The following is a 278,976-nucleotide window of genomic DNA, read 5'->3' on the forward strand; positions in this document are numbered from 1 at the left end:
AGTGTGTGTGTGTGTGTGTGTGTGTGTGTGTGTGTGGAATAGGGTGCACATGCACGCACCTGTCTGGGGAAGAGCAGAGGGCATCTTCGAGGGTTGAGCGATCCATCCCAGCTCTACCCACATTCCCACTGGGGCTCTGATAACAGGAGCAGCCAAGGCAGTTCAAATCAAGTGTTTAAAGTCAGAGGTAGAGGGTGGGACTGTATTTGTTGGGGGTCCCAGCATCTTGAATTCAAAAACCAGAGTACCCAAGTGTCCCTCTCTTCAAAATGCAGTTGTGACCTGCAGACTCTGGCTGTGGGTCCCCCGAAGGAACTTTTGCTGGAGTGAGGCGCACCGGCACTGGGGCCCAGACACCCCTGCCCCCCCACCTATGACAGTGGACTGCTCTCTGCCCGGCGCTGGCCTGGGGCAGGACTGAGAGGACCAGAGATGCCAGACCCAGGAGCCATGTGACCCCGAGGCTGGGGCCTCCTGTGCCGGAGCCCCCAGTGGAACCCCTCCTCCCCTGAACTTATTAAATAGTTCATCTGCCGCCATGCCCTGCTCCCTGGGAAGATGAAGGGGCTGCTTCTTCTTAGGAAGGAAGGTGCATGCAGGCTGAGCACAGGTCGTGACAAGCCACCTGGGAGCGTAACCTGTTGCAAGGCAGACAGGACACCTTCTCTCCACCCTCCCCCCACCCTTGGAGAAGTGCCCCAGCCCCCTGCAAGAGGGGCTTGTGAGCAGCTCCTGGCCTCCTCCTTTGTCTATCCCATAGTGATACCACTTAGTTCAACCAGGTTAGGTGGGGCTGGCCCCACTCTCCCACCTGCAAGGTTTGGAGTGTAACCCGGCCTAATCAATCCGAGGCCCTCTGTGCTCTGGCCCTGGTGATTGGCTTAGGGATGGGCATATGACTCGAGCTGGCCAATTAGAGCCCTCCTTTGGGATTTTTGCCTGAGCTCCCCCTCTGGTATTCTGAGCTGCAAGGATGTTTGGTAGGCTGAAAAGGTGCCTTCATCCCAAAGATATATTCACTTCTAACCCCCAGAACCTATGAATGTTACTTCATGTGCCAAACCATACGCTTAAGTTGCAGACCTTGAGAGGAGAAACTTCTCCTGGATTATCTAGGTAGGCCCTAGACAAGCGATTGGACACAAATAAAGGAGAAGGTGACATGAAAGTCAAGCAGAGAGAGATGTGGCCACAAGCTAAAAACTGCTGACAGTTAGGGTGCCTGGGTGGCTCAGTCAGTTAAGCATCCAGCTCTTGATCTCAGCTCAGGTCTTGATCTCAGGGTGGGGAGTTCAAGCCCTGCACTGGGCTCCACACTGAGCATGAAGCCTACTAAGAAAGAAAGAAAGAAAGAAAGAAAGAAAGAAAGAAAGGGAAAGAAAGAAAGAAAGAAAGGGAAAGAAAGAAAGAAAGAAAGAAAGAAAGAAAGAAAGAAAGAAAGAAAAAGAAAGAAAGGGGAAGGAAGGAAGGAAGGAAGGAAGGAAGGAAGGAAGGAAGGAAGGGAAAAGAAGACAAAGGAAAAAAAAAGAAAAAAGAAAATGTTGACAGTTACCAGAAGCTGAGGAGGCAAGGAACAGATTTTTCCCTAGAACCTTCAGAGGGAGGGAGCACCATGCTGGCACCTTGATTTCAGACTTCTGGCCTCCAAACCTGTGAAAAAATAACATTTCTATTGTTTGAAGCCACTGAGTTTGTTGTAATTTGTTACAGCCGCTCTAGGAAACTAACACAGTGAGCTCCTACAGTTGCAGAGTCGCCTTGTGCCCGGTGGGGGGTGGGGGGGGGGGGGCGCGCTGCTTCTGGCCTGCAAAGAAGCAGATTGTGAGAAAAGCAGAGGTGAGGGGCGCCTGGATGGCTCAGTCGGTTGGGCGACCGACTTCGGCTCAGGTCATGATCTCGCGGTCTGTGAGTTCGAGCCCCGCATCGGGCTCTGTGCTGACAGCTCGGAGCCTGGAGCCTGTTTCAGATTCTGTGTCTCCCTCTCTCTCTGACCCTCCCCTGTTCATGCTCTCTCTCTGTCTCAAAAATAAACATTTAAAAAAGAAAGAAAAGCAGAGGTGAGCCTGGAGAGAGGGAGACTAGCGGGTAGGCAGAGCCCTGAAGGCGCCTTCCTTCCCTGGCCTTGTCAGCAGCATAAGCCACCACAGGTCCCCCCTTACTTAAGCCAGTTTGAAGTGATGTTCTGTCACTTGCAACCTGAAAAGTTCTGACTAACCTTGTCATGCAGTAATTACCGAGAGCCTTAAAAAGAGCTCGAATCTTTCACCCAGTATTCCCATTTCTGCCCCTAAGAAAATCATTCATATAAGGACAGTCATTGTGGTATGGAATAGAAAAACAAACAAACAAACAAAAAAACCCTCCATATGTAACCACAGGACATGGGTTCATAAATTATGGCACATCCCTTTAGGGGGATATTATGCAGACATTAAAAATCGTATTTCCATGCTCATTATAAAATGTTAAGTGAACAGCAGGACATCAGAGATATGCACACACACAAACAGGATGATCCCCATTTTTTGTTTGTTTTGGATCATTTTTTAAAAAATAAAGCATTACAGGGGTGTCTGGGTGACTCAGTCAGTTAAGCATCTGACTTCGGCTCAGGTCATGATCTCATGGTCTGTGGGTTTGAGCCCCGCATCGGGCTCTGTGCTGACAGCTCAGAGCCTGGAGCCTGCTTGGGACTCTGTGTCTCCTTCTCTCTGCCCCTCCCCCACTCATGTGCAGGGCCACACTCTCTCAAAACAATAAACACTTTTTTTTTTTAATTTTAAAAATAAAATAAAAAATAAAGCATTACACATACAATGGAAATCCTTTGCATACTTCTCCCCTGTTCCTAATGTAGCCCCTTCCCTCTCCAAATGAAGCCACCCTAGGTTGGTATGATTCCCATGCATGATTTTAAACATACATACTACCTATGTATGTACCCATAAGTAATATGTAACATTTGTACACTATTTTAAGTTTATTTATTTATTTTGAGAGAGGCAGAGAAAGAGCACAAGCAGGGGAGGGGCAGAGACAGAGGGGGACAGGATCCAAAGTGGGAGGTGTGCTGACAGCAGAGAGCCCGATGCGGGGCTCAAACTCACAAACCATGGGATTGTGACCTGAGCCAAGGTCCACCGCTTAACTGACTGAGCCACCCAGGCGCTCCAATATTTGTACATTTTTACAGTTTATTAAATAGACTTTCTGCAACTTGCTGTTTTCAACCAGCAATATGTTTGTGCACTTAATCCATCTCGGTAACATGTAACATTAATTTTAACTGCTGTCAAGAATACCATTTGTAAGTATCCCATACTTTATCCTTTCTCTGGTTAATAAACGCTGAGATTACGGACAATATTTTTTTTTTCCCATACAATGCTGCAGCTCTTAGGTTTCCTTGTGCACCTAAGTGAGATTGTCTCCGGGATTCACGCCCCAAGGGGCAGGTGCTGGGTTGCAGGGCGTGGTCGCCCTCCCCTTCCCAGAGCCCTGCTCCTAAGCAGAGGTAGCAAGACTGGAGAGTTCCCGTTACCCACATTCGGGAAGGAGAGACGTTTCATTTTTGTCAATCCAATGGGTAGGAAACTGTCTCTCATTGTGGTTTTCGTGTGCACCTCCCTGTTTACCGTGCCCAGCTTCTTTCCGTATGTGTGTCCCATCTGGTTTCCCCTTCTAGTCCATGCCTTTGCCTATTCTCCTGAGGTGTTTGCCGTTTGCATAGAAAACGTATTAATAAGAACTTCATGCAAATATTACAATGGTTTAACAAGTCCGTTGTGTTTTCTTCACAGTCACACGACCCTTAATTTGTCTGCCTTCCCTACTTTGGGAAACAACACCCCACCCAGCCTCCTCTCCTAGCCTCCCCACCCACAAGAGCCATGTGGGCAAACAGGATCTGATCCCGCCTCGCCAGCCGCGTGATTGGCCCAGGGTTAGGCATATGACCCAAGCCAGACCAATCAGAGCTCTTCCTTGGGATTTCTAGAAGTGGAGCTGGCAGCGAGCCATTTCTCTGGTCTTCCCGTCCTGAGGTTGTGAGCCTGTGAGGCCGGTATTGTGGCCCCATGGAGACAGGCAGCCTGAGACCTAGAAGCCTCCATGCTGAGGGGGAAAGGAGTGACAGCGGAGACATATCTAGCACACCTTAGCCCTCCTGGCCGCCAAGTGATGGCTTCCCTCCTGCCTGCCTAGGCTCCACTTGGTGTCCCCTCAGGTGCCACCAGAAGGGCCCTAAGTAACCTGAGACTTGCCTGTGTTTCAGGTTTTCTACAATAGGCCCATATGTTCCTATTTATAATCAGAAATTAAATAACATATGTATTGTTAAGTCTTGCTTGTCTTTTGAGGTTAGATACAAACGCCTGTCTTCCATGCGGTCTTGTCTAATCACCCGGCCAAAGCCCTGAGCAGCTACTGTCAGAACTGGGGCGTGGCCCGGGGCACTGTGGGAAATAAGGTCAGTAGTGAGCTTCTCCCCAGGAAAGGGTCCCGATGGACACGCGGAGTGGAGGGACAGAGGACATGAAGGCCTGGGAGGCCAAGTGGGGCTCTCTGCTGAATTGCACAGCCTTTGGGGGAATGAGGCCCGGCCAGAAACCAGCCCCCAAAGGGCACCTGCCAGCCTCCAGCCTGCCCAGGGTCTGGGAAGACCGCACAGGCTCTGGCCCCTTAGACCGAGGGCTGCGGACAAGCCTGCTCTAGATGCTAGAGCAGCAATGCCACCAAGTTGCCACCAGGCTTCTGCAAAGGACCCGGGCCTGCTGTCCCGAGGGGAGGTGCTTGCCCAGGGCGACCCTCTGCACCCACTCCTATCCCCGCGGGTCTTGCTCCTCCCCTTCTCCCCGAGTCTAGAGGCTTAAAATGAGAAGCATGTTCCAAAAGATGAGGCTGATGGGAAAACTTCAGCCAAATCAATTAATGATAAAACCCTTGAGCAAACACAGCTACTTTTATCATTTTAGAATGTTGTGATTTGAGCAGCAAAAGAAATTAAATTAAAAAACGTAGAGACTCTGGGTCAGAACCCCAGCTGCTCTCGTTGGTTTTTAATCTCCTATTAAATGATATATCTTCTGATGGATTTTGTCAGCTTATTCAATGTAATAACACAGGACATGTGGCCCACTGACCCTCCTCTTTCTCTCTCATGGCTGAGGGGGCGGGTGCCACCGGCAGCCAGGTCAATTGACAAGCTCCAAATGAGGACGGAGAGGTGGGCCAGGGTCAGGGGGAGGGGCAAGGGGCTGCACGGGACTGTACATCACCAGAGCTGTGCTGGCAGAGGGCAGGGCTGTGAGGTGCCCTGGGACCACCCGTCTAAGCCCTCACATTACAGATGAGGTAGCTGGAACCCAGAAAGCCAAAGTTTTCCGAAGTCACGTTGAGTCAAGAGTGTCCCAGTGCCCCCGCCTGTAGCCCATTCTGTGGAACCTACCCACATAGATCATCCAGAAAGGAGACTGGGCTTGGGGTAAGGAGTGGGGTCTCCAGCCTTCCACCTTCTCTCAGGGCATTAGCAATGAGGCTTATTAAGCTCCGTCTGGGAAGACAGAGTTAGGATTCCAGTCCCCCTCTCCAGGAAGACACTGACCACTGGGGAGAGCTTTTCCTCATGCTTGGGCACCTCCCAGTCTGATGGCGGGACGCAGACAAATACAGAGAACCAAACCTACAAGTAAATTGTTCTGGTGAGAACACACCAGAACAAGAGGGGACGACTTGGAATTTGGGTTGGCTTCACCAAGGAAGGCTTCCTGGAGGAAGCTGAGCCTTAGGGAGGAAGAGCTGGTCTCAAGACAGCTTAGGCAGAGGATCTGAGGCAAGATAGAAAGGCTAGGGCTGGTGAGGGAGATGAAACACAGAATGAGTTGCCTCCATGAGTTGTCTGTACCCACACACAGGCACACTGATAAACATACGGGTCTGTTTGCACACACTCACGCCTACATGCACATACTCATCCGTGCACGCTCATAACCACAGGCTTACGTGCCAGGTAGAGGCACACACGAGCTTTCTTACACCTCCATGTGCACACACACGTGTATGCACACATGCATTTGTGTCGATAGACCTGTACATGACAGACCTGTACTGGCCAAACCCAGCTTTGGATAAAGCTCACGTATGCTCTGCTCTGCACACAGGTAGTGGGCCTACCCTGCCCCCAGCCACACTTGGGGCCCCCAGCACCTGCATCGCCTGCCAAACGTCCCTGAGTCCCCCTGCTTGGGCTCTGTCTGCATCCCCCGCCTCTGCCACGGTCCGGGAACCTGGTCCATGTATCTGCTGCCTCTCCTCTGGCCCTGTGGGTGGGTGAGCGAGGGCCAACCTGGAGGACGCTCCCAGGGGAGCCCCTGAGAGCTCCTTCTTCCAGAGGACCCCCAAGCTGGGGAGGAATCTCAAGGGGCTGTCTGGGCCACCTGCCAGCTTCAAAGGGGGACCCTGCAGCCACTCACTGCTCTATCCTGTTTACTCAGGGTCTCTGCAGCAGGCCAGGTTCCTGTGAGACAGACTCTGAGCTGGAGGTCCCCGTGCAGCTTTCCTGGGAACAGGCCCCGAGGGGGAGTGAAGGAGGCAGGACTGGGCGGAGTGAGGAGCTGGGCTGTGATGCAGGCACAGCAAAGGCCTCAGCTGCCCCCCAGGAGCCTCGCATCAGGGACGACCCTGCAGGCGGCCCCACAGGAAGCAAGGAGGACGGTGCTTTACACTGTGCATTTACCAGTCACTGGACCCAGTTTCTGCCTCCAGAAAGTGAGGTAACCGTGGGGAAGGAGGTTCCCCCTCAGCCGGGAACGCTCCCCAGGGAAGAAGGGGCTCACCTTGGAGCTATTAGCCGCCAACATTCCCCACTGAGGGGAGAGCAGGCACCTGAGTCTTAAGGGGCTTATGTGGGCAGCAGGGCGGAGTCGACCGCAGGCTGCAAAGGACTCCCTTCCAACTGCCAGTCGCACTCGTGCCCCTCGTGCTGCAGTCAGGTGCTCCTCTCTTGAGCTTTTCTGGGCCCTGCCCCCTTGTCTTGTCCCTCCCGCGTCATTCCAACTCCTTGGACTGGTGTTGACAATTCCACATTGCAGGCTTCTGTTTCCCTTCCAGAAAGCCAACGCCGAGGCTCCCTCCAGCATCCCCTCTCTTTTCCTGGGGGCCAAGATCCTCTCTGGGGAGCTGAGTAATCGGGGGAGGGGTTAGGACAGTCTCTGCCTGCCTGCTAGTCCTCCATGACTCAGATCGGTGGGACAGGGGCTGAGGCCATCTGTTTTGCTCTGGGCTGACAAGACAGTGGCGTGGGCTTGTGACTTTATTATTCAACAGGCTCTGTGGGTGGTAGATTCCTTTCCACTTTCTACTGCCAGGATCCCCTTCTCCCGGTCCTCTGTTGATATCACCCCCATCTCTGGTTCTTCTCACAGACAGCCCTGGCAAGGGTAGGAGCCAAAGCCTTTGGATCAGAGGCAAGACTTTCATTCCTTCCTTTCCAGGGAAGGTGTGAGCCAGAGAGCGCCCAGCCTGGAGAGGAAGGGGCTGTTCCACCTCCACCACCACCGTATTATCACAAATGCGCATTTGTTCTCACATTTTAATATCCCTGAAACTACGATATGTCTGATAATCGATGACTTCTCCTGGCTTAATCAGCAGCATTTTTTTCCCCTTCATGGTACCTCAAACAATGGTCACTCTTTTAACGAATAGTGTCTTAGATTTGAGGCGACTGAGAGGTGCCGCCTCCCGCTACCAGCCACCACTGCCACCTGCAGTGGGGGAGGGGAGGGGACAGGAGCCGGGAGACCTCCCACCTCAGGTTTTCACCGCACAGCTTGGGGACCGAGGCCCTCCCAAGGCCTCCTGCCGGCAGAGCAGAACCAGGTTCTGGAGCCAAATAGAAAATTATTTTTAGAGACTCGGGGCTGAGACTTGTTTCCAGTGCGCAGACATTCTGGGGGAGAGAGCTTGGGAGGGGCAAGTGAGGGCTTTTAAAGGGATTTTAATGTGCCTGGCACACCGTCTCCAGTGAGAGGACCGGCCCTGCGGGGTGCCTGGTGTCCAGAGCCCAGACTTGCAGAAGAAAACGCTGAGCTGCAGGAGAGGCAAGGCTGGGGAAGCCTGGGATGCTGGGCTCGGAGTGGAGAGAAGCACATATCGGTCCTGTCTGGCCACAGGCCACCCCGAGACCCCCGGGGCAGGCTCGCTGGGGGCTAGCCTTACTCTGAGCCAGGCACTGACTCTCTCTGTTCTCTAGAGGCCTTCGTGAACTCCCAAATGGCCTTCTGAGCAGACCCTTGGGGGAGGATAGGCGTCAGATGGCTGATACTGAGATCTGAGCCTCCACGGCCAGGTGAGACTTCAACAAGCAGCAGAGACTGAGGAAGCCCTTTCAGGCACAGGCACGGGAGCAAGTGTGAGCGAGGCCCAAAAGGAGACACTCGGTGCAAGGAGGCTGGAGGACCTGCGGGGCAGTATGGCAGGGGAGCCCCCTGTGCTCCCTCTAGAAACCAGAAGCCCACAGCGAGGGGCCCTGGGAAGCGAAGTTTACAGGAGGAAGGCAGAAGGGCTCTGAAAGAGTACTGACAGCCCCCCAGGACTGCAGGGCCCTGGGAAGCGAAGTTTACAGGAGGAAGGCAGGAGGGCTCTGAAAGAGTACTGACAGCCCCCCAGGACTGCAGGGCCCCCTGCCAGCCCAGGTCAGCTCTCGTGCATTCCTGCACTCTACACATACATCCTGAGCAGTCCTGGCCGGCCATGCACTGAACTGGGTGCTGGGGATTCAGCAGTGAAGCCAAAAGGCAAAAATCCCCCCTCTCTAAGAGTCTGTGTTCTAGTCAGGAGAGAGAAAGAGATAATAAAATAAGCATATAGAATGCCCGTGCTAAGCGCTAAACAGACAATAGGATGAGGGAGCTGGGGAGGGATAGGAATGCTGCTTTACATAGTGTGATCAGGTAAGTCCCTCTCAAAAATCTGACTAGTGATCTAAGTGAGATGAAGGAGTGAACCAGCAAGGTTCACCCACAGCAGTGAACCAGCAAGCACCCACAAGCAGGGTGCTTCAGGCACAGAAAGCAGTAGGTGCAAGGGCCCTGGGGCAGGAGTGAACTTAGAATGGTCAAGAACTAACAAGTCCAGTGGCTGAAATGGAAGGAGCCAGGGAGAGAGGAGGAGGTAAGGCAGGGAGGTAAGCAGCATCCGATCCTGCGGGGCTGGCTGGACCATAGAAAGGAATTTGCCTCTTCGTTGGAGTGAATTGGGGAACCAATAGAGAGTTTGCACAGAAGGGCAAGATGTAACTTCTGTTTTAGCAGAACAGACTGTAGGGGGCGAGGGACCAGAGGCAGGAGAACCCATCGGGAGACTATTGTTATCCTCCAAGTAAGAGACGATGAAGGTTGGATTCTAGATATATTTAGAAGGCAGAGCTGACAGATTGAATTCTGGGTGTATTCCAGTTATCTATTTCCACATAACAAACCACCCCCAATACTTGGTGGCTTAAAACAACCACACTCATTTATTTTGCTCATCAGTCTGCAATTTGGCGGGGCTCAACATGGAAGACTCATCTGTTCCCTGTGACGTCGGCTGGGGCCGCGTGACAGGAGCTACCGGAGGCACTTCCAACATGGCTCAGTCGCAGCAAGTGTATGCAGACGGCAGCTGGGAGCCTATCCCGGCTGTTGGCCCAAAGTCGCTATTCCTCTTCCCACAGGCCTCTCCCAGGCGCCTTGGGCTTCTCGTAACACGGCAGCTGGGTGACAAGAACAAGTGTTCCAGGAATCCAAGGTGGAAACCCCTTACGATCAAGTCTCGAGCCCTCGAAACGCATTCCGCCGCCTTCTGTTGGTCAGCCGTCACCAATGCCCTGACTCAAGGGGAGGAGGATTAGTCACCACTCCATCTTCCAGTGGGAGGAGACACGGAGAATGTGTGGTCATTACTAACCTGTCGCAGGCTGTGTGAGAGACAGAGGGGAGTCAATGGTGACTCCAGCATTTGGGGGCTGGGCCACTTACATCCCGACTGAGGTTGCCATTTACGTCCAGAGGGGAAGCTGTGTGACCTTTGCCAAGTCCCTTTTCTTCCTGGGAAACGAGGGGCCAGGATTAGAAGACAGCTGTCCCTTCCAGCCCCAGGACACGAGCCACAGGGGCTGGGGGCAGCCTGTCCTGCGAGTTCCCAGAGACAAATGACCTCTCTTCCCAGGGCTGCTCTCAGAGCCTCGGCTGGGAGACCTGAGGCTAAGGCCAGGGCAGCCGGACTTGGGAGGCACCACAGAGCAAGGTCCCAGCTTCCAGCCGTCCCCCTGGTATTCTGCCTCTGCCAGGCTCGGATGCGGCCCTCCCCGCCACAGAGCTCCCGAGGCGGCCTACCCCCAGGAAAGAGGTAGAAGGGTCCAGCCCACTAATGCCAGGTTATGGTTTCCAGACGTCTCCGAGCCCTTATCATCAGGGCCTAACTAAGCATGAGGAGACCCAGCGGCAGTCGGCCAAGCCGCTGCCCACTGCTGCCCCACTCTGGGCTGGGCAGCCTGGTGGGGACTCTGACATGCTTTCTTTCCGCCATGTAGGGAGGGGTGGAAGGGGGTGGCTGCAGTGGCGGCAAGCACACACCTGGGACCCCCGAGGGGTACACAGCGCCCCCTCCTGGAGGCAAGACTGGCAGGATGTAGACCCTCCCCTGAAAACACTCCAGCACCAACTCTGATGTACCCAGGAATCTCCAGGAGAAGAGTGTGAAAATACTGAATCTGACGCAAAAGGTCTGCGTGGGGGCCGAGACTCTGCATTTCTCACTAGCTCCCAGCTGACATCGATGCCGTTCATCCACAGAGCAAGGTGCTGGTCTAGCCAGACCTGTGGCTTCCCGGGTGTGCTTCCCGGGTGGGCAGCACAGACCACAGGGCTGGAGGGACGATCAGCCGGCCCCCCTGTGCTACACATGAGGCGAACAGCAGCCGTGGAGCACGGAGCCCCTGCAATGTCACTGACCACCCAGGGGGGTGAGCTGCGGGCCGTTGGGCAAATCCCTTCTCTCTGAGTCCGGGTTTGCTCATCTGCAAAAGGGGGAGACGTTTGGAAAGTGGCAGAGAGGAGGAAGGGTTGAGGGAGGAAGGGGATAGGGAATGGGGAAGAATTCCCACAGGAGACAAAGGGGAAGAATTGAAGAGGAAGGGGAGGGCAGGGCAGAGTGAAACGGGCAGCAGTCAGGGAGCCCTGGGCAGGAGTCAGCTGGGAGACCACTGAGAAAGCAAGCTGAGGAGGTGATGAGGCGCCCGGGCAGGGAGGGAACCAGGACGTGAGAGGAGGTGGGCGGGCCCGAGGGGCAGCAAAGCGGCAAGGCACTAAGGAGAAATCAGATTCCAGCTGCAACTCTTCTGGGAAACATCTTTTCCTTTATGAGGGGAAAAGCAGAAAAATGACCGGAGGAGGCGCCACTCTGTTTTTTTAAGAAATCGAAGCAAAAATGTCACCGCTGGGAGTGTAAAGCCCATCAGGATGGTTAAGTAATGGCCTGGCTGCCTTCATCAGGCTCAGCCACCCACAAGCCCCCCTTCCTTGGGCCATATGTCATCCTAGGGCCCTGCAGCCCAGACTTGCCTGCGATCCCATAATGAGCTGCAGGACAAATGTAAAATGCCCACCATTGGTCAGCTCCCTGGCAAGTCAGGCCCAAGATTCAGAACTTGCAAGACCTTGACTGTCCCACCCCAGTTCCATAACACAACTGTAGGGAAACCGAGGCACAGATATTCCCGACCCCCTTCTGGACCACCAGACTTGTTCATTGTACTGGCTTTCTCCACCCAGTGGGGCCTACCAGGGACCAGAGTTGCCCTTAGGCTCGTGGAATGACAGTTTGGGGAAGTCCTTGAAGAGCAGAGAAATGGATACCTGTGCCTTCCTGCAGCCCAAACCCCAGATGGAAACTTTCCGTTTGGATTTTTGTCAGAAACAATTCTCGGTTGGGCACTGCTGGCAGTAGGGAGGCCAAGGGGAGGCCTTGGGAGAAACGAAAGAATGTCGTCAATGCGCTGCCCGGGGTGGAGGCTGGCATCACAGGCTCTCAAAGGCTCTCAAAGGTGCCAGGGCAACGAGGGCTCAGCACGTGTCCGGGATAGAGTTAGCGAGGACTCTGCTGACAGCAACTGCCAAGCTCAGGCTGGGGCTGGGCTTTAGTAGAAGGAGGAGGGTCTGGGACAGCCCATCCCTTCCTGCCCAGGGGGCACTCAAGGAGGGGGTTGAGCAGCCCCTGCCACATCTTGGCTCACTCTGTACCTCGGTCTGGGGTGCCCTCTCCCTCCTGTGCGGCTGTGAGTTTACTCATCCTTCATGGCCCAGCCAGGGAAGCCCACCCTGAACCTTCGAACCTCCTGATCAGTCTTCCCTGACGGGCCAGGCCAGCTCATAAATGGAGTCCTGTCCAAGGAAGCATCACAGGCTGCCGGTCTTGACCCTTTCTGTAAACAACCAGAAGCCCCTTAAATGCAAAGCCTAGCACCAGCCCTGGCTCACGTGAAGAATGTTTGGAAATTCCCTTTCCCCGTTGTACAGAGGGGCCTGATCGCACCCTGGCCCACCAGCTCTGTGCTCTGAGCCACTCCCACTCAGCTGACCACACCCTGCTTTACCCCTTTTCACGGGCCCTCTCCCCCCATGCTGTCTCTTAGTTCTCGGTTTGTTGATTGCCTAGTTCTCCCGACTAGAGTGTAAAATTCAACAGGGTGGTCTGGTTTTGCCTGTTCTCTTCACTGCTGTAGTGTCCCTGGCATCTGGAATAATGCCCGGCACATGGTAGGTGCTGAATAAATGCTTGTTATATCCCGTTCTTTACAAAGACTGAATGTATGCACTGGAGTATTTCTCCTAATTGATCCATAAACCCAAGCCACACAGGCAACCGATGGGCAGGGGTTCGTTCTGCACCGGGAAAGCAGAAAACACAGGAGAGAAATGACTCCTTTTGTACTAGCTTGGAGTCTTGCCCCTTCCCTTGGGAAGCCTGAAGACTGGTGACATCTCTCCAGAAAATTCCCTTGCCTGGACTCCAAGCCCTCAGCCCAAAACACAGATTTATTTTTGTTCATATGCTGGAGAATATCTAGAGAACCAGTGCCTTTTTGAGATGAGCACGGTATAGCAACTTGCCGAACATCACCCAGTACGTTGTGTCCCGGGCCAGAGTCCACCCTGCACCGCCACCCCGACCCCAGGGGCAGGGCACTGGCCATCAGCCCACACTGGCTCTCTTCCGCCACCCGCTGAGATCGAAGGAGGCCAGAGACCAGGAAATTAGCTGACGTAGGGGTTTTGCTCCAAAATAAAGTGCCAGGGTCTGTGATAGAGCCTGCACCTGCCACACCTCTACTCTTGGCGGGGGTTTGGGGGCGACTCTGGGCCCAGGGGCTTCAGCGCTAATTGAACTGTTCTCAGGCTGGGACCCCAATGGCTCTCACCTGGAGACAGAGTGCTGGGCCTGGTCCCCAAGCTGCTGGGGCTCATAATCTGCATCTCTCACAGAGGTTAATGCTGTCAGGAGGGGCGCCAGCTTTGAGGACCACTGGCCTAGAGAAAGCACTCCCCGCGGCTGACAGACTCACGCTGGGGAATTAGACTGGGAGAGAGAAAAGTATGAGGGACTGTTGCTTTTTGTTTACCCATTTCAAAATTGTTCCGAATGCTTAAAAGCCATGGGGATTCTTTTTGGAATAACTTTTAAATTTTTAAAAGAAAACAAGCAACCCGTGCATGGTGTGAGTGGCAATGATTTATCCAAGGTAACAAGCATTTATTATGCGCCTACTGTGTGCAGGATGAAATTTTAAATGAGTAAGACACAGTCCCCACTGTCTGGACACTGAAGAGTCAGATGGGGAGTGAGACAGAGAAAGCGGCAGTAAAGAAGGGGGGACTGCACTGCAGGTGTTTACAGGTATAATGGGAGCACAGGTGGCCATCAATTCCACCCGAGGAATCGGGGAAAGCTTCCAGAGAGAAGGAAGCATTTTCACTCAGCCTTGAAGGACCCCAGCAAGGGGAACAGCAGCGTGCCCGGACCTGAAGCAATGTGGTACCTGCATTTTTAGGGAACTGGACCAAGCCTGGGGTGCAGGGAGGATTCCGGGTTGGGGGATGGGGGGATGGAAGGTCCTGGAGGCAGGCCAGAAAAAGCAGGTGGCAAGCAGGTGATGAAAGTCCCTATCTGTGAAGCTAAATGGCTGTGACTCCGCAGAGAGCCCTCCACGTTGTAAAGCGGAAGATGTGTCCCAGCTTGGAGGGAGGGAGTTTGAGAAAGGAATTGATCCGAAAACGCCCACGTGAAGCAGAGGCAGCGATCCCGGGACCAAGGGAGTTTGAGAAAGGAATTGATCCGAAAATGCCCATGTGAAGCAGAGGCAGCGATCCTGGGACCAACGGTCATCTGGAGTGAGATGCTGGCGGATTACCTAGGAGGGGAACCTGGGCAAGACTGGACTGGACTTCCTGCACACAGTGGGGAGGCCCTCCAGCATGGTTGTGTGGGTGTTGAAGGAAGTCCAGTCTGTGGACGGAAGCAGGAGGCATCTGGTTAGTGGGAAGGAAACCGAGGCCCCCCAGGAGAGGAGGGGAGGCAGCTTGCCCAAGGCTACCCCAAAGCCCCGTTCTTCTGCTGGAACCGGAATGCAGATCTAGGCTTCAGCCCCACCCCCACCCCACCCCGTTCCTCATGGGAGCCAGAGGTCCCCCTGTGGGCAGAGCGAGGGAGTGGCTCAGGTCCTTTAGGTCACCATCGCCTCTCAACCAAAATCTCCTCCACCTTGTGGAGGGATCCAGTGTTCTTAGCGGGAGGCAGCCCTCCCTGACTGGCGTGTCTGCCCTCTATCTTGGCTGATTGACTTTTTACTTTCCTGCTTGTCCAAGCAATAATTAGGATCCCCTTTCCATATTAAGCAGCAGCTGTCATCACCACTTCATGACTGTCCTAGTCACATTTCTCCACCTTCTCTTTATCCTGGAGGCAGGTTTCTGACAAGTCGGCTGTTTCCTTGTCCCTGCGAAAAGGCAGAAAGATGTTGAGAAGGAGGCTGGAAGTAGCGGGTTGTGGGGGGTCGGGGGGAGCTTTCCTAGACCACGAGCAAGGCTGGTTCTGACTTCCCAGCGGGAAGGGCATCGTCCTGGATGGAATCGGTCACATTTGGTCTCCCTGCAGGGAAGCTAAGAGAGACTCTTAGGCCTCCCCGGTCTCCCAGGTCACCTGTCCCCAATGCCTGAATCCCCTCCTTAGAGATTCATTCCTTTGAAAAGGGCATGTTAAAAATACAGATATTTCTGGAAGAAGACTGGTTAAACTGTCACTGTGATTTTAGACATCGGTGCTGCCCCCTTGCTGCTTTGCCTGCCCTCCCCCTGCTCTGCTCTGCATCACAGGAGCTGCCCCCAGAAAACGACATTTCCTAGGCTCCCTGCCGGCTGGCTTCCTGTCAGACTGAGCCCATGGCTGGAGACGGGTAGGAGTTAGAAGAGGAGAAGCCAGGGTATTTCTTCCCTCTCTCTGACTTGTGGTGTCTCTGCCTGTGGCTGCTTATCTGGCTAGTGGCTACATCTCTGCTGTGGCCTCAGCTTCCCCAGTTTGTCCCCTCCACGGTTCCAGTTCCAGCCTGGGAGGCCCGTTGGGCAGCCCCTTCGCCACATCCTAGCACCCATCAGGCAGCCTCAAGCCCTGGGCTGGTACCATCACCTCTTTCTCTTATGCCTCTATCCTGGTGGGGGAGGGCGTTGTGGAGGGGCAACGGGGGAGAAGGGCAGATTCCTGCCATCAACAACCTCCAGGGTATTTCCCCACTTCCTGCTTAACTTCTCCAGCACGTCTGTAACTGGTTCTGCATGTTATATTCCCTCTGTTGAACTACCTGGCAAAGTTCTGTTTTCCTGCTCCGACCCTCGTTGGGATAGCTGCTCGCACTTAAAATGTACAACATGGAACTGCCAATTCCACCTGCCCCGTCAATTCTTCCTTCCTCAGTCCTCTTCAGGACTGTCCACACAGCATCCAAGTCGGAAACCTAAGCACCGTCCTTGATTTCCATCTATCCACCTATCTACCTACCCACCATCTATCCACCCTCTATCCACCGTCACCAAAGCCATTTCCAAGTACACATCTTGAATCCTTGGTTTTCTTGCCACCATCATCTCCCACCTGGCCTGTAGCCTCCCACTTGGTATCCCTGCTTCTTTTCCTGCCTCCCCACAATCCACTCTCCACACAGCAGCCAGAAGGATCTTTCAAAAGATCCCTGCCTAAGCGACCTCTTTGACCTTGGCCATAGTAACTTCGTACTAGACACATCACCCGAGGCGAGGGAAACAAAAGCAAAAATGAACTATTGGGACCCCATCAAGATAAAAAGCCTTCTGTACAGCGAAGGGAACAATCAACAAAACTAAAAGACAACCGACGGAATGGGAGAAGATATTTGCAAATGAGGTATCTAATAAAGGGTTGGTACCCCAAATCTATAAAGAACTTATCAAACTCAACACCCAAAAAACAAACAAGGCAATTATGAAATGGGCGGAAGACATGAATAGACATTTTTCCAAAGAAGACATCTAGATGGCTAACAGACACCTGAGAAGATACTCACCAGGGAAATACAAAATCAAAACCACGATGAGATACCACCTCACATCTGTCAGAATGGCCAACATTAACAACACAAGAAATAAGATGCAGAGAAAAGGGAAACCTCTTGCACTGTTGGTGGGAATGCAGACTGGTACAGCCACTCTGGAAAACAGTATGGAAGTTCCTCAAAAAGTTAAAAATAGAACTACCCTACGACCCAGCAATTGCACTACTAGGTATTTACTCAAAGGATACAAAAATACAGTTCAAAGAGGGACATGCACCCTGATGTTTATAACAGCATTATCAACAATAGTGAAACTATGGAAAGAAACCAAATGTCCATTGACTGAAGAATGGATAAAGAAGATGTGGTATACACACACACACACACACACACACACACACACACACATATATATATACTGGAATATTACTCAGCCATCAAAAAGAATGAAATCTTGCCATTTGCAATGACATGGATGGAGCTAGGATGTATTATACTAAGCAAAATAAGTCAGAGAAAGACAAATACCATACGATTTTACTTGGGTGGAATTTAAGAAACAAAACAGATGAACATATGGGAAGTGGAAAAAAAGAGAGAGGAAAGGAAACAGACCATAAGAGACTCTTAACAACAGAGAACAAGCTGAGGGTTGATGGAGGGTTGTGGGTGGGGGATGGGCTAGATGGGCGATGGGTATGAAGGAGGGCGCTTGTTATGATGAGCGCTGGGTGTCATATGTGGTGATGAATCACTGAATTCAACTCCTGAAACCAAACTGTATGCTAACCAACTAGAATTTAAATAAAAGTTTGAAGAAAAAAATAAATAAAATATAAGATCCCTACTTAAAACCCCTCAGTGGCATCCCATTTGAATCCAGACTCCCGTCCAGGGTCAGTCAAGATATGTTCATTCATATGTAACACCAACTATTTCTGTCTAGTTTAAGGGGGGAAAAAAGGCTCTGCTGGGGGATATCAGCCCTCAGGATTCATGACAGGAGACTCTAGGTTTGGAAAAGAGACAAGGAGCATCTTTTGGCAGGAACAGCCAGGACAGAACATACCCAAGGCTCCTAGGCCCCACATTCCCCATCACCACCCAGAGACAGCCTGACTTTCTTCCCATCTTTGGCTACTTCCCATCTTTGGCTACTCCTTGTCCCAGAAGGGAGGAAGGGTGGATGCTGGATAGCCAAAGCATGATAAATATCCATAAGTGACCTTCAGGCACTGCATGATCCAGCTCTTGCCTTCTCTTTAGCCCCAGCTTATCCACCTCCCACCAGCTCCTGCCTTGGTTCACTCCACACCACACTGACCTGTCAGTTTCTAGAACATGGTCAAGTTCTTTCCTGCCTCTACAGTCTGTGTCAGGGCTCACCCTCACAGAGGAAAGATGCCTCATGATCCCTGCTTCCCACAGCCCTCTTACTCATCTCACTTTCCATGCTACAGGGATGGGAGGGGTAAGGGAGCTGCTGCTGTGTCCAACAGGTGTCCAGGCCATGCTCCAGTCAGCTGTGATGGGTGACCTCAAAGCCAACCTTCATGGCCAACACATTCTCAGATCCCAGGTGTTGTCAAGGTAGTTTATGTGGGGCTGCTTCCCCGAGGGGGCACCCTCCAAAGCTAGCCCCCCCCCCACCTCCTTCCCAGGCTCAGCATCTTCCAGGGGGTGCTTCTCCTAGAGGCAGGGCTCAACTTCAGGCACAGGAATCCAGTCCCTCTGTGTGCCTTCCCCCAAACGCACCTCCTTCTACCACCCCCCCCCCCCCTCTTCACCATCCACAGCTGCAAAATTTCAGCAAAAGCATAAAAGACAGGTGCTTGTCTTTGGCTTTATTCTTTTAGAAGAAAAACAATGAAGAGACGAACCCTAAGAAATCAAGTGGGGGGAAAAATCAATCCTTCGTCCTGGAGAAATGTTAAATCAGCGAATTAAAATGCTGGAGATGAAAGTGGGACTGCCGGGTGGAGCCTGTCACACCCGCTCTGACAATGACAGTGTCATGATGGTGGGGGGATGCAGGCGATGTCAGCTGGGAGGCTTGATGTCAGCTCCCGCCCCCATTCTGCTGGCTCCTGAGTCCTCTCCTGCCAAGACTTCCCTCCAGCCCCTGGGCCCTCCTGGTCTCCTCCTCCAGCTTGGACAGTCTGGGTTGGGGGGAGCTCTCTTGCCTCTGCCCCTCCACCCCACCAAATTGTCCTGAAGTCCCCCAACCCCACCCATCATTTAGGAGAGTGCTCCCTAATGGTGGAGTGATATTGGGATTCATAATAAGCAATACATACTTGGTCTTCCTCCTTCCCCACAGAGAGCTCCTAAAACCCTTGGAATTTCCTAAGCAACAAGAACAATGGGAGCATCTTTTGTTACAATGTTTGTTTTCTGGCTCCTGAGGCAGCCCCAGAGCCTCAAAGATGAAAGGAGTGCCTTGTTATTCATCACAAACCCCTTCTACTGCACCAGGGTTTATGTTAATGAGGTAACTTTTGGAAAGCACCTAAGGATGGGGTTGGTTGCCAAGGGGAACCAACCACTTATTGGAGGATTGGAATTTTCAGCCCCTCTCCTCCACCTCCAGGGAGGGGAGAGGGGCTGGAGATCTTGTTCAGCCACCAATGGCCAATGATTTAAACTCCATGCCAATGTAATGAAACTCTTATAAAAAAGACAAAAGGACAGGTTCAGAGAGCTAATGAGCTGGGAACACATCCACATGCCAAGAGGGTGATGTGCTCTATTCCACTGAAACAGAAGCCCCTGTGCTTGGGACCCTTCTGGACCCCATCCTGCATACCTCTTTATTTGGCTGTTCATCTGTATCCTTTATAATACACTGGTAAACGTAAGCTTACCAGTCACGGAAGCTGACTTCTGTGAGCAAATCAAACCCAAAGAGAGGGTCATGAGGAATCTCCGATTTATAGCCAGCCAGTGCGAAGCCCAGGTAACAAGCTGGACTTCTAATTGGTATCTGAAATGAGGGCAGTCTTGTGGGGGTGAGCCCTCTAGGGAGATAGTGTCAGAATTGAGTTTAAATTGGAGGGCACCAGCTGGTGTCACAGAATTGCTTGGTGCTGTTGAAGAAGACACACACTGGAGATGGCCTCAGCAAGTTTGAAAAAGAGATAGTGGCCTCCTTGGTTCTCTCGAATACACCCCTCCATGACCCAGCCCTCTGCCTGCCTCTGTCCCAGAGAGAGTTTAGCCCTCAAGGAAATAGACTGCATTCCTGTTTCTTACAGACACTCAGTCCCCTGGTCATTGACTGTGACCATGGATCTTTTTACAGGAGGTTTCCAGGTGGATTAAGTTCTCCGGGGGAAACAAAAATGGGAGAAAGAGGTGGCTGACATCTGTGGACAAGGGCCCATCTGATGAAGCTACTCAACGAAAGGGGTATAAGAGAGGAAGCAAAGAATGTTTAGAGAAGAGATAGAAACCCAGAGAGGCAGCCAGCAGGATAGAGCAGGGGTCAAGGGGGCTGGTGCATGGGCACCCCTCCCTGGAACCTGAGCTTATAACTGAATCAAGAGAGAATTTGCCCACCTACTGCACAGCAAGCCAATAAAAACTGACATCGAGTGTTTGCAGTGAAGAAACATAGGTTATTTACTGGTGTGGTACCACTCAGGAGAATAGGAAGCTAACACTCAAAAGTTCCAAACTCCCTGATGGTTTGTAAGTGAGATTTAAAAAAAAAATTTTAATGTTTATTTATTTGGGGGAGGGGGAAGGGGCAGAGAGAGAGGGAGACACAGAATCTGAAGCAGGCTCCAGGCTCAGAGCTGTCAGCACAGAGCCTGATGCGGGGCTCGAACTCACAAACCAGAAGATCATGACCTGAGCCGAAGTCGGATGCTTAACTGACTGAGACACCCAAGCACCCCATAAGTGAGGATTTTTAAGGGCAAAACTGGGGTCCAGGGTCTCCTGAGAAAGTGGATGCTGTTGATTGGAGGCCCATGAGGTCACGCTAGCAGGTCCTCTGGTGGAGCTTTGTCTGGCTCCCCAGAGGTTTCTTCCATCTCAAGAAACTTGGAATCCGAAAAATATCTTTATTTTTATGTTAGAGATTTCATTAGGTAGATCTGGTTCATCAGGCACATGAAGATGGTCTTTGGGGTGTGCTGATTCACTACTTGTAAGCCAGTGGGGTTGCACCCCTACAGGTTCTTTGGCCGGTCCAGGTGTGCCTAGGGGTGATATGACCGCTAGTGTTTATTCTTTCGTCTAAACTGACAGAATGGACTACAGCTTGAAGCTGGATCCCAGACTGAGGGGGGGTAGGACCTCAGGGGGGTAGGACTGTAGGCAGGACCTCAGGGATGGCAGCTTGTGAGCTGGAGGGTGAAGGAAAGGCCTGCTGCCCACCAGCACAGTTAGCGACACACCCAGACGGTTTCATCCTCTAATGAGCCCTCTTGTCCCCACGCAGCATCTGCCTGCGTGGGTCTGTGTGGTGCCACTGTCTGTGACAGCCTGGCCTTGATAAGCAGCTGTGTTTTAGGACAAAGTAGGGCCTTCTTGGCACAGTACTGGGCCTATCATCAATGATAAGGGGACAAATTGGACCTCCTGTCCCCATACGGGCTTGACAAAGCCAGAGGCAGAGGGAAGGAGGGTTGGGCATGGGCGCCAGGGCTGCCTCTTCTTCTCAGGGCTCCTCTGTCTTGCGTGCTAATAGAGGACACCACCCACAGCAGAAACACCGCAGCGGAGCCTGCCCACACTCCTCTCTTGTTCTCCCAGCTCCCAGCAGGGTCACTGAGTACCCTTGAATGAGGGGTAATCATTCCAGAGATGCAGCAGGGGATGTTTTGTTGTCCATAGGGGAAAAGGAAATATACCCATTGGTGTAAATTATTCAGCCTTCCAAGTTCCGAAGCTGCAGGAAAGAGTGCCCTGGGGTGGCCAGGGAGCCTGATTCAGCGGGGCAGCCTGGGATCCTCAGCACCACGGACAGCGCCCCGGGCCCGGGGAAGCCACTTAGGCGCCTGCAGGCTGGAGGACTCTGAGGGCTAGGCCTAAGAAAAGTGCACCCTTGAGGCCCTGAGAGCATGTCCCTTTCACTGCAGCTTGAAGGGACATCGGATAAGGAATGTCACCGCCAGGCCCAGTTGCCTGGTAATCAACCATTCTCAGTGCCCTGCATGGAAAGGCAATTAAAGCAAGAATTAAAAAGCCATAGCATCATTTAAAATCCAATAACACGGCTGGCCTGAAATGTGTCTTCAGTCTCTGGGGAGGGTGGAGGTGGGGTGTGGGGAGGGTGGAGGTGGGGTGTGGGGAGGTGCGGAGGGCAGAGGGATGTAGCAACAAGGGAAGAGAAAGAAGGGAAAGGGAGAGATGGTGGCACGGTGGTGGAGAAGGTTTCTGAGGCTCATGTGCCTTCCCACCATACTGCTCGTGCACCCACAGGCATCGGAAGCCCTCCTTGATGACTCTGACCTCAAGGAAGTTCTCTCCTCTGGAGTCCTCCAGAGCTTACTGCCATCTCATGGTGTCCAGCCTTGGTTCCTTGCTGTCATCTTTCCTTCTCAACCAGAGCAAATGGTCCTGCAGGGACGTGTTGTGCTTATGTTATCAGTGTCCACTGCCCCCACCCGACCCAGTGCCTAGCACAGAGCCGAACCCTGCATAGGTGATCATTAACTATCCATTGATTGGTTCAATGGCTGAAGATTTTGTCATAGTCCTACCCTTCCCCCCCCCCATTACCCACAACGCAGCAAGACCATCCATAAAATGAGAATCATAAAACTCATGATCGGGGCACCTGGGTGGCTCAGTTGGTTAAGTGTCGGACCTCGGCTCAGGTCATGATCTCACGGTTCGTGAGCTCGAGCCCCACATCAGGCTCTGTGCTGACAGCTCAGGGCCTGGAGCCTGCTTCGGATTCTGTGTCTCTTTCTCTCTCTGCCCCTCCCTTGCTCACACTCTGTCTCTCCCTCTCTTTCTCTCTCTCAAAAATAACTAAACATTTATTTAACTTTTTTTTAATGTTTTTATTTTATTTTTGAGACAGAGAGAGACAGAGCATGAGCAGGGGAGGGGCAGAGAGAGAGTGAGACACAGAATCCGAAGCAAGCTCCAGGCTCTGAGCTGTCAGCACAGAGCCCGATGTGGGGCTCAAACTCATGGACTGTGAGATCATGACCTGAGCTGAAGTTGGACGCTTAACTGACTGAGCCACCCAGGCGCCTCAAAATAAATAAACATTTAAAAAAAATTAAAAAAAAACTCATGATCTTCATGACCCTATGTATTGAACACAAAGCAAGTCTGGCCACTTCCTCCTTTTGTTTCCAGCGTCTAAAGGGGGTTTATGCACACTCCTTCATGTAAAAGCTCTGAATTTTCTTTTCATTCCTAAGAGACCCAGAGAATTTCTAATCTGCTAAAACGACGACGGTAACCCTTTTCCCATCAAATAAAGCCCTCCTGCAGGTAATCTTCCTGTCACAAGCTGACTGCCTTGATGTGACTTGGAAGTGAGTAGGGATACTGGGTTCCCTTTCATATTCCATCCTCCTTAGGAAAATCCTAAACCGGGAGGATTCAAGTTTGATTGGAGCTGTTCTTGCAATTTATGCCTCCTGCCCCTTGGGAGCTTACACGTGCCTATTTTAAATAAATTCCCCCTTTTTTCCTCTCCCTTTTACAAAGAACAACTGCAAATCTTCTCTAAGGATAGCTTTTCTTTGGGGTGGAATTCAGTTCTGACAGTCGAACATTCATGAGATGAGCCCTGGGTGAATAATGATTAAATGAATTACCTCTGTGATTGGGCCTTGCCTGGGACCTGGGGGCGTTCTCTCAAAGTCCCGCAGTGTTGTTTGGCTGCAGTTTCCCAGTAACTTCGTTGCTCTTCCAAAAGGAATATTATTCTAGGGAGTAAAAAAGGACAAAAAGAGGAATGGGCGCTGCCAGGGGAGGCGAGGTCGAGCTCTAACGCCCCTGTCTTCAGAGCTGCTTTGGGCAGTTCTTGTTTAAGATCCTGGTAGGAGCAGCCAGCCTTGCCGCTATCTATCTACATCACTCTCTCCAAGTTCGTCTTGCCCCCGTCCTGGCTTCTGGGGTGCCTCTGGCTCACCCTACTATCCCCACTGAGATTTTAGGACCTGCCCATTTGACACGTACCTCACTTAGATGTGGCACACAAGAGACCACAAGGGTTTAGAACCTGAGCCGCATGCTCAGTGTGGTGGCAGAACAGGTCTCTGCTCAGCCAGACATCTATGAAGGGGCTGGAGCACCAGACCTGAGCAGCAAACAATTTCTGCTCAATTCCTGGGTGAACTCACCCTCCTCCACCGTGCACCGTCCACCACACTTGCCCAGACCCCACCTGGCCACCCAGCCCTAGCTATGGACCCCAGAAGAAACAGAATCCCCTCCTAGCCCTGCCACTCACCTCCAGAGTGGGCTGATGGGAAGGAGGTCTGTGTGACTGCCACAGCTGTCAACCGCAGAAGCCGCATGTGACCCGCTGTTGCCATTAGCAGCCACTGGCAGCCCCCCAGATCCAAAACCCATCAGCCCAGCAGAGGTGGGGGAGTCACTGGAAGAGGTCGGTTGATGCACCGGAAGAAAAAAGTTTGGACAGCCAGCTCCTTTTACCTGAATCTACCCTGGATTAGGCTGACATTTGAAATGATTTTGGCTCCCATCCACACGGCGTAAAACCTCTACCAAGACTTCTTTCCTTCTTAAACATGAAAGCACAAACTTTTCTCAACCACAGACTTCCTTAATCATTTATGAAAGTTTGTCAGCTGTCCGTGTTCCAGTGCCTCGTGCCCGCGGATCAGGGTGCTGGGAGCCACCTGCCCTGAAGGAGTTGAAGAGGAGACAGAGGCTTTGCCTTCCCTTATAATTAATTCGTCACTTCCAAAGCCATCTGCTTTCTCTTCACACACACCCATCACCTCCATAAAAATATAAATACACATATTTAAAATTCACTTACAAGGCGACTTGATGTCGCCAGCTCAATTAACAGAAAGAACAGAAAAAAACAAATCCCACCAAAGTCAGCCCATAGACCCAGCTCTTAGCACCTGCATCCTGTCCCTGGAAAAAAAGTTATGTGACCTCTTTTTGAAGTTTTATAGCAGCAGCTTTGGCGATAAACCCCCATAAATAGAAAGGGAACCCAGAAGCAAGTTAGTGACTGGGACATTTCTAGGAGTATATTAACCACCCGGGGAAGTATTGACCGGGAAGTCGGCAGGAATGCTATTGTAAAACTCAACCGAGCCCCCAAGTTCTGTGCACACCGTCAATAGTCCACAAAGCTGAACTGAACAGGAAAGCATTTTATTGGATTGTTTTGGGTCCAGGTTGTCGGTGCACATTGAATGGACTCAACAGGAAATCGGAGATGCAGGAATGTTAATTCGAGTATCAGATGTAACACACAAGAAGCTCAACAAATTGGACATTAATTCTGGACAGACCCTGTCCGAGTTTGTTTTCCTTTCCACGCACACTATTTCTACATCAGGGGTTCTTGGGGTATGGTGTCCGCTGTGTATCATTTCTCGACAAATCATTTGTGACTTCTGAAAAAAGACCCTGAGCCATAGAAGGAAAAGGACAAAAATACCCCACAGGTCACCAAAGCCCGCGTCCCATGGGCCAGGGCACAGTTGTTGCCTAAAATACATCTCTCAGTGCTTGCTTGCCCTAGTTTCAAGTGCCATCACCATCAACTAGTATTTTTGCTCATGAGCCCAGTCACACACCTCTAGCTCCACGAGGGACCCCTCCCCCGCACCACTCCTGCACTTGACGCTGTGTTCTTTGCCTCTCCTTGGCCTGTGCTTAACGTCAGCGGTGCGCATTTAATTCTTACCAGCATTCGGGCAAGCCGGCCTTTTCGAAATCTTTCATTTTTCATTTTCATACCTTAAGCTTTGGCACTCCCAGCCATCCTGGGGCTATTTTGACTCATCTGAACTCTGTCTTCCCCTGGCCACCGTCCTCTGCCTCTTTGAAGGAACCATCTGGAAAACACAGCCATGTGTGCACCTCCATGCCTCCTTCCAAGGGCCCCCAGTTGCAGCTTTCCTTCTTTGCTGGCCTCCCCTCGCCATCCATATCTTCATCCTGTGTCCCCGGGGCCTTGATGACATATGTCCAGCAGCTCACCTGGCCTTTTCCAGCTTGTAGTTCTGAGCTCCCAACGTCTTCTCATATTAGGTCTCTGTCCTCCTGATGTTTGTTACATCTCCCAATTCAGTATCATCTGCAAATTTAATTAACATGCCGTTGCCTCCCTGTTCCAGGCCATTAATGAAGATGTTATGGCAGTACCCAGCAAACAATATTTTCAAGGTCAGGAGGAGAGGAGAGCTTAACGGCTAATACTTCTGCCCAACATGGGGGAAAGAGGCAATCAAGTGCCCACATGTGGGTGGGTTTTTCGCCTCCCCTCTGCTTCAGCCGCTGCACGTCCGTGGCAACTCCCGTTTGGAGAATGAAGGACATTAGATTACACCTCCCTTTTGCTTTTGTCCAGTTTCTAGCTGGAGAAATAGCCACTAATTGAGCATTTGTAGGGAGAGACGGTGTACATGGTAAAGACAAAGTAGTCGTTATTAGGCTTGTTATCCACCCATCACTCCGTTTCTGAAGCACGACCCGTGACCGTGGAAAATACACGTCGAGGGCCAAGACACCCAGCAGAGAGGAGAGAGAAGACATTTCCCCGGGGAGACACTTTCCCTGAAGGGCTGACCCTCAAGATCCACAGCCAAGAGGGGCACGAAGGAGAGGCCCCTTCATCTTTGCAGGTTGTGACCCCAGAGCAGAGCCTCCCATTAGTCCACGTCCTCCTCTACGTTCCAAGGGGTGGCTCACTGTGAACCCTGATTTGCCTTTCTTCCAGGGCAAACTGCAGATCTCATACCATAATATTGCAAATTGCTTGGATCAGAAGTACTGAATCATGGGAGAGTTCCAGGATAATGCAATTCACGCCCAGAGAATTGATCCCAGATTATTTACTGTTTCCTGCATCTCCTTTCTCCCCATCTCTCACTGTAGGCCTGTCTCGGGTTCTGAGGTTCCCATCATTTCTTAGACAGAGTGTCTCTGGACCAGAGCCCAGACTGGCCCAGCAGAGGCAGGGCCCGGGTCTCAGAGCCCTGGTGCAGAGGGGTGGTGAGGAGAGGCTTTGAATTTCCCCTTGTGCTTGGTGGACGGCCTGGCCCACCAGCTGCAGCCCTTCCTGGGTCCAGGTCTGGCCTCTCCAAAACTAAGAACACATCAGAACAACCTGTGCTTGTCCCGGGTGGTCAGCTCAGACTGCATTGTGCTCAGATACCTTGCGGGGGGAGTGGGGGAGGGGGGTGGGCCTGGCTTAGGAGAAAGTGGTGGGTTTGTAGAATTACCACAAGGCACTCACTGTTAAGGGCCTTCCCCAGCTGTAGACATCCTACCTGCTCACTCATCAAGCATCAAGCGGCAAAAAAACACAGTGGCCTCTGAAGCCAAACTTTGAATCCTGGCCCTGCCATTTTGATAGCTGTGACCTTGGGCCCATTGTTTCGCCTCAGTTTTCCCACCTGTAAAATGGAATAATATCCATACCAGCTTCACAGTGTATATTGTGAGATTGCAAAAAGCTGATGTCTGGCTGTTATTTTTTACATATCAAGCACCTTCCACACTCCAGACACTGTCGAGGTCAGGGGTAAGCAAATTTTTTCTACAAGGCCCAAATAATAAATCTTTTCAGCTTTGTGGGTCTTAATGTCTCTGCCCAACTATTCAGCTCTGTTGTTGTAGCCCCAAAGCAGCCATAGACAATAAGCAAATGAATGGGACTGGCTGTGTTCCAATGAAACCTTATTTATGGACTCAGAAATTTGAATTTCATATATATTCACATATCACCAAATATTATTCTTCCTTTGATTTTTATGAATTATTAAAAAAGTAAAAAAAAAATGTAAAAACTACTTGTAGCTCGTAAGCTATGTAAAAATAAGTGGCAGGTTGGATTTGGCCCGTGGGCCATAGTTGGCCTGCCCCTGGTCTATGCATGAGAGACACAGAAACTGACGTGTTCCCCGGCCCCCCTCCCCGCCCCACAGGAGTCCATTGTGCAGACGAGCCTCCCAGAGCCTGGGTAGGTGATGGGCTCCTTCATTACCCTCGTGCTAACCTTGTCCCTACCAAGGTCTGTGACCTGGTCTTAAAAGCCACTCTTGCAACCTGGGGCAGGGCGGGGAGTGGCATCTCAGTTCCAAGCCCTGGCGTTTTAAGCTCTAATTTCTCTGCGATAAATCTCAAAGACTGCAGAGACCCAGTGCACCCGTCTGACAACAGGCGGCGATCCAGCGAGCTGGAGGAGGTCTAACCTGGCGTCAGAGTAGAATGCAGAGACCCTGCTGGCCGGAAGCCTTGCTGAGCCAGGGGTTTAGAGGTTATGTGGGCTGGGTTTGAAGCACCTGCACTTGTTTCTTTCTGAGAGGAAAAGCCACAGCAGACTGGAGGACTGAGGGGGGAGGGGTTCCTGGACAAGAAGCAATCCCCATCTGAATGTTTGGGGCAGTGTCCCTGGAAGGTGCTAATGGCCAGTGAGGTTCTCCGGAGAAATGGCCTCTGCTAGCCCAGACCCTCTGGACTTCACCCTCAGTCTGCCCCAGCCACCTCCCAGATTCTCCTCGCCCTGCCCTGATGACCAGACCCAACCACTAAGCCCATTCAAGGCACTATGAGGGCCCCCGTTTCTCCCCCCATCAAATCCAAATCCTTCTGCTTGGTTTCTAAGAACGCCCACACTCAGACCCAAGAATGACCCTCTCCCAACCCACAGGGAGACCCTGCCATCCTATGCCATCCCTTATTCCTGCGTATGCCCTGTGTCCCAGAAGCCCCCACTCCCATCCTCTGCCATGTCTGGCCACGACCAGCCTTGACCCTTGTATAGAGAGACCTTGGGGGTCCCTGGCCGACTCAGTCGGTAGAGCATGCAACTCTCAATCTCAGGGCAGAGTTGTGAGTTTGAGCCCCACATAGAGAGTAGAGCTGACTTAAAAAGAGAGAGAGAGAGACCTTACAGTGGGGTCACCGAGGAGCTATTTCATTGTGCCTCGGTTTCCTTATCTGCAAAATGGGACAATTAAGAGCACCAACGTCATGGCATCGCTGAGGCTTCATTAGAACATGCGTGTCAAGCATTCCCGGACCGTGTTCCAGAAACGGCACTGGCCAGCAGCAGCAGTAAGCCCTGACTCTAGATTACAGTCATCTCTCCCCTGTTTAAATCTTTCACTTCACCATTTGAGTTATACAATTGCCATGAAACGTGCCTGGATAGGTGTCTCATCTCCCCCATTTAAGCTACAAACCCACAAACCTTCTGTATCACACACCTTACATGCTTTCTTGGCTCCCACAGAGTCTCTGTTGCTCCACAGCCCTGGGTCTAGACTGTCATTGTCTTTTCATTAGTCGCTTTAAACTGCCACACACTCCTGAGCCTTTTCTTTCTTTTGTGAGGGGCTTGGGGGGGGGGGAGGGGGGGGAGGTTGAAGGCAAGTTATCTTTCTAATACAGCACTCTCTCTGACAGCCCAACAGAGAATCTGATCACTAAAGAGCTGGCCTGAAGACACTCAACAACATCATATATTTAAGTAACAAAAAAGAAAGGGCTTTTGTTAAAACGACCCTCTGAGCGGCAGCTAAGTTCTAAGTGGACGGGAAAGTGCCATCTGGGTGGAAGCTGGCCTCCACCAAATCCTGACTGTCGCCTTCTGGGAAAGCCCCAGAAGTCCAACGACGTGCCAGGCCCTGCCTGTTGTTTCCGTGAGCTTTGAGAATCCAGGCTCCCCACCCAAAGCCCCCAAGGTGTGGCCAAAGGTTAACGGGCTCCCAAGGGAGGGCTAGAGGGCCCATCAGACCAGCCAGATAGCAGATATAAGGGCGGGTCAGATGAGCCAGATACCAAAGGAGGAGCAGAGACAGACAAGGTCAGTGCCACCCAGACCGTGCTGCTGTGAGTATCGACAGAGGAGAGGGGCGGGGGGAGGGGGAGTTCGGCCTGAGCCCCAAGGCAGAAACCAGCCCAGTCCAGAGATCTCCCCTATGTCCCTCTGCCACCTTCAAATACTTAACTAGGCTTCCGGCTGAAAGCCCCGAGCTGATTTCCAGAGAAGCAGGTTGAAGCCATACATAGTGGGAGCACAGGCAGGACAGCCCCGGAGGCACGGAAGCTGGAGGGAGGAGGAGTGGGTGCAAGTCCTGATAAAAAGGAAGCTGTCTGGGATGCGTGGTGCCATTGACTGCAGGCCAGGTACCCAAGCCAGAGCTCAGCATGGACACCAGACCCCACTTGGCACGAAGGCTTTGCTCTGGAAAGTTCAGGAGAAAGCTGGTCCCTAGAGAGATTACAGGACGGGGCAACTCTTACCAGGTCAGGTGGTACCATGGGTGGGGGGGAAGGAGACAGGTGCCCGCTTATCCAGAGCTGATCACTTGAAGGCTGGAGCCCCATCGCTGGAGATGGAAAAGGGACATCACTGGCTCATCACACAGTGAAAAGCTCTCCCACTCCGAGCTCCCAGAAACACAAATGAATGTAGGTGACATGCCAACTGCCAGTTGGATCAAGAAAATGAGCAGCAATTGGATTTTGCCTTTTTTTATTTAAAGTTTTTATTGATTCTTATGGAGTGAATGAAATGCGAACACCGGAATGAAAAGGGCTCTATAGCATCTCTGTGAAGGAAATGGGACGCCATAAATGTGACATATCCGTCCCCACTGGGAGGGAAACAGGGCTCCACAGACGCGCCATCGGGGAAGCGTAGGAACGGGGAGGGGGAGAGTGCCTGGGAGCTCTCCACCCCCCACCCATCCTCTGTTCCCCTCCAGATCCTCCCGGGGCTGGGTCTCGGCTTCCCGAGGGTCCACCTTCAGTGGGTGAGCGGTCTTCGGACCCCACTAGGAATTTGTATGTAGCTGGCATGGGAGGCTTTGGCTGCCTGAGCTCTCTCATCCTTTCTCATGGAGTGTTCGCCAGATGGAGAGAGAAAGTAGGACGGGGCAGAAGGAAGGATCGCAAGAAGGCAGAGGGAGCGTCCTGCTTCATAGCAGTGGCTTCAGATGACGGAGGAGACAGGTCCCAGGGAAGAGGCAGGATGCAAGACCACAGCCTTCGAAGATCCTCTCCAGAGGGGGATTTGGGGTTGGACCCGCAGAGAAACTTAGAGGCCAGTCCAGGGCACGACCCTCTCCCACCAGCAGCCCCAGGCCGACTCCCCCAAAGCTCTTTATCTGCAACCCTGTGATCACCCCCACGCCGGCTGCAGCGGGGCCGCCCCTGGTCTCATTTCCTCGCTCTGGGGCCTGGCCCCTCCCTAGGTCTTCACCTCTCTAGGCCTCCTCCCCTCCCCAGATTTCATCTGCTCCCAGATGAGTGGGAGGATCATGTGAGAGAGGGCTTAGAAGGGGACACTGAGCACCGGGGTAATTACTTACAGAATCAACTAAGGCTGGCACCCAGCAGGAAGCGCCCTTGCCAACCCCTGACACTGGACCATCCCAACAGGGCCTGAAGTCTGCCCAACTGACCGCATTTCTTTCTTTCTTTTTTCTTTCTTTCTTTCTTTCTTTCTTTCTTTCTTTCTTTCTTTCCTTCTTTTCTTTCTTTTTTTAATATTTATTTATTTTGAGAGAGAGAGAGAGCATAAGCAGGGTAGGGGCAGAGAGAGAATCCCAAGCAAGCTCCATGCTCAGCACAGAGCCCAAGGCAGGGCTTGAGCCAATGACCCTGAGATCATGACTTGAGCTGAAATCAAGAGTTGGATGCTCAACAGACTGAGCCACCCAGGTACTCTCTGACCCCATTTCTTAAGCCGTTGCACTCTTGAGGTCACCACACCCACCTGGTCCCTGGCAACTGTCGGCGGCCCACCTTCCGGCCCACCATTCCAGACCTACTCCCATCCTGGGACACAGGAGGCCCCACACAGGCACGCAGGCACCCCCAGCACTCGTGGCATTCTGAGGTGGGGTGGAGGGAGGTGCGGGGCAGAGGTGAACTCTTGTCCTTTCTAGATGGTAACCAACAGGCAGCTAGCTGGGGCTCAAAAGAGTCCTGTTTCCGAGCCAGCGCTGGCCCCAGAAGGGTGGAGACCCCACTCCCAGCTCCGGGATGCTGCTCCCTGCTGAAAATAAATTTCCATCTGGCTCTGCCTTCCCCCGGAGCAAAGGGTCCCAGCCTCTTTCTCTTCAGACCCAAGGTCTTCGCCTGGTGTTTCTGGGGACACCCAGGGTCATCAGGGCCTGGGTCCATCCCGGGGAGCAGTGAGGGCTCCCTGAGTCTTGGGGCACCATTCTGTTGCTAATCTAGAGTTTTTCTTCTGAGACATGGAGACCTTCCCCCTTCACGAGCTTTGGAAGCTTTGGAAGACCTCACCGGTAACAACGAGGGTGGCTGGCGTGTGGGATGCTTCTCCCCCAGTTGTGTGACGGGGGCCGGACGGCCTCTCCCAGGCACTTGTTCACCTCTCTGGGGCAGAGAAGGGCCTCTGAGCTCCTCTGGTAAAGCACCACACCCGGCCCACACGAGGAGAGGCCGAGCGGCTTGCTCAACATCACAGCTATCGGCAGGGTGTGCGCCGTGAACCTGACAAGAGCTTCTTGTCGTTGTTCAGCCCCAGGATGGTGTCCCGCAAGGCCGTGGCTGTCCTGCTGATGGTGCACGTGGCCGTCATGCTGGCCTCCCAGACGGAAGCCTTCGTTCCCATCTTCACCCACAGCGAGCTCCAGAGGATTCGGGTAGGAAATCCCCCAGGCTGCCTGCCTCCCCAGCGTGGTCCAAGTGACTCACAGCTGCTCAGCGCTGAAGTGGTGTTAGTCTCTCTAAGGCACAAGTGTCCCTTGGGGGAAACCCACGTTTAATCAGCTGCATAGCTGGCATCAGTGACATTGAGGGGAGCATGAAGGACCCAGACCCAAGCTGACCCCAAACTCCAGCTGCCTCCCTGCCGCCTTCATTCCCCACTAGCACCAATCAAAGGTGACAGCGGCTCCCACAAGTGACATCTTTTCCCACCCCTGCCCATCCTTCAGAGGAAATTTTCAAGTAACAAGCCGATAAATATTTGCTGAGCATCTCCATAGTACAAAGGGCCACCCTGGGTGAGAGGCCAGGCATGCGAGGAAATCGAGGAACCTCCGCCTTCAAGGAGCAGGCTCAGGAGCCAAGATACAATCCTATGAAAAATTCGCTAACAATAGAAAACAAAGGGACATGGCACAAGGCAGGACGGGATTAATTGCCCAGTAAGTGATGCTGATGGTTAAGTGCTAAGTTCAGAGGCGGGAGAAGCCTCCCTGGGGTGTCGGAAGGGAAAAGGTGAAAACTGAGCAGGGGTCTTCAGAGAGAAGGAGGGGGCGAGGGGTTGGTCCCCCACAGAGTGCTGGTCAGAGCCTCTTCTTTAGAAGCCAGAAAAGGGGCCTGGGTGGCTCAGTCGGTTGGGCGTCCGACTTTGGCTCAGGTCATGATCTCACAAGTTCGCACGCCACATCGGGCTCTGTGCTGACAGCTCAGAGCCTGGAGCCTGCTTCGGATTCTGTGTCTCCCTCTCTCTCTCTGCTCCTCCCCTGCTCACATGCAGTCTCTCTCTCTCTCTCTCTCTCTCTCTCAAAAATAAATAAACATTTAAAAAAAAAAAAAAAAACGGAAGAAAACAAGGCAGGCTTAATGGAACTCAGGCAGCAGGGCCTCTGGAAAACTGGATTGCCAGACCTGGCTCCCCGTGCCTTTTACTTTAGATGTCAAGCGGTTCTGAGTATCTTGTGCAGATATTTGTTTCTCTTTGACCTGAGGAGCTGGATGGGACTATCGTGTCCCACCTGTCTGAGACTCGGCTCCAGTAGGGACAAACACACGAATCCGTTCTCTGGGAGGTCGCATGGCCTCTGCACCTCCATACTCTGTCCGGGGCAAGCTTCCACATACCCAGTGGCCTATGTCCTTTGCAGAGGCAAGGCCGGCCCCAGCTCCCCTTCTTCAGGGGTAGACATAGAAATATGGAAGAGAGGCAGCAGGCTCTCTAAACATAGTTTCTCTACCACCAGCTTCCTCTCCAGAAGGGACAACCAATTGTTCTAGAATCACCATGTCGCAGGCAAGGCCCAGAGCTGAATCCCAAGGGGGTCATTAGAGAAGCCAAAGGATTGAGGTGTGTCTGATCTCGGTGCCCCGGGACCTGGCAAGCAGGATGCCACGTAAGGTTTAGGTCTGGGCAGAAACAATCAACGTCGGTAGAACATAAACTAGCAAAATGGCAACCAAAGAACGCTTTGCGTTGATCTGCTCTGTGGTTTTGCTCCTCAGAATTGCCAGGCACCGGGATTTCTATGAAGAAGCTGCAAACTCCTTCCTCCATAATTCATCTCCCTGTCTCGCCTCTTATAAATCACCTCCCAGGGACTCCAGTTTCTGGGCCACCCCATGGCGCCCTCCCAGGCGAGGCTGTCTTGCCACCTTTTTTATGGGCTCTCTGCGAAGAAAAAACACATTTTCACACTTAATATGCATGAAGGGCAGCCCTTATTTTCAGCATTTTAACTTAATTAACAGTAACAATCTGGGTGCAATGCTTGAACTACAAAGGAACGGATTCTTCTTCAAGTTGACCTATTGGTGAACGACTCTGAGGGCCATTTGTAAGCCTTTGGGTTTCTGGAACTCCTCGTGTAGAGGCACCTGGGAGAACTCTTTTGGCCTGTGGGAAGCTCAGACCACTTAGCACCCTGGGCAGAGACAGGCGAGGGCCATCTGGGCGGTGGAGAGATGGCAGGTTTTGTGCAAATTTGTGCTCTGCCCTTAGGAAAAGGAGCGGAACAAAGGGCAAAAGAAATCCCTGATTGTACAGCAGAGGTCTGAGGAAGTGGGCCCTCTGGACCCTGTGGAGCCCACAGAAGAAGAAGAAAACGAAGTTATCAAGGTGAGCAGACAGGGGGACAATGCAGAGAAACCTAGTGTGGGGAAGTGTTCCCCCTGCCAGCCACAGATTGTTCTGGAACACAGCAGCAAACTAGACATTCAGGCAACAAGTTCCATCCTAGGAGAGATACAGACACCAACAGTGACACAGCTGTCTCAAATAAGGCACCGGATAAGGAGGCATGATAGAGGGTGAGGGGGTGGGGGCTGGGGGCACTGCTTTGGCTAGGAGGCCTCTCAGAGGAGGTGACATTTATTTGATTTGGAACCAGAATGATGAGAAGGAGCCTGTCATGCAAACAGCTAGAGCAAGAACATCCCAGAAGGAAAAGGGCCGGCAAAGGCCCTGCTCAGGAAGCACGTGGTAGGTGTGAGGCCCCCAAGGCCAGGGCACACTTGGGAGAGGACAAGAGAGTGGCAGGGCCTAGTGGTCCAGGCACCATCTCTGGAAGGTCACTGGGGAGTTCACAGCAGGGAAGTCATCTCATCTGACTTAGAAAGACCTGGGACCGCACAAGTGGAGGCAGGAGACGAGTCAGGGGGCAACTGCGGTCACCAGGAGACAGAGGACAAGGGTGCCCTGGGAGACTACTACAGTGTCAAGACCCAGGGCCTGGGGCCTGCAGTGCTGCGTTAGGATGCACAGATCGTGGCGGCCTGAGCGAGCCTTGAGTTTGTCCAGTGCGGCTCTTAAGTTCTCAGCCTCATTTATCCAGATGAGAAGACACTGAGCCCTAAGTGTGAAGCATGGCTCGGTTCTGGGCCCTGGCGATAGGGCGGTGAACAAAACAGATACATCCTCCGAGCTTGTGAAGCTCACACTGCAGTGGGGGACTGAAAATGAGATGCCAGAAGGACGGGCAGCAGACTACAGACAGGATACAGAAACAAGCATCATAATGTGGCCGGTCCTAACAGGTGCCATGGAGGAAAATAAGGCAGGGACTGGAGGCAGATGGGTTGCAACCTCAACAGGGTGGTCAGAGCGGGCTTCACGAGGAGAAGGTATTAGCGCTGAGACCTGGAGACAGTGAGGCAGGGAACCACAAAGATATCTGGGGGAAGAGCATTCCAGGTGGCAGGAATAGTCAATGCAAAGGCCCCGAGGCAGGAGGAAGCCTGGTGGAAGAGTGTGGAAGAACAGTGAAGAGGCTGGAGTGGCTGGAGCAGAGGGAGTCAGGGAGGAAGAGGGAGGTGGGACCAGATCGTGGCTTTGTAGGCTATTGTTTGGACTTTGCCTTCCCTCTGCTGAGGTGGGAGTTGCTGGGGGCTTTGGAGCGGAGGAGGGACATGATCAGATTCACATTTTAGAAGAGTCTCCCCAGCTTCCGTGTTGAGAGCAGCCCGAAGGGGCAAGGGCAGGATTCGGGAGACCACCGAGGAGCTGCTAGCACATCCAAGAGCCCAGGGCGGTCAAGGTAGAGGCAGAGCACAGTGGTCAGGTTCTGGAAATAATTTCGAGTTAGAAGCTCTGAGGATTTGCTGAAAGAACGAATGCAGGGTATAAAGAAAGAGAAACGTAAAAACGAACTTTGAGGTTTGGGGCCAGAATACCTGGAAGGATAGATTTGCCACTCGGGAGACGGTGAAGCCTATGGTTGGCTGCAGGATGGCAGGAGGAAGGTCAGGAGGTCAGACAGGACCTGTGAACTATAAGATGCCTGGTGGGCATCCAGGTGGAGGCGTCGCACAAGGCAGGTGTGTATAGCCGTCTGGACTTCAGGAGCGCTCAGGGCTGCAGGCATCAATGTGGGAGGCATTGGCAATTAGCTGGAGTTTCAAGCCAGGACAGTGGGATTCTTAAGGGGGTGGGTATGGATGGAGAAGGAAGGGCTCCAGGACTGAGGGGAGGGACACTTCCCTGTAAAGAGGCCTGGGAGAGGAAAAGACTGATATGCAGAGAGAACGAGGGCCTTGCCAAGGTCACAGTCAGGGCAAAACTGAGCTGGACACCAGCCAGGGGTCTTTAGACCCCATCAGCTGTCCATAAACAGGGAGGTCGGTCATGGCCTCCTCGGTGCTGTCACCACCCTGGGTGGTGGTTAGGGGGTTAGGGGAGTGTGCCTTTCCTTCCCACATGCTCCTTGGGCTCCCCAGGAGGAACTGGGGGTGACTGGTTCAGCTGGCAAAGGGGAGCTCCCTCAGGACTGCCCTCCGCACCCAAGGCAGTTTAAAGCACATGTTACATCCTGTGGAATGCCTCTCAGAGGCTGAGGGTGAAGTACCCGTCGTCCCCTTTCCATCCCCCTAGAACATGATATACAGGCCAGGAGGTCCTTTCCAGATCATTCCGTCCAGCCTCCTCATTGTAAGGTGAGGACACTACAGGGCTGGAGGCCAGAGCCCACGGGGACCCTTTGCTTGCCTTCAGGCATCCCAAGCCCATTTCCCACCACCAGTGAGGGGTGGGGGTGGGGGGCCTGGGACTCCTCCATCGCGGCTTTCCAGACAGGCAGGCAATCTCCCAGTCTGCCAGCTGGTTTGCAAACCAACACCACTGAACCAGGAAGCTCTGGGGGTGACAGCAAGCTCAGCATCCCCGGCTCTGCCACAACCACCTTTCTTGGTGATGAGCCTCCAGACAGCAACTCTGGGGTCTCGCCTGTGTCCCCACGGTGCTAGAGAAGACCTGGTGGTCATGGGCACAGACCCTGGAGTCAGCTCTCCTGGGTATAGCACCTTCTCCCTCTGCTACTGAGTACCTGTGTGGCTTTGAGCGAGTTATCCTACCCCTTTGTCCTCCCTTTCCTCCTCTGCAGAATGGGGACACTAATGATCCCTACATCACAGGGTTATTGAGAGGCTTAATATACACGAAGCGTTTAGAATGGTGCCTGTGCCCTAAGGCTTCACAGTGCTGGTTATCATTACTCAGGAGAAGGGGGAGGGAGAGTTTCCTCCCACATGAAAAGACAGGGGCAGGGTGGGGGCAGTGGGTTCCTGCAGACCCTCCCCTCCTGTCCCAGCTTCCCCACCAGGGGAGGTTTGTTGATCGTCCCTGGGCAGCAAGTCCGGGGGACTCCCAGGATCCGGGCCCCTGGATCGAGTTGGGGGGAGGTGCCAGAATTCCCTGCCGGGTCCTGGGAGGCCGAGGCTCCCAGAGGATGGGGCAGAATGGGGCCGCAGGGTGGTGTGGCTCCTGGCAGTGCCTCCTGCCGCCCGTGAGGCGCCCAGGGGTTAATGGCGCTCTCCGTGTCTCTTCCTTCTTGTTAACTCTGCCTTATTTCACAGCTGACTGCTCCTGTGGCAATTGGAACGAGGATGAACTCCAGGCAGCTGGAAAAGTACCGGGCCGCCCTGGAAGGGCTGCTGAGTGAGGTGCTTCTGCCTGCCCGGAACGGTACGGGAGGCAGGGCGCCTCTGCCTCTGGGGCTCAGCCTTGTCCACCCACGTTAATATTCCCAGAGTGCATCTGAGCAGGGTTTGGGGATGGCGATTTGTTTTTCTGCCTTGTGCTTGAGAACATGAAGTGGTCTTCTCCGGGAGAGGGTGCCCCCATCTCGGATGGAAGCCTGATCACAGAGCAGGGGCTCAGATGGCTCCTGGGGACCAGGGAGGCCCAGTTCCCCAGCCAGGGGCATCTCGAGGCCCTGCCCTGATGGTTCAGGCCCCTTTCCCAAACACCCTCCTGGCAGAGCTGATCACGACAACCCACCCAACCCTCCCCCTGCTCCAGATCGCGTGTTCCCTCCCAAAACACCACCCAAGCCGGGCAGTTCCTCTGAAGGAAACCCTGCGGCAGTCTGGCCGCAGAAGCCTGCATTTTCTTTATCTGTTCTACAAATCGAAGTCCTGAGCTCCACGTGGCCTTGCCTGGTTCAAGGTCTGCCCTTCAAGGTCTGCCGGAGCCACTTGTGCAAAGCCAGGACTTGTCTGACAAACAGCCACTAATTACTTCTCAGGGTCCCCAGGAGGAGAGGAGAGAGGTGGGGAGTTGGTGTTTGAAATGGAAGAACCAGGAGGTTAAATGACTTGCCCCAGGCTACAGAGAAAGCTAGAGGCAGAGCTTCCAGAAGCCTGGCCCAGCCTCCCCTGGGAGCGCCCCCTCCTCCCAGGGTTGGCCCTGGGTTGGCGGCCAGGCTTAGAAGTGGACCCGCTGAATCTACCAAGCTGCAGACCTCCTGTGTTTTTCCCCAACAGACAAATGACAGCCCGCTCCAGGGGAAGGTGGATGAAACTGGGAGCGCCCTCCCACCCGAGGGAGACCCCGGAATCTGCATGCCCCACAGCCGGGCTCCAAAGGAAAATACTCTCTCCCAAGCAAGCCCCCTCCGGCAAATAAAGTGGCAAATAAACAGAAACGACTCTTTTATTTACTATTTTAATTTTTAAAGGCCAAACCCCGGGTTATTGCATAAAGGGGGGAAAAAATCAAGCTCAGAGGGAGTTAGCCGTAAATGGCACATATACAGTAGCAAAACGTGTGCCTTGGCTAAATTCTCCGTTCAAATATCACGTGAGACCCACGGAATTGCAACATTTGTGCCGGTGAGGAAACTGAGGTCCAGAGAGATGGCATTTTCGGCCCACACACCAGTCGGTGGCAGAGCGAGGAATTCAGGTCTCCACTTTCTGTTTATTGGCAAACTCAAGGTCTAATGGGCTGGAGAGCCGTAAGACTTCTGTACTCAACCCCTTGCTGAGTAACTTCCAGCTAGCCCTTTAACCTCAATGAGGCTTTGCAAAAGCCAGGTGGTAATACGTGCCTTGAGATGAGGGTACAGGCACGGGCAAATTACTATCATTATTATCACCTTGTGACTGCATGCTCCAGCATCCGCAGCAAAATTCCACAGTCAACCCACTGATTTCTGCCTCCTAAACAAAACTGGATGGGAAATTTCATTCTAATTTAATGTTACATTAATGGATGTTCATTTATTTATAAACTGGGGCCTTAGAGGAAACACAGCTCCCTCTACCCATAGGTTATCAGCAATTAGACATGAGGCCCATTCCGTATTTCCACCCACCCCAACCATTGCGAGAACTTAGCCACAGATAGGAGCTACCGGAACAAGACGACCCCAACCTTTAAAAAGGATGGTCCTTTGGGGGTGCTCTGAATGGTCCTGAGGAACACCCAAGCCTTACATGGGACCCACACCCTCCATGCTGCACATTCCCACAATTTCCTATGCACGTACTGATCATCCCAAGGGCAGCAGCAGGTTCCCAGGAAACGCTGCCAAAACACTCTGTAATGATTGGAGAGAGGGCTGCACAGGGCAGGGGAGAAAAGGGAGGGAGAAACGTAGGAATCTACAAAGCATGCTGTTGGGGAAAACTGGATCCAAGACTCCTCCTCGCCCTTCGGAGTACCACCACGCCATTCCCGCCATTATCTGGAACCCATTCCAAAAAAGCAGAAAAACCATTAAACGGTCACCGGCTCCTTCTATGGAGAAAACACTACTTTTGTGTCTTTCCCTGTGTCTCTGCTCAGGATCTGTCCCTACAGTGAGACTACCTTCCCCCATCACCAGCAGGGGGCGCTCACCTCTCCCCCCCCCAGCCTCCCCCTCCTCCCTCCTCCCCCTCCACGCCCACCACCCCGCTGGGGTTTTCCTTAAGATCCTGGGGCTGAATAGCAGTGTTGAAATAGGCGCCAAGGAGAGAAATGAGACCCCGAGGGGATCATGCCCCAGGCAGTCTGCATTTCTTAAAATGGGAATTGGCTCCGCAACCACAGCACCTAGAGCCCCGTTCAAAGCTCCGCGCTGTTGTCCCTGACCCTCACCCAGCGGCCTCTGATGTGCTTCTCAGTAATGAGCCGCAACAGGGACCCAGCCACCACCTGCATCTGTATGCACAGTGCCCCAGCCGCCTGGTTAGACGTGTCGGCTCCTTTCTTCTCTCCTTTTCCTCCTCCTGCCGCTGTTCAATTTCTCACAATTGGCTCAAATAATTCTTTTTCTCCGAGTTCCTCGGTTTCCAGCACAGCAGACTCGATTGCTTACAGGACATGCACAGCCCTGGAAGAAATTAAAACTGGGGGGAGGTTGGGGAGGAGACTGTGAGCTGAGCCAAGACAAAATGACCACATTTTCACAAAACAGAAGTAAAGACAGACACACTCCTGGTTAAAGCGATCCACTGCCAGGGCCAGGCCCCAGCCAGGAGCAGAGACTGGGAGAGTGCCCAGAAGAACCAGTCAGGTAAGGATGCCGTTCTTCCTCACAGGTTACTGAGGTTTATCTGGCAAAATCTGCAAGAATCTCTCCAGAAAACTGGCAGTTACGGAGAGTTACAGATTACCCCTCTTCGTCTGGAATGTACTTTACACTTAACAGGACCACTGGTAATTACAGGGCGACCTGAACCTAGCTTCACAAGATGGAGATGATGAGGTATTTTCTCGGCAACCACATCGCTATGATTTTATAATTACTGAGCTACGTGGATTTGCCATGAAATTGAATAGTTAAAAAGCAAAGAGTAATTGCCTGATATCTGTACTCTGTAATTTAGTGTAATCTAATCATGGACAAAGCCCAAAAGAAAATGTTCTGAAAGCATTACATTTTTCTTCATACACAATTCGCTATTGACATCAGGGAATGTATTCTGTGCCTCTAAAGGAACTCTTAACCCACAGATCTCAAAGTGTGGCCAGAAGAATGGGAGTTTTGTTACATTTTCAGCCGATCATGAAAAGCGGGCGACGTAAGTGCCCATTACACCTGTTCTGGCATTTCTCTGTTGAGTCCCGTTGCCCCTTCGTTGACCTGGAGAGATTAAGGTGCTCTCCTCTTCCCCAGGGCACCGAGATGAGGCGGCCAGAAGCTGGGCAGTGCTGGGACCACTCCAGTCAAAACCTGAGCCTAGACGGCACCCACTTTGTCGCCACTTTTCAACCACGCTCTCCCCGTGCCCCACCACTCTGCGGTGGGACCCCACCCGAGATGTGGTTCCAAGGAAACTTGGTGAGATGCACGAGGCTGGTGAGGAGGTGGATCAAGGAGGAGCTCGTGGTCCCTGAGCATCTTTAAGGACCTGATAAATGCGTGCAGGGCTTTTGCAGGAGGAGAAGGAGAATGGAAGCCACTAAAAGATTTATGGCTGTTGTTATTATAAGGTTCTGCTGAGACAAAGAGAGAGGTCAGCAGGACGGCAGGCGGTGTGGCAGCCCTCTGGGAATCCAGAACGTCCTCCTAGAGGCCCCTCACCTCCGCTAAATGTGTGGATGTGGTTACTAAGTAGATCTGGACATTGGAGCTTGTTTTTCCTCTTCTGCCTTTAATAAATCAGGAAGACCGCCCGCAGCCTGAGCTGCTCACCTTAAAACACACACACACACACACACACACACACACAAGAAAGTGATGAGAAAGGGGGGGCACGCAGAGCAGCTGTTGACTTTAAAATACGCGTTCCCATCCGCAACATGGAAGGCCCCGGAAGAGCCTCGCGGGCAGCTCCCCATGCGAGGCAGCGGGCCAAGCCTGCGCTGGGGCAGACACGAGGGTCCGTGAAGAAGGTGTGGGTGGTCATGTGGAGGAAAATGAGCAGCAACAAGCAGGTAATGGGGTCTTGGGGGCAGGGAACGTTGATGGAGGGCCTCAGAGGGGCTATCAGTCCACGGAAGGGGCAGGACTGGAATGAGGAGTTTAGGAGAGGCCCCAGACCTGAGAGGGACGACTGACTTGTGAGGGTTTTTCCAATTGACTTTGCTCAATCAGATGGTGAGGTTCTTCCTGGGGGCGGGCATGGGGACGGGGGCCGGGGGGACACTGATTGGCAAGCACCCTGCAAGTGGTAGCACGCTACCCCCAAAGGCCTGTTCGACCCAGTGAGATGAATCCAGCAACTGCTAGAAGCCCCGTGGAGGCAGAGAGTAGACCACAGGGGGGCAGAAAACCGCAGCTGCCAACATGATGGGTTCCAGGCTAGAGGCAAGACAACAGGCTTGGCGGGTGGGGGTCACTTGGCCCCGGGTATGTGTGGCGGTAGCAGCGTCCCCAAACACAAGGCAGGCTGACAAAGCCCACGCTGGGGACCGCTGCTGGGGGCAGCTCTAGTTCAGTACATATTTTTAAATCGCCCTGGGATCCATTGTGATGAAACAGACCGTAACTCTGCGAAATGCCGGAACGTTCACTTGGTTTAAGCGTCAGCTTCAAGCCCTCTTAGACTACACGGGGCCAGTATTGATGCCGAAAGGCTCATTCCTTATATATGGAACTGCACAGCTGCAAGGAGTTGCACAAATGTTACCAACTCATTTGTCATGCAAACAGTGCTTCAGAAAGAAATAAAATACTATTATGTGGTATATGTGTTAGGCAATCACTATATCAAATTCATGGCATTCCGTGCAAACACAGGCAGAGAAAAGGAAAACAACACTTGGTGAGAAAAATTGCACCACATGGGAACAGCTAAGTTGGGGGATATGGGGAGGCTGACAATGGAAGCCTGACCGAGCTGAGCCTGTAATTTTCCCAGCAATTGCGGCCAGTGTAGGAATACCCCTGTGGGACAGCGAGTGGCAGGAATGCAACCCACTGGCAGAGGGGCCGTGCCCATGACCCAGGGAAGGAATAGGAGGAGACCTGGGGAGGGGGGTGATGGGGAGTGGGCGATGGGCAGGGAAGAGGGGAACTGATTTAGAGGAGTAGTAGTGGAGCGGAACCTAAGAGGCCAAGGTCGGCCATAAACGTTTGGGACAGGGAGCTGAAGAAGGATGTAGAAGGATTACAAAGAGGGGAGAGGGCAGAAGGGCAACTATGAGCCATGGCGCTCTTTTCCTTTGCCACCACTTCCCATGCTTCCCTTAGGGGCTTCTCAGCCAAGAGCCTTCCTGTAATCAAAGAGGGTGTCCTGTGGGAGATCACACATGTGCTGCCGCTGCAGAGATAGGGGTTAAGTATAAGCAGTTAGGAGGGTGTACCAGGCACTGTTTTAAGCACCTTAAACAAGTTACCTGTTCTAATCCTCATAGCAACCCTATCAACTTTACTGGCCAGCAAGCTAGAGATGTTCATTGGATATGATCACACATCTAACAGTGGTGCAGTTGGGATTCAAATGTCCTCAACCTAAATCTGCAAGGGGCACAGGACTGTATCTCAGGGGTCTTCCCCTACCCATCTCTCAGAGAAATCCCACTATCCAGACATATGGCCTCCTCCCAGAAGCCTGAACTGCCCACTCAAGCCCAAGGGCATTTGGCTCTTCTGCCTTCTCGGTGCATGCGGTGTCTGGCCTGAGGCAGGGCCGGTGCCCCCTCGGAGCCCCACCTCAGAGTTAACTCCCAGGAAAACACAGAAGCCTGTAGCCCTCGACCTCAGGTCGGACCGGGTCTCGTAGCATGCCTGGCGTCTAGTCCACGACCCAAAGCCTTTCCTGACTGCAGAAGGGATCACACAAGGTCCCCAAGCACAGAGCGGCGAAGGGTCCCATCTCCCTGATCTCCGTAGTGGCTTGTCTTTCACCATCAAGCAATTCATCCACTAAATCAACAATTCACTGAGTGCCTACCACGTGCCAGGGACCGCGCATGGGGCGGAGGATTCAGAAAGAAAACACCGATTGGCCTTACAGACAAGGAGGAGGACTGAGTAAGGAGGGAGGGGGGAAAAGGGAGGGGGGAAAAAAAAAAAATCCTTGGACCTCTCCAACATGGCGGCCTTAATGGCCGAGTCTGACCCCCTCATCATGGCCGGCAATCGGGGAGGCGCCGACCTTCTCAACATGGCGGCAAAGGCCGACCTTCCCATCATGGCGCGGGGCCCCGCCCGCTCCGCCGCGGCCGCCGGCGAGAGCAGTTCCGGGTGCGGTGCGCGCCAGGGGCGGGCGGGGGGCGGCGTCCTGGCCATGGCCGGCCTGTCGGACCTGGAGCTGCGGCGGGAGCTACAGGCCCTGGGCTTCCAGCCAGGACCCATCACCGACACCACCCGGGACGTCTACCGCAACAAGCTGCGCCGCCTGCGGGGCGAGGCCCGGCTACGCGGCGAGGAGCGGCTGCGGGAGGAGGCCCGGCTGCGGGGCGAGGAGCGGCTGCGCGAGGAGGCCCGGCTGCGCGAAGAGGCGCCGCTGCGAGCCCGGCCCGCTGCGGCCTCCCTGCGAGCGGAGCCCTGGCACTCCCCGCCGGCCTCGGGCTCGGCCTACGCGACCTCTGGGGCCTACGGCGATCTCGGGGCCTCCGCGGCTTCCTGGTCCGGGAGCCGCGGCTTCGCCTACCCCGCCCGCCCTGCGCCGCTCAGGCGCCGCGCCTCGGTCCGGGGCAGCTCCGAGGAGGACGAGGACGCCCGGCCGCTCGACCGGGCCGCGCCGGGCCACGGAGTCCGTCGCTGGTGGGCCACGACCCCGGCCCCGGCACGGCTGCCCTCCACCCTCCTCGGCGCCGACCCGCGTCCGGGCCTGCGAGCGACGCGGACGGGCTCAGCCGGCGCGGCGCGGGCCCGGCCCGAAGCGGGGCGGCGGCTGGAGCGCTGCCTATCCCGGCTCCTGTTCTGGGCCAGCCTGGGGCTGCTGCTCGTCTTCCTGGGCATCCTCTGGGTGAAGATGGGCAAGCCCTCGGCGCCGCAGGAGGCGGAGGACAACAGTACGTCCCGGGCCGGCGCAGGGGAGGGCCCCGGGCGCGCGAGTGTCCACCTGCACCACCACCGTTCCTCTCAGCGCCAGGCTGCACATTCCCGGGCCTTAGATGCCTCTGGCTGTCTTCTTACCTCCAGACCTTGACTCTCCTCCCTCCAGCGGTGGGAGAAGAGGGCCGGAGTTCCTGCATCTGCAATAATTTCTGTCTTCACTCTCTCCTGTTCTCATTTTCTGCCCTAGCCCTTCCTACCAATCTCCCTTTCAACCACGTGCTGGAAGCAATCTTCATTCCTAGTCACTCCTTCCCCAACCTCTGGTTTTCCCTCTCTAGAGAAAACCACACCCCTCTCTAACAGACAGGTCCACCCCCATTCCTTTTTAGTTCTTTCTTAACTTGGATCTCTTGCTCATTCACACATTAGTGCCCATTCCAAGGCACCCCAGGTTTCACTGCCCACAGATCGGATCTGGTTGGGTTCCCAGCTTTGCAGCACCAAAAGAGTTTAAACTGATGTAAATGGAGGCGTTTATCCTTGCTTACATTATCCTCCTGGAGTGTGTTAAGAAAGGGTTCTGTGAGTCAAGGACATTGCCAGCTATGCTGCTTCTGTCCACACTTTAGTTAGTGATTAGACATGACAATTAGAGGTCTGCAGGATACAGTATGTTTCCTGAATAGTTCACGATTTGTATGTTTCTTAAAAGGAAAATTTGCCTCTTGGGTAATTCTGGGCTTTAGCCGAACAGAAAACAACATAGAAATCATTCCTTTATAAGTTTTAGGGTGTAAAGTATATAAATTTAAAGTGTAAGTATAAAGTGGCATTGTAGTTCACCAACTTTTGATATTCTTTGCAAAGGATGAATGTGATTAATACTGTTCCCAGCCTCAAGCCAAGGCCACATCTTTCCATGCCTAACAGGAACGGCCAAAAGGCAGGGAGATGCCAAATCATCTTAGCTATTGCAGCAGATGGGTATTCGGGTGTATGAACAAGCCTGTGGGCATGGGGATCCCAGACTCATGCACACACCCAAATAATTTCTTGGCTATAAGAGCAGTTTATCCACCTACTAAAGAAAGTAAGCAGACCCGGGAGTCTGTGGGACTGTACTGATACCACAACAGTCAGACAGTATACTGTCCTACCGCTGAGATGCTTTCAGACAACAGCTCTTGGATATATACTGGGATCTACCTGGACTTCCCCTCCCACAATGTTACTGATCCCTGTTCAACACATCATTGTTTGCAATTTCCAAAACCATCATGTGTATTGACTTGTTTGAGGCCAATGCCCCGAGTTAAACAGGGAGGGCTTTATTGATCCCATTTTACAAATGAGGAAACAGGCACAGCGTGGTTGAGTTGCTGGAAATGCCTAATCATTTCCAGCTAGGATTTGGACCCAGCTGTCCTGGTCCTAATTCCTAATCTAGAATTGGGAAACCCTGACATGTCTGCATTTTAAAAGTGCCTCATTTAGATGACATCTTTCTGATCCCCACCCTTAGGCTGGTAATGTTTTACTTCCCCTGAATTTTGAGAGTGGTCTTTTTTTTTTGTCATCTTTTCCTTAACCCACACTTTTAATTTCCTGTGTTTCTTTTCTTGGTCTCAGTGAAATTATTGCCAGTGGACTGTGACAGTAAAACAGATGAGGTGAGTTTGAATTTCTTTAGCTTTTGTTATTCCTCTCAAGGATGTGAGCCTCCGTCAGGAGGTAAACTTCCCCAGAAAAAAGATCATAATAGGATCATTTTCAGGAGTGCTTCCTGTAATGCACCAGAATCACATCGTGTTCTGTGATGTTTGTGTCAGACTCAATTGTGGCAGCAAAAGGAGTACTTGAAACAGAGAGAATTGAGCTCCCAAGATCCAACCCTGGGATTGTTATGGAAGCTCTCCCATCCATCACAGCACTGGGGACTTTGATCTTCTGCCTAAGTCAATCTGGGGGGATGCGGTAGGTTGTGGTTGAAGGACCTCTCAAGCTCCCTGGCTTCCAGAGGAAGGGCTGGCGGTTTTTAAGCGTCGGGAGGCTGGGTTCTCAGGTCCACCTTTCCCTCTGGTAGTACATTTGTGGCTCTGACGATGCCGTTCGGATTTGAAACATCATGGGGGGCTGGTTTTAAACATACCTAAAGTGGAATTAGCCCCGTTAGTCTATAGATTTGTTTTATGAAGCTTTAATGTTCCCTACAAATAATATTTGGGGAATGCAAGCAGCCCTATCTGTCTATGAGTCATGCAGGCAGCATCAGCAGGGAGCTGGGATGCTGGCACAGGTGACAGTATGGGGAAGATAGGAGGCAGTAAATTTTCAGGTCATAAATCCTACAAGGAGGAGCCTTTTGCTGCCAGAGGGCATGACTTAGTAGTCTAATTATTAAGTGTGCAATGCCAGGCCTCCCCCGAGACCTCAGTCTCCATCTCTGGCAGCCCGGGGGCTGGGAAAGAAACAACCCATGGCCACACGTTCATTCTCTCACCCGTGTTAACGAAGGGGTGTTCCCGATAATAGGTTTTATTGCTTCTTTTGGCTTCTGCGGTATCCTATTGGGGGCCGTCTCATTGCATTCATTTACTGCAGTCATCCACCAAGTATCTTTGCTTCTCAGTTGTTTTTGTGAAAACAGATTCATAAGAAGTTTAACCTGCCTTCTGTCGTGAAAACCACAGTGGGTGATTAGAGGCAGTGGCCCAGACAAAGAGGGAGTGGCCAGAACTTTGAACCCTGAAAGCAAAAAACAGGAAACAAGGAACTTTTCTATAAGGCCTCTCTGGTTGCTATTGCTTGGTTCTTCGTCCCACTCGAGTGAGCCCAGGCAGGCATAGTCCAGGTACCTGCGAAAGATGCGCTCAGCGAGCACACTGTATACTTGCCACATCAGAGCATCGAAAGACAGGGTCTGGGCATCGTCTCAGGCTCCAGTGAGCTGAGGTTGCATGGGGTGCTGCTGGCCTTTGTGAAGGGTGGACACGGGAACAGCAAGTTGGCAGATGCTTCTTGGCTTTGGTGAGGCTCATGCCGAAAGTCTTGTTCTTTGCGCGGCTCAGGCTCACCCAGAACCCAGATGGGCATTTGAGTTTTAGATATACGTGTTCTTTCCCTTCTCAGCCAACTACGACACTTAGCGTTTTTCTTTCTGCCTTTGTGCTGCGGAAAACGTGTGGACAGGCTGGGAGTGGGTGTGCTGTCTCAATCAGGCCGTCTCGTTGTCTGGTGCCTTCTGTCCTCCTGTTCCCTTTAGGTGGTATCAGCCCCGCTTTGCCTAAATGTCGGTGAGTTTGGAACAGAGTTAATTGTTACTGCTTTTTTTTTCTGGTTGTGACAGTAAGGTTTAGTATAGAAAATGTGAAAAATGTGACAAAATCACCCATGATTCTGCCACCAAGGGGTACGCTCCATTCACATCTGGGGGGCATTTCCTTCCCATCTCGTCTGCGTACCTGTGTTTATAGAATTGGGATCTCCGTGTATATTCAGTTACATTTCTTGTCGTCAACATTTGCCATCTCATTAGTCTTTAAGAGGTAGTTTGGATACCTAATTCTGCTTACAGACCTGTGAGTTGTCTCTGAACATTTATGATCCTGTGGGTAAATCTTGGTTGTGTCACTTTGTACCTCGTAAAGGCTTTCGGGTCTTTAGGCAACACGAGGGGACGTTTCTTGGCCTCCGAGACTGTGAGAAACCAAGTCCATCCCGTTACAGGTGAGGGCAACGAGTGAGCCTGAGAAAGGAAGTGACTGTGGTCCCTCCTGCAGTTTGGAGCCAGAGCCCAGACCCTAGGCGTCGGTCCACACCCCGCCCGGTGACAACCCAGAGGAGGTCTGAAGGGGGGCTCCAACACCCGTTAGCTGTGGCATCTTGGTGGCCTACCTAAGGTCTCCGCCTCGGGCTCCTCGTCTGAGAAACTGGTGTGCGGTCAGGACTGTGGTGGCGCTTCAGTGCGTGCCCACGTGTAAACGACTCAGCACAGCACATGGCTTGCCGTTCGCTCTCCGGGAAGAGCAGCCTTTCTTTCAAATCTCCTAAATCTAGCGAGTCTAGCAAACTGGTGTCAGTTCTGTTACAGGTGCAGGAGATCTAGGTAGGCCTGTATTCCTAGTCCTGTTTTCTCCTACACATGACTTCTTTCCCCCTCTAGTTCCAAGGTTTCTAGAAATTTCCCATTTCCAGTCCAGAAGCCAGTCCGAGATGAAGCATTTGCTGTAGCTAATCCACAGAACAGACAATTTATAGGCAGCATGCAGACAGCGGACTTTCCAAAAACAGACGGGAGTGGCCCGAGGGGAGAAGCGACTGCAGTCGTGTGGCATGTGCTTGGCCCACCAAGGAGGCCAGGCTCCCGCGTCTCCCCACAGCCCCATCGCCTCTGCTCTGCAGCCCCACTTAATGGCCTTTATTCCAGCGAAAACCATGGGACAGAGGCCGGGAGCCTCCAAGATGCAGACCCTTAGTTACCGTGTCTGCTTTCAGCTCTGCCTCTGCTTTTACGGTGTTCCTCTTTGGTCAGTTAACCCGATATTTATCGACACTGTCCTGGGCCCACTGCGCTGCAGAATTTGTTTTTTTGTTTTTTGTTTTTAATTTTTTTTTTTTAACGTTTATTTATTGTTGAGACAGAGAGAGACAGAGCATGAACAGGGGAGGGGCAGAGAGAGAGGGAGACACAGAATCTGAAACAGGCTCCAGGCTCCGAGCTGTCAGCACAGAGCCCCAACGCGGGGCTCGAACTCACGGACCGTGAGATCATGACCTGAGCCGAAGTCGGATGCTTAACCGACCAAGCCACCCAGGCGCCCCTGTTTTTTGTTTTTAAAGTATGAGGTGCTTCTTGCTGCTTAATACTTGACAGTGTGACCGAGGAGGTAAAACCAGACAGACAGAGCCCCCTTTTCCCCCCACCCCTCCTTGCTGACTGCTTGTCCTGTGCCCTTTCAGTTCTGTCAGGCCAAGCAGAAGGCGGCCTTGCTGGAGCTGCTGCATGAACTGTACAACTTCCTGGCCATCCAAGCCGGTGAGTGGGTATCTTGAGGCCTGAGATTCCTCATGAGGGTGTGGGCTATTACCCCGATCAGCCAGGCTGGGGCTGGCTGGCTGGCCGGCAGGTGGCTGAGATGCTCTGTGGAGATCTTCCAGAAGATATACTCAGAAACCAAGTCTTGCCTTCCCTGCTTCCCCACTCAGACACATCTCTTTTAAGCCTACATTTCGTTCTTATATCTCCTTTAAGGGTCCCAGGGGTCCTGGCACATGTACAGGCCTTTCTGCCTTCCCTAGATGCCCACCACCTGATGTTTTGGGGGTTCATGTTGATTGGAAGGGGCCAGGCCCCAGGTCTTCTCAGAGTCTGGGTCTTCTGACCTAGAGGGCCTCCCTATATCAGATGGTCAGCCAGGCCAGGAGGAGAGGCATAGGCAGGTGGCAGGGGTGTGCATGGGGGGACCAGTTACACTCGGGCCCATCCAGCTTGCCAGGGCCCTGGTGTCACAGCTGGTCCTGATCTCCCCATCTGGCCTCAGGACTTCAGAGAAGTCCCGTACCCTCTCAGGAACTCCCCATCTCACCAGGTAATCTTGGGTTTGTTTGTTTGTTTGTTTGTTTTTTACAAAATGAAAATTAAGTGCTCTACTCTAGAGGAGGGTACTTCCAGCACCCCCAGGATGCCCCTAAAAAGTCATCCATCCAGAAGGTCCCCCTACTACTTTATTTAGAAAATTATTCTTTGAGGCCAGAGATACCACCCCCCCCCCCCACACCTCTCAGAATCACTTGCTAAAGGTATCGGTGAATGACCAGGGCTTGAGTACCAGGCTAAATATATTTGGTACCAAAATCAGACAAAGCTATTCAGTCTTATGAGATGTTCAGGAGGCACCTCTTACCTGTGGGGCCAACCCTTGTGGAAGGTTGTTGCTAGGAAATCAAGGCCAGATGGGCCTGTAGTGGGCCCTCAGCCCTCGGGGCCAGTCTTGTGGTCCCAGCTCTGCCACCACCTCCCTCCTGAACGGTGGGAGACTGGCGGTGGTCAGGGAGGCATCTGTGGGCAGCTCAGAGGAGCAGAGCAGGAGGAATGGGAGCTCACAGCATCGCAGGCCTCAGGGGCCTTTCTCCATGGCTGAGGTGCTTAGACTATAAATTTTGGCCTATGAGGGTGTTCCAGACCTTAAGTGACTCAGCTGTGGCCCAGGAACCAGCAGCATCAGGATCACCCAGGAGCTTGTTGGAAATGCAGACTCTGAGGTCCCATCCCGAACCTATGAATTAAAGTCTGCATTTTCAGAAGCCCCCCAGGGCATAGAGAAGCTCTCTTCTTAAACTGTGGATGCCGGTAGACATTTTTCCTCCATCCCACCCTTCATATGTGGTCCTGGCTTATGCCATCCAGGGGTTTGCTGCCTCCTGTCCTCTGACAAGCCTGGCAGCGGCGACCCTGAGGGTCTCGCTGCAGGGGAATGAGGGCTCTACTAGGCCATACTCCCCTCCCACCCCCGCCCTGCCTTGGAGGTCACCTATGGGCAGGGAATTGTGCTGGCCTTTGCAGCCCACGGGCTGCTTACGGTCTAGTAGAAGAGACAAACCACCTACCTCCCTGACCACTGGCTGATACACAGTGTGACTGGATGAGAACCGAGAGGCCGGAAGTTCCAGGAGGCACGTTGCCTTTTAGCTGGAGCAGTCGGGAAAGTGTCACAGGGGAGGCGGTGTCTGCCGGGCGCTGAAGCCCAGCAAGGATTGGTTCTGCATATGTGGGGGGGAAGGCAAGGCCAAAGGGGAAATAGGGTCAGGGCTGGAAGTGGCTGGCTTCGTGAGGGAAGAAGAAATGGAAGGAATGGAGTTTGGAAAGGTCGGCCGGGCTCTACCATGGGTGGCTGTAGAGGCCAGGCCCTCGGGGCTTCATCCTGCAGGCACTGAGCACCGGGGAGGCTTCTGAGCAGGGGAGTGATGTGCTGAGAGCCAGCAGCCAGGAATGCAAATGTGACAGCAGCTTGAGTGTAGTAGTGTCACGTAAGCAGAATCATTTTAAAGTTTGGTTGCTCAAACGTGGAAGAGAAAGGGGAGAGGAGGCAACCAATCAGGAGGCCGTGGCGGTGGTCCAGGCGGGGTGATCTGGGGTGGGGCAGACCATGGCAGCCACCTTGGTCTCAGGGGTCCCATAAGGTCAAGATCAATTTGGCATAGGAGGGATAAGCTTTAGTTCGTTCTCAAGCTTTTTAAAGTTCATTCCCAGCCACTCAGTCCCCAGCACACAGACTCACAGACTAGCCATCCGTAGCCCCTAAGCTGTGCCAGGTTAAGAGCAGTCAGGCTGTGCGTGGGTTCAGGTTCTTGTACATGCCGACCCTGTGCTGTCCCTGCTCTCAAGGAGTCTAGTGACCCATGGGAAACAGCACGTTGTGGGTGGACCATAGCAGGCTCTTGAGAACCAGCGGCTGTGGTGGGCCCCCAAGTCCAGAGCAATTTGGTCCAACAAGATTCTCCCACGGGCTGGGGATTTTTCAGAGGAGGTGGCCCCGGGCAGGCCTAAGGGGAGGCTCCCAGCTCCATCCTGGGTGGGAGCTGTTCACCCAGGGTGCTTGGAAGGGAGTGGCCCCTTGGAGCACCATGCCGAGGCCCCACTACCCAGCACAGAGATGCCCTCTTTCTCTTTGGGGCATTTTGGACACCCCTCCCCAGAACCCCTTGAAACGGTGGGCCTGGAGTTCAGGTCACCTGCCTATGTCACGGTCAAAATCCCTGCAGTGCCTCCGGCCTCCCTGCCTTTCTTTTTTCCCAGGTTGTGTTTATTTATAGTGCCATTCTGGTACCTTCCAAAGCTATCTGTCTGATCCTTTTAGGGATCAATTGCAAACAGACCTTAGGATTGGGCAGCTTTTTAGTCATTTAATGCAAATCACCGCACTGCTTTGCAGGTCAGGTTTTAATGATCTGGAATCGATCCAAGCTAAGTGGCTTTTGATCTTGCTGCAGAGTGAAGATGCCCCACAGAAGCCAGAGCCACGGGGCCACATGCTCTCTATCAGAGCTGATGGCTTGATTCTTGCTGCATTTTTTTTAGTCCGTTTCAGAGTCATTTTTTTTCCCCCACCTCTTCTTTGTGTTTGAATGTGTGTTTTTTTCCTCCTAGGTAATTTTGAATGTGGAAATCCAGAGAAGCTAAAAAGCAAATGCATTCCTGTAATGGAGGCCCAGGAATACCTAGCAGTAAGTAAGGCTGCAGCGCTTACCCATTCCCGGGAGGTGCTGGCGCTTTTGTAGTGATCTTTCAAGCCCTGCTTTTTTTTTTTTCCCTTTTTGTTTTGTGTTTGCTTTTTGGCTTTTTTGTTTTCCTTTTTTTTTTTTTTTTTAACTTAGTTGAGTGCTAGGCTGCTGCAAGTTTAGGCAGCAGTAGGAGTGACCGGTCCAAGGTGAGCTATGAGCCAGAGCCCAGCCTGCTGGCATGCGGGTGGGGGGCTGGCTCCTGAGCGGCCAGTGCGGCCACTGCAGGCCACCTCTTCTTTAAGTGGCCCTGTTACTCGCTCCCCCTTGCTCTCCTTCCCAGCAGCTTTGCGGATCTACATTTCACCTGTCCGTTCTCTCCTTTTCGTTCGCTGTGCAGATTGCTCAGGGTCTGCTTGACTGTGTGCCTGGCCCCAGTCTGATAGAATGGTGGAACTTTGGAGCTGACAGAAACCTTAGGGGTCGCCTAGGTCATTGCCACTTCCCAGACGAGGAAACTGAGGCTCAGAGAGGGACAGGGACTTGCCCAAGGCCACACAGCTGGGACTGGCCACTGGGCTCCCATCCCCACACTGTTTTTCATTTTCCCCAAGATGAGCTGCCAGCTCTGTGGCCTGACACTTTGGTCCTCGAGGAAATGATAATTCCTTTGGCTACCTCAGACCTGCGTCGTTTCCTTGTGTGTGCTTCCACATCAACTCCTCCGGGCAGAGCTCCTTCTTGATTCTCAGCAGCCCAGATTTCCTGCCTGTCACTTTGCTGTGCATGTAGTGGAACAGGGCTTTGGGGCCCACGGAGGGCACGGGAGAGGGCTTCCTTAATCCAGCAGGAGAATAATGTTCCCGCTGCTCGGCCCAGACGCAGAACTCATCTCCCGCCCCCTCCCACAGAACGTGACCAGCAGCTCCTCTGCCAAGTTTGAAGCTGCACTGACCTGGATACTGAGCAGTAACAAGGACGTGGGCATCTGGTGAGTGCGGGCGAGACATCACAGGGTGGCGGCCCCGCCACAAGCACCCGTGGCCGTGTTCCTCACCCATCAGCTGACTGCCGTGTGCTCACAGAGGTGTCTCGGGTCTGAAGTTAGAGGCAGGTCTCCCGGCTGAGTCCTTGTGGGCTAAGCCTGAAGCCAGGCAACAGAAGGAAGAAACGTTTGGGGTGCAGATAAGACACAAAATCCGGGTGGCAGGACATTAGCCTAGTGTTCCAGCTAAACCTGTTTCAGGTGACTCGCTTTGAATTCACTGGTCCCACGTGGGTTGCTGGAGAAGGCATTTTTCTGCACTTCCTCTCCCTGGGTGCTAGTTTTCATTCCTAGACAAATGTTTCTGTATGTTGGTTTCACTCTGTATAGAAATGGCTAAAGGAAATACTGGATTTTATTCTGACTGGGCAGTTCCGCCTCAGTTCTGTCTCTGGGGAGCACTGTTCGCAGAGATGGTGAGCCCTCTCGCCCTCCTGAAAAGCCCCATCTGGCTGCTCAGCTGGCGGGGGCAGGGCATACCAGTGATGCCTCCCCTCCCCCACCAGAGTTCATCATCCTGGCACTGCCTCTCGTTTCTCAGGGTTTGTCGGGGTCTCTGCTCAGGCCATAGCTCCTGATATTCAGACACCCTCCAGGGTTTTGTTCCCTTCCTCTCTAATCCACCCAGACTACTAATTCCATCAGCAGTGCCTCTACCAGAAGCCCCTCGGGCAGCTCAACCCAAAGCTTGATAACTGGATGCGTGGCACGATTAAAATTCGTTGGCTTAAAAAAGAATAAAGCTTCCCTGAGTGGCTGAGCGATTTTCCTGTGTGTTAGGAAAGGCGAAGGAGAATATGGATTTTATCCTCCACGGCACTCACCGAAACTGCTAGCACAGAAGAATGATGACGCTCGCCCTTCCACTCTGGGGAAGGTAGTCAGGAGGGGGGGGCCGGGCCCAGCTCACACGACCAGTGTTCAAAGTGGGTCGTTAGAAGTCGGGACGCTACAGATACTGGGCATTGCACTGTGCGGTCCAGAGCACGAGACTGTCACCCAGCTGGAAGAAGGTGTAGGTGTGGGCATCCATCCCCATGTGTCCTGACACCTCCTCTCAGTGGCCAGGGTGGAGGCGCTGGGGCTGGGGCCTGGCCTCGGGGAGCCCGGTGGTCGTCATTCCCTGAGCCTCACGGCACCCCGATCTTTACCCTTAAACAGCTTATATGCCTCTTTGTCACCATCACTGAGGAAAAGCACACCCTCCCAGACTCTTTCAGTTCCTGCCATGCAGTGCAAAGCCAGCAATTCAGTAAACATTTCCATTTCTCTATGCTGGGAGGTGGGAATCCAATTTACAGTTTAATCTTCCACACGCTGAGAGGGGCTGTCAAAAGACCCGACAGAGGGGGACGTCACTTTAGCGGTAGGGGTTCAAGCCTGCTGCCGTCTTTAAAGCTTTATTCTTCCTAAGTAGCCAATGTGGGAAATTTCGGGAAAGCATGCAACCAGGATACCGAGCCTATTTCATAAGCAAGTAGAGGCCTCAAAGCCCATCCTTGAGTGGGGCCGATCCCACGGCTCCTGGGAGCTTTTGAATGTGTCTGCAGCCCTGTGTCCTGTTTCAGGTTGAAAGGGGAAGACCCATCAGAATTGGTGACGACCGTGGACAAGGTGGTGTGCCTGGAATCCGCCCGCCCGCGCATGGGTGTCGGCTGCCGCCTGAGCCGCGCCCTGTTCACTGCTATCACCAACTTGCTCATCTTCTTCTGGTGTAAGTCCTTGGCTGCCCTTCTCCCCCCTGCCTCTGCCGCGGGGACTGCTCCCAGAGCACCTCCCAGGAGCCCAGCTCAGTGACACTCCTAGGCATGAGTGATGAGTTCTGGAAGCCCAGGCCCAGAGAGTTCATTTCTGTCTAGTGAACCTGAGGTCTGTCTAATAAAACAGAGGAGATGAACAAGTCGGCCTCTGCCCTGGTTCATCTTACCTTTAGAGACTGGTGGCGGGAGCATGAGGATAACTGAAAACATCCTTGCTCAGGGTCGGGGACCGTCAAGTGTCCCTGAGAGGGAGATGGGTGCTGGCTGGAGCCCAGCATCGTTGCCCTGGGGGCCCCAGAGTGCAGGCCTCTCGGAGGAGGAGGCGCACCAGGAGCTTGGCCTGATTTTACTCCCTCTCCTTGGGAGCTCTAGGTACCTGATGAAAGCAGGAAGGACCCGGGGCGCTGAGCTGAAAAGCAGAGCGCGAGTCTTGTCTCCCGACATCAGGGGCCGCCTTTGAGCAGAGACCTTGGGGTGTCTCTGAAGGCAAAAGGCCGAGTCCTAGAAACTGCCGGCTCTGCAGACATGGCAGAGTTACAAATCACAGGCCATCTGGGCGTGCACACAGCTCCCTCACCCACGCCATCAGGCACAGACATCATTATCGGCAGCAGCATCCCAGAATACAAAGGGCCCCGCATGTATATATGTATGAAACGCCGTGTTCTGGTTCACAAGGGAGGAGATGAAAGTCCCGGAATGCGGTTGGGAGGAGCTGCAATCTGGACGGCTGGGGATGCCTCTGTGGTGACAGCCGGCAGGAGGAAGATGATCACTTAATGGCCTGCCTTCCCTTTGCATTTCCACCTCCTTTGTCCCCTCCCGCATGCTAGCCGGGGCCTGACACATAGTAGGTGCTCAGAACACTTGTGCGGCTCACCCGTAGCCTCCAGCGCAGCCACCGACCCAGACTGACACGCAGTGTGCCTCTGAGTGGCCGCAGGTGACGTGAGGATTAACCGGGCCTTTGTTCCCTCATAGGCTTGGCCTTTCTGTGGGGCCTCCTGATCCTCCTGAAGTATCGGTGGCGGAAGTTGGAAGAAGAGGAGCAAGCCATGTATGAGATGGTGAAGAAGATTATAGGTGTGTGGCCCCTGGGGCGAGGACTGCGGGCACCCGCCGGAAGGTCCTTGTCCTAAACCGTGCCCCCTGCCCTACCCTGCAGACGTGGTCCAGGACCATTACGTGGACTGGGAGCAGGACATGGAGCGCTACCCGTACGTGGGCATCCTGCACGTGCGCGACACCCTGATCCCTCCGCAGAGCCGGTGAGTCCTGGTCCGGCCCCCCCGAGTGCCACGGGAGGAGCCCCGAGCATCAGTTATGGGGCGGGGGGAGGGGCAGCTCAGCCCCGAGGATCCCAGGGGAGGGGGCCACTACGCATGCCTCCTGCCACTCCTCCCGCGCTCGGCTCTTCGTGGCAGAACGCAGACCAGAGGTTTAGAAACATGGTCCCACTCCTCTGTTAGCGTTGGGTGGCTCAAGCCGGGAAGGATCTTGATAGGTTTCCATTAGTGGAAGTCCAGAGTCATGTGGGCTCCAGACACAGAATAGTCGGGTCCCTGGTCCCTTTTTTCTGTGATCCTTGGGGTCCTGGCTTCCGTGGATGTCGTGGGCTGGCGGGAGTTCCTCGCGGTCACAGGATGGTGGCCAGCAGCAGCTGGACCAGCATCTGCCTTGTCACAGCCAGCAGGGGAGAGGGGCCTCCCGTTGCTGTCACAAGCAGGAGAAAACATTCTCAGAAGCTGCCAGTGACACACTCACTGAGGCCCTGCTGGCCAGACTCGGTTACTTGTCTGTTCTTTAGAATATGTGAGAGAGAGACAAAGTGTGATTGGAGGAGGGACAGAGAGAGGGAGACACAGAATCCGAAGCAGGCTGCAGGTTCTGAGCTGTCAGCACAGAGCCTAATGCGGGGCTTAAACCCACAAACTGTGAGATGGTGACCTGAGCCGAAGCTGGACACTTAACCGACTGAGCCACCCACGTGCCCCATATTCTTGAATCAGTCACTAGCAAGGAGGAGATTGTTTTTCAAACATTTTTAACCACGGCCCATGACATGCTATCTAAAATATGGTTCACTTCCCACACACGCATGCACACGCACACACGCACACAGGTGTACCTGCAGTTGAAAGCAGAACTTCACGGCAGTGGATGGGGTCTGTTCCCAGGGGGCACGGCTGCATGGGAAGGGGTAGCAGGCCGTTGTCCCGCATGACACCAGGGGACCTTTCACATGGGCTGCAGATCCCGGATGTGGGCATCTGCAAAACCACATGTGGGTTAGCTTTGGAGGACGGGGTCCCAGGGGGCAGCCATCAGGGCCCGCCGAAGTGTCGGCCCAGATTGTGGGGCCCCCCTCAGTAGCTCGCCGCGGTCTCCAGCCGGATGCCATCTCTCCGGAGGGGGACGAACACTCACTGCAAGCCGGCGCTGCTCTGTGCCCTCCATGGGCAAAGCCCACACTCACTGGCTCCTCACTGTGGCCCTGCGAGGTGAGAACAGTGAGTACCCCATCTAACAGATGAGGAAACTGAGGCTCAGGGAGGTTAAGGAGCTTGCTCGAGGCCCAGCACTGGTGGCACTTCTGTGCAACCCAAGAGGACTGGAAGAGCAAAACATTTAAGGTTTTACTTGTAAATGCTTAGTAACTTTCATCGTTCTTAGGGACGTGCAGGCAGGAAGCTTAGGGAGAGCAGACTGACCACGGCAGCGTTGGCTCGTGCTTGTTGTTTGGTCCTCAGCAGGAGGCAGCTACATCGCCCTCTGACTCCCAAGAGGAGGCCACTTGGTGTTTTCAGACTCCCACCAAATTCCTGGCCCCACCAGGAGTCGCCACGTGACCATGAGTCACAGCCACTCTGAGCCAGTTTCCTCATCCAAAACAAAGACACCACTGCCGGGCAGAGGGCTGCGCTGAAGCCCTTGTTTCCTCAACAAATGTTTATTGAGCACCAACCGCAGGCCACATGCTACTGGGTCCCGGGGAGACGGTGGGGAGAAGAAACCCAAATCCGCGCCCCAGCGAAACATTGGTTCTAGGGAGGAAGAGAGGTGACAAGATGCGTAAGGAAAATGTGTGCTATTAGGCAGTAGTGACAAGTCCTCAGGAAAAGGGGACGGGGTGTCAGGAAGTGGCCTCACAGCTCATTAAGTCTGTGCCTAGCACGTGAGCACTCACCCAAGAGTGGCCCTTGTTGCTTGGGCTTCAGTTCCATGCAACCCACGTGCTTGCTGAAGCAAGAGCAAGAGTGCCGTCGCGGCTTGTCTCCGGCCGGGCCACCCGGCCTCAGCTCCCACGCCACAGCAGGGACCACAGGCGGGACCGAGCCCGGTCAGTAAACCCCGGGAGACTCAAGCCATGTTGGCTCCCAGCCTCTCGATTTATCTCCCAGGCCCCCGGTCGGTGCACCTGAGCCCTCATGTCGTGAGGACCTGTCCGCTGCTGTCGGCCCTGCGTGGGCACCGTCGGGCGTGCCCCGCAGAGGAGGGTCTGCCCGTGAGACTGAGGGAGAGCCGTGGAGCCTGGCTGGCGCAGGCCTGCTCGCTGCCTGGGAGCGGGGGCTGGGGCTAGAGCAGCCCAGTGGGCCTGCCCAACGGGACCTGACCTCTGGAGGAGAAAGCCCTGGCACCCCAACTCTGACTCCTGACCCACGGGCCACCTTGGGCGCTTCCCTCCTTTGTCCTCCCCCAGGTGGAACCTTCCCACTCCCACATGTACACACCCATGTTCACTCTCCACGCGAGGGGTCACAGGGAGGTGGTCTGCGGTGCTGACGAAAGACGGGAACTCATCAAAGAGATGTCAGAGCAGTCCTCCCTGACTGCCTTGGAATCTTCCTGTCTAGTCTGGAGGGGGAAGAGACCACAGGGGGCTGTCCAAGGGCATGCAAGGCCCCAGGGACCCAGCAGAGCAGAAGGGGCCCTGGCCGGTAGCTCTGGTTCCAAGAGCAGCTCCAGCTTCTTCGCCTCCCCGGTTGGATGCTTAGCTCACTCGAGTGCTCCAAAGTACTGTGGAGTTTGGACTCGACAGCCCAGTGGCCACTCTTTAATTAGCCCACATGGGGCATTAGAATGCAGCCGGCACCGGTGGTGGGGCTGCCTGGCCCGGGCTGCTGCGGTAACAGGTCCCAGCAAGCGCTGGCTGAGGCCAGCACAGCCCCTTCCCTCTTGGACACCTGGGGGTGCCCTGGCCCCCTCTGGCCCCCTTCAGCTCCCTTTAATTGAATGCTTTTGGAGCAGAGAAGGTTGAGGAATTATTTCTCTGTGGCTCAAGAAGTTCCTCTCCTCTGCAGGAGCTCTGTTAGTACCTGATGACTTTTCCTCCCGCAGATAAATTCTGCGCCAGATCCTGGAGTCAGGGCCCCAGTTTGTACAGAGGGTGCGTCCGGACCAGCTCGCTTCTCTGGGCAGTACCCAGTGGAGCTGCCGGGGCGCAGCTTGCCTGCTGAGCCTGGTCCTTGTCGTTGCAGGAGGCGCATGAAGCGGGTCTGGGACCGGGCTGTGGAGTTCCTGGCGTCCAACGAATCCCGGATCCAGACAGAGTCCCACCGTGTGGCTGGAGAGGATATGCTGGTGTGGAGATGGACTAAGCCCTCTTCCTTCTCCGACTCAGAGCGATAAATCCCAGGCGGGGGCCTGTTCCCAGTCGGCCTGTCCCAGGCCAGTCCCCTCCGGGGGCGCGAGAAGGCCACCAGACCTGCCAGTGCTGAATTCACACTTGCCTTGACTTTCACCTTCCTCCAGACTCTGGTTCCAAAGGTCTCTCTGTAAGACTCTTCAGAGATTAGCTTGTAGGGAAGCGTGGGCTTCCTTGAAGGGCACAGGGGAAAAGCCAGAGGCCTTGTCCTCTGCATTGGTCCAATCCTGTGCCCCGACTGCCGGCAGAAGAGGGGAGAAGGGTTTGTTTTTGATGAACAAAAAAGATGAAAGAGCAGCAGCCGTGAGACCCTGCAGAGCTAGTGTGCAGTTAGGTGGGCTGGAGTTCGTCCACCGCTGGCGAGCACTCAGCAGGGTGGGCATCGTGCCCGTGGGCGGTGGGTCGGGATGGCAGGCTGGGGCGGCAGGGGTCGGGGAGCAGTTTGGTCCATGTGCCTTCAGAGGGTGTTACCTGGGAGCTCAAGGGAGAGGGGAGAAAGCCTGTCCTCTAGCTGGGTTGGGCCTCTTTTATCCTGAAGGGGGAAGGTGCTAGCAATTAGAACGAGTACTGTAGAAGGACTATCTAGAAATGCCAGGCCCTGGCACGCAGGACCCTTGGGTCCGGAGTGAGCTGCTTGCGTGGCCGCCTGAGAGCAATCGGGAGCAGACAAGGGCCGAGAGCGGCGAGGCGGGTAGGGCTGCCCAGAGGTGGCCTCTTTAGTGGTGCTACTCAGAGAGTCGCAGTTCTAGACCAGACCTGCAGCCAGGGCACTGCATCGGGCCGCGAACGCAGATTGCAGGACCCGGGGAGGGTCTCGCCTCCGGTGTGCGACGGTCACCTTGTCCAGTGGCGGCCACGGCTCCCCACGCCGGGGCTGCTGAAGCAGAACTTCCGGCACCGACTAGGTTCGCAAGGGCGGCTCGGCTGCCCCCTGCTGGCCTCCCCGGGAGCGTGCCGGCGCCGCCGCAGACCTTCGCGGCCCCCCGCCAGCCCATCAGCCCGCGTCGCGGGAGCCTGTCTCCGCAAACACCCTGGCGGGGGGGCCTTAGTTAAGTGCGAGGAGCCTCTCCAGCAGAGCCTCGTCCCCATATGTTCTCATCTGCGGCCGCGGGAGAGGGGCAAGCAGAGGAGCCGAAACAGCTGCCTCCAGAAGGCACCGACCACCCCTTTCGGTCTTCCTGGTATTTTTTGTTTCCTTAATAAAGCTCCGGTCTCCCTCATTTGAGCAATACTCTCTCATTTCCTCTGATGTCTGGATGATCGGCGGGGCTGGACTCTGAGCGCCAGCCCCGTGGCAAAGAAATGGTCTCTTAATCAAGGCTGCAGCCAGAAGAATAACGCTGCAACAGGCTTCAATATCAGGGTTGAAACTGTTGGATAAATAAACTATTTATTAAAAATGGATGTGTTTCTCGTCCGTGGTTCTCCGCCCCCCACCCACCCAAGCAAGTTATAAGGAATGGTAAGTGGTGGGGTTACGAAGCACTGGCTCCCGAGAGGTCAGCTGGAAGAGGAGGCTGGGGTTGGCCGCGCAGGGGCCCTGAGCCTTCTCGGGACAGCTGGCCTTCCTCCCTCCGGGCCCCGGCCTTTTCGTGACCGGGTTCTCCAGCAAACTACGCAACCTCTCAGAGCCTTAGTTTCCCCATTTACAACAGGGCATGACTACCACACCCTGCAGGATGAAGTCAAAAGGCACCCACCTGGTCCCAGTGAGTGGGTGGCAAGGGCTGGAGATCGGTAGACCCTCTTTCCTGGGCCCCATTTCTGCCTCCCCGCAGGGCCCCAGAGGCCCCCAGGGGGAGAAAGGAAGAGCAGAGTGAGGTCGGATGGGGCTCCTTGGCAGCCGACGGTGTCCTTAAAGGAGGCGGGAGATTGATGTTGGCAACACAGTAGTCTCTAGTCTGGAGACTGCGGAGGCCCAAGTGCTGTCTGGGAGGGAGCAGGGCCCGCAGGACTCTGCAGGGCAGGGGCTCACTGAGCTGCCGGCCCTACGGCTCTCCACCAGGGCAGCCCCTACCCCGAGGGCACACCAGAGCTGCGGGCATTGGAGCTGGCACCAAGATCCAGCCCTTCCTCCTCAGCCGGCCCCGCTGCGCCCCCCGCGCGGTCCCACCTGCAGCTGGTGGCTGGCCAGTGAGCACCGTCCCGCTCTCCTCCCATCTGCTGGGAATTTGCTGGATAAATTGATAGTCAAAGGACCCAGACAGAAATGAGCCCACCTTTCCCTTTTCTGTTTTTCAGTGAAACATTCTCCCTCTGCTGTGTTTTGTCTTAAGCTGTGAAGGGAGCTAATGCAGGGCTCTATTTCTGTGAGACTGTTTGGAGAGCGGGAGCAAGATCAAAATAAGCCAAATAACAAAAGGCCCCCGCCAGCCGGCCCCTGCCTTTATGGAGCACGGAGCGCCCGAGCGGCACAAAGGCCCGGAGATGCGTCCTCTGCCGCACAGCCTCAGATCCGGCCCTGCAGCCCTCCTCTGCTTTGAAGGGCCACGTCTTTCTTTCAAGCAGCTCTCACTGCACAAGGACAGGGCAGGGTGGTGGGATTTGCCTGAGGAGGGGGTCTGAGGGCATCTTTTTTGGGTGGGAGCCATTACAGAGAAGTTTCCATTGCTCTGCCCACTCCCTTCAAGGCTCCCTGGGCCGCGGACCTGTCTTTCTTCAGTGACAAATAGCCCTCTTGGGCTTGGGTGGCGCCAATAAAGAAGCTTGGGGAGTACAAGAGGGAGAGGCTGTACCCCACAAATCTCGGCCGTGGACGTCCACCCAGGAGCTCCAGGCCATCTTCCGGAGCCTCTGCTCAGGAGAAAGGTAAACACGGCCATTTGTCACTGACTTATCATAAGAACTGCAGTAGCAGCTGTTCCCCTTAATTAATACACCATTGACTTTGAGCCTCACACACACACACAAAAAAAAAATCCCTTTGTTGAGGCAGGTGTGCGGACTTCAAATCCATTATCCTGTCGGCCTCCACCAAAGGGAAGGGGCCGGGGAGTGGTTAGGCAGCAACTGGACCCAACTCTTCCAGCAGCCCTCCTCAGGCAGCCAGGCCAGCTTCTCCACCCCCAGAGAAAGCTCTAGACACAAGGAGAGAATCTGGACAGAGGGGCCCATGGTGCACCGGGGAAAAGAGAGGCAGAGGGGATGAGTGGGGGCAGGAGGGTGGGGGAACGTGCCACCAATGAGCAGTGGGGTGGAGGCAGGCACTCAGCATCTTCAGGACCGGCTCTGTCCTTTATTGGGTGGGACCTTGCTCTCATCAGTCACTTTGTCCCTGTAGCGGGGGAAGTTATTAAGAAAAGGTAAAATCAGCCAATACATGACAGCATTATGACACGCTCATAGGGAGCTTTAGCCCGCTGAATGGCCACAGCACCCCCACGCTGTGGTTATCCCCTTTATATGGGATGGGGGAAACTGAGGCACAGGTTGGTCAGGCAAGTAGTGAAGCTGCGGTTTGAACACCCAGACAGACCAGCTCCAGAGCCTGCGTTGTCAGCCCTGCTCTCTTCCCTTCTCCGAAGAAAGTAAGGGGGGGGGGGGGCCACTCAAGATTTGTCGGACTGCCCTGGGTTCACCAGAACAGTAAAGCCGCCTCGTCCCAGAGAAGAGCCAGGACCTCACACAGGCTCTAGGAGGCTCCTGTGACCTGCCATCGTGCTTGCCCCGCCTCTGCTCAGGCCACACGCCTTGCTGCCCCCACCCTGACCAGACCCGCCGCTGCCTCCGAGCCTCTGAGACCCCACGTGCTCCCCACACCCTCCTCCAGACCACTGTCCCGTTGGGAGTCATAGCTGCGCCCCTCACCCGCACATCTAGGGCCCGCCCACCTTTTTGTCTCTCCTAATGGAGGTGCTTACTCATACGCCCGCCCCTGCAACTTACCAGCCTGCTACCTGCTTCCCTGAAGTGTCCATATCCCCCTCCCCAGGGGGACCCTGGCCACAGAGCCAATCAGGCTGGACTGTCCCAGCCGGGGCAGGGCTATCACACAGAGAGGGCTACAGCTCCCTATGAGCATGTCATAAGCTAACATGCCACAGAGCCCCCAGGACCTGCCAGCCCACCGCACCATGTGACAGAAGGCCCCAGGGTGAAGGTGGTCTAGGGGCCAGGCACCAAAGCAGACCAGCCCAGGATTTGTGTAAGACGCGGCTGGGCCAGGCCCTGCGTCCTAATTGTGACCTCTCCGCGGCCCTGGCGAGTGAGGAGGGCTTGGAGCAGATTCGGTGAGATTTCTCAAAGGAAGACAGATGTTTCCTCCTGCCAAGAGCCGGGGCCGATGCAGGGCTAAGGCCCCCGTGACCTCGAGGACAAACCCCTCAACGTGGTGGCGTGTGGTGAGACTGCAGGCCACCGTGGAGGGGCCACCTCCCGAAGGCTGTGAGCAGGGACGGTCCGGAGCAGGGACTCAGGAGCAGAGGAACAGAACAAGCTCTGAGAAGAAAGGAGAGAAGAGGTATCACTGGTGATTACAGCCCAATTTCTGAGCCGTTTCTGTTTAGTAAGGAGACAGGGGAAAGTACAGTAATTTTCTTCAATGAAAACAGGCAACAGAATTCCCTTTGCCTCCTTCCCCTTGCAATTAAGCCCTTCTCTGCAAATGAAATGATTTGGTTTTCATGGGGACTAATTTAAGCACACTTGGAAGGGCCGCTGAACTTTTTGATTGCAAACACCAGCACGTGCAAAACAGAACCCCCAGCATCGATGCCAGGCTGGTGAGGGGGGCCCTGCCACGGAGCCCGGGGCTTCAAAGGGGCGAGGCAGGCTGAGCCCCGGGGTGGGAGTCCAGCTCTGGCCCTAAATCTGTGACGCTCTCCCTTCTCCAGCCTCCATCCCTACATCACAGGTGAGGGAGCAGAACTGGAGCCCGGGGGGGGGGGGGGGGGGGCAAATGGTCTGACACACCTGGGGATGACAATGAGCTGAGGATGTCACACACTCTCCGCCACCCCTCCCATCAAGCCCTTTGAATCTGGGCTGGCTCTGTGACTGCTTTGACCAGAGAAAGATGGTCAGAGGGACACTGGCCAGCTGCAGCCCGAGGCCACCCCTGCGGCCCAGAGCCACCACGTAAAGTGGCCCAGCTGCCCTGCCGGAGAGACCTTGTGGGGAACAGATGCCCACCTGCCCCCAGCTGGCACACCAGATGCCTCAGTGAAGCTGCTTTTACCAGTTCCCACCCAGCCTGCCCAAATGGCAGGGTCATGAGTAAGTGCACGGTTGTTGTCCGTATTATTATTATTACCACCTTTTAATTTGAAACAGTTTGAGATCCACAAGAAGATGCAAAAGTAGTACAGAGATTTCTCATGTACCCTTCACCCAGCTCCCCCCAGTGACAATATCCCACAAAACTGTGGCACATTGTCAAAACCAGGAAATTGACCTCGATACAATACTAACTCAGGCATGACTTTATTTAGATTTTACCAGCTCTTTTTTTCAACTTTATTTATTTTGAGAGAGAGAACATGAGCAGGGGAGGGGCATGAGGGGGTGGTGCAGAGAATCCCAAGCAGGCTCTACACTGCCAGGGTGGAGTCCAATGCATGGCTCGAACTCATGAACTGAACTGTGAGATCGTGACCTGAGCTGAAACCAAGGGTTGGATGCCACCCAGGCGCCCCAAGATTTTACCAGCTTTACATGCACTTCTTCTGTGTGTGTGTGTGTGTGTGTGTGTATGTAGTTCTATGGAATTTTGTCACATGAAACCACTAAGTTTTGGGATGGTCTATGACTCATAATGAACAGCTGATCCAGGTATGGACAAAATCCCCCAGAAGTGTGTATCATCACACAGACCCTTGCGTGGAAGTAGAAGAACATTCTACACTAGACTCAGAGAATGAGCGTCCGAGTGGTCTGACGGGAACCCAGGACGGCCCTGAGGGACAGGAGCAGCTAGTCTGCAGAGTAGTCACTAAGACCACTTGCCAGAATTCCTGGCACTAGGAAAGATGAGGCTGCCTTACTCCCTTTGAAATTAGGCACAGCCACGTGACTGGCCTCAACCAATGAAATGCTGAATGGAAGTGACAAGGGGCAAGCGGAGGCAGAAACGTTAAGACCAGCACGCGATCTGTGATCTCTTTTCTTCTGCCCCGGTGTGATGCTGCAGCTGGGGCTGCCGCCTCAGCCTGGGTCCCGGAGCAAGGGTGGCTGGAACCAGAATCCCCAGCTGACCCCCAGTGCAGTAGCGTGAGCAAGACCTCAGTGTAGGTGGGTAGAAGCCGCTGCCAAGAATCGGGGGTGGTTTGTTACTCACATCAGCTACCTGATGCAAGTAACTAGCTTCTGCCACCTTCCCTGAGGGAAGAACAAACAGTTGCATGAGGGGAGCTATAGGAATAGCCTCTGTGTTCCAACATCCAGTGCCTGGAGGCTGGGGAATGGACTAGAAGATTCTGGAAGGTCTGTCTGGGCCCTGGGATCTTGTTCATTCCATTGAGGCAATGTCTGGCAGGCTCTGTAGTGAAGATCTGGATCTTTCCGAGCTGGCTAGCCCTGCTATGCAATTACCGCAAAGAGAAGGCCTGGGGTCCCCTGAAGAGAAGGATCAGAGGAATATCACTCAGTGGGCGCACGGGCAAGAAGGAGATCTCACCCCATGCAGTGGTGCTGACTCCACCATCGGCAGCCACAGCCAAGAGGAGAAAGAGCTGCGCCTTCAGGCAACACGCCTTGTGTGTTTAGCAGCAGAGGGAGGGCCACACAGCTGTCCAGGAGAGCCACGGCCCATGCTGGCTGGACCAGCCTGGCCCCAAGCTCGGTGGAAGAGGCCAGTGGGCATGGCCAGGTCAGAGGCTCTTTAAACAGAGGCCAACGGGAGTGAGGACACGTGGGTGTAGCCAGAGCGTCCCATCCCCCACAGGGACACGTGCACAGCAAGCGGCTGCTGAGTGCTAAACCCCCTGTGGGACACAGGTGCCCAGGATCCCCACCAGGATCCAAGTGACTGAGAAGGGCTGACAAATCTCAGCCGGAGGAAAGTGTGTGTGTGCGTGTGTGTGTGTGTGTGTGTGTGTGTGTGTGTGTGCGTGTGTGTGTGTGCGTACACACACATGCCTGTGCACGCTTGTGCTCCAGCCACCCAACGAGGGGAGGGGGCTTCCTCTGAGATAAACACGCTCCATGTACTTTATCAAATTTGCAGATGCCACACAGCTGGGGGGGATGATGGCAAATACACCAGATGACAGAGCTGGGATCTAAAGAGAAGTTGACAGGCCGGAGCGATGGGGTGGATCTAACGAGATGAAACTTAACAGGGACGAACGTGTTTATTTCGTTTTATTTATCTATTTGTGCCCTGCCTCCATGCGCAGAGGAACGGGGAAGGAACAGTGGCTCACAGGCAGAGGTGAAATTACACTGCACGCAGGACCTCAGACCTGACTGCACAGACCCGGGGTTGGGGAGGGGATCGGGGGCTGAGCTCCAGGGTGGGCTTGGGGGTCTAGGGATGATGGTCGGTTCTACAGGCAGCAATGTGGGGTTGGTCTGAGGCTGCATCAGTAAAGGTATAGCATCGAGGTTGAGGAGGGTAGCGGGGACTGGGGAGCCAGGGCACCTGAATCTGAAGTCCGGGGTGGTCAGGCTGTCCTGTTGGGCAGCAAAGGCCGGCCTCCCTCCATGCCACCCACCTGTAATCCATCTCTCCTTTCCTCCTCGGGCCAGGGAACCGTTAGGGCAGCCTCACCTTTCAGACATGTGCCACCAAGAGTCAGGCCTGGGCCTCTGAGACATTTGCAGGGGACACATGTGGGTTCTGCCCAGAACCCTCTTCACTCTCCACTCAAAGCTGACAGGACTGGGCTGGGAGTGTCAGCAGCTTGGCTGAGGCTTGGGAATGAGATGCCTCTCCCCTTGATAGGTACCTCCCAGTTTCTCAGAGGGGTCTCTTACTGGCCTATTCTCTTGACTTTGGCTGGGGACAAGATTCAGCAATAAGATGGTCACTTGCTGCAAACATCATAAGGGTGTGGGGGGTTCTGAGGCCTTGTGAGTATAAGCCTCAGGGAGACAAACCGTAGCTCTGTAGGAGAAAGAAGGTCCTCACTATTTTGAGTCTTGGGCTGCCTCGAAAGGTAATGAGTCCCATGTCCCTGGAGGTATGTAAGCAGAAAAACTGAATAGGCACTCAGCAGAGATGCTGGCGCGTAATGGATGGATGGGACTAGATGAGTTTGAAAGTCTTGCCCTACACTGAGATGCTTTTCGTTAAAGCTTGACCGAGTTTTTCATCCATGGGAATCCTTCTAAATGCTGCTCCGTGGGGTTTCAATAGTAAGACTGAAAAATAGAAGGAGCTTAAGGTGGCAGCCAGGGATGAGGGTGTCTGAGTACGAATGAGGGCACTGTGGCCACAGAAGGTGGCCAGAGGTCATCAAAGGAAGGGAAAGACTCCAAACCCCAGGTAATCAGAGTGTCCTGTGTCCCCACCATGCAACTTCTCACCGTGCAGGGCTGGCCAGAACCCAGGAAGCCTCTCCGTGCCCCCTCTCTGCTCCTTGTCCTTTGAGGGGTAATGAAGTCTGCACCCCCACCCCTGCCCTCAAGCACCGCTGACACCCCACCAGAACCTGGTGGGCCAGGCAGGGCGGGGCCACGGGCCTGCAGAAGGATGCCACCCCCACTGCCACAGGCCCTGCCATCCTGCCGAGGGTCAGTAAGAGACCAGGCCTGGACTGGCCTCCCAAGTGCTGACTACTGGGGTCCTGCCAGCCACCAAGGAGGAGCATCAGGTCCTTGAGCAAAATCTGGTCTGGAGGGAAGAGGAGCAGTAGGAATAGACCCTCCCCTCCACTGTGTCACCACAGACTCACCCATATTGCAGACACGGGCCCCCTATCTCCTCCCCTCCTCTCCTCTCTTTGTGAGAAGATACCTGGGGGAGAAGGCTCTTTCCTTACCCCTTAGCTGTCCAGGAGGACTTCCTGGAGGAGGAGTGAATCCACTGCAGGTTCTGGGGAGAAGGTGTAAGCTTATGTGGGGCAGCAGGGCTTCAGGGAAAGGGAAGAACAAGCTGGAGGGGGGAGCCAAGCAGAACGCAGGGATGAGATGGGGATATCCCTAGCTGGCAAGGGCATGGACTCTGGCTTTGAAACCCAGGTTCTGTGAGTACTTAGGCGACACACTTCCTTGGAGCCCGGGCTTCCCATCTATATAACGGGGATGACCCAGGTACCAACCTCACAGGCGTTGAAAGGATTAAATGTCATGTTATACGGCACCTGGTACATAGACAGTACATGGTGATGATAATGATGAAACTGTGTGACTCTAGGGGCCCCTGGTGGCTCCGTCGGTTAAGCATTCAACTCTTGATTTGGGCTCAGGTCATGATCTCCGAGTTCATGGACTTGAGCCCCACGTTGTGCTCCTCGCTGACAGTGCAGAGACTGCTTGGGATTCTCTCTCTCTCTCTCTCTCTCTCTCTCTCTCTCTCTCTCTCCCTCTCTCTCTCTGCCTCTCCCCTGCTTGTATATGTGCTTGCTCTCTCCCTCAAAAATAAATAAATGGGCATTTTTTTTTAAATGTGTGACTCTAGGGTCGCCTGGGTGGCTCAGTTGGTTAGGCGACCGACCTTGGCTCAGGTCATGATCTCACAGTTCGTGAGTTCAAGCGCCACGTCGGGCTCTGTGTTGACAGCTCAGAGCCTGGAGCCTGCTTCGGATTCTGTGTCTCCCCTCTCACTACCCCTCCCCTGCTCATGCTCTGTGTCTGTCTCTCAATAATAAATAAACGTTAAAAAAAATTTTTTTAATAAAATGTGTGACTCTAGAGGGTGTGACTATAAACAGTCACCAGTATTCAGACTTCAGCTACTACAAAGAACTTTCCTAAGAAGCAGAGCATCTCTGCCTAGAACAGGCTACTGCATGAGGTGGTGAGCCCCCCGTCCCTGGAAGTATTCAAGCACTGGTGTTCTGGGGAGGGATGCCTGTGCAGGGATGGGTGTGTGTGAAGATGGCCGGCAGGGGTCAGCAATACAGCAGGATGGAAGGGAGGGGTGGTCAGAGCCAACCCCTGCCCCCCCCCCTCCCTGGGCCCAGCTCTGGGGACAGCAGTGACAACTGGATCAGGCTGCCTTGCTTCCAGGCAGACAGGATCCACAGGATCTCGCCCAGGCTGTGACGTGTCCTGCAAAGTCAGGTCAGAGTCCTGACACCCAGCAGGCTGGGCAGGGGTGATGGGAAAGGAGAACTCTGAGGCTTCCAATGAGGATCCCTGAGGCCGAAAGGCACAGTGCACCTGAGGGGACTCTGGGCAGACTGGAGAGGCCAGAACAGGGTGCTGGCAGCCCAGGATCTGAAGCTCGAGGTACAGGCCTTCAGAAGGGTCATTCGGGTGACCAGAGCTGGGGCCTGCTCGCCAAGCCATCTGTACCCAAGCCTCCTTAGTACTCTGTCTGAGGGCTGAGGCCTTCTTCCCTTCTCTTTTCCACAGTGGGGCTGACAGTGCCTATCACACCCCACCCCCAGTGCTGAGCCCTCCCTCAGCTCCACCGGGGGCCTCCCAGGGCTAGGAGACTGAGGATGAGTAGACAGGGCTGGGGAGGGCCAGGGACTCAGCCATGTCCCCAGACCCTGTCCCAGCTGGTACAACCAGAGATCCCTAAAGACGGTGCTTCTCCCTCTTCCCCCTCCAGGACCAAAGAGTGGGGCCTGTGATTGGGCTGCTCTGGGAGAAAGGCAGTGGAGTGGGGCAAGGAGTGGGCAGGAAGGGGAGAGCCTAATATGTCCCCTGTCCTGGTGCGTAAAGCCCCCAGTTGGCTGTTGGGGGCACCCACCTGGGGCTGAGGGAGGGTGAGGGGTTCATTCCTTCACTTGCCCACTGAGGCCTCCCACTCAGGGAAAGCGGCTGCAGCCTCCACTGAGGCAAGGGGAGCTAGGTCCAGGTAAGAGCTGACATTGCATAACAGTGGTCAACAACACTCGGATGTGGCTGATGTCCTCTGCCCAGCCCCAGATCCACGGAGGAGGTGCAGGTCCCTCCTGGCTCCCAGAGTGCCCCCCACCTCCCTCTGGGGAGGGTGTACCAGGGCAGAGCAGGACAGGAGGGAGCCTGGGGCTTCAGGGTGGCTCCAGGGACACAGGGAAGCTTCCCTGACAAAACCAAACCAAAGCCAAAATAAATAAAACCTCTCCTAAGAGAAAAAGGTCTGAAATTCCACCATTAAAGATTCATTCCTTTAGCTTAACACTTTGTCCTTTTTAAAAATGCAAACCTATCAGAGCCTCACCTACAAGTAGGTTTGTCAAAGGAAAGAGAGAATGCCTAGCATCCGTGAGGAGGCCAATGGAGAGCAGCAGTGGGGGTGGGTTTCCCAGGATTTACTTTACTACAAAGCTACAGAGCTTTGGCCCAGGGCCAGCTCTAAAGACACCTACAGGGGAAGGAAGCTGAGTGTCCCGGTGCTGTTCCTGTGTCCAGGGAGTGAGACTGGACAGAAGAGACTCATACCCCTCCAACCAAAGACACCTTTCACATAGGCACACGCCCCCACGAGTGTGTAAACATGTGTACCTGCGCACATGGGCAATCATGCCCCCCACCCCCCATCACCACACCTACCCTCCAGGTCCAGGAAAACTCTGGGCCCAGAACACCTGTTGGGGAGGGTAGGGTGGGGTCTCTGCTATCCCTCCCAACACCTCTCCAGGGCGGTCGCCTTGAGCTACATCCCGCCAAGCAGTTGCTTTCTGGTTTAGGGTCAAAGCTTGCAGCCAGTGAGTATTTATGGAGGTTTTGCAAGAAGGTGCTGACATCTGAGAGGCGGAGAGATTAACCCATTAGATTAACCCATTATCAAGGGTGAATTTTTCACATTAACAGGTGCCTCAGAGCTCCTAGGGCATCCCTCCCGCCCTCCCTGAGTGTTCAGCCCGTTCCACCTGGACGAACCCTCCTGCACCAGTTATTTCTTTATAGGCTTCAGCAGGGCAAGGGGAGGGGGGCCACTTTGGCACATTGGGCCAATATACCTGATGCCTCTTCCTTCCCTTCTTTTTTCTTTTTTTTTTAATGTTTATTTATTTTTGAGACAGAGAGAGACAGAGCATGAACGGGGAGGGTCAGAGAGAGGGAGACACAGAATCTGAAACAGGCTCCAGGCTCTGAGCTGTCAGCACAGAGCCCGACACGGGGCTCGAACTCACGGACCGCGAGATCATGACCTGAGCTGAAGTCGGCCGCTTAACCGACTGAGCCACCCAGGCGCCCCTTCTTTTTTCTTTTTTAATTGTGGGAAAATATCTTCTCCTTTGAAAGTAAGTTTAATTCTTTTTTAAAATTTATTTATTTTGAGAGAGAGAGAGCTAGTGCACACGTGCGTGCGTAAGTGGGGGAGGGGCAGAGAGAGAGAGAGAGAGAGAGATCATGACCTGAGCCGAAATTAAGTCGGACCCTTAACTGACTGAGGCACCCAGGTGCCCCTAAGTAAGTTTAATTTTTATAAAAATAACACATGGGCATCATTTTTAAAATCAAATGGTGTTTCATGGTTGGTACATAGCAGGTGTCCCATGAATGAATGAATGAATGAACAAACGAATGAACAAACAAAAGAGGAACCCCTCTTGATGTTTCTCCAGTTCTTCACAACAGGGGCACCTAGTGAGAGAGGCAAGGAGCATTCACATCTTGCCTAATAGGTAAGGAAACTGAGGCCCAGAGCCGTGGTTAGGGGTGTTAGACAAAATACAGGCAGCCCAGGGACTTGACTGAGGTCACCTGCAGTTTGGGTCTAGACCCAAGCCCACCCCTGCTCTGGACTCTCCAGTCAGCTTGGGGCTGCCCTTCCCGGCAGAGCCCTAGGGCCACCGTGTTACCCCAGCCTGGGAAGGTGAACTGGCTTCTCACATAGCAGGCCTAATTTTATCTGCTTCTTCAGAAGGGCTGGAAAGGGTGCCAGAGGAGGCAAGGTCAGAGGGCCAGAGCTTTGGGGGCAAAGCTGGTCCAGGGCTGCAAGGGACTCCTCCAGCCCCAGAACCTAGGGTCTGGGCCTCCAACCTGGTCTTTCCTAGAAGGGCAGGCACCAGGTAGCCAGCTGGGCCAAAGTAAGACCAGAGGTGAGAGGGGAAGTTTGCAGGGCCTTGTGGGATCCATATGGCCAGGTCCTCACTGCATCTCACCTGGATCACTGCTGTACCCCCAGAATCTCAGTGCCTCCCAGGGGCTTCTCAAGGAGAAGTACACTGAGTTGGGAGCCAGTGCCTCAGTCCTCCCATCCATGAAATGGAAATAATAATGGCACTTCCGTTACTCCATTACTCTGGGTGACTGGAGGGTTAACTAAATTGAGAGAATTAGGGTCTGTCTACAACAGTGCCTGGCACATAACAAGGGCTTCATTTGTATCTGCTGATGTTGCTATTCCAAATATGATTTGAGCCCCTACTCTCACCCCCAGGCCACACAAGCCTCCCCCCTCCCCGCACCCCCTGGGGCTCCCAGGTCCTCCCAGCCCCTCCCCTCGCTGTCTGCAGCCTTCTCCTGGGGCAGGGGAGGGGGAAGGGGGAAGCAGCCTGCAGAGAACAAACTCCCTGACCACCAACACCCCCAGGCCCTGCCTGCGTAGGGATGGCTGCCAGGGGACAGGGTGGGGGCAGACCAAGGACGGATGGCCACTCCAGCCCTGCTTGCCCGACTCAGCAGAAACCAGGGCCGGCAGTAATGGGCTGGCGGCCCCCAGCTGCAACCAACTTCATTTTCTGTCACAATTAAATGATCGCTCGAGTTTGCTCACGCTCACTTATTCAATTACCTTCTTGGCCCTGAAGGACTCACAGAGAAACAGCCATAAATAACCCACATCAGCCAACCCCCCAGGCTGTCATCCCTGCACATCACTCACTGGCCCAGGCCGGACTTGTCTGCGAGCCCAGGACCATCGCCACGGGCGTCCCTGTCCCCCAAGTCAATCCTCCCCGGCTCCCATGGCCCACATCCGAAAGTCAATCCCTAGCCCGAGAGCTGGCAGATCTGGGCCCCTCCTGGCAATGCATGCCCACCCGTGTATCTCTGGGGGGCCGCTTCCTCCTGCAGGCCTCTCGTTCTAGGCCTCCGTCATCCGTGAAATGACAGAAAATTCTACGTGAGTTGTGAAGTATTACCCTCGTAGGAAGCTGTGGTCCTGGCTTCACAGTCAAAATGTGGGCACGATCAAAGGTGAGACAAGGTGTCCTCTCTACCTGCCTGCACCCCCACCTCCTCTCCAGGCCCCTCCACTCCAGGCTTCCACACATGCCCTGCTCTTCTAGCCGCCATGCCTTTGTGGGTGCTTTTCCCCTTGCTGTTCCCTGCATTCACTTCTCTTCCCTGCGTTCGCTTCTCCACCCTTTACGGTCCAGCTTGGATTCCATCGCCCCTGGGAGGCCTGAAGTCTGCCCCCACGGCAAGCATATTGACCTCTCTCTCCTTATGCTCCCACAACATCCTTTTTTTTTTTTTTAATGTTTTCTTATTTTTGAAAGAGAGAGCGTGAGCAGGGAAGGGGCAGAGAAAGAGGGAGACACAGAATCTGAAACAGGCTCCAGGCTCTGAGCTGTCAGCACAGAGCCCGATGTGGGGCTCGAACCCACGAACTGTGTGATCGTGACCCAAGCCGAAGTCGGACACTTAACACTGAGCCACCCAGGCACCCCACTCCCACAGTATCCTAGGCGCTTGTGTGGTACCTACAGGTTCTGCACAGGGGAGACTATCCCAGGATCAAATATTCTGGGCCGCTGTGCCCATAACCATGTCAGGGTACGAATCTCACTTCAGGGTTGGGAAGTGTAGTCACTGTGGTTCCCCTCCCTGAGTCCCATCTGCACAAGGTCTAACCATTTATAATCATAACAGTAGCCAATATCTTGGAGGCCTTGTGTCACACACAGTGCTAATTGGTTTTTACTTGCATTATCTCATTTAAACACTACAATAACCCTAAGAAAATTATCCCGGCTTTGCAGATGGGGAAACGGAGGTTCAGTAAGGTTGAGATGCTTGTCCAAGGTCCCATCACCAGGAAAAGGCTGGGCTGGGACTCAAACCCAGGTGTGTCCACACCCACAGTCCACGGTCTTTGCCTGCCCTCTGCCCGTTCGGCAAGAAGAACTAGCCGTCTCCGGACTTGGGTTCAAGTGTGGAGTGCGACTCTGGGCACCTCTCTGCTGTAGCCTCTCTTTGTCTCTCACCTTCTGTAAAATGAGAAGATTGTAACAGGTGGCCTCTGGGGGACCCTCCAGCACAGATGCTCTGGGATTCCACTTCTTTCTGTGAAGCACGGCTCTGACCAGCCCAGTGGAACCAACAAAGCCGGAATGGGCTGGGGGTTGGGGGGGGTGAGGCGAGCTCATCCTCCAGGAATGTTCTGGGGAGGGGCCCGGGCACGTTCCCGGAAGCAGGTGGCAGGCCGCCTGTTGTCTGGAGGAGGGCAGTTCTTGAGCCTAGCAATGGTGGCAAAGTTCTGTGGGCACTCACACGCCGGTCAGGGTCCTTCCTCTTATGGCCTTTGATGCCCACCCCCAGGGAGGGCTGCTCAGCTCAACTGCGACTACAGTCATTTAGGAGCAGAGGAGACACACACCGCAGTACTGACAGCACTGGGTTCTCCGTGCCACACGTCAGCTCCTTCTCCCGAGAGCTGTCTTGGGAAGGCGTCCTCTCTGAGCCTTGGCCAGATGTGAGCTGGGGAACGCGGCCAGGAACGCCGCGCTGTGGGGAGAGCCAGCCCCAAGCCGGGTTCCCAGCAACACCTCCTCCTTGTCACCTCCCCAGCCCATACCTGGCCCGTGGGCTTGACGGGGAAAGTGGAGGGATCACCCTGTGCTTTCCCCCCTTGGCGTGGGGATGCGGCCTCGCATCGGTGTGTGTCTGTGGGGCTGTCTGGTGAGTCAAAGAGTCGTTAGGAATGGGGGCCCTGAGTTCAAATCCCAGCTCTGCCACTTAATAGCTGTGTGACATGAGGCCTTTCTGAGCCTCTGTTTCTCAGCTGTGAAACAAGAGTAATAGAGGCCCCTCTCTCACAGGGCTGCTGTGAGAATCAAATGAGGTAGAGAGAAAGAGAGAGAGAGAGAGAGAGAGAGAGAGAGTGTGTGTGTGTGTGTGTGTGTGTGTGTAGAACAGGGAGCCACCATATACCTGAATGTTTGCTGTCCCTGCGGGTGGTTCTGGTGGCTCCCTCAGCACCCCCCACTGCCCTGAGCCAGCGCCCTGACCCCCCGCCCCAGCACCTGGCTGGCATCTTGGGTGTTCCTGATGCCACTCCTAGTCCTGGTTGATGACACCCCGCAGCTTCCTAGCCCAGGAGTCCATCTGACTTACAGAGGGTGTCATGCCTGCCCCACCGTGTCCATCTCCTCAGATTCCAGGCTTCCAGGAGGCAGGTGGAGGTCAGTAAGGGGGAAGTGCTGCCATGGCCTGGTCCCTCCTCTCTGAGGGGTCTTAGCTCATCAGCCTTTTGGGAGCCCAACACGAGCCCAGGCAGGCTCTGGGATGGGATCCCAATGCCCAGGCTAGAAGTTGCCAGGTGGGGCCAGGAGCTGAGCGCCGGGTCGGGCCGGGTCGCACTCGATCCTCTGCGAGCGGCCGGCCACTAGCCGTGAGCCCTCCTCCAACTGCAAGGGGCTGGACAGGGGTCTTACTGTGTGTGCTCCATCCTGGGCTTTCCAGGGAATGGGGTGGCAGCTGATGCAGGAGGCAGCTGACCCCCAGAGGGCCCAGGTCGGTGCCATCCAGGGAGGCTCTGGACGACTGGGGGCAGGGGAGAGCAATGTGTCCATCGTGAAGGAAGCCAAGGCGCTCCATCCCTGAGACCTTGTTCCGGGATTCCCTTCGAGGCACCTGTGGCAGGTCCCTCAGTGCCCAAGTCTCTGGGCAGAATCCCGTGCCCCTGTCCGCCCCAGAGCACCCATTGCCAAAGGCCCACTAATGAGGACATACTTGTGCAGCCCAATGCGCTCTGCCATATCAAGGCACTCACACACCCACACATGGCCTGAACACAGCACAGTGAGAACAAGAAGTACCAGTAGAAACAGAAAAGGTGATGAGAGAATGTGAGAGAAAAAAGAAAAACCAGAGACAGAAAAAGCCAGGACAGCGTAGGAAATAACCAACAGGCAGGAAAAGGAGGAGGAAGAAAAGAGTTTGTTGAGAGAATCACAAAACTGAGATGCCTTCCCTCTCTGAGCCTCAACATCCGGTCCTGGAAAATGGGTCTCCTCACAGAGCGGAAGTGGGGGAGGGTTGGGGAGGGGCCAGGGAGCGGAAGAGGAGAAGGAAGGAGAGGGCGGTATGCCAACCTGGGGTGTGGCAAGATGGGCCCGGCACAGGGGAGTAGGGGCTCTTGCTGGAACCCGGGCGGGTCAGCAACAACCGCAGCAGCCACGATGTTGATGCCATGAGAAGGGGGGTGATGATATGTCCTGGAACATGTTGGCTCTAGAGCGGGAAAACTGGGTCATGGGGGCAGTAGAGGGAGAGGGGGAGGGTGACTGGGCCAGGGAGAGCAGGCAGGGCCTCCATGCCCAAGGCCAGGAAGAGGAAAGGCACCCCTGATACCAGCTGTGGTGGCTCATGAGCCCACACACCCCCAGTTGTGAAAGCCAGGGCATCAGGAGGCTTGAGAGGGAAGTCGTAGACCCAGAACGAGTTCATTCATTCATTCATTCACCAAATGGGTACTAGGAAGCTGGCACTGTGCTACATGCTGGGGACACAGTATGAAGCAACACGATTCCTGTCACTGCCCTCGTGGGAGGGAAACATGCGGGGAGCAAATAATCACATAAGTAAGAGTGCAACCGTATCTGGGACGAGTGCTTCGAAAGGAAGGTCTTGGGTAGCAGACCATGTCAGAGGGGTCAGGGAGGGCTGCTTGGAGGAGGTGACACTTGAGCTGGCATTTGAAGGGGGAAGAGGAGTTAACCAGGCAGAGAGGTGAAGAAAGGGCATCCTAGGCAGAAGGGACAGCAGGTACAAAGGCCCCGCACAAGGTGTGGCTAGACCACAGAAGGCGAGGGGGCACCCCGCGAGATGGGGCTGGGGAGGTGGACAGGGCTGTGTCCCCCAGGGGTAGGGGCAGCGCTTTGGACTTTAATCTAAGGACAGGGAGTCACTGAAGTGACAGGACCTGAACTGCCTCAAAGCATCACTCTGGGGAGAATGGATTGTAGGAGTAGGGGTGCAACGAGAAAGGAGGGTACCGTGAGGAACCACCAAAGTTACCATGGGAGATGGCAGGGCAGCGGGCCAGGGTGGTGGCTGTGGAGACACAGAAAAGGAGTCCAGTTTGGGACTTGAAATTTTACAGGATGTGGTGACGGATAAACTGCCAGGGAATGCAGCAATGAAGGAGGAGGTCCTAAAAGGTCAGTCGGGTATGGGGGGTGAAGGGAGAGCACCCTGTGGCCTAGAGCCAGCAGGGTGCCTGTGTGCTTATGAGCCCCGGGCATTTCCTGCCTCCAAATGGTGGCATCCAAGAGCTGACCTGGAGTGCTGTGTCCACAGAGGGGCCCGGTGGGTCAGGGCTGATTTCCTAAAGGAGAGGCAGGATCAGGACCAGAGGGTGGGTGGGGAGTTTTCGTGGGGGCAGAGGTGGTCCCAGACATGGCTGTATAGAAGGAGGCTTAGCTGCAAGCATCTTGCAGGCGAAGCTGAGCTTCAGAAAAATGAGCATGAAGAGAATTTGGCCGTAGTCATAAACGGAAATAGAGTGGCTCATTTGATTGCATAACAGAAAGCCCCAGATCACCGGCTCTGTGACCATAGGGCCCTGTGCATTTTGCTTACTGCCATGTGTCTCAGATCACATAGTAGGGGCTCAAGAATGATGTGAAAGAAACGCATGGAAAGGAAGTTGATATGGAACTTTGCTCTTAACAACAACAACAACAACAACAACAACAACAACAACAACAGGACAAAACAAGAAAGCAAGTACCGGGAACGCAGTCAGACCCTCCCAAGGCCCTGGGTTTGGCCACTCACTGGCCCAATGGCTCAGGTGGGAGGTCCCTTCTCCTCTACCCCCAGGGGCCTACGGGCTCAGCCTTGTGTTGATTCTAGGGTTCCCAGAACAGGGATTTGAGTCCAGTAGGTGGGAATGGGGAGGTGCAGGAGAGCTGGGGGGAAAGGAGGTCATACCCTCTTTCCCAGGGCCAGGTAACCGGAGCCCAGCACATAACTGGGCAGCGTGAGGGACTGAGCGCACAGGAGGCTCGCAGGGCAGCCTGACCATCTGCCTTCCCTGGTGAAATGTGATCTGCTGCCCTGGGGAGCAAGGAGGGGCATGGGATCCACACCCCATTAAACCCAGCCTCAGGGTGCCCAGGAATCCCTGTCATGCCTCCAGGGCACTGCCCTGTCTGGGTATGGGGGAGGACTCAGGATGGGGATAGGAAAGGAGGTTGGCCGCAGGAAGGGCAGCAGAGGGCAGCCCCCAAGCTTGCTATGGCCTTCCCCTGACACTCTGTCCTGTGCTGCTAACCCATCTGTCCAGCAGCTCCTGCATGCCAGGCCCCAGGATGGGCACACGGCACACCGCTGGAATTGTGACAGAGGGTCCTCTGGGACAGGGGCCAGGAGACCGGCGTTCTAGTCCCGCCTCCTCTCCCATTTTGGCACCTTATCAAAGCCTGTGGCTCACCCGCTCCGTGCGTGAGCAGAGATTGAGGAGATTGAAAAGTCATCGTGGCTCAGCGCTGCAGCAACAAATCTGGCAGAACCCTGTTAGAACCAGGAGACAGGTGAGGGTGCCCGGAGGGAAGCAAGGACCTGGGGGATGTTGCCTGGAGTCAGAGAGAGGCTGGACCAGACCAAGGGGCAAGCTGGGCCTGAGGGGTCTGGGCAGAGCCCCCGGCTGGAGAGGAGGCCGAGCCCATGGCTGTGGCTGAGCCTCAGGGGCTGAGTGTCCACACTTGGAGAAGCCCGGGCAGGGCCAGCCTAAGGTCCTGGGCCAGTGGGGCACCCAGTGCCCCAGACAACGGCAGCCAGAAATCTGGGGTATGAGTCGCCTGAAGGGCAGACTTCAGATCTTCCTAAAACTTGGTCCAGAGTCACTCAGACATGAGGCCTGATGCTTAACGAGCCCCTGTCCTTTACCCACACCCCATCTCTCCCCATCCACATGTCACCAGACCTTGTCAAACCTGCCTCAACATCTCACGAACTTACCATTCCCTTCCACTCCACTGCCTCTTCTCCCCACCACGCTGGACTCACCCGGAAGGCAGTATCTGGCAGCCTCATAACCTGTCTGCCCATCTTTGATCCACTCCTCCTCAAATAAGAATGGATGTGCTCAAAACACAAACCTGAGCCTGGCCCTTTCTGATACAAAGCCCTTCTGTTTCTCCTGAGAAGCTCAGATTAGAGGCCTGTGAGACCCACCTCCCTCACTGCAGACTCACCTGTCATCACTCCCCACCTCTCTCATGCTCCAGTGCTCTGAGTGCCTCCACCTCCCTGACTACCCTCTTCCCTGATGCCTCTGGGCCTTTGCACATGCCCTCCCTTAGCTAGAGTGCTCTTCCCACCACCCTCTCCCCACCCCAACCTGGATGACCCCATTTGTCCTTCGGGTCTCTGATGGCTACTTCCTCCAGGATGCCTTCCTTGCTCCCCCCAAGGCTGGGTGAGAGGCCCCCCTAAGCTCCATGTTCTCCCACCAAATGCATTGGGATTGCCCTTCAACCTGCTGAACACCCCTTCCTCCACCCCCACTGTAATCCCCTGTCAAGAGTCATGGTCTGGCAGGTTCCTGGGTCAGCCTAGCGGAGCATCCGGAACAGAAGGGCCTCCAAAACTACTTGACTGACTGTCTTCAAGTTGATTGAGTGTTGATGAGCTGACTGTCTTCCTACATGACTTTCCCTCTCACTGGAGGCCACAGCATGGGACAAACTGGCAGTGGGGAACAGGGTGGAGGAACGGAGAAGAAAGGAAGGGAGAACATGATCCCCTAGCCTAGCCTTACCTCCAGGAGTGAAAAAACAGCCAGGGTCCTTACGCAATTGGCCCTTGATGCACAGGGCCTGCCATCCAGGCAGCGGAGCAAAACACTTCTCTCTCAGACTTCTCCTCTTCTTCCTCCTCTTCATCCCCCCTCCCTCCTAGGCCCTCAGGCCCTGCTCAGAGCAGCCATACACCAGCTGACAGCTGGGCATGCCAGCCCCCGCCAGCCCTTCCCGAGGGTCAGGTGACCTCCCTTCCCCAGGGCCACCGGGCAGACCTGAGTCTAGGCAGACCTCTCCACCAGCGCTAGAGTGGACAGTGAGTTCTCTGTGCTGGACACTGGGAAGGGCCTTTTCTTTGCCCAGGGCCTGCAGTCAGGCAGGCACTGAAAAAAGAGACTATTTTCCACTGGATCTTCCCTTCCAGACACTCCCTGCTGCCCTTCCAGGAAGGAGGCCCTGGTGAGTGCTGCCTCAGGGGTAGGGCAGGGAGGGCCTGGTTGATGGGGCCTCAGGGTCCGTGCAGGACAGGGCAGCCCCCTACATCCCGACGAGGCTCTACCCAGTGGAGGTGCCAGTCTGTCTGTGTGTGTCTGTACATCTGTGCGTACCTGTGTATATGGAGGGGGTGCTGGGTCGGTTCAGGGACATGGAAATTCTGTCGTTTGCTCTTCTCCCATCTCTGTGCCCTTCCCCTAGAGTAATTCCAACCCTTCCTAGGGTGTCCAGAAGTCTCTAACCTTGGCTCCTCCATGAAGGCTGGGAGGGTTCTGGTGCGCTGGGACTGTAGAGGAAGCTGTGTGGCAGGTACAGGGGTTGGAGCCAATGATTCCCACCGTTTAACCCTTAACAGCGGCAGCTGTCCCAGGAGAAGTTGGCAATGCCCCCTGGGCTCCCAGAACGGTGTGTCCTGTCCCAGCAGCCCCACCCTTCCGCAGGGTGGGGGCGGTGCACGAGGCTGGGATGATGTCAGGGCCCGTGGGCAGTAGCCCGTGGCCTGGGTACGGGGTGCCCCCGTGGAGTGTCGGTAGACCACCGGCACCACCAGGGGCCCCCCTGCCCTGGGTCCTCGTGGCCCTCCAGTAAACCTGAGACCTGAACCTGTCTGGGCCTGTCACAGTCCTCAGGATCTCTGGGGACCTAAAAACATCCACGCTAGGTTCCTTCTCCAAAGATTCTGATCCCATGGGGCAGGACCCAGGCTTCTCCAGTTTTTAAAAGCTACCAACTTATGTCTAAACCTTTTTTACTATGAAAAACTTTAAGCCTACAGGAAAAAGTTGAGGACATGATATCATGAATGCTTGCATATCCTACACCAGGTTTTTCACGGTTGTTTGACCTTGGCCGTAATTGCTTCATCGACTACTCTAAGGCCAAGGTATTTGAAGTCGTTTATGGACATCACCACAATCCCCTCAAAGTACTTCAGTAAGTTCTTACACAACCCCAATGCCATTATCCCATTAACAAAATTAACAACTCGCAAAGAACGTCCACATCTAGTTCATATTCAAATTTCCCCAATGCCCCCCTAGATGTTTCATATTGCTTTGTTTACACCAGGATCTAATCAAGGTATACGGGGTCACTATGTCTTCTAAGTCCTTTTCAATCTGAAAGCGGCTCCGCCAACCACCTCCCGCCACTCCCCACCCCACCCCCACCCCCAACCCACCTTGCTGACTTGAAGGGCCGGTTGTCCCACAGGAGGGTGAGAATATGGCTGGGTCAGAGAGCTCTCAGTGCAGAAAGGGAAACTGAGGCCCAGAGAGAAAGGGACAGGGAATCTGAGGCAGAACCAGGTCTCCTGGTCCCCTCCTGTGCTGTGCTCCCCCAGAACTCCCTCAGATCTCCTTATCAGAGATCTGAAAAACTCCTCCTCTGCAAAGGGCCTGTGGCCCCTTGGGAGCCTCCCAGTGCTCTGTCCCAGGGCATCCTGGGGACAGCAGGCCAGGCTGAGCTATCCCATGGCTCCCCACCCCCCCACCCCCCCCCACCCCCCCCCCCCCCCCCCCCCCGCTTTCTCCTGCTGGGAGGAGGGCACCTGAATAAATCCTTGCCGTATGGTTGCTATCTTGTTCACCAGCAGCCACAGGGAACCGCAATCAACTTTACGAGCATTGGGTTGTTCAGGGGAGTAAGATGAGAGGCCGGGAGGAGCTCCAGGAATGGGAGACGCGGGGGCTCACTGAGTGCTGGTTACTCTTCCTCATCGAGCAGGACCGGCGCACCTGTAGCTGCAGGGGGAGTGGGGTCCAGCTGCCCCAGGGAGGGACTGGTTGAGCGGAGAGGCCGAGGACCACATTCCCCTCAACTCAAAGGTGCCCTCCAGCTCCTGTGCCCTGTCCCTCTTTGGCAAGCCCTGTGCCTGGCCTCACCCTGTGAATGGAGCCAGGCACGCCACTCCTCAGAACATGCCTCACCAAGGGCGGGAAGCTCCCCCCACTCCTCCGGCCAGATACCCCTTAGAAAAAGTGGGGTGCAGTGAGAGGAGGAGGGAATGTGGAGGGGCATTGACCTTGGTGCCAACTTCTGAATTCTTGAGAAACCGGCCCTGGGTAAGGCAGGCCCTTCAGCCACCGTTCTGGGCTCTGTGAGGACAGGCCTAGCAAACCCAGGTCCGGGATGTGTCCCCCCCTCGGGGGCCGGGGCTGGCTGGCTGTGGAGTGTGGGCTGCAGTGACTCCCTCGCTGGGCGATTCTGGCATGCCTGCTGCTGCCCTCTGCTGGGGAGATGCCAGCTTGCGTTCTCCCTCAACAGGCTCGCTCACCAGAGTTGGCCAGTCCCACTCTGTGGGGACCACACACTCACACACGCGCACTCACACATTCGGCCGCACGCTCACACGTTTGCTCCACCCATTATCGCATTTTGACCTTAAAAGGCCGTTTCTTCTTGCAGCCACAAAGTTGCCATGCTAACCACTGACAAAACCTTCTATCTCTGGCTCAAAGGCCTCTTATGTAAGGCAGGTGGCTGCTGATCGTAGTACTTAAGAGAAAGGTGGGGAGAGGCGGCAAAGGGGGCCAGAGGTTGGGAAATGTGCAGGTCTGGGTGGTGAGCAGTATCCAAGATCCTGGACGCAGCTTCAAGGGGGTGAGGTCCTGAGGGGGTGCAGGGAGTTGGAAGATGCTGTGCAGCCATTACCAGCCAGGCGCAAGGTGGCCGAGGCCCTGTGGTGCTGTCACGAGGTCAAGATGTGTCAGGAGTTGGGGAGGGAGAAGCCTCCCAGCCTCTGCCTCTCCCAGAGCAGGCCTTCCAGGGGCACTTGGATTCTTGAGTCATCTTTGGCCCATGCGTCTCCCGCCCTGACAGCAAGCTCGGAACATTGCTGCTGCTGCTAAGGACATTTGTCAGTGGCTGAAGGGCTTCTAAACTAATAATCGCTGTATTAAAATCGCATTTGGTCCTCAAACTGGAGGAACATTGGGAGATTTTAAATGTTAAGAGAAAAGGAAAGAGAGAGAAAAAAAATCTTCTCTCAAAGGATGAAATCAGCCCCGAAATAAGTCTGTGTGACTGGGGAATATGAAGCATTGCTCTGTGGTTCTGGGTGTCAAGCCTTCCCTGGGGAACAGAGGCTCTGCAAAGCCACATACTTCAGCCACGGCTGGGAAGGTGACGTGTGAAGTCCCCCAGTGTTCGGTATTGATCCCATCGGGTGGGGGACCACGCAGACGGGGGGCACACACCATCCTACAGCCCTTGAGTCATTTTTAGAATGGATTTTAAAACACGACTTTTTTTTCCCCAGAAAATAATCTTGTGCTTTCCCGGCTTGGATGGCCCCGGATGATACACAACCCTCTGCCACATGAGAAACTCCAAAATCCTCCTGCCCATTACGACCTAAGCAGTTTTAAACGGTTTTCGGGTCCTCTCATCTCTAATAGATTAAAAAAATGCTCCCTTGGGCATCGCAAAGACATTGAATGGTACTTGTACCAAACCTCTGGCTCCGAGAGACCCGTGAAATGTACGGCAGAGCTTCAGAGGCGAGAGGGCACCCATAAACCATGCTGGTTTTGAGTCCGCAGCCTGACACATCTCATACTGCGGTCTGCTTTTGACACAAGCTGTTTCGTAATTATCTCCTACCCTGAATGCTTCCCCCATCAGACTTATGGGGATGCGGTCTGGAAGGCTTCCACACCTCACGGTCTCAAGCAGCCCCCTCCTCCCTGGCCTGAGCAGGAGCCAGATGGGCACCTCCGGTGCGTGTGGCCAGGCCCTCTCTGTGCCCCCTCTAGGCCAGTGACTAGAGCAGTTCGGAGGGCATTGAGCAGGCCAGGCTTACCGCCACTCAGAGCCCTTCCTCTGGTCTCCTGGCTGGTCCTGGCTCTTCCCTATTGCTCCCTGCACATCCCCTCCCTGAGACTTACCACCACTCAGAGCCCCTCCTCAACCTCCCCCACCGCCCAGCCGGCATCTCTCCCCGTCTCAGACCCCATCCTGGACCCGTGACGCCACCCCTCCTCAGCCGACAGCAGTATCCCTCCTAACCTTTTCAACCAGGGCTCCATCTCAACATAATTTGTTCCCTACGAGTCCCCCTGCGATACTCATTATACTTTTAGTATCCGTTGATTGAGAAAATGGATGCTGATAAAAACTACTAGGAACTCAGTAATGCCTTTAAATGAATTTGTATTTTGGTAATCACCAAAGTGTTTATATACATTTGAGAAGTTATCGTGCTCCAAGGGTATTACTGTTCCAGCCGGAAGACGATGCTGGATGGTGGTGTGGCTTGGGGAAGGTCTAGACTGGCCCACAGGAGGCCCACAGGAGGGGGCTTTCACCCTCGGCACTGCGAATCCACACCGCTGAGCGCCCCGTCGGACCCCGTCCACCAGCAGCACACTGCCCAGCCGGGTGCAAGCTCCTGGAAGGCCCCCGTTTCTGGCCACTAAGGCACACAGTGTGGAGAGGGCCTCGGACAGGACCCTGACCCTCAGGCCTTTAGAACTGACAGGCCCCCTATGGCTGAATCCCACCTAGAGTACTCACTAGCTCTGGGCTGTGAGGAAGCTCTTTAACGTCTCAGACCCTCAGTTTCTCCACCTGAAAATGACTCTCTTCAGAAACAGAGATGGGGATGATAAAGCCAGTGATTCGCAGGAGTAGCTACCATCATGTAGGATATATTTGTGCAGTGAAGTATCTGAGGGCCCAATTCAAGTGAGGTCGCTTTCCGTTTCCAGGCTCCATGCTGGGGACTGGACCGTGAGTTGGTCCATTAGTCAGGATGCACCAGGCTGTGTTGTATAACAAACTACCCCCAAATCTCAGGGGCCTACTAGAGCACAGATGTATTTCTCTATTAGGCTGCGTATCCAACATGCAGAGTCACTCAGAGTGACCATGCTTCCGAGATGACCGGGGCCACCGTGGAACTGCTTACCGCTCCCACCAGAAATGACGTATGTCACTCCCGATCCCGTTGTGTTGGTGGAGGCAAATCACGTGGCTGTACTTACCTCCAAAGGGCAAGGGAAGTGCAATCATCCCACATTCCCACAGGAAAGACCGGACTCTTTGTGAACAGCGCTGACAATGACCGCAGTCAGCCAGCTTGTTTCCAGGTATAAGGAACTGACAGGCTTTCATGAGATATAGTTCAGGACTAATCTAGTCCAAGTTTGCACTGGTACAAGTTTGATTTGTGGTTTCGCCTGCCATCTTCCTCTAAAATGGCAGTGGTAAGCTTGAAAAGAGGCCTATCTTCTGTAATTTTTAACGAACTTGGGTTTCGCATGTAGGTAGAGATTACACACACAGACTCTCAGGAAATAAAACGTGCCAACTGGTAGTGATGAGCCATGAGACACTCATCCACCTCAGCTTGATGGTGGCCTCTGTCACTGTCCCTGGCATCACTTGTATTGTCATCTGTCTCCATTCTGGAAGCCAAATACAACTGCAGGCCCTGCTGTCCATGACCCTCCCCCCCCCCCCCCCCCGCCAGCCCAGAGAGTGTCCTGCAACCCTAGAGCAGGCTGACTCAGGACCCTTGGGGCTGCACTCACACAGGCATTTAACAACCAGCTGGATGGGGGGCCCATCAGAGAATTTAGCCCTTGAGTCTCCTGGAGTGAGCCCAGAGCTATTTCATTCAGGACATAACCCAGAGACAGGGGAGGAGGACACAGGGACCTGGGGCCATTTGTCCACCACTCCGGGGGGAGGGGGCTTTAAGCTGAGCTCTTCTGGCTGGGGGCATCTGACCCTCTTCCCTCCCTCGGTCTCTCCTCCTCCTCCCTCCCCAAGGAACACGAGGGCAGGATGCTGGGTGAGGCGGGCAGCTGTGGGCCTCTGGGGGCAGGCGTGGGCTGGAGAGAGCGACACTTGTCTCCCTTTGACGCACTAGAGAGAGCCCAGCGTTCTCAGCAAGTGTGTCAGAGGGCTGTAAGGTCCTGTCTCAGGCGGCGCCTCACCTGCCTTCCCAGCACCCAAGCTGAGTCAGTCCCGAGAACAACCCACGCAGTGACAAGCCTCGAGTGGTGGAGACGCTTGGGGAGAGGACTCCACAAAGGAATGCTGTGCATTTTGTCATCTGAGCATCGTGACAAGGCTATGGCAGTGGGCGGGAAACCAAGACTCAGACGAATGTTACCGGTTCGTCCTAGGGGCCTCAGCAAGCTAGTGGGAATGCCCGGTACAGATGTGGGCTCTGGACTCCTTGCCCAGTGCTCTGAGGAAACAGAACAGGGCCCAGAGGCACTGATCGAAGGCCAAGGCCCACGCCAATGACAGACATGCCTGCATGTGGCAAAAGGAAGGTCTGGGTTGAGAAAGATCTGTCAGCTTGAATTACTTATCCGGGACTTTTGAGGGAGGATGGGGAAGAACGGAGGTCTTCCCTCGCTCATTCCCACAGAGCAGGAGGCTGCACGCAAAGACAGTGACACCCTGAGTTTCCTTGGGAATGGAAGGTCAGCATCAGTGTCAAGGGGAAGCCACGGTGTGCCTCCCTGAGCAGCACAAAGCCCACCTGCCCAGCTCAGGCAGGTGCTTTGGTGTGAATGCCACTGCCCTCCAGCCTCCCTCTGCCCCTTCGCACCAACCTGTGTCAGAACCCCAGATCATACTGTACTATGCTATCACCTCCTCTATACCCTAAGGAGACCCTCGAGAGGAAGGATCTCCATCGCCCTGTTGAGTCTAGATTTTTTTTAACTTTTTTTTTTTTTTAAGTAATCTCTATGCCTTACATGGGGCTCAAACTCATGACCCCAAGATCAAGAGTCACATGCTCTACCAACTGAGCCAGCCGGGTGCCCCAAGTCTAGATTTTTTTTTTTTAAGTACAAGCTGACTACCCATCAGACTCCCCATCACTATGACCCACCCTAAGTTTGCACTGCTGTGCCATGGGTTGCCTCGGAGACCCAGGGTCTTCCTGGCTCGCTCTGCGCTCTCTGAGAAAGTTCAGCCAGGGCTCCTGAGAACATCTGGGAATGCCAGTGCTTCTCGGGTCTTGTTGACATCCTTAGCCAGAAAGTACCTCAAGCCCCAGCTCTATAGGTAGACCTCCCCGGACCCCTCATGATGGTTTTTGCAGAGGTACGGAGCCCACCCACCACTAGGACAAGCACTTACTTCATCAGGTTGGAGGAGGAAGGCTAGGGGTGGTCAGGAAAGGAGAGACCAGGCCTGGGGGACAAGAAAACCTGGGTTCCGTCCTAGCACAGCCAGTGACTTGCGGGCGACTTTGGCCAAGTCCCAGCCTCCTTGGGGCTCAGTTTCCTGACTGTCAGAGTGGATCCACAGCAGCCCTCAGCATCCCCGCAGCATGGCGGGTAAATGCGCTATGGGGCTAAGGTGTCTGGGTTCAAATCCCTGCCCCGTCCTTAACGGCATCGTGCGCATAGACAAGTTACTTAACCTCTCTGTGCCCCATTTTCCCCATCCGTGAAACAGACTGCTAACACTACCTCATAGGGTAGTTGTGAAGCTTAACTGGGTTGATCTATATAACAGAGACCTGGCACACAGAAAGCACTCTGGGTTTATCACCATTTATTATTTCCTCCCCACACCACCACAGCAAGGTGACACTGATGTCCTTAGAGCTCCTTAGGGAGACAGGAGCGTGGGGAAGAAGGGCGGTGGGCCGCCCAGCGCGGCTGCATGAGGGCTTGCCTGGGATACCAGATGGACCTGTCGGCGCTTGCTCAGCAAGGCCAGGCCTGGTTGGTGGTCCTGGGCCACTTTGGTTTTTCTCTTCTTTCTTCCTTCTTGCCTTCGCCAAATTTGCAAGCAGAATTGGGTTTGCCAAACAATTGTGCTATCTTGTCATATACCAACTGATCCCCGAGCCAATTTCTGATCTGCCTCTGCATCTAGATGCCTCCTACCACCTTCCTAGCTTGTGGACCAGGCTCCAAATGGGGCTCTGTCTGTGCCGTCTTAGAGCAGACGGGATTAAGGCCTAGGCTGTTGTGTCAGCTCGGCCCCTTGCCATCGGGCCTCAGCTCCCACCCCCACAACACACACACCTGTCGCCTGGCCCCACAGCCCTAACCTCCCCAGTCACGCTCCAGCCACGCAGGCAGCTCTCAGAAGCTTCACCCTGCATCCAGCAAAGCAAAGGCACATACCAGACAAAACGCCTCACCCTTCCTAAAGGGGCACTCACTCTGTGGCCTGAAAGACAGTAGCCAACGTGAAAGAGGCCCTTGTAGGGCTGTGGGGCATATAAATGGGCTGGGCTGAGGCTTTCACTGCCACCTGGTGCCAGAGGTCTAGGTGGGTGGCGGGGGTGTCTCTGGGCTGGGGTCCTGAACAAATCGATAGGTACTCTGTGCATGCAGCCAGCTGGCCGTGCCCGTGGTCTGGACTGAAGGTCATTTAGAATGTTTATCATGTCCAGTCCTGCCTAGCTTGGTGGCATCCGTGGCCAGGAGTCCAGCAGAGAAGAGAATTAATAACTCGGCGGTGATGGGCACCCCTGTGAGAATGTCCTCTCACACAGGACAGGACGTATGTGGCCAGAAGAGCCTCCCCTCACAGTGTCTCCTTGGCACTCTCCTGAGACAAAGTCAGGAAGTCTTTTGGGGCTGCATTTCCAGCCCAGAGTTCCAGCAAGCCCACCCTTCAGGAGGGAAAGGGAACAGCAGGGAACAGAGGACAAGGCCCAGAGACAGGCGGCCCCCACTTTGCTCCTGTCTCGCTCCTGGTCCGCACCAGAGCCCAGGTAGGGCATTTCACGCCTCGCTTCCCTCATGTGCAAAGCGGCAGTGAGAAAGGCTCCCTTTCTTACAACCCAGAGCTGTTGGGAAAATACGACCGCCACAGCAATAATGCTAGAAATAATAATGATAAATCACATTTATTGAGTAGTTAACTCTGGGCCTTCAGCTAACCTTTTCATGGGCTTTATCTCAATTTTGTCCTAAGTCCATGAGGTAGGTATCCTTACGATTTCTTTCTATAGATGGGGAAAGTGGGGCCCAGAGAGGTTTGGTAACTTCTCAAGGTCACACAGCAATTATGTTGTGGAGCCATGATGCAGACGGATGTGCACAGCTGTGCCGTACAAAACTGAAGCTTTCCTGTACCCCCTAAGCCCATCCAGGCAAGAGGCCGAGTGCCCCAACAGCGGGGACTCTGCTCTATTCTGGACCTGGAACGGACGTTCCCAAAGGCAGGCAGGAACCATGACAGGAGTTAAGACGATCTCTGCATTCTGGAAGGCTGCAGTTGTGTGTATTGTTTGATTTTTTTTTTTTTAATTGTTTCAGTATTTAAATTCAAAAGGCACAGAACAGTATTTACAGAAGTCTACCTCTCATCCTGGCTCCCTGGAGGCAATCACTGTTACCAGTTTCTTGCAACAGATTATTCTGGAAGTGATTGATGTCTCTTTACAGTCTTGTTCAACTACCAGTGGGTCGTGGCTAGGAACCGTGGGTCCTTCTGCTTCCCCCAGCACCCCGTCTCCCTCACGTCATTTCTACCTTCCTCCTCTGCTCTCAGGGGTCCCCTCCCAGGCTCACAGAGAGACAGCTGTGCCCTGACGGTGGCGAAGGCCAAGAAGGAGAAAGCTGGGGAACACTGACAGCCCGCCTCCTGTCCAGGAGCCGCTACCCCTACCCCAGGCCTTCCTCCTGTGGATACATGGTTGTGCAGGACAGCACGGATGCCGGGGATGCCAGAGTGGGCGTGCAGCTAGAGCCCTTCCTGCACCAGGTGGGGGGGCACCTGAGCGTGATGAAGTATGACGAGCACACTGTGTGCAAGCCCCTCGTCTCCCGGGAGCAGAGGTTCTACGAATCCCTGCCTCTGGCCATGAAGCGGTTCACTCCTCAGTACAAAGGTGAGTGTCCAGACACGGCTCTGTGCCTGCCACACTGGGTGAGGCCTAGCCGCGTGCGCCCGCCGTTTCCTCGTGCCGGGTGGTGTGTGTAAGAGTTGCCATGGAGACATGCCCCCCTCCCACAGCCCGGTTGGCCTTCACTGTCCTAGTTTCTCTGAACCTTTCAGGCCTCTGGGCCTGGAGTCTAATGCCGTTTGGCAACCCTACAAATTAGCGCAAGCCACCAGACTTCGAGGAATTGAGAACGGAATAAAATGATACCCCAGCCCCACCCTGCTCTGCTAGGGTATCCGGTCTGTGCTTCAGGAGTGCCATGGCTGGGTCCCGTGACCAGGGCTGGGAAAGACAGGACGGGCTGAGGCCTCCTTCACCTCTGGAGGCCCAGGCGGGTGAGAGGAGCCTCAGGCCTGGGTCAGGGCATGAAGGAGCTGGGACCTGACAGGTTTAGAAAACCAGAATTCCTGCCCTCAACTTGTGGCAAAGCCAGGGCCATGGGTTGTCTTTGAGGTTTAGCTGGGGAAACTGGGTACAGAGCAGTGTATGTTCTAGATCCGAGCACAAGGTGGGTTCTGGGGAGTGAAGGCGGGGTGGGGAGGGCTGCCGTCTGTGGGACTCCAGGCAGGGGCACTCTTGGCAGCCGGCCAGCATCCATGGGGCAGGCTTTTTATGCACACCCAGCCTTCAGTAAATGCAGTTCACAGGGCTCTGCCAGCCTCCAGCCCCTCAATGGGATGAGTGCCCAAAAATCTCTTTTAAAGGTGTTTAGATGTTGTGACTACAAGCTTCTGCCCTCATTATCTAAGTATTTGTAGTAAAAGTGATGATAATCTCCAAATAAGTCAGTCAAAAACTCACTTGCATTTCAATGATGAAGATACTTGGGAAGGATGGAGCCTATCTTTATGGGTGTTTCTCAGAGTGTGACCTGGGATTGACCAACTTCACCAGAATTGCTGGTGTGTGGGTTACAATGCAGATTCCCATGCTCCGTTCCAGACCCGTGAACCAGAACCCCTGGGGTCAGGGTCCAGGAATGTGTATTTAGCGTGTTCCAGACTGAGACTGACTGATAGGGGGTCAATGAGCCCTAGGCATTGCTTCAGCCCCAGCCTGTCAAGACCTTCTGAGAGTCTGAGACAAGACCCACGAGCATCATACACTGAGAGACGGGCGGACGGGTGGTGTGCAGCCTGTGTGGGCCTCCCCTGGGGCCTCTGGGGCCGTAGGCCGGTGTTGCCCATCAGTTGTGGGTCACTGCCCATCTTGTCAGAGCACCCACTGGAATGAATGTCTGTCCTTTTGCAACTAAACTCAACCTAGCAAAGCGGTGGCAGGATCTTGCGTGGGGTGGCCTCCTGCCCACAGCATTTCACACTTGTTGGACACAGCCCTGAAGCTGAGACAGACTGCCAGGACGGCCACAGGCAAAGCAGGAAAGTGAAAGAGGCTGGTTGGTCTGCAGGACCCCATCCTGATGCTCTCCCTGTGTCCCATCTACACGTGCCCATTCCTCTGGGCAGGAGAACAATGGCACCACTCTCAGGCACCCTCAGGCACTGGTCTACTGTCCAGACCCCTACTCCACCCTGCCTCCCAGTTCTAGCTGGGCCCATCCCCAGTACTGCCTGCCTTAGGGCCCTGATCACTTGATAGATTAATTTCAGCCAAGGCATCACAGCTACGTGTATCAATGGCCATAGAGCATGCTTCAGTCTCTGCCTTCCCCTAGGAGATGCCGTTTCCACACAAGTCGGGAGGGGACTGGGTCAGGGAAACACATGACACCCTCCGGCGAGACCACACAGCCCTGCTGAAGGTGAGGCAGAGCTTCCACACTGGGGCAACACCCAAACATGAGGTTTCAATGATGCAGAAACACGGATTCACTCAACAGCCAGAACACAATCCACGAGGTGCCACAGGCCAGGCACCACCTAAGGAAACACCCATCTAGGGAGACACTAGAGAAAGGCGCCGAACCAGGACCCTCACACTCTCAGATGCCTGGAACAGGTTGCTGAGGTCAGGTTTTAGATGGGAAACAGTCCCTACAAGGGCCCTCGGGCTGCGCAGGCTTCTTGTTTCACCGGAGAAGAAAAGTGGTGTCAGCTTAATGTTCACTCAGTAGTTTCCACGTGTTAACTCAATCCTCACGACAACCTTCTGACGGAGCTACTACTACTATCCCCGTTTCACAGGTGAGGAAACTGAGGTACAGAGAGGCGACATGACTTGCCTCAGGCCACACAGCCAGTGAGAGGCAGAGCCAGGATTCAAAGCTCCGAGGTCTGGCTCCCAAGCGTGGGCTCTCGGGCACCCAGACCCGCTCCACTAGCACGGTCACCCAAGAGATGGGCTCCTCACATGCCAGTGCTCAGGGGGTCATCTAGCCCAACAAAGGAGGGGATGTGACTTGCCCTGATCCGCTCAGCTAGTGACCTTAGATCAGGGAGGCTCGAAGGCCCACAAGGCTGCCACAGGGGGGTTTCCCTTTTTGTCCCCCATGGGAATGGCCCCAGAGAGAGGGGTTGTTTCTCTAGTGGCCACTGCAATGCCATGGAGCACACCCTCTCCCTTCTCACTGCCCCGTGCTGTGGTGGCATCAGGGAGTGTTAGGCAGGGATATCACTCCCAAGGGTAGCCTCCCCATGCCAGGAGCTTGCCTCGACCTCCTGCTGGGCTCCTTGGCCATGACATCTTAGGGGCTGCATCCCTCTGCCTCCCAGTGTACCTGTCAGCTTTGAGTGAGTAAGGACATACTTCTAGGTCCAGCTGGTTGACGGATGAGCCAGATTCATATTACAGACACCGGCAAATAAATGCTCTCACGAGCTTAAAAATAAATGCATGACAGTATATTCATGGAGGCTGGGGAAGCTGCTTGGCCAAACCGAAATTGCTGAGATGCTCCGGGCATGGCGGTTGGGCCATAAGCACTCTTGTCTGCCCAGCTGGCAGGGCTGCAGGTTGAGGTGCTTGGGGAGGGCTGGTGAGCAGGCAGGCAGGGCTCCCCTGGCCAGGCAGAGGCGGCAGAGTGCCGGGAGCCCATGGCCCTCTGAGGCCTAGTTCCCACGGACACACAAGGCAAGCTGGAAAGCCAGGCCAGGCCCACCATGATTCTTGACTACAAACCAATCCAGGGCCCGAGGAGTCTGGATTCCGTTGACACGCTGCTTCGGTAAAGAGCTGGCATGTTGAGACGGCCAGGCGGCTATCTGCTATGGGTCTCAGGCTTCAGAAGGAAGGTCTGGGCTGAGCTGCAGAGTGATGTGGGAGACGGAGGGAAGGCAGATAGATGGAGACACAGAGCCAGAGGCGTGCAGGAAGCCGGAGCAAGAAGGCACAGACCTGGAGTCTGGCTGTGTAGCTCTGACAACATGAGAAATAGAAATGCCTTTTGGATTTTATTGGTTTTGGGTTCTCTGCACCTCTGCTCGCCTCCATTTATTTAGACACTCAGATCTGATGAGACCAGACAAGAGCTGGAGCCTACGGAAGCGGATGAAGGTCACATTTCTTGTCCTTCCAGGGAAGCCTCCCGGGGTTGAGGCTCCCCGAGACAGCGGTTTCTTGCAGGCTTGGCACCACAGTCCCACAGATGGGAGAGGCCAGACGGTGAGCTGAACTTTACAAGTCCCCAAAGGGTGCTGCCCTTGGCTGGCACACCATCCAGGGCTCCCCCAGGCAGCCAGGAGACTCCAAGCTCCTCAAGGACAAGCACCAAGGCCGGTGCTCTCCTTTCTCCACTGTGGAGTGGTGGCTCTGGGGCCTGGTGCTGGCTTCTAGGTCAGTCCTCCTCCCCAGATCATGCACAGAGACCCTCCTGCCTGAGAAAACAGGAATGGAAATGTAAACACCATGTCCTCAGGCTTCTCGGCACTCCCAACCCTCTGTACTGATGACCCTCTCACACATTGGTGGCCTCATGGCTTCTCTGTCTGTTCCCACGGAACAGAATGGCCAAAACAAATGTGACAGGGACACAGCAGGAGTGTCCCTCGTCTACACACAAGTAAACACAGCATGATGACACCGGAGTCTCCCGATGAAGTCCCTGGCTCCGTGGTACAGCTTGTTCCTTCTTCCGTATCCGCACCTGGTGTGGCCTTCTCAGAGCTCCACTCCTCACAAACTGTGTGACCTCGGGCGAGTTATTCCAGCTCTCTGAGTCTCGGTGACCACAGGCAGCACCTTACAGGCTAACTGTCACTCAGTGGAAACAAAGCAAAAGCACGCAATGCTGGCACCTGGCAGAGATTATCACTACGGTAGCTCTTGCCCTGACCTGCATCAGCCCTTGTTCTCACGAGCGGCACAGCTCAGGCGGGCTCCACCCAGAGATGCGTGCCAGTGTGCAGGTAAACTACAAAATGCCAGCTTCAGGTACAGTATTACTAGCAGTATCATCACTAGTTCACAGGACTCAGGGGCCTGAGAGATGCTGAGGCAGAGCGGAATTTTTTTAAAGGAACTGGAAAAAAACTGCATGTCACTGTCAGGCTGCAAAATTAGGGCACTGGGAATCTGAGATGACAGGACTGGCCCAGAGAGACCGCTGAGCCAGACGCAGATGGCCCTGAAGAGCGACTTGCTGAATTATAGAGCAGCCCTGAAAATGAGCGTCCGCCCTGACCAGCCCGGGCAGGGACGCGAGCAGGGAAATCAGCTGCCTTGAGTGCTGGTTCAGCAGAAATTACCACTTGTGCTGAGAAAGTGACCAAGTGGTCGGGGGAGGAAATGAATACCTGAGAGGACGTGATCACATGCAACCCACCTTCTCTCAGTCAGAGTCCCAGCAGAAAATGAGCGGTGTGTTTAAAGGGGTTTAAATGAAGAGAATTTTTAGAGGGACTGCTCGTAGAAGGGCATGCAGGATTAAGGGAACAACTGGGGGTGACGAGGCACCCAGGGACCAGCACCACTGCAAGGCTGTAACCATCCCTAGACCTGAAGGGCCGAAGTCAGGGAGTGGTGTCACTGACCCAGCAAGAGGAAGGCCCCAGAGGGACAGGATGACGCTGCAGCAGGGAGGGCGCCGCTGGGATAAGTACCTCGACCTCTCTCCCGCCCCGCCCCATCTCCTGCCAGTGCCAATGTCCTCCAATGGCCAAACCCATGGGAAACTGGGCGGGGGGGGGGGGGGCAAGGAAGCCACTGGTGCACCCCACAGGGTCAGCCTCTGAGGCACAAGGCAGGTTGGAGACAGGCGGAGAGAAGCTTGGTGGGAGGAGGAGCAAACTGAATACTCATGGCATCAGCTACAGAAGAACAGGGAACTAAGAACTCCAGAGATCCAGTCCTCACAAAACCATTCACATGGCTGTCTCCTGCCACCACCGAGAATAGGGTTCCACCTCCACCAGAACTCTGGCGAGGCTGAGCACCCACTGATACTGAGCCCCACGGAGGAAGACCTGGGCTGTGCCCTCTAAGAAATCCAAAAGGGGGTGCCCACAGAAGCATTGACATACACGCCAGAGCTAACTACCTGACCTGGCCGACGTCGTGGAGGGGAAGCCCAATTAGCACATTTGTTCACTGGGTCTCCTTACCCTCTTCACTCTCACAAGCAGCGACTGGAGCAGGCTGTCGTGCCTTGATTACAAACACCGATGGTCAGGAGGTACCATAGCTGGAGAAATCCCACCAGTCCTCTGTTTTATATCAAAGAACCATGTTCTGTCAATAATATTCATGTGCTATGTGTCTAACTGAAGGAAATGGTGAGCATCAGTGTTAAAGCCAGAGATGGGGCGGGGACAGGGTATAAATGAAGGCAACAGAGAAGCAGAGCCCCCAGAAGGCTGAGGCGAGCTTCCTGGCAGGAGCTGGTCAGACATAGATTAAAGGAAGGGAGAGCAAGGATGATGAAGGAGGCAAAGGGGAGGCATGGGATGGGCCCCAACTTCCCACAAAGCCACCCTGGGAGAGGGGGCCCTCTTTGCAGAGGACCGACTCTGATGACCCAAAGTTGGGCTCCTCTGGAAGAGCGGTGTTGTCACTGGGAAGGTGCCACTGTGCCCAGAGGAACCAGAAGAGGAGAACAAAATGTACAGGACCAGCTTTGCGAGCAAGAAAGGGCAGAGAGATGCAATAAAGCAGAGGCTGTGCCCAGATCAGCCCAAGGCTATTTTTTTGCAGGCTCCATGGCCCTGGGCTCATTCTGGAACAGTCCCCATAGCTCTTCCTTGAGAGGAGAGTTAGGGAAGCGGAGAGGTCGATCAGTGCCATTAAAAACTACAATTCAAAAGGATGTCACCCCTTGTCACGCGTCCACCAGGTAAATTCCATCTGGTCTTCCCCTCCTCTCCCTCCCCCCGTGTGCTCTGCAGGCACCATCACGGTGCATCTCCGAAAAGACAGCCGAGGCCATCTCAGCCTGGTAGCGAACCCACTGAAGGAGAACCGGGGGCCCTTCAAGGTCTCCACGGAGTCGGCGGCAGTGGCAATATGGCAGACTCTCCAGCAGACCACCAGCGGCAGCGGTGGCGCCCACACCCTCGCCCAGTGGCAGCACACTCAGCTGGCACACTCATTCAAGGAGAGGTGAGGGCCACTTGGCAGGATGACAGAAACCCACTGGGGATCAGCACCGCTCCCACCTGGGCCAAGCCTAGCAGCTCCCCAATGGGGCCAAGAAAGTGAGAAATTCAGATGAAGGCTCCATCTAGAAACACCAATGTGACCAAAGAAACGAAAGGACTTCCGTTCGTGCCATTTTAGAGGGAGGACTCCGATGCCTTTCTCTCAGAAGCTGCCGCACATGCAGAGTCCTGCACAGAGCAGGCATTTAGTACACGCTTGTTTAATTACATACCTGTTTCACTGAGACCATGAAGTGTCTCTGGTAGGGGGAGGGGGTGGAATGCAAAGACCCAGAACAGTTGACACGAAGGAAAAGTGGCTAATGGCAGTCAGAAATCACCTTTCCTTAAGGGCCAGGAAGGGACGAGGAGAGAGATCAACACAGCCACCCTGTGGGACCTAGGAGACGCAGGCAGCTCGGGGCACCCGAGGTCCTGGAGAGGTCTCCAAAACCTCTGATACTGTTAGCTGACCTTTCTGAGATGGAAAGCACCCCTGGGGACTTATAAACCATTTACGGGGAAACAAAAGGGAGCTAATACAATGAAAATACCTCCCTTCCCCAAGGAGCACAGCGGATGTAATTAAGCCTCTTGGCTCAGCATCAGGAAGCGGGTACACATTATCTCCGTTTCACAGATGGGGAAGCCAAGGTGCACAGGACAGGAGAGAGGGTGGACCAAGGATCCCTGATTCCCACCCCTGTTGGCATTTTGAGGTCTCAAGGAAATAACAACACGGCACACAAACAGCCTAAACCCCGAGACTTCTGATTCCAGGCAGGGTCGCCGCCCCCGTGCTATGTTGCCTCAATAGTGCGAGAGTAATCCAGATCACTTACAAGTGAACTGAAACCACCACAGCCCTCTGATGAGGTGACACGCTCTAATGAATTATGGGGTTTAGAGAGACCCCCTGCCAGGGCGGCAGTGTGGCCTGATCTGGTGCCCAGGGCCTGAATGCGGCAGGAGGGACTCTCCGAGGCCCCGCAGGCTTCCTGGAGAGTAGCCAGGACAGTGCACTTCAGCGTCCAGCCCAGGAGAGCCCAGTCACAGGGACAGGCACCGGTGCCCTGACTGTCGTGCGCTTCCCTCGCCCACAGCTCAGCCACGTCACTCCTGAGGTCAGAGTTCCACCTCAACGCCCACGTGTCCTCGCTGGTGGAAGATGCTAATGGAAACCAGGCCGAGAGGAGGAGCTTTAACCCGTGGGGTCTGCAGTGCCACCTGGCCCACCTGACCCGCCTGTGCACTGAGTACCCGGAGAACCAGCTGCATCGTATCCTTGCCCGCACTCCCTGCCCCCTAGTGGGGTGGGGGTGGGGATTAAGAACAGCCATGCCGACGGAGGTGGGAGGGGGCCAGGGCCAGGGCCAGGGGAGGGGTGGGTGGCGAGACAGAGACTGACACGTGAGGGAGACTTTGAGGCACAAGCCCTCAAGCCTAGGACCTAGAAGAAATCTCATCTCTCCAAAAAAAAAAATCAGAGCGGATGGGGAAGTCAGACTGGGATCTGGTCAGGCTGCTGGCTCTGCCACCCAGGGAAGCAAGGACGGGCTGGGCCAGGGGTCTCTGGGGGCAGACAGGAATGATGACTGCCACGCCGGGTGGGGGCGGCACACCCCATCCCCTCTTCTATCCCTCCAAATCCTCCCTGCAGATGTCTTCCTGTGGAGCTGATGGTGTGAGGGGGTGTGGCTCCCCCCTTAGGGAAGTGCCCCTAAGTGGACTCTTAGAGGAGTCACTCCCCCCTCATCCTCAGGCTGCCATGTTCTCAGCGAGCACATTTAGGCTTGCAATGCCCCTTTGTCAGCGCCGGGCTCCTTCCTGCAAACGAGTGACTGGTTTCACAGTGTTTACTAAGACACATCTGCAACCCTAATCCCTAAGAAGCTTTTGCAGGATAATTACTCCGCTGAAATTAATATTCCTGCAACTCATCTCCAAAGCTAACATCAACCCACTTCTCCCAAAAGGTATTGGCCCATTCAGTGACTTGAGGTTTTAGCCTTATGATTTTCTGCCATAAAATGTAAATTGGGCATGGCCTGCCAGGGATTTCACGCCCGCATTTAAATTTCAACCTCAGAGCAAAAAGGAAAAGGAAAAGCAGCTCACAGGCTCATAAACTCCCCCTAAGTAAATGGACTTATTAAAGCAGCCTGCAAAGCTAATACCTGAATTCTTAAGAGGGACGCCGGACTTGTCTGTAAGGAGAGAAGGGAGAGAAGGACTGGCACTCAGGGTGGGGGCCTTCACGTCCTCGGAGCCTTCCTGAACTTGGCGTGACCAGGGTTTCTGTTGCTGGAAAACGTCGTGTCACAGTACAAGTACCCCTGTATCCTTGACCTGAAGATGGGGACCCGGCAGCACGGGGACGATGTGTCCGAGGAGAAGAAGGCCCGTCACATGAGGAAGTGTGCTCAGAGCACATCGGCCTGCCTGGGCGTCCGCATCTGCGGCATGCAGGTAGGTGGCAGAGGGCCCGCTGGAGGACGGGGCGTCCTGGCACGTCCACTGTGGGGCAAGGGTGTCTCCCAACTGCCACCACTGCCCACGGAGCCCTTCGCTTGGGAAGCAACACAGGAGGCAGTCGGGCACAGCCCTTCCGCCCCGGAAATGCATATCCTGGTCTGTGACACGCTGGAATTTTTTTTTAAGAGACCCTTTCAGGATAGTGGTGTCAAAAATCCACCATTTTTTAAACTCCATCTCAGGGTCTCTGGCAGCTGAACTTCCCGGCAGCCACGTGGGTCCTGCCCACAGTGAGAGCAGACCTTTGACCGCAGCGTGTGAGCAGGGGCTGAGGAAAGAGCTGAAAAGGAGTCTCTCCACTCACTCACTCACTTGGCGCACTCCGCTTCCTCAATTACTTGAATGATAAAGTCGAACCTCTCCTTCTCAGGGGCTGTTGAGGCACTCTGCTCTTTGAATTCTTATTAGCCATTCCTTCTTCCTCCTCCACCTTTTCTGCTTTTCGCTGCCTGTTCTGGTTAGTGAAGTGGGAAGGTGGTAACCTGTTCAGCGGAGGCAAAGGAACGGTTAATTTTTTTATTGCCCAGACTCTACCCTGTTTTTTGCAGCTCTGATGTGGCTTGTGGCAGAGGGGCTGCAGAACGGGAAGAAATAAACTTTCCCCACGCGTTCACTCTTACAGTCTATCTCCTCAAAGCAAAACCAGACACCGATTTGACGGTACACGTTCAAGCTTTCCTTAATTGAAACTGCCACCCCTTGAAGCTGGAAGTTGAGTCTATAAATTTGTTGCACAGATGTCCCTTGGGAGGCTTGGAACGCAGTCCTCAGGAGAATGCAGTGTGATGATTTGGGGTGTAAATGGAATCTCTCTCTGGACCTCAAATCTTCTGAAATTGATCTGATTTATTTAGACAGTGACACCCGTCGTGTATTTATGACGGCTAATTTAGCAGCCGATCTCCAGCCCTCCAAAGCAAGTCTATCATATCTTTCTGATTTTTTTCCACACTGGTAGAAACATATCACATAATCTGAAGGCAGGAAAGACCTGAGAAACTGTCTTGGCCAGGTATGGGCTGCCCTTCCCAGGTGAGCCAGGGAAAGGTGTGCCAAGTCATGGCCATGCCAGCCACTGGCCTTGGTACAGCCTCTGCCATCTGAATGAAATGGGAGAGGTTGCCACTGTCCCCCCAGTCAGCATCTCCTCCATCTGCTCCTTTCCTGTGGCCAAGACATGACAGGGGAGGGGAGAGGAGCTGGTGCCAAGGAGGACCCACCAGCCCCACAGACCTGCTGTGAACCACCCCCCACCCACCCAATCCAGGCTCCCCTCAGCTGCACTGGCTGATCCATACCTGATCGAGCCCATCTTTTTATCTTTTTCTCTTCAGTCACCCTGCTCTACCCCAAGAGCTCTGACTGTTTCCTTAGAATCTGCAGAGAAAGGACTTTATAAACTTCATTGGGGAAAATTGAATCTAGTTGGCTTTCCAAGGCCATTGGCTGTGATTTCAGATTCCTGCTAAAGCTTACTAGCTTGGGTTTGCTAATATTTGAATTGAAGAGGGCCAGAAGCCAGGGCTTAAATCATGATTTGGAGGATGACATTGGAAATTCACAAGAAAGGCAATCCAAAGCTTTTCCTCATGGGTGGAGGGTCACCTCTGTGGGGTGAAGGATCTTTACACCTTGGATTCCTATTAAAGGCTTGCACAGAAAGCATTTTAAAATGTGAAAGTTCCACTGGTGCTTGATGAAAGATCATCCTTCCATTCATTTCAGCCACTCTTGCCCTGCATCTCCCGGAAATCTGTTTATATATCACGTTAGCTTGTAACACTGCAACCATAGCAGGGACAATATTTTTTTTAAGTTGGCAATTCTTCACATTTTCTTTCTCTTTTTATTGGAAGGTTTATCAAATTGATAAGAAGCACTTTCTCTGCAAAGACAAGTATTATGGAAGAAAACTCTCTGTTGAGGGGTTCAGACAAGCCCTCCATCAGTTCCTGCATGATGGAACCCGCCTCCGGACAGAGCTCCTGGAACCCATCCAGCGCCAGCTTCGGGCCCTCCTCTTGGTCATTCGGAACCAGAGCTCGTACCGGTTCTACTCCAGCTCTCTCCTCATCATCTATGATGGGCAGGAGCTGCCAGAAAGGACCTCAGAGGGCCTGCATCCTCCGGAGGCTCTGCAGCCGGACCACGGCAGCTCTTCTGGAAGCCTCTCCAAAGTTGACATCCGGATGATCGACTTTGCTCACACAACATACAAAGGCTCCTGGAATGAGCATACCACTTATGATGGACCAGATCCAGGCTATATTTTTGGCCTGGAAAACCTCATCCAGATCCTGCAGGATATTCAAGAGGGAGAATGAGGCTTGTTGGGCCTATCCAGATTTTTCTGGAGCGCAGATATCAAAAGGGACCTATTGGCAGCCGGGGTACTCTAGACACTGTTAGAGGTCTTTGTAATCATTATATCCATGTTCGAAAGCCATACGTGGCATATTAATGGCTGCTAAAGAAACCAGCTCTGGAGATAATTCCATGTACTCTGGCATCTTATGCTAATGCTGGTCGTCAGAGGCTGGACACGCAGTGTGAAATGGCACCATTTTAGAGTATACTGGAAGGCTGCAGCTTGAGTGAGAAGCCAGCATTACAGTGAGATTCTGGAGAATTCGCATTTAAAAATGCTTTTTGTTGTCATGCTGAAGTCTTGGCAAGCTGTGAGGCAAAAAACTCTACTTGAAGAAGACTCGAAGAGGGCGTTCATGAGTGTATGGCTTGTCTGCTCGCATGGGCTGCCCACTCCAAGGGCAGATACAACATTATAATGAATGACCGTCTCTTACCTTCTTAAGAGGCATTCTCTGTGGGGCAGGAAGAAGTGGAACAGATCTGCCCATCTCACCACCTTCCTGCCCAGGGTCTGAATGGACAAGGTCAATCCAGATACAGCCCAGGCAAATCAAGACCCCAGGTTCTCCATTGTTTCCCGTGGAGGTAAGGGTCTCTTTCTAGACTTCCGGGTACCTATTGGAAGTGATGACTCTGCCAGAATCTGGCCACAAAATGGCTCTAACCATGAAATGCAGCTTCCAGGTGGGGGTGGATTGCACAAAAGAATGAGCCACTGATGTTACATTACACTCCCCGCTTTCTATTTATTTATTTTGGGGGTGGGGTGGGGGAGTCAGAAGAGAGAAGCCTGGAGGGCCAAAGAAACCAGGCGCAATGTTTACAAGACTGGTGGACAAGTGTAAATACGGAACAAAGAGCAAACAGTTCTAATTAATTCCTTCTTCTGCAGTGTGGAAACCTATTACAATGCCCTTGAGTCGAGCACTAAGATACGTTACCCAATTAGGGAAATAAATTTGTTAATAAAATTGCTGAGGTCACCAGTGATTATTTGGTGCGCCTTATTACCCTTTCTGTTTGTTTATTCTGATCATCACAGTGCACGAAAGTTCCAATTTATGGCTGACTAGAGTATACAGCAAGAACAGTTCACCGATTTCCTGCAATCCTTTGGGGATCCGTGGTTGGGAAATGGTGGCTAATACAATATTTCCATGCATCTACAAGGCAGGTAGCAGGCCTGGGAAGTAGGTGGTCCTTTTATCTGAACTTTCGACAATACAGAGTTAAATAATTTCTGTATTCTCGTGGCTAATTACCATCAACTTTCCAAAATCCACATTTAGAGAAGGAAAGAGTGGCCTGGATAAAAAAACAAAAAACATTGTTTAATTTTAGGATACATTACATAGATTTCAAAGCAAGTTAACTTCCCTAATTAGGTTTGGCTGAGGTAACGATGTGTTAACTTGCATGCTTTGCACCCATGGTGGGAGAAGTGAGTCCAAGTATGTTGGGTAGCAAAAGGAAGTCAGCCGAAAACTAAATATTTGCTAATGACAAAATGGAGCCCTAAATGCTGCTTTTTCTAGGCCACTTCCTTGCTTGAAAATCTGGTTCACCAAGTCCAAAGCTCCCTGCCTTCGCTTCTGATTCCTGCCCCCGTTCTCAGCCCTGGGTGCTGTGGGACCTGCCTGAGGATGAGGGGGATGATCAGCTAGAATACAAGTCTTTTAGGGCTGGCCACCCATGTCACTAACTGTGCTGCCATCGCTGTGCTCGCTCCTGCCCACATGACCCTTCTTCCCTTTAGTCACTCCTTTATCTGACAGTACCCTTCATATGAGGACTTCTTCCTCCTCCACCAATCACTCAAGCCCCAGCCCAAATCCCCACCTGCCCCTGAAGATGTCACCAACAAAAGCACAGTTTGTCGAAAGGGGCAAAGTTGGCTAGTGGTTTTAGACTGTGCGTCCCAGACCACTGGGCTCACAGGGGTCGCTGCTGTCTGAAATGTATATGAGGCTTTGCTGACCCAGCTGAATGAGTCAACCCAAGCACCGTAAACCCGGACAGAAGGAGAAGAACAGAGAGGCACGGAAAGTAGAGAAGATGGCGGCCATGTATGTATTTAATCTCTAATGGGAGTTTACTTTAAAATGGCAAGAGGGGTGAGGGAGCCCTGAATATCTAGTAACCAGCAAGGGTACACCGACCTGAGAAGCTCTCCCCTGTCCATCTTTTTTGCTAAGCACTGGGGAAGATCCAGCTCTTGGGAGCATAGATTCTAGTTGAGGGGGCAAGAATAAGACACATGAACTGACGACAAACCGCATAAGACAGTACCCAATGATATAGAGGATTCATCTGTGTGGTGCAGATGATCAATCCTAAGAGTTGAAGAGGTCGGCTGACAGACAACACACATCATAGAAACTGTCGGAGGAGGTGAGACTTCATCTGGGCGCTGAAGGGTGACAAGAACAGGGAAGGGGTTGGCTGAGTGGAGGCAAGGAAAAGTCCAGCATGCTCACGAGTCTGCCAAACCATCCAGAATGAGGATTCTGTGGTTGGGAGTAGTACAATGAAGAGTAGAGAAGTGGAGTGAGCCCAGATGGTAGAGACACTTGAAAATCTGGCTGAGTAGCTCATTCATTTGTGATTTCATTAATCTGTCCTTCCTTCCTTCCATTCATCCATCCAACAAATACTTTCTGAGTGCCTGGTACATACAGCACAGTGCCAGGGCCGATGTAGAAAACAAGGAAGAGTGAGGATCGTGTCGTTATCCTTAAGAACCTTATGACTTCATAAGAAAGTGAAGCCTCTCATATGAAAATACCATGGCGGCTTCGACAAGGCATGGGAGCCGTTTGCTCAGCCATACAGAGTGCTACCCAGGAGAGGAGAGGCAGTTAGGGCTCACTGCCATGTGGGGTGATCATGGAGGTGCTGTGCCTTGAAAGGGAGGCAAGTCTGAGAGGTGATTAAGAAGGCAGGTATTATCGATGAGCGTGGGAATAGGAATCAAGGGTTTTGCTCAGGGAACAGCAGCGGAGGGTGTGGGCCACAGGGGCTGATGTGAAGAGGTACCAAGAGAGATAAAGATAGACCTGGAGAAAGCCCAGCACTTGAGGACTGAGAAGGACCTCCCAACCTTCCACCTCTATTGCTCCCTCTTGCAGGAAGCCCAGAAGGGCCTCCTGGCTGGCTTCCCTTTCCCGGTGCTGGGGAGCACTCTTCTCCCTTGAACTGAGAAACATACGGGGATTAGTCAGGGTGGGTTAACCGTTATAACAAACGCTCCCCAATAACAGGAGCTTCATGTTACAATCAGGTTTGGTCAGCAGAGAGCCTCCGCTCCACACAGTCATCCAGGGACCTTTCATCTTGTGACACCACCACCTTCAATCAGCCTCAAGGACTAAGAGTGAGACAGCACAGAGAAGGCACGCACACATTCCATAGGCAAGAACCAGCCATGCATGGGCCCTGCCCAGATGCCAGCAGGCTGAGATGTAGTTTGTGTGCCTGGAAACGGGTTTGATGAGACCCCGGTCAGTCTCTATTATAACCTCCAGGATCCTCGTGTCAAATTGATACCTGATTTAAGGAGGGAGAAAGAAAGACACAAAGAGCACATAAGGGGGCACAGGGGGCAACAGGGGCCTGGCAGTGCCAGAGCTGCGGGCCCTGAGCAGATCCTTCCCCTGGCCATGTCCTCATACAGTGAGGGTGAGCCCAGAGCGCTGGTGGACCTGGTTCACGTCTCCCTACCTCAGCTGCCTCATCTGCCCCCAGGAGCTCTCACTGGGTCCTCGAGACAGGTGATGCAGAGGAATAACCTTCTCCTGACCTCCCCACCAAGGGGGGCCAAGGGCAGCCTGGGAGCCAGTCACCCAGCCCTGCCTCCTCCCTCTGTCGTCGCGGTGTGATTGAAGAGGAAGCGACAGTGTTATTACAGCTTTTCCATGACGCAATGTCATCAGGAAGCCCTGGGCCTCTGGACAGCACCCTGGCAGTCCCATCACTCTTCCCAGCTGCCTGGAGTCTTGTAGCCCATGCTGGAAAGCGCAGGAAGCGGTCTAATAAAACAAATGGCCAAGCAAGGCCACTCATCAGCAGCTCTTCAAAATGATCTAAACTTCTGACTTTTGATTTAAATCTGCATCCACTGTGGCCAAAAACAGAAAACAGAAGATGAGGGAAGGAGCTGAAATGAAGGCGTGGGTGCCAAGAACTGGAGGGGAGGGAGGGAGGGAGGGGGAAGCAGCTCTGGGACAATACCAAGTTGAGCACCAGCCAGGCCGGGCTGACTTGTGGCCAGGTTGGGTCCTTTTCATTAGGCATCGCTCAGAACTTCCCTCTTCTGTTCCTAGGCTGCCCTGGAAAGGGACAGGAAGTTTGAGGGCTAATCTGAATCCAGAAATCGATCTGCTCCTGATTTGCCCTTCACCCTTCTCCCTCAGACCTCTCAAGAGAAGAATCTTACAGGGGCGTCAGGTGGGACCTGGCAGGCCAGGGGACCCGGGTCTGTACTCTAATGCCATCTGTTCTCTTCAGATCGTTTACTGAGAGATGACTGTACCGCCAGGGCCTGCTGTCGAATAGTGACTAGTGTTTTGCGGGGGCCAAGAGTGGCAGGGCCACTCCTTGAACTGGGGGCCAGGGAGGACCTCTCTGAGGTGACATCCACTAGAGCAGAGTGAAGGGAGGGAGGCAGGGCCCAGGGCAGAGGACAGACGTCTCCACAGAGCGGAGGGGCTCTAGGTATGCTGGGCTATGATTTAGGACCCCACCGAGGCCTACCCCAGCACACCTCAAACACCCGCCGATCTTGGTAAACAGCTCACCTCCGGAAAAGGGCCGCAATCTACTGCCAGCCCGACCCTCCCCGGGCTCACCTCTATGCAGGGGCATTAAGTGACTAACTTCTCCCAAGCAAATCCAGACCCACTTTTGGTGGTAACATATCTGCATATTGCAGCCAATCATTTTCTCTGGTTGAGTAAGTTGAAGGAAGAAAAATCAGGCGATTGTGCCCCACAATACAGCTAAGTATTTAATTCGTTTTTAATGTTTACATTATTAACACCGGCATTACAAAACGATATTTTTACTTTCAAGCGATTTAAATCTGCAATTCGGTGTCTCAATTACTGGGATCATTATAACCTGAAAAACTGAAGCAACGCTCGCTCCCTCCTCTCCTCCCCCTGTGGTGCCGGTTTCTATAAGGAGCAACCGGGACTCCATGGAGCCCAAATACCCATTCCAAATGGATCAGGAGGCACAGCCCTGGTAGAGGTTTTCAAGAAGCCAGGGGAGGTCGCATTCGGTGTGGAGTGAGTGACAGCCGGCAGGTGGGTGTTAAAATGGTCATCAACTCTCCGAGGACTGGCACTAACCAAGTGACCTTCCAGGCGGTTGCCTATTAATGTGTCCAGAATGGCGCTGGGTGACTGACAAGCCAATGAGCTCAGACTCTGGCTCCAGCCACCCACAGGCATGAGAAGGTGGAGGGCACAGGTAAAACAAGACTGGAGAGGACCCAAGCCCCTCGGGAAACTACAGTGTGTCCTGAACCACACCACACATGCAGTTCACGGTAACACTGCAGAGAGGCCGGAAGGGGCATCCTGATGGAAGGGGTAAGAGCGGGGGCTCTGGAAGCCACTCAGCTGGGGTGCAAGTCCAGGTTTTGCCACTTACCAGCTAGTGACCTTGGCAAGTCCTCATCCTCTCTGTACCTCAGTCTCCACCTCTGTAAAATGGGGACAATGGTGGTACTTCTGAGCGCCATTATGAGGACGAAATAGCCAATATTGTGTAAGGCGTTTGCTGTGTGCCTGACACACAGCAAATACTCAGTGAGTGTTACTTTATCACTTTAATTCCCATTTTTTAAAGAACTGAAGCTCAGAGAGATTAAATAACCCACCCAAGGTTGGCTGCTCCAAAGACCTCTGCTGCTCCTGTGCCTGGAAGCCACTCCTGCCCCTCGTGTGACTCCGGTCTCTCTCAAATACAGGCTCCTCCAGACCACCCAGACCCCACCCCTGCCCCAATCGCTGTGGACCCAGCACCCTGCCTAGAATCTCTCCCTAGCACTTACTGTATATGAAATTATCTTGTTCCTTTATTAAATGACTTAACACATTTAAAAGCACTATTTTCATCGTTATAGGACATGTGTTCGGTTTGTTGCCCATCTCGTCTGACTTAAATGTAAAACCCACAGATCCGGAGGGGAGAATGGAGGGAGGTGGAAGCAGCTTTGGGACGATACCAAGCTGAGCGTCAGCCAGGCCGCGCCCTCGCCCGTCTTGTGCACCATGGGGAAGGAACTCAGGACTGGCTTCATGGCTGTGTGAGCTGTGCAGTTACACAGGGCCCTGCGCTCCGAAGAGCCCCACACTTGGTTTAATGCTCTGCTGTTATGGTCTTACAATTCTTAATAATATTTTAACAAGGAACTTTACATTTTCATTTGGTAATGGTCCCCCACAAATCGTGTAGACAGTCCTGAATGAATGAATGAATGAATGAATGAACAAGCCCACATTCCAACCCAGGTCTATAAGACTCCGAGGCCTCACTACTGAACCACCAAGCCCAACAAGATTCCAGTGGGGGTAAGAGAGGTGGGCAGAGCAGTCTGAACCAGGGGCAACCACAGCCTGCCTAGAAGACATTGTGATGGGGAAGGGAGAGCCTTAGAAGCAGACATTGGTTTGAGTTTCCTAGATGTCTAGTTGTTCTCAATCTCTCATTCCACTTGCGCCTCAAGTGGGGTGAAAACCATTTAATGCCACCTAATGCTACTCTTCCTCTCACTGAACGAAACAGGGACCTCAGACCCTGCCTCCTAGGACACTGTCAGCCAGCCATGTGCTCTTCGAAGCCACAGCTGTGGTCAGGCCTCAGGCAGAAGGACAAGGCCTCTGGGCACCCAGCACAGCCCTAGGCGCCTGGAACTTGACAGTAAACAGATACAATCCTTGACCTTTTAGGCCTGGGGTTGGCCATCAAAACTATGTGGCTATAAATACAGCTGATGATGAGAGCAGGGAGGTACTGTTGGACCGGGAACGAGGTGAGGGTGCCCCTGAAAGCCTCATTTTTCCACTCCTCCTGAGCTCTTCTAACCTCAGGTAGGCACCCCCTGAACTCACTTACCTCAAGTGAGCATTGCACACCCCAGGTCCCCAGTGGTTCTCGTTCAATAGGTCTTTACTCTTAAGGCCTTCAGAACAGTTCAAAGCTGATCCTTGCTAAAATCATTCATTGATCTTTCCTCAAATTACACCCCTCCCTCCTCTTCTCTCTCCCATTTCTGCCCCAGGCCTGGCTCTTACTGCTCACATCCCTCCATTCCCACTTATCCAAATTCTAACCAGCCTTCAAGGTCCAGCCCAAATGCCATCTCCTTCAGAAGCCATCTCCGATCTTTCTCCCCTCACTCCCCCGAACAGCTAGAAGTAGTATTTCTTTCTCCAAACTCCCCAGCATCCTCTAACATTTCAAGTAAGGCCCTCGTGACTTTGAACTTTGGGTTGCGTATTCACTACTCCACATTCTACTCCTTGAAGGCAAGAGTCTCCTGGGTTCACCTTCACAAAGTGGGCAGGTAAGAAGAAAGAGGTTCGGAGAAGCTGAGTGTTGTAAGCAGAGGATGGTCTTGGCTAAATGCCAGGACAATGAAGCTACAGAGCAGGGCTGAGGATTTCTTAAGGAAACTGGTGGGGTTATCTTGGGAAGAAAAATGATGGGTGCACCTGGGTTGCTCAGTCGGTTGAGTGACCGACTGATTCTTGATTTCAGCTCAGGTCATGATCCCAGGGTCCATGGACAGAGCCCCTTGTCGGGCTCGGCGCTGAGCATAAAGCCTGCTTGGGATTCACTTTCTCTCTCCCTCTCTCCCTCTCCCCTGCTCACGCTCTCTCTTAAAAAAAAGAAAAAAGAGAAGAAAAGGAAAAAATGATGACATTCCACATGATGTTGCAGCTGGAGATGTAAAAGAGAAGACTTGGTAAAACAAGTTTCCGAGGCTGAATCAACCCAGCTGACTTCACTCAAGCTGGGAAATCTGTGCCTCCCATGGAAAAGTGCCTGGTGTGGGCAGGGGGGCGCTATGAAGGGATACTAATATGGCTGGGAGAGAGGAACAAAAGCTAAGGAGCAGTACCAAGTGGTAGTGACAGGTACAGGGGCTGTGAGAAGAGAGAAGGGGAGGCGAACAACTTGTGCCTGCTACATGATTAAATTCAAACACATCTTCATCGAATAACAACCCGTATTTACATGCAAATGTATTCGTTTATGCAAATTAGCAGAGGTCTCAGAGGAAGTTTTTTAGTCTGGCTCTTGTGCAGTCATTGAAAAAGAGAAGCAAACCTGTCCCTGGGGTACTCCGCGTCTGACTTGCCCCTGGGAGCTGGGCCGGCTCCAAGAGGAGGAAGGCTGAATTAGCTCCGCGAGCAGAGACAGGAGAGCAGCGCCCCCATCCGGAGAGCGCCAGGGCGCCCGCGAAGTCGCGCATGCTCGTTCCTCCCACCCACCCCATCTCCTCGGGAAGCCGGAGAGCCTAAGTGCGCAAGCGCCACCGGCCGCTCCGACTCCTCCCATGAGGGCGGGGACAAGCGGGGCCCAAAATGGCGGCCAGCCGCTACCGGCGCTTCCTTAAGCTCTGTGAGGAATGGCCAGTGGACGAGACCAAACGGGGCCGGGACTTGGGCGCTTACCTGCGGCAGCGGGTGGCACAGGCCTTTCGGGAGGGAGAGAACACCCAGGTGACCGGACTGTGGGGTCCTCCTGCAGCGGGGAGGCGGTTGGGGCGATGGGAGGAAAGGACGAGGCAGGGACGGGGCCAACGAGCGGCTTGCCGAGGTGTTCACGCATGCGCGCGCCTTCCCACCCCGGTCGCACGTGCGCGCGGACCCTCCTGTACCCCCCGGGAACTGCAGAGAGCGACGACCCAGCCTTTTATTCAATGCTCTCATCTGGCTGCATTTTGGAGTGACTGAAGAAAGCTTTTTAAAAGTCTAGATGCCCGGGACCATCCTGAATCAGAACCACTGGGGGTGGGGCCTTGGCCTCAGTATTTTTTAAAGTTCTCCAGATGATTCAAGGTGCAGCCAGGGTTGAGACACACAGCAGCAGTCGTAGACAGTGACAGTCGCAGGCTTATAGCTCCCCCGACACGGTGCTGGTACCTCGCAGTGTTGTGCACTGACGTTGAGCTGAACCTCCGGGACCTCTGTAGGGCCTGAGCTAAGCCTTTGTGTGCTACCTGGGCCCCTGTTAGCCCGTGCAGCAGGTTTGGGACCTCAACCCATGCCCCTGTGTGTAAGCAGTAGACCTGATTCTTGCTATCCTCCAGGTTGGTGTGACGGCAGCTCTGGGACTCATTCATAAATCACATCTTCGTTGAGCATCCACCATGTGCTAGGTGCTGGGGAGACGGATGAGGTCCTCTCTGCATCTCAGCGTGAAATTTAAGCTTAAATTCTAGTTCGGGACACAATAAGGAAGTAGACCTATGTAAAGTAGTCCAGATCAGTACTATGCTGGGTGTAAAACAGTAGCATGATAAAGGGGTACTATTAGTTATGGTAGAGGAGGACTTGCTCGGGAGGTGACACATAGATGAGACATAAGGGAAGATGAGCTGAACTGATACTAGGTGGGAAGGGGCATGCCAGGCAAAGGTCCTAGGCGGGAAACAGATTGATGTGTTAGGGAGCCGAAAGAAAGCCAGAGTGGCCGAAGAGGAGTGAGTGGGAAGGAGTTTGCTAAGAGTTGAGGTCAGAGGAGGACAGGAGCCAGGCACAGTAGGGTCTTAATGGCACTGGCTAGGAGTTGGATTTTCTCATAAGGCCAGTGAGAAGCCATTGGCGAAGTTTGTGGAGACTTGAGTGTCCTAATTTAGTTGTTTTAAAAGATCATTCTGGTTGTGTGTGGTGAATGAATTATAGGGGGCAAGGATAGAAACAAGGAGGCCAGGGGTGCCTGGGTGGCTCAGCCGGTTAAGCGTCCAACTTCGGCTCAGGTTCATGATCTCACGGTTGGTGAGTTCGGGCCCCGCGTCGGGCTCTGTGCTGACAGCTCAGAGCCTGGAACCTGTTTCAGATTCTGTGTCCCTCTCTTGATCTGCCCCTCCCCCATTCGCATTCTATGTCTTTCTGTCTCAAAAATAAATAAACGTTTAAAAAAAAAAACAAGGAGGCTAGAGAAAAGGCAAGAAACAGTGGTGGTTTGGATGAAGTTAGCAGCACAGGAGATGGAGTGGCCAGATTCGGCTTGCAGAGTGAAGGTTGCTTCAACAGGACTTGCTAATATAGTGGATGTGACGTAAAGGAAAAAAGAGAAACCAATGATAACACCTAGATTTTTTTGGCGTGAGCAACTGGGTGGGAGGAGGTGCCGTTTATCAAGATGGGAAAGACTAGATGAGGAACAGGTGGGGTGTGGGAAGAACATCTTGAGTTCGGTGTTAGACATGTTAAATTTGAGATGCCAAGTGGACTTACCTCCAAGTGGAAATGTCAAGTAGTCAGTGAGATATTTGAGCCTGGGGCTCAGGCAAGAGGTCAGAGGGAGGAAATGTGATACATAAACACACAACCTGAACTTTTGCCAAACTTGGCCAAGACCTATCAAAGCAAGGACATGTTTTTTTTTTGCAACTTAGCCCAACACAGAGCCAAGCCAGCCCACCTAACGGAGCAGGAACATGGCCAGTGGCATCGTTGAAATCAGATTCCAGATTGGGTAGAGAGCATGGATGGAGTGTCTGGTTCAGGGCTTGTGAGGAGTGGGGCACTACACTGACACGCCTTTTACAGCGGTCTTCACTGGTCTGACGTATAAAGATCTTGAAAGCAAGAACTATCTCGCCCCAACTCTGCAAACTCCATAGACTTTCTAGGATTCTGCTCCCTACGTCATTTTAGTGTGAGCTTCCTGAGAAAAGAGATGGTGCCATTTTTATCTTTCTCCCCTGTCTAGCATAGTTCTTGACACATAAAAGACAATCAGTAAGTGTCTGGATAAACAAATAAATGACTGATTGGTTATGGCTCATGAGGTAAAAATCATTTGAATATGGTTCCAGATGTGGCAGAACTAGATGGACAGAAGTAGTGAAGAGAGAGAAGGAATAATTCTGTGTCCTGAGTGGTGAGAATTAATTTGAGAGCTTGCTGTGCGAGAGGGGGGCGGGGGGTACTGTGGGAACTCCAGAAGAGGGACACAGCCTGGTCCTTACCGCCAAGACAGAGCCGGGCAGATATGCAATTTACGCTACTGAAATCCAAGTGGTAAAACCAGCCAGCAGTGAGGCTGACAGAGGCTGGAGCCTTGGGGAGGAAGTGTGATGTTCGCCTACTTGACTTAGTGTAAGAGGAGCCAGAGGAAGAGGGTAGAGCTTTCTCTTTTGGAGTTGTCATCCTTTGTCATCACTTGGGGAGATAGTTCTAATCAGTCGAAGGCGCACACAAATTTGAGTCACGGTTTTAGATGCAAGTCATGGCTCTGTTGATGGTTCTGGAGCAGCTGATGAATGCATCCCTAGTAGAGCAACCCAGTATATCATGATGGCAGCGAGCACATTACTCAGGACCACTGTCATGGTACCTCATCCTGATGTCACCTGAGGATGCTCCTGGGCTTCGTAAATCTTGGTGATAATTTTTAGAGGGAGCAGCCCCTTGCCAGAATTGAGAACAGCACTGTGAGTCGCTCCCGCTGACGCCCGCGGGTCATCTATAAACCTTGAGAAAGAGAGGTGGTTCTGGTAGACTTTTCATTAAGCTGGCAGCCGGCAGCAGGCATTAGACCCGGTTGGCTGATTGGTGTGGAGTTTCTCCTTGGTTATGCCAGTTGCCAGAAACACAGGGACTGGAGGGGGAGGGGGAGGCGGCTCTAGTCCACAGCCTCCTTGTTCCTGTAGAGGAGAGAGGCAGGCAGTCCTCTTGGCCTCTTGGCTTCCTGCGTCTTAACAATAACACTGAATACATGCCTGGCACATTGTGCATGCATCATCTCATTTAATTTAATCCTTAGTGCAGCTGACTGAGGCAGCCATCGCTTATTCCCATTTTACGGATGAGAAAACAAAACCAGAAAAATAAAACAGCCTCCTCAGGGTCCCATGGGAGTTAGGTGGCAAGACAAGTAAGCAGCAGACCCAGCTGTTCTGGCCCTGATCTTTCCTCAGCTGCCATTTCTCGCAAGTTCTTTCTTGTTAGAAAGTCCCCTTGGTCCACAAACATCAAGCCACTCCTTTTCCCTCGTGCCCTGCTCGAGCCTTTTTGGACCATGGACAGTTTCGCCAAAGAATTAAATACCTCCCTGTGTTTACCCACCTGCTTTTCTTTGCTCCGGCCATGACCTCCCTACTGTGGATGGGAGGAAAGATGACCCTCGGGTGGGACAGCAGTGCAGGAGAGCCAGACTCGCTGGAAGGCAAAAAAAAAAAAAAGCCCTTCAGACTTGAAAGCAGAGTACAGAAAGCACCGCCTCCATTTATTCCACCTCAGGATGCCCTTTGGGGAGTCTCACAGTCCACCCAAAACCCACCAAGAGGGAGGTGTGGTGGGAAGCAGGAACACACTCAACACCTCTTACACCCTCTGTCCTTTTGTACAGTTTTTTCAAAGTTAATGGTTATGGGCTTTGCCCCCTTTGAATACAGTTTCTTCAAGAAACACGTACCCTGCCGCACCAAGAGCTTAATAAAAGAACCTCAATGTGGGGGAAGGTGGCAAAACAACCGTAATTGTTCACTTAAGTACAGGGAAAGGAGCAAATCCTTCTACTGAGTTCATTAGGTACCCAAGCAGCTTCCTTTAAGCTCCCCAACTGCACACCAGCACCCACTAATCCAGTGTGGGGCACAGCTGTGAGGAACAGCCCGGAGATGCAGCCATCCGGGAAGGGGCTTACCCACCAGTGAGTTCTTGTATTGTGTCCAGGTTGATACCATACCCGCCTCGTTTGGAAAAAAGTTGAACTGTGTTCTCAGGCTTGCAGTAATGGGAATGCTAGTTCCAGTTCTCAGAGGAGAATGTGAAAGTGTGTATAGAATTCTGTTTTCTCGGTCATCCAGCGGAGCCCGGGTCTTTGGCATTCCTGTGTGGTCAGGAGCTGGCTCCCAGCTTCCTGGCATGTGCTGGCAGGGGTGACGCTGCCTCAGCGCTGCCTGGCCCATATGTGGGCCCCCCGAAGGCAGGTTTTTGAGGAATGGGCTGAGGACAGATCATGCTGTTTTTAGTTGCAATATTGAACCCATTGCAAAACAGGAGTTACGAGGAGAATCATCTCTGAGGCGGAATGCAGACGTCTCCATCTTTCCTCCTCTCCCAGGTCCAGGTGGAGCTAGAGTGGGGTGAGGTAGTGTTTAGACCTGGGGATGGCAGTCTTCTGTGCTTGGTTAAGGATGCAGGTGCTTCTCGGTGGGGGACAAACTACTGACCACTTTCAGTGGGTCTCCGCTTTACTCAGAGCTCTTTGGGTCTGCCTGTTGCCCTCTGGACAAGTGGCAGGCAGGTTTGTGAGGCCTTCACCGTCCTCTGATCCTTGGCGCCAGCCTGAGTTTTGCCTCGCACCACACCCCAGCACCGTACCCTGGCGTAGGGTGTCTTCTCTTGCCTCCCAAATTGGCTACGACGTAAGTGGTTCTTAACCCTTGAGGATCTTGTGCACTGTGGACGCCGCCCCCCAAACACACAAGGCTTGCCAAGGTTTGCTGCCTTCCCAGGCCCTCCTGTGGTGGCTCAGCTTAAGACCCTGCTTGTCTTTGACCCATGCATCCTTGTCACCCGCGGTGAAACTTGAGGACCCTGCCACACCTGCCCTGTTAGCCAAGCCTGGTGACCCGCTCCCACCTCTGATTTCCCGTTAACTCTGGCTCTCAGTTACACGCTACCCCGGAGCCATGTTTGATTTTTAATGAGCGCATGTCTTGTCTCCTCAGCATGATTGCCAACTTCTCCAAGGCCGAGGCTGGGTCTTTATGTCCCCTCACAGCCCCTAGCAGAGCATTCTGCATAGTAGGTGCTCAAGAAATAGATTTGCAACTGAAGGGAATAGGCTCCCATAACGGAATGAACTCATTTCAGAAGTTCATTACCAAGCCATGAAAACCTTTCTTCATAGATCCTCCTGGACTGAATCCAGCTCTACCTTAATTAGCAAAGCAATTTGCGACACCCTTTCCCAAAAGTGCTTATGCGTCCCTTTGTGTGACTAGAATCAGGGCCGCCGTGTGTACCAATTGCAGTCACCACCCAAAATTCAATTTTGAAAATCGAAATCAGTGCCTGCGGCACTGATGTAGATTTGTATGTATAAAAGTTTAATATGGTAAAGAGAAATACACTGACGACTGAGCAGGGGAAATGCAAAAGGAGCAAAAATAGAGCCATAAAGGACACTGTGTCAGTTGCACATCTATTTTATTCACATTTAGGGAGCAGAGCTGAATTTTTCATAATGCCCCACTGCTGCCTTTCTCAAACCCAGAGCTGCTATTAGTCCTAAAATGTCTGTAATCTCATTAGGTGTGAATGCAAAATCAGGTAATTTAAAGCTTGTCTATAAGAATATTTCTAAAAGTGCACAGTACATTTCATCAGGAAAACTGTATATTTCAAAATTCAGAAATGTTTGTGCTGACATCTGTGAATAAAAGTGTACGATATACAAGTGTGGCCAGGCTTCTGGAATTAGAAAGATATTTCTCGATAATCTTTTGAGCAGTAACTGAGACTTTTTTAATTGCTGAGCTTGGGTTGGCTGTGCCTGGGACCCAGAGTTGGCCATGGCCACTTCTCTCCTTAAGCAGTAACATCTGGCCAGAAGTTGGCATACCTAGTTCTCATCGCCTCCGTCAAGCCACTTTTACAGCCTGATAGAGACATCTGACTTCAAATCAGAAGTTGGGTGACAAGTTCATTTTTTGGTGGTTATTGTCAGGTGTTTGGTTCCTTCTTGTATCGTTAATGGAGCACTAGGCATTATGTAAAATATCTAGGAGACTGTGTCTTTACTACTGAAGGAATTTTAAGAGATGGAAAAAACTCAGAGGATCCCTTTGTTGTTTGCACTCAGTCCCTGTGTTCTTTGCCCTCCCAGGAGCAGTGCTCTGCAAGGGTGACCTCAGCCTCCTCCTGTGCCCTTCCTCTGCCCTTTCAAAGAAGGGAAAGGACAGGAAGGGAGAGGACACCTGTCACCCACTTGAGGGTGTATGTGGTAGGAGGTAGCTGAGTAGCCCTGTAGCAAATTCTCATGGTTAGAGAAGTTGGAGGAGCAGCAGGAGGGGAGCTTGCGTGGGCAAGATTTTGGAGGGTGAGGATCTGGTCAGAATGGGGGTTTGATCAGGAAGCGCTGTGTTGGTGGCCGAGGAGGGCAAGTCCAAGGTGGGAACCCCTTTCCTCCACTTGGGTGGGAAGGTGGTCGGATGGTGGTAAGAGGGGAAGGTCCAGATGGGCGGCCACCAGGTGAAGAATAAGTGTGACAGATGACTGCTCACTTGGCAGAAACCGAGGGTTGGTGTTTCATCCCCGGCGAGCTGACCGCGGAATGCTTGGTGACCGCCAAGAGCCACAGGTCAGAGCCGGTGGTTCGGTCAGGTGCGGCGATTTTCCCTGCCTATGTTACTCCGTCTCTAGCCACGCCCCAGCCATCACACTGGCATCACTGATCCACCAAGAATGCCATCACTGCCTTTTCCCTGGACATGTGCTTAAGCCTGCCCTGGGCCTGGAAAACCCCCACTCCCTTCTGTAGCCATGACCCTCCGGCCAGTCTTTCCCGGCAGTGTCCACGGCACCCTTCATGCCACTGTCACCAGGATTATCTATCTCCAGGCTTGTCCCGAACTGTTCTGCTCTTTCCTCTTGTAGTTTGCAAGCTAGAGGCCTGTGCTTCCTTCTACAACTATTCACTACCAGTAATATTAACAAAAGCTAATCGCTCACATTTATCAGTGTTCCAGGCCCCGAATTCAGAGCAACCCAGGCATTACCTCATTTTTCCTCACACCGCCCTCAGAAATAGGGGCTATTATTATCTTTTCTTTCAAAAGAAAGGTTAAGTTGGCGGGTATGCTTCAAAAATGTCAGTGCTTGAAAGACAAAAGAAAGGCCGAGGCACGAGGAACCATCCCAGCTGAAAGGAGAAAGATACACGACAGATAAATGCAGTAGGAGATCCTGGACCAAAAAGATTTTTTTTTTCCTGTAAAGAGTATTACTGAGACAATTGACAGAATTGGAATATGGATGATGAACTAGATAAAAGTGTCATATCAATGTCAGATGTCCCGTATTTGATCACTGAACTGTGGTTATGTAAAAGAACGTCCTTGTTCTTAGGAAACATACTGAAATATTATGGAGTAAAGGAGCATCGTGCTCCAACTTACTATCAAATGGATTAGAAGGAAAATGCATAGAGATGGAGAGACTGATAAAGCAAATGTGGCAAACGTTTTCTTTATAATTTTTTAAATTTATTTTCAAGAGAGAAAATCTCTCTCGAAGCATGCGTGCACACGTGTGTGAGCAGGGGAGGGGCAGAGAGGGAGACACGGAATCCGAAGCAGGCTCCAGGCTCTGAGCTGTCAGCACAGAGCCCGATGTGGGGCTTGAACCCATTTATTTATTTATTTGTTTGTTTGTTTATTTATTCATTCATTCATTCATACATATTTATTTACTTACGGACTTAGTGGCAAATGTTTTCTAAAGTGTGGGAGGCAGGGGGAATTGCACGATTCGCCCAACATCCTGTAGCTAGCTGATAAGTGAAGGAGCCAAGATTCAAAGCTAGGCAGTGTGACCCTACTGCTCTCCACAGCCACGGAGACCTGCTCATACACAGGGCTGAGCACGCCGCGGGTTCTCGGTGCGCGATCTTTACATGTGTAAGTGAACTCATCCTCCCAAGAACGAAGACAGCAAGCAAAAGATGAAATGCGTGATTTTCTTTTGATAATTGACAGAATATTCTTCAAAACTTTGTGCTGGCATTGTTCTCATTCCTTTTGTGTCATGTACCCTCTGTTCCCCTACCTTCCTTGTTAGCTCTTGGTCGCACGTGCTCTGCTGAAGCCAGGATGTTCCATGTGCTTTCCTCCAAAGTGCATCCTGCAGAATTCTGCTCCAGCTGGACTTTTCCCTGGAAGCGCTGCCCCGCAGGGGTCAGAACGCGATCTCTGGTAGCACATTTCCCCATCCATTCTTTCTGTCCTTCCCTCAGCGCCAATCCACTCAAAGAAAGACTTTGATCATTATTCAGCGAACACTGGCTACCTCCCCAGCCCAGAATCCTCTCTCTTCTGATGTGGCTACCTGGGCATTCTCGTGATGAGTGGCCTGAACCCGGGGTTGGATCAAATTAAACTAAGTGATGGATCGTCTTTTTTGTTGGCAATAAAGTGGAGACCTCATTTGACACGCGCAGAGAGGCAGAAGCAGAGCTGCCTTATTAAAACGCTTAACTACTGATTTATTTGTGCTTTGCCTTCTTCGAGAAAGGATTTAAGTTGGAAAAATCCATCATTTGAATTCTGGGGAAAAAACATAAAAGTGAAAGTTTTGTTTTTGTTTTGTTTTTCTGGGGAGGTTTCAGAATTCTTGGCAGAGTAATATAAGGAACTGTAGATAAATAATAGCAAGAGCAGAAGGAAGGGAAAACTAAAAAGAGGTATGAAAGGGGAAAAAGCACTTCGCATCTGCACGGGCCCGTCTTTCCTGGAATTTCCAGCAGGGGCACCAAGGGTATTTCTTGTTTTTTTCCCCTCTCTGTTCACAAGGCCTCAGTGTTCGGGCCCTATCCTTTCCAGCGGCACTTAATTGGACTCTCCCTCTTGGTTCTCCTCAATTCAACTGTCTCATCTTAAAATACTGCCTTCTTCATGTTTCTTTCCTTATAAAATTGCAGCGGCTCACCACAGATGAGCGCTCAGACGATTTTCTTTTTTCTTTTTTGCCTTTCCTAAAAGAATATTTAATACATTTCATATTGAAGGTTTAACTCAAAAAGCTCCTTCTCCCACCCAGGTTCTTACTGCATATTCGGGCCCTCAGCCAGATTGGTCTGGTCTGAAGCATAGATAGCATTCCTGCCTCCTCTTGCTCACACCATCCCCCCACCCGGAAGGCCTCTCAGCTCTCCCTTCTGCTCCCCAATTCCTTTGCATCCTCCAGAACCCAGCTTAGTGTCACTTCCACCATACACTGAGCACGGGAACTCCCCCTCCTCTGGTTCCTTGGAGCCCACACTCTCCACCACCACTCCCTGTCATGAGATCCACCCTTCTGATCATCTATTTTGATTGTGGTGCATCCCACTGCAGCCGGTGTGGGGGTACACAGGTCCCAGATGCCAGTTGATGGATGGAGTTTTTCTGCAGGTTGGGGAGTTGGTGAGGTGGAGCCATTACAAAAAGGTGATTTCTAATAGCTTTCTAATAGCTGGAGCTGTAGGCCAGGTTTGCCTCCCATGGAGTGAAGAAGCCAGTGCGGAAAGCCTTCTGTAAGCGGGGTCCTACCCAGAGGTGCAGACACGGCGTGAGAGGCGGGGCTTATTTGCCTACTTCCTTGGGGGGTTCTTTGTTTTTCAGATCGCTGAGCCTGAGGCCTGTGATCAGATGTATGAGAGCTTAGCACGACTCCATTCAAACTATTACAAACACAAGGTGAGTGGGCCAGTCTTTTATATCCCCAGCCCTCGGACTGGAAATGACCAATGAGAGTGAGTGAAAATCTGATTATACAATCCTTTGTAAAGGATCGTGGTTTTGCTACTTTCAGATGTAACCAGTAATTTCAAGCAAGCCAACAAAGGCGCCTGGTAGAGGCTTTTAGGTCACCTAAATAAAAGCTATTTATAATTTCGAATAAAGGCCATGTGTTTTATATGCCAGTGCGTGCCCAGGGTGTATCTGACAACCGTTGGGTCTTACACATATTTTCGCATCTACTCTGATGGAACTGGTACTTCCCCACACTCCGGTGATAAAGTTGGGTGCTTTGGGAAAGTCCTGTCAGACAAAGCTGGGCTTTTCCTCAGCCCTGACATGATTACTGTCAAATTCCACTTAGTGTGGTTTTTCCCAAGCCTGAAAAATGTGTTCAAGTGACTCCAGAAATATACACAGCCAAATGCCTAGCCTACAGGGAAAAGGGATTTCTTCTAAATCCTCATAACTGAGAGTGTGGTCCGTGAGCAGCAGCACCGGCGCCACCTGGGAGCAGGTTAAAAATGCAGGATCTTATATGCCAAGTAATTTGGATGTAAATTAAAAAAAAATTAAATTAAAACAAAAAAAGAAGAAGAAATGCAGAATCATGGGCCACACCCAGACCTCCTGAATCACAGGCTACATTTCAAGAGGATTCTTGCGTACGCTCAAGCGAGGCCAAGTCTTTGACCTCTAGGTGGCGCTGCTCTTCTCCCAGCCCGGTTTCTGGCTTCCCAAGGCCCAGGCTGGTGAACTTTGCCGGGAGAGCAAGGCTTCCCCCCAGGATCATCAGGTCTCAGGTTGTGCTGCAAAACTAATCTCTCCCCCACCGTCTCTCTCCTCTCTGGCCCGTATGACCAGTACCCTCGCCCCAGAGACACGAGCTTCAGTGGCCTGTCCGTGGAAGAGTACAAGCTGATCCTGTCCACAGGTATTGACAGCACAGCTGCCCTTTCTGGTTGGTTTGCAAATGATTCTTTGAGTTTGAGCAGCCAAGGGGAATTGTCTACTAAGACCGCTCTGCTTGATGGAAATTCTTGTGGAATAGCCCAGAGGAAATTCTGAAGCTTCGGGGCTCATGCTTTTTGGCCGTAAAATATGGAGAAGGTCAAAGGTATTATTTAAAAAAGAAAATCCATCTTCAGAGCTTTTAAATTCAAAGCGTGCAGCAGGGAACCGGGGAATACGTATTTGCCAAATGGAAGTAGTTGAAATCAAGATGGAAGGAAAATAATTTTATTTTTATGGTCCTAAGGGGGCTTTATAAACAATGAGGGTTTTAATTAAAACAAAAAGCCATTCAATACACTTGTATGGGGATATCCGTCTGAGAGTTATCTGACCCAGGGGACATGGTTTGTGGGTTAGATATGGGTTTAACTAGGTGTGTTTGGGAGTTGTTGACAGACCTCGATTAACAGAAAGGAAATACCCTACCTAGCCCATCCCCTCCTTACTTCCCCACCTCCATTGTCACTGGACAGGGAGATGGGGGGAGTGGCAGGGGGAGCCTGGGTTGATGTAGGCAGGTTCTGGAAAATTACTATTTTTATTGCCAAGGATACCCTATACAAAAATAGGCTAACCTTTTCTGCAAGGGCATGGCCCTGAAACATTTGCCTTTGGGTACTCTAGAAATTTCTCTCTCCTAATCCTCTGGCAGCCTTTCAGCAACCAAGTTTTGGGGATTTGGCCTTCCAGAGAACTCTTACCTTCTGAACAGATAAAACCTGGTGGTATCACCTGCTATTGTGTGTCAACTCTGATCCTATTTTTTGTTACAGTACTCTGGAAAACCGGGGTAAGGATAGTTTGGCCAGGCGGAATTCCTTTATCGACAGTTTTTTCAAATGTACACATAAAATTATTCCCATGTTTCTGGGCCCATGCAGTTACCAGTATTGGTGCACAGGGTCACTCTGAGGGCTCTAGAGGGTTTGAGCAAACTTTGGACTTGAAACTAGAATGGAAATAAGTTCCAGAGGCCCAGCCTCCACCTTCTTGTTGGCCCCCGGACACCTGTGTGAGTTGGGGGAGAGCAGGCTGCAGCAGACGAGGGGGGCACGGAAGACTCCCCACCACTGGCCTGTGCTGCGGCTTGTTCTGGCCAGAAGTTCAGCTCCAGCAAACCTGCTGATGGTTCATTTTCACAGTAAGCCTCCTATTTTTGTTGTGACCGTGTGGCACGGGCTTACTGATTGTTTCCTCTGACAGGGCAAGAATACACCTTGCAGTGTTTGAGGGCCTAGCGAGTCTGAAATGTGACCGAGGTGTGGGTCCCAAGCATGTTCACCTGGGCTTGGGGCCATGGGAGACTCTAAAAGAGGCCTCGTGGCTTGTGAGTGGATAGGGACCGCCCAGCATCCCACTTCACGCCCACGAGAAAACCTGGAAAGATTTCAGGGTGGGATGTTGGGCTCGTGGCTGAGGTATAGCATATGTCCTGACTTAGTCAAGAGCACACTGACAATAAACGTAAGCTGCCTTTTTGTTCAGAAGAGCTGTTCTTTTTTCTCTAGAAGTTTTGCTAACTGATGAAAATCTAGGCTATGAAATTTAAACAAGATTATGTGAAAATCTAAATTTAAAATACAGGTAAAATTAGGTGTCATAGAACTTTAGCCCTGGAGAGACTTTAGACCAGTTGTTGGTTCTCCACTGGGGGCAAAACTGCCACAGTCCCGCGTGGACGATGTCTGGAGACATTTTCAGACGTCACAGCTAGGGGCCGGGTATGGGGGCTGCTACTGACATCTAGTGGGTAGAGGCCAGGTTGCTGCTAAACATCCTACAACGCGCAGGTCAGCCCCACAGCAAAGGACTGTCTGGCCCAAAATGTCAATAGTGCCAGGACTGAGAAAGCTGGTTTTGATTCCTTTGGGGCGTGAGCGTGAGCGTGTGTGTGTTTGTGTTCTTACACAAGGGCCTCACCAGCTCTCACTGGCTCCCTGCTGCCTTCATAGCTATGAAGACTGCCGCCTCTTCTTGAGTGTGGGCCAGCTGCCAGGGAAATTCCTCTATTATTTCCTTTAGTCTGGAACTTTTGAGGCAGGCGTTTTTATCTCCACCTTACAGATGAGGAGCCCAAGGCTAAGAGGGTTAAATCACTTGTTTCCCAGAGAGGAAGTGATCGGTGGGGACCCCAGTCCATCTCCTTCCCCAGTGCCTCTTCAGCTCCGCTGGATGTGATGCAGAGCTTCAAATCCCACCTCCACCACTTCCTGGCTGTGCGACCTGAGCAACTTACCTAACCTCCTTCCGCCTTCATTTCTACATCTGAGAAGTGGAGACAGTATGGTCTGTGTGTTACAGGCCAAGTTTTGAGAGAAAGTCTAAGGGCCATGGGTCATGTCACTGACAAGGGCAATACCGTTTCTTTGCTGTTCTCTGGCACCGGGTGGAGACCACTGGAAGGGGCAGGATGTTCATGTGGTGCCTGCTGCACAAGTGCTGCATCCACACGAGTTATTTTTCTGTCACCCTGTCTTGATTTGCTTATCAGAAGTTGGGGGCCACGCTTCCCTCTTTCAGGAACATACTGTGTAAAAATCAGGGTGTGCTCGGATGGGGCCAATTTACATATTCATATTGTAGACTTCAGTCTCTTTATTTATTTTTTGTCTTCCCCTTTTGCAGACACCCTAGAAGAATTTAAGGAAATGAATAAAGGCATGTGGAAGAAGCTGCAGGAGAAGTTTGCCCCCAGGAATCCCGAGGAGAAGCAGAAGGCCTGGGCCCGGTCCTTATCTCGCCCGCGCACCTAAGCGTGGAGTCTTGTACATCGCCATCATAAATAAAACTGCCCTGATTTCCCCATCCTCACGGTTCAGGAATCTCACCCAGCCTTCACAGAAAGAAAGCCATTGCTGCTCTAAAGAAAGCTTCTGCCTGAGAAGGGATGCCATGGAGCATCCACCCCCACCCGCCGGTCAGGGTAGGGAAGTCTCCAGAGGAGAGGAAATGCGGGTCTCCGTCTGGGCCTGAGAAGGGAAGGTGACGGGGCCTCTGGGCAAGGTGCTTCCTGTGCAGCCCCAGGAGCCCCACCTGCCAGGGGGGATCTGCTGGCTCCTGGCAGGATTCTCAGGCTCCCTTTTGTTGGAGTTCCTGGGGGATAGCCAAAAATAGCGGTAAACATTGAAGAAGGCATCCTGTTGCAAACAGAAAGCAGGAGGTGGTGTGGCCGAGAGATGAGAAGAGGCTGCTTGGCCGTCATTCGCACTGACTCAGAAGGATGGATCCGGTCCTTTGCCCCTGACCTTGCAGAAAACCCATGTTCCAAGTTGGTTTGAGGGACAGAGTAGAGACACAGACGGTCTTCGGCCAAGTGGGGCTGCAGACTGCAGGTGGCTTTAGCACCCTAGGCAGGTTCCGTGGGAGGCCACAGGACACCAGCCCCCTGGCCAGGGACACACACACACGGTCACCTCATCCCATGGAACCTTAGCTGTCATAAATGCTCGTGGTCCCCACTTGAGCATTTCCTCTGTCAACAACGGAGCTGAGAGAAGGTAGGGCAGGGGCTGACAGGCACCCCTCACCAGGAAGAAGTGGAAGTGAGCTCTTAACCTCCTTTGTCCTTGGACTCCTCAGTATGTTTTGAAATACATACAATAAAATACAGACCAGTTCTACTGCGATACAGTTCTGTCCAGGAATCACTGCGAGACAGGATGTCGCTCAGGGCATCTACCGAGAGCCCAAGGTGAGGCCGGGCCAGTGGGCACAGGAGCCCCCACTGCCCCTGGGGAGTGTAGGAAATAGCATCCCTTTCTCATGGACTAGCGTTCTATTAATTTATTTAAGGCAGTTAACATATTAGTTCTCAGGCCAGAGGGTTTGTAAAACGTTACACCAAAAGGAGATAAAACTAACAGTCGAAACCCAGCCGCTCCGACATGCCCCAGCCCTGCCCTCTGGGCCAGCGACTCTTCTCAGGAGGCCTAGAAGAGGCAGGTCCCAGGAGCAAGGCTCTTTTCCTCGGGTCACCAGTCCACCTGGGGCCGAGCTGGAGGGGTGGCCTGGATGATGAGGTCTACGCGCGGTCTACAGCAGATCTGCGGCCCGGAGGGAGCCGTGGAGCCGTGGCCTGGGCTGAACACGGCACCCGTGAATAAGTTAAATAAAAAGCCCTAAAATCACTAGCGACAACAGCATTACTGCACCTCCCTCAGGAGCAGGCAGAGACCAAAATGTAGTGCTTAGAATAAAGACGCGACCCCACTCCTAATCCCACGGAGGAACACAAGAGAATGTCAGTTACTGCTTTAAGGAACAAAGCAATTGTCCTTCCGGAAGACTTCTCTCCTCTAAGGCATTAAGGTAAGCTGAGTCCCCGTAAGTTTCTGAGTCGTTTCTAAGGGCTCTAGGCAGGACTGTCAGCTCTGTGGCTCCCCACTCCATGCTGGCCAGAGCCTGGCACGGCTTGGGGGGTGTCTGGCAGAATGGGAGCTGGAAGCCGAGTGGGCACCTGGCCTTGAGAGGCTGGCAGGCTGGCCGGGCCCCCTGACCCACAGGAAGGGGCAGTGTTCCCGGTCACCACTCTCTGCGATGACCATCCCCTGCTGGGGCCTCCGGTGGCTCTCAGCGGCTCATGCAGTTCTGGACGTCCACAAAGCCCAGGCGTTGCCTGCGTTTCCGCTGCTCTGTCATCTGGGATTAAATGGGTGCCCACAGGTCGGGTCAGGCAGCCCAGAGCCCTCTCTCCATGGGCACTGGGGAGGGGCTGGTGCCCACCCCTCACCCCCCCCCCCCGCCCCCGCCCTGCCCCTCAGACCCAGCTGCTGCTCAGCCCTGGCAGCAGGCCACAGCCCCCCCACCCAGGGTGCCTTGAGGATGTCAGCCCCAAACGCTTGTCCTCAATTAGTGCATCACAAACCCCTGATTTGGTGCAGCTGGGAAACACCCCACCTAAAAGAGGGGCGCCTGAGCTCATTTAGTCACTCCGGACAGAGAGGAGGGTGCTCTGGGCAAGAGGGGATCTTGAGAAGTGGAAGGGTGCCCTGACATCCCCTATCAGCGGTGAGCCCCTCAGAGCCCCCGAGCAGCTGCTGGGAGTAGGGGTGAACGAGGGGGAGGACCCCTCACACCTGTAGCAAAGGTCCACTTGGCCATGTCTTTCGGTGGACTCAGGGGCTGCCAACCTCAGTCTAACTTCCCATGGGGGAGAGAGCGTATTTGGAACCTGTCTTCCACCCCAGACCCACAAAGGAAAGGAAGGAGCGTGAAGGCCCCAGTCCCCTCCCCCTCTCCCCCATGGCAGGCTGGGCTGTGACCTCCCATGGATGGTCTGGTCTGGAGCTGCTCGGCGTGGGACCCCAAGGGTGGGGCCAGGATAGGCCTGGGTGCACACCTGCTCCTTGAGCTCGTTGAGCTGGGCGGTGAGGTGGGACACCAGCTTCATGGTGGAGTTGAGCTTATCCTGAAGAATCCGGATCTCATTCTGCTCCCCTTCCCCCTCGTTGCTCACTAGGGACATGGCCCTCATCCGGGGGAACCAGTCCAGGTTCTTGTTCTGAAAAAAATCACTGGTGGGATGAGCAAGCTCCGGCCCAGGCTAGGAAGGCCTCATTTAGAAGAGCAGTCATGGAGGGGGAACCCGCCGTCACACCCTGGACACATTCCTCCCCAGGGCTGTGTCATGGGAAAATCTGAACTGACTGGGGTCCTCCCCGGAGCCAGAATGAGCTGGCAGTGAACCCTCGGCGGGCGCGGAGGCCACCACGCTGTGACAGGCTAACTTCCTTCAGCCGGCCTCAAGTCTCGCCAGTATCGGCACCATCTGTTTACACTCAGAACACCCTGCGAGGTGGAGGAGGGCTCTGCAGCAGACCCTGAAGCTCCTTCCTTCCTTCCGCCCCACCCCGCCACGCACGCCCCACGCCCCAGGAAGATGCGAGTCGGACAGATGGCACACTGAGGGAGGGGAGGCGCCGCCGAGGATGGCTGGCATCCGACACGTGTCTCAGAGGCAAGGCCACGTTTCCCACGACCGAGGAGGAGCGGGAGGGGGCCACCAGTTTTCTGGCTCCTCGTCACAAGCTGGGAGTTCTCAGACCAACAGATAAACCTGCACTCCAAGATCAGTTCCAATTATACACTCAAGAAACAAATAGAACTCCCCCCCGCCCCCCATAGGTCTTTCCTTTTAGCCTGCAATTTATCTGATGTGCAGTAATCTGAAGATGCACTACATTGAATGGAACTGACGGGGCTTCCTTTACCCGAAAAGCTATGAGACCTTTTTGTTTTTTTGGTTCACTGCCTTCACTCCCTTTTAGTCACTACAGAAATTGGACGGAGTAACTTTGATTCCTCCGAAGTCTGATAGTTGAAAGTTTTTCCAGGCTCCCTCTCGGCCTGGACCATCCAAGCTCCGGGAAGCTGCCCTTCCCCTTGCCGAGCTGGAAAAGGCTCCCTCAGAATGGTCCCCCAAGCAGCAGTCCCGGGACAGGGTCTGCCTGCTCCCCCACCTCCTCGGTATCGGGCAGCCACGGGCCCGGGGACACCACGCACGTCCTTTGGGGCTGACAGGTTTGTTGTGGGCTTTTCCCTGACAACAGAGGCCATGCAGAAGAGCTCGAGGACCCTCGGTAGGTAGCACGGGCAGCCGGCGGGGCCCCAGTGAGGGCTGCCCCCAGCTGCTCCTCAGCTGGCCCTCCCACAAGGGTTCGCAACTGTCCCCCCCGCCCCCACCCCCGGCGGCCGCTGCTCCCGGGCGGGGTCCACACCTTGATCATCTGGGCCACGTAGCTCTCAGGCCCCGTGTAGTCCGTCTTGTTTTTGACGCGGACCAGCACGATGAAGTACAGGTAGTTCCACATGTTGTGCTCGAACTTGATGTGTTCCTCAAAGGACACCGTCTTGTTATCAAACTTGTCTCTCTCCAGACCTGACGATGCAGAGGGTGAGGACGAAACCATCAGGCTCCCAAGAGCCACCGTGGGGCCACCTGGCAGAGTAAACACCCGCCTCTTGGGGCAGTGGGGGCATTTGTTCCCCGGGCTAAAAGGACTGGTGAATGCATGTGACAGCCCACCCTGGGCTATTTAGGTCACTTCTATTTAAAGCACCAGCCACTTAGCCGTGGCGATCCCGCCCTGCCACAGCTGTAGCCTCCCACCAGGGCAGCTCAGCACCACGGTGGCCAGAATCCCAAGAGCCCGGCAAGCAGGAGTAGTTGATAAGGGATTTGTCCTGCAGGTGCCACCCGCTCCTTAGCCTGCAGTGGGTGGGGAGGGGACTTCACACCGGGAGTGGGAAAAGCCCTGGACAGAGACCGGGGGGCTTCAGTTTCCTCTGGAAACTGAGAAGGTGTAAGGGGGCCTCACCGCAGATGAAGCATGTGGTCTTAAGAATCTCCTCCTTCTTTTGCTTCTCGCTGCGCAGGTCAGCAAAGGTGTCAATGATCACCCCAAAGATGAGGTTCAGCACGATGATGATGACAATGAAGAAGAACAGGAGGTCGTAGACCACACGGGCTGGGAAGAGGGACTCCTGCAGGGGGGAGGCAGGGAGGCTAGGCCCCGTCACCTAGGCAAGCCAGACTCAGGCAGGGGTCAGGGCTGTGACAGAGGAGGCTCGGCCCTCAGCAGAGGGGGGACGAAGGCCCCCGGCTCCCGGGGCCCTGAGGGAGGCAGAGCAGACCCAGCCTCACTGTGGGCAGTGAGAAGTACAATCACAAGCCCTGAGTGTGACTTAGGAGACAGCGGACTCAGAAAAGATACCGGCGAGGCCGGCGCCCTGTGATAGGAGTTTGGCGTGGGGCACTGAGGCTGTAGGTCGAGGCCTGTCTCTGCCCCTAACCTTGGGCTGGGGACAGAGCCAGCTCTGAACGCCTCTGCCCCACCCTCAGGACGCCTGGCCTCACACATTCTAGAAACACTGTCTGACCTTGGAAGCGGCTTTCCCATGTGGCCGAGGACAGACTGAGTACCGGTAACGCCTGGCTGCCTGAGTCAAATCCTGAGGCGTCCTCACGGAGCAGACTCAGCTTCCCCACCCTGCCCTCCCCTGCTGTGGGCCGGGGCTCTGCCTCGCAGATGAAGCCAGCGCAGCCGGGGATCCGCCCGGTGTCTGACTCACGCCTTCCCCAGCCTGGGCAAAGCTCGGCTGCCAAGGTCTTTCCTGAGAGCAACTACAGGGAGCCGGTGGGGAGGCGTGAGCAGACGGGGGTGGGGAAGCTCAACAACCATGTAACCGCGCATTGGACCCGGTGGCCAAGCAGGGAGAGGGGATGCGAAGTGGGGGCTTGCAACATCGGAGAGGGAGGGGGGCCGAGCTGCTCCCCCAGGCCGTGACCGTGACCCGAGAGCAGGACCTCGCAGTGGCTGACGTGGCCAGGGCTCGGGCCACGTGGATTTGGGAGCGGGGCAGGGGATGCTCACGTCTTTGGAGGGCTTGCGGAGAATGTCGCCCACGCCACCACCATTGCGCAGCCCGTGGTTCATGACAGTGACGATGCACATGAGCAGCGTGTCGCAGGCCCGCTCCGTGCTCTCCAGCTCTTCGTTCCCTACAAGCGGAGTATGTGCTCACACCCAGGCCAAGCCACCCGCCTCTGCGCCCCTGCCCCAGGCGCCCAAGACACACTGCCCTCACCTTCCAGGACCTCAGGCACTGAGACCCCTGAGACACAGTCCAGCTTGTCCCCACTGCACGTGCCCACAAATGTGGCAGCTCCATGTGGCATCCCCAGGGGGCTGGCTAGAGAGGACGTGGGTGAGGTCACCAGGAAGTCCAATGGCCATCATTCCCCTCGCTGTGCCCCCCGCCCCACATCCTCCACGAAGCCTTCCCCGATCCTGCGAGCTCTCCCCTCTGTCAGGCTACACGTGAAGGGTCCTCATGCCCCTGCTATGCACAAAGGACAGGAAGGGGGGGGTCCACACCCCTGAGCCTGGCACACAGGCAGCCCCTGCAAACACTGAGTTTCAGATGGATGCCAGGTCTGCAAGCAGGTGGCTCCTCAGGGAGCAGAAGACCAAGGCTCTCCCACCCATTCGGTGTGTCCCGGGGCAAAGGGAGTTCACAGATTGCTGTGAACTAGAAACCCCCACCCCAGGACCCGAGAGGAGGAACTGAGGCAGGGCGCCTGGTCCTGACACGGGTCGTCCGTGCAGCCCCTCTCAGCCCCCACACCCTCCCAGGAGAGGAGCCGCCAGACCTCCAGAGTGATTGCCGGGCAGCCGGTCAACCTCAAGGATGAAGTCATCCTTGAGGAAGAGGAAGCCAACGATGGAGAAGAGGTAGACCAGGATGAGGGCCAGCAGGGCGGTCAGCAGGATGGAACGGCCGTTTCGAGTCACACTCTTGATGACGTTGAACAGCGTCTCCTCCCGGTAGATGAGGTCAAAGAGCTGCAGGGCGGGGACAGGGCCTTGAGGGGCTGCAGACGCCGCTGGATCCAAGGGCTGCCCGGCTCCCAGTGGTTTCCCACAGGCTCCTCCAGGAGGGTCTGTGCTTGGGCAGGTGGAACCAGCCTAGTGGGCCTGGCGGGGAAGGCTGCTCAGAGGCACCTGGAGTTCTAAGGCCAAGGGAAGGGAGTGGCCCGGGAGAAGGTGTGAGGGCTGAATGGGCAGGCAAACACCACACCCGGGGGAAGAATTTTTTGTGTGATTTGTGTGCGTTGGCTCACTTCAGCCTCACAATCACTCTAGGAGGTGGGTGCTATTAATCCTCCTCGTTTTATAGATACAGAAGTGAAGGCACGGGGCAGTTAAGAAACTTGCCCCAAATCACAGAGCTTGTAGGGGCCACGCTGGGATGCCAACCCAGGTAGTCTGGTTCGAGTCCAAGCTTAAAACCACTACCAGACAGGGGAGATGAGCCAGATGGGGGCCGGGAGTGGCCATCAGGGCCCCGAAGGCTGGGCTGGGGCCAGGTAGAGGAGGACTCTGCAAATCCAGCCCTCCCAGCCCAGCAGCAAGAGGACTGGACAGAGAGACTGGCACTGGGGAACCACTAGCAGCTTGAGGGAAGCCCCGACCGCCCCCACCCCCCCCCACCCCTGCCAGCCCCAGCCCCCAGAGGGCTCACCAGGATGCTGTAGAAGAGCTCATGGACAAAGAGGCCCAGGACACTCGTCAGGATGTAGCCCACATGGTAGAGGAACTCCATGTCCATAACCATGGCCTTATAGCCCCGGATGAAGGTTCCGCGGTTGCCCACAAAGCTCACCACAAATACAATCTTGTTGGTCAGCTGGGGGCAGGTAGAAGGCATGGGGATCAGTGCCCCATGGCCCACCCTGAATCTCCACTCCCTGCCGCCCTGCCCCCCCAGTGACCAGCTCGGAGGCCAGCCCTTGCCTAGAGTGGATCTGAGCTGGTCCTGCTCAACCTGGCAGGCTCAGCATTAATGAAAATGCCTCCAGAAATGTACCTGGACTCTTGGATAGAACAGGGAAGGAGCCCCGTGGGCCCCTGGCTCCAGGAAGAAAGTGAGATACAGATAGAGTCAGACCAAGCAGACCAACCTTGGCCTCTACGGTGACTTGGTAAGTTCGGAAAAGGGGTCTTCCCCCACCTTGCTCTGGGTACTTTATTTCCAGCTGTCAGGAACTGTCATAACATACAAATCTTTAATGTCTACAGTACACACAGTGCCTCTGGGCAGTGCCCGACTAACACCGTCTACACAGCAGCCCTGAAGCCGGTGCCCCAAAGTGACTCCTGGCTGGCTATCTCTGAGTGCCGGTTGCCCCAGGCTGTCCCGGGAGACAGTGGAGGCACAGACCGGTCCTAACCGTGGAGCTTTAACAAGCTTGATCCCGACACAGGCACAAGGGGGTTAGAGCAGAGCAGTGGCTGCCGGGAGGCAGCAGGCCAGCCCGAGGTCCAATGGCGCCATGAGCCCCAAGGGTGGTCTGGGGTGAGGGCTCCCTCTGGCACTCACGTTGAGGGCGCCCAGGATGTTGAGTGTGGGCCCAATGCCCAGGTAGTAGATGGAGCGCAGGATGAGCGCCACAATGAGGGGGCGGATGCTGTAGCGCTTGGTGAACAGGGCCGCGATGGAGAAACAGATGAGGATCCAGAACAGCAGTGAGATGAGTGGGGAGCCCAGCACGCCTGGGGGCCAGGGTGCAGGGTGAGCACTGGTCTCTGAAGCCCACCACAGCCCCAACAGACCCCGAGAAGCCACCTCCTCCCGGAAACCTTCCCTATTAAGTTCTTGGTCACCTGGTATTAGGGCCTCTCCTGCACCACCACACCTGCATGTCTAGGCTTAAGGCAGGAGAGGCCCTATCCAGCTGCTGCTATCATAGCTGAGCTCTGGCTCATGCACGTGTGCCCGTGTGTATGAGAGAGACGTGTACTGTCTCCGGAGGTCAAGGACCCTGTCGTCGCACTGGACCCCATCTGTCTCTCCCCCCATGATGGGGTGCAAAGCCCAGAAAGTAGTGCAGGGGTGCCTTTCCCCCACTCTGCATCTGGTCCCCTCAGAGCCTGGCTGGCCACAAGGCTCTGCCCAAACCCAGGGAGGAGGCACGGTGGTCTCCAGGGCCACAGTCTGCCAGCCTTGTGTCCCCACCTGTGGACGCGCCCTCCATGTAGGGGTAGAAGAAGGCAATGATGATGTTGATAAAAACTGCCAGATTGAAGGAAATACTGCCCCACAGGGTCATTCGGCGGGAGAACCAGTAGATCAGTGGCATGCCTGGGGGAGATGTGGGTGGGTCTCTGGTTAACATTGTCCCCTCATCCCACATGGCCTCCCCCTCCGGGGCCCCCAGCACCTGCTCAAGCTCCAGGCCCCGCTTCAGGGGGAAAACGTGACTGGAGCCCTCCTGGAGTGGGGTGGGGTGAGGCAGCCCCCCCTGACAGGTAAGGGGGTCACCAGGGGGCCTTGCCCTCCCGCCCCGCGGGGGTCCTCACTGCGGAGCTTGCGCTGCCACTCCATTTCGTTGTGCAGGAAGGAGGACTGGTCGAAGAAGTCGCTCACTTTGCTGCCCTGCTCATCCTGCTCCGTGGTGGTGAAGAGCCGGTGCTTGGTCTCCTCCGTCAGGAACTGGCAGATGCCAGGCACCGGGAACACGATCTGCTCCATGCTGCGGTCCTGTCGCACGATCTGGGTGCACACAGGCACGTGGTCACACCCAGGCCACAGCCCTCAAGGGCCAAGTTCACAGGCCCTCACTCACAGCGCCCCTACTGCCCTCGGGCCCCACCTCTATCTGGGATGTGTGGTTCTCGTAGTAGGCCAGAGGGTCCTCCTCCTCCTCTTGTGCGGGCGCGGAGGACTTGAGCATCTGGGACAGCTGCTTGTTGTTGAGGCTGAGCTGGGGGTAGAGGGGCCGCCGAGGTCAGGCCCCGCAACTTTCCACCGCTAGACCTCACACCAGAGCCCTACCTGCTCCAGGTGCCCCCCTGCCAGACGAGACCCAGCCTACTCCAACTAGGATGCAGCCCAGAAGAAAGAGGGGATAAGCGGGGAGAGCCTGTCGAAACAATTCTATGGGCCCCTCAGCACCCACGGCTCCAGCTCCAGGCTTCCAGACCTCTCCCACAACCCGGCTCCCACCTCTACCCTTAGGTTTCACCCCGGACCGCCCACCCTCCCGGCTCCTCCCACCCTGAGCCCCGCCTCCCCATTCCAGCCCTTTACTCAGGTTCAGGCCACACCCCCGAGTCGTGCTCCGCCCAGAGTTCCTGGACCTGCCCCCGGGCTCATCCCGTATTCCAACCGGCCCTCCGATCTCGCAGTACCCTCATCCCCTCCCTCAGTTCCTAGCCTCGCCCCCAGATACCAGCCCATCCAATCTCTCGCCTACCCACGCCCCTAGACCTAAGCCCCGCCCCACACCCAGCCATGTCCCCGCGCCCCCACCATAGAAGAGATGCCCTCGGCCTCCTCCTCTTGGATGCGCTTCACTGGCTTGAGCAGGTGCTGCAGCTGCTTGTTGTGCCTGGAAAGCTGAGTGAGAGGGCGGCGCAGAGTCACGGGGCGTGGTCGCTGGGGTTGGGGGGGGCGGGCAGGACCGCCGGGGGCGGAGCCAGGGGTGGGGCTGGTACCTGCAGCGCCAGGATGTAGATGTTGTGGCCCACTTCCCGTGGGCTCACCTCCGAGTTTTCCCGCTCCTCCTCCTGCAGGTAGGCTTTCTTGATGACGTCCACCTGGCAGGGCAGGGCCTGTTTGCCGCCTTCCTGGCGCGTAGGGAATGCCCCGATCCCCGTTCCCCTACACCCCAGCCAGGCACGTCTTCCCACCTGACCCCTGGCCCCAGCCTCACCAGCTCCTGGGGCCGCAGGCTGATGAGGATTCGCTCAGCGTTTTCACTGTCGTGCCGGCTCTCCATCAGAGCCAGGAGCAGCTTGGAGGCATTGTCCTGTGGAGAGGTGGGGAGAGGTGGGGAGAGGGGGACAGGCCACAGTCTGAGAGCCCCTACGATGCCCCCCAACAACCTCTTCCACTGTCTACTCCATAATAGCCTCTCCTGGCCTGCAAGATGCGCCGTAACCTTCCCATCCCCGCTGGCCCCCAGGACTTGCTGAGCAGTGTCCTGCAAATCCAGCCCACTCACTAGCTGTCTTCACCGCCACCCCATGGCAAGCAGACGCAATCCCCAGAAAGCAGACATGTCCGTGGGAGACCCTCAGATAAACCCAGAACACGTCCGCTCATAGAGTGTACGTCCAACACGCTTGCTCACACATTCATTTACGTATGCATATTGACACGTACATATTAAACATGCCAACACACCCCGGTACGCACACTCAACACAGGTCGCGTCACGTGCATTTGTGCACACACATCCCATGCACACTCACTTGGAGTGCCACGGGCCCCACCTTAAGCTGCAGCACCAGATCCATACGGTATTTGCACAGGGGACTGATGTCATTAAGAATCAGGGCCGTGATGATGTCTATGCCGTTGGACTCATGAGTCACGATGCAGGTCTGGCAGGAGGCAGTGGGAGACACGGGGCCCAGGCCCCTCAGAACTGTGGCGCTCCGGAGGCTCAGTGTCTCCCCTGCCCAGCCTGCTCCACCCACCCACACCTCCACACTCCCCCTCGGCTGCTCCTGCTTCTCATGGCGACTTACCTGGTTCTCGTGGCAGGGGCCCTGACAGTACTCAGTGAGGGTCTCCAGGGTCTGGATGACAAGGCCCACGTTGTCCTCATTGATGTAAAGCCCCAGCAGCCCCAGGCCACCGGTGGTGCTGCCGCACATGATGTCCAGGAACTGCAGGGTCTCACACACCAGGTTGTAGTTGGTCTTGTTGTTCTGGGAGCGCAGGAAGTTCTGCAGAGCACAGAAGGGTGGACATGGCACGGCTCCCGCAGGGAGGCAGAGGCCTGCACGGGACCACGACGGTGAGCGCCGCAGGGCGTGACCGCCAGCCACAGAGCAGCCAAGGCACCGGCAGACAGGGAGGGCGGGGGCCCACGTGCTGGCTGGGGGAGGGGCGGGGCAGGCGCTCACCTGCAGGTCTCGGTTGTGGTTCTCACACAGCAGCTGCAGAAAGCGCAGGATGGGCTGCATGATGAGCACGGACGTGCCCATCTCGTTGCTCTGCACGCGCTCGCCCACCTCGTGCCCCCGGCGCAGGCTGGGGCCCAGCGAATAGCGGGATGGGGAGCCTGGCATCGAGAAGGAAGCCACGCGGCCTGCAGGGCGAAGCCCGGTAAGGCTGGGGCTGCTGGAAGTAACCGGACCCTGCGTTCCCACCCCCAGGCCCCTGCCTGCAGATCTCGCCCCGTGACCCCCCTCACCCTGAAGCCTCTGACCCTGGCCCAGCACCCAGTACAGCATCCTGTACTGCTGTGACCTCTGACCTTTGGTGGTGGGGTCTGCCGACTCCCGGTCCTCACGCGGCTGGCTGCCCAGGTCATTCATGTTGACGGCCACCGTGGACTTGGTCTCCTGCTGGGCCCGCTTCATGCGGTCATGCAGCACCTTGAAGAAGCGCTCTGACTTCTTGTCACTTGTCATCAGGTTGTAGAAGGATTTCTGGGGGCAGATGGTGAGATGAGGGACAGCCTCAGCACTGGGCCTGGCTCTGAGCAGCCCTTGCTGGGTCCCTGGAGGGCTCTATCCTGTGCTGCAGGGAAAAGCACCTGCAGGACCACAGACAAGCCCCTAGACGTGCCCCAGGACTAAGGCTGGGGCAGGGTCGGTCAGGACTGTGGAGGCGGAGGGGAAGGGTCCGTATCTGCTGTCCATGTGATGCTGGAGGCCCACCCCAGGCTCCTCACCCCCATCTGCATCTGCCCTTGGCCCTCTGTCTGCTCCCCACACAGCAGCAGAGACGTCCCTCAGAAGTCTAAGTCTCGTATTTCCTCTGCCTGAAACCCTGCAGCCGCCCCATCTCACTCACAGGAAAAGCCACGCCTCACAGCTCGCATGAGGCCACACGATGGCCTGCCACCTCTCTGACCCCAGGGCCCACCACTCTCCACTCCTCTGCCCTCTCCAGCCACATCAGCCACTTCCTCCTCATGGCCTTTGCACCTGCTGCCTGCTCTCCCAGGACAGCGCCCGCCTGTTCACATGCTCACCTCTGGGTCCAACGTTCCCCTTTCCAGGACACGACCCTGATCCCTGCCCCAGCACTCCCTAGGCCCCTCACCTCCATCATCACTGTCCAGCATGCTCTCCATGTTATGTGGGGATTACGGTTATTGGCTGTTGTCCTCATTAGGATACAGGACCAAGAGAACACGGATTTTGTCTTTTTTGTTCACTACTGAATCCTCAGTGCCTAGAACACTGACAGGCCGTGGAAGGCACTCGGTGCGGACTTACTGAAACAATGCACGAATGAATGAATGAATGAATGAGGATAAAGCAATCAGAGGGGGCTTTTCAGAGGAGGCAAAGGTGTCCTTTAGTTGGGCACCAAAGGCTGAGGAGGATGTGGAAGAGGAGGGAAGCAAGCCTGAGCAGAGGCCAAGAGGCAGGAATGATGGATGTGATGTGGGCAGCATGGTGGGGAGACAGGCTCAGGCCTGGCTTGAACAGGGTGGTCTGCGTGGATAGAAAAGAGGCCACATGACAGGGGGGCAGTTATGGGAGGTGGGACTGCCCACGGGTAGCCAGACTCGTGCCGGCCACCAGCACCTAGCCCTGCGGCCCCAGCTACGGGGCACACTGTACCTCCTCGTAGAAGGCACCACCCAGGACCCCCACCCAGTCCACACCTGGATCTCCGTGTTGCCACCGTCCAGCAGGCGGATGGCCAGGCCAATGCTCTCCTGGAAAATCTTCTCATTCTTGGTGCTGGTGATCAGGTCGCATACCAGCTTGGTGGCCCCCTCCTTGTCCAGCCGGCACTGGGTGGCCGCAATTGCTGACCAGTCTTGGTCCAGGCCTGAAGTTGGGGAATCCGCTTGAGGGGAGCCGGTGGGGCAGGGGAACGGAAGGGGCGCCCAGGGACTAGGCAAAGGGTCACCCAGAGGCACAGCCAGGGGGCAGGTGGTACTGACCAGGGCTCATGGGGTCCGGAAGGTCCCCCCTCGAGCTGGACTTCCGGTTCTGGAGGTAGTTTTGTAGCAGCATCTTGCGCAGCTGATTGCCCTGGAGGACAGGGAGCGAGAGCCCACAGTGGCACTTTTCACCATTTAACTCCTGGCCGGACAGTCCTGGCCCCGAGCCCCTGGCACTTGCGGCCGGGCCTGCATGGTGTCCAGCCCGCCTGGCCACTCACCCGGTCCCCGTACTTGGCCTTCTTGAGCAGCATTTGCTGCAGGGTCCGCAGCACCTTGACACACAGCTTCTCCTCCGACTCCATGAGGTCCTTGGTGTGCTGGATCAGCCTGGCCAGTGAGGAAGGAGGGCACACATGGGGCAGCCCCTGAGGCCTCCCTCCAGCCACTTCCCCTGCCCTGTGCCGGGCGGGAACACACCCGGCCCTCTGATCCCGCAGGCTGTCCAGTCCCCACAGGGCCCTTCCCTGTCCCAAGCTGCCTCGCACCTGCCACCCCCACCCCCCCACCCCGCCCCGGCCGGGCTGGCATCGCACTCACTTGGACAGGAAGCCCCCACTCTCACAGCGCTGGTAGGCCTCACTGCCCTCCAGGAAGAGCAGCTCGGGCCAGTGCAGGACGTCCACCAGCACGGACAGTTCGGCCTGTACCAGGGGCCTCAGCCGCTCCTCCAGGGCCGTGATGATGTCCTGGAGCGGGCACGGCACAGTCACTACCGGGCAGGTGCAGGCCATCCAGGCCCAAGAGATGAGTGAGGCTTGACCGCCATTCCTCACACCCCAACACCAAAGGGCCCCACGGATTTCTCTGAGCCTGTCTGAGGGGCCCTGGACCCACGGAACCACCCTGAACAATGCAGGATGTCTGTCTGCCCGGAGCTCCTGGCTGGGAGCCACAAGCCCTGCCCTTTCACCCAGCCCCTCGTCTAGCTGTGTGACCCGGGCAAACCCCTCACCCTCACCCTCTCTGAGCCTCGGTCTCCCGCCACGTGGGGATAGCAAGCCACCACACCCCCCAGAAGTGTGTGTGTCAATAATGTGTTGCAAAAACAGGAAGGGGCTATAAGGACTGAGAGTTGTCCTGACCCCCTCTGTGAGCACCAACCCCACTAGCAGGTGCCTGGGTTCTCCTGGCTTCCCCTGGAAGGATGCCCCTCAGTCCCCGGCCCCTGGCCTGCCCGTAGCAGAGGACTCCTTCCTGGGGAGCGGGGGCAACACAGGAAGGGATGCTTCCCCGGAACATGCCCTTCCAAAGCAGCTCTCGTGGCAGATGCCAGGCAGCCCCACACCCACCTGCAGCTTCTCGATGATGTTCTTGTAGTCCCACTGGTTGGCGGTGGGCGTGACACGGGGGAAGGCCCGCGTGGTCGCCTTGTAGTTGGAGGCGTTGCGCTGGGCTGCAGCTGCACAGCTGGTGCTGCTGCTGAGCAGCGAGCTGATGTGTGCATCCAGGTCCATGGGCAGTGAGATGGCCCGGCCTTTGGCTGGGGGGAGAGAGGAGGGGTGCTGGAGGGCGGGGGGCGGGGGGGCAGGTGGAGGCCTCAGCCAGCCAGAGGGGCCAGGCTCAGGGCTGCTCGACCAGGGCACAGGGTGAACTAACCAAGGTTCTGGGGTACACGCCGGCCCCCTCTTGGGCTGAGGTGCCCTCTTCCCCCTTTTTGGGTAAAAAGAGGGAGTTTCTGCCTCTTTGACTCTACCCTGGCTCCACTCTGACCCCTCCCCTTCCCCAATGCTCCCTAACAATCTTACAGGCTGCCCTTCTGCCTGAAACCATTTGCAAGCACAGGCAACTTCGGTTGGGGAATGTCCCCCAGCATTCTCCTCTGGCGAACCGGCTCAAAGCAGAGAACAGCTTCTCTCAATTGCTAAGATGCTAGTCGGACACCAAGAAGGACCTACTGAGAACTACCTGGAAGCAGACGACGAGCGAGCTTAGGAATAACGTGTTTATTTTGAGGGCGGGCGTCCCTGTGGCGAAGGGAGGGGAGGGGTGGTTGGAGCTAGCCAGTGCCCCTGGCGCACTCACCCACCATGGCGAGGGTCCGGATACAGGCCTCCACGGAGCCCTTGTGCTGCTGCTGCAGCCACGGACACTCGAGCAGCCGTGTGGTGGACTGCAGCAGCTGCACCACGATTGTCTGGTGTGTCTGCAAGAGGCAACACGCCTACTGCTACAGCCCGACCCACCCTCCAACCTGGAAAGCCCCAGGCCCAGTGACCAGGCCCCACTGAGAATGGGCACGATAGAGGAAGAAGGCCTCCAACAGATACCATGTGTCTTTGTGCCAATCGGAAAAAGGTACTCCCTTTCCTCTCGGCAGTGCACAACCTGCCCGACTGTACATGGCAGCCCTGTGAGAACTCCCCAAAGTCCAGACCTGGGGCTTCTAGTCCTATTGCTGGCCTTTTCCTTCCTCTAAAAAAAGTTTTTAACAAATTAATATTGTGGAAAGTTGATATATTTACATGGTTCAAAACCCAAACTATGCTATGAAAAGGCACACTTCGAGAAGTGTCAGCCAACCTTGACCCCATCAGCTCCATTCTCCCACACTCTGCCCTGGGGCTCATGAGAGGTGGGGAAAATTGATACAATTACCCATAGTCCCAAAGAGGCCCCAGGGCACAAACATATTTGTGTCAAAACAAACCCACCCATGCTGAGACCAGGACCTGCTCCACCCTCAGTCCATCTATAGGTAGCCCCTTTCTTGGTCACTTGTGTGTCCATCCAGTGTTTCTTTAGGATTTAGGTATTGTCATAGGCTCCCTCCTAAAGGGAACCTGCCTCTCTTTCCTTCAAGAGGCTCTGGGCTATGACATCTGAGAATCTGGGAATCGATTAAGGGGCCATGACTCTTCCAGTGATTTAAGACAAACTCCTGTTGGCTAGCCTAGAACTTTTTTTGCTGATACAGGTAAGTAAGACTTCAAAAGGCTGTCTATTTCAGTCCTAGGGGCACCTGATCAATTAAGCCAAACACCAAAGATCTCTGTACATCGGACCCTCTGGATTACTGCTCTGACTCTGCTGTCCACTGAGGTAGGCATGACCATCTTGTCTTTGGGGAGTAAGTGCTGCCAGCTGCCCCCCGCCACCCTGGGATCCGTCATACCTAGTGAATTTACGAATTCCTGTTCTAGGGTACTGCCCCCACTGCAATTCCTGACCCGCAGAAATTACAGAAGAATAAATGTTTGTTGTTTTAAACTGCTAAGGCCTAGGGTGATTTGTTACACAGCATATGCAATTAACACACTTGTATATGTCCTTCTGCTACGTCTTTATGTGCCAAGAGCAAACAGGAATATATATCCTCTTTTCCCTCTTCGCTACCCAAAAGCTGTGCGGGCAAGAGCGGCTCACCTGCAGGGAGGTGCTGTTCTCCGAGAACGGAGAGCTGAAGAAGGCGTTGATGGTGTCCAGCACGACAGTCAGCACATATTTCTCCAGGGTGGGGTCAGCCAGGCGCTTCTCACGCTTACTGCAGACCTGGGGTGGGAGAGAGAGATGCCTGGGGGGCCCCACCGCTCCTGCCTCCCGCCCCGAAGGCTGCCGGGGCCCCCACCCACGCCCCTGCCCAGCACAGCGAACCCACAAGTCCACGCCCCACCCCCCGGGGACAGACCCGAGCCATGTCCAGGGTGAAGTTCTCAAAGAGTGTCCAGATGTGGTTGCTGGTATAGATCTCCTTCATCTCCACCTCTGTGTCCACGTAGCAGTGATTCACGAAGTTCACGTAGGCCATTTTCACCTGCACAGCCCGGAGCAAGGTCAGGGGCGCTAGCAAGGCCGCCAGCCCAGGCTCTCCCTCTCTGCACTCGGATTCCCCCCTGACCTCTCCGTTGCTCCTCTCCCCACACCCCTCCTACCAGCCCCCATGTCTGCCACTCCCCCACTTCCCTCACCAACCTCTTCCTGCCCTGCCATGGCAAGACTGAAAGGCTGCCTAGGCCTGGCTCTACCCTTCCCCCACCCCAGCCACCTCTCCCAGTCCCCAGAGGACCTCGGTGATGCAGTCCTCGTGTGTCACCACAGACACCACGTCTTCCAGGGGCAGCAGGGAGGTGCACTTGATCTCAGTGTAGACGTTCTTGCCCTCGGCGCAGGCAGCCAGCAGGTCCACCAGGGAGATGTGATACATGAGGGGGCTGTGGTCCTCCACACCATCCCGGGCAGCCTTCATCATGTCCAGCAGGTGGGCCAGTGAGGCCTTGTCATTGTAGAACACGACCACGTCGTCACCTGCATTGGTCAGCTGAAGGCAGGAGGGGTGCCCCATCAGACCCCCTGAGTCCAGCAGGCCCTAGGTTTACCCGAGAGAGATGGGGACTCTGACCTCAGCCCTCACCTGACATTCAGGAAACCGCCCCCCTGCCTGGCCCTCGAGGCCGTAGGCTAATGTTTCGGGCCCTCTGCCATCAGGGCCGAACCCTGGACCCAGAAAGTGCCCCCCTCCTCCCCTAAGGAAAGAAGTCCCACCTAGGCATGTTTCAGAGGTGCCTCCTCCAGGAAGCCCTTGCGAATCCCACCCCTGCCTGGCTCACCCCCCCTACCCCCACCAGTGCTCCCACACTGTGTAATTTAAAGGCTCACAGAGCACATGCCGCATCCTCTCGTGTCAGCAATTATGTTATTGACAGTAATATAATAACAGCAACTCATAATTCGCATCGCACAGCACTTCCAGCACAGGGCGTCTCGTTTATTAGGTCCCTCATCTCACTTCACGGGCTCCTTTCTCCCCTGCCCCCACACCATGCGGTAAGAGGCTCCAGGGCAGAGTCCACGTCTGTTCCAGATGTAGACTCAGCCCTCGACCCTTCATACCTTCAGGTAACGGGCCTACTGTGTACCCACGATGTGCCCGATGCTGGGGCCCGTGTACGAAGGATGTGGTCCCCCGCCCTGAGCTCACACCCCAGTGCCTTCCCCCATGTGCACAGAACAGGTGCTTCATGATTTTTAAGTACATGATAATAGAAGGATAAACAAAGGAATGCGTGTTTGAGCTCTTTCAGGCCTGTTGTCTGAGTTCTACTAGACCGGCCTCTTTGACCTTAGTTTTCCCTCCTCCTTCCAGCACCCTCAGCGTTCCTCTCGTGACCCCACTGCCTGACTCCTCCAACTCCGGGCCCTGCCTCCTGAGCGCTCCCTCTCTGTGGCCACCACCCATGAGTTCCCATGCGCCCCGCGGCCTCGTCCTCACCTCCGTCATGATCATGTCCTGGCACTTCTTGACGTACTTGCCCTCGGCCTTGATGACGGTGTGCAGGAAGTCCAGATACTGAACGTGCCGCCCGTGCGTGGCCAGCAGGTGCACGAAGTGCTGCAACACGGGCTCGCTGATTTCAGAGCACAGCTGGTAGTTGTTCAGGAAGATGTGCTGCATGGTCTCTGCCTCCAGGAGCTAGCGGGGAGGGCATCCGTCAGAAAGGGGGATCTGGGCCCCGCTCCACCCAGCCGCCTCCACCTGGCGTCCTTACCCCTGGTGTGAGGAAGAGGTGCAGGTGCTTATGCAGCAGGGCCTGGTTGCCGGGGTTCCCCGCGCAGAACTTCTGCAGGAACTGGTGCGTGTACCGCAGGATCTCCATCATCTTGGCATCACCCTGGGCACGGAGAGGGGAGGAACGAGGTGAGGCCGGGCCTGGTGCCTGAGCTCAACGGGTGTGGGGGCAGATCGGGGCTCGGGATTGGGACCACAAGGAGGCCAGGTTCAAGGTGAAAGCTGGGCCTCCAGGTCAGGACAAGGAAATGTGTGAGGGGCTGAGGGTCAGCGGCTGAGGCGAGGCTGGAGCGGGGAAGCAAGGCTGAGGGGTCAGGGTCAGGTGAACGCTGGGATGGTGTCAGGCTCAAGAGTCAGTGTGAGGCTTGAGACGTATCAAGATCAAGGTCGGTCAAGGGGAGGTGTGGGCGTCAAAGGTTGAAATGAGGCTCAATTTGGAGTCAGGGACCAGGTCGGGGTAGGAGGGCAGAGCGAGGCCAGGGTGTGGAATCCAAGTCAGGGGTCAGTATGAGGGGTCATGGGTCAGGGGTCAGCCTGTGCTGACATCATGGGTCAAGGGGAGGCCGGGGTCACATGGACCAAGGGGAGGCTGGCCAAAGGTTACAGTGAAGCTGAGATTATCAGGACGAAGCCAGAGAGGGAAACAGAAGCTGGGGTCGGGGTCAAGAGTCAGGGTTAGGTTAGCATCAGGGATTAGGGTGCGGTTTGGGTTAGACTGGGGTTCAGGGTGAAGCTGCCCGGGGGATGAGAGGTCACCTTGTCATAGGGGATCTGCAGCAGGTCCAGCATGACCTTGTGGGCGTCCATGTTCTTGAGCAGCCTCTGCTGCTTCTTCCTCATCTGCTCCCCAACACCGCACATCTTGTTCAGCCGCTCCAGGATCTGGGGAGGGTGGGGGGTGAGCCCAGAGCCCCTCCCCTCCTCCTCAAGCTCCCCCTCCACCCAGGGCCCCGCTCAGGCTGGTCGGAGTCCCCGGCCAACCCCAGCCAAGTCCCAGCTCACGCTGGGGACAGGAAGGGGGAAGGAGGCTGTGGTCACGGAGTCAGATCACTGCAACGAGGCAGGGAAGCACTAAAAACTCAATCCCACCCATAAAAGTAAATAGAACAATATGACTGTGAAATGGAATTTCATTAAATTCCTTCAGCTTTAAAATAATGCCATCTGGACTTCGGCAGGGCTGTTTTTAATGCACAGGAAAAGCCAGAGGATGTCAATTTTGAGGACCGGTGGCCGGCAGAGTGGGGAGGCGGGAGAGGCCAGGCCCCAGAGCCTCCAGGGGGTCCTCGGGGCCCCCAGCCACTCACGCCCTTGACGATCTGGTAGTTCTCACTGCTCTTCTCCCCAGGTGGGTGCAGAAAGCCCTCCTCGTCTGTGGGCCGCTGCGGACACAGGGAATGGGGGTCAGCCAGGCCCCGCCCTCGCTGGAAGCCCTGTCTCCCCAGCTCCCCACGACCTCGCTCACCTCCTTCTTGTCTTTGGTAGCACCTGCCTCCACCTCCTCGCCCTTGCTGCTGCCCTTCTTGTCGACCCATAGCTCCGACTTCTCGACCATGGTCCGCAGCCGGTCCAGCTCTGACTTGATCACCTTGTAGTTCTCCACATCCTGAGCTGAGATCAGCAGCTGCACCTGCAGGTTGAAGGCAGGCTTGCCTGGTGAGACGGGTGCCCCCAGGTCCACCGCCTCGCAAAGAACCCCGGTGCCTGATGCCCCGGCCTCTGGTCCTGGCATCTCCATTGTGCCTCTGCTCCCACTCAATGTGTATGGCTCTGCCATAGTCCACCACCTCCAGGAAGCCTTCCCTGATGGCCGAAGGCCTCCCTGCACTCCTTGGCATGAGCTGCCCCATCACCTGGCTTCAGCGACTCATTGACTTGTGCTGAGAAGGCCTGTCACTTGGTCACTCGGACCCCAAATGCAGGACAAAGCATCCTGGCATCACTGAATGCTGGCTGAAAGAGGGATCTGAACCTCGGCTCCCACTTCACTCGCTCTGGTCAGTGGGTAAGGAGGGAAAGCTTCCTGGGCCTCAATGTCCCTCTAAAAAAACAGGCGAGTAGTAACCACGTTGCCAGGGCTGCCCCGAGAATTCCATTAACATGAGGCCAAGGCTCAGTGTCTGGCACACCCTCGCTAAATGCCAGTCCCGTTTCCCAGGGAGCTGTCAAGACCACACGACATGGCGAGCACACAACCAGTCACCTTAGTGAGGGCTGACTGCACGCCGGGCGTGATTTGAAGCACTTAGCAAACGTGCACGTGGTGTAGCTTGTTAAACTATAAAGTGCCATCCACATCATAAAAAGTGACAGGACTTGAGTCAGGCTGAGAGGGAATAAAGATGGCCCAAGACTTGGCCTTCACCTTTAAGGAGCTCAGCAAGGCCAAGAACCCCAGAGAAGCATCTTGAACTTCCCCTGAGCTGTGAGCATCTACGTCACGGTCAACCCCCCGGTGCCCAGCACAGGCCAGCGCCCGGCCAGCACACCTGCCTGCTCGGTGCCGGGGCCAGGTGGTCCTCTGGCCACCCCCCCGGGGAAGCCCCCTTGGGCCTCCTTCCCCCTCCCCAAGGGCAAGGGGGCTCAGACAGGAGCAGCACCTGCTTGAAGGTGTGCATGGCCTCCTGGCGCTGGCTGAAATGCTTGAAGAGCAACTGAAGGGCCCCCGAGACCAGCGGCGCGTAGTCGTGCATGCTGAGGTGGATAAGCACCCGTAGGAACATGCGGCCGCCCTCGTCGTCCACCTCCAGCATGCTGCTTGTCTTCCTGCAGCACAGGCGAGGGGAACGGGCGGCCCGTGAGCTCCCTGCCGGCCGAAGGGAAAAGCGTGCTCCCCGCCCACCCTCGGCAGAGGCAGCACCCAGTGCAATACTTGCTGAAAGCAGTGATGGTTTCTCACCAGTTTGTAAACAGCCAACGCCCTGAGCTCCCTGAGTGATCCCCGGGTTCCCTTGGATTAAGCAGCCGAAGCGGCGACTCTTCACACGGGACCCACAGACACCCCCCAGGGACTCGCAGAGATTGGCCGGGGCCGTGGACAGAGGGCGGGCAAAATCCACGGCTTTGGTTTTACCAACCTCTAACTAAAAATGCAGCATTTCCTTCAGTGAGAAAAAAATCAGCACTACCTGTGATTCGGTCACCACTACAAATCACAGATGTTTTCACATCACCTTATGGGTGTTACAGAAATCGCGAAATGCCAGGTACGTTCATTGCCACTTGGAAATCGTGGTACTAATTATAGCCCTGGCCCAGTTTGTTACCTAATGTGTTAATAAAAAGGCCCATATCTAACTGGCGTGTCTAATTTGTTTTCTTCAATATTTTGATAGCTGTATCTCAAAGCACTTGCTTTCCTTTGTAATTCACGTGCTTTATTTTATGAATTTAAAAATGCCATGCTGAGCAGGGGTCCAAAGGCTTCGCTAGATCCCAAGAGTGTGGCGTGGAAATGGTTAGGAGCCCCAACCCCCAGAAGGAGCCCTCCCCCTCCAGCCCTCTGTACAGCGGGCTATCCCCCCACCTCCCCCTGCTCCCCTCCAGCTACCTGGTCCAAATCCCAATGCACAAACAGGAGCACAACAGCCCTGGGTGAGGGCAGGGGAATGACCAAGATGACACTAAGGTCCAAGCGGCCCCTGTATCACTGGGGCCGGGGAGGCCTGACAGGGCAAACGCACAAAGCCAAGGAGACCCCTGCCGCAGAGCCCGGCAAGGGGCTGCGGGGAGTATGACCCAGGAGGAGGGGCCAGCCCCAGACCTGGGAAACCCAGCCTTGGAGACCCCAAGAGGGGGGTTCTCACACCGGTGTCAGCATCACCCACCCAACCCCACACACAACCCCCCACCTCAACTCTGGCCTCACCCTACTCCAAACATGGCCTCCGCCTGCTCCCCGATGCGATCCAGGTTCATGTTGGCAGCTGTGGGGAGCAAGAGTGGGCAGATGGGGGCAGGTGGCCGGTCCGTGCCAAGGAAAGATAAGGATCACAGGGGGAGGGAGCAGGCAGGTCCCCAAACCACCTTGTTCCCTGCACTTGTTGGGTAGCAGCCCCACCTGCGTGCTCCTTCCCAGAGCAGCCCCACCGCCCTGCAGGGGTGAGCAGGGTTCTGAGCTGGGCATCCGGAGACCTGGGTCCTGGTCTGGTTCAGCCTCTGACTGGCTGTGACCTGAGGCAAGTCCCCGCCCCTCTATACGGGCCTCAGTTTCTCCATTTGGGAAATAGAGACGATGATCTCTGCCTTTGCCTCTTACCGTGGCAAATAAATGAGATACTAGGGAGGAAAGTCCTTTGCAGGTTGGGAAACAGAGGCAGGGCTGGGGATCCAGCCCCAAGGTCTCCCTCAGCCTCCACCCCACTGATGTGTACCCCTGGGCGAGTCACATAGCCTCAGCCTGAAAGCGGGGGAAGGCAGGGGTGGGGAAGGCAGCGGTGGGGGCTCACTGGTGGAGTCGAAGGCCGGGGCTGTGCCGTCGGCCCCGCTGTCCTGCATGGGAAACACCTCCACAAACTCCTTCTTGAAGACGGACAGCAGGTAGGAGATGCGGTAATCCAGGCGGACATTGAGGATGAACTGGAGAAGTGGGGAGGGACGGGGTGGCGATTGGACTGAGGTCGGAGGGCCAATTGTGCCCCGGGGGTGGGGGGAAGGTGGTACCCTGAATGAGCTCTAGCACTTGGGTATCTCAGCATAGACGTTCCAGATGCTCCAGCATTATCACAACCTAAAAAATCGAGACTCCTCTCCCCAGGGAGGTCCAGGGCGCCCTCTCCTCCACTCTTGACCCAGTGATGAGGGATGACACCTCCTCTCCAAATTAGGCAGAGACACCCCCTGCCCCGTCCCAGCCCACTCAGCCCCTCCTTCCCAGGCAAGATACTGACAGGAAAGAGAAGGAAGCTCCCCAGGACCAGAGGCCGACTCTCATCCTCCAACCTTGCTCTGCCTGGGGCTGGGGGGGCAGGCGGGTGGAGAATTGAAGACTGAAGGGGAGCAGGAGAGGCCACTGTGGGCCAGGGGGTGAGGACACAAGGTTTGAGGACACCCTTGACTGGCCTCTATCCTTATGGGGCACAGAGAGCTTCTGGCCATACCCCAGAACACAGATCTGGAAGCCCTTAGCCCCTAGATGAATCAGAATCCCCCTCCTCTGACTCCCCTCCTCTGAATCCCCTGACCAGGCCTTGCCCAGACTGGGTCCCCATGCAGGTCATTGTATTACCCTTCCCGTCCTCTGCTGACAATAAGGCAAAAGCAAGCAACCACTCCTTGGGATCCTACCAGCCCCTTCTCCAAGTGTTACTAGGGGGTCTCAGACAAGACTCAGAGCAGGAAAGACTATATCTGCCTCACCAGGAAATGGCTCTTAAGACTCTAGCTCTGCTTCAGAATCTCTGTGTGATGGCGGGAAAGTTCCCTCCCCCTTTTCCTTTCCTCATCTGTACAATGGAGGGACGGAGCTAGGCCTTGGTGCACCCCAGAATCACCCGGGGGGCTTGTCACAGCACAGACCGTGGGCCTGCCTCAGAGGCTTCTGGTCCGTAGGTCTGGGGCGGGGCCCGAGAACATGCATTTCTGAGTTCCCTGGTGAGGCTGAGGTTGCTGGTCCAAGGACCACACTTTGAGAACCACTGGGCTACACAGCCGATCACTATGGAGCCCTCCAGTACTGGATCTTATAATCTGAGTGGGAGTTCACCCCACCAACCTTCCTGTCCCAGGCTCCCCTCTCCTGCCCTATTCCCAACACCTCCCACCACTGTTCTGGCCCAGCCACCTGCAAGATTTCCAGGATCTTCAGCTTGGTCTCCATCACCACAATGTCTTCATTGTCCTCAAACTTGCTTCGGTCCAGTGGCTCAGTGGCACCAGAGCCAGCAGGCAGGCTGGGGGCGCCGAAGACAGACTGCTTTCGGCTTAGCACCATGGTGGACATCATGTGGCCCACACCCTGGATGGACCGCCGCACGTTCTTGCCTGCGGAGTGGGAAGCACATGGGGATCACAGGGGGCGCACAGCAGGACCCCTCGGTCTGACTCTCTCCGTCAGCTGCAGGGCTAACCCAGAAAGCCTTCCTGGGGGAGGTGAGCTTTAAGCCAAATCTGGGCAAAGAAGGGATGGCCAGGGCAAAGGCGGCCATCTGATAATAGATGGCAGGGCTGTTCTCCCCCACCTTCCCCATCTGACAGGGGGCCCCTCAGGCAGGGCCTGTGTGTCTCCCCTCCTCCCTCATCATCTCCCCTCAAGACCAAGATGCCTTGGAAGGCAACGCCCCCAGGCCCCGGGGTCTCCACAGAGCCTGGACAGGACCCCCTCTGGTCCAGCAGAGGCCAGGAGGCAGGCTGCACAGGGTGTTGATCAGAGGACTTCTGGCACTAGGAGGAGATGGAGAACGCCAGGGGTGGGGGTCTGGCCACAAAGCCTCACCGCCTGAGTCATCGTAGGCCTGTAGCATGGCCGGGGGCCCCTGCACGCAGTCGATGATGCCCAACAGAGTGCGAGTGAGCCGCAGCAGCTCACTGAAGCTGTAGAAGCCGAAGTAGATGAGATTGTGCGCCAGGCTGACCACCTGCGGGAGGAGGAGGCGGGACCGAGGTGAGTGGGGCGGGGCCGAGGTGGGTGGGGCGGGGCCTCGTGAAGGGCGGGGCCAGGGCGGGAAGGTAGGGCTGAGCAGGTGTAATGAGAGTGTGACTAAGTTCTTGGGTAAAGGCAGGATCTCTGGGAGCCTGGACACAGCCACCCTTGTGCCCTAGTGGGCTGATAAGGAAGTGAGGCCTACAAGGAAGAATACTGTGGTGGGGGGGGGGGCGGCGGGGATAGAGCGGAAATGCAGGAAGGTGGCGGGGAGCTCCTCACAGGCACCTATGAGCCAGGTGGGGCTGAAGGGGTGCGTGGACGAGGGGGAGCCAGCCCTCTCCCAGGTAGCAGGGGGAGAAGCCTCCCACTTGGGGAATCCCACTGGTCCACACAGTCTCCCTGAACTGGCTGGGGCACTGAGGAAAGGTGGGGGTCATGGAGCCCCCAACGCACCCCAGGGGGCAACTGAGGCCTAGTGAGGATCCCCCCGCCAGAGCCCCCCGCCAAGCGCCAGCCCCCTCACCCCCCTGCCCAGCCAACCTCAAAGGTGAGCTTGTTCTTCTCCTCATTGGCAAAGGGCACCGCCTCGCTGACCACATTGTTGAGGTAGTCCTCCACGAAGTCCATGGTGCTGGCAAACTTGTTCTTCTTGTCGTCTCGAGAGGCGTTTAGGTTGGAATCATAGCTGGGGGGCGGAGGCAGTGAGGCATGAGGGTCCGAGAGATCCTCCCACCCCAGCCTCGCTCGCCTGGCCCACCCTCCCCTACCCATCTCACTCCTTGATGGTGATGGCTGTGGGGATCTCAGTCCAGAGGCGGGCGAACTTGACAGGCGTGACCAGCTCCTGGGGGTCCCTGTCCACGTGCACATGCAGCATCAGGTGGCAGAAGGAGGCGCGTAGGTCAAAGGGCAGCATTTCGTCTGCCATACACAGGAAGATCAGGTCAACACCCAGCTGCTGGGAGATCTCGTCGATGGCCAGGTACTGGCGGTCCAGGCACATGCGGGCAAAGAGCTTCAGCTGGTACCTGCAGGGAGGGCAGGGTGGAGGGTGAGGACACGGCAGGCAGGGGCCAGCGAGGGCTACTAGCAGTTGGACCTGAGCAGGTTGAGAATTTGGGAAAGTGGTAACGGGACGTAGGTCAAACCAGGCATCTGCCCACATAATAGGAAGGACACAATTCTGAGTGAGCACGGTGAAAGGGAAAACAGCCTGGAGTTTTGCGTATTTGCAGCTCTCCCTGCTCCTTGCTGAGGAGGAAAGGAGGAAAGCACTTCCTGGCTCAGCCAGCCCAGGTCTTCACAAAAAAGAGGGCTGGCTGAGTGACGGGCCGGGAGAGGAAGGGGAGGGGAGTGCGGTAGGGGGACCAGCCTGGGCAGAGCGGGGGGTGCAGGGTGTGAGCCCGGGATGTGAGAGCTACAGAAATGGCGGCTGCAGGCGACACTGCTCTGCCCCAGGGTGGCGGCACGCCCTCGGCTTCCTGCTCAGAGCCCTGCGTTACCTGCCGTGGGCCCTGGCGACAGATGGCCCACCACTAAGGATGTGTGAGCTTGGGCAAGTTCTTTTACCTCTCTGTGCTGTCGCTCCAACTTCGAGGGTGACAATAGTCACAGGGTTACGGTGGGGCATCAGTGAGTGGCCAGGTCACTTTGAACAGTGCCTGGTACATGGCCCGCATTTGATACGTGTTACCCAGTATCTCATTTTCTAAATCAATACGTTTGGAGACAGGTTTCGGTTTCTTTCAGGCCCAGTCACTGTGCTGAGCTCTTTAGCTACACAGTTGCCCTCACTCGGCCTCCCTGAAGAAGGCTGCAAGGCTGCTGGGGCTCATCCCCCAGCAGGGACTGGCTGAAGGCCTTCTGAGAAGGCCCAAGGGCACAGGTAGCACGGCACGAAGCAGGGGAAGGAGCTGGCCCCGGACGCACCTGTAGTAGCTGAGCACGTTCTCGTCGTGGGCATTGCCGGCCCGCGCCTCCTGGGCCAGCTGCCTCACGCTCTTCTCGTGGTGATCGTTATTCTTGTCGGTCCAAGTGAGCCACACCTCCTCCTCTGAGTACTCGATGCTCAGATACTCGTGGGACTGGGCCATCTCCTTCACCGGCCGCAGCCTGCAAACCAGGGCCACCCATCACAGGGAGCAGGGGGCTGGGACCGGACTCCGTGCCCACAGCCCTCCCCGAGCATGCCCAGCCACACGGACCCCTCCTGGAGCTTGGCTGAGTGCCAGCTCAGACAAGTTCCTCAGGCCACGCCCTTCTCGAGGACAAAGGATCCGGCTCATTCCCCTAGGCCTCCCTCCTCACGTAGCGCCAGCACAGGGCTGGGCACCCAGCAGGCAAGGGCACATGTCTGCAGACCACGAGGGTGTCAGTTCTAGCGGACGGGGCCCAGGCTCCAAGGCGGCTGAGGAGCAGGGCGAGGCGGAGCCCTGGATGTGGGCAGGAGGCAGCGCAATGGCTCACTCAGTCTGGATGAGAATGTCACTGTTCTTGGGGTCCAGCACACATTTGCAGATGAGCTCTTGGGTGACAGGGATGGCGATGTGGTTGGACACACACAGGTCAGAGAGGTAGTCCAGGAACCTGGGGTGGTGACAGCAAGGAGGGCCAGGGGGCTCAGAGGCTGGTCCCTGGTGGGGATAAAGCCCAACGTCCTCCTTCCCCAGCGGACGGCACCGGCTCCCTAAAACCGGTTTACTGCTTCTGCTCCTACCCCAAAGCTTGGGGTATGGGCACGATGGACTCCCAGCTGCCCAAGGAGAGACAGTCATGGGCATCACCCTGATCACCCTGGGCAGGCGGGGGAGAGTAGCTGGGGGTCCAAGGGGTCAGGGTAAAGGAGGCACAAGGACAGGAGTGATATTCAAAATATTTAACAACTGGTTCAATACGGGCACCGACTTTGTCACCAGAGAAGGGTCTTGGGCCTTCTGCTATACCAGGCATTGACCCTCTTGTTGTTAGATTGGGCCAAATTTGGGAGGGGTCCCAGAGAGGGGCTGCAGAGGCCAGGGCCTCAGAGAGGTGGCAATTTACCAATGGAGGCAATAGTTTTTCACTATTCGTAATGAGCAGCTGCAGCGGACTCTGTGCCCCCGGAGGACTGGGAAGGAGAAGGGCATAGGTGCAGTGAGAGGGTGGAGGGTGGGTGGTGGGGGGGTGGGCGGGCTCACCTGGGCTCCCTGTTCTTCCGTACGAGGCTGACGAAGGTCTCCACCTCCGTCTTGGTGATGTGCTTCTCCAGGAGCTTGCGGTTGTTGTGCAGGAGGGCAGTGATGGTGTCTTCTGCCAGGATGTCATAGCCGATCTGGGACTGCATCATCCCGAACTGCTTGGCGATGTGCTCCTGGGGAACAGACGGGCTGAGTCGTGGGGAGCCCAGCTCTGCTCCAGCACCCCGCCCTAGCCCTGGAGACAGGGGTCCCTCCCACAGGCGGGGGACCCCGACCCTGGCAAGGTGGCAGTCTGGGAGAGGAAACTGGCACCGGGCAGAAGAGTAGGTTTATGTAATCTAGTTCTTCAGCTCCCAGCCTGTCTCCCTACCAGAGTGAAGCCTCCACAGGGGAGGAAATTATCGGGCAGGACCGGCTACATAATTTGTGGGGCCCTGTGCAAAAACGAAATAGCAGGACCCTTCTTCAAAATTTGAGAATTTCAAGATGGCAACCGCAGAGCATTAAAGCCAGCTCGAGGTCCTTCTCTGCACACCCATGAAGCTGGCCGGGTCGCCTGGTTCCCTACGGTATCCCCAGGCCTAAAACGGTGCCTGTCATGCAGCGTGTGCGTGCCTCAGAAAATATTTGCTGAACGAACAAAAGCAGGAGTGAGCAAGAGAGCAAGCCAGTGAGCAGGTGCGTGGGGAGACCCCCGGGGCCAGGAAGGCTCAGGCCAGGGCGAGCAGCACACCTGGTTCTTACGGTAATCCTCCTGGGAATGCCGCAGCACCCGGTAGCAGAGGCGGAACATGTGCTGGTAGGGGGCATTCTTCTGGTCTGACAGCTCCTCCAGCCGCACCAGGGGGCCCTCACCCCCCTTGTCACGGAAAGGGGCCTTCAGAATGCCAAAGATCTGGAAGGGCAGAGAGAATGAGGAGGGATCCCCCTATACCTGCCTGCAACCCTCATTATCCCAGAAACCCTCAGCCCCAAACTCACTATGCCCCAAAGCCACACCACCATGAACCCCAAAGCTGGTTTGAAGCTGGACTGAGACCTCCAAGCCCCCATCAAGGGCCCCTCTTCCAGCTCTCACCCCCTTCTCCTGGCCAGGATTCCAATGCTGGCCTAAGCCCACCCATCCTCACATGACTAGTCCCAGCTCAGATCCTGGACTAGGCTCAGCGTCTGGGGGAAGAGTTCAGGGCTGCCACAGCTCAGGGGTCTCAGGTTAAGAGAAAAGGCAGGTCAGGCCGGTGTGGCCAGAGGTCTCCACCTCTGGTCTCAGTAATGTGCTTCTCCAGGAGCTTGTGGTTATTGTGGAGGGCGGACACAGCCTGCCTCATCAAAACAATGTTAATGTAATTTAAAAATTTTTAAAGGCAGGGATTGGGTGAGGGTTCTGTTCTAGAACAGAAACCAAAGAAATGCAACCATATGGAATGAGAAAACCTTCATTGGATCCTGCTTCAAAAGAAACAACAACAACAAAAAACCTTTAAAAGAACATTTTGGGTGAAAAGTAGGGAAACTTGATATGGATTGGGCACTATTACCAATTTTCTTAGGTGTGATGACAGTATTGTGTTTATCCCAGGAGATGCACACTGGAAAACTTAGGGGTGAGGTGCGCCCTGTTTGGAAACGCATGGGCGGAGGGACAGATGTATAGATGCATGGTTACGTAAAGCCAAACCGGCAAAATGGTAACAAGTGCATTCAGGCAGTGGTTGTAGTGTGTTCACTGCGCTATTCTTTCAGTACTTTCTCATATTTGAACGTTTTCACAATAAAAATTTAGAAAGAATATTTAAAGTAATCTCCACACCCAATACGGGGCTCAAACCCACAACCTCGAGATCAAGAGTCGTGTGCTCCACTGAGTAAGTCAGGTGCCCCAGAGAAAAAAATATTTTTAAAGCACAAGTTCTGGGGGCACCTGGCTGGCTCAATCAGTACAGCATGGGACTCTTGATCTCAGGGTCATGAGTTAAAGCCCCATGTTGGGCATGGAGCCTACTTAAAAAAAAAAAAAAAAAAAAAAAAAGCACAAGTTCTAGACCCAACATCCTGAGTTCAAATCCTGGCCCTGCTGCTTCCTAGCTGCAAACTCTCAGTCAAGTTACTCCACCCTCTATGCCTCAGTCTCCTCACGGGTAACATGGGGATAATAATACTACCTCCCCCAGGTGGAGAAGATCAACTGAGCCAAGGGCACTGGTACGCGGTCAGTGCTCAACAAATACTCATTTTGGAAAAGGGGGTGACGAGAAGCTGCAGACACAGAAGGTCCACTGCAGATGGGAATGGCTCCTGTCCTGGACACCCGGCCCAGTCCCCAAGGCCACTGCAGGTCCCAGACGGGGTCCGCCCCATTCCCCACGCCTGTGCACAGGCACCTGTTTGAGGATGTTCTGTTCACGCATCAGCTTCTGCCGTTCCCGGTTGGGCTTGGTGACCATGATGTCCAGCACATTCTGCCCATTGTTGGGCACATCGCTGACGAAGAACACCAGGTCCTCCAGCAGCTGGATGACAAACCTTCACAAAGGGACGCCAGGGATGACAAGCGTGAGGCACCGACCCTGGGAAACACCCCTGGGACACACCCGTCACATGCCCCTCATGGGCAACCAGCCCTGCCTGAAATACGCTCTCATCGAGTCACCCGCCCACCCTGCTGGCCAAAGCACAGAGCCCATCATCAGCCTTCAACTTCTCTCCCCAGCTTCACGGCTCTCAAAATGGCTCTCAAAACACACTCCTCGCCCCACCCGCCCTGGATTCCAAAGTGCCCCCAAAACAAAGAATCTCGTTACACTTCAGTCTGGAAAGGAACAACTGGGCACAAGGCAGGGTGTTTGATGTGAAGGGCTCCACATTTCTGTCCTGGCCCCACCACTGATTAGCTGTGTGACCATGGACAAGTCTCTTAACCTCTCTGAGCCTCAACCCATCATCAGGGTTAGTTCTGGCAGTACACGAGCAGTGAGGCAAGGGCCCGGGTCCACCAGGGCCTGCAGAAACCAGTCCCCACCTCTGTCTCCCCCACCCCAGCCACACCTGCCCGGTTTCTGCTTTGTGACTCCTTCGTCCATGAAAAGCAGACCCTTGGAGGACAAGGCCTCTCAGGAGACCTCGATGACCCCGCCCTGCAGCCCACCTGCGGTCATTCTGGCTGATGAAACCCTCACTGAGTTTCTCCACGGCACTGGCCAGCATGGAGCTGGCATCGTTGGCAAAGTCCAGGTCCCGGATCTCAGACACCGGAACTGACACGATGGCAAAGGCTTCCTTGTCCTCCTTGGTGGGGCAGGTGCCCAGCTGCAGGGACAGGGGTCAGCAGGGCACCCAGGGACGAGCTAAGGCCCCAGCCCCAGCCCCCCAGCCCCGGGCGCCTCGCACCATGAGCCGAATGGGCCGCTCTTCCTCAATGTCGATGGGTACGTTGGTGCTCTGGATCCACGTGTTGGTGCAGAGGTGCCGCAGCCGGACATAGGAGTTCCTACAGGCGGGGCCAGGGTCAGGGCTCGGGGATGGGGCCTCGGATCGCGTCCCGGCTGTCTGCTCTACCCCCGATGCTCCACATCGCCACCTGACTCCACACCCACGGGACAGGGAAACTGCTCCCCTCCAGGCGAGGAGCCCAAGCCAGAGAAGAGTGACCAGCAGACAGCCCCCAGGCCCCCTGCTGCCCTTACCGAGGCCCACGTGCCTCACCCGCACTCCCCAAAACCGGCTTGTTTGTAAACTTGGAACCAAGACTCATTTGGACAAATGGAACCACTTAGACTATTTATCCCACTTAGTGTCAAGACGTATGTGTTTCATAGCGGAAACACTCTTGTCTCTGATTATGAAATATCATTACCTTTCTGAAATGAAAAACAATCTGAATCTCAAAATGCACCTGGCCCCAAGAGTTTCAGCTAAGTGATCGTGGAGGCCTGTAGCGACTCAATTACTTCTCCCATGAGTCCTGTTGATGGGTAGACTTGATATTCCCACTTCACAGATCAAGAAATCAGGGCAAAGTGATGGAGTAAGCTGCCTGAGGTCAGACAGCTAATAAACACTAAAGCCTGATGGACACCTGGGAAGTTGCTTGATGTTATGGCCCAGAATCTCAGGGTTGGGGGAAGAACTTAAAGATTGGGGAGCCCCGGCCCCACCCAGTGTGCCCTGGACAAACTCGTGCAGCCTGAGCTTGAGTAGGCAGACCAACGGGGGCAGGTGGCTGATAAAGATCCCTGGAGAGAAGGCATTTTGATAAAGCAACTTGCATGAGGCAGCACCCACGTGCACAGAGCCCAGGGCCAGGCACACAGCAAGCGTTCAGTGGTGGTTAGCGGCCTACAGCTCTCAAAGCTCCATCCCCAGAGGGACGGGACATGCAGGTCCTGAGCCAAAGGACCTCAGGAGGACAGAGGAGTGTGGGATTCAGGGAGCTCAGAGACAGGATGGCCCAGCCTGGAGACTCCCATCAGCCCCCAGGCACATGGCACCTACTCACCTGGGCACAAAGGAGTCAGTTTTCTGCAAGGTGGTGGGGTCCAGCTCAAAGAGGGAGGCAATGTCGTTGCCATGGGGCACAGCCACCAAGCGGTACTTGATCTTCTCCCCAGCGTTCCGGCGACCTGCACGACCCTGAACACCCTGGGGTGAGGACCCCCACTCAGGCAGAGGCCCCTCCCTCCTCTCAGGCACCCTGAAACCACCTGGGGTTCCACCTGAGAGGCCTTCTCCCTCCAGCTCACCTCCCAGGGTTTCACGGCCACCCTCCCGTGGTCCCTCTTCCCCAGGCCCCAGAGCCCTACTTTGGTCCTCACCATTCCTGCCGCCTTGGACTCACAGGTATCGCCTTTGTAACTGGGGTTCTCCTGGACAGAGACATGAGATGGGGAAGGCTATCGGACACTGAGCTATGCTCACATGACCCCAAAACAAGGTCCACCCCAAAATAGCCCCCACCCTCCCAGGGGCACCCACCCCAGCACTTAAACCCAAGTCACTCGTGAAGAAGCCACCAATGAGAGCCCCAGGCCTTGCCCTTCATTCCCCTCTCCGTGGACACCCACAGATGAACACACACACACACACACACACACACACACACACACAAATGCTCCAATATAACCAGCCTGCATATTCTGGACAGACATGAATGTGGAATGTAAGTTATACAAGGGCTGGGGATTTGGCTCACCGTTGTATCCCCAGGGCCTAGACTAGCTCCTGGCACATAGCAGAGGCACAGTAATACTCATTAGTATTACTAATATAATTACTAATAGTAATAATAATTACTAATATAATACGTATATACTCATATAATACTCAATTATATACATTCATGCACTTACTTGATAGTATTTGTTAAATGCAAGAGTGCAGATAAACCAGTGTCCACAGTCACGTGTGTCTGTGTGTGCAGACGTGCAACAGGCACACACGCTCACACATGCCCACATGCACACACACCCTGAGCCCCCAGGATGCCCCCCTCTCCCTCCCCACTCACCTCGGCAGCCAGGTAGTTGCCCGTGGCCAGGTGCTTGAAGCGATACAGGCCATTCCAGTGACCGGCTCCTCCACGGCAGGGGTCATGGTGGACCACCTGAGGGGTGCAGGGGTGAGGCAGGAAGGAGGACTGGCTAGGGAGGGGTGACCCTGGGGCGGCCTGGAGGAGTTTACTCTGGACGCCTGGAGAGCTCTGGGTGAGTGGTGCCTGGACACCCCACCCCCACCCCAGCTCTACCCTCCAGGGGGATGGGGGAAGAAGGGGGGAGCCCAGGGCTGGGTCCTGGGTAAGACACAAGCTCTGACCTCCACTTCCCAGAGGGCATTGGAGCTGGTGGCCGAGGTGGCAGACTGGCGCAGCGTGGTGCGCAGGAACACCTGCAGCTTGCCCTTGTACTCGTCACACGTCAGGAACTTCTCCTGCTCCGCATGGAACAGCCGCACCACGTCTCCCTGTAGGTGTGGGTCACGGGCTCAGGACGGCCGGCCCCACCTGCGTCAGATGCAGGAGCGGCTGGCCGGGCCCCCGTGGCTCCTCCCAGAGCCAGCAAGCAGAGGGTGAGATGTGTACTGGGCCCCACCGGCGGGTGGCTGGGGCCAGGGGCTGGCCCCTCAGCCGGGCGCTCTGCCCAGATCCCAAATCCAGGATGTCCAGATGACTGGGGCGGGCCAGGCTCTTATCCAGAGCCTTCCCCAGCTTCCTATGTCAAACCCAGCCTTGACTGTCTCCTTCCCAGATTTATATCTCTAGAAACCCCACCTGACCTCTAAAGGCCAATCTCAAGTCACCCCCTCAATGAAGGCAGGAGGGATGTCACCTTCTGGGGCCCTTCTAGGCCCATGGCTGTACCTCCCTAGGGCCCTTTCTGCCCGAACATGGGTAGTTCTTGCCCATTTCTTCTGCTCCCACAGGACTAGAACAGCTGGCTTATTCATCTCCGAAGCTTTGGACACAGACACCAACTTTGGGTCCTGGCTCTGCTTCACAAGCTGTGCGACCTTGGATAAGTTCCCTAACATCTCCAAGCCTCAGTTTCCTCTCGTGTACAACGGGACTACTATGACCTCCTTGCAGAGATTACGAGGATTATAATTTGTATAATGGAGTCACGCTGCGCGCTTAGCACGTGCCAGCCTCTGCGTGCCCACCTCACGTGGACTTTCTCACCTCCTCCTCACACTGACTCCCCGGGTACATACATCGCTATCCCCACCCTACAGGTGGAGGGGCTCAGGCACGGAGAAGGTAAGTGTCCTGCCGAGGGTCACAGAGCTAGTGACAAATGGGACATGAATCCGTGCTGCAGCTCCAGAGCCCTTATCTTTCCACCTCACTTCCTCCGGCAGCGAACCTACAATCAGCGGGTCGTCTATTACCGTCTAGTAATATTATATCTATTACTCCAACCACCAGTTGCGACCACTAACAGCATTATCTGGCTTCCCTACCACTGCGCTGGACACAAAGTTCTCAGCTAACACCTGTGGAGTGAACACACGAGTGAGTAACTAGACACAGATTATGCGAGTTGCTTTGGCGGAACCTTGTGACCCTTGTATCCACGAGGCGCAGGGTTGAGAACAAAACAAAGGGGTGGACTTTGCACACTCAGATCTCACTTCCAGGTTGCCTGGCACTAACATCAAAGCCATGACAGATTCACCGAAACCAGTCCAGGCAGCACCACGGGGTTCGACCTGATGATGGTGCATCATTTTCTCAGTGTCACACAGATTGGGGGCTGGAATGTATAATCGGAGAAGGCTTCTGGGAGGAGGTGGCACACAGGCTGAGACTGATATGTGGATGACGCGCAGGCTTCAGGGAGAGACAGAAAGGCATTTGAACAGAGCGTGGGTGAACTGGAAAGAGCCTGGGAGACGGGAGAGAGAGAGTGATAGGCTGAGGCAGCCTGAGGGGGGCAGGAAAGTCTGATGGAGCAGCCTGGCTGGGAACGGAGGGTCAAGGGAGCCACTGCAGGCTTCTATGCAGGGGAAGATGCAGGGAACACAGGGCAGCCTCCTTAGGGGGCTGTTCTCGGGCCTATCCCCTGTCCCTTTAACAGATATCATGGTCAGATGCCTGCCAACTCCCCTAGCTGAGGAGCCCCACCCTCTTTGCTACCCCCATATCTGCCCCTCCCAACTGCCCCTCCACATACAACCCACACCCCAGTAGGCTGGTTCCATCCCCTGAAGCCCCACTTGAACCTCTGGATGCCTGGTTTTCAGGGCTTGTCTAATGGTGTCTCCAGCCCTCTTTCCCCCTTGCTCTGGTCCCTCCCTAAGTCATTGCCGCAGTGTTTCCCAGCAGTACTGTGTGCCCTCCAAGCCTGTCTGGAATCGGGGCACAGGCCCTGACTCAGCAGCCTCAGGCCCTTGCCCAAGAGGGCATAGGGCAAAGTGCAGGGCGCCTGGCTTGGATCCATGGAGCAGGCGTGGGGGAGGAAACAGAGTGCTCAAAGGATCTGGCTCTCCAAGGTGAGGGAATGGGGACCCCTATCCACTGACACACTCTTAGCAAGAGGAAAAATCGAGGCTTGCCAGGATCCAGAAAAGATGGAGACTGAGGCTGGGAGGCTAGAAACAAAAGATGGGGTGGTCCGGTTCATGGCGGTGGGGGGAGGTGGGGGACGGAGGGGAGGGCCTGACAGAGAGCAGGGCTGGGTAAGGGTAGATGAGGGAAAGCAGAAAGGGGGACCTTCAGGGCCGGTCTGGGCAGCCGGCAGGCAGGTGGCAGTGGGCAGTGGGCTCCCAGTCCTTACCCCTTTCAACACCTCCTCCAGGTGGTCTCGGAACTGCATGAACAGGTTGATCTTCCAGCTGGTGTTGCAGTTCACAGAGTTGACCTGGGGAAGGGCAGAGAGAACCCTGATGCCAGGCGGACCGCCAGCAGTTGGAGAGTGGGGCATGAAAGGCCCAGTGAGGGGGTGGGGGGAGGACCAGCCCAGCTCCCATCAGAGCACAGAGAGAAGGTGTCTTCTCGAAGCCAGGGCCCCCAGGCCCCAGCCAGCTGCCCTGGGGCTGCCAGCCTGTGGGGCGAAGAATGGGACAGACGTAGAGAGACCCAGCTCGCCCAGCTGGCCAGATGGGACTGGAGGAAAAGACCATGGTGGGGAGGGGCCCTTCTGTGCCCTCAAGGATGTTCAGACGCCCTTCCACTGCGGGCTGGCCCCACCACCTCACTCACCTCCTTGCAGCCAGCGTTGTCACTAAGCTCATAATTGCTGGCATGCAGAGGCTGCCCGGCGTTGACAGGATTCAGGATCACCTTGTCCCCCACCACCACCTATGGGGACAGGCGGAACAGGGTGAAGGTGGGAAGGGCCAGGCCTCCAGGCCTCTCCCTGGTCTCAGTCTGCCCCTCTGAGAAACGGGCACGACCTCATCCAGTCCCCACATCAAAGACCCTGTTGAAGCCCCTCTGGTGCTGCGGCCCGCACCTCCCACCAGGACCCTCCAGCAGAGCCCTGTCCTTACATTGTCCCCGTTGCTCCGCAGCTTCCAGAAGGGCTGGATGAAGAGCCAGGAGCCCTCGTTGCCTGTTGCATCCAGTGTCACCCGCATGGCATTCTTCTCCAGCAGGGCCGGCAGCCGCTTGTTCACTGTCAAGTACTTGTTGCTCTTCATGTGCAGGAGCTGGGGGGCAGGCAGGGTGCAAGTGAGGTCACCGGGCCCCAGGGGGCCAGCCCATCGAGGACGGGGACTCTGGGCGGCCCACTGGACCTTGGTCACAGCTGGACACACATACAGTGTCAGATACACAGACATAAACACACGAATTGAGACACGTGCAGTCACTCACGCGCACGCGCGCACACACACACACACACACACACACACACACACACACACACACACTGTCAGGAGCCTAGGTGAACACAAAAACAGCTAGCATTTCTGAATCCTTCCCATGTATTCATTCCCGTAACCTTACAACTACCAAAAGGGAAGTAATATCATTGGCCTGATTTTGCAGATGGGGAAACAAAGGCACCGGGAAGTTAAGTAACTTGCCTGCGGTCACAGAGCCAAGATTTGAACTCAGACCATAAGGCTCCAGTGGCCGGTGACCACTGTGCTGGAAACACACCCACGGACACAGCTACTCAGGCCACACAGAAACAGGCACACCCAGAAGCAGATATGCAGTCACAGGGACACGCCCCAGAGGGCATGTCAGCTGGCACCCCTCTCCCCAACGCCAGCCCAGCCTCTTCAGGGGGGGATGCAGGTGGGTCTCACCTGGATGACACTGCCATACTTCACGACGTCCCCGTGCACCTTCTTGTTCTCCGTGTCATTCTGCTTCTGCTCCATCTGGGCTGCATGCTGCACAGACACACGCAGAGGTGGAACGCAGGCTCGGAAGCCGGCTCCTGGAGGGCCACATCCCCGCCCCCCCCACGCACAGGTGTGCACACACACACACAGCTTCTGGCACTGTACCCAGTGACCCCCCCCCCCCAGAGGCCATCTAGCCCATTCCCTCCGCAGGTGATGAGGGACTGAGACTCAGAATGCAGAGGGGCAGCCTGAGGTCAGACAGCCTGCAGCCGAGGGACCCGAACCCCGATCCCCTGCCCCCTCCCCCCATCTGGAGGAGGCATGCCAGCAGGCCCTTGAACTCCCTGTGCCGTCTGACACTGCCAGCAGACAACCTAAGCTGTGCCTCACTACCCCCAACTCAGCCGATTCCTGATGCCCCCATCACGGGACCCCTCCCCCAGCCCAAAAACCTGATAGACGCGCCTGGCGCTACTTCCTCCGCCTCCTTCCCATCCCCCTCCACCCCACTCCTCTATGATCCTCCCTCCCAAAACTGTGTGTGCTCCTAGCCACTGTCTTCACTGGTGGCCCAGATCCAACTCTGACAGATCCAACGCCAAGGGCCTTGAGGCTTTGGCTGGCTTCCCATTAAGGACACGTTTTTAGGCAGTTCTGTCACATTAGACTGGAGGCTGCTTAAGGATAGGCACTGTCTCCTCCATCAGATTGGGGGGTCCTAGACAGGGCTAGACAGGGTCCTAGACAGGGCTCTGTCTCCTCCATCAGACTGGCACTCCCTGAAAGCACTGGCCCTTCTACCCGGTTCTCCTCCTCAGTCCCTTCAGCCAGGCCTCACAACGGAGGCTGGGGCAAGGGTGGCTGTTAGGGAAACTGGCCGTGTACCACATGATTTCCCATAAACCCACAGTGTGACTACACGTGTGTGTGTGTGTCTGTGTACGTGTAAATGCCTGACACCCAGGCCAGATCCCCGGTTCAGCCTCTGCGTGTGTCGCAGCAGCAAGGAAGCCTGTGACAGCCCCCAGCCCAGGAAGAAAGATGGGTTATCTGTAACAGACCTCAGGCAGCCCACCCTCAGCCCCCTCTTTCCAGCCCAGTTCATAGCTATGGGGTGAAGCCCACTCTTCCCCCATTTTACACCCACCTCCTCAAGGAAGGGGACACAGGGAAGCAAGGTCTACAGGACAGGGGCTGGGACACCAGACCTGAGGGAGGGTCTCAGAAACAGAGTGCCAAGCTGCTGACCACAGCCAAAGCCTCGTACTCTCTCTTTCATGGGGACTGGGCCCTGAGGTCTGTCCGGAGGGGACTGCTAGGATGTCAACTGAGCCACTGCCCCCAAGAGGTCCATGAGCAACCACCAGGCCTCTGCACTGTGCACTGTCCCTGTGTCCAACAAAACCAAGGTGAGTCAGAGACCTGAGGGCCGTTCAGACCCTACTACAAACTCACAGGATGAAAGCACGGACTGCCCAGCCCCCTCTAATGGTCCCAGGACCCAGCTCTATAAAATGAGGAAGGAGGTTAAGACTGGTTTTCAAATCAGGTTCCCTGGAGCCACTGTCGCCAGGGGCTACTGGTAACTCCAGATACAGTTGTACAGGTTGTTCACTGCACTATGGCATCCAGCTGAAGGGCTGGGTGGAAGCTGAAATCCAGTCCACCTTTCACTCACTGAGCCATGTGCCCAGGGCATCAGGGCTATGCCAGCCTGGAGGAAGGAGCACCTTCTTCTAACTGGCACAAAGGGTCATATAGACAAGTGGATCACTGGGAAGGCACTCTACTTCCTCTCTCTTACCTCATTCACACCCACACATACCAATCTCTTGCATCCTGGGGTTTCCCACTCAGCCACAGGGCCCCTCTTGGCTCTGATGGGCAGCGGCCCCCGTGTGTGCACCCGGATTCCTGAGGCACATACACAGGTGCATGCCTGTGCGCATACACACCTGTAACTTTTGGAGCAGCACCACGTCAGCGATCTTCTCCTTGTCCTGCTTCGTCTGTTTGGCCTTCCAGTACTGCTTCTGGGCCGAGTAGCGGTTCATGGGACACACCTTGAAGAGGCAGTCTGTGGTGGGGCAGGCCAAGGGAGGGAGATCAGTTCATGGAGGGCTCAGCCTACAGCCCCACACCCCAAATTCCACCTCCACTCTCCCCACCCTCCTGCCCCACTGGGATGGAGAGGTAGTGGTAAGAAGGACCCAGAAGAAGTTGGGGCAGGTGTGAAAGCAGGATCCCAGCTGGGAGGCAGACGCAGGCCCTCTTCCCCACAGGAGATTTATCAGAGGCTCTCAGGCCCGCACCCCATGCCCTGTCTGTGCCAGCTTTTGTGGACATTGGTGGCTGACAGTTCATACCTGCATCCTCCTCTGGCCCACTGCCATCTTGCCCACAGATGCCTGGGAAGTTGCATCCCTCTCCCTCCCCACCCCCAGGAGCAGCTGGCACAGGCACAGGATAGTCTGGCCTCTGGAGATGACTGTCCGCAGTGCTGGTCACTCCCCAGCTCCCTGTACGATCCGGCTGACGCTTCTATTTGGCCTGAAACCACATCCTTGCTTGGCTCTTCCCTTGCCCTGAGTCAGTGAGGTCTCCCCTGAGACCCCTCTTCAATAATTCTTCCTGTCATAGGCTCTGCTTCCAGGGAACTTGACCTAAGACCTGCCCAATCAAAATTCCAGAAACAGGTTCATTTTTACTCTTTTTCTTTTGGAAAGCAGACGAAACACTTATGATTTTCATAAGCCCCCACTCCAGAGAGGGCGTCAGATTTTTCTATTTATCAAAAGGAAGCATGAGTTGAAAAATCCTATTCTAAAGTGTGGTGGGAGGGGATCGGGGATTCTGGGTCATGGTGACGTGCTGGCCCAGGCGGACGGACCCACCTGACAACAGCACAGGCTGTCCTGTGAGGCAGTGGGTGCCCCGTCACAGGAGGGAACCACACCCTGGACAAGGCGCTGGGCTTATGGTCTCTAAGACCCCTCTCACGCTGCAGTACTGGGCCTCTCCAGCCGCTTGGAGCCCAGGACAGGGATGGCTGTGCTGGAGAGCCCCTCAAGCCCTCTCATCTACCCTCCAAAGGAAGGCTAGGTGCCTGCTCTGGTCAAAGCTGGTCATCCAGCCCCCGGCAACTAAAAGCAAAACTGGATTTTCTATCTAGCCCACGAGCAGGCAGAGGCCCCCTGGTGCCATCAGGAAGAGAGACCGAGTGAGTCAAAGACAGAGGGAAGGAAAAAATGGCAATTCTCTTCGTAGATGGAGCCGCCAAGGCCTGCTCTGCCTAGCCCACCTTGGCACCACCAGCATGAGGGGGCATCACTTCTAGAAATAAGCGCTCAGTTTGTCGGAGAGAGTATGTCTTTACAAGGATCTGCTTAGCCCTCCAGAAGAAGCTCATGTGTCACCACCTCCCAGAAGTCCTCCTGCTTCGTCAGGCTGGGTTGGAGCTCCCAGGGCTCCCCAGGTCCCCCGGTTACCACATCGATCGCACTGCCTTGTTAGAGGCCACTGGTGCCCAAGAGAAGTCAGAGAAGTGGAGCATACCAGGAATTGTTTTGGAAAATGGGAGGGTGGTTGTCCTGATAGAGGTAACAGCTGGCATTTAGTGGGCAGGACAGGGACGCTGGACACCTGCACCATAAAGACTGTCCGGCATGACTCCTGCCGAGAGTGTCCTGCCACACGTGTGCAGGTGGACAGCTGAGGACAGCACTCAGCCCAGAGTGGCCCACAGAAACACAAAGTACTTGTTGCACAGTTTTTAGCAAACACTGAATTTTTCAGGAATGCAACTCGTTTCGAAACTGAGGGAATTTGTGTTGTTCTTTGTGTTGCTCAAACTTGACCAGGAGTTTTTTGCTGTTTCAGAGAATGCATCACGCTCATGGCCGTGCCAGATGCCTGTGTTTGTGGCTGCCGTCTTCATGATTCACAGGCAAGCTCTGACTGCTTCCTTGGGTCTTCTAGTTGTGCCCAACACCGACTTCTAAAACATGTATTACTATATTATAAATTGTTTTCCTTTTATGTCTCTTTTTTATCACACTTAGGGCATTAGGCTGGCCTCGCTCCCTCCCCCCAGCTCCAAGCTCAGTCAGATCCGGGCCCTGGACCCCCCATTTTATGTTACATAAATATAGACACGCATAGATTGTATTATTTTTGAATTCCACTTAATAATATTAAAGGGGGTTCTGGGTCTGACAGGCTCATCTGCAGGCTGGCAGGGCCACGTGTCCTTCCCCGTGTCTCCAGCACCAGGTCAGGTCTCAGAGAATATCTGCCAGATGAACACAGGAATCTAGAAATGAGTCCCTCACGTGGATGAGGTGGGGCCTGAATCTACAGCCTAGAAGGGAGGAAAGGGATGGGGCGCTCAAGCGGAGGGAATGAAAAGAGAGTGCCGGAGGAGGCGGTGAAGTGACAGCCGCCAGTCACACTTGGGGTCGGGCAAACTGAGACAGGAGGGGGCCGGCCAGGGCCCAGAGTCTGAGTGAGCCTGGAGCCCACGGGTCTTGGCGGTCATGAGCTCCCTGGTCTCCCCACCACCCCCTCCCACTCCCAATCCAGAACAGAGAACAGAAGGAAAGACAGATGCTGCCCCAGGTCGCCCTACAGCAGAGGGGCTCAAGCCTTTCTGAACTGACTCGCCTACGAAATACATTCTCGGATCACCACTTTGTGAAACCACATGGGGACTTCTGTCCCTGGTAATAGGGGCAGGCTGTGACAGGGCAGGGCTGAGAACCGTCGTTATCATGTTTTTTGGACCAACCCAACCAGAAAACAACTAAAGCAACTAGGTTTTTCAAATGGATATTATTTTAAGACTTCTTAAAGAACTGACAAAACAGTGAAGAATTATTGGGCCCGATCAAAGGGAAGTTCGAACAGAAGATCAAAGGGAAGTTCGAGAGATACAGAAACACCCAAGCTACTTTCGCCCTGAGGATATTTGTTGATTCCAGAAAACACGGGCTTTTATTTGGATGACTCCATCAGGTGACCTGGACAGAAATCCAAGCCCAGGCCCATGGAAGATGGGAGTCTAACAGGCGACCCTCCACTCAGGAAGCTAAGACCCCAAAGGGCTACACCCCAGGTGAAAAGAGCTCCTTCCAGCAATGAGAGCCCTGTTGGAATCCCCTGGATGGTGCAAGAAACCCGAAATTCGTGCCTGGCTTTAGGCGGTCTTGGATGGGTGGAGCCCCAGGAGTCCAGTAACAGGATATGCACACCCTCTCTGGAGGAAGGTAACTTCCTCCTGGTCCACAACGACTCATACCAAATCTTTCAATTTTTTTAAGCGTTTATTTATTTTCAAGAGAGAGAGAAACAGAGCGCACATATGGGGGAGGGGCAGAGAGAGAGAGGGACACACAGAATCCAAAGCAAGCTCCAGGCTCTGAGCTGCCAGCACAGAGCCCGACATGGGGCTCAAACCTGAGCCGAAGTTGGATGCTCAACCGACTGAGCCACCGAGGCACTCCGTACCAAATTTTTCAAATGCAATATCCAGTGTATAGTGAAAAACAACCAGGAACTCTTGGGAACTAGATGTCATGAGAGAGAACCAACCCACAAAACAGACAGTAGAAACAGACGTTGAAGAGACTTCAAACGCAGGCATCCGTAGAACAGATACACCTACCCTGCCTAAATCCACAAAAGCCTAAGGGATCCTTAGAAGGGGAAACTGTACAAAGTAACATCACAGGCTGAGAAAGAACCAGACAGAATCTCTAGAAATAAAAAAGCTTCAACAACCACACTTAAAACTCACTTAAGTATTTAACAGGGGAACAGGAGCTTAGGCAGGGCCGAAGGAAGAATTAATGAGACATTAACAACTCTTACTACCACGCATTCTATCCAATTCTTTAAAGGATGGTTGAGTCCCATTGAAGGGACTTCACAGCCCACTAATGGGTCAGAGCCCATGGCTGAATGAAGCACACTGCCCTGGAGCATCCCAGGAGTGGGAGGAAGCCAGCACTGATCCCTCCCTGCTCCCAACTCTTTCATCTCTGTCTTGGAAACTGACTACCTAGAACTTGTCAAATGTGCCTTTTTCTCTCACACAGATGGTCCCTTAGAGCCTTGCCCGTAATACACGTCAGAAGATGCTTGTTGAATGAATAAATGACTTGAGTCCTCTAAAATATTTGTGGCTCACCTCTCTGTGCACCTCCATGCTTTTACAATGTTGTGCTTTCTTGCCCAGAGGCAGCCCTGTCAGAACCCCAGAAGAGGCCAGAACCCTTCTTCTCACCAAACCACAGGGCAGAAGGGCAGTGAGGAGGAAGAGTGGGATGGGAGTGGGGAGACCGGGCTCACACGGGATCTGCAGCCTCAAAGGCCAAGAGATAAGTCTGGGTCCGGGCAGGTTTCCAACAGTAAGGGCTGCGTGTGCTGGGGGACACATGCTCGCAGCGGAGGGGGCACCACTGCCTGTGAGGCTGCAGACAAGAGGATGTTCACCTAGTAAACAAAGTCAACTGACCTTCCCTGAAACTAAGGTATGTAACACTCCAAAAGCCACTGCCACTGGGGGAGCTTTAAAAAATACAAACTCCTTTGGGGCGCCTGGGTGGCTCAGTCAGTTAGGCATCTGACTCCGGGTTTGGGCTCAGGTCATGATCTCGCGGTCTGTGAGTTCGAGCCCTGCGTCAGACTCTGCGCTGACAGTGTGGAGCCTGCTTGGGATTCTCTCTCTCCCTCTCTCTGCCCCTCCCCTGCCCATACTCTCTCTCTCTCTCTCAAAATAGTAAACATTAAAACAAAATTTTTTAAATACAAACTCCCAGGTCCCCTGTAGATTCAGCAGGTTGGGGCGAGGCCTGGGGATATGCATTTGTAAAGGCACCCCAACCCCAAATAGTCCTCCTGTTCCCACCAGGTTGAAAAGCACCAGTGCAGACGACTCGAGATGCGAACACAGCACAGGGAATAAAGTTCTACAGTCACAATAACATCTAAGCCTTGTGTAAATCACATAAACATCTGCTTTTAATTCTTGTCAACGTTTAGACTCAACCTGTCGAACAAAACACGGAAGACTCCATGGGTGTGTACAGAAGAGAAGGCAAGGTCGTTCAGCCTTGATGTAAAACAAAGTGAGCCTGGCAGAGGAGGGAGGGGGCGGGGGGCAGCGCTGGGGTTGCTGGTGGCCGAGAAATGAAGGCGGACCCATGATCATCAGGTTTATGAAGGTGACAGTGGAGAATCGCAACAGGCTACCCTCAGGAGGATAGGGCAGAGGAAGTGGACGAGTGGCCCAGGGGAGCTAAATTCTCCTAGAATAAGCAAAACATTGAAAGACCTGGGAGCGACAGGGGAAACATCGAAGAGTTCAAAGGGACTGCCTTCCGAAGTGGCTGAGGAGGCATAACATGGTACAACCCAGTGGGGGGCAGCTGGCAGACTAGCAGCCCAGATGCCCCTGCCCCCGACTCAGCAGCCTCGCCACTGGTCCAGCCTTCAAAGAGCACACCTGCGTTTGCACAAAATGACAAGAGACAGGGGTCTTCGCTGCAGCACTGGCGGGAAAGCTGGAGATTAGGGATAGCCCAAGTGTCCATCGGAGGGGACTGGTTAAATACTTCCCAACAGAGCCGCATAATGGAATGCTCTGCAGGTGTAAGAGACAGAGGTCAGAACTTCGGACACACGCTACACGCCACACGTGCGTAAACCGTGAGGCCATTATGCTAAGTGAAAGAAGCCAGTCACAAAAGGACAAATACTGGGTAATTCCGCTCATGTGGGTACTTCGAACAGTCAAATTTACAGAGTTGGAAAGCAGCACTGTGGCGGGGGGGGGGGGGGGGTGGCAGTGGCAGTGGAGAACGGCTGGTGGTGGTGATTATTTAACAGGTTAGACTTTCAGTGTTCTGGGAAGAAAAGAGTTCTGAGGCCGGAAGGTGGTGATGGCTGTATAACAGTGAGAATGTGCTTAATGACACTTAACTGTACACTTAAAAATGGCTAAAGATGGGGAACTTTATGCTATGGATCTTTACCACGATGTAAAAATAAATACTTTTTTTAACGTTTAAAACTATGTAAGTAGGGGCGCCTGGGTGGCTCAGTCGGTTAAGCAGCCGACTTCGACTCAGGTCATGATCTCGCAGTCCGTGAGTTCGAGCCCCGCGTCGGGCTCTGTGCTGACAGCTCAGAGCCTGGAGCTGGTTTCAGATTCTGTGTCTCCCTCTCTCTGACCCTCCCCCGTTCATGCTCTGTCTCTCTGTCTCAAAAATAAATAAATAAACGTTAAAAAAGATTTTTTTTTTAAATATGTAAGTAGTAGAAACACTATTTTCACACAGTTGTGGAGGATACAGAACAAAAATGAGTTGGTTTTTGTTTTGTTTGTTTCTTTTGAGAGTGTGTGTGGGGGCACGTGTGCACGCGCGCGCGCGCACTCACAAGCACAAGTGGGGGAGGGGCAGAGAGAGCATGAGAAAGAATCTTCAGCAGGCTCTACGCCTAGCTAGGAGCCCGACACAGGGCTCGATCTCACAGCCCTGGGATCAGGAACGATCTGAGCCGAAATCAAAATTCAGACACTCAACCGAGTCACCCAGGCACCCAAAAATGAGTTTCTAAGTGGAAGAAAAAAACAGAGACATTTCAAGGTTTCTACATACTAATATGAAAAGGTCCCCAGTAGGATCCATAGTAAGATTTATAAAGTAAAAACAAAAAAACAGAATAGTGTATACAGAATGCTACCTTTATGTAAGAAAAGGGGGGAAATCCGAAGAGTGTATATGTTTGTATTTGACAAAGGAACCCTGGAGGACGCATAAGGAGCTCAGGAAAGTGGTCCCCTGAAGGGACCACAGTAGAAGAGCGAAGCAGGGGGAGAAGGCGGGTGGGAGCAGACTCTCTATGCCTATTTGTACAATGTTTTGATGTTTTCATATATGAATAAATTTCCTAGTCTGTTTTTCTATACCGTTGCCCCCAGAAAAGGGGGCAGAAGGTGAGTGAGGGTGAGGTGGGGGGGCAATGTTGCTTTCATCTTGAACCTGGAGCCTGTATTCGCATTACTTTTATAAAATGGGGGGGGAGGGAATAAGAACAAAATTTTAAGTGGCCAATAAACATATGAAAAGATGCTCCATCTCATTGGTAGTCAGAGGAACGCAAATTAAAACCGCAGTGAGATGCCATTTCACACCCAGCAGGCTGGAAGAAATTTAGTGGGACAGAACCAAGTGCAGCGAGAGGGGGGGTGGAAGCAGGGGGGGACGCACCCATAGTCTGGGGGGAGGGGTGTGAGCATGCACAGCCCTGCAGGAAGGCTCAGAAGAGCTCCCTTGCACCAGGTGTCCCCCACCTCGGGACACACCCAAGACACTGCTGCACATGAGCCCCAGGAGACGGGTATGGCAGTGCCCGCCGCAGCATGGCCGGCAGCTGCCAAAAGCCGGAAATGAGCTAAATGTCCATCAACAGGAGAACCGATAAGTGGATTGCAGTTTATTCACCCGATGGAATATTACATAGCAATTAACCAGATGAACTAAAGCCAAATGTGTCAACATGGAGAAACCTCAAAAACCATGCTGAATTAAAAATGTGCGGAAAGATTTTAATACGCGGGGTTATAAAGATGGGAAATCGTACCCTGTATTGTTCATGAATACAGCCCTACATATTAATAGCAAAAGTATAAAAACAGGCTCCTGAATGGTACACACCAATTTCTGATGAGTGTTTGCCTCTGGAGAGAGAGGGAGGAGAAAGGGATCAGGGGAAAAACCCAAAGGGCTTCAGCTACAGGCATAAGATGCTTTAAAAATGACAAAGTCTGAAATAAACGTGGCAAGAAGGATCTGACAGAGCTCTCTTGACTTTTGTGTAGAGTTGAAATATGTCTTAATAATAACAAAAATAACAATAAACTGGGCTTGGAAGGTGGGACAGGGAGAGCAGAGGCATAGCCTTGGGGGAGGTGGGGGGCCCCCAGCCATATAAGCACGGGGAGGTCACTTCGTCAGCCTCTCCCCGGCATGGGCTCCCCCCAGTCTGGGTGGGTAAGTGGGTAAGTGGCCACTACATACATTCCTAGGGTTGCCATAGCTAGGTATGTGGGCTCTGAGCTTCCCTAAGGTAGACTGGGAGACAAGAGCTCCCCAAGCCCTGTACCGGGTCTCCCCGTGCCCCCAAGTGGAAATGGAGATAGAAAAAGGGCTCACAGGAGAGAATTGCTCAGACCCCAGGCCCAGTCAGCAGTGTGAGACTCAGAGCAGCCATAACCCGAAGACCCCTATGGCAAAGCAAAGGTCAGGGAGGGTGGGCTGGCATGGGGTGCCCTACACATTGGGGCACCAGCAACCTGGGCCTCCCAGGGCCCTGCAGAGTCTGGAAAGAATTCCCAGAACGTGTTAGGGCTTGGAATGGCCTCAGAAGATGGCTAGAGCTGAAACCACAAACAAGAAGCCTATCAGGGACTGGTGGAGGCTGGTCGGGAGCTTCACTGGGCTTTGCCAGCCCGGCCTGGGGGCCTCCAGGGTCAGCATGTGAGGATAACCAAGCTTTTGGGGGAGAGAGGGAGAAACCAGAGTTCCCAGCAACGGTTGGGCCCTCCCAGGATGCTGTGACTGCACTTGTGGGGCCTCAGGAAACGGCCATCTCTGATGACATCTAGCCAACTTCTAACATGCCTGCCATGGCCCCCACACCCTTGCTGGGGACCTCCTTCCAGTGCCTTACAGGGTGTTTACAGGAGGGATGTGGAACCATGAGAACTAGGACTCCCAGGTTTGAGGCCAAGCTATGCTTTCCTCTTCTCTGGGCGTTAGTCTCAAAACCGAAGTAGTGGGAGGGGCCATGTCTCTTGTCCAAGTTCTCACACTCCCAACTACCTGCCAGCTATGGGGTGCACAGAGACCTGGTTCTGTCCCAAAGGTCGGCTCTTCTCAGGTTCAAATGGGGCCACAGGGAGTTCAGAGGGGCCTCTGCCTGCCTCATCAAGATACCCCGGGCCAGGACCTGGGGCAGAGAGGGCACGGAAGAAGCTGGAGGCTGAGTCCCCCCTTCCCCCTCTCTGAGCTGGCTGGGCGCAGTGAGGCCACAGGGACCACAGGGCAACCCCCAGATCTTGGGGAGGGCCCCACTCACAGGCTTTGGGAAAACGGAGAGGAAAAGAAAGGAGGGAGTAGTAGTAGAGGAAAAGAAAGTAGGGAGTTTTTTTGTTGCCAAAAATTGGCCCCAGACTCTGTCCACTGGAACTCTAGAGCAAATCTTCCTCGGCCACACCCACCTGCCTGCCACCACCTGTCACACCACAAAGCTGACTGCGCACACCTTCCCTTTTTGTTTCAGTGCCCTCCCTGCCCTGGCACAGCCCACCCTGGGGACCCTCACCCTTACTAACTTCCTCCCAAGAATTTACCTAAATCCCCCAGCTAGAGTAGAAATCTGCCCCTCCATGAGCCGCTCCAAAGCTCTCCTACTTCTGGCTCCAGGAAAGGCCCAGGCTCCATCACTACCCACTCTCAACCTTCAGGACCCAGGGGCAGGCATGGTCAGAGCTGGGCCTCCAAGCAGGGGGCCCGCACCAGCACCCTGAAACCCCCAAAGCCCAGGCTCAATGCTTTCGAGGTTGGGTTCAACCTAAGGACTTTGGACGGGTCACAGCAACGGGAGCAGCCAGGCCTGAGAGAGGCAGCAGGAGCGGAAGGAAGCCTGAGGAGGGGCTGATGCCTGCATTTATTCCTCAGATGTGTACCAGGCACGCACTATGTGGCAGACGCTGCAGCCAGAACAGAGAACAAAACAACCAGAGATCCCTGCCCTGGCGGAGCTGACATTCTAGCTCCACAGACGATAAACACATAACTAGAATGAATGGGGCATGTCAGATTCACGCTGTAGAGAAAAGGAAAGCAGGGAAGGGAGATGAGGGGTGCAATTTGATACTGGGTGGTCAACGAATGCCCCACCAAGGATATGAGACCTGAAGCACAAGCCAGGTGAATATGCGGAGTAAGAACCTTCCAGGCAGAGGAACAGCAAGTACAAAGGTACGGGGTGGGGGGGGGGGGGGGTTGCTTGGCTGATAAATATGAGGAACAGCAGGGAGGCGGTGTGGCTGGAGGGAATGAGAGGGGGGCAAGGGGTGGGGGATGAGGTGAGAGAGGCAGCGGGCAGAGTCTACGGTGGTGAGGAATGTCCAGTGCCAGAGGCAGTTCCCACATACCAGGGCACGTCCTGGCCTAAGACCCCCAGACTCAGCCCCCACTCAGAGGCCCCCAGTACAAGCAGAAGCAGAACAACAGGTGTGGGGCCCTTCTTCCAGCTGGGAGGGCCCCCCTCTATCTCCTCCACCTTTCAATGGATGGGCAAGGCCCGGGCAGACAGACGGTCAAGGATGCCGCAGGATTATCTTAAACCCCGCTCGCCTCCCAGCATCCCCCTCAAGCACAATCCCAGCTAATCTCTCCCCAGAGGAGCAGCCACGTGGGCAGACCAGGCGGCAGCAGCCCGGCGTGTTCCTACCTGCTCCCACCCTGCCCACCACACCCAGGATCTGTCTGATTGTCGGTCTCAGCCTCACAGGTAATCACAACAATAACACTTTACCCTGGCTGGGCACGGTGACAGCAGGGTGTCATTTCATTCTCTCAGCGCCCTTGGGCCTGTGGAGCGGGCCTGAGGAGCCCACTGACCACGGAGGACACAGAGGTCCCGAGAGTAAAGGCCCTTGCCAAGGTCACTCAGCAGAGCGAGGTCTGGGCTCCACAAGCTCCCCTCGGGCGGGAGTCCTCCACAAGGCCCGGGCCTGGGGACACCGCCAGGGTCAGGAGCGGGGACCCAGAGATCACTGACTCCAATCCCCTCACCACGCGGATAAGGAGACTGCGTGAGGCACCCGGAAGGGCTCTCACCCTGGGCCTCCTAAAGCCGGGGGAAATTCTCTTCCCCTCCCCTGCTCCCTCAGAAAATGCCCAGTCATGCAAACAAAGAAGGCCTTGTGGCCGGTGGGGAGTTCGGGGGAGAACAGCTCCCAGCCAGATGTGGGTGTGCCCCTGAGAAGCGGGGTGTGGCCCCCCGGAAATGAAGGCAGAGGCTGTTTGCGCCGAGGTAGCAGCAGCACAGCCTGATGGGGGTTCCGCAGAGAGTAGTAGGAGGGCTGCAGGGCAGCTCCTGGACTAACCCGGCCCGTTGGGGCTGGATGGAGTTGAGTGAGTTCTGTCCCAGGGCCAAGACTCAGCAGCCTGGGAGGGAGGCTGGCGGCAAGAGCGGAGGTCTTACCTCGGAACTTCTTAGGGGGGTTGTCCAGGTCCCCTGCCGCGGGCTCCACCACACAGCGGTCATCCACCAACCTGAGGGACAAGGCAGCTCCATCAGCGGGACAGAAGAGACCATCTCCCCAGGCGTGCCTCCCTCAGGGCAGGGGATTCCAGGGCACTGGGGAGACCTCCAAAAAAACCTCTCCATCGCTGTCAACCGCCCCCCCCCCCACCATCAAGTCTTTCCCTTTCCTGGCACCGCTGTTAAAAGGCAAGGTCTTTTGGGGTGGGGATGGGGGGACCCCAGAAGAAGCACAGAGACACATCCAGCTCCCCGACCCTCCCACCCCCCACCCCTCACTTCACGGGGCTAGAGCTGTCTTGTAGGGGGTCTGTCTCCAGTCTGGGCTGTTGCACACTGCAGATATAAATCCTATGAAAGCCCTGAGTGAGACACTGCTGCCCAGACCTAAGGGACACTGGGCAGTGTAGGAAGGCAAGGGAAAAGGACCAACAGAGACACAAAGTCAGAGAAACTCAGAGAGGGAGGAAGGGAGAGACAGAGAGAGCAGAGCAGAAAAGATAGAGTCAGAAAAATAAGCAGGATACAAACAGAGACAGAGAGAGACTAGAGACAGATGGACAAATGGGAAAAGCTTATGAGACACCAAACTAGGAGGACCATCCTTTGGTCTCAAAGACAGGACAATGAACCTTGCACCTTCTCAACCTCAGTCAGGCCCCATTCCATACCCTCCCTTTTGGCCTATCCTGGGGCCTAAAATCTCTTAAGCCACAGCTGTGATTAATCCGGAATCTCTGGAGGACATCCATCCACCCACTTACTCATCCATCCATCTACCCACCCACTCATCTATCCATCTACCCATCCATCCAACTACCCACTCATCCATCCATCCATCTATCCATCCATCCATCCATCCATCTACCCACCCACTCATCTATCCATCTACCCATCCATCCAACTACCCACTCATCCATCCATCCATCTATCCATCCATCCATCCATCCATCCATCTACCCACCCACTCATCTATCCATCTACCCATCCATCCAACTACCCACTCATCCACCCATCCATCTATCCATCCATCCATCTACCCACCCACTCATCTATCCATCTACCCATCCATCCAACTACCCACTCATCCATCCATCCATCCGTCCATCCATCCATCCATCCACCCACCCACTCATCTATCCATCTACCCATCCATCCAACTACCCACTCATCCATCCATCCATCCATCCATCCATCCATCCATCCATCCATCCACCCACCCTCTCATCCATCCAACTACCCACTCATCCATCCATCCACCCATCCATCCATCCATCCATCCATCTACCCACCCACTCATCTATCCATCTACCCATCCATCCAACTACCCACTTATCCATCCATCCATCCATCCATCCATCCACCCACCTGTTCCTACATTTAAAATTATTCAATGCCATCCTAGCCTCTAGGATAAAGTGATGATGACGATCCATCATTTCAGAAGCCAGATCTTATCTCAGCATTTCACAACTGTTACCTCTGAATTCTCACCAACTTCCCCACAAGGGGCTATTCATTAACTCCATTTTACAGAGGAGGAAACTGAGTTTGAATGCAAAATAATTTGCCTGAAGTCACAGAGTTGATTCCAAAACCTCCTTCTCCTCCCCTCCTTAGGTTGGCTAACAAGGCCTTTTGTGGACTGACTCCACCCACTCCCTATCTGGCCTCACAACTTCTGCTCCAACCATGCTAAACCTCCAGTTGATCCCAAGGTCCCTGGAGCTCTCATCTCTACATAGGTGGTCCTGGAAGCCTGCAATGCCCTTCATGCCCAGCCCTCCCTGGCTCCCCACCAAGACCCAGGCCTAGCAGACCTCATTTATTCTTCCACCCTCGGCCCCTCTCTCTACTCTGTGAAACCTTCCTTGGCCAGTGCCCTCCCTCCCCCTGGGCCTCCTTCCCCCGTGTTCCCACAGCACCTGGTCCCGGTCTCTCCTGCTACCATGCCTCTTCCTACTGCAACTGGTTGCCGTGTCTACACTATGGGTTCCTTGAGGACAGGACCCCAGTTTTTCCTTTGGCATCACCAGCACTTTGCACAGTGTGATCCATAAGAATAATAAAAGCAAGCAGGATTTTGTTTCTAATGTTTTCATATGTTATTTAATTTTCTAAATCTGCTTTATTATTATTTCCATTTGGTGGGCCGAGAAGCCAGAGCACAGAGAGGTAAACAATCTGGCCAGGAACATAGCAGCCAGCAAGCAGAAGGGCCGAGCTTTGAAGCCAGGCCGCTCAGTGTCAGAGTGGATGCTGTGCAGGACCTCACCATGATGGGGAGGGGAGAAGGCAGCTTGCTCTGTGAGGACCCCTTGGTCTTCTTCCCTCTCCCTAGCTCCCAGACTGGCTCAGGGCTTGGCCCTCTTTCCTCTTCCATCTGCACGCACACCCTTGGGCATCTCGGCCACATTCGTGGGCTCCAAAGACCACTTAGACACTCACCAATGACTCCCATATCCACCTCGCCCCCAAACTCCAGATCGCGGCTCTAACTGCCCACCCAACACCTCCACTTGGATGCCCATAGCACCTCACACTCAGCATGTTCAAAACTGAGCTCCTGGTCTGCCACCTGAACGTGCTCCTCTTAAAGTCCTCCCCATCTCAGTTGATGGCAACTCCGTCCTTCTGATTGGTTGGGCCAAAAACCTTGGACCAATCTCTGGCTCCTCTTCCACCCACGCTCACACCCAATCTGTGAGGAAACCTTGTGGGCTCTATCTTTAAGATACGTGCAGACTATGACCTCTTCTCATCACTGCCACCACCACCTGACCCAAACCACCACCCGCAGTCATCTGGATGTGGAACTGCGTCCTCACTGATCTCCTGATGTCCCCCCTTAACCCCCTAATTCCTGTTCCCCACACAGCACACACACCTTTACTTGAGAAGGTGAGTCAAATCAGGGCAGTCCTCTGCTCAGAATCCTCCGGAACTACCCATCTCGGAGTAAAAGCCTAGAATTCACACGGGCCTAAACCCACATGACCCAGCCCTCACCTCTCTGACCTCATCTCCTCCCCCTGCCCCTTGCCCACTCTGCTCCAGCCCACGGCCCTCCTCCAGGCTCCTCAAACTTTCCAGGAGATTTGGCACTGGCTCTTTTGTCTGCCCCCAGATGACACCCTCCTGGCTCCCTCCCTCACCTCCTTCAGATGGCGGCTCAAATGACCCATTCCCCTGAACACCCTTCCTCCCTCCCTCCCTATTCTTTTTAAAACTGGAAATTGCTGTTTCTCACACCCATTATGCACCTCCCTGCCTCACTGTTCCCATAGTACTTCTCACCACCTGGCCTGCTCTATATTTTACTTATTTTGGTCACAACCCCCCCTCACTTGGAATGGAAGATCCATGAAGACAGGGATGTGTCTGTTTTGCTTCCTGCTGTATCCCCAGAATCTAGACCACTGCCGGGCACAGGGCAGGCACACATGGACTATATAGTGAGCGAATTAATTCGTTTCACTAGCTGTAAGGGAAAGTATACAAGAAGCAAAAGATAAGGTCCCTGCCTCAGGGAGTTTAAACTCTCATTGGGAAGACAAATCACATACTCAGAGGAGTTAATGATATAAAGAATATGTATGAGTGCCAACTGGTGGTACCAACTGTGGATTTTGTCCAAATTCAGGGAAGGAACAGGTCAGAGCTTGGCCAATCAGAGGTGTGAAAGAAGAGGCAGGAACTGTACAGAGCCTTGAATAATTCATAGAATTTCCTGTAAGACATTAGTGAATCAGATTAGCTGGTTGCCTCTTAGCAAAGCCCTGAAGGAAGGGGACACAGGATGGATATGTTTTGATGGGGGAGGGGAGGAAGCACTGGCCAGGACTGGGGGCCTGGCACTACCAGGGGGTGCCGGACAGCCATAGGGCGTCGTAGAAGTCAGTGTGGCTGAGGAGAGACTGGGGTAGCCCCCAACAGCCCCGATCTTGTCCAGCGCTCAAGGCATTGGGGTGGTCCCCTCCTCAGAGATTCTGTCTAAGGAAAGTCCACCCTCACCCTGACCCCACCATGACTCCCCTGGGGACTCCTTGTCTGGGCCACACGTGCAGGAAAAACACATGTAAATTCGGATGCCTGGCGTGCTTTTCCTAATCCCCCTGGCACAAATCTGCCCTGTCATTACGCGGATGTCCTTCTGTCCCCACCCACTCTGGCACAGCTTCTGAAGCCCTGATATCTCCAACTCAGCCCCTCCCCAGTGCCCCATGGAGTGCGGGAGTGCAGGCTAAAAACACATAGGGAAAGGGAGGGATTGATCAGGAGGGGAGCATGGCCTCCAGGAGGAGAACTTCAACAAGGTTGGGAAGGAAAACATCCTCCACCTGCAGCTGAGAGAGGGCAGGAACGGTCTGTAGGAGGGACCAGAGCAGAGAGGCAAGCCATGTGGGAGGATTAAAGAGGCAGGGGTGTTCCCGGGAGGTATCAAGAAAACAAGGTCAGTAGATGGGACTTTCAGAGGTTCCTCCTGGCTCTCACATTCCACCCCCTCCGTCCTCAAAGTGTGGGTCCGGAGTAGCAAAATCAACATCGCCTGGGAACGCTGGGCTACATTCCGACCCCTCCCCAGGAACAACTAAGGGATGGCACCTTGCCCTACTCAGCATTTTATTTCCCATCTGATGCATAGGGGAGCTCCCCGCCTAGCCTGTAAGCAAAGCAGCTGTCAGCAGAATGTTTAGCGTCTCCAATGTCCCCAAGCGCCCCCGCGAAAGCCTCCTTCCATTCCTCTGCGTGTACTCATTAAGACTGAGGCAACCCCTGAACAGGCTATCAGTCGGGAGGGGCGGGAGGGGTGCCTCGAGAAACCATTAACAGATTAAGCAGGAAAGTCCTTATCAGATGGGCTGCAGGTAGACCTGAGGCCAGAAGGAGGCCCGAGGGCCGAGACCCACGACAGGTAAGTTCTGATGGAAGGGGCGCCTCAGGGGGCAGATCGGGCGGGGGCGCCGGCCAGACGGTGGTCGCGAGCGCCCCTCCAGCCCCTCCCCCGGAACCCGCCTACCCGGCGTCTGCAGTGCGCTCCCGGCGCCCCGCCCCCGCCGCCAGGCCCCGCCCCTTCCCCACCGCCCGGCGAAACTCGCCGCCCCACGTGCGGCCGTCACCCGGCCGCGCCGCCTCGCCCGGGCCTGCCTCCGACTGCAGGCGCGCGCGGGGGCGGGAGGGTGACGTGCGCTGCGTCCGCGCTTTCCTCCCTTGCGCTGCCCGGCTGCCCCCGCGGCGGCCCCGGACCCCTCCCCAGCCGGTGGCACCCACGTCCGGGGGCCGTACCCCCGCACTCTCCTCATGGGGGGAATCTGCGTTGATTAAAGGAGCCGGACACCGATCACAGGTGCGCGGCTTCGCGTGCGCACCTGGCGCTGTAAGGAGAGCCCAGCTCTCCAGAGGGAGGTGGCGGCGGCGTCGCTTCACCCCACCCCTGACCTCTCCCGAGCGCGTCTCCGTCTCCGTCTCAGCCTGAGGTCCCAGGAAGGGTTGACTCCCACCCTCCGCCAGCCCGCTGATCTCATCGTCCCACCTCCAGGCGTTTGCACACCAGAATCCCTGTCCCTGTCAGAGTCCTGCCAAGCCCTGCCATTTTCAAGGCTGTGCTTAGACTCCTGCAGAGTTCCCTGCCCATTCCCACCACATCGCTCCTCATCTAAAAGCAGGTGACACCCCAGCCACGACCACGTTAGAAAAACTAGTTTTCCAGTGTGCGGAACACGTTGTAAATTGTTGTATATTTTATATCCAATACCTAATTCTGTTCTTACCACAGTCCACTGTGTGGTTCAAGGAGTGAAATTAAACACCACCATCACCCTACCCCCTCCGGTCACACACACACACAGCTGGTCAGTTGGTGGCACATGTACAACCGAGGTCTCCATGGGTTCAACAAAACCTTACAGAGAAGCCATTAGGTGCTGGGTGTCATCTCTACCATCAGGAAGCTCATACCCAACATGCTGAGTGACCTGAAGACAGGAGTCATGTCCTAGACCCCTGCATCTCCCCACCTCAGGGCCAGCCCAGAGGACACTCAGCAGCCCTGAGGACAGTCCCTACTGTGAGCCTTCCATCCGCTGGGAGGCACAAAGCCAGTTTGAGCCTGCACCATGCAGGGCCCAACAGGGCATCCACGAAGTGGGCACAGAGAGATGAGCGCAAGTGGGGAGGGGTCTGGCCGGAGGCCTGTATTCAGGGCTGCCCTGGACCCCCTGAAGAAGAGATGGTTGAAAACTCTGCTCTACACAGTTGTGGCGGAGGTTGCTGTCCCTGAAATGTCCATGGGGTCTGCACCCCCAGACCTCAGTCTAAGGGAAGAGAGGAAGGCAAATGCATCCGGGGACCAGAGTGGCCCCATTCTGCCCTGGCTGGACTTTGAGATCCAGGTGGGAGTCATAGAAAAGGCAGTGGGGCGGGTCAATGCTGTCTGGAAAGATTAGATAAGGAGGAGGAAGAAAGGACCTAGAAGTGGGTCAGGTGACGATCAGAAGAGCCTGAATCAAAACCTGCACCTACCAACATGGCCACTATCACAGAAGCCACAGGAGGGGGAAATCATAGACTGGGAAATGCCTGAGGGACTCTAGTCAGCCCCTCCCAATCTGGCCTGGAAACTGAGGCATGGAGGGGAAACTGAGCAGCAGGTCACACGACAAGTTAAAGGAACAGCCAGTTCCAGACCCCAGATCTCTGACTCCCAGACCAGGACACTGGCCACCACCCCAAAAATCTAGGCCAGATCCATGGAAGGCCTCTCCCAATGCAGGCCCTGTTGGAATACTGGGATTGGCTGGTGGTGGATGAGGGCCTTAGAATCCCTTTCTCCAAATACCCAAAGTCCCACCCACTAGGTGGGGGTGGGGAGGAATGTTGGAAGAGGAAACCAGGTTCACTGGCTGGGATGGATCTCTGGCTCGGATCTCTGGCTCATCGGAGAAAAGAAATTCATTTCTGCATCCCTACAAAAACATCCATTTACTTCACCTCGACATATCTTTCTTTATGAAGGATCCACCATGTATCACCAGAGAGCCCAGTATATGGAACTTAAAACAAGCATGAATCAGTAAATGTTTGTTGAATGACTTAATGCAGTCTGATGAAGGCTAAGAGATAGACTCCCTGGACCTAAGGGCAGGCAAGGTAGGCTTCCTCTTCAGAGAGCGTAAGTCTAAAAAGGACAGTAAGCCACACACTCAGTGAACTCCAAGAATATTTCCAGAGATAATGGAGGTGGTAAAAATGACTAAATTTGGTCCAACAGAAATAAAGAGCAGGGCACTTGGGTGGCTCATTCAGTTGTGTCCAACTTTGGCTCAGGTCATGATCTTACAGTCTGTGAGTTCCAGCCCCGCATCGGGCTCTCCGCTATCATCGCGGAGTCTGCTTTGGGGCCTCTTTCCCCCTCTCTCTCTGCCCCTCCCCTGCTCGCTCTCTCTCTCTCTCTCTCTCTCTCTCTCTCAAAAATAAATAAACACTTTAAAAACAAAAGAAAGAAAGAAAGAACGATCCCGGTCTAATGTGCAAGCCTTCAGGGCGCTGCCTCTGCCCACAGGCCTGGGTTTTTGGCTTTCAGGATTGGTAGACTCTGGTAAGTCCCAGGGTCTCAACAATGCTGCTCGGTACACAGGGGGATGTATCTGTTAGGCTAAGAAGAGGGACGGAGAGCTGGAGAGACAAGAGGGAAAGCTGAGACGAGACAGAAAAGTTTAAACAGGGGCTGCCCCGCTGGTCGGACTTCACCTCACCCACTGGCCTTGCCGGCCCAAGCCTTTCTCCTGCTCTGCATAACCCGGAACTGGACTTGTCCTGTCCTGCTTGACATAGTAACTGAGGCCTTAGGATTCAGGCCCTGAGGCCTGGCCTGCCTGGCTCCAGACTGCCGCAGAGCTCTCTGGGAAACAGCCGCAAAATCCAGAAAGTGAGACAGTCTATAGCATAACCCACCCTGTCTTGTCAGGAACTCGGTGTCATCGTGGGAAAGAAAGAGGTGGGGGCATAAGAATCAGATGTAACATGTGGACCTTGATTGGATCCTGAATTAAAGAAACCAGTGGTCAAAGACAGACTGAGGACAATGGGGCACATCTGACTACCGACTGGGCATTGGATGCTATTAGGAAATTATTGAAGGGTGTGGTAACAGTACTATGGTTACACAGGAACATACCCTTATTTCTTAGAGATGTGTAATGAAGTATTTAGAGGCGAAAACATGCAATTATGTAATTTACCATAAAATACTTCAGCAAAAAATAGATGCAGCATATATGGCAAAATGTGGGCAATTATCGTCTAAGTAACGGGCATATGGGTATTCTAAATGGTTCTTTTTACTTTTTTTGAATTATATGTATGCCTCTGGCTGGAGGTGAAGGACCAAAGTGACAGCCTAAGTGAAGGCCAGGGCCACCTACTGTAAAAGCTCTGTAAAGTCTCCCCGTTGCCAGCAGCAGCAGCATCTCTGAGACACAGACTGAATTCTGCCTTCCATGACCTAGATCATTCCCGTCACCGGTTTCTAGACTCCCAGCCTGGAGAGGACAGCTCTCCTACAGGCTGGGGGAAGCGGGTGACGGCTGGCTGGCTGAGTAATGGGAGGGATTTGCGAACCAAATATACTGCCCCAGCACCTGCAGCTGCCCCCAGGGCTGAGGTTCATGTTCACTGCCTCTTCTGGCTCTGCCCACCTGATAGCCAAAAAAATACCTACGTTTACACACCACTGTGATCACTGTGCTCCTCTGCTCTGTCCCCTGAGGAGTCCTTCCTGCCTGTCTCCCCAGGTGGAAACCCCTCTGCAGTGTGTCCCCACCCAGCCCCAGCCCCATCCCCCACCCACACCCTGGGCTCACTGTGTAGTCAAGGCCTAGCCTCGTCTCTGTGCCCACAGTCTCCAGTGTGAAAGGCCCCTGCTACGTGAACCAGGGCAAGTCCTTTAGCCTTGCTAAACCAGGGGCCTTCGTGCAGGGAACTGTGACTGCAGGGGCTCTGTGCTGGGTACCACTGCCAGCATGACCAGCATGACACATTCAGGGGGACTCGGAACTCACACTCAGAGGCCTGAGGTGAACTTCCTGGAGGTCTGGGTTCTGCCCACCTCCCCTCTCCCAGACCTCCTTCCCTCCTCTCTCACAGCCCCCACTTCCAGGGAGGAGCCCCCCAGCTCCACATGGGGTGTTAGCATGGACAACAGGCCCGGGGTGGACTGCAGGGGCTCCATATGCAGGCCCAGGGGCAGTCGAAACCCAGAAACTTCCCCCTGAGCTGAGAGCAGAGCGCTGGTGTGGCCTCACCCTAAAATCCAGCACATCACCCCACCCCCAACCCAAGCCACTGCCCCACCCACCCCATAGCCCCACTGGGCCAAGTCGGGAGGGGATGCAGGGTCAGGAATGTAGGGCAGGGCAGAGTGTGAGCAAGTGTCTACAGCAGGATTCTTTAAGGCCGAGAGTTGGATGCAGCCTGGGTCCCTGGCGTCCCCGCCCCCACCTCCACGTGGAACCCTGGATTCTGCCCTCAGGCAACCCCCACACAGCCCCTCTCTCCAGTTCACCCCTCCTCTCTCCATCACGGTCACCACGCCCAACTCTGAGGGTGGAAGCTGGTCTTTCTCCCCACACCCCCTAGTACAGCACCCCCAAACTTAGGACATGAAGGGGGGATAGAGCCCCTGAGGCACAGGGTCACCTTCTCAGTACCTCTACCACCAGAGAAACAGGCAGAGTTTTGAGAGAGCCTGTGATGTAAAGATGTGCTTTTTCTTTGATCTCAGAATTCCACTTCTGGGAATTTAGCCTGAGAGGAAAACCGGACAAGTGTTAGGGCATGTATGGACTAGGATGTTCAGTGCGGATTGTTTATAAGGGCAAAACTTTAGAAACAACCTGAATGCCCGATACTAGAGTTGCTTGAATAAATGAGGATACATCTTACCGAGGGACACTATGCAGCTATAACAATGGCGTGTGGGCATAAGAAAATACAGCTTGGGGCGCCTGGGTGGCTCAGGCGGTTAGGCGGCCGACTTCAGCTCAGGTCATGATCTTGCGGTCTGTGAGTTCTAGCCCCGCGTCGGGCTCTGTGCTGACAGCTCAGAGCCTGGAGCCTGCTTCATATTCTGTGTCTCCCTCTCTCTGACCCTCCCCTGTTCATGCTCTGTCTCTCCCTGTCTCAAAAATAAATAAACGTTAAAAAAAATAAAAAAATAAAAAAAAAATACAGCTTAACATACCCACCCCCCTGTATGACAGGATACAAAGCCATATGTGCGGTTTGACATCATTTTGTAACTGTTTATTTGTGTAAATAAAAGGCTTGAAGATTCACATGCAGAATGTTAACATAAGTCACAGTGGTATCACAGATCATTTTTTTGAGTTTTTCCAGTTTTCTCTGTAGAACATATATATATTTTTTTAATTTAAATTTATTTATTTATTTTTGAGAGACAGAGGGAGACAGAGCACAAGCAGGGGAGGGGCAGAGAGAGGAGACACAGAATCTGAAGCAGACTCCAGGCTCTGGGTTATCAGCACAGAGCCTGACGTGGGGCTCGAATTCACAAACTGTGAGATCATGACCTGAGCTGAAGTCAGACGCTTAACCGACTGAGCCACCCAGGTGCCCCATATATTATTTTTTTAACAAAAAAATATGTATTTTCAAAAAACGAGTTGCATGAATTAGCCTAGCTGAGGCCCAGACCCTGCCCTGTGCCCCAGGGCATCTCCAGGTGAAAGGAGTCCGGCATCTCCAGTGAAATCACAATTAAATGAAAGCCAAATGCAGGTCTGAAATCTGCTCCAGGAATGTAGTCTGCACGGGAGGGGCAGTGCCCTCCCCCCTGGAATTACATGTGTCTCAGAGACTTAAGGCTCAAAGGGCCCTTATAGACCATCTCACCCAGCTCCCCATTGTATAGACTGGAACAGGCTGGAACTCTATCGTGGTTACTACTGACTCCCCAGTGACTAGAACAGTGCCTGGCACATAGTAGGTGCTCAATAAAGGTTTGTTAAATGGCTTAAAGAAGTCTGATGAAGGCGAAGAGATGGGTCCTCTGGACCAGGTAGGCTTCCCTACAGCCTGTCAGTCTAGGAGGGCCCTTAGATCAGGGATCCCCACCCCAGGTAAAATCACTGGGGAGTTTTTAAAAAATCCAACCCTTAGACCCCAGTTGGTCTGACATGGGACTTGGAAGCTGGAAAAAAAATGTTTTCTTAAAGCTCCCAGGGGAGAGGTGCCGGAGTGGCTCAATCAGTTAAGCAACTGACTTCGGCTCAGGTCATGATCTCACGGTTCATGGGTTTGAGCCCCACATCGGGCTCTGTGCTGACAGCTCGGAGTCTGGAGCCTGCTTCAGATTCTGTGTCTCCCTCTCTCTCTCTGCCCGTCCCCCATTTGTGCTCTCTCGCTCTCTCTCTCTCTCTCTGTCTCAAAAATAAATAAGATGTAAAGAAAAAAAAATTAAAGATACCAGGGGATTCTCAGGTGCAGAGCACCTTAGAGAACATCAGGCTGAAGGAAACACACTCTGAGAAGGCAGAGTCTTGCCAAAATCAACCAGAGAGTTGGTGACAAAGCAGGAGAACCCTGCCCCTGGGACTACTGATGTAAGGGTCCTGACCCTGGGGACCTGGGGCTTCCTCCATATTTACCTCCATGTTTTCTGGGTGCTGACCTCCAGTGCCCACCCTTCTGGGGAAGTGAATCAGGCTGGAAGGTGGACAGAGAACCCCAAGGGGGGCGTCTTTTGACCCTATTCCCTGTGATCACCCAGCCCTGGGCAACACAGGTTCGGAGTCCCTGAAAGCCCCCAAATGGAACTCCAAGCAAGGAAGGCACTTTGACAAACGTTGGAAGCTCAGTTTCAAGACCCAGTTCGCCTGCACTCCCCAACTTACTCCTTATGGGCCAAAGCCCACCCCTCTGGCCACTCAGAGAGACCTGCAAGGAACTGGATGTCAGACTCTGAGGGGCCCACCCTGCACACTCAGGGCCAGTTCCCCACAGCCACCGGCCAGGAGTCGCATTAAATCCTCCACCTTTCACTGGCCCTGATCAGTCGCTCCAGCCCTGGCCTCTGCTGCCTTCCACTCAGAGTGAGGTGCAAGGCAGTGGTCCTGGCTGCACTCTCTTGCCAAGAACAGGCATGGGCCTGCTTTCCCTTCCCTGCCAAGGTCCCAACCTGCTCCAGGATCTGCTGCCCAGACCCCTCCCATCCTCTCAACCCGGAGTTAATGTACAATCTTCACCAGGAGCTCTAATTATTCAGGCAGCTCTAATTAGCTTTCTCCACTTTGCCCTGTAGTGCCTGGCCAGAAACTGAAGGCTGCCCCGGACTCCCTCCTCCACCCATGCCCGCCCCCCCCAAATCTCCCAGCTGACCAGCTCCTCTGCCCACCAAGGGGGCCCCTGTCTTCAACAGATTCATTTCATCCAGCCCTTACTGGGCACCTCCTGGATATCAAACATTGGACTAGCCTGGGAACTCACTCAAATCACAGACATGGGCACCCACAGCCAGGGTGAAGGCCAAGGGGCCCCTTTCTGGGGCTACCAGGAAGATTCTGGCGAGGATGGGGCAGAGAGAGAATGACTTAAAGCAGTGCAGCTCACACTTTAAGGCACCAAATCCCATGGGGATCAGCAGGCATATTCCGAGGGACAGGCAGAGGTCAGAGATTCTGTACTTGTAGCAAGCTTCTAGGCGACGCTCCTGCTGCTGTACCAAGGACTATACTTTGAGTAGGGAGGACTTAGCAGTGCTTAGAAATCATTCTCTCATTGACTGAGTTCCAAGAAGGTGAGACACAAGGCTCCCTCCTTCCCCACAGAGGCCCCCGTGCCCAGTACTGTGCCTGCGGACAGCCTGAGCGGATGAATGGTGTAATGAATTAGTTAATCCTGGCAAATTGCCCAGCATTAGATGGCCCTACAGAAAAATCCCCAACTAATCGTGAAGCAACACAATCCCAGAGAGGAGTGTGTGCTAAGCAGTGCAAAGCACAGAGAAAGAAGGGTTAATTCTGCCAGGCTGGGGGAGGAGGAGCTGGATCTCTCAAAAAAGGTCACTTCCCACGAGGTCTTAGAGGGTGGGTCAGATTTACCCAGGTGGAGACTGGCTGAAGGGCGGGGGCAACCCAGGAGCAAAGGTAAAGAGACCTAGAGCGTGGGGTAGGTTCCAGGAATCAGGGTAGTATCGTGCACCTAGAACTTCAGAGGGTGTGAATGGGGGAAAAAAAATAGGAAATTAAGTGAGGGTGCCAGAATGCCAAGCTCGGAGGGGGGCATCCATCGGTGGAAAGTCAGGAGCTGTTGGAGGTGTTTGCATAGGGAACAGACACCCTGGAGTGGAAGTGCTATTGCAGGTCACCAGGTCCTGCCCCAGGGTCAAAATGGACTGGAGGAAGCGCTCCTGGGGGCAGGAAGGGCCAAGGCAGGAGGGAGCTGTGTCGGGAGGTGACAGATCTGTTTTGAGGGGATGAGGGCTGTGTGGAGGGCAGAAGATCCTTCCCCTGATTCTGACAGATCTCATAGATACTTAAAAACCACCCACTTCGGGGGTGCCTGGGTGGCCCAGTCGGTTAAGCATCCGACTCCTGATTTCAGCTCAGGTCAGGATCTCACAGTTTGTGGGATCAAAGCCCTGGGTCAGGCTCTGTGCTGACAGCTTGGAGCCTGCTTGGGATCCTCTCCCTCTCTCCCCCTCTCTCTGCCTTCGCACTCTCTCTCTCAAAATAAATAAACATTTATTAAAAAAAAAAAAAAAGGGGGGGGTTCCTTGGTGGCACAGTTGGTTAGGTGGCTGACTTCAGCTCAGGTCATGATATCGCAGTCCGTGAGTTCGAGCCCCGCATCCGGCTCTGTGCTGACAGCTCAGAGCCTGGAGCCTGCTTTGGATTCTGTGTCTCTCTCTCTCTGTCTGCTCCTCCCCTGCTTGTGCTCTATCTCTCTCTGTCTCTCAAAAATAAATAAATGTTAAAAAAAATTTTTTTAAACCCCACTCACTTTGTGCTCAGCCCTGAACCAGGCACTAAGCAACAGTGGAGATGATCATTTGCCAAAAGCTCCCAGTGCTGTTCAGACACAAGGTGGGGGGCTTCCATCTGCCCCCGATTCCCCCACATTCTCTCCTCCTTCCCTCAGCATTATGGGAGGTGTTTACTGTGTGCACACTATGTGCAGGCTAGTAGTTTCAAACAGCAGCCCTGGCCAGAGCAGCAGCAAGGGGTCCCCCCGGCCGGTGCTCTCTGGGGGAGGCCTGCACAGATGCTGGCCCAGATGTGGTTCCACCCCCATCCTCTGGGGAAAGGAGCAAGAGAAGTCAAATCTAGTGAGGGCGAGGACATGTGGATGGGGATTCCACATCTGAACGGGGAGGGGAACGAGAGAGGCACCAAGAAGGATAAGGAGAGCAGGTATGCTGGAGTCAGAATCCTCTGCTGGCAGAGCCAGCCCTCCAAGCCCCAGTCCTGTTGGATTCCCCTTCCTACAGGACTAAAGCCAAACTCCCAAATACCCTGGGAGACATCAAGAGAACCCGGTGACTCCCACTTCCCAGCCTCAGGGGTGAGCCAGGCCAGGTCCAGAGCCAGACCTGGGTTGCGGGCTCCAGGGCTGTCCTCCAAAACCCCCAGAGAGGAGGCACCTTGTGGCTGGCGGGTGTCCTGATGAGTAGGGAGAGCAGAGGAGGGTGCGTTTATCCTAAAGGCAGCGGGGGAGGGGGGGGGGGAGGAGGAAGATGAGCCAACTTAACACAAGTCCCCAGACTGAACATAGGACAAGGGCAGCAGGACCTGCCCTGGAGCCTGGCTGGAGAGGTGGAGAAACCACTCTACCTCTTCACTCCCGCCCCCCCCCCCCCCCCCCCCCCCCGCCACCCCTGCGACTCACCCAACTACTCCTTTGAAGATAAACCTATGGCTCTGCCTAATTCCTTTCCTGCCCTATGCCTGCTTCAGGCCTAGGCCTCTCCAGGGACTTGAATAGATTCCCTGCTTATCCAGACCCTGGGGGGTGATGGCCAGAATTAATTAATGTTTGTAAAGAGCTCGGGAGATCCTGGGACCGGGGACCCAGGGGCGCCAGATGAGCCGCGCAGGAAATTGACCGGGAGAGGCGGAGAGAAGGGGCCAGGACCTAGGATTCTTGGTAGGGGAGGGCTGAGATGGCACTCCTACTTAAGGGGGGCAGGGGAGGACAGAGCTAGAAGGAAAAGATGCGACCCTTCAAAGGTGCGACTGGACCCTAACAAGAGGATTTCGGGCTCCAAGCTGCCCCTGCCTTCCCCCACAGCTCCGCCCCTTCCCCCCCCCCCCCCCCCAGCCAGTCACGTCCAGGCCCGGATGCCTTCCCCAACTCAGGCCCCAGCCACCCACCTGCCCCGCCCCGGGACCACCTGCAGAGGAAGTCTCAACCTCTCCTCCGGCTCCGAAGAAAGTCGAGCGCGCGAGGGTGGAGGCTTCGCCTAAGGGGCGCCTCCTACCAACTCCCGCAGCGTGCCCGACTTCTACCTGGGCAAACATTTCACTTCCTTTCTCTAAAAGAAGGAGGCGAGCCGTTACCCCGCTCCTTGAAGCTGGGGACTTCCAGGTCCTCTGTCGGGGGGCGGCGGCAGGACGCACGCAACTGGTACCAGGGCCTACGGCGCCCCCTCCCTGCCCGCGCCCCCCTCGTACTCGGCTCACTCACCCCAAAGTGCTGATGAAGCCATTGACGGAGCCCTCGGCGTACAGGGAGACGATGTCCCCGATGTGGAGAAAGCTGGACATCTCGCTCATGGCTGCGGCCCTCCGGGGACCCGGGGCGGTGGGAGCGCCAAGGGGCGCGAGGCCAGGCTCGGTGCAGAGGACGGAGGTGACCGTGGAGGCCGGAGGGGCGCGCCCCCACCCGCGAGCAGGGCGCTCGGCGCGGCCAGGGCGGGCTAGCGGCCACCGGAGCGGAAGGCGGCGCGGCGCGGCCCGGGAGCCGCTGGTGGCGTCCGGGTGAGGAGGTGCCCGCGTCTCGGCGCGCCCGCCGCCCGCCCGCCCGGCCCGGCCCGCGCGTACCTGCAGTGTAGAAGGAGCAGGAAGTCTGGGGCCGCCACACACACATGCAAATCCCGCCCGGGAGGCGGGGAAGCCACACCCCGGCCCCCCCCCCCCCCGCACCCCACCGCCGCCGGCCCGCCTGCACCCATGTGCGCCTGCCCGCCTCCCCGCGCCCTGCGCCCCTCGCGCGTCCGGGGCCAGGCCTCCCGGGCGCCGAACCAGCCGCCTGCCCTGCGCTACTCCGAGGAGTCCTGGAGCTCCCGCGGGCTCCCGGGTTCGGAGTTCCAGCTCCAGCGACTCCCTTAGACAGACTCGCGGAACCGCCATCCCTGGGAGGCCCAGCCGTATGGGGGCTCTCTCCCCTTGGGGTTCCCCGGGCTCTCTATTCCTCTGCCCTCGGGTCGGTGAGAGCCAGTGCGGGCGCCGGCGGAAGGGGGTCCAGCGCCCCTGCGGGCGCTACCTTGAACCGCGCGCAGAGGACCCGGGAGCGTCCCAGCTGAGAGCCGTCTCGCACCGAGAGGCGCGCTCATTCCTTTGCAGCGCAAATCGGGATTCATTTTTCTCAACGTGAAAAGCCTTTTCATTGCACAATAGAAAGTGCTTGGGCTTGGAGGGGAAATGAAGCAATGGGGTGGGTTTTGTTTTTTTCTCTCCACATTCCTGTGTACAAAGAGATCCAACTTCCGAATCAGTTCGGCCGCTCCCTCTCCAGGAGTTGGCTCCCAAACTCTTGGCTCCTTCTGTCTTTCTTTTTAAAGGGGGGTGGGGAAGTGGCGAAAGAGAAAGCTACCTTCTCTCGCTAATAGCGCACCGAGTGCCAACAATGACAAGGCCGGTGCTGGCCCTCTGGGAGTGACCCGCTGCGGTGTCGCCGCCGAGCTCTTGCTCACGAAGTCCTGCCCTCAAACCCACGTCCCCAGCTCGCCTACTTTCTGTTCTGTTCCTGGGTGCTTGGGTGTTTGCTTCTTAGTCCTTTTATCTTAACTCCTGGCACAGAGTGCCCACAGCCACCCCCATTGGATCACATTTATTCTTCTGAAATCCCCACCCGGACTTCCTGGGAAGGGGGGCGAAGGGGGGCTTGTCCCTGGGAGAAAGGGAGGAGGGGACTGGATTGAAGCAGGAAGAAGAGAGACCCAGGGAGGGGTGGAGGCAGCTAAGAGCAAAGAGACCAGCTGCTGACCCAGGGGAATGAAGAGAAGAGTCCTGGGTGTGTGGCTTTTTCACAAAGACCCCTAGAATTGGGGGGGTGGGGGGGAATACCTCCAGGATTGCTGAGTTCAGTGTTTTAGTTTCTTATCAGGACCCATAGTAATAAATACATTTTACATCAGAGCAGTCCACCCCCTTACCCCCTATATGTAAGTGAAACAATAGTTTCACAAAACAATACTTACCCTTGTGACCTGTGATGCACTCTGATATTTTCTGTTCTATTTCTGTATTTTGTTTTGTTTTTCAATACTGATTGTGACCCATTTAATTGCTTTTTTTGATGTAACCAAACATTTAACTGCAGTTTGGAAAACCTCATCCAGACTTCTCTGCCAAAAAGAGATGACAAAAGCCCAGAGAAGGAGCACCAAACCTCAAGGTCACACACGCATATTCATGGCAGCTGGAGCCAGAAGCCCAGCCCCTGACTGGCAGCCCAGTGGTCTCTCCAGTACCCCCACACAGCACTGGAGCTGGAGATGTCCATCCCTGGAGCGAGCCCTGCTGGAACAGCTCTTCTTGCTTCCAGAAGTCAGGCCCCCACTGATAGAGCCCACAGATGCTGGGAGCCCAATGCGGGCCTTGATCCTGAGACCCTGGGATCGTGACCTGAGCAGAAATCAAGAGTCCCACCCTTAACCGACTGAGCTGCCCAGGCATCCCCCCAAAAGGTTTTTTTTTTTTAAGAACAGATGCTACAGCTGCAGTGAGTTCACTCCGCTGCTCCCCTGCTTGAAATCCTCCTGAATCTCCTCATCCCTGACGGAATAATGCCTACCCATCTTAGCTCAGCACACCAGACCCTGTCTGTCTCCACCCCTCCCCACCCCCTGCCCCCGGGCAGACACAAAGATGGCTCCTCAAGGAGGAACCATGGTGCAGACTGCTCAAGACCGCAGGCTCTGATTCACAGGCCTGAGTTCGAATCCCAGCTTCTGTTTCCATCTGTTCAATAGGAAGGCCTCTGTTTCCTCATCTGTTAAATGGGAAGAGTGTGGTGCCGACACTTGAGGGAAGTGGGATAAAGCCATCCATCAGCACAGGATCCCCTGTTAGGAAGGACTGGGTGTTCATTCTCATTACCCAGGACCTCATCCACTCCTACCCCTGCGCCTGGGCTCATGCGCTTCCCTCTACACTCCCTCTCTCTATTCCCACAGTCAGAATAAAACTCCTTTCCTGATGTCCTATAAGTATTATCACGGAATATTTTAAGAAATAATAATATTAAATAAAATATTAAAAACAGAGTGAGGGCCGGTACCTTTCCTTCAGCTTTATCAAATGTTAATATTTGGCAAATTTTGGTTCCAATATATTTTTTAAAGAACTGAACCTGAAAAATTGAAGTTCCTTATGCTCCCCCCGACCCCAACTCCATTTCCCCTCCCCTCTCCCACCAGAGATAACCACTATCCTGATGTGGGTATCATTTTGTGCAGTTCTTATGCTACATAGGGATGTATTCGTAAATAATGTGGGTATATCATAATCATAAAATAATATGCCATCACTCTGTAGGGTTTTATATTTTATATAGATGGTTTCACCCTGTGTCTATCTTTTGATACATGTAGCTGTGGTGTGACAGTGTGATACTTTCTGACCATGTCACAATTTGTTTATCCATTCGCTCATGGATCATGAAAGCCCCACTTGAGTTTTTGTTATGACAACAATGTTGCACTAAGCCTTCTTCTGTGCATACACGTGAGAGCATTGTTCAGACTAGGGCTTGAGACCTACTAACGGGTCAAATCAATTTCGTGGCTGAAGGTCAGCATTTTAAAACTCAAAATTGGGGTTGGCTGGCTGGCTCAGTCGGCAGAGCACACAACCCTTAATCTCAGGGTCGTGAGTTCGAGCCCCACGTTGGACGTGGAGCCTACTTAAAATAATTAGTAATAAAATAAACAAATAAATAAAACTCAAAATTGATTAGAAAACAACGTGCATTAAACTGCAACTATATATTCATAGCAGGAAAAAGAAAATAGTGTGCGTCACACATCAGGTAACTATCAGAGAGTTGAGCATGTGGTCTCTGTGTTCTGGCTCAGTGTAATGCTTACTGAGAATAATGTCAAAATTTTCAAAAACTCTACTTTAGAGTGAGAACTTGAAAAGTGGAATTGCTGGGTCACAGGGTACGTCCTTCCTAGAATTGCCAAATTCTTTTTTTTTTAATATTTTTTAATGTTTTATTTTTGAGAGAGAGAGAGAGAGAGAGACACTGTGAGCGGGGGAGGGGCAGAGATTGAGGGAGACACAGAATCCAAAGCAGGCTCCAGGCTCCGAGCTGTCAGCACAGAGCCCGACGCTAGGCTCGAACTCACAAACTGTGAGATCATGACCTGAGCCGAAGTCGGACGCTCAACCGTCTGAGCCACCCACGCGCCCCACCAATGTGGCTGTTCTAACTCACCCTCTCACCAGCCACTGGGAGTGTGCCCGCTGAACCACACCCTCACCAGCACTATGTATTGTCAGACTCTTTAATGTGGAATTTTTAACTTCCCCCACCACTACCATGGAACATATCACGGGCTACCTTGAATTGTAATGATCTCTGTCCTTTCTGGCCTCCCACAGCCGACTATGAGCTCTTCACTTTGTGTCTCCAGGCCAGGCAGGCACATAGTAGGTGCCTGACAAGTCCGTGTGGATTTTTTTTAAGTAGGCTTTACGCCCAAGGTGGGACTCGAACTCACAACCCCCAGATCAAGAGTCACATGCTCTGCCAACTGAGCCAGCCAGGCACCCCAAGTCTGTGTAGATTTGAACTGTCAAGGAGGAGGAAGGTGAGGAAAGTATCTAAGTTACACCAGGAGATAAAAGGAGACTGTGGGAGCCCCAGCTTCAGGGTGTCAGGTGCCTGGGTCCCATGGGTGGAGGGGTACAGAGCTTCTGGGGATGCTTTAAGCAGTTGAAAAGGAGAAGCAACAGGCCCCACCCTTCCTGAGTGGCTTGAGCAGGATTCTATTAAGCTGGGGCCAAATTCATGCCCAGGAGGGAGACCACCACGTCCCCAAGGCAAATGGTTCTGCCTAGTCCAGGCCCCAACCTCAGTGGAGGTGGGGACCTGCACCCACCTCCTATGGGAGCCTCTCCTAGAGGGAAAACAGGGTGGATGAGAAACTCTAGTCAGAAATCCCAAACTCAGGCTGCACAGGGAGCCAGTGATTGCAGGGACCTCCCAGGGGGATCTGGGGGGCGGGGGCTACGTTGGGGGAAATTACCTTTTGCCATCTCTTTTCTTAACTTTGGAATTTCGGACAACATGGATATATAGCCTATAAGCCAACATAAATAATAATAAAGATGTTTGGGATGCCTGGGTGGCTCAGTCGGTTAAGCATCTGACACTTGATTTTGGCTCAGGTCATGATCTCACGGTTCGTGAGTTCAAGCCCAGAGTCTGAGCTGACAGTGCAGAGCCTGCTTGGGATTCTCTCTCTCTCTCCTTCTCTCTCTGCCCCCTCCCCTGCTCATGCATACATGGGTGTTCTCTCTCTCTCTCTGTCTCAAAACAAATAAAACATTTTCTAATATAAGAATAAAGATGCTATTTATTAAAATAAAGCATATTATAATGATAAAATGTAAAGTTATAAAATAAGGCATCACCCCCAAGAGCCAGCAGGAAGACTTCCAGGAGCCTTACCTCCACTGTCTGTCCAACCTGGGCCTGAAGAGGTGAGGGAAGAAAGGATGGTGATGCTCAGATCCTTTCCCTGGACTCAGATGGAACACTGGAGAGGTGGGCAGGAAGACAATTGGCTACCAGCTGCGAACCTAGTCCTCCTTCACCCGTATGCCCCCACCTCAACGGCCTCCTGGAGACTCCTTCCCAGCTCTGCTGTGTGACCTTGCATAGGGTACAGACCTCTCTGGGCCTCAGGTTACTTCTTGTAAACAGAGTTTGCAACGCCTTCCCAGATTTCACCCTTGGCTCTGATTGTTCTTTAACTTTGTTCTTGCCCTCCAGGACCGCAGTTGGTGCGGGGGCGGGGTAGGAATGCCACCCCCCATGTTAGTTGTGCCATCTTGTGGTTTGGAGCAAATAACAGGTAGTTCTTAAGGGGTTCCTCTGCCTCTCACTCCTGTTATGGAGGCAGGGGCCAGGAGAGGAGGGGCCAGAAGGACTGACTCAGTGCAGCAACCACCCAGCCCGGTCACCCGCCGTGGGTGGGGGTGCCAGCCCAAGCCCTCTGGGGTTCCCAGAGAATTCCTTCCCCATGCCATAAGCTGCCCTGGGCGGGCACCCCGGCCCACAGTAACCGCTCAGTCACCACCGGGGGCCTTCACAGGAGCCTTCACTCACACACTCTCCCTCCCTCGCCTCACAGTCACCCACTCTTCCTCACACACTCACACTCTCCCTCATATACTCACGTACTCTCCCCCACACATGCTTACACACTCACACGCTCACACCCTCACTCCTACACCCTCATCCACACGCTCACACACACTCATGCACTCACCCTCTCAGGAAGCCTGAAAGGAAACAATACTTGCTCTGTCTGCCTTCACCCCACCCCCACGCCCCAGTCATCGAGGCCATATCTATTTGTCTCAGACCACCTACGACATGCAAGCGACCAGAGAGGAAACCGGCTGTAAGAATGCGGCCAGTTAACCCTAACACGTGGTCCTGGGCTGCTGAAGGGAGAGATAAAAGAATCTGCTCTGGGATTCCTGCGGGGTCACAGAAGGAAGCGTGATTCCTTCTAATTTTGACCTCTTGCAAGAGAAGCACCCTGGTTCTGCAGCCCTGAAACTGAGGGGCCCCTACGCCAGGTCTTCCCTCCTCCTCTGCCCCGAGGTTGTGCTGGCAGGTAAGGTGTGAGGCGTCCCCGGGCACCTTCACAAACAGCGAAGAGCACAAGTTCCGGAGCAAGGCCGCTGGAACCACTTGCCAGCTGTACAGAGAAGCCGTCGGCCTCTCTGGCCCTCCGTGTTCTTGTGTGTAAAGTAAGAATACAGCACCGTATCAGTAAGATCCTGGCAGGAAACCGCCACCGCATCCCCAACATCCCCAACGAGGGGCTAAAAAGAAGTTAATGGATGGATGTGGGACTAGGGTTAAGGGCCCCAAGAAGGGACGCTAACAAAGGCAGAGAGCTGTTACCACTCCACGCCCAAACAGTAGCCGACGGAACAGACGCCCAGACCTCTCTCTCCCCTCCTGTCCTCCAGTTTTGCTAGTGCCCCTCGTTGCTCCGAGGGAAAGGGAAGCCTAAGTAGTTCAGGCCACAGAGGTCAGCCTCCTAGGGCACAGAGCAAGCACCAAAGAGTGGTCAGTGCCCCTGGGGGGAGGGCGTGAATGGAGAATACCTAGCATAAAGAACTACTTTGTAAAGCCCTTAGCGCGGTCAGCAAATATCCTATGTAACTGTCTTTATTTGCATCGTCCTGAGGGCCTTAATAAAGAGAAGTGCTTGTGGATCCAGAGAAATGACCGTCTAATGGTGGATTTTGTTTTACAGGATTACCAAGGAGGGAACATTGATAAGGCAGAAGATTTCATCAAGCTGTCCACAAATCATGCCTGAGTCCCCTCCCCAACTGAATAATCAGTTAATGAGTACCCATTACACCCACTGGCCCGGAGGAGGAAGTACAGGAGGCTGGACTGAGCTCAAAACCTCCTGAAGTCAGAGTCGGGGAGTGGTGGACGTTACAGTGGAGGCTGACTGCAATCCCCAGTCATTCTGCCAGGTCACCCCATCCGTTATGACCAAGTCAGCATGCTGGAGCCCCCAAGAAGAAGGCAGGCCTCTGGCATTTCTGCTTCTTTCCAGATTTGGGAAAAGGGCCCCACACCGTTGCGGGGAAGCTGCACAGGCCTCTGTGAGTATGCCCGGGCCTCCGCACTTCACCTGCCAACAAGGGAGGCCGGTTGGAAGGAGAGGGGGGGACATCATCCTAGTGATCCTATTGGGGAAAGGGGGGCCGGCATGGAAAAATCTCCCGGGGGCCAGGACCAGGCAGGAGTGGCCTTTGTCTGGCAGGAGATGAACAAGATGACGTCAAGTCCACCTGGGCTGGGTCTTGGCCTCCAGCCATGCCCCCACACCCACCTTGGCAGGACCCAGGCCCTGCGAGCTGGCCCTTGCCTGGGCTGCCTGGCCAAAACTGGGAATGACTGAAATATAGGGGTTCACCCCCCAAACAGGACCTGCTCCTATGCCAGCTTTGCCGGCCTCTGTTTCTGGATCATTCAGAAGGAAGAGGTCCTGCAGCAAGGGGGTGTGCCATGCCCTCCCAAGGGGGCAGGGAAGGGTCAAGGCTGAGGCGCTCTGAAGAGGGGAGGGACAGAAAGGTCTGCTGTTTGCCCAGGAGCTGAGCAGACACTAGGGCCCTTGTCCTGGGGCAGGCGGGGGGAGGTTTCTGGCCAGATGGAGAGCAGCCGGGGGAGAGGAGGGACTCCTGGGGCCGAGCAATCAGCCCTCTTCCTCCCACACCCCCACTGAACTCCCGGGACTCTCTTCCTCTCCAGCCCAAGAGGAAGAGAGGAGCCTTACTGAGGCCTGTTGAAGCCCAGCCCCCACTCCCACCCAGACATCAGAACATCTGGAGGCAGTCCCAGGGTGCTCAGAAGCACCCCAAGTTGTTGAACAAGGTGCTGCCTTCCTGAGGCGCCGATGCTGTAAAAACCCTTTGGGTCTGGGTGGTCAAAGCTGGACAGGCTTTTCTCTGGAAGGGGCCCTCCTGGTCTGCAGGGAGCAAACCCAGTCTCAGACCTTCAGGGCAGGCTGGTGAGGAGGGCTGCGTTCAGCCATTTGACAGATACTTGTTGAGTCTGTGCCCTGTGCTAGCCATTCTACAGGGGCAGCAGGTTGACAGCTCCCTGGGGGCCTAAGCACCCTGGTCGCCATGGCACCCAGCTCCTGCCCAGCCCCTGACCCAGAGCAGACCTTGGACAAACATGGGCTGGGCAAGCTAAACCTCAGCAGCTCCTTCTTTGGTCGGCATTGCTGAGATTCTATACCCTCTTTCTAAATGTAGCCACACCCAGGAGCGGCCCCCAGCACATCAGTCAGCCCTCAGTATTTGTCCAGGGTTGGCTGGGGTATCTAAGAGGAAGGCTTTCCCAACACTTGGAGCAGGAGCCAGGAAGGGGAAACTATTGACAGACCGCTGCCAACACCTGTTGCCCACCCCTAGGTGGTGCTATGGCTGCATGAGTGCACTTACTCCGGCCTCCTCCCTGCCCCATTTTACAGATGAGAAAACTGAGGCTCGCACAGCCAAGGGGACTTCAAGGCAATCAAACAGCTAATGGATCATTCCCATTCAACAGATGGGGGGGGAAACTCGACTATCTAAGTGGCTGGTGAAGGTTGTACAGCTGGTAAGGTGTCCCCGTGTTGCAGATAAGGAAAGCTCAGGGCGGTGAAGGGATTTTCTCAGTGCCACACAGCTAGTAAGTGACAGAGTTGGGACCCAAGCTCAGGCCTGCCTGACCCCCAGAGCATCCCGGCTTAATTTTCCTTTTGCAGAAGGAATCTGGGAGGGGAATCTGCTCACTCATGAGTGTTGCTCAGCAGAGGGTGGTTCCTATGCCCTCACAGACCCTGCCTGGAACTCCTTTTCAGTGGTGGCTGGGAGGAGCTTCTCTCCATTGGGACAGGGACCCTACCAAGGCCTGTCCCTCCATTTAGATCTTTCCTTTGACTTCACCGTCCAGCGGGCCTGGTCCGGCTCCCTCCATCCTGAGCCAGGTGGGCCTCCATGCCCCAGGATGGGCCCTCTCTGAGCACCACCGTCTGTGGGCCACATGCAGGCGGCACCTGCCCTGATTCTTGCAGACTCCAGCACTAACCACCATGATGCATTAGCTCTCCCGTTGTCCCAACAGACAAAATGCACAGCAGGAGGGAAAGAAGTTAGACATCAGGGAGGACTTCCAGGTTGTCACAGATGGAAGATGCAGGGACCCCGGATGACAGAGGTTGTGGAGTTCTTTAAAAGAGGAATATGCCGGGGCGCCTGGGTGGCTCAGTCGGTTAAGCATCCGACTTCGGCTCAGGTCATGATCTCGCGGTTCGTGAGTTTAAGCCCCGCGTCAGGCTCTGTGCTGACAGCTCAGAGCCTGGAGCCTGTTTCAGATTCTGTGTCCTCCCTCTCTCTCTCTGACCCTCCCCCCATTCATGCTCTGTCTCTCTCTGTCTCAAAAATAAATAAACGTGAAAAAAAAAAATTTTTTTTTTAATAAAAAAAATAATAAAAGAGGAATATGCCAGGCTGCCCGAGTAAAAACCCAAATTCAGGGGTTCCAAATTAATTAGCTTCCTTTGGCTTCTCCAGCTCCCTCCCCTTAGGGCCTGAATGATGGGATGGGAACTGGAAGGCTGCCTCCAGAACCTGTTCAGACCTCTGACAGGGCACACCCAGCAGCTCACACTGTTCACATTCAGAGCCAATAAGAATGAGCATTTCCTGAACCTTACAACGGTCCCTCTATGCCTCTATCAATGCATTTGATCTTCAAGTGGCCCTAGGGAAGGGGCACTGCTATCATGTCCACCTAAAAGGCGAGGAAACCAAGGCCCAAGGCCTTTTCCAGAACTCTCCATCTTCCCAATGTCTGTTCATCCTTCAGGGCTCAGCTTAAGTGTCCCCCTCCCCAACAGGTCACACCAAGGACCTCTGCTCTCCGCGCGGCAGTCAATGCACAAGGACCACCACCAGGCTCTCCAGGGCAACCTGCCACCTCCTAGCTCTCCACCTTGAATAGACAACTTCCCTAAACCTCAGTTCCCCTATCTGTCAAGTGGGGATAATGAAGTACCAACCATAGGGGATGGTGGTGAGCATTCACCAAGATGACAGACATCTCTGATGTACCCTTGACTCATGTCCAAGGCCCCAGCTTCCTGCAGCTCTGAGCTCTGGTAACAGGCTCTCTTGTCTTCATCCAGCTCCAGACTTGCTCGGCCAACAGAAGGGGGATCAGGAGGTTGGGTCTTGGAGACATGGAGTGCCGAGGGCTGAGGGCAGGGCCCAGCTGAGGCAGGCACCAAGGATACCCTGGCCCTGGCCATATAGGGACCAGGGTGGAGGGGACACCCAGCAGCTCATCTGTCAGGTGCTTGGTTGGTCATGGCCATGAGGTTAAGCCAAGTAGTTCCTATTTACCTCTTGGGGCCAGAGGGAGGGGGGTGCCATCCTGTCTCAGCTTCCCCAGTGCATTCTGAGAGCCCAGGGAGTTACCTCCTGGCTTTGGGTCTAGTGGAGGAGGAGCTCAGTCTGGGTGACAAGGTGGGAAGGGGACTAAGAGAAGGATCAGGAACAATTTAAGGGTAACGTTTGGATTACTATTGCTGCGTAACAAATTATCCTAAACTTCGTAGCATGAAAAAACCACCACTTTATTTTGCTCAGAGTTTTATGAGTCGGGAATTTGGGAAAGGCCTGCTAGGCAGCTCTCACTTAGGGTCTCATATGATTGCTATCAGATGTTGGCTGGGGCTGGAGGCATCTGAAAGGCTCAGCTGGGCTGGCTGAGCAGGACAGTTCCCTCTCATGGCTGGGAGCTCAGCTGGGGCTGTGGATGAGGCTACTGCCATGTGGCCTCTCCAGCCACATTGGCAGTCTTAGGGTGGTCTGACTTCTCACATGGGTTCTGGCTTATCCCAGAGCAACTGTCCTAAGAGAAGCAGGAGGAACCTAGGTGGCCTTTTATAACGTAGCTCCCACAGTCACAGAGCAGCACTTCCACTGTGTTTTATTGGGGGAAGCAGCCACAGCCCCTCCCAGATTCAAAGGGAGAAGGACATAGGGTCCCACCACTCCCTGGGAAGAGTGCCAAAGGACGTTGGGGACCATGCCTTTTTTTTTTTTTTTTTTTTTGAGAGAGAGAGAGAGAGCATGCATGCAAGTGTAAGCAATGAAGGGGCAGAGAGGGAGACAGAGGATCCAGAGTGGGTTCCAAGCTGATAGCAAAGAGTCCGATGCAGGGTTCAAACCCACGAACTGTGAGATCACGACCTGAGCCGAAGCCAGCTGCTTAACCAGCTGAGCTACCCAAGTGCCCCTATTTATTTTTTAATTTAAATTTTAGTTAACATACAGTGCAATATTGGTTTCAGGAGTAGACTCCAGTGATTCATCACTTACATGCAACACCCAGTGCTCATCACAAGTGTCCTCCTTAGTACCCATCACCCATCTCGTCCTTCTCCCACCTACCTACCTACCTCCCTCCCTCTGTCAACCCTCCGTTTGTTGTCTATCTTTAAGAGCCTCCTGTGGTTTCCTTCTCCACTTCTCTCCGCCTTCCCATGTATTCATTCTGTTTTGTTTCTTAAAGGGACCATGCTTTTAAACTACTAGAGGTAACATCTCAGAATGGGGTCCTCTCCCTGTGTTAACTGGGACCTCACAGGTTATAGGCCCTGAGGGATAGCAAGAGACCTTAGGCCAGCACCCATCCTACAGATTTGAAGACTGGGGTCCTGGGAGTGCAGAGCTTGGCTCTCAGCATGTGCCTTGGTCCCATCCTGCCTGTCTCTGACAGTGAAGGTCAATGAGTGCTCAGGTCCTGAGGCCCAGGCCCAGTCAGGGATTTGGAGAGGCTTGTGGGGGAATGTGTATGTCCAAGGGGTATGTAAGTGTGTGCATGTGTGTGTACAAGCACTGGCATGTGTGGATGAACAGGGGAGGATCACTCCACCTACTTACTATTGTGCCTTGTTAGCAAACTCCCCTCTTCTAGGGACCCAGATTTTGCAGTGCAGTGGAAAAGGTGAGGCAGGACCATAGGGAGGAAAGGGCTTCAGGAGGAAGGGGCCAAGTCAAGAGAGTGTGCTGGGCAAGAAAGAGGCCTGTGGGGGTCAGAGGGGCTAGGACTCTGGTCCTGGGGTCTCGGGGGTTCAGGGCTCCCAAGAAGCTGACAACAGCTAATCATCAGAAAACCCTTGACAGTTTCCTGGCAGCACAGGGGAGCACCTGCTGGGAGAGGGTGGAGACTTGAGGGATCAGGGAGGCCTGGAGAAGCCTATGGTCCTCAGCCCCCACCCTGAGGCCAAGAGGTGAGACACCTCTTCAGTACCCTGCCTGTCCCCAAAGCTGCTCTAGGCCTCCAGTAGCCCATACAACAGTAGCCCAAGGCAAAGCAGCCAAGGCAGACCAGTGTCCCAGTGTGTGGCAGCCTGTCACCCAGTCTCTTTCATTGCCTCCAGGGCAGGGACTTGTCCACAGCCAGACTCCCGACAGGCTCTCAACAGACTTTTGTTGATTGAATGGGGAGTGGGTGCATGCTGGAGTTGGTTGTGGGGCTGGGGTCTGCCCTGGCCCCTGGCCCTTGCTCCTTCGCTCAGCCTCCAGGCAGGGTGGCTGCTGCGGCCGCTCCCTAGCCCACTCCAGAGACCCACCAGGTCCTCAGCCACTTCCCAGGCGGCAGACATGTTCGGCCCTACAGGCCTCTGGAAGGAGGCAGCTTATCAGAGAGGAAAGGACACTTTGTTCAGGCCTGGCCATCTGCCTGGGCTGGGGGCGCCTTGTTCAGGCCTGGCAGGCAGAGCAAGGCACTCCCTGTAGTCAGATCCCAGCAAACAGATGGGGATGGAAGGCCTGGAGAGGGCAGATTCACAAGGCTCTGTGCCCCAGGCCATGCCAGGACCTTGGGCCCCTCTCAGAGGTCCACTCAGGCCCTCCCTTCCCCTCTGCAATTCTACCTTCTCTCCATTTGTCTCCTACCTCTCTGACTCCTGATTACATTTTTCACTTACTCGCTCCATTCGTTCATTTAAGCAACATTTAAGGACGACTTGGAAGGTGCTAGTAAGGTTCTAGACCCTGGGGACATGGCAGCCAGCAAAACAGGCAACCATGCCTCATGAAGCTTACATCCCAGTTGAGAGACAATAAGCACAAAGATAAATGAAATATGCGATATGTTAGATGATGAAGATGCTCTGAAGAAAATAAAGCAGGGCAGGAGCACAGGGAGAGAGCCAGGTGCCGGGGATGAAGGGGAACAGATGATTTTTTTTTTTCAACATATGGTGGTTAAGAAATATCCCTCCCTCCCTCCCCCTGGGGCACCTGGGTGGCTTAGTCGGTTGGGTGACCAACTTTGGCCCAGGTCATGATCTCACAGTTCATGAGCTCGAGCCCCGTGTCAGGCTCTGTGCTGACAGCTCAGAGCCTGGCGCCTGCTTCAGATTCTGCGTCTCCACCTTTCTCTGCCCCTCCCATGCTCATGCTCCGTCTCTCTCTGTCTCTCAATAATAAATAAAATGTTTAAAAAAAAATTTTTTTTTAAAGAAATATCCCCTGAGAAGGTGACAGCTAAGCAAAGACCTCAAGGATGTAAGGAAGTTCCTCACCTAAATTCCTTGAGGCAGGTCCTCCAAGGCATCGGGAATAGCAAATGCAAAGGCCCTGAAGCCAGAGTGGGATGATTTTGCGCAAGGCACAGCAAAGAGACCAGTGAGGCCCGAGCACATAGGGCAAGGAGGGCAGCAGGAGATGGGGTCAGAGACCGACAGACAGCCGGATGAGGAGGGGCCTTATAGGCCTGGGGAAAGGACTCTGGCTCACACTCAGGTGATGGTGAGCCAGTGCAGGGCTCCGTACAGAGGATTTACCTTTCAAAATAACAATAGCTCATGCTACATAGTGTCTAATATGTATCAGCCACTTTTCTAAACACCAAACATGTATTAGCCCATTTAATCCTAATAACCTTTATTAAAGATGAGGAAACTGACCAGAGAGAGTTCTCCACGCACTAGATGTTAGTAGCACCCTCCTCCAACTGGTGACAAACCAAAAACGTCTCTGGACATTGCCAAATGGTTCCTGGCAGACAGCATTGCCCCCAACCCAGAACGACTACCCAAGTGTCCTCCTGTCCACCCCATCTGCCACTGTCCCAGCTCAGGCCCACACCCCTCTCACTATGACGATTGTGACAGCTTCCTAATTGGCCAGGCTGTCCCCTGTCCTCTCCACTCCATCCCCCACGGTGCATCTTGCCATACCACTCTCCCAGCTTTCAGCGATCTATGAATCCCAGTGCCCTGAGGATAAACGCCAAGCCATTTAGGATGGTATTCATGGTCCTATATAATCTGGCTCCTGCCTATCTCTCTGGCAATATCCTTGAACCCTCTCTTCCCACCGGCCCCCACCATTCAGTCTAGCAGCGTGTGTTGAGCCTACTGTGTGCCAGCCACCATGGTGGGCACTGCTGACAGGGAGACCAGACCCCTACCTTCACTGTATATGTGTCCAGGGTTGGGGAGAGCAGGTGAACTCGCGGGTCCTGTTTGTCCCTGGCCAGGGAGATGTGAGCGCTCCAGGAGAAGAGGTGTTGGAGCTGAGCTGTACAGGATGGGCAGGAGTTGTCAAGAGGAAGCAGAGAAGACCCAGCAGTGGTGGGGCAGAAGCTTTGAGAGGATGGGGAAGATGTGTCTGTGATGTGGGGCCCCAGGAAAGGCCCTGAGAGAGCCGGTGTGAAGAGGGATGGATGGCGAGGAACAAAGGACTAAGCATGAACAGGTGGACCGAACAAGGAGGCCCAGGAGAGCAGTCCAGGGTGGTTCCGGGAGGTGGAAAGCAGGGTTGTGGTGCAGGCTGAACACCTTCCCCTCACCACAGGGTTCTCCTGGCAGGCATGCCCTTCCCCTCTTACTTTATCTAATTTCGCCTCCTCTTGCAAGCCCAAATCACAAATGGTTGCCGCCTCCTTGAAGCCTTCTGTATTCCTCCCTGCTGGAATTACGATCTCCCTCCTCTGTGCTCTCCAAACCTGGTATTACAGGAATATTATCATCTGATTTTATGGCAGGGGTCCGATGTTACCCCACACTTCCGACTGTGAATTTCATGTAGGCAGGGAGGTGTCTTTTTTCTGCTTAAGTTTTTCCAAGATATAGTCCTTTACCTATTAATTATGCATCTTCTTTACAGCGATTTGTTTTTATATTTATTTTTGAGACAGAGAGGGAGAGAGAGAGAGCGCGAGCGAGGGAGAGCACACGAGTCGGGGAGGGGCAGAGAGAAAGGGGAGACAAGAGGATCCCAAGCGGCTCTGCGCTGACAGCAGAGAGCCCCCTTGCGGGGCTCGAACTCCCAAGCCGTGAGATCAAGCCCTGAGCCAAAGAGGGACGCTCAACCTACTGAGGCACCGAGGCGCCCCAGGGAGGTGTCTTTTATCCTTGGTCTCCAGATGAATTAAATCAAAACTGCCTTCAGCAGAGGTAGCCCGGACAGGCCTCGAGGCCTCAGGGAGCGGAAACACCCTGCGGTTCAGTGGCTCCCGCGCTGGCCCAGGTGCGCACGGTCGGCGCGCCGCGGGGCCTCCGGAAGGCAGGGGTGTCGTGGCCGGGCTGCATTTGCTGCGCCTCGGTGCGCGAACGCGCGGCCCGCGCCAACGGACTCCTCCCGCCCTAGCGCTGCAATCGCCCACACGTGACCGGGGCCGCCTCCTTGCCTTCCGCAGGCCCTTCCCGGATCCATGCCCGGGCCGCCCCTCTCCGCCCTCTGGGGCGGGGCTGGGAGGTGCCACCGCGGGAGCCACTGGCTGAGCACCGCACGGAGGTGCGGGCCAGGGGGCGCTCCCTGGTGAGAAAGACCCCCCCACACACCCCCACCCCCAGCGACGCCCAGGACCCTTGTAATAATTACAGCAGCCGGTGAGGCCACCTGCCTCACGACCTAAGTGGCCTCCCAGCTTCAGTCCCTGCCCCCTATAGTCTCTTCCCCCCTCAGCAGCCAAGGAAGACTTTTAAAAACTGTAAACCACATTGGGGCACCTGGGTGGCTCAGTTGGTTAAGCGGGGGACTTCAGCCCAGGTCATGATCTCATGGTTTGTGGGTTCAAGCCCGGAGTCAGGCTCTGTGCTGACAGCTCAGAGCCTGGAGCCTGCTTTGGATTCTGTGTCTTCCTCTCTCTCTGCCCCTTAAGCCACTCGCATTCTGTCTCTGTCTCTCTCAAAAATAAATAAACGTTAAAAAATAAAATAAATAAAAATAAATAAATTATAAACTGTAAACCATATCATGTCACTCCTTGCTCTGACCAAATAAGCCCTAAAAACCCAGATGGGCAAAATACTTCCTTAACTCCTGACCTCACCTCTTACTCCCCCTCCCACTCACTCCTCTCAGGCTCAGCCACAAGGGTCACCTGTGCCTGCTCCTGCCTCAGGGCACTTGCACTTGCTGTTCCCCCTGCTGTAATGCCCTTTCCCCACCCCCACCCCCCCATGGCTCCCTCTTCCTCACTTCCTCCTGGCCCCTGCTTCTACGTGATCCCCCTCAGAACTGCCTTTCCCATCCCAACACTCTTATCTAAAACAGCATCCCATTCCCCAGCTCCCAGGGTCATCTTTCTTCACAGTACTTGTCGCTCCCTAATGTGTTATCTGTTTATTGTCTCTCCTACTAGCAATATAATAAATGCTCAAAAAAAAAAAAAAAAAAAAAGGTTTTGTACATCTTGTTCTGTGCTCTATTCCCCAGTGCCTACAATAGGAATGGGATGTAGTAGAAGCTTAATAAATATTTGTTCTGTGCCAAATAGCACTTCATTCGGCCCACAAGAGAAGCCCTGTGATTTGCCCATTGCGCAAATTGGAAACTGAGATTCAGAGGGGTATGGGACCTGTCACGTGAGCTTGCCAGAGCTGGAGTTGGGGCTCCAGGCTCCAACCCAGTGAGTCTCTCTTCTCTCCCTCTCTGTTCTCCATTTCATTTCCCACCTGGAAAGGAATACAGGTGGTTTCACCCCTTCTCTTGTCCCAGGATAGGCAAGACTGACAACCAGTGACTCAGAGCCCAAGGCAGCATTCTCCTCAAAGGACCTGCCCAGGAGCCCACAGGAAGAGAGGCCCCGCCCCCCCCCCCCCCCCCAGCTCCCCAGGAAGGCAGGCCTAGCTTGACCTGACCACTTTTCCCTGGGACCATCTGTTCACCCCCTCCCCCAGTTACCTCCTCTCCCCTTCTTTTCAGCCACCTGTGGGCCCCCAAAATACCCTCAGAATAATCTGGGGGCTGCTTTTCTTACCTTTATCCCCCCAGAGATACAGCGAGATAGAGACAGTGACACAGAAAGAAAGTGTGGTGGGGGAGTGGCGGAGCACAAGTCAGAGATACACATGCAGAGACCGGAGAGAGACAGGAGAAGATGGGAAAGATGAGAAACCCAAAAGAGCAGAGACCTGACAAGTTCCAAAATAATGGCTCCACTCAAACCCGCAGGCCAACCCAGGGCCACTGCCAACCCAACAGGGCCTTTTGAGTGAATTAGAGAGATGCACCCTGGTCGAGTTCCAGAGCCCTCTGGCCCTTGAGCCAAGCACACTGGTACAGGGCCCAACCCACAGAGCAGTGCAGAGCAGCCCTCCCTTGCCGTCTGCCCAAGGAGGGAAGGCAAATTTCAATGACACCGGGTCCTCAGGTTTGACCCGCAGATGCGTCCATACAGTGGTCCCTGGAAGCCTCTCAGACACTTCAGGATCTCTCCCCGTGGGCCATAAGCCTGAACCCAGCCCTCCGCACTTCCCCACTGGCCCTTCCCTAACAGCAGGTCCTTGGGCCATGTCACCCCTGCCTAAACCAGTCCCACCCACAGAAACCAGCCCAGGACTCCCAGGGGCCAGGACAAGGCCCTCATGCCTGTGCCAGTGCACAGACCCTCTTCTTGCTCGCATAGGCCACCTCCTAGCTTCAGAGACCTTCTTCTCTGTAGTTCATAGGAATTTCGCCCCCGCCCCCAGGGGGTGGGGGCTGACCCTCCCTCAGCAGAAACGGCAAGAGAGAAGCAGAGAGGGGAGCCATCACCTAAGAGTCTCCCATACTAAATCAAGATTCCTGCCGCCTCAGTCCCCGGCAGCCATACCCTTGTGGGGACTGAGAAGGAAATGCTCCCTCCCCAGGAGCACAGGTGTCCTATGAGTCTATGCCTATGCTCACACAGGCAGCCAAGGAGCCTGAGCTGCCAGTGGGGACCCAGCCTACCCCAACCGAATGTGGGGCTGCCTGTGTACTCCACTGGCTGGCCCTACCCACAGGGCAATGGGGGAGGGCAGGAGCTCTGTCCTGCAGCGCTCTGGGCCCTGGGATTCCCCACTCAAGCCTGGGCATGGCCTGGAACAAGGTCATGGCCTGTTAGGATGGGGGAGGGAGAGGAAATATCCTCTCCGTGGGGTCCGTGAGGAGTGCTACATCTGTGCCGGGGGGAGATTGGGGGTCCAGGTGGAACCAGGGGACCCCCACAGGCCACTGTCTAAGGCCCCCACCCTTCCCCATAGCCAAGACTCTGGAGGAAATAATTAGGGCATAGGTGAGTCATAGGGTCACAAGGCTGCTTCCTGGCTGACTCAGGGGCAGTCAGATGGGCTTTTCCACCAGGATCTTCCCCAGCCCAGAGCCTGAGTCAAGGATTCCAGGTGAGCAACACCTCCTGGTATCCAAACTGGGCTTCGCCCTCCCTGATGCTGGATCCCTGAAAAGCCAGGTATGAGGGTGTGCCCTTCCATGGCCGGTAAGGGCACAGGATCGTGCACCCCCAACTCAAGCCTATCCTTGCTTCTGGGATTTAGAGTTGGGTCTTCTAGATGTCGGGACCTCCCTCTGACCAGGATCCCCAGAGGCACCTGGCAGTGAGCATGGCACAGAGGGGCCATGACCAGGGGCAGCAGGTTGAGGCCCTACCCCCCACCCCTGTAGCAGGGGCCCTCCGGCATCATCCCAGGGCCTCCTACCTGTCCCCCAGCCAGCCCTCCAAGCAGGTCCCCATGGTCCCAGAGCCGCTTTCCTGGCTTTGTCCCTGTGCTGGTTGGGCAGGAAGTTCCTGCTGGAGAATTCCCGGATCCTCCCCATGAGGCCACAAGCCTGGCCTGGGAACTTAGGAGGGAGGGAAGTCAGGGATGCTCCTACTAACAGGGTCTGGTCTTGTGGGAGCAGGGGCTCTCCTGGCATTCTGGGCCACCAGTCCTTCCCCACCCCCAGGGCAGGTGCACCAAACCTCTTGCCCTCCAGCTCACATGCCCCACTGGGGCCCCTCCACTGGAACCCAGGACTCTGCAGTTGGGGCTGCCACACTGGGGACTAGACTGAGACCCTGGATAGCCTTGAGCTTGTGAGCTTGCTCCTAGCTTGAGGATGAGGCGGGGGGGGGGGGGGGGGGGGGGAGGGTTCCACACATAGCCAAGGAAGCCAAAAAGTCAAAGTGGGTTTTATTACTATCACAGGCCTGAGTCTGATGGGTAGGAACATTCTGCTGGGCAGGCCCACCCTGCAGACACATGGATTCCATTTATATCAAGACCCCTTGGCCCCAGGGGCTCCTTGGATGTGCGCTCAGAAGAGGAAGGCTAAAGCTGTATTCGGGTTGAAGGGATCCGGGAGCAGGGCAGACTCGGGGCCAGCACCAGCTTCACTCTGGAGGCCAGTTTCCCATCTCGTCCATCTCCTCCAGGAGCAGGTGCTAGGGGGCAGAAGTGGGTGAGAAAAGGTGCCTCAGCATCTTTGGGCTCTCCCTTCCTGCTCTGTACCCCCAGAACATTCCTTCATATCCCCAGAGATAAGCACCCTGAGGCCATGCCAGGCCCTCCCTCATATTCGCCCAGCTGGCCCCTAGTCCACCAGCCCTGAGCTACCTCCCTCCCACTGAATAAGGGACCCTTCTCCCTCCAACTTGGGGGGGATCCTTGGAAGCCCCAGAAGTCAGGCACCCCAGCGAACCTCTCCCTTCCCTCACCTCTGTCCTGGACACCACACCAAGGGGGGGCTGCACCCTTCCCTCCAGCCTAGGGTGGTGCTTCAGCTGCCTCAGCGCCCCTCCCCTAGGTCCCCAGCATTCCCCAAAGGCTGGGGGGCGGCTTCCTTCCCCCTCGGCTTGGTGTCCCTGAGGACAGATAAGGAGAGAGTGAGGGACGGTGATGAGGATAGGACCCTTGAAACACCCACAGGAGGAAGATATTCCTGGGGCAGCTCTGTCCCCAAAGTGAGGACTGAGCTGGGACCCAACTTGCCACCACCCAGAAACTCCCTAGGGCCCCCCAATTCTGCTCAGGCTACCCCCCTGGACTGTGGCCCCTGGCTCAGGGGTGGTTCTGGAAGGGAGAGGGAGGAGAAAGGGGTGGGAAGGGTGATGAGATCCCTTTAGTATGAAAAGGCGAAAGCAAGAGCCCCTGCCAGAGCTGACCAGCTGTGTACTTTAGGGTGAGATGCGCGGCCTTGTTCCCCACAGCACACAGGGGCTCCTGTAACTCAGGCATGCGGGCTTAGGACAGTGAGAGGGCTGCCCCTCAGTGCCTGGTGGGCATGCGCTTCTGGTATTCATTCCCCCAAGGAGGTAAGTCATATCCGTAACACTGGAGTGCCCTTGGCGGCTGGCAGGCAGCCCCTCTCCATCTTGTCTGATCCTTCCACCAGTGTCCCCTTCCTTACAGGAAGCCAAAGCCTGCATTCAAAGTCACAGAGCAAGTCAGTGCTGGAGCAGGGCTTCAGCTAAAGGCTTTGGCCTCTGAACCTGACTCTCTTTCCTTTACTTTCCCACAAAAGTAAACGACACAGACCATCAGGGGCCTATGTCCACCGAATGAAAGAACGGGTTGATGAATGAATGAAAATTAACTCAAAAAGGACATGGACACATTTTTTTCCACAACAGATTCATCCATGTGCACTCAGGAGAGTCTGGGACAGGCCTGACCTCGAAGGCCAGTGTCAAGGAAGGTGGGCAGTGGGTGGTCCTCGGTGTGACACAGACAGGTAACCTATATGTGTGTTTGTGGGAGTAAGTGTGGGCGTGAATGGGAGAGAAAGCAATATAATAAGGGCAACATTATGTGAATTACAGATGTACAAGGAAGACTTAAAGCCACCTAGACAAAACGCCTCATCGTACAGATGAGGAAACTGAGGCTCAGAGAGGGGAAGAGATTGCCCAAGGCCACACAGCAAGTGAACGGCAAAGTTAAGACTCAAAAAAAAAAAAAAAATGGACTTTTAGGGGTGCCTGGGTGGCTCAGTCAGTTAAGTGTCCAACTTCATCTCAAGCATAATCTCATGGTTTGTGGATTTAAGCCCTGTGTCGGGCTCTGTGCTGATAGCTCGGAGCCTGGAGCCTGCTTTGGATTCTGTGCCTCCCTCTCTCTCTACCCCTCCCCCGCTTATACTCTTTCTCTTTTCTCTCTCAAAAATAAATAAACATTAAAAAATTTTTTTTTAGTGGGGGCACCTAGGTGGCTCAGTCGGGTTAAGCGTCCAACTTTGGCTCAGGTCACGGTCTCATGGTTTGTGAGTTCAAGCCCCCTGTCAGACTCTGTGCTGACAGCTCAGACCCCGGAGCCTGCTTTGGATTCTGTGTCTTCCTCTCTCTCTCCGCCCCTCCCTCGCTGGCACTCTGTCTCTCTGTCTGTCTGTCTCTCTCTCTCAAAAAATGAATAAACATTAAAATTTATTTTTTTAATTTTAATGGATTTTGGGACTCTCTCTCTCTGATGAGACTGATGGAGAGAGACTGACGGAGAAGTGTGTGTATGCACAGGGCTTCAAGGTCCTACTCAGAAATACCACCACCAAGAAGGGATTGTGCCTTCCCTACCCAGACAGTGGGAGGCTGGAGTCAGGGCCAGGAGCCGATGGAGTGGGAGGCACCGCTCTCTCTAGTGCCTTCACACAGGGGGTGATGGTCGGGACAGGCCAGGCCTACCTGGCCGTCCACAATGCCTGCCTCCTCCAGGGTGATCTCTGGCTGGGTCAACAGCTCCCGGCCCTCATGACTGCCCATCTTCCAGAGGCGGGACTCCCGTTGTACTACCAAAAGCTTCTTTAACTCCGACTCCACGAAACCTGAGAGTCAGAGAGATGGGCATGGGACAGGCAGGCGGCTCCGGCTCTCCAGACCTCATCCCAGCCGTGTGCAGTCCCTGGTCACCCCCAGCCCCAGCCCTTATGTTTTCCATTAGCTGGAACCAGCCAGATACTACCCGCCCACCTCCCTGACTTTGCCAGCAAACTCACTTGCCAAGCGCTCCCTCCCACCTGCATGAGTGTGAGTTTCTTCCCCTCGTGGGGAGAGCGTGCAAGGGGCAGACATCTGCCTCCACTCTCCACCAGCCACAGACTCAAGAGCAAGGATCTGGAACTACCCAAACTGCCTAGGTTCAAATCCCAGCTCTGCCACCTACTACTGTGTGACCTTGGACAAGTTACTTAACCTCTCTGTGCCTCAGTTTCCTCACAACGAAATAGAGATTAAAATAGGACCTACCTCAGAGTTGCGAAGTGGTATTTCACGAAAAGTGCTCAGAAGGGGGTCTGGCCCATAGTAATGGCTATGTGAATGTCAACAATGATCATGTGATGTTATCATGTCATATCACTACCACTGAGTCATCTGTTCACAATGTCTGGGTAGCGCTGGGGCACCGTCAACAGCAGGGTGTGATGGGAAAATCGGGGATGGAGATGCCCACTGAACAAGTTAGAATTCTGGGTTGGGAGTGGGTGATGCTTCTGGAGCGCAAGCCGTAGTCACAATCCCCACCTCACTGCCCCCCCAAACCTTGAGAAAGGAGGACTCTAGCTAGACCTAGCCTGCAGCTCCTGCTGAGCCACCCACTGGTCCCCCTGCAACCCCTTCTCCAGTGGTCATCTTAGGTCCTCTGGTACCACCTGGTGGTAAGAACTGGTATCACACCTATGAGTCAGGGCCAGAGTGGAGCCCCCTTGGCCTGAGGAGGGCAGGTTGGGCGCCACACTTACCCACTGTATCTGTTGACCTAAAAGTCTTATGCAGCGGTGACTGCAGGGTGACAATGCCTGGGACACAGACCTTGAATGAGCTGTCCTCTTCCTCCATTTCCTCTTCCTTGCCTTTCTCCTCATCAGGCAAGCCTTCCTTGAGAGGAAACTGAGGGCATGCCGGGCCACTGAGCAGGTGAGGATGACAGGGACCCAAGCGTGCAGCCCCACCCCCAGATAAAACAAAAAGCAGGAGGGAACCCACCAGGTTACGAGGGGTTTGCCCAAGCCCCAAATCCTGGGGCCCAGCCAAATGCGAGGAGGAGCCCCAACCAGGCTTCACCCACCCCCCACTGCCCCAGCCTGGTTCTACAGACCTTGGCGACAGCTGATTTCTGAAGCTGCTTGTACAAGGTGAGGAGGCGGCGGTTCCAAGGAGTTGTCCCCACCTTCGAAGAGGCCAGCCTGAGGTCTCCTATGAAGGTGCAGTGTCACTGACAGGCTGACAGGAACAAGGGGCAGCCCAGGTCCAGGCCCAGGCCCAGGCCGAGGAGGGCAAGGGCACTGAGCAGGCTGAAGTGAGGGGGAGCTTCCCTCATTTTCTTTAGCAAACACCTACTATGTGCTCAGCACAGTACCAGGCACTTTGCAAAAGACATTTCATTGACTCATTGCAACTGCCCTCTGAGATAGATACTGTTATGGTCTCATTCCTCTCAGATGAGGAAACTGAGACACAGAAGCGGGGAGCAACTTGCCACTATCACACGACTTGGCATAGGGGAATGGAATGGACTCCGATCCACGCAGCCTGCCCTCAGCATTCCCTCAGACTATCCTGTGTCCTTCCAGGCCCCACACCCCTGAGGAGTCTGAGGTACAGGATCTATTTCTGGCACTGGCCTGACACCTGTGGCCACCACACTCACCATCAAGCAGACACTCCTTCTCCTCCTCCCTGGTGAAGGTCTCGGGGCCGACCTCCAGTGGCCCCATGGCCCTCTGCAGGCATCCTTGCTCCAACTCCAAAGCTTGGGCAAAGTGGCCCCTGATCCCAAAGCATAGTCAGATGGGGGTAGCAGGTGGAGCCCAGACATGTGGCAAAGGCTCCCTAAACCCCCCAAAGTCCCCAAGGGCCCTCCTATAGGCCCTGCTCAGCCCCCTCCACCCTCCTGCCTCCAACAGTTCCCTGCTGGGCCTTTTGGGGTCCTCATCGTACAGGGGGCTATCTTCCCTTGAAGGTAGAGTGAGGAGGAAGGTGGGGAGCAGAGGGGGAGGTGGGCCCTTTCCTCACAGGGAGTGGTGCCAGGTCCACACGGGAGTGGGAATGAGGAGGGAGAGAGTGGGGAGGGAAGGCAGGGTGGAGTGAGGACCAGGAAGGAGCTGGGAAGCCATGGTGGCCTGGCTCACCTTGGCACTCTCTCGTCCCAGTCCCCAGCCTGTCTTTCTTCTATCTTTGGCCTCCACCCACATCCCCTGACTGGTGGGAAGACCCACCCCATCTCTGCTCCCCGCCCAATACTCTCACCCCCAGGCTCCTTCCCATCCTTGATATATCTGTCCCTCCATCAACCCCCGTGCCTTATTCCAGTCCTCTACCCACCTGAAGACCCACATTCCCGGGCCTTCCTCAATTGGGGTCCTCCCATATCCTTGCCCCAGTACCCCCATCCCAGGCTCCCGCCCGCCATCCACAGCCCGGTCCCTCACCTGTCTGAGGTCTCTGTATCCCCGGAGGCCTCCCCTACCGCCTCCTCCTTCTCTTCTTCCGTTTCCTCTTTTCCAGACAGGTTGCCCAGCACCTCCTGGCTTCTCCTGGGCAGGACAGGCTTCACCTCTACACCCTGGGCCCCCACCCTCAGGACTTCCGTGGGGGTAGGGGTCTGGGCCCCTGTGTCCCCCATCCCTAGCCCCAAGGGGTCCTGCCGTGGCAAGGCCACAGACAGCATGTAGGGTAGTGTGGTGGATGGCTTTGGCTCCTTCCTCCCCACCCCTCCATGGCGGTTCATCACCAATGGGGTGGCGGCTTGCTCTCGCAAGGGGCATGTCCGACTCCCTATCGGGGTCTTGTCAGAGCTCTTTGGGCTGCCCTTGTTCCCCACCAGGCTACGGAAAAAGCGGAACACGGAGGAACGGCCCAAAATTCGGGATTGACGGTTTGGAGCTGGGGCCTCCATCCCGAGAGAGACCCTGACTCGAAGGGTGGGGCCGTCACAGCCACCCCACCAACTGCTTAAGAACAGGAGGAGTTTTCAAATTAAAACTTCCAGTTGGAAACTTCCAAGAGTTCTAGAAGGCAAAGGCCGGGGGTGGCGGGGGGAGGGCAGGGGAGTGATGGGGAGCCTGGGAAGAAGACATGGTAGAGGGGATTCGTTGGGGGCAGAGAGGGCAGGAGGTCGATGAGGCAGGGGGAAAAGGTACGGGAAGGCAGACTGGAGGCTAATGAGGTGGCTAATGAGGCTCCAGAAGGCATGGGGGTGGGGAGCAGGCAGAGGAAGCTGGGGGTCCTTGGACTGGGAATGGGGCAGGGGCTTTTGGGGCCTCTGCACACAACTCTCTCCACCTGGCTTGTCTTTCAAATCCACTCCTCACAGCCAGACAGTGTCTATCCTCCCTCTTTTCTTGCCTCTCAGCATCCACTTGCACATCCTCAGGTGGTACCCATGCACCCCTGTTTTCATCTCTGTTTATTTGCCTGTCACCTTTAGGATTTCAAATCTCTAGAGACCACCAGGGTGCCTGTGTGCCCGTCTTAATTGCACGTTGAATCTCAAGTTAGTATTATTATTTCCCACGACACCTATAGACTTGATTATAAACCCAGCTTAGTGACCCTGTGAGTTCCTTAAGCCCACTGAGCCTCAGTTTGTTCGTCTGTAAAACGGGTGCAGTGGACAGCGTCTACTTCCAAGAGTTATTGAAAAGATTCAGTAAGAGCACCTGAGTGGCCTGATGGGTTAGGCATCCAACTCTTGATTTCGGTTCAGGTCATGATCTCACAGTAGTGAGATGCAGCCCCACATTGGGCTCCACGCTGAGTGTGCAGCCTGCTTAAGATTCTTTCTCTCCTTCACCCTCTGTCTCTCCCCTGCTTGCGTGTGAGTGTGTGTGTGTGTGTGTGTGTGCACGCGCGTGCATGCACACCCCCCCCAAATAAATTAATAAAGCTAGTACCATACTGTTTAAAAAAAAAAAAAAAAGATTCAATGAGAGAATGGTAACTAAAGTGCAAGGCACACTGTGGTGCTTAAGCCATCCTGCCTTTTTTATTGGTATTGATTCATGAAAGAGGGTAAAGATCAAAGACCGGGACTGGGAATCAGAAGTGGGAGAAGGGGAGCCTTGCCACCTGACCGGGGCCAAGTGTAAAGGGTGGAGCACCTCCTCTGCGGACCAGCCCAGACCGACCCCCAGGCTATAGGCCCTTCATCAGCATCCGGCGGCCACACAGCGACTTCCTCTAGAGGGAGCTAATTGGAGCCGGGAAGAGCCGGCACGTCTAGGATCCGGGCAGCCTCGCGGGTCCCTAGGGCCAAGCTGGGGCAAGCAGAAGCCGCGTCCAGACATCGGGACTGTACTGACGCCTGTTCCAGGAAGCTGGGCCTGGGCACCCGACCCCCAGGAGCAGCCGCTGGCCCCTCAGGATCTCTGGCCTCGGCCCTGTGAGCCATCCCGGGCCTGGGCGAGGGTCCTGGCAGGTAAGGTGGGAGGGTCTTACCCATCCTCCCGGCTTTCGGCAGCCCCAGGCCCAGGGGGTACAAGGAGCCTGCAGGCAGCCAGGTGGGGACAGGGAGGCCTGGAGACTTGCCTGGGCAGCTCCGCCAATGTCTGCTGGGGGCCTGATCCAGCCGGGGCTCCCTCTGGCTTCCCCTCAGACAGCTCCCCCATTGCCCTTCCTGTCAAATCGGGTGCCAAAGAACCAGGTCCTTTAGCAGTCTGGGGCGGGGTGGGGTGGGGGGTGGAAGTGGAGATCGGAGCCAAGGTCAAGGTCAGGGAGAGAACTTTCCTGGTGCTTCCTGCTGCCCTAGGAGCCCTAGACTGGGTCTGCAGCCCAACCAGGCATCTCCCCCTGGGGAATATTCTAAGCCCAGCAAGTAGAGAGCAATGGACTCCCCTTACCAGGAAGTCAGGCCACTTGGATGAGGGCAAGGGTAGGCCCAGGTCGGCATAGGCCTCTGGCCCTGGGGGCCATTCTGATGTTTCACCTACTCCCCAGCAGTGAGCCCCTGGGGTAGCGGCAGAGAGAGTTGGTGGTGCAATCAGCAATCTCCTGTCCTGCTGTCCTGGGGGTTCCAGGTTTCGTTCAGGGACCAGGGGAGAGGGAACGGCATCTTCCGGAAGGAGCAGGGATGGGGGCGTGCCAGGCAAAGATCTGTTTCAAGCTGGCGCCCGGGGACAGAGGAAGGGAGGGTCGGGCTTCTCCCTATCCCTGCCCCCAGTAAGTGGAGGGGTGGAGAGCCTTCCTCCACACCTTCCGGAGAGCTCTTGCCTTGGGGCACTTTCGAAAATGGCCCCAGGCCCGAGAGGCAGGAGGATAGGGCGGGGAGGAGGGTAGTCAGGTCCTCCCTGGGAGGAGGAGGTGGCTGTGCTCGGCCCAGGGTGGGACCGGGCCTTCCCCCGAGGTAGGAGGAAGGCCACTTCCCCCAAAGAGTGATGGAGGCAGCTTTGGGGTGGGTATGAAGGGGTGAGAACTGAAAGTGAAACAGCTCACGTCCAGGAAATACTCCCTCTGTTGCGGGTTCACAGAGCAGATCAGGGCTGTGGCCAGGATTGAGCAAAGAGGAAAACTGGGGCCAGGGACAGGACAGCAGGTATGTGGTGGGGGTACATGTCAGGTGGGGGGCGGGGTGGGAGAGCTGTGGAGAAGACTTCCTCAGCTCACGGCAAGGCAGGAATGGGAAGAGCCAAGGTAGGATGTAAACAGGTGATCTTGTCTTGAAAGGGTACCCTCTGAGGTCCACAAACTGGAAAGTAAATCTTATGCGAGTATTGAGCGTATGAACTCATGGAAATTCAGATTACCACCCTGACTCCCTGAGTGGCTATGTGGCCTCGGGCCCCAACTTCTTGGTGCCTCACTTTTCCCACCTGTAAAAGGGGCATGATGATGCTTACCTTGCTGGGTTAATGTGCATTTTCAGTGTCTGACACCCCTGGGGGAGCAGTAGAAGTATACCATAGGTGCTCAGGAAGTGTTCGTAGCTAACAGGCCTGAGTTGGAAAACAGGGGTGCACTGACCAGCCAAGGGGAAGTGGGACCTCCGAGCACAAGTTTCACGGGTCATTGGCTAGAAGGTGGTAATCCTGTGGTAAGGGTGTGCTAGAGAGGGTGCAGGAGGCCCCAGGAGCAGCAGAAGGAACCCCAGCCTCTGCAACCAGCCTCATTTACCCAGGAGCGAGGTGGAAGAGGACTTGAGACCCACGAGGGCACTACTCCAACCACCCCTCCCCAGGGCCCTGGCTTCGGGGTCCAGGTCCCTAGGTACAAATCCTGACTGCCTTGCCTTTCTTGCTCTCTCTTGCTAGTGAAATGCTCAGTAAGTTCTGATTCTGCCGACAGACTCCACAGGGACCCAAGGTGGTGAAATGAGACTTGGCTGGAGCTAGGATGGAGGGGTCTTTTGGGGGAGTGGGGGACCCTCCCCCTCATCAACAGCCCCTGCCCGTCCCCATCTCTGCTGTCTCTCACTCGTCCCCACAGGCTAGCGCTGCCCTCCACTGGGACCTGAGAAATGGCATCCGGGCAAGGCCCAGGTCCTCCCAGGCAGGAGTGTGAAGAGCCTGCCCCGTCTGCTACTTCTGGTAAGGGTCTTTCTGCCCTCCTCCCCCATCCCACAGCCACCAGGGCTGTCTGAGAGGATGGAGAGAGCAGGAGTGGACAGGGCCAGGCCAGACTTACAGGCAGGCTCTCCTGCCCCCGTTCACTCACCTTGGGTAAAGCAGAAAGCATCTCCCCACCCAGTGCCGGTGTGTGCAGGTGACCTCAGAAGCTGGAGTGCAGTCCAGGTTAAGCCCTGGGAGTGGGGAGGAGTCTGGGCCTGGGGTTGGGGGGCAGAGGCTAGGAGAGGCCTGGGAGTGAGCATGAGGTGGGCACCACGCCATCTCAAGGGAGAGGCAGGAGGGGGGTGAGGAGAAGAATGAAGAGTGGGGCGTGGCTATTCTATTCCTACCGTAGGAGAAAGAAGGAAGTTCCTAGGCTTATCACCCCGGCAGTCCTGCTGACTGGTGAAAGCGATTGTTATGACTTTGGGGAGGAAGTAAGATGGCTGCCTTTCTTCCCTTTTCCAAGGGGACCATCAAAGGGCTGCGATTCCCAGCCCACTACAGACTGCTCCCTGGGCTTTGGGTTCAGTCCCCTGTATGTCACCGTGTCCCTATGTAACTCTTCTGGACCCAAAGCTGCAATTCTAAATTTTGTTTCCCACATTTCCCGAGCCATAAGGGCTACCCAGCCTGTACACACTAAAACTCAGGGGCCCACATGCCTGGGATTATGTCCTGGCTCCACTGCTCATTCTTGACTGTGTGACCTTGTACAAGTTATGTAAACACCCCGTGCCTCAGCTCCCCACCTGTACACTGGGGTGTTCATCTGCTTCACAAGGCTATTATGAGGCTTCAGTGAAACGTGCTAGAAAAATATCCTATACGCGATAAGCACTAGTTGTTAACTAAGGGCTGGAGTAGGGACACTTCTGTTCACGGGTGAGGACAGCCGAGGCCCTGAGGAAGAAAGACCCATCCACAAAGCATGGGGCCGTCCAGCCCTTCCTCCCTGACTCCTGGCTTTGATCCTCAGAGGAGCAGGTAGCCCGGGACACCGAGGAGGTTTTCCGCAGCTATGTTTTTCACCGTTATCAGCAGGAGCAGGAGGCTGAGGGGGCAGCTGCGCCTACTGACCCAGAAATAGTCACATTGCCCCTAGAACCTAGCAGGTGAGCAATGGCCCTCTGGGCCCACGGGGATATCTTCAGGGAGGCGGAGGCTCACATGGGGCTGCTGTGCAGGTCCTGGGAACTGGGGAGACCCTTTTTATTTGGGGCTCCCCCTGCCCCTGCCCCCCCCCCCCAACCGATCAGGGATCTTGGACCCTTTATAGAATATGCCTGTCCTGTGATCCTGTGCTCTGCCCTCATGTCTAAGAACACGGTCAGGAATTTCCAAGGAGGGGTCCACAAGGCCAGGGGCATCTTGGGCAGAACCCCTTCTCCCTGAGTCCAGGCCCCAGCCCTGCCCGCCCTCTGCCTGCTCACCTACCTGCCTCTTTTCTCCAGCACCATGGGGCAGGTGGGTCGGCAGCTCGCTATCATTGGGGACAACATCAACCAGCGCTATGATTCAGAGTTCCAGGCCATGCTGCAGCGCCTGCAACCCACAGCAGAGAACGCCTATGAACTTTTCACCAAGATTGCCTCGAGGTAGCCCTGGCCCCGGCCTCTGTGCTGTGCTGTCACCCCCGCACTGTGCCCTGCCAGTGGGATGGGAGATACACGCTTCTCTGTCAGTGTCAAGAGACATGTGCACCACCCCTTGTCTGCTGTTGACTCACACATGGCCTCGGGCCCTGTCTTTCTCTCTCTGGGCCCCAGACTGCTCCTCTTTGGTATACAAGCTCACAGCTCTTGTGAGCTTGGGCACTCGGGACTGTACCAGATAGATCAGGACTATAGAGATGCCGGAGTAGGGATGTCCCCAGAGCTCCCCAGCCCAGCTGAGACACAGCTGGCCTTCTGATCTGGAACCATATTTCATACCAAAAATGGTCAGATTGCTAATGTCCTGGAAATGGCTTCCCTTTGCTACAGGGTGGCGTCCGAAAGGCCATCTGGTGTGGTTAGAGAGCCCACATGCCTGGGTCAAATCTCAGCTTTGCCACTTACTGGCTTTGTGAATCTATGGCCCTCAGTCCCCACGTCTGTAAAATAGAGGAAAGACGCTTAGAACAGTGTCCGGACTTAAAGGTGTCATCTGCTGTTACGTCTGGGTTAGGAGTCAGTGTCGAGGTGACTGAAGCTGGGGTGAAGGTAGGAGGAGGCGACTGATCTAGGATTAGCGCCCAGAGCTGAAACATCCTGCCCCTGTCCTTCGAGGCCTCCCCCACTCCACTCTGATTCCAGGTCCTGTCCTAACCTCCTCTTTGTCCTTTTCTCTCTGCCGTCTCTCGGGCTGCCAGGCCAGCAGCAACACCCACAGGTAATCTCCCTGCTGCTTCCGTCCGCTTGCTCTGCCCTCACTGCTCTCTGCCCCTCTGCACTTGCGGTGCTGGGGCCACAACCTGGCGGCAGCACCCCGCTCAGACGCCCTCTGAGCTTCCTCCTTTCACAGAGATGCAGGTTCTTCCCAAACTGAGGCCAGGCTGGGGCAACCTCTGCCACCTTGAGTCACAGCTAAGCCATTTTGCTTTCCAGCTGGGAGTGGGGGGGGTTGCCACCGGACGGTGGGAGAGGAGAAGCAGGCTGAAGGGCCCTCTGGGGGTCTCCACTGACGATATCAACACTCTACCTGCAGTCTATTTGAGAGCGGCATCAACTGGGGCCGAGTGGTGGCTCTCCTGGGCTTTGGCTACCGCCTGGCTCTACACATCTACCAGCACGGCCTGACCGGCTTCCTGGGCCAGGTGACCAAACTGGTGGTCGACGTCATGCTGCGTCACTGCATTGCCCGGTGGATTGCGCAGAGGGGCGGCTGGGTAAGTGCCCAAGTGTCGGCAGCCTCCTCCCTGCTGCTGGGGCTGCCTCTCTCCCAGCCCCACCCCAGCCCTGGAGTGCCTGTATGTGCCGTCAGCCCTCTATCTCTGTCTCTTGGCAGGTGGCAGCCCTGAACTTGGGAAATGGCCCCATCGTGAACGTGCTGATAGTTCTGTCTGTGGTTCTGTTGGGCCAGTTTGTGGTACGAAGATTCTTCAAATCATGACTCCCAGAGGGGCCCTTTGGGGTCCTAGCTGAGACCCCTGCCTGGGCTTCAGCCAAGCCGTCTCCCATCCCCCCCTTCTCTACAGGGGTCCCCCCTCAAGAATACAGAAGCTTTAGCAAGTGGACACTCCAGCTTTGGGAGGGCCCCTGCATGGGGGTCAGTTAGGCTGCCAGGGGTGCCCCAACATTGCATGGTGCTAATGGGCCCCCTCTCTGGGCCCCATCCTGTCAGAGAGGGGCTATAGCCTTCTTCCTCAGCTCTCTGGGACACCCTCAGCCCTATCTATTGGGCACTGGGGAGATTCACATCTTGGGGAAGCAAGAGGCTAAGAGTCACTCTCCCCTCAAAATTTTTAATGGTTATATCTTTATGTAATACCCTTGGAAGGACCCTCCCCCCACCCATTCCCACCACTCTCCCCACGCCAGGAAGTCTGGGTGTGGGAGTTAGTAGACCCTGTGTTCCCCAGGATTCAGCTAGGTGTTCTAGAAGGTCAGAGCTTGATTGCTGGGCCTGGAGCCCAGCCCTGGCCCTTCCTAAGCTCTCCCGCTGCTCCACTCCCCCCCACCCCATATCACCGTTGCAGTGGACTCTCAGGGATTCTGGGCCTCAGTGTGGGGTAGAGATGGAGTTGGGGGTGCAGACCAGAGCTGTCAGAACCTCATCAGCAGCCCCCAAGCCCCCCTCCCAAGATCCTCAGTTCTCTCCCCTCCCCTCACATATTACCACTTAAACCCAACCTATTCACTACAAGTGAAGCCCACCCTGCCCCCATCACTCCAAATAAGGAAGGAGGGGTCTTGGGTAAGTGGAGTGCTGAGGTTCCCTCCTTGCCCAGACTACAGAATTTAGGACTGGTTTGTTATTGTCAGGGAAAGGGGGTAAGGAACTCGTCTTGAGGTTTCTGAGAAAAGAGTTGTTAATGCCACTAGGAACCCTGGGGTTGGGATCTTCCCTCACGGCCTGGGCACAGTGTAATCCGGGGGTGTGGATGGGGAAACTGTGAATACTTGAACTCTACACCCCCCTGACCCCCCACTCTCCACACTCCTCACCTGCCTAAGCCCCTCCTGTGGGTGGGGTGGGAATGCCTTGTCTATCTTGCACAGTCTAGGGGTTTGGGGGTAGATTAAGCCAAATGCAGGGAGGGGATGCAGACGGAACCCACTGGCCAGCCCCCACCTTCTGAGTGTGTCTGAAATAAACTGCAATCTCTGATTCCCATTTGGTAATTTTTATATCCTCTGCTACCCGTCCCTCCGCCAGGCTGGATTGGGGGAGCCTGGGCGAGCCTCACACTTACCTGGTTTATTACTGGATAAAAGCTCATATTAGGCCTCCAGAATCAGGTAGAGGGCTGGGTGTGGTTTTCCCAGGCCCCAGCCCCCTACAAGGCCTAGGCCCCTCCCCACCTTTCCTAGCCCCTTCTCCAGGCACTTCTCATCTCTTTGTGTCCCAGGCAAGTTTCCCACCTTTTAGGAAGTTGGGAGACTCCAAGTTGCTGGGCTCTGGCTGGTAGAGCCTCTGGCATATGCCTGGGGACTCCTAGAGGCCACCTTAGGCTTGCTTTGAATGCCTCTCCCTGGGGCCTCCATCCATGCTGGCCCAAAAAGCCCTTCACCCCCACACCTGGCTCTGCCTGGGACACAGTGTCCCAGTCCTCTCTTCCCCATGTCCCCCACAACCAGCACACACAGGGCTTTTGATTCCAGGAATTTTGTGCTACATAGGAGTCCCTATGGGAAAAGGCAGCTAGGAGTAATAAAAATAACAAGCACGGGGGCGTTCAAATGTTCCAAAGTCTTTCCAGTCCTGGGCACCCTGGTCTGTGTTTCTGACACCTTTCCAAAATGGTCACGTGCAAGTCCTAAAGGATTTAGGGGCTTCACTTGCACTCCCTGAGGGGGTCTTGCCAATCCCCTCTCCCTTCGGACTTGATCTTCAAACAGTCCAAGTACAGACTGCACCCTTGGATATCCCGCCTCCCTGCAGCTGGAAGGGTGGTGGCTACAAAGCAGCCTGCAATCTGCAGGGAAAGTTCACAGACAACCTACACCGAACACATACTACGAGCCAAGCCTTATGCGGAGAATTTATCATCCACGCCCAATCAGTAGGTTTTATAGCTGGTGACCTGGGGGATTGGGAGGTGGGGCTGGGGCTTTAAACTCCCAACTTTACAGTTATATAAAGGAAACTGAGGTACCTGCCCAGAGTCACCAGGTAGAACGGGCGGGAGCTGGCACTTGCCACCAGGGTACTGGCTCGAAGTTTTACGTAGAAGCCGACCAGGTGGGGAACGGGGCCGTTGGTCTGCAGCACAGGCCCGCCAAGGGGTCAGCGGGGAGGGGGTATAGCCTTCCCCTCTAACCCCCGCGCGCAGCCGCGGCACCACCGCCCCAGGGCTCAGCAGACCGCGGAGGTGGGCGGGCTGCCCGGATTCAAGATGGCCGTCGCCGCACCGAGCACGCCAGCGTGCCCTCTGGTGGGCGGGGCCCCCGGGCGCACCTCCCCACTGGGTTTTGAGAACCGCTGGAAGACTTTCATTGGAAGAAGGCGGGCTGGCAGTGGCGCGAGCTGTGGTGGTCTCTGCCCCTGTAAGGAAGGAGTTGGAATTCTATCCTGTAAGGCATGAGGAGCCCCAAAACGTTTGGCTGGAGTCTACCCTGGTCCCCTCCACTCCACCCTTTATTCCGCCAGAATGAAGTTTCCAAAACCGAAATCTAAGTGCATTCCGGGGTTGCCGAAAGGAAGGCGTGAGAAGTTGGGAGGCATAGGATAAGGCAGGGGTTTATGGGGGTGCAGGGGAGCAGATGGATTCCGCAGGTATTAAGGAAGTTAAATTCTCAAAATGGTGGTTCTTCTGAAATCGTAGCTTCGTTTCCATCAAAGAGGTCTAGATTCCTGAGTCTTTGGGGCCAGTGATTTGGGGCAGTCCAGCCCCGGGAGAGAAGTGTGTTTGGGTGTCCTCTGCTCAGTTGTGCGGTGTGGGTATGAAATCCACCTTGCCTTGTACCCAGCATCTCCCTGCCTCCCCGCCCCACCCCACAGTTTACCTTCATGTGTCTGCTAGTTTACCTCGTCTGAAAAAAGTTTATTTCAGGTCACTAGGTGTCCATCCAGACAAAATCCTTCCTTTGCCCAAACCACTCAGTGAACTGAATAAGTTTTTATGACCTAACCATCTGAATAGCTTTGAAATAAATTAAAATTAATTCATTAATTAAAATAAAACCACCACCATATCCTGCTCCAGTTGTACCCACCTCAGATGTAAAGGCCCCGATCAAAGACACTTGTAAAATATGGATTTAATTCAATCTCTAATCCTGTGTGTGTGTGTGTGTGTGTGTGTGTGTGCGCGCGCGTGCCTGACAGAGAGGGAGAGATGGAATGGAGTTACCAAAGATTGCTGGAAGTGTCCAAAGGTCAGGAACCAGAAAACCAGCAAACCCAGCTTCTGGGGCATGTTCACCAATTGCTGGACATGTTAAAAAGGTAAACACCAGACTATGGCATATCAAAGATGAGGGGGAGGGGAAATTCAGCCCACCGGATAATAAGGGAACAAAAAGCAGTGATCTGGCCTATTGAGCATAGGACAGGTAGCAGATCCCCAGCAAACTGTATGAATGATCCAGTAGAGGGGCAGCGTCACAAGACCAAGGTCAGGTGATGAACTAATATGAGCAGAAAACAGACTTTTCTGAGAAAGTCACTTGATAGCTGAAGGGGCTAAAGCCACAGAATCTCCCTCCACCTGGAGTATGGGATTTGGCAACCAAATGGAGGGGAGAGCATGAAGGTGTGCAAGTGACATCTGAGGAGTAACATTTGAGTAGGCGTCCATTGTTGAAATCAACATGCAAATCAGAAAAACTCTCTGCTCCACTTATCTCAACTCTTGCTTTGCAATCTTGGAATCATTCCTGGTGCCTAATGCTTCAACTTTTCCCAGCTTTGTCTAAGAACACAGCAGGAAGACAGTTCTTTAAAGTTGCCTGCTTCATCACATCACACAGTGAAACTACTTAGCAACATTCAGACTTCTGTGATGATTGGCCCCACACAGGCTGCACTCACCAACCTTCTCATGTTTGGATCTGACCCCTTTCTCACCTGACCTCTGACTTTACTGAGAGCAACTTCTCCAATTCATGTCTAGCAGGCAGTGAGGCTTCCTCTAGAATGGGATCATTTTCTTGGTAAAATTCTCAGGTGGACCACACCAGGGAAAGATGGGGTGAATTTGGCACCGTCCAGCATCTCTGAATTGGGGGTGTTGTGAATCAGAGTGCAAGGGAAGCTCTGGGTTGGGCTTAGAGATATGGGTTCCCGTGTTTACTGAAAAAGAACGAGGTTTCTAGGAGCCTGAGTAACAATGCTGCTGGCCTGTGTGAGAGAAGAGTTCTGTGTAGGTTCAGAGCAAAGTGCTACCCTAGTGAGGGTGTGGGGAAATCCCTCCTCCCCGCCCCCCCCATTATATAGTGATATGTAATATAGTGTATAACATGTAGTGTATAGTATATGTATAGTATATATTATATATGTATATATTATATATGTATATAGTATATATGTATATAGTATATGTATAGTATAGTGTATAGTATAACATGTAGTGTAATAGAAGAGACTGTCTTCGTATGGACTTAGAATTCTTAACACATCCTTTAAACAAAGATATAAATACCGTATCCACATTATTTCCATTTTTTAAAAGATATCTCTATGCCGGATGTGGGGCTCAAACCCACAACCCCAAGATCAAGAGTCACTGCTCCACCAACTGAGCCAGACAGGCACCCCTATTTCTATTTTTTAAAACATTAAATCATCTCAAAACCCCATTGTGGACAGTGGAGGGATCAGAGTGAGGAGAGGGATTCCTCTCCAGAGAAAGTCGTTTTTCTTCCATCTCACAAAACGCCTCCTAGATATGCCCCGTACCCATTACACTTAGAAGAAAGAGAGACCCTGGGATTTCTCCACATTAATCTGAGTTTTCGGGAAATGCTGTAGTGGCAAAAAAGGAGAAAGGAGGAAATGAACATGTGTTGAGTTATTATACTTATGACAGATGTCTCGTTTGGCTGTATAGCTCTCTAAGACAGAAATTACTATTCCCATTTTACAGATGAAGAAAAAAAGTATACTAAAGGAAGAACAGGATGGTATAAAGTAATGGTTAGTTGCATCATTCACTCTAACATAAGTGTTATTTTTGTTACTTTGCATAGATAAATAATATAAATTAATACATTTATTAGTTTTGTTTAAACCAAGTTTTACATTTAGAAGGACAATTATCAGACTTTTCTTTAGTTATAGGGAAAAATCAATAAGATGATTGTAGAATTATGGCAAGAAAAATAGGAACAGAAAACATTTTATTCTACCACCACCTCCAGGAGGAAAATAGAAATGACTAAAAGTAAGTCCAGGGGCGCCTGCGTGGCTCAGTCGGTTGAGCGGCTGCTTCAGCTCAGGTCATGATCTCGCAGTCTGTGAGTTTGAACCCTGCGTTGGGCTCTGTGCTGACAGCTTAGAGCCTGGAGCCTGCTTCGGATTCTGTGTCCCCCTCCCTGGCTGCCCACCCCCCCCACTCATGCTCTGTCTCTCTCTGTCTCAGAAATAAATAAACATTAACAAATTTTTTTTTTAAATAAAAAAAAAGTAAAGTAAGTCCATAATGTTACTTCATTTGTGTAAGGTCAGGAAAAAGATTTTTGAAGACTGAGACAGTCTGTGTGTGTTTTTAATATGTGTATAATATTTAAAAGAAGTTGGCATGTTAGAGAATCTGATAGATTAGTCTTGTGATTTCAAATTGAATTATGTAATTTATCTTAGACTTGTAATTTGAAGCTGAAAGGTATCAGTAATTTGATTATGTTTGTAAACAGTATTGAAATCTTTAAGATAACTTGATTTGCTACATTTAGAAGCTTGAATTATTAGGCTTATGAGAGTCATTTACATGCTTAAGGTTTTTTCTTGTTTGACTTGTAAATTTGCCCTATGAGGAATTTGAGTTGCTTGAAAAAATCCAGTATATTAAATTTATAAATGTAGTTTAAATATGTAGGAGAATTTAATTAGCTAGCTTTGTAAGTGGCAAGAGTAATGTTCAAGCAAATTTAATATGTCAAGCCCATGGGCTAATTGAACATTAATCAAGGAACAAGTTATTGCTTTTATTTTTATACAAAAATTACAAGATTTCTAAATAGAACATCCAAGTTATGCAAGTTAAACTTAAAAACTTAAAGAAAATCTGTTTGTAAATTTACAACTTTAATTAATTGAAAATTGATTTAAACATAAGCAACTGCAAATAGTATAACTGAACCCAAGTTCATCTGCCTGATGCGTAGCAAAGCCAAGCACTGAGACGTCCAGTACGCAGCAAGGAAATGGCTTGAGAGGCAGCAAAAGGAGGAGACAGAAGAGACTGGCTCAAATCTGCCTCCTTCAAGTCAGAGTAGAATAAATTTTTATAATCTTAGGGGTTGGGATTACATACATATCGATGCAAACAGCAGGTAAACTCATGAGTATTCATGAGGAAAGATGGAGCACGTGCACTGAGCACACGTACATGTAACATACATCCCATGTTCACTTTGGGGTGGAAATGTAACATTACAATGAAGCAAAATTTGGCCCCTGATGTCAGGAGGTCATCTGTAGGACAAGAGGGGTTATGCACATGCTCTGAAAGCCGGTATACACTGGATGGGATCTTGGGCTTATTATCTCAGGGACAGAATGCAGGCTAGAACCGTATCAGTGACCTTCATTTATGTCAGTCCAGCCCTCTATGGACACAGCTAGTGGGTTTGTTAGTGGGATCTGTAAAGAAATAATAGCTGATTAGGGAGAGACAGGTCTCTGAAAAACAAGCTTTAAATTTCCTGTTAGTCTTAACCTCATTAATCCTATGGGGCACATTTTTATTCCCCCCGAGTTATGATCATTCCTCATTCTTGAAGGAATTGGGACAACGATCGCTTTGGCTACTTCCTGCTGGAAAAGTGTGCAGTTTCAGGGTCTGAGGGATGAAACAACTTTGTACTTTGTTGGAAATATTCCCTGGTACTTGGCTTAATATGTACATTCTGCATGACCAAGATATTAGTTCCTTCTTTGGACATTTTGGAGCAACATTGGAAACCACACTTGATTAGTCCAATTAATAAATGAAAAGTGATGAGGGCAAGCTGAGGACAAAGCATATGCTAGCAACCACCCCCCCCCCACCCCCATATGAGTGACATTCCTCAGGCACTCCTAGCTGCCCAAGAACAAAGGAAAGGACAGAAAACAAACGGTTAAAGAGTCTCCATCAGTTTACAAATATCTTAGTAATATTACAAGAAAAGGGCAATTTTATCAACAGCCGAATCTCCAGGAACTTTCTACTGTTTGAAGAATAATGCTTTGCTAGAGGGAAAAACAACCTTAGCTTGACAATAGCTAGACCTCCAGTAATCTGTGAGTCTTCTTTAGCATATGGAAATCGCTTTAAGAAACTTCCTCTTAACTTTACTTCCCCCACCTCCACAGTGTATAGCCAATCTTCACAACCCTAGTGCAGTTCTTTCTGCCCATGGGTCCTGTCCCCATGCTTTAATAAAATCACCTTTTCTGGGGCACCTGGGTGGCTCAGTCCATTGAGCATCGACTTCGGCTCAGGTCGTGATCTCACGAGTCGTGAGTTCGAGCCCCACATCAGGCTCTGTGCTGACAGCTGGGAGCCTGGAGCCTGCTTTGGATTCTGTGTGTCCCTCTCTCTCTGCCCCTCCCCCACTCACACACAGTTTCTTCTCTCTCTCTCTCAAAAATAAATAAAACTTCAGAAGCATTAATATAAACACAGCAAGTTGTGTTAGCAGTGGCATTCTACCCTGTTCTGGAAGAATATGGTCCAAAGCAATGTGTTTAGCAAGCACTACCTTGGCTAACAGATTTACTTTCTTCTTGTTGGGCAACAATGGCAAGAACAGTTTTGTTGGCCAACTAAAAATGTTCTCCCAAATGAATACCAAGATCCATCCTTTTGATAACCAGGCAAGTAATCCCTATCTGGTGTTGATTTCCTTTTTGCTTCATAAAAAGTTTAAAAGTTCACTGGAATTGTAAACAGAGTGAGGGGGAACCAAATTCCCTAGCAAGTAGACCTCTCCTACTCTCCAACTGCCAAGACATAGACAAGCCCAGAGCTGGTTAGAAGTAATGGCAAGATCCCCTGTTTGACCAAGATTTTCTTCTTAGAAAAGCATCACAGATCAACATTATTCCTGTTGCATCCACACGACTCCTGAAACAGAATGCTACGGGCACCAGTGACAGTCACAACAAAGTTTATTACAATGAGAGGCAAGGCCGACCCATCGGGACCAACACTCTTGATAAGAGTGCAGCCTCGAACAGCCCGGGTACAGAGTTTTTATAACCGATCACATGGTTTTATCATCACCTGGGAACAGAACAAAGAAACAGGTTCCAGATGAGTTAGAAATAGTTGCCTAATGAGGTGTTTACTTTAGACTTTCTGCCTCTAAGTTGCAACCAGTGGATCTCCTTGACCCTGCCTCTGATGCTCTTTTCTTTGAACTTTTGTTTCCTTAATTGGTGAAGCCTAATTTACAAGGGTATGAGGCGTAATTTACCAGAGCAAAGCAAGGCTGTTATCTCTTAACCTTCAGTGTCAACACAAAGCTGTTATTTTTCAAGCTAAGCATTAGCCCTACACTACAATTTAACCCTTACATTCCCTCATAGCCAGAGTTTAACTGCTCTGTTCTGGACCTTACGTACAAAGTCTGACCCATATCTCACGAACCAGTCTTAGTTTTGAGAATAGGGGTTAGTTCAGTTAAACAGCTGTCTTACTTCAGGAGGTGGTCCTGCAGGTGGGGGCTCTCAGGCCTATATTATGGAGGCAATCAGGTAATGAATAAGCAGCATTTCTGTGGAGGGCGTCTGGGTGGTCTCAGTTAAGCTCTGACTTCGGCTCTGGTCATGATCTCACAGTTTGTGAGTTTGAGCCCCGATGTGCTGACAGCACAGAGCCTGCTTCAGACCCTCTGTCTCCCTCTCTCTCTTCACCTCCCCTGCTGGTTCTCTCTTTTGCTCTCTCAAAATAAATAAATAAACTTAAAGAATAAAAAAAAAAGAAGAAGTATTTCTATGGAAACAAAAGAAAAACACAGGTTAATGGTTGGGGCAAATTATAAATCCAGTGTCTCAGTCCTGACAGTGAGAAGCCAGTGGGAAGATTTCTAGATGTCAGGCTTCAAGCATCTTCAGATGGAATGAGGGCAGGCGGTGACTGATAGACTTTCCTGGTTTACAGTTTGGAGTCTCTGGTTATCTTCTTTTAAAAAAATTTTTTTTTTTTTAACATTTATTCACTTTTGAAAGTGAGAGAGACAGAGCACAAGTGGGGGAGGGGCAGAGAGTGGGAGACACAGAATCAGAAGCAGGCTCCAAGCTGTCAGCACAGAGCCCGACGTGGGGTTTGAACTGATGGACCACGAGATCATGATCTGAGCTGGTCAGATGCTTAACCGACTGAGCCACCCAGGTGTCCCTCTGGTCGTCTTCTTGAGTGGCCCATACAGCAACAGGCACTAAGGTCATCTACACATCACCGTTGTGGCAATTTCTCTAAAATTTACATCACGCTGTTTGCCTTCAGTTTGCAAGACTTTAGGAAAAAGGGCAGTTTTAGTTCTCAATGATTCCAACTAAAGAGAATGGGAGAAAATAGGAAACCTTGGTTTGGAGAATCATAGTCAGATATTTGAGGAAACCAGAAGAATTCAGTATCCAGCCCAGTCGTTTAACAAACACTCAAAGACAATTAGAACTGGAATCTAACATCCACAAAGGCATGTTACTGAAACAATTTTTCTCTCTAAAATCACCCTCATTTCCACTAAAGATGGCCAAATTAAGACTAATTTATTTGTAAAATTAGTCCAGTTTTAACAAACTTGGCCTAATTATTTATGTAAATACGGCAACAATAGTGATTGGCCAGCTACATAGGTTCTTTTAAATCTGTTTTGCTGGAACTTTTTATAAGAAATTTCAGATTGAACTTTTAATAGCCTCTTGAGGCTAAGAAGCCAAGCCCAATATTTGCCATCAGACTTTGCCTGTAATACCTATAGATTTGGGTGAATTCCTCTCTTCTTGAGGTCCCCAAAATATCCCGAGGTTCCTGAGCTTGCCAAGAAGTGATCTTCCCTACTTCCCATAGAGCTACTGGGAACCCTGTAAGCAAGGTACAAGCCCTATTTTTTTCAAGGGGACATCAATGGCTCCATAAAGTTTATCTTAGTTCCTTAAAGCTGTTTGGACATATCTGAGACTATGCATGTCTCCCTCAAATGTGACATTCCAGTCAGACCTTTAGTAATATGACCAATATTTCCACTGGTGTCCTGTTACAAGGAGAACAATTTCTTATTGAACTGTAATTGCCATGAAAGTAAAAATACTCATTGAGAGTTCCCAAATTCTGGAGGGATCAGAAAGGGAGAAAAATGTTTCATATTTGCTTACAAAGGAATATTTTACCAAATATCTCTAAGTCATAAGAGAAAGAGTTTCCTTATATGTGGAAGAGCAAACGTTAGAGAAACAGCAATGTTTCAAATAAGAGTCATAAAAATATAACATCTTTCTCAATTCATTCAGTCCCATGTTATTAATTCTTGTTCTGTTTGAGTGCAGTTTTCCCATTAGTTCTGGAAATTCTTACTCAGTTTCATTTACAATTGCAAAGGTATCACAAACCTTTATTTATCAAAAGTCCTCTCCATGAATCTCCTCACAGCTGGAATACATTTGCAAGAGCATCAGAGTAAAATAATAACTATAAATGATAAAAGACTCAAAAATGGTTAAAGTGGTTAAAGATCTGAAGAGAGTTCAGGTTCAGGTGACAAGGAAATCTGTCTATTTCTGTGACACATAACACTTCAATAATTAGAATTACAAGTAATGACTTTATACCAGGACATATCAAAACCTTGGCAATGTTACATAATTTCTGGAACTGTTATAGCATTCATTCATATAATCCAAGAAGGTTTGTTATCATGTGTTTGACAATGCTTCCCATGTAATTTGATATACCAAATTAAAAAAAAAAAGTCTGGGGCGCCTGGGTGGCTCAGTCGGTTAAGCGGCCGACTTCGGCTCAGGTCATGATCTCGCAGTCCGTGAGTTCGAGCCCCGCGTCGGGCTCTGTGCTGACAGCTCAGAGCCTGGAGCCTGTTTCAGATTCTGTGTCTCCCTCTCTCTGACCCTCCCCTGTTCATGCTCTGTCTCTCCCTCTCTCAAAAATAAATAAAACATTAAAAAAATTAAAAAAAAAAAAGCCTAATTAGTCAAGGAGACTTCATTTAAAATTTGGATTTTGGGAAATATCTCAAAAATATTAGCTTTAGGCACATGCCTAAACAGGATTACAGATCATTACAAAACTTAATAGTTAATCATCTATTTAACCAAGGTGGCAATAAGAGATTCTAAAGGCAAATACAGAAGGTTACATAGTTGTTATCAACATTTAGCCCTTTTAATATTGAGAAGATTCAACTTTCTTAAGTGATCAAACACAGAACATAGAAGACAAAACATACTTTGTTTTTCTAGACCACTTGCATTAAAGGTAAAGAAAAAACTGTGGCCCCTGGGTGGCTCAGTCGGTTAAGCATCCAGCCACTGGAGCCTGCTTTGGATTCTGTGTCTCCCTCTCTCCCTGCCCCTCCCCCCCCAAGAATAAACATTAAAAAAATTTTTTTAAAAGAAAAAAATCTTTGTTTACTTTTTTTTTTTTTTTTTTTTTTTTAAGTAATCGCTATACCCAATGTGGAGCTCAAACTCACAACCCAAGATCAAGAGTTGCATGCTCCACTGACTTAGCCAGCCAGGTGCCCTTATGATTCCTTATTAAGAACAGACAACTAACCCAAGAAAAGTTTGTCATTTTAACAGAGAGGAAAAACAAATTCTAATCTTATATCAGTGTACTTCCAATATTAAAATTCATTCACTCCAGTCTCAGTCAATCCTGACCATACGTAAAATTGTTTTCCACAGATTCTCTTCTCCCAAACTTTCTACAACTTTCTTTTTTTTTCAGATTTTGTCCTTAGTTTTCCCTCTTTAAATAACCAGTCTCGGCGCTCCTGGGTGGCTCAGTCAGGTAAGCGTCCAACTTCAGCTCAGGTCATGATCTCAGGGTTCATGAATTCAAGCCCGGAGTCAGGCTCTGTGCTGACAGCTCAGAGCCTGGAGCCTTCTTTGGATTCTGTGTCTCCCTCTCCCTTTGCCCCTCCCCCACTCGCACTCTGTCTCTCTGTCTCTCTCTCTCTCAAAAGTAAATAAATATTAAAAAAAAAATTTTAATAACCAGTCTCACTTTAGGACAAAATTATTTTCTTTTCCCTCAACAAAAATGTATTCCTATTCCTAGGCACCTGGCTGGCTTAGTCGGTAGAGCATATGACTCTTGATCTCGGGGTTGTAAATTTGAGCCTCACATTGGGTGTAGAAATTACTTAAAAATAAAATATTAAAAATAAATGTATTCCCATTCCTCATATTCCCCTTTTCTTTTTTTTTCTTTTTCTTTACCAGTTCTTTAGACTGGCTAATCTATGGATACATTTCATAAGTTTTAGAAACATGCACCTTCTTCGGGTGCCTGGGTGGCTCAGTCAGCATGTCACTTTGGCTCAGGTCATGACCTCATGGTTGGTGAGTTCAAGCCCCCTCTCCCCTCTCAGCACAGAGCTGACTTCTGATCCTCTGTCTCCCTTTCTCTCTGCCCCTGCCTGCTTGTGCGCTCTTTCTCTCTCTCTGTCAAAAATAAATAAACATTAAAAAAAATGATAGTAAATTTTCAGCATGACATAAAACATGTTTAGTAATAGACCCAAATATCTTTCGTTTTTGTGTAATAGGAAGCCAAAAGCAGATAAACCAATGTTTTAATAAACTTATGTTTTATTAATTTATCTTATTTAGAAATGATCTGGGTATTTAATGAATCTAACTATACTTATCATTTAACTGAGCAACACCTTAAAGTTTCAAGTTAGCAAAGATTTTGGAAGCTATTTAAAAGTTTACCTATAGGGGCACCTGGATGGCTCAGTGGTTGAGCAGCTGACTGATTTCAGCTCAGGTCATGATCTTGTAGTTCATGGGATCAAGCCTTGTACTGGGCTCTGGGCTGGCAGCTAGGAGCCTGCTTGGGATTCTCTCTCCCTCTCTCTTTGTTTCTTCCCCTCTCAAAATAAATAAATAAACTTAAAAAAAGAAAAGAAATACATTTCTAAAAGTTTACCTATAAACCTTTTTATCTCATTTATATCTGTTCATCTGTTCTCAACATTTATGTTTAGATTACCTGTTAAACTTTGTGACGCATTAGACAAAGTCAATCATGATTCTAAGTGTTTTTTTTTCTTTTCTGACAAATGTTGCAATGGAGATAACATGAACTTTGACTTTCAGTAAATACAGCAGCATAAAAGTTTTATATTTAATGTGGATAACCCTAAAGATATGTCTAATTAAACTAACAACCTCAAGTTAGCTTTAATAACAGATATTTTCCCAGATCACATGAACTTGAAAAACATTTGGGCTAGTTGTTTGGTTGGTTGGTTAGTTGGTTTTGTTTTGTTTTTGAGAGAGAGAGAGAGGGCACAAGTGAGCGAGGGGCAGAGTGAGAAAGGGAGAGAGACAGAGAAGCAGGGCTCATCCAAAGTGGGGCATGAGTTCACCTGAAGTGGGGCTCAAACTCATGAACCGTGAGATCATGACCTGAGTGAAAGTCAGATGCTTAGGGGTGCCTGGGTGGCTCAGTTGGTTAAGCATCCCACTTCAGCTCAGGTCATGATCTCACTGCTCTGAGTTTGAGCCCCACATTGGGCTCTGTGCTGACAGCTCAGAGCCTGGAGCCTGCTTTGGATTCTGTGCTTCTCTCTCTCTCTGCCCCTCCCCCACTCACGCTCTGTCTCTCAAAAACAAATAAACATTAAAAACAAAATCTTAAAAAAAAAAAATGCTTAACCAACTGATCCACCCAGGTGCCCTGGGTTACTTTCTATCTTTCTGAGTTTTAGAATGCCTAATTCTTACAAGCACTTGTCTTTAAACCAGCTAAATAGAGCTCTTTTACAAATTAATTTTAGCAATACCATTCAGAGGTAGAAAAAATATCTCACATTTATAACATATAGGAACACACAGAGATACATAACCAAGACGCAAACAGAATCTTATAGTCTTTGCTTTACTAATTTTTATGGAAAGGACATTAAAAACCTAATTTCCAAACATCTCCCTTTTACAAAACAAATCTAATTGCAAGATGGTATTATAATTCAAGGATCAATTTTCAGGCCATTTTTCTCCAGAGTCTAAAGAGTATTATGGCCAACAAGTATTGCAAAAAAAGATAATCTTTTCCCTTTTCATAGGTTCATAACTAAACATTGCCCAGTTTTAGAGAATACAGCCCAAAGGGCTACATGTGGGAATCGAATTCTCATTTCCCATCTTCCAATGAGAACATGGCTGGTTTTGGGGTGCCTGGGTAGCTCAGTCAGTTGAGCATCCAGCTCTCGATTCTGGCTCAGGTCATGATCCCAGGGTGGTGGGAGGGAGCTTCGCACTGGGCCCCTTGCCAAGCGTGAAGCCTGCTTAAGATTCGCGCTCTCTCTCGCTCTCTCTCTCTCTGCCCCTCTTCCCTGCTCATGCACTGTCTCTAAAACAAGAAATAATATAAAAATATTTTTAAAAAAGAAAAAGGGGCACCTGCGTAGCTCAGTCGAGTGTCAGACTCTTGATTTCGGCTCAGGTCATGATCCCAGGGCCATGGGATCCAGCCCCAAATCAGGCTCTGCATTGAGCATGGAGCCTGCTTAAGATTTGCTCGCTCTCTCTCTCTACCTCTCTCTCTCTCTCTCTCTCTCTAAAAACACAAAACAAAAAACCAAAACAAAAGAAAAAAGAAAAGAACATGGCCAGTTTTATTTAAAGATACCAAAAGCTGCAGCAACAAACAAACCAAATGAAGCCCAGAGAACCTTTGAGAGTGCTAGCTCCTCCCTAAAAGTCAGAACTCCACAGGCTGAACCAAATGGCTTCCTAGTCAAACTTTTATTTTTTATTTTTTATTTTTTTTTCAACTTTTTTTTTTTTGTTTTGTTTTGTTTTGTTTTTTTTTTTTTTATTTATTTTTGGGACAGAGAGAGACAGAGCATGAACGGGGGAGGGGCAGAGAGAGAGGGAGACACAGAATCGGAAACAGGCTCCAGGCTCCGAGCCATCAGCCCAGAGCCCGACGCAGGGCTCGAACTCACAGACCGCGAGATCGTGACCTGGCTGAAGTCGGACGCTTAACCGACTGCGCCACCCAGGCGCCCCTTAGTCAAACTTTTATTAATCAGGCAAGAAAAAAAAGGCTAAGAGAGCCAAACCAAAACCCTCTATTTGGAGGCCACCAAATAGGAAGAAGAAATAAGAATCTAAGAGAGTCTAACAGTTGCACTTACGAGTCCCATTATCCCTTTGGTTACTGGTTTCAATACTATCTTTTGACCATTCCTCACTCTCAAGGGAACTGGGATGAGAACCGCTCTAGCTACTTCTTGCTAAAATGGGGCAGAGATCAGGGTTAGAAGAAGGAAACCTTTTGCATTTATTTGAAATATCCCTTAGTTTCAGGTTGAAATCCAACATTCTGCATTACCAAAATGTTTGTACTTTGGTTAATAGTTCTTGTACAACATGTTATACCATAGTTTATGATTAAGTAGCAAAGAATTAGAAATATGGATAATCTGGAGTGCCCAGGTGACTCGGTCGGTTAAGCGTCTGACTCTTTTTTTTTCCTTTTTTTTTTTTTTTTTAACGTTTATTTATTTTTGAGAGACAGAGATACAGCATGAGCAGGGGAGGAGCAGAGAAGTAGGCTCCAGGCTCTGAGCCGTGAGCACAGAACCCGATGCGGAGCTCAAACCCACGAACCTCGAGATCATGACCTGAGCCAAAGTCGGATGCTTAACTGACTGAGCCACCCAGGCGCCCCTGTTTTTTGTTTTTTTTTTTTAATATTTACTTATTTTTATTTTTATTTTTTATTGTCAAATTGGCTAACATACAGCGGGTAAAGTGTGATCTTGGTTTTGGGGATAGATTCCTATGGAATATTTATTTATTTTGAGAGAGAAAGAGAGATAGGGAGTGAGAAGGGGACAGGCAGAGAGAAAATCCCAAGCAAGCTCTGCATTGTCAGCACAGAGCCCAAAGGGGAGCTCAAACCCACAAATCATGAGATCATGATCTGAGCTGAAACCAAACCAGACACTTAACTGACAGAGCCACCCAGGTGCCCCTAGTGTCCAACTCTTTTTTTTTTTTTTAATGTTTATTTATTTTTGAGACAGAGACAGAGCATGAATGGGCGAGGGGCAGAGAGAGAGGGAGACACAGAATCGGAAGCAGGCTCCAGGCTCTGAGCCATCAGCCCAGAGCCTGATGCGGGGCTTGAACTCACGAACCATGAGATCGTGACCTGAGCTGAAGTCGGACGCTCAACCGACTGAGCCACCCCGGTGCCCCCCTAGTGTCCAACTCTTAATCTCAGGGTCATGAGTTCAAGTTCTGAGTTGAGCTCCATGCTTGGTGTGGAGCCTACTTAAAAATAAAAACAATAAAAATAAATATGGATAATCCACATCTGAGTAATCCTTGTAAAACTGATCTAATTCCTTGGGAGTTCTGCAAAAATAACCCTGAAAAACAGTCAAAATCTGAGTCTAGGGCTTTAGGGAAGATTTGTTGTAGCCAAGTAACTTGTCCTATTTTGTCAAGATGAACTTCAATTTCCATGGAGGTATTAATACATGTGCAGCATGATGAATTAGCCACCATATAAACACCTTCTGTTTTGCTAAAATATAATCTAAAGCAATTCTGTTATCTAAGATTACTGTTGCCAAAGGGTCTAAGGCTTCTTATTGGGCTGGTGTGGCTTGGACAGTTTCATTTGATAGGATTCCTAAAGTTATTGAAACGTTTCAATCATATGTTCATGCAAGGCCACTCCCCGCCATAGCAATAAGGTTCTCTCAAACAAGTACCGAATTACATCTTCCTGATTTGGGGGAGGATAATCAGAATATCTTGTGGCTTCTCTTTTTCACCTATAGAACAATTTGAGAGAACTGGTCCAATGACTGACTTCATTGGAATTATATATGGAATAAGAAGTGACCGAAAGTCCTAAAAGACATACCTCCCATGCTCCAGCCATTCAACCATTATCTCCAGGGGAAACCGTGACACACACACACACACACACACACACACACACACACACACACACACACACACAAATAACCTGGGGATACACACAGCACTCCTGTTAATTTATGGGAGTCAGGACTTTCATTTTTGCAGGGTCACTGAAGGTATTGTTTGAAATAAGAAGTATGGTTAAGGTTAGTGTAACTGGTAAGAAGGCATTCAGGGAGAAATGGCGGGGGGGGGGGCCATATTGCCAAGTTCTTTCTGTTCTCAGTATTGCATAGAGAAGAGTAGAAAAAGATAAGTAACTATTGTGAAAACAGCGTATTTCCCAAAAGTCTCTGGAAGGTGGTGAAAGGAAAAAGTTTCAATTAATTTTACAAGAGGTGAATAATTGTTCTGGTTATATTTTAAGCATAAGTGGAACTGCAAGCTTCTTGTGGTGAGTTCCAGTCATTGAATGTGAGATACTCATGCTTTGGGATAGGTAAGAAGAAACAAAGGATGGGAGCAGTGAGGGAGCCAGGCCTGATTAACCTGACTCTATAAGCTAATGGAGTGTGTTGATTTAGATGTATTAAAAAGTTAATGACCAGAGCAAGATTGGTTATAGGCATTACTACTGGGTTGCTGTGGTCATGTACTGAGTGGGACTTAGGGCAACATATCGAGCAGTGAAAAAGATTGCCAACCTTGGCCAACGTTTGAAAAATCCTAATCATGGAACTGTTGTTTCAAGCTTAAGAGGCTGTGAACAATAGAAAGATGGAAGGGAAAAAGGAATAACATTCATAGCATATAAGCTATTAGCAGGTCACAGGCTATTTGTTCCTTATTGATTGGTTTCTCAGACCAGTTCTTCTAAGCAACAATTTCAGGTCTGTCAGAAGCTTGCTGGTAGTAAGGTTCTCCTCTATGTTCTCCTTGCTGGCAGAGTGTGGGGGACCTGTGGATTCCTGTGGAACCAGTTCACTGGGAGTGTGGGAATCTGCAGCTGAATTTCCCTTCAGTTTCACTGAAGAATGGATGGTCAACGCCACCCGCTAAGGTCCCGTCCATTGAGGATGGAGCTGGTCCTTTGGGTGCTTGCTCTCCCAGGTTTTAACAACCCCACGTCTCCAGGCTTCGGGTGGTATAAGGGCACATCTGTGGGATACATCGAACTGCTGGAAGTAAATCTGTACAGCAGTTAGAGTATTCCCTAAAGCTGGGACATACCTGATAGTACCCAATTGCTTAATGTGAGCAACATCAGGAACTCCTAAGCCATGAAAAGAGTGTAGAAAGGGTCTTCCATGTAACATTCCATAGTGGCTTAAATCATGCCTACTTCTAGGGGCCACTCTTACCCAAAGTAGGGCAACTGACAAGACTTTTTCCCAAGTTAAGATGGTTTCTTGGCAGACCTCTGATAAAGTCTTTTAAAATGTGTGGTTTATTTTTTCCGTTTTCCCAGTCTATTGGGGTCTCTAGGAAACACATAATTTCCATTGAAAGCCTAAGGCATTGGACACTGCTTGTGTGACTTTTGCACAAATGCTGCTCCATTGTCACTCTGAATTGTCAGTGGTGATCCAGACCTAGGTATGATTTTGTTTAAAAGTGTATTGACAGGGGGCACCTGGCTGGCTCACTCACAGCCATACATGCTAGCATGTGACTCTTGATCTAGGGGGCATGAGTTCAAACCTCACGTTGGGTGTAGAGATTAAATAAATACATACTTTTAAAAAAATGTGTTTTGACAACTTCTGAGGCCTTCTCTGAATGTCATAGAAAGGCCTCAACTTCTAAAGTTCAACAAATATTAGCAAATATTGAAAATTATCTGTTACTCTCTGCATAATGGTGAAGAATATCTGCTGGTCCTCTCCAGGTTCATTGCCTCTAAGTTGTATGTTTGTATGTATGTATGTAATTTATTTATTTATTTTTAATGTTAATTTGTTTTTGAAAGAGAGAGACAGAGTATGAGCTGGGGAAGGGGCAGTGAGAGGGAGACACAGAATCGGAAGCAGGCTCCAGGCTCTGAGCTGTCAGCACAGAGCCTGACGTGGGGCTCGAACTCACGGACTGCGAGATCATGACCTGAGCCGAAGTCGGACACTCAACCGACTGAGCCACCCAGGTGCCCCAATGTATATATGTATTTAAAGTAATGTCCACCCAACAAACTCACAATCCCAAGATCAAGACTGGGATGCTCTACTGACTGAGCCAGTCAGCACCCCCAAGTTTTATATCTTTTAGAACTGGTGGGGCCCAGTCCTAGGAGTGTCCTTAGCACAAAACTTCACATTTCTAGTCTATCTTTTGGATAATTATCTGGAGTTTGGGGCCCACAATTTACCTTTGGATCCACTGAAGAGTAGCATCTCATCCATGATGGGTGCTTTAGTGAATATAACTATTTCTTCCATAATATGTTCTGGAATAAGGAATATTCCTTTTTCATTATATTTCCAGCTGACTTTCATGCCAGCATTTTGCCCAAACCCCCATTCCCTAGCTTTTCTTAGGTCTTACAAGGAATATTTTGGTTGGTATTTAGTTAAGTCTATGTCTGCCACTAAAGGCATCATAGAGGGTTTGGAGTCCTCATATGGGCTACCAGGTCGGTGGCCTGATCAGCCTGATTATTTCCTTGAGCTATATAATTACTTGGCTTCTGATGCCCTGGACAATGAACTACTGCTCGTTCTTTCAGTTTCATTACTGCAATTATTAAGTTTAGAACTTTTTGGGTGTGTCTAATTTCTTTATTTCCTATAGTTAACAACGCTTTTTCTTTCAATAAGGTATCATGTGCATGAATCACTGAGAAAGTGTATTTAGAATCAGTATGTATAGTTATCCTTTTTCCTTTACCTAAATGAAGGGCCCTTGTTAGGGCAATGTGTTCCGCCTTTTTTTTTTTTTAAGAAACTTTTTTTTAAGTTTATTTATTTATTTTGAGAGGGAAGAGAGTGGGAGGGGCAGAGAGAGGGGGGTAGAGAGAGAGGTTCTTAAGAGAGTATATAGATTGGGTAGCACCGAGTGGATATATTCCACAGTCTGTTTCATGGCCCTTTAATCTTGCACAAAGTGAACAGTCTTGGATGCCTGATTTTTGTAGAAGGAAAATAGGTGAATTGTATGGGGATTAGCAAGGGCTGATGAGGCCAAATTCCAAGAAGGCACAGAGAATGGGCTGAACGCCCCTTTTTGGCTTGTTCCTTTGATAGGTACTGAAGTTCAGAATCTTTACCCCATCACAAAATTTAACATACACAAGTGTCACTGATTTTGCTCGCCCCAGCTTCCCATCCATCCGAACATCTGATTCTTATCTTTTGGATAACTTCTTCAGGCAGCTCTTATAGGACTTCTCCACCTTGATGTGGTACCTCTGCTTGAAAGGCACAAGCTTGCTTTGGTGGTACTTTTACATCGATGTGCAGGTGCTAAAGTAAATTCAGCATTCAATTTAGTTAATAGGTCGCATCCCAGTAAAAGGGGGACATTCAGGCATATACAAAAAGCTACGTTTAAGGTGAGTTTGCCCCATTTGACAGGCTAGTGGTTGTAAGAAGGTTTAGTAAGAGACTCGCTTTATAGCCATGGCTTGATTTGGTAGCAGAGAGAGCCAGGAGTTCAGTACTGAATATGTGGCCCCAGTATCAATCAACAAGTCTGTAAATTTGTTTTTCTACCTCCATTGTTCCCAGGGTTCCTCATGGGAAATGATGACAGGTTTCCAAGTTGTTTTTTTTTTTTTTAACGTTTATTTATTTTTGAGACAGAGAGAGACCGAGCATGAACGGGGGAGGGTCAGAGAGAGGGAGACACAGAATCTGAAACAGGCTCCAGGCTCTGAGCTGTCAGCACAGAGCCAGACGCGGGGCTCGAACTCACGGACCGTGAGATCATGACCTGAGCCGAAGTCGGCCGCTTAACCAACTGAGCCACCCAGGCGCCCCCAGGTTTCCAAGTTTCAAAGGAACCCCTGGGCCCCTTCATTCTTGGTCACCAGCCAATTCAGGCATCTGACAGGCGGTTTGTTGCTCTGTCTCTTCAAGATACCTTGTGAGCTTGGGGCATTCCTCTTTCCAATGGCCCTCTTCTTTGCAATAGGCACACTGTTGAAGCCCCAAATTGGGGCATCCTTTAGGGTCCAAGGAACTCAAATTTCTTCTCTGGGGTAGACCTCGACCTGTTCCGTGGTCCTCAGTCTGGTCTTGGCTTCCCTTGAATTAGGGCAACAGCCAGCAAGGTAGCCTGCTATTTCATTTTCTAATGCTCTTTTCTTTCTTGCACTTGGTCTCTGCTGTTAAAAACTTTAAAGCAACCTCAACCAATTGTGACACAGATATTCCTAATGCATCTCCAGCCTTTGGAGTTTCTTTTGAATGGCTGGGGCATTTTGCCCAAAAAACATCATATTGAATGTTTTCAAAAATTCTTTTTTGTTGTTGTTGTTGTTTTATAGATTTATTTTCAAAGGGCAAAACAGGCAATTTAAATACAAGTCTAAACAGAATTACTCTGTCAAAGGCAGCAATAATGCCAAAATGCGTTCTCACTTCCAGACACTTGCCAGCATCTTCTGAGTCTTCTCTCAGTGAAAAAACGGGGTCTGATATTTTATTCATAAACATCCTTCTCATCTGCAATGTAATCTACGATTTCTTGTGGACACATTAACTTCTCAGCATCTGTATCAGGGATTTCAAACCCAAATTCGTTCTCCATGGCCATGATAATCTCTACTTGGTCCAAACTGTCTAAGCCCAGGTCTTTCATAAAGTGGGAATTTACCGAGAACTTTTCAGGGTCGATCTTGTCATAGAGTTTCAGATGTAAAGAACACGGTCCTTGATTTCCCTCTAATGTCAAAGTGGGCGCATCACTCTACTGGCGGCACAACTGTGTTATTGGAACTGTGTGAGCACTGAGGCAGGGCATCAAGGCAGGACGCGGAAACCTAGGCCTCCCCTGGGCCCCCGCGGGTACAGGGTGTTGCTGAGCAGCCGGACTGCGGCCAGCATGGGGACCCGGGGCAGCGGCACAAAGGCCACAGGCAGTCGGCGGACACAAGTGGAAAGGACACAGCCGCCATGGCTACGCTGACCCAGGATCTCAAAAATTCTTTCAAGAAAGTCTGAAGGGTCTTCATTCCATTTATGCTTTCTTCCTTTTTTTTTTTTTTAAGTTTATTTATTTATTTTGAGAGAGAGAGAGAGAATGAACTGGGGAGGGGCAGAGAGAGAGAGAGAGAGAGAGAAAGGGAGGGAGACAGAATTCTAAGTAGGCTGTGGGTTGTCAGCACAGAGCCCGACACAGGGCTTGATCCTACGACTGAGATCATAACCTGAGCCAAAATTAAGAGTTGGATGCTTAACTGACTGAGCCACCCAGGCACCCCTCTTTTTATTTAAGATTTTATTTTGTAAGTAATCTCTACACCCAACGTGGGGCTTGAACTCCCCACGAGATCAAGAGTCACATGCTCCACCGACTGAGCCAGCCAGGTGCCCCCACCTTCTTATACTGTACAAAAACAACTCAAAATGGATTAAAGACCTAAATGTGACACCTGAAACCATAAGACATGAAGAAAACAGAGGCAGTAATTTCTTTGACGTCAGACATAAAAACATTTTTCTAGATATGTTTTCCTCGGGCAAGGGAAACAAAAGTAAAATTAAACTATTGGGACTACACCAAAATAAAAAAAATCTTTTGCACAGAGTAGGGACCCCTTTTCTTAATCCACCTAAAATATCACCGTGATAGTGTTCAAGCTTACCTCAGTCTCCACCTTGATGTTCCAGTTGGGATCCACAGTAGGAGTGGGCAGTATAGCATTAGCTCTTAGGAAGTTATGAGAGTTTTAGCATGTAGCCAGTTAACTTCTTCCCTAGCCTTTCCTAGCATCATGTGGCATTCCTCAGAAATGAGGGAATATTTAACAAATTTTGTACACCTGTCCAAGTGGGGTTGTGGGTGACAAAAATAGATGGGAACAGATTTTCCATCCTCTTGGGGTCATCTCTGTAAGTAGGCATGCTGTTTTTCCAATTAAACAAATTCAGGGGTGCCTGGGTAGCTCAGTCAGTTAAGTGTGCAACACTTGATTTCAGCTCAGGTCATCATCTCACGGTTCGTGAGTTTGAGCCCTGTGTCGGGCTCTGTGCTGAAAGCTCGGAGCCTCCTTGGGATTCTCTGTTTCCCTTTCTCTCTGTCCCTCTCTTTGTGCTCTCCCTTTCTCTCTCTCAAAACAAATAAAGAAACATTAAAAAAAATTTCAAGTGAAGAGTGGACCCAAATCATTCCTATAGGTTATCCCCACCGCATCTAAGCCTCCAATTGGGACTTGCCTTAGCAGATTTTGTCTTCCCTGGGAACGAGTGGCTCCCTGAACAAATTGAGTCAGGGTATGAGAAGGGGAGACCATTCCTACCTGTTGACCCCCTAAGGCTGAGGGTCCTGGTTTAGGGCCCTGTAGGGGCTCAGGCTGTTGGGACTGGGGCTGCTGAGAAGGGACAGTAGCTCCAGTGCCCCCATAGGGTGGAAGAGCTGTACAGGAGTTTAATTCAAGTAATCAATAAATCATCCTCCTCTCCCTGGTGAGGATCAGGCAACACAGTCTTTTTATTGTCACTGGTTTGTTGGAGTAGAATTTTACATCTTCTCTGAGCTGACTTATTTTGATACAAAAGCAAAAAAAAGACTTACCTTCCCTTTTACAAAGCAAATCTAATTGCAAGATGGTATTACACTTTGGGGATCCATTAATTGGCTATTTTTTTCCAGAGTCTAATGAATATTGTGGCCAAGCATTGTTGCAAAAGATCATCTTTTTCCTTTTCATAGATTCATAACTAAACATTGTCCAATTTTGGAGAATATAGCCCAAAGGGCTGCATGCAGGGATCAAATTGTCATTTCTTATTTTCCAATTAGAACACAGCCAGTTTAATGCAAAGATACCAAAAGCTGCAGCAACAAATGAGCCAAATGAAGCCAAGAGTACCTCTGTGAACAAAGGTTCTCTAGTTCCACTCTAAAAGTCAGGGCTTCACCAACTGAATCAAATGGCTTCCTAGCCAATCTTTTCTTTTCCACTTGTTTTTGTTTTTGTTTTTGAGGAGGGGGGGGGAGGAGCAGAGGGAGAGAGAGAGAGAGAGAGGGAGAATCTTAAGCAGGCTCCACATCAAGTATAGAGCCCAACACAGGGCTCAATCTCATGACCATCTGCGAGATCATGACCTGAGCCAAAATCAAGACTTGGACACTTAACCACATTGAGCCACCCAGGCACCGACCCCCCCCCCCCCCCCGCCCCCAGTCAACCTTTTCTTAATCAAGTAACAAAAAAAAGGCTATGAGAGCCAAACTAAAACCCCTTATTTGGAGGCCACCAAATAGGAGGAAGAAATAAGAACTGAGTAACTGAGGTTACTCACCAAAGAGATATCTGTCCATACTGAAACCAAAAGCTGTTTCCTTTGCCACAAGAGTTAAATTAAGCACCTGAAGGTCAGTGGAGCTGAAGTGGGGTGGGGCCCCCAGAGTAAGGTCTCTAGGACAAAGAGCCTAGGCAGCTGCTTAGACTCACCACCAGACTCCCATTAATAGCTGGGGCCACTGAACCAAGGTCAAAGAGTTCCTGGCTGGCTCACCAAATTTGTGACCAAACCCAGGTTCATAGGACCAATGTGCAGCAGAGCCAATCAACTGAGACATCAAGTATGCAGCAAGGAAAGGGTTTATTCAGGATGAGCTGGAGCTTGCAACTCTTGATCTTAGGATCGTGTGTTCCAGCCCCTGGTTAGGCATCCAGCTTACTTGAAAAAAAAGAAGGAGGAGTTGGAGGAGGAGGGGGAGGGAAGAAGGAGGAGAAGGAGGAGGAGGAGGAGGAGGAGAGGAAGAAGAAGAAGAAAAGAAAAGAAAAGAAAAGAAAAGAAAAGAAAAGAAAAGAAAAGAAAAGAGGCAACCAAAGGAGAAGGGAGGGCAATCCTCAAATTCCTCTTCTCAAAGGGGGAGAGTCAGGGATATTTAAAGGTAAATGAAAAAGGATCTGGGTATAGGGAAAAGGAGCTACATGATTTCAAAATCAGTTAAAGGTAATTATTAAGTAAGGGAAGGATTGAAGTGATTTCATTGGCTGTACCTTCACATATCTTCTGTATGCCTCTTCTATGATCAGAGAATGGCCTCCTTGGTATGATTCGAGGGTGGGGTTTTAGACCCTTCTGTATCAAATATTCATCCATCAGACACAGGTGCATGCTCAAAGAGAAGGCTGGCTGTCTTAACCGGTTCTGGCTGGTTTCTACTGAAACCTTGATTCTGCAAAATAAGGAAACCAACATTTTCTTATTGTTAGGCTAGGCAAGAATGTTATCTCTGGAAACATGGAAGCCGGCTGCATTCTGAGAATAAACAGATTTGAGTAGAAAGTCACCTTTGCATTTATTGGTCCCCTTAATCCTTTGGTAAGATTTGCTGTTAGCTTTCTAACAACCAGCTCAATTCAAATTCAAAACTCCCTGGGTCCATAGGCCAAAACTAACCCGTTGCTCTATTCTTGATACCAAGACCATAAAAATGTCCTCCTTTGAGTGATTATAGAGAGGGACTGTGTAACAAGAGCACGGCCCCTGGGGTGAAAACGGTAACAAGCTTCACAGCACTTCCCTAAGGACAGGCTGAGACCCACTTCGGTGGTGCTATTCAGTGGAAGGCTGGTATTCCTGGGCTCAGTGTGGGTGATTTGATACAGAATGAATAAATAAGCGATGATAATCCAGTCAACGTAGTATTACAACGGGTATCACAGTGTGGGAAGGAGGGGCGAGCGCTTACGTGACAAAATCAAGTAGGAAAATTGGAGATGACAAAAACACAAAAATATTAAACTATATGTAGAAAATTATAGGAGTAAAAGTCTCTAAAATGGTAACAGTGGTCATTTCCTTATATTAGGGGTGACACTGCCTTTTTTTTTTTTTTTTTTCCTCTTTAGTGGTCCACTAGGAAATACAATGGGGAAAAGTAGTTTTACAGACGATTCGCAGGGCGGCTGGGTGCCTCAGTCCCTTAAGCGGCCAACTTCGCCCCAGGTAATGGTCTCACGGTTTCTGGGTCGGAGCCCCGCATCTGGTTCTGTGCTGACAACTCCAGAGACCGGAGCCTGGAGCCCGCTTTGGCTTCGGTGTCTCCCTCTCCCTCTCTCTCTCAAAAATAAATAAACATCGAAAAATAAATAAATAAATAAAAAGTTAAAAAAAAAAAATTGATTCGCGTGAAACGTGAAGAGTGAGGGGACCAAGCCTCGCAGAATCGCCGAGGCCCGGCTCGCCATGTTTCCGGTCCAAGCCGGGACCGGCGCTCCAAGCGAGCTACGGAGCGGCCCACCGAGACGCAAGGTCCTCCGCGCAGCCTAGAGAGGGCACGAAGTTGCCTAGGGGCGGGGCCCGAGGCTCCGGCGGACGCGTGGAGGGCTGGGCGCGCGGAGTTTTGCTGCTCTACTGAGTGTGGGGCGGAAGCTTGTTGCTGAGGGTGGAAGTTTGTTGCTGAGGGCGGACGGTGTGTACTTTACTTTTCTGTTATCCCCAGCGCCCAAGGTGAGTGGGTGCAGGTCCCGAGCCCCCTCGCGGGGGTCCACTTCGGCATTGTCTCTCCCCCTGCCCGGGGTCGTCGGGCCCTGCCACTCTCGGTGCCCCCCGACCGCCTCTTCTCAGCGCGTCTCTCCCCCGCTTCTCAAGTTCCCAGCCCTGCTTCTCCTTCGAGGAGCAGGTGCTGGGATGACCCCGGACCATAGTGCACAAACCTCCTGTTGCAGGGGCCGGTGACCTTCGATGATGTGGACGTGGGCTTCGGAAACGAAGAGTGGAATCGCCTGGACTGCACCCAGAAGGCTCTTTACACGGACTGATGCTGAAGGATTAAGGGAAACACCAGCGCGCTGAGTAAGGACTTTCCTGTGACCCGACTGGTCTGACTGGAAGGCTTAACTGCAGTTTCTCACTAACTGTGGCTCCGTCTTTCTCCACATTTCCCCGCTCGTGTGTGGTGGAACGCTTCAGGGTCTGGAGAGCCTCCAGGGCTTCACACCTTCCGAATAGCTGAGCTCAAGCTTCTTCTGTTTTGGGTTTTGGTTTTAGTCAGTATTTATTTATTTCTAATTTATAGTATTTATGTTTATGCCAGACGGAAGGCTTGAAATGTCCCTTATTGGTATGCCAAGCCCTCTTTTGATGCAAGTGTTGCTGGATGGAGCTGTACAGGTCCTAATTCCCAGTGTTTTTGACAGAGAGAGCCTTGACGTGCTGCTGGGCCCTGAGGCAAGAGATTCCTTTTTCTTTCTTTCTGTCTTTCTTCTCTTTTTTCTTTTCTCTCCTCTCTCTCTCTCTCTTTCTTTTCTTTTCTTGTCTTAAGTAAAATCTACCCCACCCCCACCCCATGTGGGGCTGAAACTCAGGACCCCAAGATTCATTAACATTGCGCAGTTTTCTAAGTGTTCTCAGTTCTTGCCTTTCTCCTGCCTGGAGTTCTGTGTAAGCATTCCCACAGCAGGATCTTAGGCCTGGGACTGACTGGTAGGTATCTAGGGTGAATGCCCACTGCCACTGTCATCTTTCCATCCCAGACACACAAAAAGGAATTGCCCACTGGGCCCATCCACACCTCAGAGTAGGTTCTGACTGTCGGAGAGAGCATATTCCTCCAGCTTCCCCCAAATATGTGAAATGAGTCTAGTTCCTTTTGTCATTATAACCCTGTATCAGAATGATTTAATTATATTAAATGGGGGGGCATTAAGGTGGAAGACTCCAATCTGGAGTTTGCCAGCCCCCCATATTTTGTTAAAAAAGGAGGCCCCCAGTATAAGTGTTGGAGAAAGTATGTATGAATGGGATGGAGTTGAAATCCACCCTTGATAATGAAAGTGTGGTAGGAAAGAGATTCCCAGGGGTGCCTGGGTGGCTCAGTTGGTTAAGCATCTGACTTTGGCTCAAGTCATGATCTCACAGCTTGTGAGTTCAAGCCCCGCATTGGGCTCTCTGCTTTCAGTGTAGAGCCTGCTTCAGATCCTCTGTCCCCTCTCTCTCTGCCCTTCCCCCAAGCTTTCTCTCTCTCTCTCAAAAATTAAAATATTAAAAAGAAAAGAAAAGGGATTCCCAGAATATCACCTAAAAAGGAAAACCAGAAACACAGACCAGGCTTTAACTGCCGGTTCTCTGTATTTCTGTGGTTTTTAGCAGAAAAACCTTTAAGCTTTTTTTTAGGTTAGAGTGGACAGCAAGATAGTGGAAAGCTGGAAAGTCTACAGTTGGTCATGAGAAGAGAGGAAAGAAGGAATCAAATGGAGTATCTAGAGCCAGTGGGAAGGAGCCAAGAGGCAGGAACAGAGGAGGACAGTTAGCTTGACTGCAGCCATGAAATTAGAGGGCTCATCAGCAAAGAATTGCCCTGATATCCTGATTCCTTAACATGCTGACTCTTTTCCCTTGCCTGTGAATAGGATTTTCAGTCTATAAAACTGAAGTGATAAGCCATTTGGAAAGTGGGGAGGTCTTGTGTATCTGGGCTGGATAAAGAACCATAGTGTGGTGAGTGCAGGAAGGCCTTAGGAGCCCCTGTCCTGCTCTGCCTGCAACTTGTACCTGTTACATAGTAATTCTAAAGGCTTTTGAATTCTTTTGTTAAGAATATAGATTCATTCTAGTAAGTTCTCTCCTGGTTTTATTTTATTTTTTTAATTTAATTTTTTTCTAAATTTTTTTTTGAGAGAGAGAGGGAACGAGAGTGGGAGAGGGACAGAGAGATAGGGAGACAGAGGTTCCGAAGCAGTCTCTGCCCTGTCAGTACAGAGCCTGATGTGGGTCTCCAACTCAGGAACCAACTCATGAACTGTGAGATCATGACCTGAGCTGAAGTTTGACGTTTAACTAACTGAACCACCCAGGCGCCCCCTTATTTTATTTAATTAATTAATTTATTTATTTATTTATTTTTAAATTTAATTTTATTTTGTCTTACTTTATCTTATTTATTTTTGGTTTATTTTACTATTACCAATGTTATGCAGCCTTTTCTCCCAGGTCTGAACTCTGGTTCAGAGGTACTGTGAAGGAAGGCTTAAGATGGATTCCTTTCCACCTTCCTCAGTTCCCCGTGGACTTAGGATTTCTAAGTGAGCAGAGTGTAGTAACATTTGCAGGTGTTTGTTTTTTTTTCCTATGTTATTAATTAATCATTTTTTTATTTTTTAAGTAATCTCTATACCCAAAGCGGGGCTCGAACTCACAACCCTGAGATCAAGAGTCACATGCTCTTCTGACTGAGCTGGCCGGGCACCCCTAGCATTTACAGTTTTTATGTGTCCTATTTAGAATCTGCATCTTCATGTTTGCTTGGAAATGGAGGCAGAGTAGAAAACAGGACTTTGGATCTGGATCCCCTCAAATTCTCAGAACCCTCATGTTCAAATAAGTCCCAGTCTGAATCCAGTGGCCCCTCTTTTGAGGTTGGACTGAGAAAAGGTGTCTGGGTGATGGGCAATGGGACCTCCAACCCTGCTTTCTCCCCTCTGTCCCCTTAGTGAAATCATAGGGACCTCTCATCCCAGGGAATAGGAAGAAGACTGGAAAGTTATGCTGACAGGACAGACCATTTTGCTTCTAGAAGATGAAGACCTTTCCTAGTTGCTTGGAGGGCCAGGAGCCCATTCCTGTTCTACTCTCCTGGTTGCTGAGTGAGTGAGCCCTGGTCCTAGTATAGGATTGATGTACTCCCTCCGATCCAGACAGCTGGGGTCACTCCTCTTAGAGATTTGCTAAGGGCAAAAAGAGTAACTTCAACCACCAGACATTTAAGTAGTTGGAGGTTTATTGCTGATAAAATTAATTTAAACATTTGATTGTCAAATTCTATTTGAAAATGAAATCCAATAAGGGATGCCTGAGTGGCTCAGTCAGTTAGGTGTTCCACTCAATTTCAGCTCAGGTCATGATCTCATGGTTTGTCCGTGCTGAGCATGGAGCCTGCTTGAGATTCTCTCCCTTTCTCTTTCTTTCTGCCTCTCCCCAGCTCGTCCGCTCTCTCTCAAAATAAACAAACATTAAAAAAAAACCAAAACACCGAAATCCAATAAAGCCATTGTTGTTCATTTTTATTTCCATGCTCTTATGAGTAGAGAAGGTTGCTAATAATGATCCTCTCCTGGTTTAAGAATGAAAAATCACACACTTTGTGGTCATGAGTGAGCCAAAAAACCTAGCATATCTATTTAAATAGTGCTACCAAGACTACAAATTAAGTAAGTCCGTCAGAATTACAGACTTTAAAAGTTAAAGACTACTTTCCCAGGATGTGGTAGCAATCTCTGAAGTCCAAGAGTCTTGAAGGACTCCTTAAAAACAACCTTAACAAGAACACTTTTGCGACATTGAATAGTACGTGCTTTTCTGCAGCTGTAGGAGAACAGAGAAATATTTTTTCCTTTGATCTAGCTGAGACTTTTTTCACCAGTAGGTGGGAAGGTCTGTAGTTTCAAAGCCAGACTTGGAATTCTGTTAATTAGTAAAGGAGGAGGGAAAAGAGAGCAAACTTGAGAAGCTAAAAATTCACAACATAGAAAGGAAAAGAGCTGAATAGGATAATTATCAAACAGACCATGGGAATGTAATGTAGTTCTGTTTTCCAGTAGAATCTGGAAGATAGTTGTTAGGTAGAACGCACATGAAATATAAGTCCTAGCTGGTCTCAACCATGGACATGGTCTTGGGCCTGTAATCATGGTCTCCTGTCACTACTGCACTGGTGGCTTCTGAGCCAGTGGCCGACCTATAACCCCTAGAAGGAAAAGGGAACAGGGTGGCTGGTGGGACAGCTCCTGACCCTGCTGTGTCCATGTGGAGCTGCTGCTCAGAGTAGTCCTCTTAGTCTCTCCTCCCTGAGGCTGATGTGGTGTCAGGGATCTAGGGAGGGACCAGTAACTGAGAGATCAACTAATCACTACTGCCTTCTGAAATGCTTTTCAGTATATCAACTCTGGGACCCAGGGTCCTCATTCTGGCTGTAGAGCCTCTTGGCTTTCAATCCAAGCATTCCAGAAAGGAAGATCCCAAACCTCTGTGGGTAGTAAACCCTTTAAATAAGTCTACTGGGTTATTTACTAGTACACAGTGGTTTGAAGAGAGTGGTTTCTAAATGCCATGAAAGTAGATTGTTTTCAGGGCACCTGGGTGGCTCAGGGTTAAGCATCTGACTTGGGCTTGGGTCATGATCTTGTGGTTCGTGAATTTGAGCCCCGTCTCTGTGCTGACAGCTCAGAGCCTGGAGCCTGCTTTGGATTCTGTGTCTCCCTCTCTCTCTCTGCCCCTCCCCAGCTCACCCTCTATCTGTCTCTCTCTCAAAAATAAATGAACATTAAAAAAAAAAAGTAGTTTTCAAGTGAAGAGTGGAATTTACCCTAGGCCTTAGGGAACACTATGATTTTAATTGGGTAGCCATATGTCCCAATTTGTTTGAGACATTTCTAGTCAAGACCCAATGTCCTGCTCCAATTTTTTTTTTTAATGTTTATTTATTCGAAGAGAGAGAGCACGCGAGCAATGGAGGGGCAGGAGAGAGGGAAAGAGAGAAGCGCTGTCAGTGCAGAGCCCAACACAGTGCTTGATCTCACAAACTATAAAATCATGATCTGAGCTGAAGTCAATAGTCGACTGAGCCACCCAGGTGCCAGCCCTCTTCCCCCTCCTGCTTTTTTAACAGAGAAAGAACACCAGCAGGGGAGAGGGGCAGAGGGAGAGAGAGTGAGTCTTAAGCAGGCTTTACTCTCAGCATGGAGCCTGATGTGGATCCCAAGAACTGAGTCAAAATCAAGAGTCAACTGACTGAGCTACCCAGGCGCCCTCTGGTGTAATTATTATTTTTAAAGTATATTTATTATTCTTGAGAGAGAGTACATCAGCCAGGGAGGGGCACAGAGAGAGAGAGAGAGAGAGAGAGAGAGAGAGGGAGGCACAATCCAAAGCAGGCCCTGAGCTGTCAGCCCAGAGTCCCACGCAGGGCTCAAATCCACAAACCGGGAGATCATGACCTGACCTTAAGTTGGACGCTTAACAGACTGAGCTACCCAGGCACCCCTCTGGTGGAATTATTAATAGCATTCCTTTCCAGTCTCAGAAGTAAGAAGTATCCCCATTGTTGGGGCGCCTGGGTGGCTCAGTCAGTTAAGCGTCCGACTTTGGCTCAGGTCATGATCTCACAGTCTGAGTTCGAGCCCCGCGTCGGGCTCTGTGCTGACAGCTCAGAGCCTGGAGCCTGCTTCAGATTCTGTGCCTTCCTCTCTCTCTGCCCCTCCCCTGTTCATGCTCTGTCTCTCTCTGTCTCAGAAATAAACAAACATTAAAAAAAAAATTAAAAAAAAAAAAAAAGAAGTATCCCCATTGTGACAATAAATCGTGTGGTCCCTGAAATTCTAGGACAGATTACATTTGGTCCAGTATTAGTTCCTACTCTCTGAATTCCCTCCCTCGTCATTTGGGCTGGAAGCAGTCAGACTAACTTACCTACGGGACCCCTCAACTGTGTAACCCTGGAATCCCTTTCTTTTTCTTTTTTTAAGATTTTTTTTTTTAAAGGAATCTCTATACACCCAGCGTGGACCTCTCAAAATTCCAAGATCAGAGTTGTATGTGCCACCGACTGAGCCAGCCAGGCGTCCCCAACCCTGGAATCCCTTTCTTACCACAGGTTGGTTATACAGTTGGTTTCCGTCATTGATAACAGCGACTGACACGTGAGCATAGAAACTGTTCATTGTTGAGGTGCCTGGCTGGTAGAGCATGTGACTTGATTTTGGGTTCATGAGTTCAAGCCCCGTGTTGTGCATGGAACCTACTTAAACAAACAAACCTGTTCATTGCTGGTGTTTTAACAACATCCTACCTGAGGGAACACTGGCAACTTGAAACCCAGTTGTGAACACCCTGAAGAAAAAGGAGCATTGACTGGGATGGCGTACAACAACCTGTAAATTCCTATCACTTTAAATTGGTCTTTTCTGTGGATACTTTAATGCACAAATCAGGGCAGCTACAGGGTAGATGGGGGCTGTTAGGCCAGTGCAGGCTATTTATTTATTTATTATTTAAAAATTAATTTTAAGTTTATTTCTTTTGAGGGAGAGAAAGAGCATGGGAGTGGGGAGGGGCAGAGAGAGAGAATCCCAAGGGGCTCCACGCTCACAGCGTGGAGCCCAATGTGAGGTTTGAACTCACAAACCAGGATGTCATGACCTGAGCCAAAATCGAGAATCAGACGCTCAACTGACTGAGCCAGTCAGGCACCCCTGCAGGCTTTTAAAATAAGTGGAATGGGGCTCCTGGCCGGCTCAGTCGGAGGAGCATGCAGTTCTTTGTCTCAGGGTTGTAAGTTCGAGCCTCATGTTGGCTGTAGAGATTAATAAAATAGGCCAAATTGAGGTACTTCTGAGGAGCATCCCCCCTCCCACTGCCACTTCTGCAGAGCCATAGCACCCTGCTCCTTGTCAGCCTCCCAGCTGCTTCACTCACATTTACTTTTTTTCCCTGGTGTCTAAAGACTTGGGAATTTGTGAACTCAGCCCTTAATTTCCCTTTCTACCTTTGTTAGTTGTTGTGGAATTAGATGGAGAGGCCTGCTGGCTTCTCAGGCTGGCTCTACCCTACCCGTGAGACAGGCCTGGCCCTCCAGTACACATGCATACTCGCAAGAATTTCAGAGCTAATAGCTAACCTTTACTGAGCAACTCCCACTTGCCAGGGATTGTTGTAAGCATTTACATGTCCTGGTAACCTAAAGGCAGGAGTCCTTTTATCCCCATTTTTATAGGTAAAGAGAGGTTGATTAACTTGCCTAAGGTCATCTGAATGAAAATTGAAAAACAAAATTATTGCTGCTTGTTTTCTGATTATAGAAGCAATTATTTTTCATTATAGAAAGTTTGGAAAATGCAGAAAAATGAGACCTAAATTTACAAAATTACAGTATAAAACAAGGCGTCTTTAGCTGTACCCTGAGACACAACCCCATGCTTAGTAAGGTTCTGCCAGGTTTTTTTCTCTCCTATTTAGTTTTTTAAACATAGCCGGGATTATTTGATACATCTGTTTTGTAACCTGATTTTCTAAATGTCCTCTATTTGTGGACATTTTCCCATGGCAATCTCTACTTTTACATCATGTTTTTTAATGGCTGTGTAGTCTTATATATATATATGCACTATAATGAATTTTATTCTTAACTGATTCCCTATTGTTGGACATTTATGTAACTTTCAAGCTGTTATAATTAGCCAGCATGCAAATTTACAATGAGAAATATATCTGGCAAGCAAACAAGACTATTTCTGCAAGTTGGTCACACATCTTTTCCCTATAAAAAGGATATAGAAAGTCAAACTATGTCATAGAATTCAAAAAAAGGGCATTGATCTTAATAACCAGCATCAGCAAGCTACGTGGTAGTCTGTTAATACACATTTGAAGATGTTTGAATCAGGTTGTCTGCATCATAGCTTTCTAAGTTACGTTAAACACAAAGCCTAAATCATGTGTGTCAGTCTTCTCATCCTCACCTTTAGAGCTAGCCTGTGGTGTGTGGGTTCTGCAGGTGATTTATCTTGTCTCTCCTGCCACTCCTAGGGACCTAAGTGCCTGTCATCTCATCCCCATGGATGAGGCCTGAACATCTAACATGGATATGTATCATGTATACATGCTACCTTGCCCTCTTTTCCCCATAATTTACATCTCATTGCCATGTGTTTGTAACACCTAAGTATTTGATTAACAAAATTGTATTAGCTTTATATTCTTAGGTGAATGCATAGATTAGTGGGAAACTCTTCAACATCCTTTTCTCTTGGAGACATTTGAAAATTGATTTAATGTGTGTCTGAATGTAATTTTTTAAAATTTACTTATTTTGAGAGAGAGAGCAGAAGCAGAGGAGAAGGAGAGGCAGAGAGAGAGAGAGAGAGAGAGGGAGAGAGAATCCCAAGCAGGCTCTGTGCTGGGGCTCGATCTCAGGAACAGTGAGATCATGACCTGAGCTGAGATCAAAAGTTGGATGCTTAACCAACTGAGCTACCCAGACACCCCTGTGTGTAATATTTTAATTTAAGTGAAGACTTTGTTTATTGCTATATACAGTCATTCACATTTCCCCCCTGCACCTCATATGTGACAGGTACTGTTCTAGATGCTTGAGATCATCAATGAACAAATAAGAAAAAAATCCCTTCCCTTGTGAGTTTCTGTGCTAGTGAAGTAGGGTATTGGGTATTAATGAATTTCACTGTGTGGGATGAGTATGGTAATCTCTGCTGAGCCACTCTCTTGTGCTATAGTTTTAGTTTAGGGTGAGTTTTGCCTATTTGGATTGTTGTATTCACATTTTAACTTAGCTGTATTCAAAAGACAGCTTAAATAGTGGGTTTTTAAATTCTTGAAATGTTCTTATATGTAGAGTGTAGAGAGTCCAGTAAGAAGGAAGTGCACAAAATAAGATGCTTCAGTGCTTCTTAAATGTGTGTTTGAACATTTTCCCCTTAAAGGGAAGATTCTGGAAAGCTGTACTTAGTTTAGTTTTACTGTGCTTGTACAAGAGTTTTTTGAGCTGCCTCTGAAGTGGACACATGTACGTGGGCCTCAGGTGTGACTGCTCTTTGCCTCTTGAGGATCATGTTATTTTGAAATATAGCCAGACGTTAATTTAGTAGAGTCTGAAAACCAAGGAATTAATCAAGCTGGTGAACAGATGTTTAGTCAAAAATATACGTGGTGTGGGGCACCTGGGTGGCTCAGTCGGTTGAGCGTCTGACTTTGGCTTAGGTCATGATCTTTCAGTTTGTGGGTTCGAGCCCTGTGTTGGGCTCTGTGCTGACAGCTCAGAGCCTGGAGCCTGCTTCGGATTCTGTGTCTCCCTCTCTCTCTGCCCCTCCCCTGCTCATGCTTTGTCTTTGTCTCTCTCAAAAATAAATAAACGTTAAAAAAAGTTTAAAAATGTATGTGATGTGACCTGGGAGTTTTTTGGCCCATAGGAGTAGAGAGGGTGCAAATTATACTCAGTTTGAAGCCCATTGTCATTATTAGTCAAGCAAGGTCTCTCTCACTTTACTATTTTCTTGGTAGCCCATTCCCACCCCCAAGAGTAGGCAATTCTTTTTTTTTTTTTTTTTTTTTTTTTTAGGGGTTTATTTATTTATTTAAATAGTCTCTAACTCCCCACCCCCCGACCCCCCACCGCCCCCACCACCAGTGTGGGGTTTGAACTCACAACCTAAGATCAAGGGCTGCATGCTCTTCCAACTGAGCCAGCCAAGCACCCTGGCAATTCTTTTTTTTTTTTTTTTTTTTTTTTTTTTTTTTTAAGATTTTATTTCTTAAGTTACTCTACACCCAGCGTAGGACTCAAACTCACAATCTGGAGATCAAGAGCCGCATGCTCCACTGACTGAGCTAGCCAGGTGCCGCACCCTGGCAGTTCTTTATCCTGTTCAATATTGTACCCTTTTTCATGTTAAGGTGTCCTTTTGTGTAAGGTACATGTATTTTCTAAACAATGTCTCTTATTATAAAATTCATGCACAGTGTAAAAAATTCAGTCAATAACAGAAGGTATAAGGAAAATTAAATTTACTCCTAATTCCACCACCTACACTCTGAGCATTTTGATGCATATACTTTTTTTTAAATTTTTTTCTTGTGATGAGAACTTTTTTTTTTTAAGTTTATTTTAAGAGAGAGAGAGAGAGAGAGAGAGAGAGAGAGAGAGAGAGGGGAGTATGGGGAGGAGGAGAGAGAACATCCCAAGCAGGTGCAGAGCACAATGCAGGCCTCAATCTCCCAAACCGTGAGATCATGACCTGAGCCAAAATTAAGAGTCAAGTCGGATGCTTAACCAACTGAGACACCCAGGCTCCCCAGTTGATGTATATACTTCCATCCTGTGGAAATTTTCATACACTTACATGTGCCTCTATATATTAACTTGAAATGAAAAGATTCTATATGGTTTATGATCCAGTAACGGTTGACTGTGCCTTTTTCTTGCTTCGGGCTTTCTGATATCTCTTCTAGTCTGTACATCTGGAGTGGTTCCTTGTCAGTAGTAGGTACACACGGTAGAGGTTATTCCCCTTGTGTTAAAGAGGTCTGGAGCTGCGGTGCCTGGCTGACTCAGTCAGCAGAGCATGGGACTCTTGATCTTGGGGTTGTGAGTTGGAGCGCCGCGTTGTGTGTAGAGATTACTTAAAAAAAAAAAAAATCTGGAGCAGGCAGTTCCAGGCAGTGTGGTGGCTCCATGATCATGATGTCATCAGTGCCTCAGTCTCCTCCTGCTTTTTTCACTATCTTCCTTAGCATGTGGCTTTTGTGAGGTCACATCATGGTCAAAAGATGGCCACCGTAGCTCCAGCCACCACCTTCACATTCCAAGCTGGAAAAAAGAGGAGGCTAACTAAACTCCCCTTAAAGTAGCACTTCTCAGAACTTTAAATGCACATGTGAATCAACAGAGGATCTTGTTAAAATGCAGATCCCAATTCTGTAGGGCCCAAGATTCCATATTTCTTTTTTTAATGTTTTACTTATTTTTGAGAGAGAAAGAGAGAAAAAGAGACAGAACATGAGCAGAGAGGAAGACACAGAATCTGAAGCCGGCTCCAGGCTCCGAGCTGTCAGCACAGAGCCCAATATGGGGCTTGAACTCACGAACTGTGAGATCATGACCTGAACTGAAGTTAGATGCTTAACAGACTGAGCCACCCAGGCGCCGCCCCAATATTCCGTATTTCTAACAAAGTGTCACATTTTTTAATAACAGGACTTTTAAGAGCTTTCTGGAAGCCTTGTCTAGTGACTCCTGGCTTTCATTTCATTGGCCAGAACTCTCCTGTAACCAACCAGCCCTGGCTATGGGGGAGGCTGGAAGATGTGGCCTTTTTAGCTGAGCACTTTGTCACCCTGGATACAAATGTGTTTCTGTTAGTAGGAAAGAAGAGAGTGGTGTTGGTAGGTGACTGGCACCCTCTGACAGTGGTCAGATCACATTGAAAAAGCTTTTTTGAAAGTCTGTCCTGTTAATTGTCACAATTCATTTTTGGTAGAAAGAATGATTTCCACTGCCTAGCCTATATGGAAAATCTTTTCTGGGATGTTCTCAGTGAAACCAGAGTAACTTAGTAATATATATGAAGTGATGGCCCTTGTCACCCTTCCCAGATACAAATTCTGTGTACTATAGTTTTCCCATTCTGATTTGTGAAATGTGACCTTTGTGGCGGGAGAAAGGGCAGGCAGAGATGGGCTAAGAGAGACCCTCCTGCTTGGCTTTGCATATTTATTCAGCCTTTACATTCATCCTGTGATGCTATTTTAACTCCAGATACAAACATCTAAGGTCCTGTAGATCTGTCATTATTTCAAAATAAAAAGCTAAATAATCTCGAAAATCCCGATCCAACTGTAAATGATATTTTTGAGACATTCTTTTTTTTTTTTTTTTTTAAATGTTTATTTATTTTTGAGACAGAGAGAGACAGAGCATGAACGGGGGAGGGTCAGAGAGAGAGGGAGACACAGAATCTGAAACAGGCTCCAGGCTCTGAGCTGTCAGCACAGAGCCCGATGCAGGGCTCGAACTCACCACTAGATCATGACCTGAGCTGAAGTCGGATGCTTAACCGACTGAGCCACCCAGGCGCCCCGTGAGAAATTCTTGAATTGTAGATATTTCCCATGCAAAAAGTTTTTTAGAAAGTCTTTAAAAATTGAAAGAGATCCAAAATATATAAAGGACTCCTACAATTTAAATCAATCAATCAATCAATCCTAAACGGCTCCATTAAAAAGTGGGCCAAAGACTTAAATAATAGACATTTCTCACAAAGATGTGCAGATGGCTAATAAGCATAGGAAGAGATGCTTAACATCCCTAATCATTAGGGAAACGCAAATCACACCTACAGTGAGATACCGCTTCACACCCCTTACAATTATTATACCAGAAAAACAGAAAATACAAGCGTTGGTGAGGCTATCGAGAAATCACAACCCTCGTGCATTGCCAGTGAGAATGTAAAATGCTGCAGCTGCTGTGAAAAATAGTATGGCAGTTCCTCAAAATAATTAAAATATAATTACCGTATGACCCAGCTATTCTGTTTTTCAAGATATTTCCAAAAATTAAAAACAGGGATTCCAGTATTTATTTGCACACTCATGTTTGTAGCAGCGTTAGTGATGATAGCCAAAAGGTGGGAGCCACCCAGGTATCCACGAGGGGATGACTGGGTAAACAAAATGCGGTGTACATACAACGGAATGTTTGTTACTCAGCCTTGAAAATGAAGGAAATTCTGACACATGCTACAACATGGATGAACCTTGAGGACATGTTAGTGAAGTAAGGCAGTCACCAAAGAATAAATACTGTTCGACTCCACTTACATGAGGTACCTAGAGGAGTCAAATTCATAGAGACAGCGAGTAGTACAGTGGTTGCCAGGGGCTGGGGGGAAGTTACTGTTTAACGGATATGGAGTTTCAGTTTGGGCAGATGAGAGAAGTTCTGGAGACGGATGGTGGTGATGGCTGCACGGCAGTGTGAATGTACTTAATGCCACTGAACTATCCACTGAAAAATTCCTACAATGGCAAATAAGTTCTATACATCGCACCACAATTTTAAAAAGAAAAAATGTGGTTGCTGGTTGGGCTCAGCCACGAGGAAGTCTTGGGGATTGTCCTTTCAGCCTGGGTGCCATGGAGCAAAGCCACAGCCCTTCTATAACACGGGTGAGAAATAAATCTTTGTACTGTTCTAAACATCAATAAATAAGTACATTTTATGTTTATATCTTACATGATACAAACATTTGAGAGAGATGTTTTTCATAAAGCTCTTTGTGTAAAAAAAAAAAATGTCGAGAGTGAATGAATACCCCTCTTAATCCTTTCCTTCAAGAGTTTGGAATACCTTCATCCAGACTTTGTACAAGTCTTAAATTCTAGAGTGAGGCCTGCCTGTCTTTCTCCCACACGAGAGATGTTGGGTATTGTCCTTTGCTGCCTGAGAGTCTGGTTTCCAAAGTAGGTTTGGTTGCAGGATCAGAACTACAGGGCTATGCGCACTCTGCCTTTGGTAAACATTCCTGCCTTGTAAATATTCCCTCCCTGGGCATTGGGAATTGGTCAGGGCACAAGGCAGAGGACTGCCTTTGTGTGTGTGTGTGTGTGTGTGTGTGTGTGTGTGTGTGTGTGTGTGTCCCCTCAGAAACTTTTCCCCCATCCTCTGCCAGTTGTGACCCTAAAGCACTCCCCCTCTGCAGAGGAAAGTCCTGAGGCCCAGTCATAGCAGCCGCAGCCCTACCGCTTGGGTCTGTGAAGCCTTGCTTCCCTCTGCTGCCCTTCCTGAGACCTTGGCTGGCCACCTAATTAATTAAAGTTTGCATTCTTGGTCCTTGTCCCTGATTCCTGGCAGTGAGCTCCTAAAACCCTTGGAATTTCCTGGGTGATAGGATTGTCTCTCGCTACTCTTCAGGAGTCCCTTTCCAAGTGCACTGGGCTTATGCTAACAAGGGCACTTAAGGTAGGGTCCCTTGATAACCTCAGGATGGAGCTGATCACCAGAAAGATCAAGTAATTGGAGGGTTGCAATTTTCAGCACCACCTGCCAATCTGGGAAGGGAAGAGGGCTGGATAATAAGCCCTGTAAAAATTGCTGGGCAGTGAGATTTGATGAGCTCCTCCGGGTTGATGAACAAGAACGTGTCCATTTGCCAGGAGGTGGCACATCCTAAGTCCACAGGGGAGGAGGCACCTGTGCTCTGCTTATATATCCCTTCATCTAACTGTTTATTCATATCTTTTAATACCCTTTGTAATAAACTGGCAATAGTAAGTACAGTTTTCCTGAGTTCTGAGAGCGCCTCTAGCAAATTAATGGAACCTGAGGAGAGGGTCATGGGAACCTGATTTATAGCCAGTCAGTTAGTGCAGGTGACAACTTGGACTTAAGACTGGTGTCTGAAGTGGGGACAGACCAGTGGAACTGAGCCCTTAACCTGTAGGATCTGATGCCTTCTCCACATAGTGTCAAAATTGAGTTAAATTGTGGGACACCCTTGGAGTGCCTGCCTGGTTCAGTCCGTAGAGCACATGACTCTTGATCTTGGGATTGTGAGTTCAAGCCCCACATTGGGTATAGAGATTACTTAAAATCTCTAAACTGTGGGACACCCAGCTGGTGTCAGAGAACTGCTTGGTGTAGGAACACTCTCCTCCCCACATTGGCCCCCCAATAGACACACATTTGGTGGCCAAAAGTGTGGGGAGAGGGGAGAGAAACGCAGTTTTCCCTTGCACTTTCATCGCTGTGACATTTGCTAACCATGGCAGCCCTGACCACCGCTTCCCTGCTGGAAGGGTCTTCCTAAACTTGACCCTTGTCTTATTCCATAGCTGTCTTTGCTTGTCAGGTATAAACATAGATTCAAAGCCTCCCCTTTACCCTGCTGAATCTGGTTGTGCCCCTCAGGGATTATTCCTCTGGTGGCAGTAGAAATCATGTGTTTCAGGATTGGGTGACCTTCGAGGACGTGTGAGGCCACGGCTATACACTTCACTCATGGGGACTGGCATCATCTGACCCTTCTGAGAGGAGTCTCCATTAAGATGTGATGGAGAATTTGGGGAATGTGATCTGACTGGGGCAGAAATCTGTGTGACTCAGTTCATCCATTGCTATAACTAAATCATTGCTGCCACCCATTTGCTAGCAGCGTGCTCTAAAGATTTCAGGTTAGTTGGTTTTAGTTTCTGGATCCTTGTAAGCTCCGTGGTTCCTCCTGATGAAACGTGAGCTAGTTCTGCCTCCCATAAATGTTGGGTTCTGGTATTTCCCTCACTGGGAATGGGCACCTTTTCTGTGATCTCAGTCTACCCTCTGCAGCACCAGGTGATCTGCCTTTGTATTGAAGACCCTGCCTGTGGGGGTTTCACTTCTGTCCTGAGATGGTCATCCCCTTAGATAGCAGCCTGCCTGTTGGCTCCCCTGCCATATCCGTTTCATGGCTTAGGGCTGAGGCTGGTTTTGGTCCACCATGTCCCCTTTCCTGTCTCAGTGCTGTGAACAGAATTTTATTTTTCCCAGCCTAATCTGATCATCTTCCTAGAACAAAGGGAAGCGCAGCGGGGACCAGGTCTGCCGGCCACTGAGGGACGGAGGACTTCATTTACACCAGTGAGTGAGGGGGGCCATTAGCTCCCTCCTTGTTGTGACCCCTGCCTCGTGCCTTTTGAAACATGGCTGTACCCAAGGCAGAACACGGATCTAGGGGATTCCTCATTTTCTCTTGGTCTCTTAGCCACCGGGTGGAAATCTGATGGGCATAGGAATACCCGGCACACATTCCTTTCTGGGGCTAGCCATCAGCACCCAGAGGACGGCGGCTGATGCCATGCCTCTGCCTGGTCTGTCTGTGTGACGACACCGAGGACCTCTGCCCTCAGCCATTCCCCTTTGCCTGCTTCTTTGTTTTCTCACCCCTTACATTCAAGGGGTTGACTTCATCTTCATACATTGCCTGACTTTCCTATTTATTCCCTATGTGTTTTGTTCTGTCCTTTGTCCCCTCCCTCTTATGCTCTGTGTTTACCAGTCCACTCGGCCTTCTTTGCTGGCTCCTGTCCCCGTTCAAGCCCCCTTCCCTGCCTTACTGTGAAGGGTTGGGAGGGTAAATGCTGCACACTCCCATTCTCTCTCTCTCTCTGTTTTTTTTAAATGTTCATTTTTGAGACCGAGACAGAACATGAACAGGGGAGGGGCAGAGAGAGAGAGGGAGACACAGAATCCAAAGCAGGCTCCAGGCTCTGAGCTGTCAGCACAGAGTCCGATGTGAGGCTCTAACTCACGAGCTGTGAGATCACGACCTGAGCCAAAGTTAGATGCTTAACTGACTGAGCCACCCAGGCGCCCTTCCTATTCTCTCTTTGATTGTTCTGTTCTCGGGTTGGTTTTTGCTCACAGTGGCTATCAGGTCATGCCATGTTTTTATTTGTCAGATGGTGAGAGCAGAGCCAAGAAGGTGGAGTCAGCAGTAAAGCAGGGTCTTTCTGACCACACTGAGTATGGAGGGAAGGTGTGGGGAAAACTCCCAAAGGCTGGGCCCCAGAGATCCAATTTGGTAGACTTTCCTAGAGTCTCTAAGACCAGAGGTCTTAGAAGAAAAGATCCTTCAAGTATGGTGAGTGCAGTTAGAGATCCACTGGGAAGTCACAACTTACTGCGAATCAGAAAATGTAGTGGAGAGAGGTTTGCACTGTCCCGTTCTGCAGCCCAGAGGAACTGCACTGGCAAGAGAGTGCGATCAATATACAGAGTATGAGAAAGCACCGAGAAGCAATAAGATTCTTGTGCATCAGTGTGCCCACACCAGAGAGAGCCCACTCCTGCAGCAAGTGTGGGAAATTGTGTGTCCAGGGCTGTGACTGTCCGCAGCAGATAGAAGGCAGGTGAACGTAAGCAATGTGGCAAGACCTACAGCTCTAGTTCCCAGCTTCCGACACATGGGAAGAAGTGTCCTGAGAGCTGAGGGTGGAGAGATAGCACCAGGAATCACCAGGAACCAATCACTCAAGCTGCTCATTAGTTCTTCGTAATAGACAAGCCTCCAAGCGTGGAAGAACCTTCGAAGACAACGAGGTGCCTTTTCCCTTTCTTCCTGATTAGAAGGAGTATATGTATATCTGTAAGGAGTGCAGAGAGGCCTTTCCTCAGGAGGCTGCTTTTTGTTGTTGATTACACAGTCCACACTAGAGAAAAGCTGCGTAGGATGTAAAGCAATAGGTTATACCACATTACGTATCAGAGAGTTCACACCCCTAGTAGGCTATATGTGTGCAACAAGGGTGGGAGAGCTTTTACGTATTACATTAATTACTGTGCGCTGTAGAGTTGACACTGGAGAGAAGCCCCACAAACATCAGCGCTCCCAAAGCTTGGTGCCTCTGAGTAGTCTCTGGGGAAAAGCCTTTTACATGTGGCCATTGTGGGAAGGCCTTCAGAAATCAGCCCCATGTCATCACCCATCAGACTATTCAGACTGCAGAGAAGCCTTAAGAGTGCCAGAGGTGTGAAAAAGCCTTCAGCCAAAATGAATCTAAGGGCCTATCAAAGAGTCCACACGGGAGAGAAACCTGGGAGTATCGCGAATGTGGGAAGGCCTTTATGAGGAATACCAACCTTATTGACCATTAAAGACTCCATTTTGGGAAGAGGCATTGACTGGGAGAGAGGAAGGAAGAAAGGTTGTTAATAATCATGAAGACCGTCAACGTAGTAGGTTTCATACAATTTCCAATCCCATGAGTGTGATGAGTGGGAAAGCAGAAAAAGATCACACCTGACTACCCCAGAATGGACGCAGGAGACAGATTGTGCAAGCACGCTAAGGAGGGGAGACTTTCGCTGTGGCTAATTCCGGAGCATGGGTGGCCATGCTGTTTTTGTAAAGGGCCAGAGAGTAAATATGTTGGGCTCATGAGCTCTATGGTCTCTGTCGTAGCTTCTCAGCTCTGCTGTTGGGGCACAAAAGCAGCTAGACGGTACGTACACAAATGAATGTGGCTGTATTCCAGGAAGATTTTCTTTACAAAAACAGAGAGCTGACCAGATCTGGCCCATAGGTCCTACTTTGCCAACCCCTGTTCTAGAGAGAAAAACCTCTTAAGAAGCCTTAATAATCAGAGGGCGGGGTCACAGACTGGATTCCTTCTGCAGAGGAATCTTGGAACAGCATGATCATGGAACAGAACCTTCAGGGGATACTCCAGCCTTGTGAGAGGGTCAACAGGAGAGGCATGAAAGATCCAGAAACCTGTGTTCTGCCACAGAATAGCTGAAGGACTAGCGCCCAGTCACCTAAGAGCCACAGGGCTTTTTTTTTTTTTTTTTTTTTTAACGTTTGTTTATTTTTGAGAGAGAATATGCCAGTGGGGGACAGGCAGAGAGGGAGGCAGAGGATCTGAAGCAGGCTCTGCGTTGACAGAGAGCCTGATGCAGGGCTTGAACTTGTGAAGTGCGAGGTCATGACCTGAGCTGAAGTTGGATGTTGAGTCACCCAGGAGCCCCAGGAGCCACGGGGCTTTTATGAGAAGAGCAAGAGAGTATATCTGAAAGTGCTTTCAAAGTGAGTGTGGTAAACACATTTATTACATTTGTTAATTTTTTTTTTTATTTTTTTAAGTAAGCTCTACACACACCACGGGGCTCAAACTCACCACCCTGAGATCAAGAGTCGCACACTCTGCCGACTGAGCCAGAGCCGGCCAGGTGCCCCAGTATGGTAAACACATTTGAAATGGTGATTTATGTGAAAAGATTTTACTCTTTCCCCAAATAGTTTTGGAGCCCCTACTGTGCCTGCATCCTGCAGAGGTAAATTGGGAGTGTCAGTGTGTGGATGGTGTTTAGAGCCGTGGAACAGGATGCTTCATGAAGAGGATTCATGGCTGAGCTAGGGGCGTCCAACATTTAGCAGTGGGGAGAAGTGAGGGACTCAGCATAAAAGATTGCGAAAGTGTCCTGTGAGGTAGGAAAACGACATTGTGGAGCCAGGAAATCAGGGTAAAGGCAGTGTCTGATGACGGAACGGTCACCTCCAAGGGCTGCTGTGGGGTGAGTGGGCGTGGGACTGGGAATAGCCCCTGGGTCTGTTAAGGGTGGTGTGTTAGGTCCCTGGGGCTGCCCTAATGCACCACCAGCCAGCTGGCTGGCTTGAAACAACAGGAATTCTCAGAGTTCTGCAGGCCCGATGTCCAAAATCAAGGTGCCAGCAGGGCCGTGCTCCCTCCGCGGGCCCTCAGGGATAATGCTTTGCCTCTGCCAGCTTCTTTTTTTTTTTATTTATTTATTTATTTTTTTTTAATTTTTTTTTCAACGTTTTATTTTTGGGACAGAGAGAGAGACAGAGCATGAACGGGGGAGGGGCAGAGAGAGAGGGAGACACAGAATCGGAAGCAGGCTCCAGGCTCCGAGCCATCAGCCCAGAGCCTGACGCGGGGCTCGAACTCACGGACCGCGAGATCGTGACCTGGCTGAAGTCGGACGCTTAACCGACTGCGCCACCCAGGCGCCCCTGCCTCTGCCAGCTTCTGGGGCTCCAGAGGCTCCTTGGTTTGTGTGGCTGTGGAACCCTATTCTCTGCCTGTGTCTTCACAAGGCCCGCTATGCTGCCTGTGTCTCTTAGGACACTTGTGTTTGGGTTTAGGGCTCACCTCAGAATCCAGGATGGACTCATCTCAGGATTCTCCACTTAACTACATCTGCAAACTCCCTTTTTCCGTATCAGTTCACAGTCATAGGCTCCAGGGTTTAGGATGTGGATGTAGCTTTTGTGGGGCAGCACTCCAGGTTTTGCTGGTGAAGCACTAGTAGCAAAGCATGTGAGCCGGTTCTGGAGAGAGTGGGGGCAGAGCGCAGACGGCAAGCAGGTCTAGAGCTGGAGGGTAAGACTGAGTCACACTTGCCTGATGAAAGCAAAGATCCTATTATACCCTACTCTCCGCGTCGGATGCCTCACCCCCGCACACACGTTCTCAGAAGGAGGGGCCGGAGGAGGTGGGGAGTTATATCACAGTATTCCTGTTACACAGCCATGACCTTTCTGGAACCAGCCATTGCAGTGGGTGCGTCGCATCAGGGTCTAGAGGCCACATGAGCTTGATTGGAGCTTGGAGAGGAGCGTTACCAACGGCGGGGCGGGGGGCGGGCAGGATATAAACGAGATGAAACTTGTAGTGGCCTGACTTCTGGAAGCCCTTAAGGCTGTGCGGAGGGCTCGCAGAAGCCGGGTTACCTGCAGTACTGAGGCAGCTCTCCAGAAAACAAGTGGCATGTCCTCCCAGTGGCCACAAGAGACTTGTCCTTGCATAGGAAACCCAGTCCCCAGATTTCCAGGAGAAGGAGGTAGTCTTGTATGCAGGGTGCCCTCGTTAGACTTGGCGTCAGGCTGGTACCCAGACCTCTGGTGGTAAAAGCTCACCCCAGCTGTCTGGCATAGGATTTCTTCCCCCCCCCCAGGTTTGTTTGTTTGTTTATTTATTTATATTTTTTAAATATATGAAATTTGTTGTCAAATTGGTTTCCATACAACACCCAGTGCTCATGCCAACAGGTGCCCTCCTCAATACCCATCACCCACCCTCCACTCCCTCCCCCCCCCCCCCTCAGTTTGTTCTCAGTTTTTAAGAGTCTCTTATGCTTTGGCTCTCTCCCACTCTAACCTCTTTTTTTTTTTTTTTTTTCCTTCCCCTCCCCCATGGGTTCCTGTTAAGTTTCTCAGGATCCACATAAGAGTGAACACATATGGTATCTGTCTTTCTCTGTATGGCTTTCTTAAACAGCAACACAAATGGTGCACTTGGGGGAATAGTGAGTTGAGGTCATCTCAGCCTTGAGCAAAAGAGAACTAAACAGAGGGTCTTAGGTAGGGGCCATAGCCAGATAGGCCATGTTGCGACATGTAGACAGCCGGTGACGGTGACAGGCCGGATGAAATTACTCCCTGGAGGGATAGTGCCTGGAGGATGGTCAGGTGCAGGGTGGGGGGGGATGTGTTCATGTCTCAGTTGAAACATAACTTTTCCAGAAAGACATCCCTGAGTAAATTGTGTTCCCTATTTCAACTCATCCTATTCCTGTGTCATCCGCCTGCGAGTGTAGCTCCACAATGGTAAGGACTGGCCCAGCATTCCTAACTCTGACTGAATAAACTGGAGAGGGGGAGGCAGAGCGTCTGGCTCCCACATCTCCTGGGGAGGGCTTTGTCCTGAGCAGTTGCCTGGTGACATCCAGGGGCACCGCCACCGCTCACCGCCTGTGGGAGCTGCTCTGTGCACAGCCACCAGGAGCAGGGTGTGCAGCGTGGGGGTGGGGTCCCCTGAAGTCACTCACTGAGGGTGGAGGGGGTGCCGCCCTCCCCCTGCACCTTTGCCTCTCCAGCGGCCTCTTTTGTCACTGTTGCCATTGCCTCCCACCTCCCAGCTCTTCCTGTCCCATGTCCTTATTCCCACACTGCAGAATGCCACATTGACGTGTTTCCTTTGAGCCCCTCTCCCCCCCGCAATGTTCCCCTGTCTTTTGGACAACCCTAGCTGAGAAAACGCGGCGGGGCGAGAGGTGTGCTACCCCCAGCACTGGCCTGAGGCCCTGCTCCCCATCCTTCGCCAGGCAGAAGTACCTCAAACGAGTGGATGGAAGCAGACATTTCTACTTCTACACACGCTTCTGGGGGTGTTCACACTCAGGCATCTCCCTGTGAGAAGGTGGGTCAGACACACAACTGTTTCTGAGGTTTGACACTGGAAATGGAATTACTGGAGAAACTCATTTTCTATGTCCTGTGCCTCTAATGTATTTTGTAATCAGAATGAGAAATTAAAAAACTGAAAAAATATGTGTGTGGCTATTTACTAACCATTAGTTACTAGACTCTTTTTTAAGGAATGTTTTCAGGATTAGGGCTCTGCTCAGCTGATCTTTCTATACATCTTTTTCTCTTGAAATTTAATTTTGACACATCAGCTCCCCATTTTGTAAAGCACAGATTAAAAACCATTTATAACCTATGTTTGGCCAAAGGAAAGTTGTAGAAAAGTAGTTCCTATCTTAGCTGTTCTTAAAAATTAAAGCCTAGTTCTAATTTGATTGTTGATAAGGGTGTACAATCTTGGAATATTTGAGAAGTATCCATTTTGTTGCCTGCTGGTACACTGATCACAAACTTTTCTCTAAGTGATGTTTATTTGCTAGTTGTGAGCAGAGGGGAGTGTCCCACGCTCACTCGGGGACCTGTCTCCAGAAGTGGAGTGGACTTTGTGACTCCGGGTTTGCTCCATGTGATGCTGTGTTCAGTGTGGCCCGGAAGCAATGCTCTGGTGTCCCACTTCCCTCCTGACCCATGGCACTAAATACGTAATCTAAAAAGAAAAACAAGAATGGTATCTGTTTTGTAGACACTTGAGGAGGAAAATCCCTGAAATGGGAACAGGCTTTTTTCAAAAGCAAACTTGGCTTCGGCCTTCCAATTTCTTTGATTCTGATTGTGTTGTTCTAGAAGCTGTTACATGGCTGTTACCTACCGTTAAGGTAGGTAGTTTCCACTGTTAGAGGTGCCCCCCACCCCTGCGCCTGCTGCTTTTTTGAAGGGTAGCATTAAAGATCTAGGACTAGACTGAATTTTTGAACTCCGGGAGCATTTCTTAGTCATCTCAGCACCTCCAGTACTTGATGTGAACTAGTGAGGCGCGTGGCGTTTTCACATGGCCAGAAAGTCATCAGCCCGGTGCCTGTTCCTGGGAGTAGGTGGGCTTTGCTGTCTGCCCCCCACCCCCTGACCCTTGGACCCCAGCTCAGGGAGAGGTGGTAGAGATGAGCGGCCCCACAAACCCCCGCGGCAGATGGCTCCAGCACCCCGGGTGAGAGAACAGTGAGGGCAGCCGCAATGAGGCCAGCGGCTGGGCCGAGCGCACCCCTGCCCCCTGGCCAAGGAGCAGGGGTGACTGGAGGCGGGAAAAGAAGAGGCCCAGGCCCGGGGAATGCAAGAGAGCTTACAACCCTGGGGAGACAAGCAGGAAAAGGTTTCCTTTCCTCAGAGGAAAAGGAAGGAGAGTGCCTACTTTTAAAAACACCCACGGCCCCCGCTGGTAACCAGAGGGGCCCAGGAGGCTGGCCTCTGACGGAAAAGGGTGGGCTGGGGCGCGCAGAGCCACCCCCAAACAGCAGGCAACACAGGCGTCGAGCCGCAGGAGAAGCAGGTTTATGAGCCTTGAAACCCTCTGAGATGTGAGAGATAATATCCATAAAATCCAGGATTGCTAGAAAGCCACAGACTTGCTTCTCCAAACTGCTGAAAATAGAAAGGAGGAAGTGAAATTAATAGCGCTGGGAATGAGAAGGAAACCAGGCCATGTGTGCATATCTTCAAAGCTAGAAAATAACCACATCTTCTGAACACATTACATTCCAGGTGCTGAACCAAGCAATTTTCACTTATTATTTCATTTAATCCTCATAAAAGCCCAAGGAGATAGGTATTACAATCTTGTTTTATCGGTGAAATTCTCTTAGGTTGAGTAACTCGCCCAAAGTCACAGCTGAACCCTGTTCTAGCTGACTCGAGAGGATGGACTTAATCACTGCCGGTAGCTTTCGAACTTTTTCCACCAAGACCCACAGATCTTAACCCAGCATGCATACGTATAATATATGACTGAAAGAAAAATTTCATAAAACAGCATGTACCCTTACCACCTACAATGCTCTCTGATACTTTCTATTCATTCTATTTTATTTAAAAGGAAATGCTAGTCACGACTTGCTAAATGCATTTCCTAATTCATTAATGAGAGAGGACCCCAATCCCCCCACACAGTTGGAGGAACACTTACCGCCTCCTGGCAGTGGGAGGGGATACATTGGACCCAGAAGATGGCTTTACCAGCCCCCCTGAGTTGCTGGGCTGAAGGGTAAACAGTGCAGACTGTAAAATCCTCTCGAATCTTCTGGGCCTGATGATCAGCGCAGTGCGAGAATGCGCCTCATGGACTTTTCAGGAAATGCCCCTGGGGACACTCCGTGAATTATGAACAAATAATTAGCGATTACAAAGGGTGCATTCGTGAAGAATAATTCTTGCCAGATTGACCTCTGTCTGTCCGTCTGATGCATTTCACTAGTACTGCAGACACCATGCCTGTGAATTTCAGCAAAGCATTTGACTGATCTAATAGCCCCAAGGATAACTTGGGAGATTGAGGATGGTGTGTGGTTAAGTAAACTTATTCCTGGTTGACTGCCTATCCCGAACAGGGCTCAAAAGAGATGATCTGCGAGGGAGTTCTTTGTAAAAACAAAAGAACCAGGGGAAGTTGTAATTTGTATATGTAATTGCCTCTGCCTCCTCCACTAGGGTGTGAGCCCTGTGAGGCTGGAGGACTTGTTTCCTCCGCCATCTTGCATCCCCAGCACTCAGCCCAGGCTCAGACATTTAGATGCTCCTCAAGAGTCAAGAACTCTCAGGGGATGTTATCATTAATTAGTCAATATCTGCCTGAGAGAGGACTCTGGGGACATGGTCCAGGGTTCTGGCCTTAGTCCTCTTGTGCTCCACATTCTCTCCAGTTACTTGGACAGAGAAACAGATGACATATTTACCAAAGTTTCAGGTGGCAAAAAACTGGGACAGCCAAAGCACTGGATGAATCGGGGTCCAAAAATAACTTAGCAGCCGGGAACGGTGGGCCGAATCAAGATGAAAAATAATAGAGATCTGTGTTCTGCCTGTAGGTCTAAGACTTAACTTCCCTAGCGCAGGATGAGGGGGTATACGGTTTAACAGCAACACACGTCAGGGACTTGTGGTTTATATTGGAAACCAACAAATGAAGCAGCGATGTGGCAAGGTCACCAGCCAACACTGCAGACTTAGCCTGTGAAAATACAAGCTTAGTGAACAAATAGCAGAAGGTCAGAGCCCCTCTACTTCGTGCAGGTCAAATGACTCTGGAAGGGCTGGCTTTGAACAGCAGTTATTAAGGACGATATTGACACATTGCAAACCTTCTAGAGGAGAATATGTTGAATTTGCCCACATCAAAATCAAGGATTTCTGTTCAGTAAAACACCAGAAAGGCACTGAATGGCTGGATAACAGACTAGGAAAAGATGTATACAATTAACACAGAATTAACATCCAGGGTATTTAAGGATCACCCTCACATCAACAAGAGAAAAGCAGGAAACTAGGAGAAAAGAGGGCACAGGGGATGAGCAGGCATTTTGCAGAAGAGGAAATTGGAATTGCCACCGGTGTAAGAAGAGAGGCTGGGATCCGCCACTAATCAAAGGAACTCAAATTAAAACAACAGGACTCTCCTGTAATAGGATAACTCTCCCCAGCAACCCTCCTGCTGAAACAGCTAAATAAGCTGGATAAAATGTTGAAAATAACCTCTGTGAAGAGCTGACAAGATGGGATGAGGTAGGACAGCATCCTAAGGCACGGGGATCAAGGAGTGAGGAGCCCAGAGGCTGGTCCCTTCCTGAGGATTGCACTGAAGCGGAGGGCTGAACTTTCCTATTGATGGCCTCTTGAGATGAATATGTTCCCGGACCTGCTCCGGGTGGAAAGTCTAACAGGAGACCCCATTCCCCGCAATGTGCCTGGTTAAGGGTAAACTAGAAGTGGACCAATCTGCCAGAATCACAGCCTTGTTCTGTTTGCCTGGGCTACGGCAGGGCATCCCAAGCCTCAACTTTGAATAGCTCAGCACTGGCAATGGCCCCAGGCTCTTGAAAGCAGCAAACACAAATTCTCTGTGGAGAAAGCTACCTTCATCCCAAATTATTCCTACAAATAATCTTTGAAATATAACAACCAGCATATAATCAAAGATAACTTGGGAAACAAGGAAATCAGGCTCCAGTCCGGTGCCCTGGAAGCCCAATTTCTGTGGCTGCTAGACTCCAAATCTGACACCTGGGAGCTGGGGTGCCACTGACTAAGCGTGTGGCCATCAGCGCCCATGTGCCCTGGCGGCCAGGGATTGTG

At 52.8% G+C, this 278,976-nt stretch overlaps 8 protein-coding genes, 3 long non-coding RNA genes and 1 pseudogene across 17 annotated transcripts; 6 read left to right on the top strand and 6 right to left on the bottom strand.

Annotated features, from left to right (window-relative positions):
- Positions 1–29,283: 29,283 nt before the first annotated feature.
- MLN (motilin) lies at positions 29,284–38,897 on the top strand. Its single transcript, XM_019456798.2, has 5 exons — positions 29,284–29,615; positions 32,304–32,427; positions 34,488–34,604; positions 37,835–37,943; positions 38,744–38,897. The coding sequence occupies exons 1-5, from the start codon at positions 29,578–29,580 to the stop codon at positions 38,749–38,751; spliced, it is 396 nt and encodes a 131-aa protein (XP_019312343.1). The 5' UTR covers positions 29,284–29,577; the 3' UTR covers positions 38,752–38,897.
- A 5,468-nt stretch (positions 38,898–44,365) lies between these two features.
- LEMD2 (LEM domain nuclear envelope protein 2) lies at positions 44,366–62,207 on the top strand. Its single transcript, XM_053905134.1, has 9 exons — positions 44,366–45,152; positions 46,768–46,808; positions 50,098–50,173; positions 53,285–53,361; positions 54,267–54,346; positions 55,969–56,114; positions 57,142–57,243; positions 57,326–57,428; positions 60,639–62,207. Exons 1-9 carry the CDS (start codon positions 44,423–44,425, stop codon positions 60,787–60,789), a joined length of 1,506 nt encoding a protein of 501 aa, XP_053761109.1. The 5' UTR covers positions 44,366–44,422; the 3' UTR covers positions 60,790–62,207.
- Positions 62,208–82,036: 19,829 nt separating this feature from the next.
- On the top strand, positions 82,037–104,582 carry IP6K3 (inositol hexakisphosphate kinase 3). Its single transcript, XM_019456795.2, has 6 exons — positions 82,037–82,221; positions 91,744–92,083; positions 98,416–98,629; positions 99,771–99,946; positions 100,961–101,136; positions 103,059–104,582. The coding sequence occupies exons 2-6, from the start codon at positions 91,885–91,887 to the stop codon at positions 103,524–103,526; spliced, it is 1,233 nt and encodes a 410-aa protein (XP_019312340.1). The 5' UTR covers positions 82,037–82,221; positions 91,744–91,884; the 3' UTR covers positions 103,527–104,582.
- On the bottom strand, positions 104,294–112,489 carry LOC109271457 (uncharacterized). The gene is made up of 3 exons (XR_002081966.2): positions 112,260–112,489; positions 109,228–109,279; positions 104,294–104,877 (listed from the first exon to the last, which is right to left on the bottom strand). It is a non-coding gene; the product is annotated as an uncharacterized LOC109271457 (long non-coding RNA).
- On the top strand, positions 112,132–126,084 carry LOC109271456 (ubiquinol-cytochrome-c reductase complex assembly factor 2). The gene is made up of 4 exons (XM_019456796.2): positions 112,132–112,307; positions 122,147–122,221; positions 123,128–123,197; positions 125,903–126,084. Exons 1-4 carry the CDS (start codon positions 112,170–112,172, stop codon positions 126,028–126,030), a joined length of 411 nt encoding a protein of 136 aa, XP_019312341.1. The 5' UTR covers positions 112,132–112,169; the 3' UTR covers positions 126,031–126,084.
- A 961-nt stretch (positions 126,085–127,045) lies between these two features.
- ITPR3 (inositol 1,4,5-trisphosphate receptor type 3) lies at positions 127,046–194,191 on the bottom strand. Of its 3 annotated transcripts, none has more exons than XM_053905131.1 (58): positions 193,792–194,186; positions 178,030–178,100; positions 166,707–166,828; positions 164,710–164,796; positions 163,945–164,103; positions 163,655–163,753; positions 163,230–163,313; positions 160,771–160,917; positions 160,466–160,561; positions 159,774–159,824; positions 159,458–159,600; positions 158,350–158,449; positions 158,108–158,268; positions 157,344–157,485; positions 155,696–155,857; positions 154,963–155,135; positions 154,253–154,372; positions 153,716–153,898; positions 152,563–152,814; positions 152,327–152,471; positions 151,637–151,778; positions 150,986–151,185; positions 149,652–149,781; positions 149,072–149,129; positions 147,804–147,969; positions 146,669–146,833; positions 146,511–146,585; positions 145,960–146,085; positions 145,184–145,306; positions 144,907–145,107; positions 143,704–143,955; positions 143,326–143,451; positions 143,064–143,189; positions 141,723–141,843; positions 140,990–141,180; positions 140,238–140,386; positions 139,919–140,027; positions 139,698–139,788; positions 139,413–139,582; positions 138,048–138,222; positions 137,695–137,879; positions 137,314–137,514; positions 137,056–137,166; positions 136,494–136,589; positions 136,276–136,377; positions 136,091–136,177; positions 135,432–135,542; positions 135,139–135,331; positions 134,795–134,920; positions 134,159–134,331; positions 133,301–133,465; positions 132,429–132,621; positions 131,864–131,968; positions 131,650–131,777; positions 130,594–130,759; positions 129,994–130,154; positions 128,616–128,777; positions 127,046–127,915 (listed from the first exon to the last, which is right to left on the bottom strand). In XM_053905131.1, exons 1-58 carry the CDS (start codon positions 193,878–193,880, stop codon positions 127,847–127,849), a joined length of 8,016 nt encoding a protein of 2,671 aa, XP_053761106.1. In that variant the 5' UTR covers positions 193,881–194,186; the 3' UTR covers positions 127,046–127,846. The 3 variants fall into 3 exon arrangements, with proteins under 3 accessions (XP_053761106.1, XP_053761107.1, XP_053761108.1); XM_053905132.1 differs by having other exon boundaries at positions 159,458–159,591; positions 193,792–194,185; XM_053905133.1 differs by lacking the exons at positions 127,046–127,915; positions 128,616–128,777; positions 129,994–130,154; ... (2 more) ...; positions 131,864–131,968; positions 132,429–132,621 and adding an exon at positions 132,639–132,788 and having other exon boundaries at positions 193,792–194,191.
- Positions 194,192–213,527: 19,336 nt separating this feature from the next.
- Positions 213,528–219,317, bottom strand: LOC109271450 (gametogenetin-binding protein 1-like). Of its 2 annotated transcripts, XM_019456784.2 has the most exons (6): positions 218,772–219,314; positions 217,991–218,109; positions 217,439–217,536; positions 217,083–217,230; positions 216,028–216,167; positions 213,528–213,795 (listed from the first exon to the last, which is right to left on the bottom strand). In XM_019456784.2, the coding sequence occupies exons 1-6, from the start codon at positions 219,236–219,238 to the stop codon at positions 213,745–213,747; spliced, it is 1,023 nt and encodes a 340-aa protein (XP_019312329.2). In that variant the 5' UTR covers positions 219,239–219,314; the 3' UTR covers positions 213,528–213,744. The 2 variants fall into 2 exon arrangements, with proteins under 2 accessions (XP_019312329.2, XP_053761111.1); XM_053905136.1 differs by lacking the exon at positions 213,528–213,795 and having other exon boundaries at positions 215,926–216,167; positions 218,772–219,317.
- Positions 219,318–220,283: 966 nt separating this feature from the next.
- On the bottom strand, positions 220,284–222,196 carry LOC109271452 (translation initiation factor IF-2-like). The gene is made up of 3 exons (XM_053905336.1): positions 222,177–222,196; positions 221,181–221,433; positions 220,284–220,957 (listed from the first exon to the last, which is right to left on the bottom strand). The coding sequence occupies exons 1-3, from the start codon at positions 222,194–222,196 to the stop codon at positions 220,532–220,534; spliced, it is 699 nt and encodes a 232-aa protein (XP_053761311.1). The 3' UTR covers positions 220,284–220,531.
- Positions 220,647–227,192, top strand: BAK1 (BCL2 antagonist/killer 1). Of its 2 annotated transcripts, none has more exons than XM_019456787.2 (6): positions 220,647–220,759; positions 222,763–222,863; positions 223,861–223,996; positions 224,336–224,479; positions 225,570–225,750; positions 225,870–227,192. In XM_019456787.2, exons 2-6 carry the CDS (start codon positions 222,794–222,796, stop codon positions 225,972–225,974), a joined length of 636 nt encoding a protein of 211 aa, XP_019312332.1. In that variant the 5' UTR covers positions 220,647–220,759; positions 222,763–222,793; the 3' UTR covers positions 225,975–227,192. The 2 variants fall into 2 exon arrangements, with proteins under 2 accessions (XP_019312332.1, XP_019312333.1); XM_019456788.2 differs by lacking the exon at positions 220,647–220,759 and adding an exon at positions 221,449–221,872.
- A 20,585-nt stretch (positions 227,193–247,777) lies between these two features.
- Positions 247,778–249,659, bottom strand: LOC128777790 (acyl carrier protein, mitochondrial-like; annotated as a pseudogene).
- A 1,396-nt stretch (positions 249,660–251,055) lies between these two features.
- LOC109271449 (uncharacterized) lies at positions 251,056–253,243 on the bottom strand. The gene is made up of 2 exons (XR_002081963.2): positions 253,141–253,243; positions 251,056–251,657 (listed from the first exon to the last, which is right to left on the bottom strand). It is a non-coding gene; the product is annotated as an uncharacterized LOC109271449 (long non-coding RNA).
- LOC109271447 (uncharacterized) lies at positions 252,817–276,988 on the top strand. 3 transcript variants are annotated; one of them, XR_002081960.2, is made up of 5 exons: positions 252,817–252,934; positions 253,153–253,279; positions 258,962–259,073; positions 274,015–274,098; positions 274,596–276,988. It is a non-coding gene; the product is annotated as an uncharacterized LOC109271447 (long non-coding RNA). The 3 variants fall into 3 exon arrangements; XR_002081959.2 differs by having other exon boundaries at positions 274,015–276,988; XR_002081961.2 differs by lacking the exons at positions 274,015–274,098; positions 274,596–276,988 and adding an exon at positions 268,518–271,598.
- Positions 276,989–278,976: the final 1,988 nt, after the last annotated feature.

The sequence above is a fragment of the Panthera pardus genome, unplaced genomic scaffold (genome assembly GCF_024362965.1).
Source record: "Panthera pardus isolate Hobbes unplaced genomic scaffold, ASM2436296v1 HiC_scaffold_17, whole genome shotgun sequence".
Classification (NCBI taxonomy): Eukaryota; Metazoa; Chordata; class Mammalia; order Carnivora; family Felidae; genus Panthera; species Panthera pardus.

What these genes read in the sequence shown, in the direction of transcription:
- LOC109271452 (XM_053905336.1), bottom strand. Translation starts at nt 222,196, where the DNA reads ATGCACATTAACCCAGCAAG. An exon ending in ATGCACATTAACCCAGCAAG is followed by an intron (nt 221,434 to 222,176) that starts GTAAGCATCATC and finishes AGCTTGAAACAG; the next exon opens with ATCTTTGCCTGGCACGCCCC. An exon ending in CCAAGTGGCCTGACTTCCTG is followed by an intron (nt 220,958 to 221,180) that starts GTAAGGGGAGTC and finishes CCGATTTGACAG; the next exon opens with GAAGGGCAATGGGGGAGCTG.
- BAK1 (XM_019456787.2), top strand. Translation starts at nt 222,794, where the DNA reads ATGGCATCCGGGCAAGGCCCAGGTCCTCCCAGGCAGGAGTGTGAAGAG. An exon ending in TGCCCCGTCTGCTACTTCTG is followed by an intron (nt 222,864 to 223,860) that starts GTAAGGGTCTTT and finishes TTTGATCCTCAG; the next exon opens with AGGAGCAGGTAGCCCGGGAC. An exon ending in TTGCGCAGAGGGGCGGCTGG is followed by an intron (nt 225,751 to 225,869) that starts GTAAGTGCCCAA and finishes GTCTCTTGGCAG; the next exon opens with GTGGCAGCCCTGAACTTGGG.
- LEMD2 (XM_053905134.1), top strand. Translation starts at nt 44,423, where the DNA reads ATGGCCGGCCTGTCGGACCTGGAGCTGCGGCGGGAGCTACAGGCCCTG. An exon ending in CTTGCTCATCTTCTTCTGGT is followed by an intron (nt 56,115 to 57,141) that starts GTAAGTCCTTGG and finishes GTTCCCTCATAG; the next exon opens with GCTTGGCCTTTCTGTGGGGC. An exon ending in GATGGTGAAGAAGATTATAG is followed by an intron (nt 57,244 to 57,325) that starts GTGTGTGGCCCC and finishes CCTACCCTGCAG; the next exon opens with ACGTGGTCCAGGACCATTAC.
- MLN (XM_019456798.2), top strand. Translation starts at nt 29,578, where the DNA reads ATGAGCCAGATACCAAAGGAGGAGCAGAGACAGACAAG. An exon ending in GAGGAGCAGAGACAGACAAG is followed by an intron (nt 29,616 to 32,303) that starts GTCAGTGCCACC and finishes GTCGTTGTTCAG; the next exon opens with CCCCAGGATGGTGTCCCGCA. An exon ending in AAGAAAACGAAGTTATCAAG is followed by an intron (nt 34,605 to 37,834) that starts GTGAGCAGACAG and finishes CTTATTTCACAG; the next exon opens with CTGACTGCTCCTGTGGCAAT.
- LOC109271456 (XM_019456796.2), top strand. Translation starts at nt 112,170, where the DNA reads ATGGCGGCCAGCCGCTACCGGCGCTTCCTTAAGCTCTGTGAGGAATGG. An exon ending in GGGAGGGAGAGAACACCCAG is followed by an intron (nt 112,308 to 122,146) that starts GTGACCGGACTG and finishes TTTGTTTTTCAG; the next exon opens with ATCGCTGAGCCTGAGGCCTG. An exon ending in CAAACTATTACAAACACAAG is followed by an intron (nt 122,222 to 123,127) that starts GTGAGTGGGCCA and finishes CCGTATGACCAG; the next exon opens with TACCCTCGCCCCAGAGACAC.
- IP6K3 (XM_019456795.2), top strand. Translation starts at nt 91,885, where the DNA reads ATGGTTGTGCAGGACAGCACGGATGCCGGGGATGCCAGAGTGGGCGTG. An exon ending in GTTCACTCCTCAGTACAAAG is followed by an intron (nt 92,084 to 98,415) that starts GTGAGTGTCCAG and finishes TGTGCTCTGCAG; the next exon opens with GCACCATCACGGTGCATCTC. An exon ending in TCCGCATCTGCGGCATGCAG is followed by an intron (nt 101,137 to 103,058) that starts GTAGGTGGCAGA and finishes TTTTATTGGAAG; the next exon opens with GTTTATCAAATTGATAAGAA.
- LOC109271450 (XM_053905136.1), bottom strand. Translation starts at nt 219,238, where the DNA reads ATGGAGGCCCCAGCTCCAAACCGTCAATCCCGAATTTTGGGCCGTTCC. An exon ending in GATACAGAGACCTCAGACAG is followed by an intron (nt 218,110 to 218,771) that starts GTGAGGGACCGG and finishes CTTTGGGATCAG; the next exon opens with GGGCCACTTTGCCCAAGCTT. An exon ending in TAGGTCAACAGATACAGTGG is followed by an intron (nt 216,168 to 217,082) that starts GTAAGTGTGGCG and finishes TCTGACTCTCAG; the next exon opens with GTTTCGTGGAGTCGGAGTTA.
- ITPR3 (XM_053905131.1), bottom strand. Translation starts at nt 193,880, where the DNA reads ATGAGCGAGATGTCCAGCTTTCTCCACATCGGGGACATCGTCTCCCTG. An exon ending in ACTACCAGATCGTCAAGGGC is followed by an intron (nt 146,086 to 146,510) that starts GTGAGTGGCTGG and finishes CACCCTCCCCAG; the next exon opens with ATCCTGGAGCGGCTGAACAA. An exon ending in AGGCCAAGTACGGGGACCGG is followed by an intron (nt 139,789 to 139,918) that starts GTGAGTGGCCAG and finishes CCTGTCCTCCAG; the next exon opens with GGCAATCAGCTGCGCAAGAT.